We start from the raw sequence: 210502 nt of genomic DNA, 5'->3' as shown, positions 1-210502 counted from the left end.
AAAAAAACCTAGGAACACCTTGTTGCGCCATGCGCTCCACGTTTGATAACGAAACCCCTCCCAATGTGAACTGGACATCCTACTAAATTTGAATAGACTTTTGACGAGTGACGATGCACTTTAGAATGTCATGACAGGGCCCTTAAAGTCATAATTATGAGATCGTCCCGTCGCGATGCTAGTGTTGGAAAGGTTTCCCCAATTGTTGTGGGCCTAATTGAACAAAACACAGATGTAGGAAGGTGCCTCCTTCATAACCCCAGTGAAATGCTCACGAAGGCTACTCTTTTGGTGATGCATTTTGCCCAATTAGGTTGCTTTGTTGGTGATTTTGTTACTGATGTTAAATAAGATTGGTTGTTGTTCGGCCGGTGTGGGATATCCCCTAGCACAAGATAACACCTGTTTTTTCCAATCTCTTCAATATAACACTGTTGGTTTACATTTACATTTTCTTTTTTAAATTGTGCATATTTCATGCAATATTCAAACATATCCACCAAACGGCACGGCAGTTATTCTGGAGAGGGTTGAAGTAGCCGGAGCTACATTTTTTGCCTAATCGGTCATTCCAATGAGTGCCTCTGGTTAATTGTTTGTGTTAAATGTCACACTTTGAATATGAAATCCAGGTATATTGCTGTTAGTGTCAACACCTTCAACTTTAATGACATGTTGACATCATGCCATACTACATTTTGACTCCAACCAAGCTCTAGTCTTAAAGTATTGTTCAGTGTGTAAAGTATATTTCTGTGGTATATATATTTCAATATGCCTTTATTTATTCTTCTTTTCTCACAAATTTAAAAAATCTGGTAAATGAGTAAAAAACATTAACATTGGGAAAATAGCAAGGAAGTAATCTTATCTTTCAACATTTCGTTCCACTGGTGCTACAGATCTATAAATCAGTGGTAATGACGGGCACAACTCCATGAATAAGCAAAGTGGGCCCTAGATCCTGAGTCAACTGGTCAAGCTGGTGCAGGTAGGGGGTGTAGCGGCGCGTGTCTGCAGGGGGACGGGGTAGATACAGGAAACGCACGGCAGGGGGTGGATCTCCATTCTCACGAATCAACAGATTGACGGCACGCAGATACTCATCTGACAGCAGTGTGGTGTTGCTGGGAAAGCTGTGGACACACTCAGGGGCTCCATCAGTCTGGGCTCTGGGATGGACCTGGCTGACCTTTGCCCGCCTCTGTCCATGCAGCGCCACCACATGGTCCCAGGGCACGGTGTACACGTTGGCTGTCATGCGCAGGTCCTTCAGCATCTGCTGAAGCATTTCTTCGGCCTCTTGCATACAACAGCCTGTCTCCACACACAAGAAGAGACGGAGCCTGGCCTGGTGCCATGCGTGCGACATGTGCAACACGCAAGCAAGCTGGAGCAAGAAGAGAGAGCATGTGTCCACGTAGCTACAGTTATCAGGCCGCAGCAGGTTCAGTGGCCACACATCAATATAGAGACCAGACTGGCCTGGTTTGGCTCTGGCTAAAACCTCCGACTGGTTAAAAGAGCAGAAATATCGTGCTAGGGCCACACTCTTCTGCATCTTTACAGCATCTGCGATGACATATACATACTCCTCAATGGACAGGTGTTTGGCAGAGGCAGCCTCACCGCTCATTCGATCACTACATACGGGAGGGAAGTGAAAGATTCTCTTCTGTCCTTTAGCAGAGTGGGCACCAGTGGAAAAGACACAGTCCTGCAGGTTGTCCTTGGGAGAGCAGTCATCGTAGAAACCCAGTACAAGGATGTTGGGCCTCATTCCTCCTGTAGGGAAAGAAAACAGTCAAATTTTCCTGCAAATGTAAATTAATAACAAATCTATAACATTGAACTGAAAACACAAAAGCCATGTCAGCATGAAAACTGTGTGCACCAAGCACCCAGTGTATACATTGCAAAACAAAGGTCATGAATGAACATACCTAAACCTGAAATAAATAACAGGTGCTGGATTCCATGTCGAACTGAGTCAGCCAAAGTGAGACTGATAAAGGCCTTAATGTTAAGATAGTCGACCAGAGAGAACCAGGAGTCGTAGCATGACTGCAGTGGGTCAGCAGGCAGCATCTCTTTAAGAGGAAAAACAGTCATTAACACATTCATTAATCTAACTGTATGCATTTTTTCTTCGGTCTTCATCTTATTCCACCTTATCTTTACAAGGTGTTTGTAGAATTCAAGTGGTCTCAAATAGTCACCACGTTAAACACACTACCACAATAGCGATGGCACCCTACCATTAGACAGAATATTATTTGCCATACAATATTCTGTTAATGAAATTAAAAGCATAAATTATTCAAGCAATATGACACGAGTGGGATCATTGGGGTTGGTAAAGGATTACCCTGACAGCATTTGATCATAGGCCAGAGGCCGAGGATTGAAGATAGAGCAGAATCACTGGCATTATATAAAGTTGTCATAGGGAATAGGTTAGCTATGCTAATTGGCTGAACCTCATCTTCGAGTGCTTATCCAAAAGTTGAGTTTTCTTCATTTTCGTCATCACAAATACTACTGATAGATGACCCGAGTCAAATAAATCAACCCTGATCAATCAAACTATTATCTCCAAGACGTTATCTATTCTCTTTCTACACCACATCAGTCTTTCCACCTTCTCACCATTCATACTGTGTATCTAAAGGCATGCATGCATCATTTTAGAATCAGTAGTGAAAAACTTAGGCCATGTCCACATGCTGCCGGGTATTTTTTTATGCATTTTGGCCTTTCATCCACACGAAAACTCGTTCACTGAAAATGGATATTTAAGTGAAGTGAAGATTTTCAGGTCTCCGATTGGCCAATTTTGCCATCTGTTTGATTGATGTGTTCTTGGCAGCCTTCAACAGCTGCTTTTGCGTATTCGTATGGATGTGGATGGAATTATTTTGCAATACGAAAAACCTCAAGTTCAAAAGATACAAAATACCCAGCTATGTGTGTGTGGACACGGCCTAAATGTGGATCACAGTCTCTCACTTTTAAGTCATTTTTAATGGAAGTGGTGGATATGTAATATAATGTACTGGAAAGTATAAGTATAAGTATAATTATAAGTATATATACTCTTTTGATCCCGTGAGGGAAATTTGGTCTCTGCATTTATCCCAATCTGTGAATTAGTAAAACGCACTCAGCACACAGTGAACACACAGTGAGGTGAAGCACACACTAATCCGGACGCAGTGAGCTGCCTGCTACAACAGCGGCGCTCGGGGAGCAGTGAGGGGTTAGGTGCCTTGCTCAAGGGCACTTCAGCCGTTCCTACTGGTCGAGGTTCGAACCGGCAACCCTCCGGTTACAGGTCCGAAGCGCTAACCAGTAGGCCATGGCTGCCCCAACTCTCTATACATAAACGTCATACCCAGCTCTCCTAACTGAACATGGCCGAGTACGTAGAGCCCACTCTTCTTTACATCGTTGATGAAGGTTATGAGGCCGGTGCTGCTCCGTGGATTGGCAACCATCAGCAGCACCTGTGGTCGCCAGAACTTTACATGGTCCTTTCTCACGTCCAGCATCAGCAGGTATTTGCGCACCTGGTTGAGTGTGTGAGCAACATGTTTTCAGGTCAAGGTTGAATATTTCATGTCCATTTCCCGTATCCAATAACTAAATATGCCATCTAGTACAAACTTGTTGACCAAATCAGAGAGTTTGTTTGCCTTTCTGGGGAAAACCCATAGTATTTCAGAGTCTGGACTTTTGCCCGTCTGCGTCACTATTCCAATGAAGAGGGACACATTCACTTTTCAGAGAGGAGAGGTCTTTCATAACCTTATAGCTTTAATTAACTGAAAGATAAATGTAAATCAAGTTTCTTGGCCAAGTATACTTGCGTATACAAGGAATTTGGTCTCTGTATCTATTCCATCTGTGAATTAGTGAACACACAGAGCACACAGTGAGGTGAAGCACACACTAACCCGGAGCAGTGAGCTGCCTTGCTATAGCGGCGCTCGGGGAGCAGTGAGGGGTTAGGTGCCTTACTCAAGGGCACTTCAGCCGTTCCTACTGGTTGGGGATCGAACCGGCAACCCTCCGGTCACAAGCCCGAAGCCCTAACCAGTAGGCCACGACTGCCCCCAAAGATCTGCACAGACGTAAGGTTTATAGCTTTAAAGGGAAACTTGGCAGGATTTCCCCCTCTGCTGGAGAAATTGCACATTATGCTATTTCAAACTGTGTGAAAAGGTAACGATAAAGCACATGGATTTGTTTACAAGCTAGCGAACTGTTAGCATAAGTTTGGCAGAACTATGTGGATGTTACAAGGTAAGGAACACGATTTAAAACGAGTTTCTTGTTTCTCACTTCTCTTTCCGGGACGGTAGTCTCAATGTTGCAAGGTTGGTTTTCCGCCTGGGGACGCTAGGCGCAGCGGGGAAAGTCACCATTTTCACCGGAACAGGTCATTTAACCATCCAAATGATTTCTAAACGGGTTTATAAAGTTGAAATAGTTGCCAAGTTCCCCTTTAAGATTTTTTAGATAAATGGAAATGGATGAGACAGAAGAAACCTTCTTTTTCATTACACATGTTAAACAATATGAGTGCAGAGAGAACACTGATGACAACCTCTTTGCTTGATATGCAAGTCACAGTGGAACCAGAATAAGGCTACTCCAGAAAAAAGGGAAACTAGTACATATAACTAAAAAATATCATGTTTCTAGACTGTGCATTCAAGTCTGGATTGCTGTGGAATATGCATACCTGATGAAAGATGAGGGCCTGAGAAACATATCCCCAGCTACTTGTGGGACACAGGTAGTGGATGAGCAGCAGCAACACCAGCATGAAAACAATGCTGACCGAGGCATAAATGGCATTGATCAGGAACATCATCACCAGACAACCCACGATGCCAAGTGCACAGGTATGCCAGGTGAAGTACCGAAAGGTAGGCCTTATGAGACCAAGAGTGGATGTTAATAATAATAATAATAATAATAATAATAATAATAATAATAACTAGAAATGCAATTACAAGGAATTACCAGTGCATGAAAATGCTAAAGTTGTGATGTAAAATATCATGTATAGTTAAAACAGATAATACAGAGATGGTTACTACGGTGATGCTAGGACAGACATGGTGGTTGCACAGCTTAATAAAAGTTGATAGTTTAAAAGTAGACTGTTTAAAAGCTGAATGTAGATAGTTTAAAAGTTGTTGATAGACAGTAGATAGTTTAAACGTTGTTGATAGACAGCTAGTTTAAAAGTAGACCGTTTAAAAGTTGAAGGTAAATACTTTAAAAGTTGTTGACAGACTGGAAGTTTAATGAATGTTGATATTCAAATAGTTTAATGGCTGTGTATAGGTAGATATTTGACGATAACTGAAAGTTGGAATGGCTCTAATGTTTGCTAACAATTATGCTAAGATTTTTAACTATGCTAACCATGCTACTTAGCTAATGTTTTATAACAGTGCTAGCAATGCTAAAATGCTAACCATGCTACTTAGCTAACGTTTTCTAGCAGTTTAATGAATGTTGATATTCAAATAGTTTAATGGCTGTGTATAGGTAGATATTTGACGATAACTGAAAGTTGGAATAGCTCTGATATTTGCTAGCAGTTATGCTAAGATTTTTAACTATGCTAACCATGCTACTTAGCTAATTTTTTATAGCAGTGCTAGCCATGCTAACCATGCTACTTAGCTAACTTAACTGACGTTTTCTAGCAGTTTTGCTAAACGTGCTAACTATGCTAGCAATGCTAACTATGTTAACCATGTGACTTAGCTAACCTAGCTGATCATTTTTAGTAGTTATGCTAACTAGCATGCTAACAATGTTAACATGCTAACTATGCTAACCATGTGACTTAGCTAACCTAGCTAATCATTTTTAGCAGTTATGCTAACTAGCATGTTAACAATGCTAACTAGGTCAACCATGTTACTTAGCTAACTTAGCTAATCATTTTTTAGCAGTTTTGTTAAAAATGCTAATAATGTTAGCGATGCTAACCATGCTAACTAGCTACAGTGGGTAGGAGTCATAGTTGATGACAAGTAACAGTTACAATGGCTGAACAGTTAAAAAGTTCAGTAGTTTAAAGGGTTAAATTGTTTAATAGTGAAATATTGTAGTGAGGACTTTTATTTTGAAACAGTTTTTGGCAGAGGAAGCAGTTGAACAGGATGTGTAGTCTTAATAGAGCCAGTTTGTATGCTTAAAGCCTGAGACTGGCAGTTGATCCAGGTGGCCTGAACACCTGCCATAGGATTCTAATTGCTTAACGGCAGTATTATGATGTCACAATCGACAATGTTAAGTCTATGGGGATTTTTTAAAAGTTTTTCTTTAATAGTTTAAAAAGTATAAAAGTTTCAAAGTTGAAAACACATAGCAGCTTGGTCCGGTTGAATACCTACGTTACAACGTTTGAATGAAGTTTCTAAGTTAAACTGTTCAAGAGAAATTGCGTACGGAAAAAGTGGTAAGCGGAATAATAATAAGAAGAAGTTGCCTAGGAAGAACAGTACAGTGCATTTTCATGCACTGTAATAATAATACACTTTATTTGTATAGCACCTTTCATCCACATAATGCAGCTCAAAGTGCTTTACATTTGGAGCATTTAACACAATAATACAGGGGTCTCAAACTCAAATGAGCTGGGGGCCACTTCTGCCAACGTCATCTGATTGGAGGGCCGCCTATTTCTGAAAATGCAATGTTCTATTTTTTTAAACCAGGCAAACTAGGCGTCGGGGTTAAGAAAGCAACACCATTGGATTTTTATATCAACATTTCAAAAGGCCATGGCTTGAAAGTGGTCAGAGATAAAGTCCTACTGTAAATGTAAAAATCTTTGAGTATAAACAAAAGTTTATGAAGGGGGTAAATGTACTAATCACTGGATGGCAAGCACCTCAAATTATGCACATTTCAGTAAATACTGGATGAACATATTTGAGCAGGTTTACTTTCCTTTTTTCATATTACCCACATAACAAATTAACAGGAAAACACCTAAGATGTATACCAACACCTAAGATGTATATGGTTTAGTGATGTATTACTAAACCACAAGGCCTACAATAAAGTATTCTGGTCAAATCAGTTCCTATCGCGGGTAATCTGAGTACCCAGAAGTTCGCATCATATTGCGGGTGACTTTGTAGTTCTTTAGAGCCCTGTTTCTACTAGCCCTGCTGTCTTTACCACGTCCATTACGGACACTTTCATCACGATAACCACTGCAACCTCCAAGTTATGTTGGGCAGAGGATCGAAATAAGCATGGTATGCTTAGTGGACACCGTCGTATACACGCAAAGACGCACCTCCATTCACAGACGCACTGTGACTATCACTGTCAATAGACGATCGATCATAATCTCCAAAAGGATATTCTCCTTCAGAATCAGAATAGGTGAATAACATAGCCTACCTAAGACTTCATCACACGTGAACGTTTTTCAACATTAGGTGTAGGCCTATTTCTGCTTCAATTTGTGCAAAACTATGGCCTGCATCGCTTCCGCGTCATTACAAATGCACGTCTTTGTGTTTCTCGCGTGTAATACAAGTTCCTGAAAACTTTGCGCAGCGATTTTGGGTTTGAATCAAGCTCTGGATGTCTAGCACATAGTGGAGCAGAGTAGGCTACAAATGAGATTGGTCACCGTACTTGGATCTATCGTCTACTTTAATCAGCATCGTTGTTTGTCGCAATTAAAAATAGCCTCAAGGGCCGGATTACATTATTATTTTGGCATACGTTGCGGGCCGGAATTGGCCCGCGGGCCGGGTGTTTGAGACCCCTGCAATAATAGATAGATAGATACTTTATTGATCCCTAAGGGGAAATTCAAGGTCTCAGTAGCATACAGACATCACACACAAGACCTTGAATTTCCCCTTGGTATCATGGTGTTAAATGCTCCAAAGAGAGACAAACATTTTTTTTATATAAGTCTGAGCAGTGTGAATCAGCACAGATCACAAAAACTGCAAAGATTTATTATGAATATTATTTTCAAAACATTTCTCAAATTAGGTTAGTATTCAATCCATATTTGTGGAATAACTGGAAAAGTACCGAAAGTTTGGAGCAGAGGCCCATTCCAGGGCTAAACAAGCCAGATCGACAGCAGCATACACCAGCAAAAAAAATATGGTGACAATGCTGGCAATGGTGTTCAATTTCCCGAGCAGCAGTACCACCTGCAGAAACACACAGACAAACTTCTTCAACCAGTGTCTAAAAGCAGTGTTACCTGGTTTCATTGATTCTTTTATCCACCTCACCTGCACAAGTGACCAGGAGATGAGGACAGAAACCCATGGGTTTCCTCTTTCAGATGTCTGACTTGCTGGAGCCAGAACTCCACCTGTAAAACAGCATGGAAACATTTGGCCTTTATTCAAGTATATAGCTTCATTTTTAATTTGAACAGTGAGAATAAAATGTGCTGCTCACCAAATAGATTGTCTCGTGATAGAGCAAAGAGAATCCGTGAAGCCCCAATAAGATTACTCATGGCTGCTGACAGGGTGGATGCGTATATGCCCACCATCACAAGTGGACACCAGACATCAATATTACAGAGAAAACTGTAGTTTCTTAGGAGTAGTAGACTGAAGATTGGGAAACAATGAAAGAAGACGGGCAATCATTTAAAAAGATATTTTGAGAAACAAAAGATACATCTCTGCTCAGAGACGCAGCAAAGTAAGCCAGAAACAACAACGACAATAAAAAGTCAATCTGATAAAATAAATTGTCCATTTCTAAATATAGTGTGAGTATGTGTGTGTTGAATTACCGGTCACAAGAGCATGATGCCAACAAAGCTAGAAGGTTGTATGTGATGAATGTGAAGACGACTGCAGTCAGGGTTCCACGAGGAATGGAATAACTGGGGTTCTTCAAGTCACCTTGGACGCACAGCGGCAACCGTTTGAAAGAGAAATACAAGATGTGTCAGAGAGACAACCCTGGCATTACCCTTTCTCTAAAGCACTCAGACATGGCAATGCACTCAGACAGCCCCTGGAGATAGTGTTGAATGCTCACCTGACATATTGGAGCCAGCCATAATGCCAGTGCAGCCATTGAACATGACAGCAAATACTGTGGTGAAACTCATCATGGAACCTGTGGTGTAGTCCACTGTGTAACTCCCTTTGACAAAGTTAAAATGACTATCAGCATTCATGGTCAGAGAAAGAGCCATGTCACAGCATAATTTCCTGAGTAAACTGTCAATGGCCATGTCAATCAAATCTGTCAGTATCACGGGATATAGCATTGTTTCCCAACCGTGGGGGTCGCCTGAAATTCAAATGAGGTCGGCTGAGGTACAGGGTCTTACAAATGACCAGTACATTACATAAAAATATGTATTAAATAATAAATATTAAAATAATATAATAATATTAAAAACCTATCATAACCAAGTTAAGTAACTGATCCTTCATTACAATCTAGCAAGGTAAAAATAAAGTCAGACAGCCTGCATGGCATGTTCGGTTGATGGAATTATGCTGCTTGATCAATGTTCAAAAAGAAAGTAGCAAAACAACCAGGTGCGCAGGAGTACATTTGGGGTAAATCAAAGTACCACTTTCTTCTGGATGTCACAGTAGTAGAGCTTTAGATTCTCAGCCCGAGCCCGAGCATGGGTAAGGTGGGCCTGGATTTTTTGGGCCCAATCTAAGCTCTATACAGCAGAGATGAGTTGTGCTCTCTCTCACAACATGTGAATGATTGGGGTCTGTCAAAATAGGGTCGCCTGCCAAAAAAGGTTGGGAACCCCTTGGATATAGCAATCAATATAAATCTAGGAATATAGGAAGCTCGTGTTGCTAAGCTTGTTCAATAGGGCTAGGAACAGATGTTTTTAATGCAACAATAAGCATAATGCTACTATTTGAAGCATAGGGCTTTAGAAACACCATATTCATTTTGATTGAATCTTGAAAAGCATTGATTGTAATGATATGGTAAAGTTCAGAATACACTCACAATGACTGCTAAGCACAAAGTTTAAAAAAAATGTATGATACCATCAACTACATGCCAAGATAAAATAGTTAGAAATAGTTGTTGGGGCAAGGTTTTTACACTCTTAGATAATTAGCTTGATCATTTTAGATCAAAATGCTTTCCTGCTGCTTTGAAGAAACAACATATATTTCTAACTGGCTCAGAGATTGAGCATAAAGCCAAGAACACCAGTTGAACCCTGATTAACAGGTCAGACACATTTACATTTATTCATTCGGCAGATGCACTTATCCGAAGCGACTTACAGCAATAGGATGACATTTAAGCTATTCACATTTAAGCTACAGAGCTACAGTTACTAATAACATTTAAGATATTAACTTTTAACGATTTTAGTAGGCCAACTGAAGGTGCCGGAGTAAGACTGTTGCACAAAGCAAGCTCACAGCTGTCTTTTTCACACAGCTAGTTAGTTGTTCTTCAAACTTACCCCACAAATTACCCAACAACGTGTCCAATTTGAAGCCAGTGAAGTTGGCAGTGGCTGCCTGGGTAGAATTGCCTGACACGGCCGGCAAGACAACTACTCTTGGTCCAACAATGAAGAAGCTGGCAAATATTGAGCTCAACACGGTCATGACGATGAGGAAAATGAGAAAGGTGGTCTTGGCATAGATATGGGCACCAACAAGACACACCCCAAGGCAAAGGAGTAGAACGGCTGAGGCGTACAGGAGGGACCACCAGTATCCCAGTGGAAGCATGTGATAGGGATTTGCCAAACCAGCTTCACCTATTAAAATGACATTTTAGAATAATCTAATGAACAGCTTTATTTAAAGTGACATTAGGTTTTCAAACCATATTTTTCTTCATTGAACTCTTTCCAGATAATGAATCTGCAACTCTGACCATACACCACATACATTTAGAGCACTAACCAACTGTGTGCAATTCTGTGCATTCACTGAGGAGTGCGCTGCACTTTATCTAGAACTCTCCATTCTGTGATAAATACACATGCAAAATGTGCTTCCAGAAAACAGTCAACCCAAGATATGACAACAGTACCAGCACAATGCTCCAATTTCCTGATCAGATTCAAATGTATTAAAATGGCAACTGACTGGCATTCAATCAGATATGAAAGGCAGGAGGACATTTTTCAAACCTTCAGAAATGCCAAAAGACACAGTGATTGCTTCCACAAGGCCAAGAACATAGAGGGCACATCCACAAACATTGGCAAAAAAAAACATGATGCCTATGCTACCTCCAAACTCTGGTCCTAAGGCTCGACTGATCATATCTGAGGGAAAATGTTAGGGACAATGCCATGCAGTACCAGTGAACAGCAATTTAGGTTTTGATAGAAAAACGTGCACAGCACATTAAGATACACTTGTGTTGGTGACAAATAGACCGTCTTCAGACAGCTGTATAAAAAGGGAACATCCTTGCTTCAAAGACTGCAAAGTCTTCAATCGTTGTGACTTGTGGAGCAAAGAAAAAACATAATTGGGACTCTTCACCTGAAACGGAATGTAAAATAGTGATATGTAATTTCAGAAAAAATATTTAGATCCCAAGATTTGTCATGGGTGAAAGAAAATGTTTGGATTCATCGGGCAGTCAGTTAAGCACAATGTGACTGAGATATAAACAGGATTCTTGTGCAAAAAGGATACAGTAGGCCCCACCAGCATCCAATGCTCCATTGGTTGAAATAGCACAAACCGACAGCACAGTCATAGTAATGATTAGATAAGATACCAAGAACATCAGGATGGACTGATAAAGTCCTGCATGACCGACAACAAACCCTGTAGATAAACAGAGATATCTTATAAGGTCCGCAAGTCAAGGCACTTTGCTATTAAGTAAAAAAACTCAGTTTAACATTGCCTTCAAACACTCACCAATCCGAAGAAATAAAACAACGCTAAACATGGATAAAACAGTTGGTATGATTACTCCGAAGAAAGTCGTTAGTTTCTTTGGAGGCTTTCCGGCGGTCTTCCGAGACACACGCGGCGATTTATCAACTGTGACCCCGACTGAATTACCCGAGCCATGGGTGCTTGAGGATAGTCGGTAATGCAGCAGAGGCGTTTTCTCTGACATTTTGGTGGCGCTCATCTATTTTGGCGTTGGGCTAAATGCCGTTGTTATAGGCCCTACGGTAACTGGCTTCCATGTTAACTGGCTGGACTGTTTACTTTGCCTCTGGAGTTAACGTAACCGCCCCCTTCTTTTGCAGGTGTGTTCAGCTGATAATTTAGCCTCCAAAACTCGCAGATTCGTCTGTTTAACTCAAGTTCAAATAGAAATGTTTGTGATGCTCCACTTTGTTGTTTAATAAAGCTTTACAACACGATGTGTCGGCGTTGGAAGTGTCAGGTTGTCTGTAGTAGGCTAGGCGACATGCGCTGGGCCATGAATATCCCAGATAGCAATTACTCATTGAATCTATGTTAAATCAACATTATTTTGTCAATGTTAAAATCATTGAGTCAACGTCGCACTTAAACATTGATCCTATAACATTTTGCACCCTCTATTAATATTGAAGCAATGTTGAAATTCCAACTACAGATCAATGGAATTTCAATGGTATTTCAATTAAAATTAATATTGAAACAACGTTGAAATTACAACCAAACTAAAGATCAATGCGATTTCAATGGTATTTCAATTGATATTAAACCTCAGTAAACCACTTTTAATCTGGAAAAATATTGGGAAATTCACATCCTGCTTTATATACAGCCAGGATAAATTTGACTAGGCCTAGTATGGCTGGTTTAGGCTACACAATCGTGCATAAATAACCAGACAACTTATCAGTTTGAAAATCAAGTGCATTTATTAACTCTTCTTCATTTAGAAATTCACGTGTGTTGTGCTTCCCTGCCATCCATTCAGTATAGCATTCATAGACCACCCGTTCGCAGTTAGCCCTCCACCATCCAGTAGCAGAGTGAAGTGGCACCTAACAGAAACAGAAGAAAAGGAGATAGACAGTGTTAGATAAATATGTTCAACTGAAGGCTACTTATAATTGAAACTTTAGAATAATCATAGAATATATATTCTATATGTTTGTTGAGTTTGCTGTCAAAATGCCAGGCTGAAGATGGTGTTAGAATAATTCAGTTTCGCAAGCTGGGTGAGCTCATTGAACATGCCGTGTTTGCTAGCAGCACCAGCCATTCGGGCAGCTCTGTTCGTCCGAACACTTTTGCTGCCCAATGAACGGTTAATGATAGCAGTCTAGTCAGATATGACTTAAAGTTGACTTATATCAGTATTGCTAAAGTTAGCCTATTAAAAACTCACAAAAATATGATCACCAGGAGTTAAATAAATGTTAGCTAAATCTCCACGTAAACCAGCAGCACATCTTCAGCCTATAATTTTGACAGCCTAGAAGCTAACGTTACCGGTAGGCCTAGCACTACTTCATATTTTATTATCATGAGTATAATAAACTGTAACTTACTGACAACAAAGGTAGGACCTAATTATAAATCAGACTGCCGAGTAACGTTAACCTAACATTATGATGAACTGCCATAACGTAAGTTAGCCTAAACATTAATTTGACAACAGCAAGTAAATTTAGCTAGCCTAGCATTTGAATCAGTTTGTAAATCTGACAGTACGATGTACATAGACTGTAAACATGACCGAATTTAATGTAGTACACTTTTACAATAAAACATTATCGTTTGATAAATAAATGCTTGCTTACCATTAAGGAGGAGTGAACTTGACAGAGAGCTGAACACCACCGTTGGTCTGACTGAACTGTTGCTGAAAATGAACTGTACAGTTCAAACGTCGTCGCGCGGTCAACTGTAAATCCACTACTTTTCAATCACCACGTTAAGATTTCCCAGTCAACCACAAATCCATGACTTTTCAATATCTTTTAGTGAACTATGTATCGATGCTCTATCGATTATGGCAACATAAACTATAAACCAATGTTGTTTCGATATCTCTCTTATCGATAATCATGCACTGTCGGGTTTTTGTCAGGATTGTAATGCTGATTCAATGTCTATTTACCATTGAGATTTCAATCTCAACCAAAATGATGATTTGGATGGAAAATCAACATCATATCAATGTCACCTTGCTATCTGGGATACCACCAAATAAAACAAAATAAACTCCACGTGGGTCTCGAACCGCTAATAAATTAAACTGCTTGTATGATAACCTGGCATCAGACACGCAAATTGCAGATAATATGAATTTAAACCAAAGATGAACGAATAGGCCCAGGAAAAAAATGAACTAAAATTTCACAGTAAAACAGTGAAATTTACAGTACAACTAATTTTTTTATATTCTACCATTGCATTTAGGCTACAGTTCAACCACGAATATATCATAACTTGACTATGAACTCTCCCATTACTACCATTCATATATGAACTTCATGGTCGCACGTCTGATGCAGACGTTGAAGTTTACAGTTAATAAGTAAAGATGGTTGACTGCAATTTAGTTTATAGTCAGACTGCGGTCTTCATAATTATGAGGTTTACTATGAAGTTTACAGTTCAACTAAACATTTTCAACTTCAAAAGTAAATCACATTTCTGGGGTAATACCATAGACTGTATGAAATAAAACATGAATTCCCTCTTTGTATATCCTTCACATTCCTGTGCTACCTCTACTTTTAAGCTTTTGTGTGGTCATCAAATAGACTGCTATGTTTACTTACTCACATGTTACTTGTATCGACTAAAGTTTAACAACATGACAGAAAAATGAACTTTTGATTAAAGAACACAGTGTCATCCATTATTACTTATCATGAACACATCAAAATCGGTCATGGCACTGTTAATAAATACTTCATGGTTGAACTGTAAAAGATCCATAAGTTGACAGTGTTACTATGAACCATCATAGTGAATTTTACAGTAAAACCATCAAATTACCACAAACAAACCAATGAAAATACCAGCACTCTTTTTATGGAAGCCATAGCTATGTAGCTATGACACCATGTGTGCAGGAAGACCATCTTACTCAATTTAGCTCTAATATTCTCAGGGTTCTTGACTCTATAGCACCTGCCAAGGCTAAAAGTAAACCTAAAACACCATAGAGGAATATCACAACAGTAGCAAATCAGAAGAGAGAATGTAGGAAAGCTGAACGCAAATGGAGAAATACTAAGCTTGAGTTATGTAGGGCCAGGCAATCTTCATTAATTGTAACATTAATAACACCCGTGCTCTTTTTGCCATTGTTGATAAGTTAACAAATTCCCCAACATAACAGAGCTACCTCAAGATTTCAAGTCAACAAAAAAATGTAATGACGTTGGTTCTTTTTTTCCCATCACAAAATTGAAATTATTAGAGTTCACCACAGGCCTAAACAAAATGTAGCCTCCTTATCTGTATTTACTGCTATTGATGGCCAAACCCTTGAAAAAACTGTGCTGCAACTTAGTTTTATCTACCTGCTGTCTTGACGCTCTGCCTAAAGTCTTTAAAAGTGTTTTCAGCTGTTTGGCATTTGAGCTTTTGCAAATTGTGAACCGTTTTCACCTCATTTTCCTAGCAGCACTTAAGACAGTTATCAAACCTCTCCTGTTGTGTTTGCTGTCAAATGTGACCGATTGACAATTATTTTCAAAAATATTGTTTCCTTATTCTGACTACCATGAGTTGCCATGACTTAACACAGGGCATCTGAACACACAAAACAATTTTTGATAATTTTCATGACAATTTGAGTGTTTTATTTAACACCCATGTGTATTCCCGGTCTCAAATATGACCGGCCATTAGAAATGAATCTGTGAGAAAATGGTCAGTGTATAAAATTGAATCCAGACACATACTTGTTGATTAGATGGACTGTATGTGTGCTTCTGTACATTAAAACACACACACAAACACACCCTCACTCTCCCTCTTTGCTTCCCCAATAGAATATTCCCCTTTCTGACTTGCACGAGTTCAGGTCAATGAGACCTACAGGCCATAAACAGCAAATGGAAGTTCAATAGGTTATATCTATAGAACACACGTTCATACAAAGGTCTATCACACCATTAGATGATAATATATGTTCTACTATGGATTTATAACAAGTTATAATGCAGCGGTCATTTCTGACCAGGAACACAAAACTAGTAAACATGAAACGAACAGGAGGGTTAAAAAAAGAAACCTGGATTAGTTTATACTTAAAGGAGAATTCCGGTGTGATATTGACCTAAAGTGTATTGAAACATGATACCGAGTGTGAACGTATGTCTCATAGCCCATCTCGGCTTGTCCCCTGCACTCCAAAATCTGGCGCTAGTTAGCCGATGCTACCAACAGCTTTTTCAATAGTGGTGCTTCGGCATCGGGCTAGCCATGCAAATAAATCACTGTTTTACACCCATTTACGAGGCTCAATGTATCTCCACACTTCATTGGTAGACTTCCGAGGGCCCTGACATTTAAAACGAGACATTGAGAACTTTGAAAAAGCACTGGTAGTTTACTTACAAGACGATTTATACAGACAGTATCTTCACAAAGTTTAGCGTTTGCAGCCATCTTGAATTTAGTCACGATAAGTCGAGCAACGAGTAAGAATGAACAGGTATGATAAGGGATCAGATTCCAAAAATAATTCAGTGGAAATGCATGGATTCCAGTTTGGAAGAAACTGGAATCCATGCATTTCCACTGAATTCTCAATGTCTCGTTTTAAATGTCAGGGCCCTCGGAAGTCTACCAATGAAGTGTGGAGATACATTGAGCCTCGTAAATGGGTGTAAAACAGTGATTTATTTGCATGGCTAGCCCGATGCCGAAGCACCACTATTGAAAAAGCTGTTGGTAGCATCGGCTAACTAGCGCCAGATTTTGGAGTGCAGGGGACAAGCCGAGATGGGCTATGAGACATACGTTCACACTCGGTATCATGTTTCAATACACTTTAGGTCAATATCACACCGGAATTCTCCTTTAACAATTACAGGCCTATTTCAAGCCTCCTCTTTATAGATAATGTTATTGAAAAAGTAGTTTTCAATGACAACCTCCAGTCAGGCTTTCCTCAACATCATGCTGAAGCAGCCCTAGTCAAGGTCATAAAAGGCATTCACCTGAATGCAGACTCTGGTAAAATACGATACATACATTTAATAAATTCAAGTCCTACCTAGTAGACAAGGACTACTTTGTTTCTATCAGCACCTCTGTATCAGAGAAAATCACCATGCCATATGGGGTTCCACAGGGATCTATTCTTGGGCCCCTTAACCTGTACCTGTTTAACCTGTACATGCTCCCTCTTGGACAAAGTACAAGGTAGCTTATCTATGCAGATGACACCCAGGTCTACCTTGCTCTCTCACCAAATGATGTTGGTTGAGTCACTGGGCCAATCCCACAGACTTTGGTGCACATTCTCGCGAAATTTGTAAGGGCTGTCCCAATGCCGCATTTCAAAAAGCGTGAGGGTTTGAGTATACACACTTACTGAGCCCCTTTCCATGAGTCTGCATTGGACTTCACCACAGGTAATTACCCACAGTTCCAAGCGTTGTGACGTTTACCGCGGAGACCAGGGAAATCCAGAAATTACAAAGGTAAACAACAGCACGACACACGTGCATAGTGCACGTGTCAGCAACGTCTTTGTTATTAACCATTGTGAAGTGCTGTCCCAATTCCATACCTATTTGAGCCAATGTGGTCTCACACACTCACTCACTTAGCACCTGAGATCAATTAAGTCTGTCCTTAGTCCTCAGGGCTCACTTTGGGATTGGCCCATTGTGTCTATGTCTTGAAAAAGTGAATTGCTGGATGCAACATCATTTCTTACAATTAAATAAAGACAAGACAGAGTTCTGTTTTGGAATTGAGATTGAAACTCAGCACCTATTTGGAATCTAGAGCACTTCAAACCAGAACCTGTGTCAAAAACCTTGGTGTAACACTGGATGGAGATCTTAGTTTCAATGAGCACATCGAAACAATTACTAAATCAGCATTTTGGTACCTTACAAATATAGACAAGATTTGTGTCTAAGCAGGATTTGAAAACGAATCCATGCCTTCATATCATGCAGGGTTGATTATTGTAATACTCTCCTCACTGGCCTCCCCCAAAAGTCTATCAGACAGCTCCAACTAATACAAAATGCAGCAGCCAGAACAAAGAAAGGAGATCACATCACCCTAATCATCAGGTCCTTGCACTGGCTCTACTGACGCTGGTCTGCTGGTAGTGCCCAAGGTCAAAACTAGTAAAATGGCATTTAGCCATATGGTGCCCACTGCTGGAACTCAGATGCCTAGAGATCAGATTTGAAAAATAAACTAGAAAATGTAATTTCGAGGAAATTACCAGTGCATGAAAATATAAACATACTGTATATTATTATACTGTATATTAACATAAAATGCCAAACAAACTTTTATTTGGAAACAGTTGGCAGGAGTCATAGTTGATAACAACTGACAGTTGAAATGGCTGAACAGTTAAATAGTTGTGTAGTTTAAATAGTTAAATTATTTAATAGTGAATTATTGTAGTGAGGATATTTATTTTGAAACAGTTGTGGGCAGAGGAAATAGTAGTCTTCAGAGAGCCAGTGTATGCTTAAAGCCTGAGACAGAGTATATAGTTTAAAAGTTGAATGTAGATAGTGTGATGGATGTTGATAGACAGAAAGTTGAATGGATGTTGATAGGCAGATTGTTTAAAGGATGCTGATGTATAGTTTAATGGGTGGATGAGTGAATGGTTTGAGGATAAATGGATAGAAAGTTGGATGGAATGTGCCTTATATCCTTGTAGAATGGAGAGACACAGAGAGTTGGCCTAGTTAATCAGAAAGCAGTTGATACAGGTGCAATCAGTTTAACTGGCCCTTTGATGGGTCCTAGTAGTGAGCAGCTGGAAGTTGATACAGGTGCAAATCAAGTTAATTAGTCCATTGTGATGTCATAGTCTAATGCAAAGTCTATGGGGAAAAATAAGCTTGTTTTTTTTATTAATATCTCAAAAAGTATAAAGTTTACAAAAGTGAAAAATACATTCCCCACGTGTCCTTTTCAAGACCTACGTTACAAAGTTTGAACGAAGTTTCTACGTTAAACGGTTAAAGCTGAATTAGACGCAGAAATTTGGTGGGAAGAATAATAATAACTAGAAATGCAATTCCAAGGAATTACCAGTGCATGAAAATGCTAAAGTTGTGATGTAAAATATCATGTATAGTTAAAACAGATAATACAGAGATGGTTACTACGGTGATGCTAGGATAGACATGGTGGTTGCATAGCTTAATAAAAGTTGATAGTTTAAAAGTAGACTGTTTAAAAGCTGAATGTAGATAGTTTAAAAGTTGTTGATAGACAGTAGATAGTTTAAAAGTTGTTGATAGACAGCTAGTTTAATAGATAGTTTAATGATAGTTTAAAAGTAGACCATTTAAAAGTTGAAGGTAAATAGTTTAAAAGTTGTTGATAGACTGGAAGTTGAATGAATGTTGATATTCAAATAGTTTAATGGCTGTGTATAGGTAGATATTTGACGATAACTGAAAGTTGGAATGGCTCTAATGTTTGCTGGCAGTTATGCTAAGATTTTTAACTATGCTAACCATGCTACTTAGCTAATGTTTTATAGCAATGCTAACTTGCTAACCATGCTACTTAGCTAACGTTTTCTAGCAGTTTAGTGAATGTTGATATTCAAATAGTTTAATGGCTGTGTATAGGTAGATATGTGACGATAACTGAAAGTTGGAATGGCTCTAATGTTTGCTAGCAGTTATGCTAAGATTTGAAATTCTGCTAACCATGCTACTTAGCTAATGTTTTATAGTATTATGATGTCACAATCGGCAATGTTAAGTCTATGGGGATTTTAAAAAAGTTTTTCTTTAATAGTTTAAAAAGTATAAAAGTTTCAATGTTGAAAAGTCATACCAACCCGATCTGTTTGAAGGCCTACGTAACAAAGTTTGAATGAAGTTTCTAAGTTAAACTGTTCAAGAGAAATAGCGTACGGAAAAAGTGGTAAGCGGAATAATAATAATAATAAGAAGAAGTTGCCTAGGAAGAACAGTACAGTGCATTTTCATGCACTGTAACTAGAAAACGCAATTCCAGGGAATTACCAGTGCATGAAAATGCAAAACATATGGTGTGAAATATATTGTTAAAACAGATGATGTGCTAATTGGCAACCAACATGATGAGGTTTAATATAGTTCAAATGACTGAACTAGGTAGATGAGGTTTAATATAGTTGGAATGACTGAACTAGGTAGATGAGGTTTAATATAGTTGGAATGACTGAACAGTTAAATAGGTGGATAGTTTAAATGGTTAAATTATTTGCTAGGTAGATGAGGTTTAATATAGTTGGAATGACTGAACGGTTAAATAGGTGGATAGTGTAAAAGGTTAAATGATTTGCTAGGTAGATGAGGTTTAATATAGTTGGACTGACTGAACAGTCAAATAGGTGGATAGTTTAAAAGGTTAGCCTGAGAAACTGATAGGGTGCAGGTGGCCTGGCCACCTGGCCTAGGATTCTAATTGCTTAACGGCAGTCTTAATAGAGCCATATTGTATGGTTAAAGCCTGAGACAGAGTATATAGTTTAAAAGTTAAATGTAGATAGTGTAATGGATGTTGATAGACAGAAAGTTGAATGGATGTTGATAGGCAGATTGTTTAATGGATGTTGGTGGATAGTTTAATGGGTGGATGAGTGAATGGTTTGAAGAGGATGAATGGATAGAAAGTTGGATGGAATGTGCCTTATATCCTTGTAGAATGGAGAGACACAGAGAGTTGGCCTAGTTAAGCAGAAAGCAGTTGATACAGGTGCAATCAGTTTAGCTGGCCCTTTGATGGGTCCTAGTAGTGAGCAGCTGGAAGTTGATACAGGTGCAAATCAAGTTAATTAGTCCATTGTGATGTCATCAGCCCATGTTAAGTCTATGGGGAAATTTTGAGTAGTTTTTAATTAATAGTTTAAAAGTATAAAAGTTACAAAGCTGAAAAATACAAACATGTCCTAAGTAAGACCTACGCAACATAGTTTGAATGAAGTTTCTACGTTAAACGGTTGAAGCTGCATTAACTGTGTTAGAAGAAGACGAATAATAATAAGAAGAAGAAGCCTAGGAAGAACAGTACAGTGCATTTTCATGCACTGTAATAATAATAATAAGAAGAAGACTTCGGATAACAGAACGGTGCATTTTCATGCACTGTAATTAAAAACTAAATATTTTCTACTGCCTTTGATTAATCTGATGTCTTTTGGTTGAGTTATAAAGTGAATTTATTACAGTGCATGCACTGTACTGTTCTTCCAAGGCAACTTCTTCTTATTACAGTGCATGAAAATGCACTGTTCTGTTTTCCGAAGTCGTCTTCTTCTTCTTCTTCCCACCAAATTTCTGCATCTAATTCAGCTTTAACCGTTTAACGTAGAAACTTTGTTCAAACTTTGTAACGTAGGTCTTGAAAAGGACACGTGGGGAATTTATTTTTCACTTTTTTAAACTTTATACTTTTTGAGATATTAATAAAAAACAAGCTTATTTTTCCCCATAGACTTAATATGGGCTGATGACATCACAATGGGCTAATTAACTTGATTTGCACCTGTATCAACTTCCAGCTGCTCACTACTAGGACCCATCAAAGGGCCAGTTAAACTGATTGCACCTGTATCAACTGCTTTCTGCTTAACTAGGCCAACTCTCTGTGTCTCTCCATTCTACAAGGATATAAGGCACATTCCATCCAACTTTCTATCCATTCATCCTCTTCAAACCATTCACTCATCCACCCATTAAACTATCCACCAACATCCATTAAACAATCTGCCTATCAACATCCATTCAACTTTCTGTCTATCAACATCCATTACACTATCTAAATTCAACTTTTAAACTATATACTCTGTCTCAGGCTTTCAGCATACAATCTGGCTCTCTTAAGACTACAGATTCTGTTCCTATTTCCTCTGCCCACAACTGTTTCAAAATAAATGTCCTCACTACAATAATTCACTATTAAATAATTTAACTATTTAAACTACTCAACTATTTAACTGTTTAGACATTTCAACTGTCAGTTGTTATCAACTATGACTCCTGCCAACTGTTTCCAAATAAAAGTTTGTTTTGCATTTTATGTTAATATACAGTATGTTTATATTTTCATGCACTGGTAATTCCCTGGAATTGCGTTTTCTAGTTACAGTGCATGAAAATGCACTGTACTGTTCTTCCTAGGCAACTTCTTCTTATTATTATTCCACTTACCACTTTTTCCGTACGCAATTTCTCTTGAACAGTTTAACTTAGAAACTTCATTCAAACTTTGTAACGTAGGTCTTCAAACAGATCGGGTTGCAATTAGAATCCTATGGCAGGTGTTCAGGCCACCCGGATCAACTGCCAGTCTCAGGCTATAAGCATACAAACTGGCCCTATTAAGACTACACATCCTGTTCAACTGCTTCCTCTGCCAAAAAAATAAAAGTCCTCACTACAATATTTCACTATTAATCAATTTAACCCTTGAAACTACTGAACTTTTTAACTGTTCAGCCATTGTAACTGTTACTTGTCATCAACTATGACTCCTACCCACTGTAGCTAGTTAGCATAGTTAGCATGCTAGTTAGCATTTTTAGCAAAACTGCTAAAAATGATTAGCTAAGTTAACTAAATTAGCTAAGTAACATGGTTAGCATAGTTAGCGTTGTTAGCATGCTAGTTAGCATAGTTAGCATAACTACTAAAAATGATTAGTTAGGTTAGCTAAGTCACATAATTATCATAGTTAGGATGTTAACATTGTTAGCATGCTAGTTAGCATAGTTACCATAACTACTAAAAATGATAAGCTAGGTTAGCTAAGTCACATTGTTAACATAGTTAACATGTTAGCATTGCTAACATAGTTAGCATGTTTAGCAAAACTACTAGAAAACATTAGTTAAGTTAGCTAAGTAGCATTGCTAATAGTTAGCATGTTTAGCAAAACTGCTAGAAAACGTTAGCTAAGTAACATGGTTAGCATGTTAGCATTGCTAACACTTCTATAAAACATTAGCTAAGTAACATGGTTAGCATAGTTAAAAATCTTAGCATAACTGCTAGCAAACATTAGAGCCATTCCAACTTTCAGTTATCGTCAAATATCTACCGATACACAGCCATTAAACTATTTGAATATCAACATTCATTAAACTTCCAGTCTGTCAACAACTTTTAAACTATTTACCTTCAACTTTTAAACGGTCTACTTTTAAACTATCTATTAAACTATCATTAAACTATCTATTAAACTAGCTGTCTATCAACAACTTTTAAACTATCTACTGTCTATCAACAACTTTTAAACTATCTACATTCAGCTTTTAAACAGTCTACTTTTAAACTATCAACTTTTATTAAGCTATGCAACCACCATGTCTATCCTAGCATCACCGTAGTAACCATCTCTGTATTATCTGTTTTAACTATACATGATATTTTACATCACAACTTTAGCATTTTCATGCACTGGTAATTCCTTGGAATTGCATTTCTAGTTATTATTATTCCGCTTACCACTTTTTCCGTACACAATTTCTCTTGAACAGTTTAACTTAGAAACTTCGTTCAAACTTTGTAACGTAGGTCTTCAAACGGACAAGGTTGCTATGTATTTTCAACTTTGAAACTTTTATACTTTTTAAACTATTAAAGAAAAACTTTTTAAAAATCCCCATAGACTTAACATTACCGATTGTGACATCATAATACGGCCATTAAGCAATTAGAATCCTATGGCAGGTGTTCAGGCCACCTGCAGCCTCAGGCTTTAAGCATACAATCTGGGTCAATTAAGACTACACATCCTATTCAACTGTTTCCTCTGCCCAAAACTGTTTCAAAATAAAAGTCCCCACTACAATAATTCACTGTTAAACAATTTAACTCATTAAACTACTGAACTTTTTCCATTCAACTTTTAAACGGTCTACTTTTAAACAATCATTAAACTATCTATCTATTAAACTAGCTGTCTATCAACAACTTTTAAACTATCTACATTCAACTTTTAAACTTTTAAACTATATACATTCAACTTTTAAAAAGTCTACCGGTACTTTTAAAAACTATCTATCTATTAAACTAGCTGTCTATCAACAACTTTTAACTTGTCATCAACTATGTCAATACTTGTCATCAACTATGACTCCTACCCACTGTGGCTAGTTAGCATGTTAGCATTGCTAACATAGTTAGCATGTTTAACAAAGCAAAACTGCTAGAAAACGTTAGCTAAGTAGCATGGTTAGCATTGCTAACATAGTTAGCATGTTTAGCAAAACTGCTAGAAAATGTTAGCTAAGTAGCATGGTTAGCATGTTAGCATTGCTAGCATAGTTAGCATGTTTAGCAAAACGTTTTCAATGGCAAACGTTTAATCTAATCTAATCTAATGTGCTATAAATAAATTTACAAACTAGAACCTTAGAATGTAGGCATCTAAACAAAGGATGTATGTCATTAGGTTAATTTATGCCTATCAAATATTAGCCTAAATAATGTAGATACATTTGAATAACTAGCCTATTTTAGCTTCCTTAGTTCTAATGTCAGCTGCTTTTGGCGCCAAAAACTTGACGCTGTCCTCAGACAACCAAGGGAGACGTTGAATGAAAGATTCTTTGAAGATGACACTGGTTAGATCTCCTCCAAGGTTGAACTTATTTTCCAAAGCTGAGTTGACAGAGGAGGTGAATAGAGATTACATTGGATAACCAGTCACACGAGATTGAAGGGTAAGTGTAGTTTGTCTTTTTATGTTTGTAACATTAGCTAATAATAATAGAAAATATGAACCACCATCTTCATGGCTAACATTAGCTATCTGCTAACGTTTGCTAGCTAGCTAGTTCACCAGAGCTTTGATGAGGAGCTAGGGTGAACGTAGACCTAGTTTAGAAACCTTTTTGTCCCTTCATGCTACAAATAACTTACTATTAATATAGTAAGATCTAGCTCTATTTAGCTAGAGCTATGTGTAATGTCTATGTTTAACCGTGATGTTAGTGGCTAATGGCTACCTTTCACACATAACATTAGCAGTTAAGCATAAGGGAGGTCTGAAAGAAAACGGCCATAGAAGCTAGTCTCTCATTTGGCAACGTGACAAGTGGGTGTGATAATTCACCCTTCCCTAAGTCCCGCCCTCCTTAGTTACTGTTGCTATGCCTGACAAGCTTTAGCACCCTGCATGTCTATTACATAGGGGGAGAACCGGGACTTTTCAATGAAATGTCATTTACAAAGACATCCTACCGCACTGAAAGCTAATATTTCGTCACTAGCAACCTACATCTGTCCTCTGTCAAATACAGTTGGAATTTCAGCTCTGAACAAAACCGTTCATGAGTTATTATGACCGCCGCTAGCGAAGTGGTCACATAGGGATTGTCAAAGTTTTTTTTTTTTTTTTCCTCATCTATTTCCTGAATTTTTGGTCAACGATACCCGGGACACCGAACTACCGGGGCACATGAAATTTGGTGGGTATGTAGCCCCACTAGACTTTTACGGAAAAATGTTGTTTCGTCCCGGGGGCCACTCCCCCCCCAGCAGTTTTTCCTAATTAACTACCTGAACCGTGGCACTGAGGATGAAGAATCTTTTATGGTATGTTGGTCTCAAGGGCCCACATCAATCTGGCCCATAATCACTCATTTGTGATTTGCACCCCCCCCGGTAAAAAATGAAAATGCAATATTATTCTGCTTTAATCGCCCCTATCTTCAGTTAAGATGTTCAGAACTGCACCAAATTTTATGTGTATGATTGACCTGGCATTCTCTGGGGGTATGCCAAGTTTCGTAGAATTTCATCCATGGGGGGGTCTAAGTGACTACACTCATTGGCCTGTAGATGGCGGTGCACACATATACACATGCACACACACACAAGCACCCAAATACTATCGGTATTAGAACGGCCGATACATAATTACAAATTCAGTAGGATTAAAAGAAAGCCAAAATAAATATTCATCATCATCATCATGGCTGCATTTCCAGTATTGGCGATAAGTAGTCGTTTGTCCACTAGATGGCGCGTCGTTGCAGTGAGACGTAATTTTGTTGAAGGTTAAAAGTGGGTTGGAAAAACAATGGACGCTTCATACAAGGAGTGTAGTTTACCACAGAGAACGTCTAATAAGGATAGGATGGTGTTCACACGAAATGTAATTTCCATTTCTTCTTGAAGCCGAAATAAATCTGAGGATGTTTATCGGACATGCTTGGTTTTTAGAAGAAGAAGAAAGAAAGAAGAAAATTATAAATGCGGTAATACCAAGCAAATTGATAGCAGCACTATAATTGTATCTTTCGACTGTCATTTGTTGCACGTGCTACAAAAATCATTCTGTGCAATGGAAGATTTACCAACGTTACACCGGTCTGATACAGTTTTGCCTATACATGCGTGAGACTGAGACGCCTGTTTATTTTGTTTTAAGTGCGTGCAGGGTGTGAGAGGGAAATTGATGTGCTTTGATTCCAGCTTGGTAGTTGTAGTCTGTGAAATTAAAAAGCATGTGTGTGTGAAGTATCCAATGACACCAATGAGCTGTGTGAATTTTATTACAACTTTTCGCCACGATATGGCAGTTTAAGTCCGCTTGATACTGTAAGGCGTAAGCCATTGGTTTCCAAAGGAGATTTTATTTGTGTCGCCAGCATAGCCTATTGACAATTTATGTTGTAAATAGGCCTACCTTATAAGCCTATAGCTTAGGGAAGCTAACAGCTTTCTATTAGGATCTAGTTTGTTGTTTGTTTTGTTTGTTTTGTCATAACTCCCTGATGCATTTTTGCATTTGGAATAGCCAGAGCGTGGATATCTCAATCGGAAAATTAAACAATATCGGGTGCCTTTGGACTAAGCTGGGTGAACCCAGCCTGATCTGCCCGCTATTTATTTTTTGATTTCTTAAAAGATTGAGCTTGGTCTGGTGAAAGCCAGACTAGCCATGGACCTCAGTTACACAATGCAAGGGAACATGAATCAGACTATATTTGCACGAACAATAACGGACAACAGCTCTTCAATGGCCCGTTAAAATGTGTATGAACAGTCTAGCGACGCATTTCATCAAGGCCCATTTGGACATGTCAGTTATTTGCACCACTGGTTAGATGTAAAACAGCATTTCGTTTCAGACTACTGTTACTTAATTTGTGCATTGACAATAAAGTATTACATGAACTAAAGATGACTAAAATCTTATGTAGAAGAAAAAACATTCACAAAAAATCCATCCATCCAAAAATGACCTTTGTTTTTGATAGCTGTTGAAAACGGCATGGAACTGACAGAGATGTTTTTGTTTAGAAATAAATAAATAAATAAATAACATTATGCTGATACCTTTTGCTTTTCCCAAATACAATGTAGCCTACAGGTGTAAGTGACCTTTCATCAATCCAGTTGCAATGGATGAACTGTGATGAACTGCCCTACTTGTGATTGTTTAGAGATTTTAAAGGTTTTATAACAATGCTACATCTTCTTTGGCTATTCTACAATCTATTCACCTTTTCAGCACCAGTAGGCTACTTTCTGTGCAGCCGCACACACACACTCAGGCATGCCAAACAAGCATACACAAAAGTTTCAAGAGTGGGGGATGGAGTAAAATATGGAGACAAAGTGTGATTTATTTTCGCGGAACGGATGTACAGGACTGAGCGGCGGTCATATTTTGTACCGCTATGCGGTACATCTAGTTTAAGCAGAAGTCAAATGTGCGTTTTGTTTCATTCGACTCTCCTGGCCAGAATGAATGGAACAGGCATGGGGGACGAAAGAAACATACCATTTAAGCTATGTAATTCCCACAACTTCAATATTTGACAACATATTGTAGCGTCGGCGCAGAAAGACAGTGTTAGCGTTCTCCCGCGAAAAGCATGCTGGGATACGAGAGCGAACAGTTAGGGGGTTTATGTCGTTATTCTTGTAAGTTATAAGTGTAAAGTTAGTGTCTTTAGTGTAACATGTTTCCCTTTTAGTTTCCCCTCATGTGTGTTCCTTCTTGTGTGGGGGGCTGGACCTCCCCTGTTGGTGTAGTGTGTGTGTCTTCTTGACCTGCCCTGTGTGCATTGTGATCTGTGTCTGTGTCCCTGCCCTCATTCTCAGTAATAAAGCTTGCTCTGAACAACTCTTGGCGTCCTGAAACCTTCAAACGTTACAGTGGTGTCAGAAGTAAAGCGATGGATGCCTCCATTGCGGGAACGTGTGGCGGAGCTGCCCCTGCCCCGGGAGTTATCCTGAGGGCAGGCGACCTGACCCCGGGGTGGGGGCCATTCGAGCTCCCGCCAGCCCTTATAAGGCTCCCAAGGCTCGCACCAAGGCTCGCCGACGGAGGGAGAGGAGAAGAGGCGCGGTCATAAAGGGCTGGCTCCGAGCGAAGAAGCACCTTGGGACCTCTGCCCAGGCGAGGAAGAGGGCCGTCTGCTCGAGCTGCTGGGAGAGGAGGACGAGGGCCAGTTCCGGAGGAGATGCTCGGGCCTGCTAGCGATGGAGTTCGCGCCAGTGGCGAGCAAGGAGGAGCTGAGCGGCAGCGAGAGCGGGAGTGACGGCGGGAACAGCGGAGATGCCGGGCTACTAACAACGCCAGTCAAATAGGGCCCGGAGCGGCTGCCCCCGCCGGGGGAGCGACGGCGCGAGTTGGCGGCTCACCTCCGGCCCTCCTCGACGGCCCGGCTGTGGGCCTGCCAGAGACGGGGCCCATTCGTTGCGGGGGAGTTGGAGGCGGCGAGGAGAAGCGGGAGCCTGGGCGGCCGCGCCTGGTTCGCGCCATTTTGGAGCCACGAGGAGTGCGGGGACTTTTGGGTAGGGAAGAGGGTGGGGGCCCTCTAGTGTGTGACTGTTTTTGTGTGGGTTGTAACTTTTGGGTGCGTGTGAGAGGCACCGTGCTGTGCTAGGCGCCAGTTCTTGTTGGCCTGTTGGCTGTGTGTGTGTGGCTACCCTGGACCTCCCCTGTTGGTGTAGTGTGTGTGTCTTCTTGACCTGCCCTGTGTGCATTGTGATCTGTGTCTGTGTCCCTGCCCTCGTTCTCAGTAATAAAGCCTGCTCTGAACAACTCTTGGCGTCCTGAAACCTTCAAACGTTACAATATCATGAATGGTACTTCAAATAGTGTGTTATTTTAAATAGATTGCTGATGGGCTATGCATCTTGGTGAACGTCTGTTAACAACTTCTTGCCGTCATCGTGAAGCGTGTATCTCGCGGTTATGGAAATATCATGCAATATGCCATTTTTTATAGTTAGACCAGTGGCGGACTGTCAGGGCCTTCAAGGCCTTCTCTAAAGGCCTAACTATTTTCAAACGAATGAAAAACAATAGTGTCTTTAATAACATTTTACTTTACCATTTATTATTCGCTTCTTCTCCTCCCCGATCGTTCTTGACTAGGCTAAACATATCCTACCGCTGTCCGCTATATTTGATTGACAGATTGTGTGAACAAATAGTGAGGGCGTGCGATACATTTTTATCCAATCGCGTGTCTTCCCTTGTTAAGGGCCGCATCAGGCCTTCACAAGGAATCACTGCGTTTTCGGTACCTAAGCAACCATTAGAAATCATATGTTTGGATTCGGGTTGATTGATGGCTACATCTGACTGATTAGCCAATCAAATCGACCTATTATGGCGAGGAAGGCAGGTCTGACTGCAGCTGGGCCTGCAATGTTCTAAAAGAATACCCGGAACCGTTCATCACGAATTTTGACGCTATCTATTTGACTTGAGGAACTTCGTGAGCATCTTCTGTCAGTCAGACTGACATTCACTGGAAAAGTACATGTCACACTGGCATGGCTTTGGTTATAGCTATGGACAGTATATTGACCGTTTTTGTTTAAAAAATCTATATTGATAAGCCTTCATTAAGCAAAATTATATCATGTAAAGTTACAGTGTCAACTGGACTACATGTTAGCAAGATGCACATAATGTCAGCTAGCTCTGCACATAGCTGGTCAGTAGCCTATGCAGGAATTGGTAAGTTTTGTTTCATGTTTATTTGATAACATAGACTTGTAAGACAGTACATGCTTGTAATCTGGCCCTTTTCTTTATAAAAAGTGTTTTTGTGCTGCTTGCAAACCGCAGTGCTTGGTTACTATACTAGATTGTATGCTAGCTTAAAGTTGTGTGTGAGTTGATGTGGCTTTGGTGAAGCTGTCTGGATCGGCATCTATGTGAAAATTGTCATTTGCCTTGGTTTCCTGCCCAGCTATAGTCTGACTATATATCTGTGTTTTGTGGACATTATTGGTGAAATCAATGGCGTGGCCATCAGACATTATGAAATAGGCAACAAGCAGTAGTAGCAGCATAGGGCATTACATTACATTACAATACATTTTCTGACTTTTATGTTTAATATCATGGTGGTGTGCAGAGAAATTTTCTTAGCATTTTCTATTGAGACATATATCTTAGCATTTTCTATTGGCAAACACTGTAGGATAGCCTACTGTAGTTCCACATTAGCTTTTAAGTAATCAGAGCAGCAGCACAACCTAAAACAGTTGCACTGTAACGTTAACGTTAAAGCTACAGCTAAGTAGGAGAGCCCTACAAACAGTCTGAAGCAAGTTTGCTGATGTCAGATTAAATTATTAAATGAACACATCATTGTAGACCTGTGGCAGTGCCATATGTGCGTGCAAGTCATGAACATAAGTTAGACAACCGATAGCCTAAATATTTCAAAATAGTCTGCACAAACCCATACTTGAGCGCACTTGGTGTTCACTTTCAATATGACATGGACTAAATTGCACGTCTTCACCAGACAGTAGCAGGCAGCAGATTAATGAATATGGGTGATAAATAAGTAGCCTAGCCTAGCAGCCTATTCAAATTGCCGCTGATAAGGATGATGGTCGGGTGCTATTCGCCTAATAAAGATCTAAGCAATGCGGAATTCAGCTCGGAACATTAATTGTTTGTCTAACGAAGATTCTAGAGTGGTAGGCCTACACAGATTTGCGTGAGAAAGAGAAAACTTTTCCCCCCACCGTGAAATGCTGGGAAATTGCACATTTTAACGCTGAAATGCAAAAAAATCTTCGGGGGGCATCCAGGGAACGCCCCCCTATTATTATTTTTTGTCAAAAAATAGTCGTCATTGAAGGCCTAACCACTGAACGCACGGTCCGCCACTGAGTTAGAACAATATGTTTTACCAATTATATCATGTTTCTATAGTGTAACATGTTATTTCACTGTGTCTTTACGTGGGTTAGGGCACCACACATCCAAATAAGTGCCCTTCATGACCCACAGGCTTTCAGTCTCCACAGGTTAACATGGCAAAACTCGAAAGCTTGTCAGACCTCCCTGCCTAGTGACGGGTTGCTAAGCCACGATTGGCCTGTGGCGGTTTTCGGGTGTGGCTTAGCAAAGGGTGAATTACCTAACTTGTAGCTATTTTCTTGATTAATGCAATTTACTTCCTGCATTTCAGAGTCTTTACTTTTAAGATGAAGAAATAAAGAAAGCCTTCTCTGCCTCACAGAGGACTTGCTGGGGGTTCGTGGGCATGAAGATCCCTGTGGAACTAGATTCTGAAGGTGGGCTTAGCACATTTCTGTTTTCAACATATATATATAATATATTGCAACTTGGCATGTGTGATGTGTTACATTGCCCCTAATCTTTTGAATTAATTTCTGTAATCTCTTTATATATACATATTGCCAAAAGTATTGGGTCACCTGCCTTGACTCGCATATAAATTTAAGTGACATCCCATTCTTAATCCACAGGGTTTACTGTAATATGACGTCGGTCCACCCTTTGCAGCTATAGCAGCTTCAACTCTTCTGGGAAGGCTTTCCACAAGGTTTAGGAGTGTGTTTATGGGATTTTTTGACTATTCTTCCAGAAGCGCATTTGTGAGGTCACACTGATGTTGGACGAGAAGGCCTGGCTCTCAGTCTCTGCTCTAATTCATCTCAAAGGTGCTCTATAGCACCGGGCCGCGGGACATTCCTAACCGGGCCGTAGCCTACGACATGAGTTTTAAAAAAAATGCATGCAAACTAAAAATAAACTCAATTTAATTCGCAATAATGTCACATTCTCAATAATACCCGCTGACGGTGGTGAGCCAGATACCTCAAAGAAAAAGAAGGGGTCATTCAATACGAAATATGATGAGTCATATTTAAAATATGGTTTCGCAGAGACCGGTGACTCGCATGCACCAAGTCCTTTATGTGTGGTATTTGGCGATAGGTTGTCAAACGAAGCAATGAAACCATCAAAGCTAATTCGACATCTAGAGTCAAAGCATCCTACACTTAAAGGCAAACCCCTTGAGTTCTTTGAGCGTAAGAAACGCGAGCAAGGACAAAAAACTAGTGCGTAAAGCAACCACATCGGTGAACGTGGCTGCGGTAAAAGCCTCATAGTGGCTAGTCGGATTGCTAAATTGCTAAAAAAAATAGCTCAGGTACCGCTTTCTGCAAGCACTGTCCATAGACGAATTGATGATATGTCAGAGGATATTGAGGCACAGTTGTTAGAGGGTGAATGGGTCACCGTGGTACGCTATCCAAGTTGGTTGGTTGCAGGTCACTGGCCAGAGTGTTCGAGTTGCGAGAGCCGCTGCAGAGATTTCTTACAAAAAAAAAAGTCACCGTTAGCTGCATATTTTAGTGATGAGGACTGGGTGTCAAAACTCGCTTACCTGTGTGACATATTCGGGTTGCTTAATGACCTCAACCTGTCACTCCAGGGGAGAATGACGACTGTCTTTAAACTGGCAGATAAAGTCGCTGCATTTAAAGCCAAGCTTGATTTGTGGGGACGACGAGTGGATCGGGGTGTATTTGATATGTTCCAAACAGTAGTAGGGGTTTTGGGAGAGACTGAGGCAGGGCCCTTTCTCTCGCAGCTGGTGCGTGATCACCTTGTTGCGCTTTCAAATGAGTTTGAGCGTTACTTCCCATCCTTCAATGATCCACGGCAAACCAATGAGTGGGTCCGCAACCCATTTGTCAATATCCCGAATAGTCCTAACTTGTCAGCGCAGGAGGAAGATCGAAATTGCAAATGACGGTGGTCTTAAGAGTGTGTAGGCTATGAGGAAACCTTTCTGGCAGGTTTTTGGATGAAACCCAAAGCAGAATATCCCGAGATAGCCGTAAAAGCGCTGAAAACATTGCTACCATTTCCCACCACGTATCTATGCGAGGCCGGGTTTTCGGCAATGACATAACATATCAACACATATGGAACATGGAACCCCCAACCCCCCCACCACCGGTCCGTGAACAAATAAAATGGCAATCAAACCGGTCCATGGTACATAAAAGGTTGGGGACCCCTGCTCTATAGGGTTGAGGCATATGCGAATCAAGGCAGGTGACCCAATACTTTTGGCAATATAGTGTATAGGGTTGTTTTGTTACTGTAGGAGATTTCATGTGCTACCTAGATGGGTGCATGTACACTCTCTGTAGGAGGTTTACATGTTCAAGCATAGGCTATCACAGAGAAGCTGAGACTACAGTGTCAGCATAAGCCATTGTGATGTTTATTCTGTTAAACAATGAAAATATCGACCTGAATTGAAAATGTTATACAATGTCACTGTTATACAATGCCCCTTAAACATTTCTCTCTCTCTCCCCCCCCCCCCCCCCCCCACATCTCTCTCTCTCTCTCTAATACATACCTCCCTCAAACACATCTTGTTCTTTCACACGTGTCTCTCTCTCACACATACAAACACACTCCCCTCTCGCACACATACACATACCCTCTACAGTGTTTCCCCTAGAAATGTTTCCGGTAGCAGTGCTGTTACGTGCCGGAAGATGTAATCAAGCCATGGTAGGGGGCTTATTTTTTTTAATCTATGGATGAAAATATTTTGGCTGTAGCTTCTTCAGAATTCTAACCATCCACACAGGTGGAATAGTTATGATGATGCAGTAAGAGAGTATGAAGTGGTCACCTGTGTTGTTGAGCTAGTAAATGTAATTATAATGTAATGGCCATCTATGCTATTAACAGTCCCTCCAGGATTTTGCGATCGCAACAATTAATGCAAATTCGACAAATCCCCTCAAATTCTGTGTGACCTTGCAATTTTGTCCAAACACCGCAACTTGTCCGCAAATTTGACCAATCATTGTGAAATTTCACCTACCACAACAGTCCCTTGCGCAGAATATTGAGCCAGATGCCAAATTCATTTTTGCAGACACCGCCATAGACTTGAGAGAGACCGCCATAGACTTGTTCGTTCCTCTGCCGTTTTTGATGACAATAAATAAAAGGCTAACATTAATGGTCTGCTAACTTGCATCTCTCAACCTGGTGTTGCTGTGAAAGTAAGTTCATATAGGACTACTTGGTTTACTTACATTTGAGTAGGCTATCCAACCCATTGGCAAACTTTTACATCTGAAGATGTCCTTGTTACACAAACTAGACTCACAAGCTCATATCACGTTTGCTTGTGAGTCTAGTTTGTGTAATGCTTACCAAAATCATATAAATTAATACCATTGCAAGACACTTATCTCTTCTATGATCCAAGAAAGATTTCATGCATCCACATATCCTAATGCACTATGCAAAAAGTTATTTCCACTCTTACCCAAAAACAGTGAGATTCACTCAGATATTTAATTAGGCTACTCTCAAGTCCTTAAAGTGACAGGCACTCAATTAGACTGACGCACCACCAATACAATGTAATGACATTAAAGAGAAGTGTAGACTTATGGTTTAAAACCAATATGAAATTAATATTAAATACTTAGTTGACTCAGTGTTTCCCCTAGAATTTTTTCCAGCAGCGGTGCTGTTGATCGTAGGAAGCCCCCCCCCCCCCCCCCCCCCCAAAAAAAAAACCATTTGAAAAAATGACTCCTTAAATGGTGATTTTGTGAAAGAAATGGACAGATTGAGTTACAAATTGATTTGTATTGTAAATGGACAGATTGAGTTACAAATTGATGACAACCATCAACACAAGCATGATTATTGCAGTACTTGAACAGGATTATTCATGTTTTTCTTTCACCTTTTTCATTTACATTATTAGTATTAGCCACTGTACAACTGTACACTGTAGGCCACTGTACAAACTATTACTATTTAGAATATACAGTGCTGTGCATAAGTTAAGACATTTATATATAATGTATTTATTTACGATACATGATGCATTAAAAAATAATTGATGTCCTATTTTTTTTTTTTAATTAAGGCATTAAGACAAAAGGCAAAATATGTTTTTTATTTCTCCCTTTAGTCAATTTCAGCATGGGTGTCTTAACTTTTGCACAGCACTGTATAAACTATATAGACTTCTCTTTCATGCTATTACACTGTATTGGTGCTGTGCAAGTCGAATTGAGTGCCTGTCACTTTAATGCCGTGACGGCCCATGCCGTTGGCTTGATTCTCACGGTTTTAAGCTAACTTAGTAGCGCTGTTGTGCATGGTGCATAAGAATATGTGGATGAAATGAATTATGTTTCCCATGTCATTTGGTAAAATAAATGGTCAAAAGTTCGAAGAAAATCTATCTTGGATTATAGCAGATAAGTGTCTTGTATCATATCTATAATTTTGGTGAGCTCTACAGGAATTACAAACTATCTCAAATGTAATGCTTGCGTATCCTATTACTCAAATTCAATTAAACCCACCAATAGGCTAGCTAGACCTTAGTTTCACAGCCTAGGTATGTTAGCAACACAGGGGTTGAAAGCATTGCCTGTATCACAAACAAAAACTAAACAATGCGTGGATTTATCTGGGAATAGGGTACTGAAGGTAGGGGCGAGCTATCTCGCTGGCGTATTTAATTTGGTTCCTTGGTTAACATTTTGTAGGCTACGTTTTTTTGCACAAAATTGCGTCTGCTAATAAACTTAAACATAAACACAAACAAGCGTGATCTTCTGTGGAATCCCTGACTGCGCCTTCAACGTTAGCCTACTATTATTTGTTGACATGAAACCTGAACGAACGGCAGCTGTTCCTGAAGTTTACTTGCGTCTATTTTTTTTTTTAATTAGGCAACTTTTTTTGCAGTGGCGCTTGAATTCCAGGAGCGGCGCTGCGCCGCTGATGAATACATTGTAGGGGAAACACTGTGACTATTAATAATTATGTAGGTCACAGAATATGAATTATTAAAATGATATGAACTTAATGTGAATTACAAAATATATGAATGTATTGAAACATATGGCATGATGCAATCTTTTTAGGGGTTGGCTATCTTTTTGAACAGTGTTACAAAAGGTTATACTGCTTTGTGAATTACCCCAGCCAAATTTACCATTTACCTTTACTTATCCTTTTTTAAAGGGGAACTTGGCAACTATTTCAACTTAATAAACCCGTTTAGAAATCATTTGGATGGTTAAATGACCTGTTCTGGTGAAAATGGTGACTTTCTCTGCTCCCCCAGCACAGGGATAGGCAACCTGCGGCCCTTTAGTTCCTCTTTCAAAAGTGGCTCCCTGGCTTTCTCTAAAAATGGAAGTTATAAAATATTTCTAGCAATTTCATATAGTTGTTAAGCTTTAAGCTGTCCCAACACATTTACAGTTAGTGAAAGTACTATACAATACACCACATATGCAGAGTAAGTTTTATTTTTAAAGCGCATTTAACATGCACAGAGTGCAACCCAAAGCGCTCCACAAACAAGACACATAACAACAAGACAAAAGATGCCGGATGGAGTGGCATAGTCGCCAGCTTGCCCATGACATCAAGATATGACAAATACATTTAAAAAATAACAAATACAAAAAATGCCGGACGGAGCGGCGTAGTCGCCAGCGTACCCGTGACATCAAGACATACAAGACAGACAACAAAACAAATAAACAAATAAAAAGTAAAAAAAAGAAAAAGAAAATACATTTAAAAAGGGGGGAAAGTGATGTTAAAATTAGTCCAATTTCCAAACCAGCTGAGTAGGGGTGTAACGGTACACAGAAGTCACAGTTCGGTTCATACCTCGGTTTGGACATCACGGTTCGGTACGAGTTCGGTACAATGGAGGGAAAAGCAAAACAAAAATGTAGAAAGCATTTTTTTTTTTATTGTGCATGTCTCAGGCTGTACCACCTAGTGTCATACAGTCTCTTTCCTGAGCTATCTGCAACAGCCTGAAGTGTGTAAGATGTAAACAGTAAACAATAAGTACCCAGACTCCATCTGCAACTTGTAAACAAAATAAAAAATTAGCTATTAAACTGAAAATAGGCCTACAGCAGGGGTCTCAAACACCCGGCCCGTGGGCCAAATCCGGCCCGCGTCCGGCCCAATTCTGGCCCGCAACGTATGTCAAAATAATAATGTAATCCGGCCCTTGAGACTATTTTTAATTGCGACAAACAACGATACTGATTAAAATAGACTATAGTTCCAAGTACGGTGATAAATCTCATTTGTACTCTTCTCCACTATGTGCTAGACATCCAGAGCTTCATTCAAACCCAAAATCGCTGCGCAAAGTTTTCAGGAAATACTTGTATTACACGCGAGAAACACAAAGACGTGCATTTGTAATGACGTGGAAGCGATGCAGGCCATAGTGTTGCATAAATTGAAGCAGAAATAGGCCTACACCAAATGTTGAAAAACGTTTACGTGTGATGAAGTCTTAGGTAGGCTATGTTATTGTTATCTGAAGGAGAATATCCTTTTGGAGATTATGATCGATCGTCTATTATACCATACCATGCTTATTTCGACCCTCTGCCCAACATAGCTTGGAGGTTGCAGTGGTAATCGTGATGATAGTGTCCGTAATGGACGTGGTACAGACAGCAGGGCTAGTAGAAATAGGGCTCTAAACTACAAAGTCACCCGCAATATGATGCAAACTTCTGGGTACTCAGATTACCCGCGATAGGAACTGGTTTGACCATAATACTTTATTGTAGGCCTTGTGGTTTAGAAACCATATACATCTTAGGTGTTGGTATACATCTTAGGTGTTTTCTAGTGCTGTCAGTTAAACACGTTATTAACGGCGTTAATGCAAACCTATTTTAACGGCGTCAATTTTTTTATCGCGAGATTAACGTTCATTTTGGTGTAACAAACTTTGTAGTTTTTTCACATGCTGTTGCAACAACTAGTAACGTTAGAACAACTACAACACCACACCGATCTAGCCAGACCGGAAACTAAACAATACGCACTAACGAATGGAATGGAACAGAACAGAACGTTGTATGTGCTGCATACACGCCCCCTTTTAGGGGGAAGATGACTGATATAATGGAAATCTATGAGCGAAACGTGCTTATAGTAAACTTACTAAATCTTGAAACAAACATGAATAAAAGGCACAAAATAAGGTTGGTGTATGAGTTATCTGTGTGTTTATGGGATTAATGTGACCATGTTCCTATGTTTTGCTCTTTCCAGTTACTCTCTCACTCTCTCCAGAGTGTCACGAATGTATTGATAGGCACAGTCAAACTGCCCGTGGCTGACTAATTAAGTTCAGCAAGCTTAACTTTACATGTCATAACATCAACTAAACATAAGTCACACATTCATTCTATCACTTGTAATATGAACGTAGCCTATTTCCTACAACTAGGTGAGATAATTGGCTATGTTATACTGAAGTTCCACAGTTAGCTAGCTAGCAAGCTAACTGTTTTGCATGGGATATTATGGTAAGTGTACATGCTAAATTTGTATAATACATGGGGTATTGCAAACAAATAAGGTTGGTTATGTACATCGTTTCGACATGAGTAAGTTACATAAACACAATTCTTCATAACTGCCGTGTTAGTAAAATGATTGAATGTCCTGTGAATTAATAACTAGATGTAACGTCAACGTGTGATTACTAGCTGTCTTTCAATGGTATAATGTTAATGTGTTTTCCGCTAAAATGGGGCGTGATTCAGATCAAATGTATCTTTATGATGATGCGCCGTTAGTAGGCTACGTAAAGGCATGCTGCACACACTTGGTTGGGCTAACGAGCCGGCCAAAGAGTAGTAGCCTAGGCTGACGCATTAGTTGTGTGCCGCCAAAGATTTTTTCACCGTCACTTGTTCTGTTATCAACATTCCTCTTTGGCTGCTACTATTTGCGATGCACTCTGCTTTCGACATTCATTTACATTAGATTCCATTCTTTTCAATACAACTCTGCACACCAGCATCGCATTTTGCAGCCGTGTAAATCACGATTCAGTTATATTTGGTCGCTGCTCCATAAAATCCATTGTTCATCCAGTGTTTGCCTGTTTGCCGTGCACCATAGATTGTAGGCCTATAAAATGGCAATGCACTCATGTTGAAAAGTTCCTTATTTTCAACTGAACTCAAAGATTATGAATATAATATTTTCTGTTTGTTATGCCCTTTATAATGTGTGTAGACCTAGATTTTGTGCATGCACTTCTGCAGTAGCATTTATTTCAGGTTATATCAGCTATATTTCTGAAGAATATATTGTGTTGCCTCAGGTCTGCTGCACATCTTTTGAAATTTGATTTGAAATAATCAAATAGACCTATGTCTTAAAGTTCAGTTAATAAAGTAACTTGCTTTGCTTTCATTTGAATCCCAATCAAGATAAACAATAATTGCTTTATTGTTAATATGGACTCCTGGAAAGTTCAGAAATGCAAAATAATAGAATTTTAATCATATGATAAAATATGTGATTAATCGTGATTAACTATAGGAATTCAGCGATTAATCGTGATTAAAAATTTTAATCGTTTGACAGCACTAATATTTATACATTTTCATAGTAGAACTGTGAATGCTGAACCGTGAAACATTCACAAGTTGATGTTTTCACCATGAACTTTGACAGTTAATTTCAAAGTAATTTCGACCAAATTACCACAAACTGCAATGAACTTTCATAGTAGAATTGTAAATATTGATGATTGTTTTAAAGTGAACTTTAACAGTTCAACCATGAACTGTTTTACAGTTTTCATATGAAATTTCATATATCATATTTATACATTTTCATAGTAGAACTGTGAATGCTGAACCGTAAAACATTCACAAGTTGATGTTTTCACCATGAACTTTGACAGTTCATTTCAAAGTAATTTCGACCAAATTACCACAAACTGCAATGAACTTTCATAGTAGAATTGTAAATATTGATGATTGTTTTAAAGTGAACTTTAACAGTTCAACCATGAACTATTTTACAGTTTTCATATGAAATTTCATATTTATACATTTTCATAGTAGAACTGTGAATGCTGAACCGTAAAACATTCACAAGTTGATGTTTTCACCATGAACTTTGACAGTTAATTTCAATGTTTTCACCATAAACTTTGACAGTTAATTTCAAAGTAATTTCGACCAAATTACCACGAAATGCAATGAACTTTCATAGTAAAATTGTAAACATGGATGATTGTTTACAGTGAACTTTAACAGTTCAATCATGAAGTACTTTACAGTTTTAATATGAAGTTTTACAGTTCATTTTTACCTGGGGGCCTAGCCTATTCATTATACAATGCGTGAACAAAACAGGCATGAACATTTTTGCATGGTAGTACATGATAATTGGCACCCTACTTAGGCGAGAAAAGGTCTATATGCTGGAATTATCATGTACTACCATGGCAGTCAGTCTCCCCTTCTGCTGCCAGTGTGCAAGGGTCCATTTCATCACTAGAGTACCCACATTACGTATGCCTTTTATGAATAGCAATCTATAGCAATGTTTATTTAAAGAACTTTGGGAAAGCATGGGATGTTTTTCTGCCTTAATTTATAACTCTTTTTCCGAGGGTCTGGTGTCCCTTTGTTATGATGCATGTCATCTCTGAAAGACTTAACTCCCTTTCCTGATTTCCTCAGGCATATCGTTCCAGACCCTCATGGCCCTGATTCCATATCTGTCCACTTTTTTTGTGGCCGGTTTTTAGCTGGGTCTCTGGAACAGTTAAAAGACCTCTACCAGAGGATCTAAAAGTACATGCAGGTGCAAATAACATGAAGACATCAAATATAAATAAGTAAAACTGGGAGTCTCAAATGTGATCAGTAAAATCTTGAAAATTATTCTAAGGTTGCCTTCACACTGGGTCAGTTTAACTGGACCATATCCGAGTGCGATTACTCATCTTCCCTAGCCCAGACCCAGCTGGTCTCTGTTCACATTACATTTTTGTTTGCGGACCTGGGTCCATTTATGTTACACTTCACTTATTCCTCTTCGCTCCGGGCAGAGCACAGGGCTTTTACGGTCTGCCTCCAGACAACACGGTCTTGGCTTTTCCTCTTTGCTTCTTTCCAGGTGATGTTCATTTTCTGAAGTTTGTCTCTGGTGGTTCTTCGCCATGAGTCTTTGGGCCTTCCTCTGCGTCTCGCACCTTGGGGGTTCCAGTCAAGTGCATGTCTTTAATGTTTGACTCTTGCTTTCTTAGTGTGTGTCATGAGCTCTCTCTCTGCCTGGTAACACACGCTGATTGAAGTCTGATGACCTCCACCTGTTCCTGCTCTGCTCTGCTCTGCCTCACCCTCGTTAACCTGCACTGCATTCACCACTCATCATGCCCTGTATATAAAGCCTTGCTTTTCAGTCCACACTTGTCAGATCGTCTGCAACCAGCACCAGTTACCTGCCTGTTTTGGAAAACGCCTCTGACTCTTTGCCTGTGATCCCGGACCCGCTCGACTACTTCTGTGTTCTCCAGCCCCAGTAATCTTGACCTGCCTTCCGCCTCTCTTCTACGAATACCGCCTAATCCTTGACCGTACTGCCGCTTCGTTTCAATTGCTGTTGTGTGTGTGTGTTTCCCCCAGAACTTCCCAGATCATCCAGCTCCTGCCATCGCTGTTCTTCACACGCAGACTCTTGAAACCCCTGGAACTCCCGTACCCCCCCGGAACCCATGAAACCCCCTTAACCCCCAACCCTTAAATAAACTTTCGAACGTGATGCTTTTGTGGTCCTCGTCCTGTTTGGTGTCTGACAGTACGATCTGACCAAACATGGACCCAGCGCACAGCCGAACCAGCATGGAAACCGACGAACCAGAACCACCCACTGCCATGCAACGCCTGGAAGAGACAGAGAGGTAAACCGCAACACTGCTGACATTGCCTCCCTACTTCAAGCCGGCTACCAACAGCGTCAGCAGTTCCAGCAGCAACAGCAACAGCTTCAGCAACAGCAACAACAACTTGCAATGATCATTCAACTTCTCACCAACCTTTCTCCTCTGCCTGCTCCCACCGGCCCAGCCCCAGCCAGCCTGCTCACCGGCCCAGCTCCCGAGTCTCCTGCCCAGTCCACTGCCGCCGCGGCTGCCGGAGCCCCAGAACCCAGGATCGGCAATCCAGAGCGGTTCAGCGGCGACCCAACCCAGGTACGGGCATTCCTGACGAGCTGCCGTGTCCAGTTTACCCTGCAACCCAGGACCTTTGCCACTGAAGGGGCGAGGGTCGGTTACGTGATCACTCACCTGACGGGCCGAGCTCGACTCTGGGGAACGGCGGAGTTCGAGTGCCAGACCCCAGCATGTGCGACCTTCAACCTATTCGCAGAAGAGATGCTCAAAGTATTCGATTTGGAATCCACAACAGCCGAAGCATCTCGGACCCTGATGAGTATTCGCCAAGGCAGAAGGACTGTTGCGGATTACTCCATCGACTTTCGAACTGTGGCAAGTCGGAGCTCCTGGAACATGGAAGCATTGGTGGATACCTTCCTCCACAGCCTGGCGGACTACATAAAGGACGAGCTGGTTTCCCATGATCAACCCCCCACTGTTGATGAATCCATTGCTCTGGCTGTCCGCATCGACCGCAGGATCCAGGCCCGCCGTCGTGAGGGAGGGCGCCAGAGTCCATCCTCCAGCACACGGAGCGTCCCAACTGCCCTTCTGTCCTCACCTGCCACACCATCTAGCCAGCCGGACCAGTCTGAACCGATGGAGATCGGCCGCGCCTCCCTAACCCCTGCAGAGCGGCAGCGACGCATCACCTCCAACTTGTGCCTGTACTGTGGTGGTGATGGTCATCGAGTCGCCACCTGTCCAGCAAAAGCCAGAGCTCACCAGATGTAGGAGGAATCCGGATGAGCTCAATGAACATTCAGCCCTCCATCAGCCGTAAACCCCTCATCCAAGTCTGTCTTCACCTGTCTGATTCCACCCACACCCTGGCAGCCCTGGTGGACTCTGGCGCAGAAGCAAACATTATGGACACAAGACTTGCTCGTCAGCTGGGCTTGGAAAGCCATCGCTTGTCCACTCCTGTTCCAGCCCGGGCCCTGGACGGTCACGTAATTGGCACAGTTAACAGCATCACAGCCCCCATCTCAATGATGGTGTCAGGAAACCACCGAGAGACCATCCGCTTCCACCTGCTCAGCTCTCCAGGCCAACCCCTAATCCTGGGCTACCCTTGGCTTCGTCTCCACAATCCTCACCTCGATTGGGCCTCCGGAACTGTGAAAGAGTGGGGAAATGCCTGCTACCCTTGGCTCCGTCTCCACAATCCTCACCTCGATTGGGCCTCCGGAACTGTGAAAGAGTGGGGAAATGCCTGCCACCTGACCTGTTTGCGTGCTGCCTCGCTGCCCCCCGGCTCAGTACCCCCCAGCACTGCCCCCTACATTTCTAATGTCCCTGAATGTTACCATGGCCTCTGAGAGGTGTTCAACAAGACCAAAGCCACATCTCTGCCCCCACACCGTCCGTACGACTGTGTCATTGATCTCCTCCCTGGGACTGCTCCACCCAAAGGTCACCTCTACTCACTATCCCCTCCTGAAAGGAAAGCTATGGAGGATTACATCCGGGACTCCCTGGCTGCTGGACTCATCTGCCCGTCTTCCTCTCCTGCTGGTGCTGGGTTCTTTTTTGTGGGAAAGAAAGACTGTTCTCTTCGCCCCTGCATTGATTATCGAGGTCTGAATGATGTCACAATGAAGAACCGGTACCCTCTGCCTTTACTCACCTCTGCTTTTGAGTTGCTCCAGGGATCCACTATTTTCACCAAACTGGACCTTAGGAATGCTTACCACCTAGTGCGAGTAAGGGAGGGTGACGAGTGGAAGACTGCATTCAACACCCACACCAGCCATTACGAGTACCTGGTAATGCCCCAGCGGTATTCCAGGCTCTGGTGAATGATGTGCTGCGGGACTTGCTGAATAAATTCGTCTTCGTGTACCTGGACGACATCTTAATTTTCTCCAGAACTCTGTCCGAACACACCCGTCATGTCCAGCTGGTTCTTCGACGGCTCCTGGAGAACTCTCTCTGTCAAAGCGGAGAAATGCGAGTTCCATGCTCAGACTGTCATTCCTGGGATACATCGTCGCTGAAGGCAATATCCAGATGGACCCCACAAAGGTCTCGGCAGTTACCTCCTGGCCAGTTCCGGGGAATAGGAAGAAGTTGCAGCAATTCCTCGGTTTTGCCCATTTCTACCGGAAATTCATCCGGAACTACAGCTCCGTCGCCACTCCCCTCACAGCTCTGACCAGCATCAAACACCCCTTTTTCTGGACCCCAGAGGCCAACACAGCCTTTCATACCCTCAAGGCTTGGTTCACCACTGCCCCCATCCTCCAGATACCGGATTCAGACCGGCAGTTCGTTGTCGAGGTGGATGCCTCAGACGTACGAGTCGGGGCCATACTCTCTCAACGGGCAGAGGAGGACAACAAGTTGCACCCCTGTGCATTTTTCTCTCGCCGGCTTTCACCTGCAGAGCGCAATTATGATGTTGGAAACCGTGAGCTGTTGGCTGTCAAGCTTGCCCTGGAGGAGTGGCGTCACTGGCTGGAGGGGTCCACAGTTCTGTTCCTGGTCTGGACCGATCACAAAAACCTCGAATACATCCGCAATGCCAAACGTCTTAACCCCAGACAGTCCCGCTGGGCCTTGTTTTTCACCAGATTCAACTTCACCCTGTCATACCGCCCAGGTTCTCGGAACACCGAGCCGGACGCTCTCTCCCGTCAGTTTCAGAAGGATGACTCCCCTTCCCAGGAACCTGCATCAATTCTGCCCGATCCCTGCGTCATAGCTGCCCTGACCTGGGATATTGAGGAGGAAATTCAAGAGGCCCTCCGTGACCGTCCCAGTGCATGCCCAGACGGTCGTCTCTTCGTCCCAGAGAATTTGAGGTCCCGGGTCATACAGTGGGGACACAACTCCCGCCTTGCCTGCCACCTGGGCTCCGCCCGCACCTGCCATCTCCTTGCCCAGCGCTTCTGGTGGTCTTCTTTGAGAAGGGATGTCCGAGAATTTGTCCATGCCTGCCCCACCTGCAATCAGAACAAGTCCTCCACTCGGCCCCCTGCTGGTTTACTCCAGCCCTTGCCTGTGCCCACACGACCCTGGTCCCACGTCTCCTTGGACTTTGTAACTGGCCTCCCACCATCAGGAGGGATGACTGTCATTCTCACTGTGGTTGACCGGTTCAGCAAGATGGCACACTTCATTCCCCTCCCTAAACTGCCATCTGCCAGAGAGACTGCCCAGGCTGTTCTTGATCATGTCTTCCGTCTACACGGGCTGCCCAGGGATGTTGTCTCTGACCGAGGCCCGCAATTCACCTCTACATTCTGGAAGGAGTTCTGCCGTCTTCTAGGGGCCACAGTGAGTCTCACCTCTGGGTTCCACCCCCAGTCCGAGCGGGCAAACCAGGAGCTGGAGAAGGCGCTGCGGTGCATGGTTTCTCGCAAACCCCAGGCTTGGGCGCAACAACTGATGTGGATAGAGTATGCTCACAACTCCTTCACCTGCTCTGCCACTGGTATGTCACCTTTCCAGTGTGTGTATGGCTACCAGCCCCCCCTGTCAGGAAGGAGATGTGTCCTGCCCGTCTGCCCTCGCCTATGCCCGCCGTTGCCGTCGTACCTGGTCACAAGCTCGTGCCATGCTACTCAAGTCAGCTGTCAGCTATGCCACTGGGGCTAACTGCCGAAGATCGCCGGCACCCGCCTACCGTGTTGGCCAGAAGGTGTGGCTGTCAGCCAAGGATCTCCCACTGCGGGTGGAATCGCATAAGCTGGCACCTCGATTCCTCGGCCCGTTCCCAATCCAGAGGGTCATCAGCCCAACCGCAGTCCGGCTCCAGTTGCCAACATCCATGAGGGTGCACCCTACTTTCCATGTTTCGAAAGTCAAGCCGACACATGAAAGCCCGCTGGTCCCCGTGGCGCTTCCTCCTCCTCCTCCTCCTCCTCCTCGCCTCGTTGACGGTGGGCTGGTGTACACCGTTCGATGCCTGCTTCGGTCCAGACGGCGAGGTAGGGGCCTCCAGTATCTCGTCGACTGGGAGGGCTATGGACCTGAGAGAACCTGGGTGCCAGCCAGTCGGATTGTGGACTGGACACTCGTCGCCAACTTCCACCGCCTGCATCCTGATCAACCTGCAATCCGTAGGGGCCGCCCCAGAGGGGTCCCTAACCGTCCTGCCCGCCCGGCTTCCTGTCCTGTGCCTGACCCTGTCTCGGTAATTGTGCCGTCTTCTGTCCACGACCCTCCAGCTCCCTCCGAGGATGAGGATGTTCACTCGGACCGCTCGGAGGAATTCTAGCCCTCCGAGCTAGAAATTCTAGCCCCCTCCGCCCTCCCGACGTGGTGTCACTCTTGGGGACTTCTGGGGCCGTCCCTTAGGGGGGGGGGTTCTGTCATGAGCTCTCTCTCTGCCTGGTAACACGTGCTGATTGAAGTCTGATGACCTCCACCTGTTCCTGCTCTGCTCTGCCTCACCCTCGTTAACCTACCAGCTGCACTGCATTCACCACTCATCATGCCCTGTATATAAAGCCTTGCTTTTCAGTCCATACTTGTCAGATCGTCTGCAACCAGCACCAGTTACCTGCCTGTTTTGGAAAACGCCTCTGACTCTTTGCCTGTGATCCTGGACCCGCTCGACTACTTCTGTATTCTCCAGCCCCGGTAATCTTGACCTGCCTTCCGTCTCTCTTCTACGAATACCGCCTAATCCTTGACTGTACTGCCGCTTCGTTTCAATTGCTGTTGTGTGTGTGTGTGTGTGTGTGTTTCCCCCAGGACTTCCCGGATCATCCAGCTCCTGCCATCGCTGTTCGGCTACTGGGGGAACACACACACGCAGACTCTTGAAACCCCCGGAACTCCTGGAACTCCCGTACCCCCCTGAAACCCCCTTAACCCCCCAACCCTTAAATAAACTTTCGAACGTGACGCTTTTGTGGTCCTCGTCCTGTTTGGTGTCTGACAGTGTGTGTCCAATCCATTTATCTCACACTAGCTTCTATTTACCAATATCGCTTGGCAATGTCACAAAAACGGCAGTTTATTTCCTGGTTTTGAAACAGATAGCATTCAAACTGCATTGGAGTTCTAATGAACCATAGGCCTACCCCAGACCACTGTTTTCTAGTGGACCCTGGTCCACCCTGGTTTGGTAGACTGCGTTCACATTAGCAAAAATCACCGAACCATTGGTCCAAACAAACTTCCGGACCAAACGGTCTAGTGTGAATGTGCCCTAAGACATATATGGAGTCAGCGTAGAGGCCAAAACGGGTTCTGAGCAGTCTGAGCAGTAAACTGATTAAAAGATTTTTCAGTAAGCTGCCGCAGCCTCGTCCACTGGTGAATTTCTGCCTTGCTCACTGACTGCCTAGTCAGCTGGCGTAACCGGGTATTTCCCAGAATAGGGGCCTATTTCTGTCCACAGGGTGTTTTTCTAATAAAAACACATTAAATCTATTAATGTTTAGCATCACTAATTAGTATAAAGAAAAACAAGCCTAGACTTTTTTTAATGGTTGCTCCTACTCATGATTTAGACGTATTTTATGTTACAATAACAGTGTTTTGGTGTTGTCCGCAACCAGAGTTTTCACATATTGTGCCATATCTCAAACATTATTTATCAAAAATGAATTACAAAAATCATGCATATGAATTAAATGTTATCTGAACTAATGAACTGCATGCACACATTATGCATATATATGCATTTCCTGCTTTATTTTGCTTAATGTTTATCTGTCCCATGGTTTAGCCGTCATTACCAGCACACTCTACATAAAGGCACTTTGCTACTGTTTTTTCATAAAAAAAATATTTGGTAACCATGGTCACCTAATATTACAGTGGAATACATAGGTGTCAAGCAGAAAGATTGATGCCTTGATGTCCAGAAACATAAGAAAATCTACTCTTTATCCCTTGTTTTGGGCATGTACACTTATTATGTGTCATTACCATACGCATTGTATTTCTGTATTTTTGAATATTCCTGAAATTTTAAAATGACTTTAGGCCTAATAGTTTAAATGGTGTACATTACATGTAGAAAGCTAGCTACACTTGAATGGTAATTTTTGCTTCTCAGGGTAGTTTTTCGGCATAAATGTCATCACCAACACAGTCATTACCAGCACATTATAGCTTGAAATGTAGTGGTAATGACGACTGTGTTGGTGATGACATTTTTGCAGATACATTTAAAGTACTCTTTTTAAAAGAAATACGTTTTTTTTTTCACAAAGTCAGTTCAACTTGGGTTTCTAAATTATAAACATTTAATTGCAATAGATTACGATCAGTAATTTGTCATCACCGCAACAAATGTCATTACCAGAACTGCAATGTCATCCCCATCACCATGCATATTTTTGCCAATAGATTATGTATAAATTACAATAAATGACATTAATTAGATATTTTTGACATATGGCATGTTTGATATGATATATGGCATTTATTTCAAATAAATGAAATTCCAAGCCAGGGTCGAGTGAAAAAATAAAAAAATAAGATACTTAAACGACTATAATTCATGTTGTACGTAAAATTCAACAATTCTAATAAGTTCAAGATAAAATAGACTTCATGTGAAACCATAACTGATTATTGATTGATCATTAATTGATCATTTCATCTTTAAAATGTACATATTAGATGATGTGATGGTAATGACATTTACCTGAAAAATTACAAAAAATCATAAATTCACTTATATTGTGGTCTCAACCAAGCTCACAAGGTTACTCCTATTAAAATGACTGATAATTTGATGCATACCAATTAGTCAAATTTTGAATTTTATTTTTCAAAATTTTAGTAACCCAAATAGGCCCGAAATCTGAGAAATACCCAACCAGTGTTGTGTTGAAATGTGCAGCTCAGCCCTGCACACGCTTGGACTCGAACCCGCAAACAGCAGCACCTCAGATCGGGAGTTGAAATCAGGCAATAGAGCTAAAAGCCCAGGCTGCTAGCTCTATCTCCAGCGTCGGGAAGGAGGTTTACCAATGTACATACTGCACAGCTGCGGTCCAACTGGCTACAGTCACACTGGCACAGCCTCGTCCACTGGTGAACAACTGCCATAGACCTCTCCAGAATAAGTCCCGCCTCCGTAACTTCCGTATCCATCCAACCTTCGGTCGTCAAATGTCTATGGGAAATGACAGTAGATGGCAGAAGTGTGTAGGCCAATCTGCCCAGCAGCTTTTTCTACTTTGTCACCAACAGAGTTTGACAGGTACGATCTTTCAAAACGCCATGTTATTTCCCATAGACATTTGACGACCGAAGGTTGGATGGATACGGAAGTTAGGAGGCAGGACTTCTGGAGAGGTCTATTCTCACTGACTGCCTAGTCAGCTGCCACAGACCCATCCATTGGCTGCTGTAGCCTATCATCCTCTGTCTCACACTTGAACACCATAGATGGCCAAATGCTCGGCCAGTCCATCTCTGTGGGTGAAGTGGTAAAGTCTGAATGTTTTTCACATCCAGTTGCTAGACCTTGCCAAACACAGCAGCCTCAAAACAAACTCTCTGTTGTCATGCAGTTCCTCAGGTGCATCAAAACGGAACATCTTGCTGACCAGGTGATCATCTGTGGTGGCAGCACTAAAGCCACTTCTTGAAGTACGTCACAAAGACATAGTGGTACCCTTGCTTGGATATGGCAATTGGGCCCCATGTTGTCTGTCCAACATTGAGTGAACATGTAATTTCACACAAATGCATGAAAATGCCATTTCAAATCATACTGGCAGGGGGGCCAGTAGAACCAAACCTGAAGAAGCTGGTGTGTCTTTCTAATGATAAAATGACTGGCCCCTGCCAAGCCATAGACCAATTGTAGGAGTTGCAGGCAGAGAGGCACTGTCACGACACCACCAGGTTCTCCACCAGTCTCTCCTCCTCGTCACTCTGCTCCAACGATCTCCCAATCTAATTCCCGTCTACTGATTACCCAATCATCCAATCTCCCGTTTGCCACTCCCCAGCACCTGTAGCCAATCTCCTACTGCCCATATAAACCCCTGTCACTCTGCTCTCTCTGTCTGGCCTCTTCAACGGAGACACTTACTCCAGCGCACGGACTGCTCCTTGTTTCCAAGCCCAGCTTCTCGTTTCTGGAATTTCCTGCTACGTCCCAGGTTGTAGAACTTTTATGTTGGACTTTTTCTATTGGACTTTTTCTGTTGGACGATATCCTCTTGCAAGAAAGAGCCTTTATGTAGGACTGCCTTGTTTGTCAAGTCAAGTTCTTCTGAGCGTTAACTTCACTTCAAGACCTTGTTTAAATTTTCCTGCCTTGGTTGCTGTTTTCAAATTAAAACTACTTGATTGAGCCTAACCTTGTTTCCTGAGTCTGTGTGCCCTGACGGGCACCAGCAGCTGCTTGACCTTGTACTCGTCATGCGGTCCCTGCCAGAGTCTATGGCTTATGAAGACGGCAGTCTTTGCATGCATTTGGTGTCAGCTCTTCGAGCAAGCTGAACCAGCAGGACCCAGCCACGCCATTTAATGCATCAATGCCGAAGCGGTACAAAATATCTTTCTTCACTGAAATGCAGGGAAGGCCCAGAGACCGCTTGGGCCGTGGATGGGACATGCTGCTCCCATATACATATCCACCCGGTCGCCAACCCACCGCAGTCACGTCCACAGTAATCCCCCACCTAGTCCAGAGGAATATTCGTCAGGTGGGTACTTCCTAATGCTTATGTGGATGTGCAGTCACCAGACCTCTTCCTGCGCAGGTCTCAGGGTGTTATTTCTGGACAGGGGCCTTGATTTTGCAGTCTAGCAAGCTCGTTCGAATATGCTTTTAAGCTGTAGCTGCTGCTCCAAGTCTTTCAGCCATTCTCCTGTCTCTCCAGTCCCACTGACCAACAACACTGACGCAATCTCACAAGTCGCTCTCTGTCTTTGGCTTCCTTGCTGTTTATTGGGTACACACAAAGAAGTATTCAGACAGTGGCACAGGATGGTAAACTGACAAGGGCTTCTGTAAACTTGCACAAAGCTGAGGCCAAGGGTGGCAAATAGACAGGAAAAATCACACTGGAGATAATGATACAAAAACTCAGACTCACATTTACTAAAAGGCACATTCACCAACTTTTGAAATGAGATCACATTCAGAATTACTAGATGCTACACCCACACTGGCTAATAACTACATCATTCACAGAACATAGAGCCCAGAATGCTTGCTGCATGCTGTATATGGTCAGGTTTAGGATTTCCTTAAAGTTTGATGGCTCACATGCGTAGGCTTACATAATTTCCACAAAACTGACATTGAAGACTAAGACACACTGTACATTGGCTGAATATAACAAAAGCACTTTTTGATTTTGGACTATGTGATGATCCTTTGTGATGACTGTGATGAGCTACAAAAGAAATAACAGCAGCCCTCAGCATAAGTTTGAGCATAAATTCCTTAGCTCACTCAGTTGTACATAATTGTAGACTATAATTATGGATAGTTTTATGCACAGTTCTTTCCCGATCTTGGATATTGTCACTCCCTCCTTGATTTTCAACTGTATTGAAAATACCAGTTGAATACAATAAAAATAAGATATTAACATCATAAAAGTAAAAAAAAGAAAAGAAAAACAACCAGGAAATATGTAGGCACTACATCAGGCCTTGGTCCTGGAGGAGTGTAATATTGTAGGAGTGGTTATGATCCACATCCCTTAGCGTTTCTCATAACTTTACAAATGATAGAACAATTAATTCATCTATGTATCTAAATGCATCATGTTGTAGAAATCACAACTGTACTATGTTGCCATTGTGTACACCATGTCTCAACAGGTGCCATGCTCCATCAGTGTAGTTCAAAGTCTGACCGTTAGAGGGAGTAGTAATTCCATAACAATGTACTGTGAGTCCTTCCCATGGTAAAGCAGTTCCCCAAAACTAAAACAGCACTTGTTTTGTCACTTATTTCCTGTTCCACAGTTCACAGAGGAAATCAGTGACAGCTTACATCTAGTTCCATCATGAGCAATTCCAGTTTGCCTTTTAATAGGTTGTCAAAATGCCTCAGGATCTGTTTAATGTTAGAAGAGGACTTTTGGATTATGGGTGGTCTGGTCGTCTCCCCCTAAAAAAAAAAACATTCACAGACACACCCACACACATACAAAGACAGAGAGACAGGGTGAGACATGTAGAAATATCAGAGAGGACGGGCAAGATACATTTTTTCAATTAGTTTTTCCTGTTTAACAAACATGATGACCCTACACTGTACCAGGACAACGTAAACTGGTTAGTTGAGTGGTGTGATAAAAACGCTTTTATTAACACAGTGAAAACAGAGGAAATCATCTTTGGAAATCCCCCTAACTGTCAACTGCCCCCAGTAAAGATTCACAATTCAAGCCTATAAATATTTGGGTGTCATGATAGACAAAAATCTCTCATGGACCCCTCACATAGAATTTATTGGCAAAAAGATACAACAGCATGTTTATTTTCTCTGTAGATTGAGATCCTTTGGCGCTAGTAGCCAAATCATTTCTGTTTTTTACATCAGTGATTCAGAGTATCATGCTGTATTCTAGCACAGCTTGGCTGAGTAGCCTATCAGTTAAAAATAAAACAAAACTATATAAACTATATAAACTATATATATCAAATTCAAATTTGTTCAAAGATTATTAGACTACCTGTAGCATACCCCTTTCAGGAAGCTCACAACAAGAGCATGCTCTGGCTGGCTAGAAACATTTCCACTAACAGAGTCCTCACATGTTTTGCACAAAGTATATCAGCTTCTACCTTCTAACAGACGCTTTAGAGTTCCTTCTTTTAATCACAACAGACAAAAATCTTTTAAAAATCAATCTTTGTTTAGTGACTATGTTTAGTCATTAATGGTCATGTTTAATGTATGTCCTTGGTGTTATACTTCTTACATGAACTGCCCAGGGATGCAAAAATAATTTCAGCCCTGACTGACAATAAAGTTGTATTGTATTGTAAGTAAAATGTACATGTATTTGCTAGAAGGCACCATGAAATGACGAAATAAAACGAGAGAAGATAAGCATTTTTCATTCTTGACCAAGCATGTCATATTCTGTTCTGTCTCACTTGTCAAGTATGTTTATCTGTTTAACATGTTCCGGAGGAAGGAAGTTGCTTGCGGTCAAACTAGTGGTCATAACACTTTGGGGATGTGCCCATTTCTGTACTATTTTTGGGAAATGGTGGACTTTCCTGCAAATGAAGCATTACACCTACTAATATTATAGTAGACTTTCCTTATAAACACAGTTGTGGTTTAGGTGTTGTCTGTGTCAACAAATGTGTATGTGCTATACTCTATGCATGCCGGTGGACTTACAGGATGTAGTCGTTCTACCTCTACAGCGACGCTGGGATGAGTCAGTATTCCCTGGTAGTTCCTGGCGTTATGTTCCAATCCCTCTAGTAGAGAGGAACCACAGCCAGATTGCATGCTCTCCCTGGCAGCCTCCACATCCTGCACCAGATTACGCAGCGACTGCAGGACTTCAGCCATTCTGTCCTTAAACTATAGACCGCACAGAGACACAGTGGTCAGTGTCTTTGGTTATGGCCTACATCATGAATGACCGGGTTAGGCAATCATGGAATGCAAGGCGCTGGCAGACTGACTTACGTGAATCTTCTCCCACGTTTCTTTGTGTATGCTGGCATCAGGCAACCGAATTTCAGGAGAGAGAGGCTTGGTCAGGTCACTGCAGTTATTCTGTGTGGGAGAGACAGATATCAAAAGACTTGATGGGCATGTATTACAAATAAAACATAAAATGTTCATATACATTCCTTCCCCAGCTTTTCTCTTCTCATAAAGCCCACTTCTCTAGTTTTGTATTCTGCTTTGTCCATGTACCTGTGTTTTTTTCTCTGTTTATCTGACCTTGTCCATGTGCCTTGTCCGTTGTCATTTACCTATGTGAAAACTGTAAAGCATCTCTGAATGTGTTGAAAAGAACTATACAAAATATAGCAGTACACTAGCGTTGCCATGGCATGAGCAAGCACTCACAGCAACTTTAATGGCAATTCGCCTTATTCACCCGGCGGCCAGAACGAGGCTACAGGGTACATTTGCCATTACACCTCAGTCCAACAGATGGTTGTAATGCACTCCATTTGCAAACGGCCAAAAAAAAGCTCACCGAAAAAGAAGGGTTCGCTGGCCTGTTCTTCTTCAGTGAGTTTTTTTGGCAGTTTGCAAACGAAGTGCATTACCACCACCATCTGCTGGACTGAGGTGTAATGGCAAGTGTACCCTGTAGCCTCGTTCTGGCCTCTGGGTGAATAAGGCGAATTGGATAAAGAATGACAGATATCAGCTTATTTACAGCGACCCTAGAGGCCATTTCTTTTAGAGGCTAAGTTTATTTGCCAATGACAGCCGATCAAATACGGGCAAAAAAACTTGAATTTGAAAAATCTGACATCGTTTATGCAGCTCTGTCTGAAGATCATCTCCGCCAGGTTCCGTGAAAATCAGATGAAATTTGTGATCGCTGAAACTTTTCGTAGAGTTTGGATCAAATCCAATATGGCGGAGGTCCAATATAGCAGAAAGTGACACAATAGGAGTCAATGAATTCGGGACAGTGCAAGGTTTCATACGCTAACTCAATTGTGAAAATCAGACAAAAGAGTCAAGGATCACGCGCATGAATGCATGTCCAACATTGAACTGATGGTGCCGCTAGAGCGTCCAATGTATATACAGAAAAATTGCTGTGAGTGATTGGGACCGTGTCCTGACTATTGTTATCGAGTTTGGTTACGTTAACTCAAAGCGTCGCCGAGATGTTGGGCCACTTCGTTGACATATTTGATTGGCTGTCACAGGCAAATAAGAAACTTTCGTAGAGTTTGGACTAACTCCAATATGGCGGAGGTCCAATATGGCAGAAAGTGACATAATAGGGGTCATTGAACTCAGGACGGGATTCCAACAGTGCCTGATTTGTGAAAATCGGACACACCATTCAATGGTCACATGTGTGAATGTGAGTCCAGTTTCGACCCATTGATGGTGGTAGAGCGTTGGGCACAGAGTTCTGTAAATTGGTGAGAGTGATCATGGGACAGTCCTGAATCAGTGCGTACAATTTTCGGCCAAATTTTTCAGCTAGATAGCTGGGATATAGAGGTCCGTAAATAAGTGTGAGAGGTCAGTGGAGTGTCCCGAAACTTTCTGCCAAATTTCAGCACTTTTTACCAAGGCATTCTATGGGCTGCAATAGACTTCCATGGCAGAAGTATAATAATAATTGCAAAAGCTACTAACTCAATGGGGTCCTGCGGCTTCGCTGCTAGGCCCCCAATTAAATGTATTATTACCAATGGATTTGTTTCCTCACTAAGTCAGCCTGTAGCCTATGATTCAGGTGTCAGTCAATTATCACTTTCACTGACTGAATAAAGTTAATTAGCCTCTTCAAAGGGGAAGGTTGGAGTTTGAGCTGTAGCAGAGTTGTAATCAAAATGACAGTCGGGAATTCTATGCATTCCTGTACTTATGTTGTGATACAAATTAAAATCGCACATGGCAACTGGATATGCACAGCAACTATCTAGTGAACTGATTATCAGTGGTGTGGATCTATCCACTGTGTCAAGATATTACAAGGAGCATTAGGCCTAAATAGACTATTGGCAAGTCAGACAAGTGGAGGGGCTCCAAACTAAAATTAATAAAACTAGACTAGATTAGTATAAACCCCCTTCCACTGCCTTTCCTTAAAGCTGATGATACACAGCAATGATGCTGGACAATGTTGTTTGTAGTGCAACTATAATCATTATAATTGCCTCACTGATTATAATCAGTGTGTAGCCTAAATTATCATAATAACCCCTTCGAAACACATGCAATCTATCATATGGTTATTCCTCAAAAACACCTTTACATGATTTGGAAATGTTTTGGATTGTTTTGGAAATGTTTTGGATTTTACTTTTACAACTAGAGACAAAAAAGAGCTGGAATTCTCACCATTCGTTTGCACAAGTTCTCAGCTTGGTTCCTCAGTCTGCCTCTTTCCACCTCATTGCAGAGAAATTCGCTTGGCTTGATGTGACTGTCACACACTGTTGAGGCTACCCAGAACAGCAACAGGGGTAGGATTCCTAACGGTGAACACGTGTTGTTACTAACGTTTACTCTTCTATGTAGCCTATGAACAACTTCGACAGACAGGTATGCTGTTAAAGATTACTTTTTCTGAAAAGGCCCCCTACTATACCATAATTGGTCTAAGGGTTTGTTCTGTTCTGTCTGACAAAGCATCTACCTAAATTATCTCTAAATGATATCCTAATAATTAAATCCTGATAAATATGACCATTGATTAGGCTATAGTAGCCTATATACTTTTGATTACAACATTTTAATACTCACTGCTTACAGCCATACCCCCCTCGCTGCATGAAGCGAGCGATTGGGTTCCATTAAATCTGTTCAAGCATGCCTATATTGCACAATCCTTCCCGAGAAATACCTTGCTGCTTGACTATCATTTTGATCACAACGGCTACGGCTCGAATTCCGACTTTCCCATGTAAAAAGGCTCGAAGTCACGAAACCCCTCCCCTCAAAACTAAACAGCATTCTATTGGCAACCAGATGATACTGTTGTAACAATGCAGGTGGACCATGTAGGCTAAATTGTTGTGATGTGGTCTCAATGTCCTGGGAGAAAAAGAGGGTAGCGTCAATAGAGTAATTTATCCGTGCCCACAGACAAAGAATAGCCTAAGGTCTAAGAAGCTTTTTTTTTTTTTTTTAACTGTAAAGTGGATTAAAGGGCGCGTTTCACTTTTGTCGACGATGTGATCTGTAGCCTACGGACTTGAACTGAGTAAATATTTACAGGAAGCGACTAAACCATTGACATTTTATTTGACTTAGAATAGACCTTGCTCACCACTATCCAATTTAGGTCCGAGCCTGCAGTTTCTCTAAACCATGCACATGTTATCAGAAAAAAACGGCTTCTTTTTGGTTGGTCTAGTCTTTTTTAAGGCACTAACCGAAATTACCGATGGCTCGAGATTTTCTCCACTGGAACTATAATAGGCTATATTCCCCAGACACCTGTTGTAGGCTACTGATTAGCAGCCAAAGTGAGCACACCCGCTATGTAATGTAGTTAAGTTGAAAATTAGGCTACAGTAACTTGGTAACATTCCTTGGATCAATGTTGAGGTCACTCGGGACGCAATGTGTTTCTAAGTCATTAGGACATGGAAATCTTTCTCCTATCATGCTTAAATAAATAAGGGTGTAGGCCTAAGGAAACGTCACGTCCACAAACAAGCCATTTGCAGATCGTGTGAACAGCAAGCACCGGCAATTATTGTCACAGACATATGCTTGCACTAGCTCCTATAATAGGCAACTTGGTCAGGGGGTGTTGCGCCATTTAGGCTAGCGCTTTTTGAAATCAATCTTAACCAGCCTCTTAAGATAAAAAAAAACGACCCGAAACTGCATTTGTGCGTTAGAAAATAAAAGGTATCGCTGCGTTGTGTGATCATGTCAACATGCTTTTACTTAGGCTACATCTCTTGTTCCTCCGAAGGTCACGAGATTTAATGAAGACAAAATGCGCCACCGCATGTTGGTGAGATCAAGCGCGTCTGGAGTTTCTGCGGGGAGCTGGATTGAAGGAAGAACTAAGGCTGTGACGGAACCCGCATTGCATCACAGAATCGTTGCCCAGCCACCACTTGAGCTACAGGCAGCATCTATTCGGTTTATTTTTTCTGTGAAAAAACAGCATGCCTTATGAAGGGATGTTGCTGCTGTATGGACACCTTGTAGCATGTTGTTTTTTAAACAGTTAAGCATTCGTTACATTGTTGTAAACTTTTTGGTTTCAGTGAATATACTAGATTTTGCTACGCCGAGTCATCAGCAGCAACAGGGCGTAAAAAATCAACAATTAAGCTGAACGGAGTAACCTGTTTGCAGTACAGTTACAAACAGCGTTAAAGTTCTCAGCCCTTACTCGCAGATTGAAAGAATTTGTGGAAATAATTAATGCATCATTTCCGCTAAATGGATCAGCGTAGGTGACGGTCGGATTATTGCCTTTTTGAGGAGATCTGAACCATTTAGGAATCCAAAGCCGGAGTAGGAAAAATGTGAGTAACGATGAGAAATGTACAACCTGTTTCTCCACCCACACATCTTTCAGACACTTAACGAGCACGAGTTTCCCCTTGTTGGATGCATGTAAGACAAGTGTTATCATCCTATAGCCTACATTTTATGTCATAGGTGCGCACTTGGTCATTTTAGTTATCGTGTTTTCTCAAGGGCACCATGATGTTCACGCGGAGATTCGAGCCTTCGCCAATATTTCATCTGACTGTCTATTGTTAGGGGTAAACAGGGTGACGAATAATTGTATCGTTTCTGTCCATCTAAAACAAACTTGGCAGACGAATATAGGGTGCATAATGCTGTCCAAATGCCCCCTCCCCCTCAAGGACCTCTGTGAGTCTCGTGTACGGTGATATGTATTAATATCTGATGCTGCTTCCATGTCAGAGTTGAAGTAGGGTAGGTAAGACTACTACGCTTTAGAGTAAATTAGGGTTATCCTGTAAACTACAGACAGGGTGATCTTCATTCAGTCCACCTATATTTGTAGTGATTGACAAAGGTTTTTTTTTTTTTTTTAATTCATCTGACATATAGTATGACCTGGTCTATAAAAATATTATGGGACGCTTATTTCTTCTGAGCAAGGCATGTGACTGCCATCTGATATACCATCTTGTTTTGGCGGCTGGCACCTTCATGATGTTCAGGCCTACTTATGCTCTGATTGATTGATTTTGATTGATTAAGACACAACATTGCACCATACATTAAAACAAAAAAAAGTCAGGATACCACAATGAAGCCCTAAGGCGTATTTCCATTGTGGTTCCTGATAGAGAGGGTGAAGGGGCAAGTCACAGTGGCTGTGCTTAATCGTGGCATTATCTCAAAATTAAGGCAGCAAGGCAATGGCAGTCCACGCGGTCAAAGGAAAACTGGCTAATTTAGAAAACACTGGTGAAGTTTTAAGATGGAAGAGAAAGTCAATTGGGTCAGTATGCTAGTGCTTCTGGCTCCAGAGCACCCAGTTCCACTGCCACAGGGCTGTTGAGGCAGTTGCTTAAGAAAGGTGGTGCTTACCTACCTTTCAGCAATATGACACTCCGGCAGCGTGGATGAAGTATAATTGTCTGACCACTGTCTGTCACATTAATTCAGCATTACATGATTTCAGTTTGTGTATCAGGGCACTGATCACCTATGAATCCTTCTGTAGTGTAACTTAGAAGAACAAGTCCTAGCTTACTGAATGAAATAATGTGTAGACTGGTTTTCCTGGATGCACTGCAGGTAAAGTCTGCAGCTGGTGTAGGCTACAGAAACACAATGCACAATCCTATCACCACACAAATCTAATTAAGCTTTAATTAGAATTTTAACAACCTCTTATTGATGTGTTTTCGAGATGAACTGGTTCGATGCATTCATTGAATTATTGAAGATAATAGCAATATGTATTCACTAAAAGCTAGTTAAATCTGTTGAGATGCAATTGCATGGACTTCTGGAAGAATTTGGTCTGTTTGATAGGCACAGTCGTAGGCTATACTTGATAGATGCATTGTACAGATTGCTTATTACCTGGATGCACCATGTGAGAGTGTGGATCCAGAATGAAACTTTTATGTGAGCGTGTGAAGGTCTTTGTGGAAAAAACATCTCTCATCGAATTCAAGGCTTTCCCTGGTTCCTGCGCTGGCTCCAGACCTGTTACCATGCCAGATGATAGCCTATCGCAGGCTGTGGCTCTATTGGGAAATTAGTTTGACAGCATGTCGAAGGCTTCGATACCCAGGAGAATTCTGTCTTTTATCCAGCAGAAAGTGTGTATGCAGCAGATGCCTGGGGAATGAGAGTGAAACAGACACCGAGCAGCACACACAGCCTCCACTTGCCTATATTTAGTATTTACTGTAGCACTCCATGTAATATTTATAATATTAATGGCTGCTGTGCTGCCCACTCACTCAGTGTTTAAACGTACTGCAAACATAATTGAAACACATAAGAAGGTGGACTTGAAGTGTGTTAAATTGCCTTGAACAAATTGCAAGCCTTGGTGAAGCTTATGTTGACAACCTTTTTTTAGGATTCATCCCGAATTAGCTCCAATCTGCTCTTTGCTTAAACAGATAATTTACGTTCAGTTTGTTGTTACCTAAATCCTGTGAAATAGGCCTACAAATAGAGTTCAATAGCAGAGTGTCTCTTAAGTGAGTGGTAGTACATTCTTTGTAGTTCTTGACTGTTCATTTTGTGATAGACCAGTCAAGCATTACCATGAGCAAACTGTTGAGAAGAGATAGTTCACCTAAAAAACATTTTGATGCCATTACTCCATTTTACTCCTACAACGGAATGATGCTTTATCTCTGCCTCCTGCATGGGAAAAAGCTACAACATGTCACAAGGGACACTACAAATGTGTACCTTTTGTCCAGATGTTTAAATTAACATAATTCATTTCTGAAATCCTGTTTGTGCAGGGGCTTCAGAATCATCTGGTACCCCAATGGCTTCTCCTAAAGGGCCCATGAGACTTGTGGTCCCTCTGTATGACCTTATGCTTTTCCTTTTCTAAGTCTTAACCATCATTTAAGGAGGGAGGTAGATATTTCTGTTTATTACACGGCTCTTCAGAGTGCTGCAGAATGCTCCATTCACTTGAATGGGCGTTCCCAACGTTCCGTGGTATGCTAATTATAAATAACAGACCGTTGCTAAGTATAACAGACCGCTGTCAAAGAAAATGGGCTTTGTGCTTATAATTTACGTCTTTCATATTACTGCGCAAGGACTGGAACTTCTTTCAAAAGTGAAAGCAGACGGTTGATCAGCTGTGTTCTAAAGAATGTTTGATTCAAGTTCAGTGTGTGCTGTTCCAAACTATTTGTTTCTCACCAAAAGCCATGATGAAACGGTAACAGTAACGGCTATAGCCTAGGCTATGTAGGCTAAAGAGTCACATCGTGGGGAGTTTATTGTTTTGTTTTGGCAAGTAGCCGTGTAATAAGTGGGATAATGTAGAATGCCGGTCATTATCGGGAAAATAAGTCCCTTCAGGGCGGAACAAGACCCCTCCGCTGCGCATCAGGGTCTGGTTCACCCTGTCGGGACTTATTTTCCCAATAATGACTGGCGTTCTATACATTATTCCTTACGTGTATTTGTCAGGGCACTAACATTGAGTCAGTATTTGATAACAATTGACCCAATCCCCCATAGTGCATAGTTGTATTGAAAAGAATGGAATCTAATGTACAGTAAATGAATGTCGAAAGCAGAGTGCATCGCACTCATGTCGGCATTGGTGTCCACAGCAATTTAAAACACCATTCAGCTGACCGGGAGTTCAGAACTGAGTTTATTGTAGGCTACGAATCTACTCTTTGGCCGGCTCGTAAGCCCAAACAAGCGTGTGCAGCATGCCTTTACATAGCCTACTAAAGGCGCATCATCATAAAGATAGGTTACATTTAATCTGCATCACGCCCCATTTTAGCGGAAAATAAGTTAACATACATATATCATTGATTCTAATGGGAAAGGCAGATAGCCTAATCACACCTTGACGTGACATCTAGTTATTAATTTACAGGCCATTCAATAATTTTACTAACACGGCAGTTATAAAGAATTATGTGTATGTAACTTACTCATGTCGAAACGATGTAGGCTACACAACCCATTCAGCACGTACTAGCTACACTTACCATATCCCATGTAAAACGGTTAGCTTGCTAGCTAGCTAACTGTGGAACTTCAGCATAACAGGCATAGTCAATTATCTCACCTAGTTGTAGGAAAAAGGCTACGTTCATATTACAAGTGATAGAATGAACGTGTGACTTATGTTTAGTTGATGTTATGACATGTAAAGTTAAGCTTGCCGAACTTAGTTATAGTCAGCCACGGGCAGTTTGACTGTGCCTACATTTGTGATACTCCTGTTAGTAGGCTAAACTGGAAAGAGCAAAAAATAGGAACATAATGGTCACATTAATCCCATAAACACACAGATAACTCTTACACCAACCTTATTTTGTGCCTTTTATTCACGCTTGTTTCAAGATTTAGTAAGTATAACCCCTTTTCGCTCCCCACTTCTATGCAGCATAGGTTTCCATTATCCAAACAGCTCCCTTTCCCCTAAAAGGGGGCGTGTACATGCAGCACGGTCTAGCTAGATCCAGTGTGGTGTTGTAGTTCTAACGTTACTAGTTGTTGCAACAGCTTGTGAAAAAACTACAAAGTTTGTTACACCAAAAAGAATGTTAATCTCGCGATAAAAAGAATTGACGCCGTTAAAATAGGTTTACGTTAACGCCGTTAATAACGCGTTTAACTGACAGCACTAATAAAAATAAAAAATAAAATAAAATAAAAAAATTAATTGTCTTGCTGTCCCCCCTCCGTTCTGTGATTGGTTCCTTCGTTGAGGTGAAAACGAAGTCCATGGAATCCAGGCTGCCTAGCAGTGTGAATAAAATCGTGCGCGTAAGGCAGCATGGGAAAACCCAGGCTAATACTACTCTATGCTGTCCCTGGGGAATTCAGGGTCCACTCTGTATTTGATCCGGCCCTGTGAAAATGGAAAGTGTAAGTCATCACTGTGTGGGCCTTAAGGGTTTTTGCTATGTAGTGTAATCTACCTTAACCAACATGGCAATCAGGAATGGAATTGTCTATTGTTAAAGTGATGCCACAGACCCAGACTGAGAGTTAAGTCATTGGGTCTTTGGGGGAAGGTCAATCGGGTGTAATAATGGCTAGTGGGTTTTGGTCGGTTGCACCACAGTGACAGGTCCACATCCACCCTCTTTATGACCTCTTCTACCATCCATCCATGGAGGTGAGGTGCTGTTATTTACTGCAGCTGTGATGGGGGTAGGCTTACTGTTCTTGACTAAATTCAAGATGGCGTCGAACGGTAAAATTCCTTAAGGTACTGTCTGTATAAATCGTCTTGAACTTTTTCAAAGTTCTCCATGTCTTGTTTTAAATGTCAAGGCCCTCGGAAGTCTACCAATGAAGTATGGAGCTACTTTGGAGCTACTTTTTTTTGTAAATGGTGTAAAACAGTGATTTATTTGCATGGCTAGGCCGATGCCCGAGGCACCACAACGAAACACTGTTGGTAGCATTGGCTAACTAGCGCCAGATTTCTGAGTGCAGGGGACAAGCCGAGGTGAGCTATGAGACATACGTTCACACTCGGTATCATGTTTCAACACACTTTAGGTCAAAATCACACCGGAATTATCCTTTAAGGATCTTCATTAAACTTGCCATACTTATTCCCTAGGCCTGATAAGGTACTTAATGTATGTGGGGTCAAGTTTACATGTGGTCACACTTAAAATACAGTATTTAGACAATATTATGACTCTCAAAGAGGTTTAGGGATATTCATCAAACTAGAACCGTTCATCACTTTAAAGATTACATGCTAATTAGATGCCATATAACATGAATTGAGGCATGTGCCACCTTCCATATTTTGTCGCACTAAAGGAAAGGTAAGGTAATTCGACCACCTAAATGACATTTCTTTGAAGCCTACACCCTCTAGATATCACAGTATTGCAAGGATTCATTAAACTGTCACGTTTGCTATTATTCACGCTGGGGTTGGAGGAGCTGGTAGGGGGACGGTTGGTAAGTGTTTTTTAACAGTCTTCTGTAATAAACTCGGGGTTCACTAACTACGTTGTTGGTGCTTCGTTTTATGTGTAGGGACCCTGAGCAAGCTACTGACGAGGTTTGGTGCTGTTTGAACAATATTACTGGTTAAACAATTCTATCTGGGAAGCGTTTGGCTCACCGCCCTTAGCTAATCCACTGTTTGCGATTTTGGGCTATAGCGTACCGGGGCAAGCTCTGTAGTGGTAACCTGACTCTCGCCAGATGAATTTCGTTCCGCCTAGCTCACATCCATCTGGGATCGCTTCCGTTGAGAGTGATTTCGGCACCAGATTTTATGGTACAGCCAATCAGGACGCAGAGTTTCATAGATGTGACGTAGTGTAGAAGCGACTGTGAGACTGTTCTCAGCGTCACAGGTTGGCTTCGATGTGAGTGGTTGAAGTAGCACGTCAATAGATGATGGACAAGTGGCTTATCCAATCATATGCAAGGATTTTTGATTAGGCCCAGCCTTCTGAAACACCACTCCAATGGATCGATCCCAGATGGATGAGTGGAGCTAGGCGGAACGAAATTCACCTGGCAAGAGTCAGGTTACTGTAGTGGTTGATCAATGAAAAATTCTCCACGATTTATTTGGTGTGTTTTCATGCAGAAAAAGACCCCGGGGTCAATTTTCGTCAGAGTTACAATTTAATAGTTAAAATTAAAATTTGAAGAGTTAAAATTTCTGATATCATCATGATTTGCTAACACATGATTTGGATGTCATTGTGGTTAATTGAGATGTCTTTACATTGTATTTGATTTTCATTGTCCTCTTAGATTGGTTATCTTCTTAGACTATGTTTGTCTGCTTATTGTATTTCAATGGATAAGATAATGCCATCAGTTAACTGTTATGAACTCTCCAAAGTTATTTATTTAATTGCCTCTTCAAATTGAACAGGATAATAGAAAAGCCGATATGCATACCACATGTACAGCAACAACTTGTCTTGATAACAGCTTTTCTAATTACTGACCATTATTTGTAGTAGTGCAGGGAGTAAAAAAAGCAACAACACGTTGGCGTTGATGATCCTTAACAGTCTGCTTCAAACAAATAGCTTACTCAGACTAACACTGAGTCACGTAGTATAGTGAGTCACATTCCACTCTACAACTGAGGGGATATAACTGCTGGCCAGAAAAAATTGCAATAGCAAGCTCTACCACCCCCACAAACCACTGGGTATATCGAAAACCTCCAAAAGCATCCGCGGCATTTGATTTGGTAGGCTACCTGTTACACCAAGAATGAATTTTAGGCTGAACTCTAAACATATGTCATCGGATTGAATTTAAACACAAGTACCGCTTTAGTAGGCTATTGTGACACATGCAATATTAGCAGCACTGCGTTGACATAAGCTTACGCATTGAGGTTATGGCTAGGGAACCTGCTGAGCATCGTGTGCTTCAATTTCAGCAAACTTTGGTGAGTGTTCCCAACCGATGCGAGTATAGAGCTACAGTACGTGACTAACGAATTTATAAACTGATCTGAACAGTTTGTTGGCAGGTTTTTCATAAACATTGGCTCTGGACAACGGCAAGCTTCGCCAATACGTCGTTATTACGACGACTGCGTTGCCCACTCTTTCACGAGGCGCTGGTCAATCTCATTGAACAGCGGGATAAAGCTCAAGGTTGTTAGTGTCACAAATATCTGTGGCTTTGTGTGTATGTGGGTATATGCTGTGTGCTATTGTGTCAAAACCGCACTCAATCGTGACTATTAAGTGTATTCAGTGAGAAAGCAACACACAGCAAAAGCGATTTCTAATAGAATGGAAAGCCTTTACGATTTCTAATCGAATGGAAAGCCTGGCAACGTTAAATTGTGAGAGGCGTTTGCAGTGGTGGACGAAGTACACAAATCCTGTACTTGAGTGAAAGTAGAGATACACATGGTCAAATGTTACTCCAGTAAAAGTAAAAGTCCTCCTTTTACATTTCCACTTAAGTGGAAGTACAAAAGTACTTGCCTTCAAATGTACTTAAGTATCAAAAGTAAAAGTCCTGAAATGTATTATGCCTAATACAGTTGCATTGTTGAAATGATTCGGCACAGACATAGGCATTCATTGAGCCTTTCTCCTCCATTCAAGGACAAAATCAGCTAATACTTGTTGTATGTAGAAATAACTAAAAACAAACTAATGTGATATCTTATCTTAGATACTTCAAAGTAACCACATTTTTCTTTGTTGAATGCTTTACACTTTCGGACCAAATCAAGATGTTCCCTTTTGTGTTTGATAGTGTCAGATTGTCTATCATTTGCTTGATGGCGTCAAGAGGCTAGTTATGGTAACATCAATATTGTGAAAAGGGGTCAACAAGGTACAGTAAATAGTGCATATGACAATAACATAGGTTAGGCAACACCATTATAGCCTAGCTCGCTTCATAGAAAATATACATGTACACATGTACTGTATTTGTACAGTCTTTTTTCCAAAAGGAACTTCAGCTATACTTCAGCTGTCACAAAATGTAGTGGAGTAAAAAGTAAGATATTTGGTCTCGAAATGTACAGGAGTAAAAGTAAAAAGTTTAACAAAATTGAAATACTCAAGTAAAGTACAGATACATGAAAAAGCGACTTAAGTACAGTAATTGAGTAAATGTACTCAAGTAATGTCCACCACTGGGCGTTTGTGGCTGTCCAGCATGAATGCTGTGGAGAAGGATGTTGAAATGAGAGCTGCGTAAATGGTTACTTTCATGAGCAAGTGATAAGAGACACACACTCTTGCACTACCACCCCTCCCTTTTTCCTTTGGTTTTTTACAGATGGACTAAATGTGGATCCTTTCTGAATATTAATGGACTCATGCACCAGTTTTCCCCAATTCTGTCACTATGGGATTGACAGCTGTACCCTGGAGCACTTCCCAGCAATATCTTCATAGACAGACGGTGAGATGGAGACAGACAGAGGTCTGGGGTGTAAATCTGAGGGGTTTTGACAATGCAGTTCAATTAGGCTACAATTCCCAATTCAATATTCAGCAGTAACACAAAATCTGTTAGGATTTAAAGTATTAAATTGCAAAAAGAATAATAATAACTGATGTTTCTCATTGATGATATACTGATATTCTGTGGCTGACGGTGCAAAACTTTCCGGACATTGGAGACCAATATGCTTGACATTGTTGGAATGCTATCTTTAGACCGAACATGCCAGCAGGACAGAAGTACTCTTTACACTTTCTCAGTGCAGTGAAGCATTCACATAGTTTCTCATGGTTAGATGGTTAGATTATGTGAATTAGAAAGCCTTGTCTTTGTGTTTTATGTGGATTTGTCTTTTGTTATCCTACCAATCATTAAACTGGTCTCCCATGACCTTTCGTGTGATTGGTTCTAGTGTGTGAGGCAGATGTGTAAGGCCACTGTGTGTTGCATGTGCTGCAGTTCATATGAGCATTCTAACTGTGTCGAGGAGTGTCCAGCAATGGGCAAGAATCAGGTAGCACCTGCAAAGAACAGCACAACTGTTCACAATGCAATGTGGATTTTAGTATGGACACGAATGTGTGAAATTTTCTGGTGCCTGGTTTTCCTTATCGGTGCGAAGATCAATAGATGTTATATATAAAATGGTGGCTGGTGGTGTGTCTCCAGGCGTGCTGTCTCCCTGAATCCTTCACTCTGGCAGGGATTGAGCAGCTTGCAGATCGATTGCCTTATCATTCCCTCTGTTTGCTTCAACTTCATTACAGGGTGCCACTGAAAATCCTCTCTGTCATTTGTATGGAAGTCTGCCCATTTGGCTGAACTGCTGTGTGTTTTTTTTTAATATATTTTTGCACCTTGTTTTTTTCCATGGTTTGTGTACTGTATTTAAATATTGTAACACTGTCTAGTCCAACGCTAGTGTTTGGGCCTATGTCTCTTCAATGCGCATGGTCTTGAGACCTACCAAACCTACCAACAGTAGTAAAGCTGGTCATTTTGTGACCAGCACACCCACACACACATACACACAAGTGTAATTTTTACCTTGTTGAAGAATGCACGGCTTTAGCCCAACAGACACACTTTCTTAGATTTACCACCCAACACACAAACGTGTGACCATGCATGCAGTGTGCTATAGATGAAGGCTATAGGTGCTATTGCTTCAGGTTGGTGTATATAGGAAATCCTTTGAGGTCCGTCATAGGTCAGAGTAATTGAACTCAAAGTCAAAGTCAAAGTCTGCTTTATTGTCAATTTCTTCACATGCCAAGACATACAAAGAGATCGAAATTACGTTTCTTACTATCCCACGGTGGAGACAAGACATATTTTACCAATTAAGTCCACAGACAAACATAACATTCAAGTAAACAACAAAAAGTAAATAAGAAGGCACATACAATGAAGAAATAAGAGCAGCAAAATTGGGTTGAAATTGTGCATAGACAGTCAATATAATAGTGCAAAGAACTGTGATTGGTTTTCAGCGCATGGAACCAGTGGGAGGCTTTCGCCTTATACAGTCTACCCATGTCATTGACATTTGCAAATGCAGTGTGGAGTTGTCCGTGGTACTGAAATGCATCTGTGAAAATGCAGTGTCCTCCTCATTCAGAGGTAGTATGCATTTGTATTCGGTTTCTGGTGTGTTCTGACAATATGGTGAAAAAAGGTAAATTGTTATTTAACTGTTTAGCCTATCTTTGAAAAACTGAAATAAAAATGTAGGCTAAGTCCAAAGTCCAACAGGGTAAAGTTAGTTTTGGGTTGGATATGTATTTATATTTCCATAAGCCAGCAATGATAATGAGTAGGAATGAGGCATATCCCTGCAATAACCAATGTGAAACTAACTTGATCAGTGAGAAGATACGTCATCTTGGCTGTTTCAAACACGAAACTACGGGATTTCCCAACATGTTAAACAAGGCAAAAAAAGAAATATTATAAATAATTGTCCCTAACAGTAAAAATGATCAGCCCAAGAGTCAAAGGAATTAATCTTGCCGCTCAAATGCCAATTAAAAAGAAGATCTCTCCATTTTGGAGGTGAGTGTCCTTAAAGCTTCACTGAAACCGACACTATGCTCTGACAGAACAACATAAATCAGCCAGAAAAAAACCCGCACTTCTACCTTCACCTAGAGCCTGTTATTTGTTTTGCAAAAATCCACAGCTCCCGGTTCTTCTGGTCCAATCAGAGCAGGGCTGTGTGAGGTCTGACTGTCAATCACAGTCTGGTGCCTGGTATGCACTGACGAGCACAAACTCGATGAGAGGGTGCTCGGTGGTAGCGGAAGGGGAGGGGCATGAGAGTTGTAAACATTCAAAATTTTGTCCCCTCAATCTGTCAGACTTGCCAACTGCAGCTTTAAATAAGGTAAAGTCTGGAAAAGCAAAGTGCTTAGAACGAACAAAAAAAATTAGAAAGCAAACAAATCTTTAGGCCCTTTGAAGCCAACATTAGGAGACTTTTAATGTTAACCAAACGACAGATGTAGTTTAAGCATGGAGTAGCCTACTTTTCTAATAATTCTGTGGAGCTATTGCTAGTTTAGGCTACCTCCCATGAACAGAAGAAGATGAAAATAATCCAATCCATATGCTGTTATATCCAAATCAACCCCTAGCTATTTCCCAACCAAGAATAAGCATGGACATTTTAGGCTATGGGAATCCGTAATGTTTTGCAATTTAGCTACTAGAATGTGCTAGAATAAATCATTCTAAAATCTGATAAACATTCAGTGCGCACAGCACCAGCGCCAAATAGCCTTGGTGAAGGCTAGGCCTATGTGGCATTGGTGTTGCGCGTACTGAATGTTGATCAAAATGTAGAATTACTTTCTGACGAACATTCAATGTGCGCATTATTTTAATAATAATAATAATAATAATAATAATAATACATTTTATTTGTAGAGCGCTTTATCATGTACTCAAAGCACTGAACATTGTAGGGTAAAAAGGGAGACAAGTAGAATAAAATAAAAATTGGGAGGCACACAAAAAGTGTACAGGCAGTCGCACGTGTGGATAGAAGCAGACATATGCCAGTACAATTAAAAGTGAGTAGAGAGCAATTTAAAAGGACAATAAAAGAAGGTGTATGTAGATTATATGTTAAAAGCTATCCTAAACAGATGGGTTTTGAGGGGAGACTTGAAGCAGTCGACACTGGCAGCAGATCTGATCTGCTAAGGCAGAGCATTCCACAGGCGGGGGGCCACTGAGGAAAATTCTCAGTCGCCCATGGAGCGGAGTCGGGTTTGGGGGATAGTGAGGAGGCCATGATCAGAGGAATGCAGGGCACATGTAGGACAGTAGGGGTGCAGGAGCTCAGACAGGTATGTGGGGACAGAGCAATGTAGGGCCTTGAAGGTAAGGAGGAGGACTTTAAAGTCAATCCTCAGTGGGATAGGGAGCCAGTGGAGGTCTTGCAACACAGGGGTGATGTGATGTCTGGAAGGGGTAGATGTAAGCAACCGCGCAGGTGAATTTTGGACATGTTGAAGCCTGTTGAGTGAGAGGGGAGACCACTGAAGAGGGCATTGCAGTAGTCTAGGCGGGAGGAGATAAGGGCATGTATTACACGCTCAATGTCAGAGCGGGAGAGGAGTGGGCGAATCCTTGCTATGTTTTTGAGATGGAAGAATGATGATTGCCGGGTTTTGTTGATGTGAGATTCAAATGAGAGGGTGGAGTTAAGGAGGACACCTAGGCTTTTGACATGGGTGGAGGCTGTGACTGTGGGGTCATCGATGGTAAGGCTGATGTCTTTGCGCCTGGCAGCGGTGCTTTGCCGGTGCTATGCCCGAAAATAGTTTCAAATCTAAATTGGTCTAGTAAATCTCTTTGTGTTAATTTGCATTGATATTTGTATTTATTGTATTTGATGTGAATATACAGGTTACGAGAAATAATTATAAAAAATCTTGAGTTATTTTATTCACTTTTGCAACGACATGCTAGCTGGAATCGCCGGATTACAGCGACTACGCTAAGCTAACGCCAACCGGGCCGTTTCTAGATTAGGACAATGGCTGGGTCGGCTATAAAACGCTTTGGCTCACTCATCCAACTCTAGGGACTGCGGGGAGTGACCCAATTTCACCTAGGGGTGGCGCATTCCTTTAAAACACTAAGGCTTGACACAACATGAAACTTTGCTCGAAGTATCACCAGGGTCTCTACACATGAACTCGAGCATTGAGAACATTGTTTGTGTACAGAGTTTTACTACTTACTGTAGACGCCCCAGGCTCAACAGACTTTATGGCCCTGATCCACTCTTTTGACCTTTAACTGCCTACCTACTCACAAAGCTGGCAAAGACCTTGATTTGACCCTCACTCGGAACTACACCACAGACACCCTCATGGTGACGCCTCTCCATCTTTCCGACCACTGCTGCTAAGACGGCTTTCTACAATGACAGCGCCAACAGACACTCAGAACCTTTTCTCAACCTTCAAATCACTACTCAACCCTCAGCCACCTCCTGCTCCATCCAGTCTTACTGCAGATACCCTACCCTCATTTTTTACAAAGCTTGTACAAAGTACAAAGTTGCGGCAATCAGCAGTCAATTCTCTACATGCCCACAAGATGCGACAGACTCAAATATTGCACTTCTACAACCTCTGGCGGTTGCTGGAACATCTTTTTCAGCATCTTTCTCTGGCATGTTTCCAACAGCGTTCAAAACGCCCTGGGTAACATCGTTACGTAAACTTTATTTGTATAGAAGCTGGGCCCCCTTCTCTTTGCTATCCACACCACCTCTTTGGGACAGATTATCCGTTCGCATGGCTTCTCATACCACTGCTATGCAAACGACACATCGTTCTATTTGTCCTTTCCACCTGATGACCCCTTGGTCTCAGCACGGATCTCGGATTGCCTCTCAGACATATCTACATGGATGAAGGCACACCTCCAGCTAAACCTCTCAAAAACTGAACTGCTGGTCCTCCCAGCTAAACCTACCATACATCATGACATCAACATCAAAATTGACTCGCTGTCTGTTGCACCTCCCAGGGCTGCAAGAAATTTACGAGTCGTTCTCGACAACCAACTAACCTTCTCCGATCATGTTGCCTTGGTCACCCAGTCGTGCCGTTTCGCACTGTACAACATACGGCTACACTGGCTATCTATGGCCGCCCGCATCAACTTCAAGTACCTAACGCTTGCCTATAAAGTAGTCTCCGGTTTTGCTCCCGCCTACTTGAATGCCCTCATACAGGCATATGCTACCTCCCGACCGTTGCGCTCCTCAGATGAACGATGTCTAGCTCTGCCACCGGTCCTTTCAGGCCAATCTAAACTTTTTTCATCTGTTGTTCCTCGTTGGTGGAACGCACTACCAGTTCCTAGAGCAGGGACATCCCTCTCCATCTTCAAAAAATTCCTGAAGACCCAGCTCTTCAGAGAACATCTCCCCTCGTAGCACTACTTACAACTAGTCTTGCTGATCCTAGCACTTACCACCTGACTAGAACAGCACTCACTGCACTTATTCTTATTGTAGCTTTTTAAATTGTCCTAGAATTGTTGAGAGCTTAAACTGTTTACTATGTTGTCAGTCGCTTTGGCTAAAAATGCGTCAGCCAAATGTAATGTATTGTAATGATGTCATGTACTTAAAAGAAAGGTTTTGAACAACTCACTTTAGCAGTTGTTTTTTCCGCTTGCCGCCATCTTGCCAGTGAAGAGCCGGCTATGTGGTGGTTGCCCTGTTCAAAAAGTTGCCCCACCGATCACGCATTCTTGGCAATTCTTGACAATCTCAGAGACTTCCAAATGAAATGTCAGTGTACCAAGTACAGAGTTTGAAGTCATTATTTTAAGCCAATAGAACTACATTGGGTTGCTTTAATCTCACATTCTGTGGCTCTCAATTGGTTCAGTGGTTAGTTTGTAAGTTCAGTTATAGCTTTTTTTTGTGGGCAGCCGTGGCCCACTGGTTAGCACTCTGGACTTGTAACCGGAGGGTTGCCGGTTCGAGCCCCGACCAGTGGGCCGCGGCTGAAGTGCCCTTGAGCAAGGCACCTAAAACGTCCCACATACTCGATGCACCCGACCAGTAGCGCGACAATGTGACGTCACAGAAGCGCGGTAACCATTTATACTCGCGCGTGGTGGTCGCAACACTAGTTGCAATATTCTCCTGAACAGAGGTGTCGCTGTTGTGAAAAGACTAACATTAACTACTTACACAGCAGAAGAAGCTGCAGTAAGAAACACCAGTAGCTAGCCTCTGTGATGGTACTTCAGACTTTGGTTGCTACTATTCACAACTACCATCATCATTATCATGTAGTTTCCAAGGTGTGTGCACAGGTAGATAGATAGATAGATAGATGGATATATAGATAGGTACTTTAGTCATCCCGAGGGAAATTTTAATAATTTAAACAGTTTAGTTAGCTAGCTAGCTAGCTAGCAGCTGGATGAGTTTGTGTAATTTCCTGAAGTGGAAAGAGATTTTGTTCAGGCCTTAATAGATATCCTTTGTTTGAAAATAAATCGTTTCTATTCTTTCCTCTTAATTCCATGTGTTGCAACTCTCACTAGTAACTTTGTTAACTTATCCAGCAAACTATTAAAAATTCACGACTGTAACAAAACACTGCAACTCGCTTGCCCTCGAACTAGTCCATCTTCCTGTTTCCGCCTTGTCGCGCTCGTCTGAAAAAAAATGAGTGGTGCGCTACCTCGCGCTACACGGCCAAAACCCTGGCGCGCAAGAGAGATCTACGTCATTTTGACGTCACATTGTCGCGCTACCGGTCGGGTGCGTCAGGTATGTAGAAGCCTTAACCCCTCACTGCTTCCTGAGCGCCGCCGTTAAAGCAGCTCACTGGCAGGTCAGCAAAGTTGATCTGTTGACTGTTTGCAGATTTATGGCATGTCTCATAGGCAGAGAAAAGCTGTGGCTCTCAAACACTGTCCACTTAATCAATAGAGCAGAGTGTTCAGTGTCAGAGTCAGTGTATGAAGGAATAGATTAAATAGACAGATATGGAAGGTTTGCAAAGTGATTTCATTCTCCCTTTATAGAAAGTATTTTGAAAATACAGTATTTCATTTTGATACATGGGCATGGCTATACAATTTGATACACAAATGAGGGTATTTGATATTTCATTTTATGTATATATTATATTTGATGTGTTTTTGCCCATTCCTGCATACGATACAGGACTGTGCATTGTGCATGGTATGGAGGAAGGTGGCACATGTTTCAACTTATGTTAACTCTAGAGGGTGTAGACTTTAAGAAAAGCTTTTAGATAGATAGATATATAGATAGATACATTATTCATCCCAAGGGAAATTTTAGGCATCCAGTCGCGTAGACAATCATAACACAACAATAACAGACATGTAAACACATATATGTCACATGCATAAACATCACTCATAGAAATGTGAAGAGTTAACAAATTGTGAAGTGATTACAAAGGTCTGATATGGACTGACCAAGTGATGCAATGACCATGATAAGGTGCTATGGTAGAGTGTGTGCAATGGTGGTAAAGCAAAAATGAGCTTGTTTATTATACAAATTAATATATAAATATTAACAATGACTATGAAAAGACAAGAATGTACACATAATAAAATTGCTTGACAAACAAGAAAGAAAAAATATACTTTAAGAAGAATATATAACAGGGAATAAGTTATAAGATGTAGATGTTATGGCCACAGTCCAGATTGTGTAGGAGGGCTAATATAGCCTATAAGACAGTCAGGAGAGACAGGCTCATGCTGAAAAGTCCATTTCTCCCCTCCCCTTTTGTGTGGTATTGAAGAGTTGGATGGCCCTGGGTACAAAGGACCTCCTCAACCTGTCTGTTGAGCATGACAGTGATTGAAGTCTGCCAATGAACATGCTCCTCTGTTTAATGAACATGCTGAGCAGTGGGTGGCGGTCATTGTCCATGATCACCAGCATCCTACTCATGGCCCGTTACTCTGCAGTTGTTGTTGTGACTCCAGCTCAATGCCAACAATGCTAGAGGACTAATACTGTATTTTAAGAGTGGCCATATGTGACCTTGACCTTTGACCCACCATACATTGAATACTTTATCAGTTCATCAGACCCTTGTAGTGAAAATAAGGGAGATTTCCTGGGTTTCTCACCCAAAATACAGAAAAATGTCAACATCGCATCCCTTCCGTTTTCTCTGGGTTTATCACATATTTTTACCCTTTTCCCGCTGTCCCTTATTTTAATACATACTCTCATAACATTAGCCCTACCATTGGACTTGTCTGTCTCTGTAATGTTGTCCTGTTGCCACCCCCTTGCCCTTCCAGCGAAACTGGTGTTTTTTAAATCATCATTTTGCTTGCTTGAAGGTGACCTTATGTTAGCCTATCTAAGATAACAGCGTGGTTGTTGTGAGAGCACGATTTGACGCCAATCTGTAAGCAAAGTCACGTTAGACCTAGCTTCACACATCGTTTAGTTTAGTGCAGCAGTTTTGTAGTCTCAATTCTTGCGGTCAGCAGAGGGATAGCAACAGAAAGACGAATGTTGAAATGTTCCCGTATTTTGGGTGAGAAACCCAAACTGCCGTTCCTGTGGACTGGCTGCATGCATGCGACAGAGTTGATGCGGACTACTGTGAAGCAGATGTCGGGGTCAGCCCTCTCAGATTTAGGTGGCCAAGGCTGCGCCTGCTGAAGCAGATGGCCGCTAAGTCTGGCTACCTGTATGAGTCATGACTCATACGCGGATGGCTGCGTAATAAAGGGAAAATATTGAAATTCCAGGGTATGTGTGTAATGCCTGCTCTGCCTTTCTTTCTTTCTTTCTTTCTTCCCTTTCTTTCTTTCTGTCCCTCCTGTGCATGTGAATCTTCAGTCTCTGTCTCTTTCTGTGTGTGTGTGTGCGTGAGTGGCCTTGCCGGTGAGTTGCAAGGCCCATTTGCTACTGTTTCTTTTGCAGCACTTTGGTTGCTGCAGTGGTGGAGTGCAGTAAAGTGGCTAACGATATAGATATACATACAGTGCAAATCCGTCATTCGTGGCCAACTGGAGGGTGTGTGCAAAGCAGGCAATGGAAATCCAGAGCACTCTGGTGGGACTGTTGGCAGCAACAATATTGGCCGCGTTGTCAGGAACGCATGCAATAACTCGGTCTTCAACAAAGATTGTTAAGGCGGAGCAAGATGTTTCATCAGGAGCCACTTCCGGGAACCCGGATCGCACGAGGGGGGGGTCAAAATCCCCCTTTATGCAGAGCAGAGGCAGCGACTGCTCCATTGAAGTCTATGGACATAGCTCAGAATTTCACCACATATGCTAAGGTCTTGGTTCTATAGAGTTAGGAATGTGAATTTCGGGCACGTTTTCATGATCCTCAAACCCTTCTGAACATTTCAGGTGCATTTTTAGCATTTTTGAGCATTCCAGTCTGGAGAAAATCAACCTTATATCAGGTGTGCGCCGGTTATTTATGCAGCTGCTGTTGGCCGGTTGCAATGTACGCTCGTCAATACGTCATAGATACGCCTCTTTATGCAGACAGGATTCGATCCCCATTTCGCGCCCATAGACATGAACTACGACGAAGTATCTTGCTCCGCCTTAACAATCTTTGTCTTCAAGTCCCCACTGCTCTACAGCTCCATTCATTTTCTCAGCGAGGTGGTCAGCTGTATGCCGGCCTGACAGGCTTTCTGTGAGCAAGTCCGCTGAGTTCATTTGCCAGTCATCACTGATGTAGTGGCAAGTGATGGTGATGAAGCTCTCAGCTGTTAATGCGGTCCAGCAGTTAGAGCAACTCTCTCAGCTGTGCAACTCTCTCAGCTGTTCTTTTAACAGCTCCTGCTTCCGTTCTTCGTAGTGAGTTTCTACCAGTCTGGTGATGGTACGTCATGACGGACTGTGATATGCTGGTTCCAATAAATTTATCAGGTCTCGAAAACCTTTGCCCTCAACAATACTTAAGGTCAGCATATCCATCTCAATGAACTTGCAGATCCCTTGGGTAATTTTCTCTGCTCATGCATCGCAGCTCCTACATGCTAACGCAGAGGTGATGCTAGGTTGAGACTGAGAACAGGATGCCCCACCACCGACATTAACCAGGGTCGGATGCACTTTGTATAAGTGGTACATTATTTGAGTCGTGGCCGTGTTATATTAAGACGAAATTCTTAATGACCAATTATCGATTCTCGATTAATCATGCCCATCCCTAATGCCCTCATACATATGTTACCTCCTGACCGTTGCACTCCTCAAATGAACGACGTCTGGCTCTGCCACCCGTACGCTCAGGGCAATCCAACTTTTTATCATGTTGTTCCCAGTTGGTGGAACGCACTACCAGTTCCTAACAGAACAGGCGCGTTCCTCTCTACCTTCAAAAAACTCCTGAAGACCCAGCTCTTCGGAGGGTACTCTTGAGTAAGGATCAATGGTAGAGGATTGTTGGTGGAAAGCCTTTGACTACAGGTCTGATGGATTGCCTATCATCCCTAGTCCTTTCATGTTGTGAACTTGCTTCCCTTGTCTCATTTTGGATTTCTTAGTTTTGAACTTTATGGGCTGTGGAAGGCTTAGGAGCTCCGTGTGCTCTTCATCTTGATGGACAACAGCTTGGGCTGACCTGGTGGTAAGCTGGTGTCGCTTTGGTCATACATTGATAGCTTCTTACATACCAACTGACACATCTGTTACACACATTTAGATCATTGATTTCAGTCTGGACAACTCTTAACACCTACATTTTGCTGTGAGCTCATTGCCAGGCTTGAAGTTCTTTAAATAAACATTGCTAGAGATTGCTATTCATAAAAGGCATACGTCATCCTAATGAACCCAAAATTCTCTCACTCACCATATGTATAAGTGTAAGACCTAAGGGCAAAGTTGACATAGTCCTCATCCATTACGGATCGAAAGCCATTATATATCTGAGGGAAATAGTGAAGACAGTGCAAAAATAAACCACTCTCTTTGGCGTTCACACCCAGCTCGGTAAATTGAAGAGCAGTTATCAGAGTAATTGGATGTGTTTTAATTTCTTTACCACTGAGCTGGAGAAGCTTGGATGATGCTTTTTGTGGGGACAAGGAAGGATCCACTGGGATGCTGACAGTGCCGCTTTGCTTTGCCTTGCTGTCTACTGCTCTTATAAATGTTAATCCAATCTATCCTGCTACAGATGGAGCCATTATATTTATTGATTTGGCTCTGACACACACAACCCCCCCCCCCCCCCCCCTCTCTCTCTCTCACTCACTCACTCACTCACTCACTCACACACACACACACACACACACACACACACACACACACACACACACACACACACACTGATGAGTTAACTGATGTTTCCCAATTTCCTGTCACTTTCATTATTGAATGGATGAAATTCTCACCATAATTTAATATTCACAGGAAGACCTGTGTTGTTTCAATGACTAAGGTTTGTATGAACCGTTAGCAGCAGTCAACAACATTAAAGTGTAACTTGAGTAAAAACAACTTGGTGTTTCCCATACATTAACTTATTTGTGGCGGTCCACCACAATATCAACATTGACCACCACACAATAATTTTCCATGTTGTACTAAATTGTGCTTAAATCTGGTTAGCATCATAACCACGCTGTGCTAATTTGTTAAAAACTGTTGTATTCAAGTTGATTCTGCAAACCAACCACCACAAATGGAATTCAATTCTGTGGGAAACACTGACTTAGGGTCTACGGTAGTTAACAATTTAAAAATTTTGATTGAGAGTAAAATTACGTTAATTGGTGGCGTTTTGAGCAAGACCATTTATTTGCATTATCACTGAATGGGCTTACAGTGATACTAAAAGGGCAAGGTGCCACGTCACTATTTTATACCACTATCAGTGCTAAAAATTACACTTCAGTGGTAGTGTGATGAGGGTTTCTACAGACAAACCGAAGTATCACCAATCAAAATGCCACCAATTAGTCATTTTGCTATCAGTCAAAAGTTTGAAGGTGTTAACAACCACAAATATACCCTAGGTTGTTTTACTTCGGAGTTACCCTTCAAAGCAGTCAGCTTGTCTGAACTAGTCTTTCCCATTACTTTTTTTTTTTCTTACTTTGATTAACTTAACTGCCGGATGTTGTCAATCGGTGTTGCAATCAGCAGGCATTAATCCTCTGATCTGCCTTTCTCTTGTTGGGATTTGCTGTATTGTTCTCTATCTGTTCATATGTCTCTTTCTCTGGATGTCTGCCTCTCCCTGTCTGTCTTCCCTTTCACAGTGGTGCAGGTCGAGGGGAGCTCAGCTGTGTGGGTCTACGCTGAGTGATCATAGCACACTTATGGTCGGTAAACACCCCACAGCAGCCCCTGTCATCATTTTGATATCCCACAATTCCCCTTTGCTGTGCAGTCAACCTTCCTCTCACCTTCTGTGTCATCTGCCTGTCTGTCTTTCTATGTCTCTCTGTGTCTGCCTGTCTTCATGTGTCTTGGTCTCCTCCTCTTTCACTCTGTCAGTCTCTTTCTATCTGTGTACACCCCTTTTGTGTGTGGGGTGAGTGTGTGTGTGTGTGATCTGTGTTAAGTGAGCATCTGACTGAACAGGCAGCAGATGTCTGTTCGTATGCCCAGCGTGTACCCTCACTCAGACCCTGTTCCTGACTGGCTCCCACTGTTGCCGTGCTGTTGGCCGATGTGCTGCCGCTGAGGACAACAGCATTGTGTTGGCTACTTGTCCCGTTCATCCAGCTGAGGGAGAGAGTCTGAGAGACCACAGCCTGACCTGATCCTGCCGGCCTCCCTGATGCATCACAGTGTTCTTCGGCTCTCCACTGCTCATTCGGGTGGTTAGGTCTGCTCCAGCGCCAAGTGCCGCTGAAGGAGCCGTGCATTTAAAGACTCGTTTTTATCGATCCCCTAAGCCCGCCAGTGATGGATCTGTTAAAGGGAGCCACACTAACTTTCGATCCCTTCGAGCAAGCACAGCTTGGTGCAATTAGGGCTTTCATTATTATTCAAATTCTTAAACAGAATCTTTGAGGGTGATTTATGTTCAGTTGAGGAGCAGGGAGAGGCTTGTTAAGCTGGAGGTGAGCCTCGTCTGACGCAATTAAAGTTGTATTATGAGAGAGCCTGCTGTTGCCTACTCATGCTAATCCAGGCGGTCAGATTGCTAAATGTGATTGCATGATGATTGATATCGGCTGCGCGTGAAAACTGGAGCCTTGGAGGCTAAAAATAGACAGCGCAGAGATGTGGTGCGTTTTACACTGACCCTTTATGGTGCCTGTCAGGCTTTTTAAAATGATCGCTGTCAGCACAGTTAGACTGTGAACTGTTAGTTTGTGAATCCACCATCAGCGAGGGGATTACGTTGAGCATCTGTGAGAGGGGGAAGCTGGTGTCGGGGAAGCTGGTGTCGGGGATGCGGTGATGCTTGAGGGGGGCAGTGCATTTGAATGCAGGTGTGAAATGGAGGATGTGAGTGGCTGAGATGGTGGGGCAGATACATGAGATGGGGGTAGACGGTGAGGATAAGGGATGGGCGATCAGTCAGAGTATCGCCGACTGCTGCTTTGCTTTCGCAGCGAGCTGCACCTGCTCAGGCGAGCGGAGAGAGGGAGTCTGGTGAAATCGTGACGCTCATCTCAATGGGCTGCGGTAGTGTCAGGGCCACAGATTAGAGGCCCCAGTGTTTACCACACAGAGGAGAGAGGTGGCAGTGACAGAGAGAGAGGGAATGAGAGAGATGGAGTAGTGGAGAGGGAGAAGGTAGAGATTGAGAGCAAGACAGGTAGAGAGAGGTTAGGAGGGATAGGTAGAGAGTAAAGAAAAATATATAGAGAAGCATAGATATAGAAAGAGGTCTAAGAGCATATTTGAAAAAAAAAACCACTTTAGACAAGCTAGAATCAGATGACCACCAATCAATGGACACTATAATAACCTCACACAATGCATCATTATGACCGCCGCTAGCGAAGCGGTCATATAGGGATTGTCAAAGTTTTTTTTTTTTTTTTTTTTTTCGTCATCTACTTCCTGAATTTTTGGTCAACGATACCCGGGACACCGAACCACCGGGACACATGAAATTTGGTGGGTATGTAGCCCCACTAGGCTTTTACGGAAAAATTTCGTTTCGTCCCCGGGGTCCACTCCCCCCCCCGTGCTGGGCCCCCCGAACCGCAAAAAAAGCAGTTTTTCCTAAATAACTACCTGAACCGTGGCACCGAGGATGAAGAATATTTTATGGTATGTTGGTCTCAAGGGCCCACATCAATCTGGCCCATAATCACTCATTTGTGATTTGCACCCCCCCGGTAAAAAATGAAAATGCAATATTATTCTGCTTTAATCGCCCCTATCTTCAGTTAAGATGTTCAGAACTGCACCAAATTTTATTTGTATGATTGACCTGGCATTCTCTGGGGGTATGCCAAGTTTCGTAGAATTTCATCCATGGGGGGGGGTCTTAAAAAAATAGATTATGTGTACATTTAGTGACTGTACACTCATTGGCCTGTAGATGGCGGTGCACACATATACACATGCACACACACACAGGCACCCACATACTATCGGTATTAGAACGGCCGATACATAATTACAAATTCAGTAGGATTAAAAGAAAGCCAAAATATATATATTCATCATCATCATCATGGCTGCATTTCCAGTATTGGCGATAAGTAGTTGTTTGTCCACTAGATGGCGCATCGTTGCAGTGAGACGTAATTTTGTTGGAAGTTAAACGTGGGTTGGAATAACAATGGACGCTTCCTACAAGGACTATAGTTTACCGCAGAGAACTTCTAATAAGGATAGGATGATGTTCACATGAAATGTAATTCCCATTTCTTCTTGAACCCGAAATAAATCTGAGGATGTTTATCGGACATGCTTGGTTTTTACTGCAGGTACGTTAATCTTATAATATCAATAAGGACCTAGGTAATGTTACCGTTAGCGTTGGTTGAGTGATGGAGGCCAATTTGATTGATTGCATTTGTAGAAAACTATAAATGCGGTTATACCAAGCAAATTGATAGCAGCACTGTAATTGTATCTTTCGACTGTCATTTGTTGCATGTGCTACAAAAATCATTCTGTGCAATGGAAGATTTACCAACGTTACACCGGTCTGATACAGTTTTGCCTATACATGCGTGAGACTGAGACGCCTGTTTATTTTGTTTTAAGTGCGTGCAGGGTGTGAGAGGGGAATCGATGTGCTTTGATTCCAGCTTGGTAGTTGTAGTCTGTGAAATTAAAAAGCACGTGTGTGTGAAGTATCCAAACAATGACACCTTCATTTCATTATGGCTGCTTTAGCAACACACTTTAAGCTACTGTGTAGTGGGTTCCATTTAGAAGTGGCTACTTCATTCGCGCTTTCCTTGACTCATGGAGCTGCGTGAATTTTATTACAACTTTTCGTCACGATATGGCAGTTTAAGTCCGCTTGATACTGTAAGGCGTAAGCCATTGGTTTCCAAAGGAGATTTTATTTGTGTCGCCAGCATAGCCTATTGACAATTTATGTTATAAATAGGCCTACCTTATAAGCCTACCTGTAGCTTAGGGAAGCTAACAGCTTTCTATTAGGATCTAGTGTGTTAGTTACAGTTTTGTCATAACTCCCTGATGCATTTTTGCATTTAGAATAGCCAGAGCGTGAACAATATCGGGTGCCTATGGACTAGGCTTGGTGAACCCATATATTTATTTTTTGATTTCTTAAAAGATTGAGGTTGGTCTGGTGAAAGCCAGACTAGCCATGGACCTCAGTTACACAATGCAAGGGAACATGAATCAGCCTATATTTGCACGAACAATAACGGACAACAGCTCTTCAACTTTGGCCCGTTAAAATGTGTATGAACAGTCTAGCGACGCATTTCATCAAGGCCCATTTGGACATGTCAGTTATTTGCACCACTAGATGTAAAACAGCATTTCGTTTCAGACTACTGTTACTTAATTTGTGCATTAACAATAACGTTTCAGACTACTGTTACTTAATTTGTGCATTAACAATAAAGTATTACATGAACTAAAGATGACTAAAATCTTATGTAGAAGAAGAAACATTCACAAAAAATCCATCCATCCAAAAATGACCTTTGTTTTTGATAGCTGTTGAAAACTGCACCGGAACTGACAGAGATGTTTTTGTTCATACATAAATAAATAAATAAATAAATAAATAACATTATGCTGATACCTTTTGATTTTCCCAAATACAATGTAGCCTACAGGTGTAAGTGACCGTTCATCAATCCAGTTGCAATGGATGAACTGTGATGAACTGCCCTACTTGTAATTGTTTAGAGATGTTAAAGGTTTTATAACAATATTACATCTTCTTTGGCTATTCTACAATCTATTCACCTTTTCAGCGCCAGTAGGCTACTCTCTGTGCAGCCGCACACACACACACTCAGGCATGCCAAAGAAGCATACACAAAAGTTTCAAGAGTGGGGGATGGAGTAAAATATGGAGACAAATTGAAGTGTGATTTATTTTCGCGGAACGGATGTACTGGACTGAGCGGCGGTCATATTTTGTACCGCTATGCGGTACATCTAGTTTATTAAGCATTTGTAAACTATTAGTAAATGGCTTGTTCATCGTTTGTAAAGTATTGCTAATACATTATTTCTCATCAGTAAAGCATTTGTACACACAGTTATACATGGTGTGTTCATAGTAAATAAGACTATATCTAAAATATGTAAAAATATGTCATTTTTAATACTTAAAGGAACCATATGTAATAAATGTATTTCAATTAATCATAAAATGGTCCTGATATGTCACTATACATTAAGAAATCATGTTCATTTCAAATACTTATATCACTGACAACTGTAGTCCGGCCAGAATATTGTCATTTAAAAAGTGAAGTTGCAGCCCTCAACTGATGTTGATGTTGTGTTTTGTCATGTCATGTTGTGTTTTGGCCTGATGTGCCACCTTCCACCTATCTACTAATCACAAAGTCAGTAGTGTTTTGGCATCCGGGTTGGCAACCTCGAGTCTGGGGGGAGGGAGAGGGGATACACCTCTCTACAGTAATTTGAAAGTGATTGCAGTACCAGTTTTGGCCACAATCTTACATATGGTTCCTTTAATATATTATACAATGATCATTTTGTTGATGACGTAATATTTCCATTATTTAACAGTTGTTACATACATATGCACTAATGATTAGTTAGGATGTGGATATGTTTTATAAACCACTTCCTAATATTATAATTCATGAGTGGTTAGGTAATGATATTTTGTGAGCTCATTTAAAGTGAGGACTTCTATGCCTTGCAACACATTTTCAAATGAAATTACATTTACATTCATTGATTTTGCAGACAAGAGGGGAATGAAACCCCCACATTTTCAGGCTACTGCATGCTAGCCCAGCTCCTTATCCACTACACGCCCAACTAAAAGCACCCACAAACATGCAAGAGTTTCTGTTTTCTTCTACTAACTATACACTATTAAGCATTTATTAAACATTTTTACATTACATTGCATTTGGCTGACACACTTTTAGCCAAGGCGACTAACAACTTCAGTGTTTCCCAGAGAATTGAATTCCATTTGTGGTGGTTGGTTTGCAGAATGAACTTGAATGCAACAGTTTTTAACAAATTAGCACGGCGTGGTTATGATGCTAACCAAATTTAGGCACAATTTAGTACAACCTGGAAAATCATTGTGTGGTGGTCAATATTGATATTGTGGTGGGCCGCCACAAATAAGTCAATGTATTGGGGAAACACTGAACTTTACATTACATTACATTACATTTAGCTGACACATTTTTAACCAAGGCGACTGACAACATGGTAAACAGTTTAGGCTTTTTAAAGCAATTCTTTCAACAATTCTAGGGCAATTTAAAAAGGTAGAGTACAATAAGAATAAGTGCATCAGTAAGTGCTGTTTTTAAACAGTCGAGTGTCAGCTCTAGTCAGATGTTAAGTGCTAGGATCACCAAGACTTGTTGTAAGTAGTGATACAAGAGATGTTCTCTGAAGAGCTGGGTCTTCAGGAATTTTTTTAAGATGGAGAGGGATGTCCCTGCTCTAGAAGGAACTGGTAGTGCTTTCCACCAACGAGGAACAACAGATGAGAAAAGTTTGGATTGGCCTGCGAGTACCGGTGGCAGAGCTAGACGTCGTTCATCTGAGGAGCGCAACGGTCGGGAGGTAGCATATGCCTGTATGAGGGCATTCAAGTAGGCGGGAGCAAAACCGGAGACTACTTTGTAGGCAAGCGTTAGGTACTTGAATTTGATGCGGGCGGCCATAGGTAGCCAGTGTAGCTGGATGAGCAGCTGGGTAACGTGCCCTTTTGGTGAATTTGATGCGGGCGGCCATAGGTAGCCAGTGTAGCTGGATGAGCAGCGGGGTAACATGTGCCCTTTTGGGTTTGTTGTAGACCAGGCACGCCGCCGCATTCTGGATCATCTGAAGGGGTTTCACTGTGCAGGCTGGGAGACCTGTCAAGAGGGCGTTACAGTAGTCAAGTCATGGGATGACTATTGCCTGTACCAGGAGTTGAGTAGCATCTTGAGTCAAGTAAGTCCTGATTTTCTATACGTTATAGAGTGCGAAACGGCACGACTGGGCGACATGGCAACATGATCGGAGAAGGTTAGTTGGTTTAGTTGGTTGTCGAAAACAACTCTTAAATTTCTTGCAGCCCTGGTAGGTGCAACAGACAGGGAGTCAATTTTGATGTTGATGTCATGATGTATGGTAGGTTTAGCTGGGAGGACCAGCAGTTTAGTTTTTGAGAGGTTTAGCTGGAGGTGGTTTGCCTTCATCCATGTAGATATGTCTGAGAGGCAATCCGAGATCTGTGGCAAGACCAAGGGGTCATCAGGTGGAAAGGACAAATAGAGCTGTGTGTCGTCTGCATAGAAGTGGTATGAGAAGCCATGCGAACGGATAATCTGTCCCAAAGAGGTGGTGTAGATAGCAAAGAAAAAGGGGCCCAGCACTGAGCCCTGGGGGATCCCTGTGGTGAGCTGTCCAAGCCATGATACGTTAAACGAGCGTCCTGTGAGGTAGGATTCAAACCAGGAGAGAGCAGATCCAGAGAATCCCATGTTTGAGAGTCTAGAGAGAAGGATGCAGCGATTGACCGTGTCAAAGGCAGCTGATAAGTCAAGTAGAATGAGTACTGGGTTCGAGCCCAGTCTTTCACCATTGTGGCCTTGCCCTTTAATTTCATTTATATGTGTAATTCATTTTTGATAAAAGTACCTGCTAAATGATTAAAATGCAAATGTAACCTTTATAACTCATTTGAAAATGATGAGCTCACAAAATATCAGTGGTTATAAAAGTGGTTTATAAAATATCTATCCACACTCTAACTAATCATTAGTGCATGTGTATGTAACAACTGTTTAATAATGGAAATATTACATATTACATTATTAATCAACAAAAATATTATTGCATATGATTAAGTATTTAACAATAATTTATAAACATTTTAGATATAGGCTTATTTACTATGAACAAACCATTTATAACTGTGTGTACAAATGCTTCACTAATGATAAATAATGTATTAGCTATACTTGATGATGTATTAAATGATGAACAAACCATTTAATAATAGTTTACAAATGCTTAAAGGAACACGCCACCCAATGTCGGTAGTAATATATGTTCTTACTAGGGGTGTCAAAATAACTGATTGCTTGACTTAAACCCTTTTGCTCTTTGGGGAGCATAGGTCATTCATGAACTTCCTCCAGGTGGTTCGGTGTTGAGCGATCTTCTCTGCTTCCTTCCAAGATGATGTTGCTTTCTTGAGTTCTGCCTCGACAGTCCTTTTCCAGCTGTTTCTTGGTCTTCCTGGCTTTCTTTTCCCTTGTGGGTTCCAGGTTAAGGCCTGTCTGGTCGTGTTAGAGGATGGTTTTCTTAAGGTGTGCCCGATTCATAACTTCACTGAACAAAAATGCTGATGTGGTACATGAAAATTCAGCTAAAAATGTGGAGAATGCAATGCAATCAAGCATTTTGGACGATATATTGGCACAAGCTGGCAGAATAGGCACCATGCCGATGTGCGTTTTATTTGGAGACTGTTTTGCGAGACAGAGACTGAGTTTGCTGCTGATATTCTGGGGATAGGCTACAACATAGCCAATGTAGGACTTTAGCCTTTTAATATATTTGCTGCATATTGGATCAGTCTTTCTAGAACAGGCAAGAGCTTTCTAGCCTCACGTCAGCAGCTCTGCATCACCCATATTCATTAAAACAACCAGCGGATGGTGGGCGGGTGCGGTTTTAAAAATTGGTCAAAACACTTTGGTGCTGATGGATACGTTTTGCTATGCAGTTATGGTTGAAATAATAGCCCATCAGCGCATCTCTAGTGTGTGTGCTCTCGCTCAGAGGGGAGGGGGAGGCTGAGGGGTCGATCAAGCATGGATTCTAAACTCTGTGGTGGATAGGATCTACAATTAGGTGTTAATTAATATTACTACGCTAGGTCAAAGTACTCCCAAGTGCTATTGCGCCACACATTGTAGTTCTCCTGTTTATTCGCTTGGAAAATCGCCACGTTTCATGTTGTGTGACCGTAGACATTTTTATCGTGCAACTGTATTTAAGTCGGGAAAACGTGGATGTTTTTGATTACTTCTACGTCTGGCTACGTCTGAGCCCGCTAGCATAGCAACATGCTAACACATTCGTGCCGCGCACCAGAGTGTTTGAGTGCACGTACCGACACGGGAGAGGTATGACTCAACTCATGATGTTTTATAAACAAAGTTCGGGTGGAGCCTTCGGGATGATTGACAGCAATTAACTCACCCACTGCCGCCGCAGGGTAGGCCTATTTAAGCCGACCTCCTTTTCCATACGTCACTCGCTCCGACGTTCGCGAAATCATTCAGTCTGCGTATTGTTTGCATTGACAAGACAGCTCTCATGGAACTGGAAATCCACGCCTCTTCCAGCGATCTGGAGGACAACTTCGTCCCGCCAACACCCGACACCCAGGGCCCTCCGCCGGGCGAAAATAATCTTATTCGTTCCCCTCGCCGCCAGCGTAGGGAATCCAGGACACAGGGTCGCAGAAGGTGCTCCTCTCCTGCCCCCGTGCGGGGCAGCATTTCCCGCTCAGCAGCCTCAACTCACGGCAGCACCAGGACCCAGCGCCAGCAAGGCGTTGACCCTACCCACTGGACAGTGGCTCGCATCCGCAGCACTCTCCATTCCCGCAGCATCGCGTTCCGTAGGTCGGATAGGAAGTTCCATCTCCTCCGCCTTCTAACGCAGTCGGATAACCCGGTCTTTTCGCCCTCCCGTTCCCTCACTTCGTTTTCCTCCCCAGACCAGGAAGCAAGCTGCTCCTTCTGGCATCCCGACGCGGTTCCTTCCGCCGGCCATTCAGCCGGACGAAGCACACACCACCAGCCACCTCGCGAACCGGGCACGCCGACAGCACTTTCCGGCACCACACGCTTCAGAGCGTATCATTCCGCTGCTTCAGCCACAGCCACTGCCACGTCAGCGGCTCAGGCCCATTTCCGCCGTATTTCCGGGTCCAACCCCACTTCTCCAGACGGCCCCGGTAGCGACAGCGTCGCTACTCCCCCCACCCCTTCTTTCCCTCCCCCATCCACCTCCCCTAGCCAGGACTCGGTCCAGGCCTGCCCCACCTCCAGTCGTTCCGACGACTGCTCCCTCCCTCCCCCCTCTCCCCCCTCCCCTTTCCATTCCGGGAGCCACGTCTGTACAGCACGCCTCAACTCACGAAGCGTCAGCTCGAAGAGTCACCTCACTAGCTCCCCATCTCTCTTATGAGTTAGCGAGCACCTGGTCTCAGCCGGCGCCGATAGCGACAGCGTCGCTACTCCCCCCTAACCCTCTTTCCTTCCCCGTCCCACTTCCCGCGACCCTGTCCCAGGTTGCTCCCCTTCCGGTCGCGTCAGCGACCGCTCCCTCCCTCCCCCCTTTTCTCCCTTCCCATCTCTTCCCCGGCTCCGCGCTAGACCAGCCCGCAGCAGCGGGTCATCAGCACTCAGCGAGTGCTTCGGACCACGACGTCCCGTTCCGGCAGCGAAACTATTCTTTAGCCACAGCACAGGCCCTGCCACCGCCTCCTCACGCTGCAGCATTCGAACCACCACCCGTCACAGCGTCCACCAGGAACCTCATCTTGTCAGGTGCAGACGTAGACCTTTCTACCATTCTTCCCTCCCTTCCTATTCCCTCTCATAACCGGGATCTAGTTTGCGGCGAACTGTTTTTTTCTCTAAAAAATTCTGGCCCAGCATCAAAAACCCTGTCATTTCCCGAGTTCACCGTAGCTTTTACCAACTACACGGAAGTCATCTGTTTCGCGTTCCCCAGCCGACGCAAAGAGCTGAACGACTACCTGGCCATCATCGCCGGTCTAGCCGTATCCTACGGGGGAGCTCATTTCTACACATATCACCGGCTGTTTTCAGCTAAATGCGCTGCCAGAGTCGGCCTCTGGAACCAAAACCCCTACTGGGGCGCGCTCGATATGGAGCTCCATAACCGCGTTTTTCTAGGACTTAAGCCATCTTGTCCCCTCTGCAATAGCCCCAGTCACGGCGCGGCCGAGTGTCCACTAGTCAACCCCGACCATCAACTCCCCAGCTTTTCGGAGACCATCTTCCTATAAACCACCCCCTCAGCTATCTTCAGCCCTCCAAGCCCTCGCACCCAGGACCATGCAGTCCTACTGGAGTCTACCTAGCTGGCATTCATTTCGTCTACAAACTCCTCCACGGCTCCGAATGCCCTTCCTTCTCTGACACCAGGATAGTCTTGTTAATCAAAGGTATCCGTAGGCAACAGCCAGTCCCCCAAGACTCCCGCCTTCCCATTACCTCAAGCATTCTCGCCACCTGCCTCGCTACCCTTCGCAAAGGGTTCATGCCACCGCATTCCGATTCCACCATCTCCGTTATGTTTCTACTGGCCTTTTTGGGCTGCTGAGATGTAGCGAGTTTACATGCCCTTCGTCTCTCTTCATTCCCGATGTCCACCCGTGCATCGCAGATCTAGAGCAGCTAGACCAAGACACCATTCGATTTACCATCAAACAGAGTAAAACCGATCAGTCCCGAAAAGGACACTCCATATCCATTTAACTCCGCCTCAGATCTTCAGCCTTTCCAATACCTATCTCACTACATCTCATATCGGTCAGCTCAAGCTTCGTCTACTAGCCCGCTCTTCGTGTCAGACGAAGGGCTACCCATCACTCGCCACAGATTCCAGACACTCTTAAAAACCATTCTAGTCAAATCTGGTTTTCCCGCGGATCGCTACTCCGCACACTCCTTCAGGATAGGAGCTGCCACAACAGCTGCGCTCAACGGCTTATCAGAGCAACAAATTAAAATACTGGGCCGTTGGTCCTCGGATGCCTACCAGTCTTACATCCGCTCCAATCTAGCGGATTTACGACTCGCTCAGCAAGCACTTATGTAGTTGGTAGCGGCCTTTCTCTGTGATCTTTTGGGGTGCAAGCGGTCATCGCTCTATCGCGATATCCGCTCCAGGCACTCCAGGACCACGGACAGCTACCTTGCCAAACACGCACTTCTCCCATACATTCTAGTCTAGCTGAAGCAATCATATAGAAGGGCGAACTAGTGAAATGATGTTTTATAAACAAAGTTCGGGTGGAGCCTTCGGGATGATTGACAGCAATTAACTCACCCACTGCCGCCGCAGGGTAGGCCTATTTAAGCCGACCTCCTTTTCCATACGTCACACGCTCCGACGTTCGCAAAATCATCCCCCCTCCTCCCCCTACTCCTCTATTTCACCAATTGCCCTGTTACTCATCCTCCTTACACAGGGGGGTGCAAGCGGTCATCGCTCTATCGCGATATCCGCTCCAGGCACTCCAGGACCACGGACAGCTACCTTGCCAAACACGCACTTCTCCCATACATTCTAGTCTAGCTGAAGCAATCATATAGAAGGGCGAACTAGTGAAGTGAAAGTTAAGGTAAGAACATATATTAGGCTTACTACTGACATTGGGTGGCGTGTTCCTTTAACAAAACTAATTGTGTGTAGTTATTATTTAAAGTGTAAAATTATTTTATAGTGAGAAAGACCTAGTTGATTCTGATAATTGAAGGAGAAGGAGGCAGTGCAAGAGAGGAGAAAGTGGAAAGAGAGAGAGATGGAGTGTGAGAGAGAGATGGATAGAGGGAGAGCGAGAAGCTTAGAAAACAGAAGAGAGAGAGCAGGAAAGAGAGAATACACAGTGGACCTTCAAAGTGCTGCCTTCTACCCTCAGTCTCTCCACAGCACTGAATGCACCTGCCTGTGTGGGAGCCTTTGCCGCAGGCTCAGTTCTTGTACAGGGGTTGGCGAGAGAGAGAGAGAGAGAGAGAGAGAGAGAGAGGCATGGGATGGAATGACGGAAGAAGAGAAAATGAAAGTTATATATATAAGGAATTATTAGCCAATTTCAATCGGACAATTTGACTGGAAAGATTTAATTTTGACGGACATTTCATTTTTTTTCCGGCCAATGTCCGGCAATTACCAGACCGTCAAAATTAAATCTTTCCGGTCAAATTGTCCGATTGAAATTGGCTAATAATCCCGTCCCCCTAACGCAATCTGAATTTGAGAATAAGCCTAAAATGTAGGCCTACATTTTGTGTAGTTTTTAATGTAGTTGTTGAAACTTGAAGGCATAGCCTACAGTATGCTGCATTTCAAATAGGAAGCGCACGCTTAAAACGTCCATGTTAAACAACGAACAAATGAGTGAGACGGTTCAGACATGGCCAGGCCCAGGGAGACTAGCCTTAAAAGTTTTTTCAGAGGCCAGACGCGATGGATGATTATAAATTAGTAATGTCTGAAGCCTCAGATGTCCGGTCAGCTCCACCACCAGATAAAAAGCAGAAGTGTCGGGCGTACATGTATCTGTCGGAATCAGTGACGTTTGGAAGTGGAGTTGCGGGGGACACCAAGACACTGTCATTCTCCGTGTAGACAGTACACACCCATGGTACACTAGACATACAACTGTGTTCTGTACCCAAAGCATATGCTTTATCTGTCTATGATCTGCAGGGTTAGGGCCTCCTCGGAGATTGCTGGTCCGCGGATAATTTGCGGCACAATAAAATGGTAGGCTATCATTGAACAGCGGACCGAAAGAAAAATAAACTAAACATTTTCCAGAATAGGAAATATTTCTTAATTTATTGTTTTCAAATGAAGAGGCATAGCATTAGGGGGTAGTGGTGTGAGCGCTCATTCTTGTGTGTGCATATCTGCGCAAGTGAAACGGTTGAATCACTGAACCACCCTCTCCATGTTTGAGTACTGACTGCCCACTACTGCTTTACTACTGTTTTACTAATGTCCACAGCCAAATGTTTTTACTACTGTTTTACTGTTACACTGTTTTTCATGCTATATTAGCACACATGACCAATGGCTTCTTTTTTTTTTTTTTGACCAATGGCTTCTGCTACAATACTGAATGGCTGTAACCGTATACCTCTATAACCTGTTCTTGCACTGACATAGTTTTATATATATTATCTTATGTCTACATTATACTTTACTCTCCTATTTGTCCATATTATTTATGCTGGTCTCTAGACCTTATTCTTGCACTGTTGCACTGTTGGACTACTTTTTGCACCTTCACCATGACACTCACTCTCTTGAGCACCTTACCATGCACACAGAACTACAGGCCAGTCCTGGCCCTGTCACTGCAAGCGTCTCATGCTTGATCACCCTCAAGCACACTGGGTTTTTAAAAAAATAAATAATAATAATTTCTATAGTATATTTAGTATTTAGTTTTGTTAGTTTTTGTTATCTTCTACTGTCTCTATTGTACAGTGGAGTTTGGTTATATGTTTATACTTATATTTACCATTTCTGCTGTAAGTGCATGTTGTGTGTGATGTCTGTATGCTACTGAGACCTTTGAATTTCCCCTTGGGGATCAATAAAGTATCTCTATCTATCTATCTATCTATCTATCTATCTATCTATCTATCTATCTATCTATCTATATATAAATAACGTGGGCAGCAACAAACAACGTAGCCCATTTAAAACAACGAACGAAGCGGATTCTTGCTGTCAATGAAAACATAGATACTGGCTAGATCTTTTTAAGCATGTTTAAGTTAAGCTAATGAACATGTTGCATTCTATACTGCCTGATTATGTAATTCTTTAAGCTACAGAGCCTGTCTCCAGTTTTTCTCAACTTGACTAATTAAGAAGCGATAATAGGATATTTGACCGGCATATAGATAGATAGAAAGATACTGTAGATAGATAGATACTTTATTTATAGATATTTTACCCAAGGGGAAATTCAAGGTCTCAGTATACAGACATCACACACAACATTCACTAACAGCAGAAAAAGTAATAAAAGTATATAATATAAAAAAACTAGGGCTGTCAATCGATTAAAAAAATGTATCTAATTAATTACATACTCATCTAAATTAATCGCATATATAATTTTTGCTGTGAAAGTATTTTAAATTCAAACGAATCATTGAATAATGAGCATTAGTGACATTAAAGTTCAAAGACTCTTTTATTATTATTTTCACTGTTCAAATAATTGCCATAATAATCTATGATATGACTTAATATGCTGAGGAAATAAATTCAAAAGTGCTTCGGGAAGAAGTTTTTTTTTCACATACAAGGCATTTCAGGCCACAGATATAGCCTAGGGGACACAATGAAAATAAATTAACACTCCCCTCAATGTCAACACTTATTTCTTTGCATTGATGTGCGACTATAGAGTTGATGAACTCCGGTGATATGCAAATTCCTTGCTGCAGACATTGCAGAGGACTTTTCAACACTTTATTTTTTATCAACACCATCAGGCTGTTTTTTAAAAGTAAATGTTCCAATCAATGATCCAGGCAGCACGTTTTCTTCTCTCTCCTTCATTTTACAGTCTAATTTTTACTGACTAGAACGGCTCGGGGTCAAAGGTCATACGGAATCGATTAATCTGCTCTAATTTTTATTGCACTAATCAGTTATTTTTTCTCAAATTAATTAATCGAAATTAATCAGTTATTTTGACAGCCCTAAAAAAACACAACTAAGCAATAAGGACAGTAGAAGATAAAAAATATACTAAAATACAAATTATTCTAAATAACATTAGGGGTGATTAAGCAAAGTGTCATCAAAATGTCCGGAAAACGAAACCTCCGGCACCATTTTTTTTCTAGCGGAAACTGTGATATAATATATATATATATATATATATATATATATATATATATATAACATCTAGTTGAGTAAATACATACACACATGAAATGATCTATAGTAGTGGTTCTCACTGTGAAATATTTTTTCAGCCAAGTACCCCCTAACCAGCGCAAAGCATTGAAAAAAAGACTTAAAACAGAGCACTGTGCCATCAGTGTCTAATTTATTAAACGTTGGAACTGATAAATATCAATATATGTATGTATATTTTAAAAGTTCACATACCCCCTGGAGTGCCTTCACGTACCCCATTTGAGAACCACTGATCTATAGAATAGGATGGGACTCCTGGTTGGCAAAATGAATGTCTGCCTGATTATTATATTCTTTTTTTTTTAATCATTTTTTTGTTAACAATACAGGTAGAAGTTCAAGGATAGTACAGGTTTTAAAACATCACAAAACAAACTACATGTGCAGTGGTAAACAAAAGTGCTAGTTTTGGATACATTTATTTATTAACAATATACAGGTAGAAATTCAATGATAGTACAGGTTTCAAAACATCACAAAACCTTACATCACAGAAATAGAATAAACATCCCCACCTTACTCAAACCCATGGTGACCCTATTACCAACTTCCCAAGAAATAAAAAGGAAACGATACAAAAACACAAATATAATACAGACATGATAAGAATTAGTCAAATACATTAATGCTGCACTCTTTAACCGCTTCATCCCATGCACAGAGTTTTCTAACTAGCTCCATGTATCCGAGCCACATATCTCTCCATCATAACTATGTCTAGAAAAGAGTTGGCCCACTGCAACAGTCCTGATTATTATCTTGTTTACATCCTTCCTTTAATTCTCCCTGGCTGAGGGGTGTGGTGCATGTAGTTTCATGGTATGCATGACAAGAGCTAGTAAAGTAGTATGTGTAATCTTGTCTGTGATCCTAAAAATGCTTTCAGCTAATTCATTCATATCAGCTCAAAGATGTAAATCCACTTGCTATGCTAATTTTGTCACTTATCATTACCAATCAAAATGCCTTTAATACGCAGTAGTTTGGTTTGTTCATCACAACATCTGTTGAGCATACTCTTGCATGCTAATGCACAAATATCCATCAGTAGTAACATAACAACACCTGCTGAGTGATTAAATGGATTGTCCTTTCCTTTGGGTAGATGAACCTTCATATTTGGTATTGTTGCTCTGAGGGTGGTCAGCTGTGTCTGATCGCCTTTGTTGTGTCAGTTCCACTTCACCCAACACTGACACTGCAGAAATTGACCTCAGGATTTTGCCAGTGTGCAACAAGGTGCACATTCAAGGTTTACAACAAGACTTACACACATACACACACACACAAACACAAAACACACACACGCACACACAAATATACAAGTCCATTCCCTCATCGGGCAGTTTAATTATGTATCTCACTGATGGGAAATGGTCCAGGAAATATTTATATTTTCGCCATTGTATTTTTTATTGTTTTTCAAGGAACTCCACTGTGGGTATATTGCTGTGCTGACACTGACACCATCACTGCAGCAAGTATAACATGGTGGTCTTATCATTCCAGTCACTCTCCACTCACTCACAAAGAAAGGGAAGAAAAGAGCAGACCCACGTGTGATTTATTCATGCCCACCTCTTCTCTTTCCCTCTCAGATGTATGGGAGATATACCCAGGAGCTGGGCGCCTATGCTAAAGAGGAGGCGGCTCGCCTGCGGGAGGACTCGGGTCTGCGTCGCTCGGCCAGCGTGCGTGGACAGACCCCGGAGCCGCTCGAGGACGAGAAGGACGCATGCACCAAGTGCCATGGTGAGCAGTATAGAAGGCCGAGCCTCAAGAACGCAGGCAGGCGAAAGAAGGAGAAAGAGTAATGGATAGAGGGAATGGGAAAAGGGGCAGGGGTGTAGCATTGTGTAATATTGCTTGAAAAATAGTAACACCCTTTTTTTAAAGACAGTGTAAAAGGCATAGTTAACACAGAAGGATATGTGAGGGAGTTAGAGATAGGGAGACTGCTGAAAAGCATAGCTTATCTCATTGGTGGCAGGGAGCGTTGGGTTGTCCCCGTCGGAAGTGAAAACATCCTTGCCACGTAAATGGCTTGCTAATATTTCCCCTCAAGCATCTTACTTTGTGAAGAAGGTGCCTGATCTGAAACATCGGTTCATCTCAAATCTTTTTCTTACCTGTTGCATTTGTGATGAAGGATAAATTAAGTGTTTTTGTCCCCTTCTCAGTTAGGTCAGTTTACAACATCAATGGCAGGAAACAGTCGTAACCGCTTCTCTGAGGCGGGCTTTATAGCCTGACAGGGGAGGATGGTGGGTGTTGTGAAAGGGTAGTAAGACGTCACACATTCTGACTCCATATCAGTATCATTTATTGAGCAATAACGTGTCGTCCTGTGGCTTTCATCAGATCTTAAAAAACAGGATGACCAAACACAACACTCAGCCTGGCGGCGGTGGTAGTGTGGTGAAAAAGGAGCTGGGCTAGCATGTAGTAACCTGAAAAGTTCAATATCTGGCTTCAGATAGATACTTGGGGAAATTCAATCTTTGTTTCAACAATAAAGGCGCGTTCACACAAGTACTTTATAGCACCATGCACACAGGGGCGCTGTGTGCATGGTGCTATAAATGTCTCGTGAGCAAAAAGAGGGGGTCTCTGAAAGTTCTGACCAGTGGCTGTGTGAAAAGCGAAGCTCTCGCTTTCACGGGTCTCACCATTAGTGAGCCTTAATTCCCTACACGCAGCTCCCACATAGCATTTACACTGATAAACGCATACAGTTCCCGACGTGCATCACATACACCGACCCGCGGCGTTTCAAAGCCTACCGTGCTAGCGACCGCTACAAACATTACATTTAAAACAAGAACAATGCATGTCAGTTCAGTCTACTACATTTATTTATCAACATACATAGCGAACAGTGAGGTACCCACTGATTCAGCTCCATTGTTCATTCCGTAGTAGCAATAAACTCACTTTTGAAACATACACAACACTCACGCATCTTGTTTGCCAACGTTCTGCTGGGTGCGTCCGAATACTGGCCCCCTGGGGAAACACAAACCGCATTGGAGCCAGTTCCTTATTCACTGTCCCGGGACAGTGGAAAGTGGGTTGTTTGGCGCGGGGGTGGTGAGTTGGCGTGTGTTTAATTAGTTTATTATTTGTTCTGATTTTTTCATGTAAAGTCCCTGTCTGTATGTAAAGTATATGTGTGGCCATTTATGTACTTTGTATGGTAAAATTATGTGTTGTGTCATATGTTATGTATGTGTATGGAAAAGGTCCATAGTTATTCCTTATGTATTACACCCTGTTGGACAGTGAGCTCTACCAATTCACTTTTGATTGGTAGGCCTATTTAAGGGAGAAAGAGAGAGTGGAATGGAGAAGTAGTTTGGAATGGCAGAGTACCGCGTCAGCTTGCTGCGAGGCTGTATGTGTGAGTTTGTAATGCCTATGATGGCCGGTTTTCTTTTCTTTTCCAAAGTATTTTTGTTTGTTTGTTATTTCATATATTGCACCTTCGCACTGTAAATAAACCTGCACCTTTATCACTTAAAACTCGAGAGCTATTTGTTGTCTGCCAACCCTTCAACCACTGGAGTTTTCTGGACACGCCCATCCCTTAAATGTGAGTTGGGGGTTGCAAAGCCTCTCTCTCACAGGCTGTGTCACTAGATAAAATGTACCAATGTTTATTAACTATAGACTTAATGTCTCTGGAGAAGGGGGAATATGGCAATATCCTGGCCGGACTTTACATTAATACACAGGATTAGATGTTAAAATCCCTTGTGCCAAAATCCAAGGTAAAAACACATTCAGAAGCCCCTACTCAAATTAACTTTAAGAAGCACGCTACCCTAGCCTGACGAGCCAGACCCACATTAAAATGTAGGGTCTGGGGACTCACCGTTCGCAGTGCTCAGTCCGAGGGGCGGGATAATCGGTTGTCTTTCAAATTCCCTCATCACGCAATAAGACGGCACTATGAGTCCCATGCGTTTCCCACCAGCGGAGCTAGTTGGCTAGTTCAAACTTTTGCCAACTTAATAAAAGCTTAACTCGTGTCACACTGTTCGCCAACAGCAACATGCATCTTATTTGTTTTCAAGTAGCATGGAATTCAAGCCAAACCGTTGCAACTCTGCCATCAATCATTATGTTAAGCCTGCCTAACGACTCTATACACGATTTGATTGGCCTGATAGAAGTTACATTTTTCTAGCTCACAAGCCAACGGAGAGTTGCTAGACTAGCCCTGGCAGCAAATGTAAGGGTGCGTCTAGATTTCTAGGCTAACGCTACCCACAAATCTGCCAACAAATGGTCACAAACACAAGACAAATGGCCCATCCAACAGCAGTATATAGTATGCGGCATGTCATAAGGGTAATCAAGTGGCCACCCTCATTCACCGATGTCTCGTTAAGTTAGGCCCACGACACCTCATGAAGGCTTAACAGTGAAACCAGCATCCTGGAGACACTCCCCTCCATGCTGCCACCATATCAGGGCCATTTTATGATTAATTGAAATACATTTCTTACATATGGTTCCTTTAAGTGCTGGTTTCGTTTCATTGATGATGTCTTTTTCATATTTAGTGGAACAGCTCAATCAGTTTCATGACTTTTTGAACTGTGTGGCTGGATTCTATATCTTTCTCACTTGAATATGATATCTCTTCTATCTCTTTTCTTGATGTTTATGTATATAGGTCAACTGGGCAGGTACTCCAGACATCTGTATATCGTAAACCCACAGACAGGAATAATTTTTTTACATTCAAACAGCTACCATCCTCCTTCTATGAATTTTTTTTTACCATACAGCCAATTTCTACGCATTAGAAGGATTTGTAGCACTGATATTGAATTTGAGAATCAGGTGAACATTACATACGATCGCTTTGTGTCCAGGGGCTATGACTGGACTGGATTCTGAATGAATTTGGATTCTTGTCTGAATAGGGTACGGGACACTGATGGCTTTTCACCGTGGCTTTTCACCGTGTCTTCAATAGGTTAAGATACAATTGGGGCACTGATAGGAAGTCACTTTTAAAGAAAAAATAATCCAATTTGGAAGATCGCATTATTCTGTCCACTACTTATTCCCCCTTCTCCAGAGACATTAAGTCCATAGTTAATAAACATTGGTACATTTTATCTAGTGACACATCCATTGGTCAGAACTTTCAGAGACCCCCTCTTTTTGCTCACGAAACATTTAAAAATGTGAGACACACTGGTAACAGCAGATTCTTCTACTCCTTCTACCAATTGGCTCACTACACTTGATCCTGGAAACTTGTCATGCAGAAATTGTGTGAATTGTAATAATATGATCAGAGGTAACTCCTTTCTACACCCGCGCACGGGGAAAACTTTTTCTGTAAGAGGAAGAATATCTTGTCGCACGACTTTCGTTTATTTATTGAAGTGCCCATGCGGTTTCTGTTATGTAGCCAAAACCAAAAGAGAATTAAGAATAAGGATTAATGGACACAAAAGCAATTTCAGGAACCATGATGTGAAATCGTCTGTAGCTAGGCATTTTAACGAATTTGGGCATGAAGGCTGCATTCCAGGGCATTGAGGCAGAAAACAACTCAAAGAGAGGTGGGGACAGAGAGTGCTACCTCCTCCAGCGAGAGGCCTTCTAGATTCACTTACTAGACATGGTACACCCCAATTTTTTTCTTTTTTTCTTTTTATTATCATGATCTGTATTCTTTTCTTTTCCTTCACTTTGGCGAGTGACTCTGGTAATATGCAACTGTGGATCTTCTCATTGGGATCCCTAGCAAGAGTCTGCAGAGGTTTCAGTACATCCAGAACTCTGCAGCTAGGATCCTGATGTGAGTGCGGAAACATGAACACATTACCCCCATTCTCCACTCACTCCACTGGCTTCCCGTCTCCACCAGGATTGAGTACAAGGTTTCCCTCCTCACTCACCAATGCATCTATGGACATGCCCCCCCCCCCCCCCCCCCCCCCCACACCTTAAAGAAATGATTAACCCACAACACAACACGGTCCCTCCGCTGAACTCACTCAAACCTCCTCCACATACCCAGAACCAGACTCAGGACCATGGTAGATAGGGCCTTCTGTGCTGCTGCCACATGTCTGGAATGCCCTCACTGACACCTTGAGGGCACCACAATCTACTGACTGTTTTAAAAAAGGTCTTAAGACATTTCTTTTTAGCAAAGCTTTTGGTCCCCTTTAGTTGTTTTTTAAAACCTTATCTTTTTCCTTAGACTGCTCATCTTTTTTGTTTTTAACCTGTAGCACTTTGAGATCTATGATGAAAAGTGCATTATAAATAAAATGTATTATTATTATTATTAATTTAGCCTATATTTTTGCACCTGATCGTGCTTCTGTGTTCTGCGAAATTAGTGGTCTAGCCTACTAATTTTCCAGACATAAGACTTGCCACAATAAGGGAAAGTAATGACGTAGATCACCTACTTAGTGTTACATGAGATGACGTAGGGATCTCTTTTCCTCTGTGTGGGTGTTTAAGTAACACAGCGATAAGCAGGACTTTGAACCAATTTTTTTCCCAATTGGTTCGTTCCGAACTGTATTATAACGTTTCCGGTTTTTGGTTCAATCCTAAAACTGACTTTGCTGAACCGGTTAGAACAAAAAAATAAAGTTCCCGAACCGGTTAATAACGTTCCATGTCAGCTGCAGGACATACAAATAAGTAGGCTGATCATTAGGACTTATAAGACTACTTGCACTGTCCGTGACCTGGCAGTCTGCCTCAGCGCCGGTTACCTATTGGAACCGAGTTTCGGTGCCCAACCCTAGGGACTAAATGAAGTTCCTCCTCATCTATGAGAGGGTTGATGGATTCTATAATGTTTAGCCTACTGTGTCCTGTATCTTTTGTGAAAGAAGGTAGATTCTCAGGTAATGGTCTAATGAAGTGATCGACAAAAGGTGATAAACCAGAGCCCACTATGGGTTGGCCTGGAAGTTGTTTAAGGTTTTTGTGGATCTCTGGCAACGTATAAAAGGTTTCAATAATCGGGTCCTGGCACGGTCTCATCCAATGGTTGCGCTGGTGCTTGAGTTACTGTAACTGCATTATAGTAGGCTATACAATGTATTTGCCATACTTCTGAAAGGATTCAGTAAGAGTTTAATTAAAGGAGAAATCTGGCAAATTTTTACATAGATCTCCGTTTCTTGAGGTCACCGAGTAGCCTACCATCGGTGCGTAAAAAACCCCCTGAAAGCAATCGGTTTTACCTAGCTTGAGTTGCTACAGCCAGCAGCTAACGCAGCCAGGCAGCTACAACACTACACTCTGGGGGCATGTTCGTGAGCTCCCATTTACATGCCCCCAGAGTGTAGCGCTGTAGCTGCCTGGCTGTGGCTGTAGCAACTCAAGCTAGGTAAATCCGATTGTTTTCGGTGGTTTCAGTGCTCGGTGACCTCGAGAAATGGAAATCTATGTAAAAACTCGCCTGATTTTTCCTTTAATGTACTAACTTTAATGTAATTTCACCGCTTGTTTTGAAATTGAAAGTGAACTGAGACCTTGGCTGTTTCCCAAAGTCGAGCATGCTTCCTTGATCGAATGCTTCCTTGCGAGTTGGGTTCTACGAAGATGAGGTTAGAGGCCTCCCTTGCGTTCTTAGGCCTAGTCCACACGTACCAAACCGATCTTTTTTCCCTCCGTCTTCCCTGGAACCGTATCAAGAATATTTGCGTCCAAACGGATCCATCTCAACACGACTCAACACGTTACTTCATACCCCAGGCCTATAGGTGGCACTGTCTCTTTACAGAAATTGACCAAAACTTGCGCTTTACAAACAGACAGAATAGGCTACGACGAAATGGCTAGTGCAAGGAAACCAGAATTGTTTGTGTGGACTGATGGTGAACTGTCAACTGTAGTCAACTGTAAAACTAATAAACTTTATTTTACGGTTTGTGAAGGGTGCAGTCCCGTCCTTCATTTGGCTAATGCAGGTAGGCCTACTAATCACCTTTACTTTCTTTGGTTGTAGGATAGTCCGTGATTCACATTAGTTTTGGCTATCACCGCAATTAGGCTACTAAACGCAAGGCTTACCCAAGTTCTAGGCTATTCTGTCGCCACATTTATAATATTGCTATAAAAACTTTGTTAGTAACAGTCAATACGTTTGCCTGCATCAAATCGCGCATTTGCATTCAGTGTGCTACCATCGGCTTAACGTGAGTTCTAAGCGTTTTGTATGCTTATGTATGCTTATATCTGATTTCACTCGACTGTGAATGCATGTAGGCCTACTGTATATATGTTGTAAGACGTAAAATAAATGATTGACACTGGCACTACGCACAAATTAATGTAGCCTAAACGTACACCGCACTTTCCTAATAACTTAAGTTCTCTCGCGTCACTGACAGTAGCTAGAATGCATAAAAAAACACTGGGAAAAACAGTGTTCAGTCCACCAAGTCATAAGCTATCGGCGCTGCGCAGCACCAGTTGTGATATTTATCTTACGGAGTGTAATCGTAGGTAATGTCATGTATGAAAACTAGTATTGTTAGGCAATATAAGTGCAAGTCCAGGGCAGCTGAGGTGTGGCGATGACATCATCGATACTCAAGCAGGATGTGCGGTTTCGCTGTCTAAACAAATTCAAACGGGCTACGGTTTAAGATTTTTCCACTCTGGGACCAAGTTTCAGAAAAGTGCGGTTTCGGGCAGTGCATTTACAGAATTCGTTTGGACGCTTGGCCAAGACGAAGCAAAACCTCTGCGTTTAACCTAAAAAGCATCTCCGTGTGGACAGGCCCTTAGACTCTACTTTGGAACAGCTAGTGTGAACGTGCACGTCACCCTGGTCCGTCTGATCGCTTCCACTTTTAACTGCACACTTCTGTTTCAGTAGGGGCGCTGCTCTGATGTATGTCAACGCAGAGGATTATGGGTATGGGTATTATTTTTATTCACCTGAGGATTCACAGATGCCTTGAAAAGGCAGCCTTTGAGTATGCTTCCACAACTTTGGGAAACAGCCCTGGTGTCAGCCAGGTTAGCACAGCATTGCTATTATCCCTAAAACCATTCAGTATGATGGTCAGCCGAGTTGTAGCCTGGAAAAATCCAAACTCATTCACAAAGTGAATAGTCTGGTGACTCATGATTGGGATTCCTTTCCAACACTTGCATCGCGATGGGCACTAACTTTAAAATCATTGGTCCAGCCTTACCAATTACATTGATCAGAGGATCTTAACGTTACTTCCTACTTCGCCTTAACTTTACAAATTGACAAGAAACAGCATCAACAGTCAGGAAACAAGGCATGTGGGTCTACCTTTGCTGTAGGGTACAACCGGGACGATTGAAACGCGGGATGAATTAAACATTCCATTTTTCTCCGAGTGCAACGATGATAGTCATCATTTAGACAAAACATAGAGCATATTAACCTCCGTTGCTCAGCCAAATGCCTTCCTGTTGCGTCCTGTTATCACGGAGTTACAGGCGATAAACGATTTTTGATGGTCACAAGTATACTTCATTAGCGGTTTATTTTTTTTGATTATTAAAGAGTGTGTTTCATTTAAAGGTTTGACTTAATACTTATTCAGTAGAGCATTTAATGCTCTCCCCAATCCCAGACCTTCACATTGCATGTTTGTTTGTAATGGATGCAAAACAGCCTATAAAGCTAAATGACTATAGCGGGACGATTGAAACAGCTGTTTCATTTGTCCTGATCAGGCAGTAAAACCCCATTTATTCTAAGTCAATGCACACATATCTGTGTTTATACTATATTTTATGCAGGTGAGACATGGAAAAGCAGTTTTAGAAAGATGCAAATATATTTGGAGCTATCAGGTAGGGGGTTGAGTTTTGCCATGTTAACCTATGGAGACTGACGGCCTGTGGGTCACGAAGGGCACTTATTTGGATGTGTGGTGGCTTTAACCACGTAAAATAACATTTTGAACTATAGAAACATTATATAATTCAAAACATGCATTATTCTAGCTATATTAATGGCATAGTCCATGGTATTTCCATAACCGCGAGATATACGCAAGATACGCGCTTTACCATGACGGCAATGAGTTGTTAACAGACATGAACCAAGACGTCTACCTAGAACCAGGAAATCTATCTAAAATAACACATACTTGTAGTACCATTCATGATATGTTGTCAAATATTGAAGTTGTGGGAAGTTTATATAATTTAAGCTGTATGTTTCATTCGTCCCCCATGCTGTTTCATTTGTCCCAGCCAGGAGGGACAAATGAAACAAAACTCACGTTCGACTTTTCCTTAAATAACTCTTGAACGGTTTTGTTCAGAGCTGTAAATTCAACTGTATTTGACAAGAGGACAGGTGTAGGTTGCTAGTGACAAAATATTAACTTTCAGTGTTTTACGATGTCTTTTAAATTACGTTTAATTAAAAAGTGTTTCATTCGTCCCGGTTCTCCCCTAAATAAATTTCAGCATTTTTCCAACTGCATTTTTTATGTTTGCAGGTGTTGCTGTTTATCACAATAAGTTTCAGTTTTGTCTTCCCGTCTCATTGCTGATTTGTCTGACATTTTTCTTGTCTGAAGGAAATGTTAGTGAATTATGGTGTCCCAGATTAGAATCTCGCTGAAAGGAGATCTAGGAGCTGTATTGTGCAAATGTCCATTGATCCTGTGTTGATTAATGAGGAGCCCAGGTAGTGGCTAACTGTACCAGATAATGTAGCCTATGTGTGATCCAGGGCTCTGAGCGTCAGGTGCTTTAATGACATCGCTCATAAGTGTCGAGACACACTAAGGGGCTATAGTCTAGTATCAGTCTCACTTCCCTTCAGTCACAGCAGGTGGGCTGTGGAGAAGCGCACAGGGACTGTTCATCTTATATCTGGTGAAAAAATGGCTCTGCTTCTGAATGGTGTGTGTGTTAGTTAGAAAACACATTCTATCCCAAGATGAACATGTACATACATGTGCAGCCGGAAGGATGAAAGGGGCATCTGGAATCCCTCTCTGGGCTGTGCTTCTGACAACACTCTGGGCCTCTGCACAGCTTCATGTCCATTGACACACAGACACATGCTTGTTATCGCCCTCTGTTGTTGTAGTTGAGTTACTGCTGTTATTGTAAGCCAAGGGTGCCCAACCAGTCGCATAGTGAGTCCCAATCGATCGCGAGAACATATTAGACTTGTAAAATAGAATAACATTCCCTAAATAAAATATAGTCTAATTGATCACGAGACACGAATTAGCCTATATTTGCACAAGCTATAACAGACACCACTCTTCAGCTTGGCCAATTAAAATGTAGGCGTATACACATCATGCAAGCTTATTTGATTTGTGCCATAGGTTGCAGATAGATGCGATTGCAGATGCATTCTTTACCGTTAATAGCAGCCCCTTAAGGACTCCCTGTATTCCTCCTTATTTCAGATGTAAAACATGCAAGAGATCATAGGCTACAATTTAAATGGACATTTTGAAATACTATTTTCCTCTCGTTTCTGTTGTGCAAACTCCACAACAGTAAAGGCGCATAATTGTTTGTCTTTCTAGCTTCTTTCTCCCCTATTAATTTCAGTCCAGAGTTTGCCAATTGTCTAATAATAAATATAAAAAGTTACTTAATCTCTAATTTATGAACCAGACATCTTCCATGCTTGTTTTGGTCTCGGCAATGCTATTAAGATGCAATCACTCTTAGCCTCTTGTTCATATATTTATTAATTTCACTTTACAACAGCTTATCACATCAATAGGCTACAGTACATACTGTACAAGCATTAACTCGAGGGGAAAGTGCTGATTCTACTTTCCAAATAGATAGATAGATACATAGATAGATAGATACTTTATTGATCCCCAAGGGGAAATTCAAGGTCTCAGTAGCATACAGACATCACACACAACATGCACTTACAGCAGAAAAAGTATATAAATATATATATATATATATATATATATATATATATATATATATATATATATATATATATATATATATATATAAACACCACTGAATAATAAAGACAGTAGAAGATAAAAAAAAAAAAACTAAAATACTAAATATACTAAATAAAACTAAATCAAATATCCAACCTGAGGTTGTGTGTTTTGTTTCACATCACATTGAGCTGAGTCTTACCATTGAAGTAACCAACAGTATGATGTCAATAATAATAATAATGGCCTACTACTACTACTACCACTACTACTATTACTACTACTCCTTGTAACACTAGCCTACTAATAATATATTCAATAATAATAATAAAATAATAATAAATATTAAAAAACATAGTTACTAGCGACAATATACAGCGTCCAATCAGTTTTAAAGCATGGGGATAGGCATTTTGTGTGTTTGGGCATTGAGATTATAGAATTGTGAAAAAACTGAGGAAGAGTAGAAATCGCAAAATATATGAAGTCTACGTACTGGTACATGTAGGTACCGGAAATGACTATGGCTTTCTATTTGGCTTGGTAGATCTCGGGACACTGTCAACTTTTAAAAGTTGATTTTCAATTTCAATTTAATTGTACTTATAGAGCGCCAAAAAATTACACATGTCTCATGGCGCTTTACAGAGTGTTAGACAATCAGAGAAAAGAAAAGAAAAGAAGGCACATGGGTAACAGGGGAACAGAGGAAAAACTCCCTAGAATTGGAGATACATATAGGAAGAAACCTCGAGCAGATCCACGACTCAAGGGCCTGACCCATCTGCTTAGGGTCAGATACAGGACATAAGGTCTGTATACATGACAAATGCATAAGTTAGTCAGGTGTAGAGAATAGAACATGGTGTCACCTGAGGTGAATGTTACAAGAGGTGGGATGGTTACATATCTGGTATGATAATGCATTAATCCTAATTTAGTGTCAGAAAGTTCAAATAGTCCAGCGTAGGAAATGGAATTGTCCAGGGGATTAGGAGTTGTCATAGGGCAAGTGGTGGGTCGGCAGTACGGGCCAGGAATCCGGGCAGAGTTGTCATAGGGCAGGTGGTGGGTTGCTAGGCTGTACGGGCCAGGAATCCAGGTAGGGGGACAGTAATAGGCGATGATGGAGTGAGATGAGGGCCAAGCACATGGATGGCTGATGACTGGTGATGGTATACCTCACGAATAAGGTAAGGGGGAGTAAAGATAGATGTATGTGGGAAAATCAAAATGGTTAATGTCAATAAGTAAATCAATGGTATTGTTACAGTATACCATAGTGAGAGTGAGAATAGGCAAGAGAGGGAGAGTTGAGAGAGAGAGAAGGGGAGAGAGAAGGGGGGGGGGGGGGGTTGTATGGTGTGGCACAAAAAGTCCATGACAGCACTATGCTATAGCAGCATAACTAATTGCCTGATGAACTGATTGTGGTTCAAAAAAGTTGCCCACCATTCCTAGAAAATAATAGCCTGGAGGACCAGACCCAATCTGAAAGATTAATGGTCTGGCCACGAATAACGTAATGGCCCAACTTGAGGGGTGGCACCAAGCACGCATTTGAAAATCTCACTGCACACAATTGGATAACACTATACGATCAATGTTAACTGACTGATTCCGGACTTCGACGCAATTGGATAACACTACGTCTGTCATCTGTTTAGCTTGCCTCTGGCCCGCCTATATCAGATACACAGATATGATTGGTTCCCCGCGATGCAAGGGGCAAACGTTGCGTGCATCATTACTTGTTGTCAGAGTCTCCCTGAGCAAATGCTTCCGCGAGAACTCTGGATTTAGACAGGTAGAACTTTGTGGAATTTGGGCATAAGTGTGACACAAGGTACTAATGCAATTGTTTTGCATAAATTGATAGGTAAGGGGGTGTAGACTCAGAATCTGACGGGTGCCGCTCCGGCACCCTTGAGCATTTTCTTTAAAATGGCATCACCTGCCACACCCCTTTTTTAATCATAGAAAATCATCTAAATAGACATTAACATATAAACCCATTATGTATGGTATCAAATTAAAGCTCTTTTCATACAGAAATCAGCTTTGACCATAATAAAGTAGAAAAAATAAATAGTTTAGGTCCCTCCAGAGAACAAAATACCTTTTGCAAAGTGGTCAAATTAGGTTCCTTTTTGCTGCATAATAGCTTATACCTCTAAATTGTGCCATGTTTGGTATTAAATTAAATAAATTATGGAACTGCCATGTAGCTTAATACATACAGGAATACAATCATTAAATAGTAATTTATTTTAATATGAATTATAGCAAGTCTGATGTACCCTAGTTCACCAACTTGCGGGTTAGCTAGCACGTTAGTTTTAATTTCCCTTGAATCAGTCGCTGAATTTCAGACAGCAAGGTTGTGAGGTACTTCCCAGGTAGTTAGCACATTAATTATAACTGTCCTTGGATTTCCCCCCAGAATTACAGACAACAATATTGTTCATCCTAACATTTTTTTTAATGCTTTAAAAACAGACACCACAATCCAGAATTGTTACAAACTAGTCTGAGTTATGAGGTACTTGCCAGTTAGTCAGCACATTAACTATAATAGTCCTTGAATTTGCCCCCTTAATTACAGAGAAAACTGCAAAGTTGATTACAGGAGGAGAGGACAGAATCAAGAAAATTATTTCTTCCAGTATTGCAAGGAATGACACGAATCATTTGGAATTACAACAACAAATATAACAACAAATGTAAATCAGGTTTATAGCCCAAGTATACTTGCATATACAAGGAATTTGGTCTCTGCATTTATCCCATATGCAGGGATGGGCATTTATCCCATCCGTGAATTAGTGAACACACAGTGAGATGAAGCACACAACAAGCACACATGAGGTGAAGCACACATAACCCGGAGCAGTGAGTTGACTTGCTACAGTGGCGCTTGGCGAGCAGTGAGGGGTCAGGTGCCTTGCTCAAGGGCAGTAGGTCACGGCTGCCCAAGTATACTTACATATACCAGTACGGGAGCATGCCTATGTTCCCACAGCCCTATGTCCCCTAACCCTAACCCACACCTCAGGCCTAACCCTAACCCTAGAAATGTGGGAACATAGGGCTGATCCCACCGATGCAAGGGTTTTGTGCTCTGCATTTTACCCATTCAGGGGTAGTGTACAACACACCCACACAAACAATGAACACCCATTCAAACACACACACACCCTAGAGCAGTGAGCACACTAGGAGGATACATACACACCCGGAGCAGTGGGCAGCCCTTGATCCGGCGCCCAGGGAGCAGGGCTCAAGGGCACCTCATCCGTGGATATGGATGTGGGAGAGCGCTCCCCCCACCCACATTTTTCCTACCAGTCGGGGCTCGAACTGGCCACCCTTCAATCACAAGTCCGATTCCCTAACCAGTAGGCCATGGATGCCCAAAGTAATTGACATTAATGCTGTGGCTGCAAAATTATGAGACAAATGTTATGATTTGTTGGCTGTTCATGGATTGTTTGGTTGTGACAGTGTGTCATATCCATATAGATCATGGGTGGCAAACCTGCGGCTCGCGAGCTGCATGCGGCTCTTTGCCTCCTCGCGTGCAGCTCGAGCTGCTCATCTGATGTTCTCACTTCTCCTTGGATTTAGAGTTTTTTATTTTTTGAAATAGCCTATATTTCTGGTAAATGAAAATGCGTTTCATAAGTTGATAGTACTGCCAATAGTTATGCTGCAATGTTTAAATTAAAATAATTTTACCGTCATGTTATGGATAGGAATCTAGCCCAAAAAGAAGCAGACACGTTTGTTTCTTTAGCCAGGTGTAATGCTGCAATCAGGAAAACCCTGACGCTAAGCGTAAACAGAAAGAGGAACACGGAGGACATTCAAGAGGAGGATTCAACTTTTTTGTAGGCTAGCATAACCCTTCTGGTTGATATGTCAACGTAACCAAAATAACACCGTTAAAAAACGTGTTCTACACGTTAGTTTGGTACTTGGTATGCCATACTTACCTGAGCTTCAAACCTGAATATTTCCCAAAGGCATTGACCTTTGCAAGTACAAGGCAGTGGTGCAAAAAGTGGGTATGCGCTATATGCGGCGCATAGGGGCGCAGGACCAGGGGGGCGCCAAAGCAATGTATATATATATATATATATATATATATATATATATATATATTTGGTATTTTCTATATGTAGCTACTGCTGTGCGTTTCTAAATCATTTCAACATTTTCTCAATGTTATATAACATTTTAGGGGACTAACAGGCTAGAGTAGGCGTCCTCTCTCATAAGATTCCATCATAGAATTTTGACATAGAAGAGGGAGTGGGGGCGCCGTGAGCGCTGAGCGAGCAGGTAGGCCTAGGCAAGTAGTGAGTTGCCGTCTATGGAAAAAGATGGATACAGCAAAAAAAGCTGTCGGCAGCTAAAAATAAGTGAAAATAAGTAAAAATAAATAAAAGCAGTTAAATAAGTGGACGGTGAAAGGCAACAGGTAGGATTTAAAGTGATGATGTCTGTGCTTGGAGGCTTGCAAATATTCATGATATAACAGACTAACTAGAGTTTGTTAAGCAAATGCCGATTGAAACATAGCCTATTCCATTCAGATAGCTAGGTGGCTACTATGCTCATACTGCACTTTTAATGGCAAACAGAAATGTCACGCTAGCAACAACTCATTACATGTTTCCATATCCTAACAATGAAGGCTCCTTGTAATAACTTAACCCTCTACTGCACACATTATTATGCAATCATGGAAAAAAAATGTACATGTTTTAGCATCGGCCAATACCGATACCGGCCGATCCAAGCATGTATTAAAGATTAAAGATATTTACTTATTTTGTTGTTATACTCATGTTGAAAAGGGTTTTACTGTTAAGAACAACTAGCCAACTTAATTAGGTTAGTTTGAATAATCCACAATGGTTGGTAATGAGAAGCTGACCTGTTTATTCTTAACAGGGTTAAATAAACACAAAATAATAAATAGTCAATTAACCACACAAACTGAATAGGCATCAGTGCTCTGCTCTTGAACAACAACAGTTTAAACCAAGGCTTAAAACATTCTACATTCTTCTAAAACATAAAAGCCCATGCAATAATATAAACCCTTATGAAACCCATGATTACATCCCTTTAAATCATGAAAATCCACCATAGAAATTCAAGGGAATTTCAAGGGAATTCCATATGACAAAGGGAAAACCTCAGCAATCAATTTGATGTTCAAGAGGAATCTTGATTTGAAGAATTGTACATATGTACTGTAGAAGCTGATGAGCATGAAGGCAGGAATGGATTTCCTTTCTTGCCTCTACTATGGGAAAGACTGTTGAAAGCCTCAGGTAACTTGAGATACATGTTATTTACCAAGAAAAGAGACCCTCCTAAAATAAAAGAGTCTTCCTCCAAAAAGAGAATAATGCAGCGGAACACATCAAGCGTGCACGGCTGCAAGTCCTTCTGTGGAGAGCTGCTGACAAAAAAACACCTCCAGTGTGTACTGATGATGTATTTCTGTTTGGTTTGAAAAAATAGAGGATGGAATTCCTGTGCCTGTTCATGCACTGACATTGCACCCAAAACAGGTCTACAGCTTGTTGCTTGTGGATGCAAGGCAGTGCCAGTATGCTCCAGGGCCTCTTGTTAGTCAGATGGACTACCATGCACCACCTACTGCCATTGCAAAGGTGGTGAACAGTGTGCAAATAAAAATTCGAAGATGGTTACACTTTCAGTGAAGGATACTGATGACAGCGAGGAAGAAATGTCTGATTGAATGAATGTTTTTTGGAGGAGATATTTGATGTTTGTGATGTGTACAAGGCCAGCCTGGCATGTTCTGTATATAGTTGCTTTCAGAATCTGTGAGAAAGTTCTACTTTTTTCCTTATAACTTTGTCTATTTGATTAATTGTTGAGGGTTGATACAATTTGTTGCTCAGCCTTTTATTGACATCATTGATTTCTGTTTGAGAAGAGCTTTCATTTGATACCATACATGATGGGTTTATACAGTAATGTGCATTTAGTTATTTTTTTATGGTCAAAAAAAGGGGGCGTGGCACATTATGTAATTTAAAAAAAAATTCTCAAGGGTGCCGGAGTGGTTCTACCTGACTAATTCCCAGGGTAAGAAAATAGCAGACTGGGCACCATTCCTAACCACAAAGAATGATAAAAGTTCAGATTTGCCTATTAGCATGTGGATGTTTCATGTCAGAAAAAAACAGATATCTGTGTGTGTGTGTGTGTGTGTGTGTGTGTGCGTGTGTGTGCATGAGTAAGTGTGTGTGTCCATGTGTTTATCTTTGCGTGCGTGTGTGCATGTCTTATGTGTTTCGGTATTAACCCTTAGAACCCGATTGATGCAAAGTGCGTCAAAACACACACCCTTTCTTCTCTGTTAAATTGCTCCGGAACTGTTCATCGCAGCAAGATGAAACCTTTATTGCATGACAGAGCAGAAGTGGGGCTTTCCAAAGAGATTACACAAACGTGTCTGTACGATCAAGTATAAAAATAAAAAAAAATCATGAAATTAAATCAAATTGCATCATATTTACAGTCTATACTTCTCTGCGTTCACCTGCGCACCTATTACTCTCGTTTGAATTACTCGCGAACCCGTGATCGCATAGATATGGCAAGCATATCAGATGAAAGAAGAGACACAGGGCGATCCTTCTGGCTTATAAAAACAGACAAAGTGACAGCAAAATAATAACTTCATATTGCTGGACTTACCCCACGTTTTTGTCTGTTTCTGTGGCAAAGCATGTTTATAATCCAACGCTATCGTGTGTTTCTCTATGGCAAAGCATGTTCATAATCCGGTTTTGAGATCCTTTTGCAAATTCCTACATGGCATCCAATTCAAGGCTCACATTGCATCCCAATTTGTTCAACAAAGAAACACCTTTTTTGCCTTTACTTTGTTCATGGCAATGCAGTAAAAAGTTGAGAATCATTATGAGTGCATACACGCAGGCTAACACGCAACCTTGGGTCAAGTCAGGTCAGATCAGTTCGTGTCACAGATATGGAGCACAGAAAGGTAATTTTTCATCACTAAATAAAAAATGGCATTTATTTCCGTAAATCACACACCACATACAGTATATTGCTCAGCCCCAGAGTATCCCTCCAACATGGCAATTATATTGCCCGATTCAGGACAGTCTGCCCTACACACACATGACGGGACACCGTGTGGACGGGGCCTGTGTCACTCCATCATGTCAGTATGTTGCCAACAACTTGGCCTGCACTGACCTATGCCATGCGTTCATGGGGGGCCTTACAATAAAATAATTTATGTGTACATTTAGTGACCGTACACCAACAAGGATTCCCGGGACACTGAAAGACCGGGGTACACCAAACTTGGTGGGCATGTAACCCCACATTAATAGCATGGAACCATCGCTTTTCGTTTTGATCTGTAGCCCCCCCTGCTGGACTGGACCCCCCGAAAGGAGGGTAGGGCAGACACAGTTTTCTGTGAATATCTTGAGAACCGTAGGGCCTAGGATGATCAATGTTTTGCGTATGTTTGCCTCCAGGGGTCATGTAAACCCATTCCATATGCACACATGTGCATACACAGATACACACGCACACACATACATTCACAGTAATCCTACTTATGACACATACTCACACAGTAGACATATATACTGTACGCATGCATGCACATGCACACACACAGGCACATAAACAGTCAAACACACAAGCACATGCACACACACACACCCACACACACATAAACATAAACATGTACACGCACACATGCACACAATTCAAGAATTTCTCAGAATTATGAACAGGCAAGATGGGGGTGGGGTTGTATAAAATGTATATTACATGTGAAATCTATGAACTAATCATGTTTTGGTACTTGTTGTCTAGCAGATACCAGTGAGAATTGAGTGTGCATAATGCAATTCAGTGAGACAGTTAGAATCATGCCTTTCAGCGTGACTTATTTTTGTGGAAAACATGTGCTGGACTGGGCGGCTGTCATATTTTGTACCGCTCTGCGGTACATCTAGTTTCATTCTACTTTTTTTTCACAACTTTCTGTCAGTTCAGTCACATACATACGACAGACTATTAGGGCCACACATGAAGAAAACACATATTTTTGCCATGATGAGAAGCCAAACCCAACATGTCGTTTAAAGACGACATGTCAACATTAAACACAACATTTTGAGAATAAAGTTGAAATATCATGTCAAATTTAATCTCTAGGATCTTTGGTGTCAGCAAAAGACAGCATTCCAGAAGAGGAGATTTTGTCCTTCAGTCATGTGCCAATGCCTCCACTACTCCCAATCAGACAACAGAGGTGATTGGTGAATTAAGATGCCAAGTGATGGCTGTACTTTTTGGTGGGAAGTCCACAGACTCTCTTACAACATTACGGCACAACACCCTCAGTAGTAAGGTTGTCTTTGTGTCATTATTTGTGACTCTAGAACGTCTCTCTCCAACTGCATCTGCTAGTAAGCTTCACAGCTTTTGAAAGTTATCCGCTGTAACTGTGTGCATTTCTGCAAGACTTTCTTGAATTTCCCCTGGGGATCAATAAAGTATCTATCTATCTATCTATCTATCTAAGACACTCTTCTGTTAATGTAGATACGGATTACGCCTCACTGCTGCCTGTGGAACATGTCAAAATGAACAATGTGACAATCTGCACAACTTCCTTTCAGAGGACTGGTGGATGATGATGAATAATGATATAGTAATTATTTCTGATATACTAATAAATATAGTTTAATATTAAGTTTAATTAGCTCCCCCCTAATGATAGATGCCAACATGTATTTGATGCATGCAACTATGTAATGCATGCCTATGCATGGATTATGGTTCACTAAAATCACAGAACAGCCAGAACTATATATATTTTAAAAGCATATACCCTGTACATGAAATATAACATCAATCAAGTTATGTTCCCATCTTCCACCACACTTTGCATAATACATACTCTATTCTGTATAGGCGGATCTAGTGTACAACTGATACATTTTGGTATGTACAGTTCAGGGGAAACAAATTAAACATCCTAAACTATATATTTTCTGAAAGCATATAACCTGTACTGTAGATGAGACATAACACCAGTTAAGACATGTCCCATCTTCCTCCATGAATGCACAATGCATTGCCCTCTATTCTGTATAGGCGAATCTAGTGTAAAGTGGATACATTTGGGCATGTCCAGTCCAGGTAAAACAAATTAAACACCCTAAACAATGAACAATGAAAACATATAACCTGGAGATGAGATATAACACCAGATAAGACATGTCCCATCTTCCTCCATTCCATGAACAATACATTGCCCTCTATTCTGTATAGGCAAATCTAGTGTAAAGTGGATACATGTTGGCCTATATTGTCTAGGGAAATCAGATTAAACACCCTAAACTATATATTTTCTAAAAGCATATAACCTCTAGATGAGATATAACACCAGTTAAGACATGTCTTATCTTCCTCCATGCCATGGAGATGGTTCATAATCCTGTATTGCATTTGCTCTGTATTAAAATGCATTGATTTTAATATATGGCTGAAAAAGGTAGAGCATTGAAACATTTTCAATATTACCATTTAAAATCATATTCTTGTTTAATCTGACCACAATTTGACATCAATTTCACCCCTGTAGGCTGAATAGTAATTGAGATATAGCCATTTTAACCTCTTGACAGCCATTTTGGTGGCCATTTTGAAAATGACCCCTTTCCCAAGGTCAGATTTCACTAGATTTTTAGTATGTTATTTAGCCTGTCCAACAGTACCAGAATCCATGAAAAAAACTTTTGTAATTTCTTTAACGTTGAACCCTATATTGACCCGCCTAATGACTGAATCCGACACGCTAGGGGGTTAAACAGGCAACGCTTACAACGCTTCTTCGTACCTGGGTGGTTTTATACTGTCCGGCCAGTAATCAGTGCGAACGAACTCTGGTGTGTAACTAATCACCACGCCCCCCTAGTTAGCGGGAGCAGGGCAGTGTGGGACATGTAGGGAAAACAGGGAGACATAGGGAAAAGACAGGGAAACAAGGTGAACTGGCTACATGTGTACGTGTTTGTAGAAGAAAGGCAATGTCTGTTATGGTGTGCTATATTTTGTGTAGAGGAAAGGTGAGCATGTGAAGAAGTTGTTCTGGCAGGGGTGCTGTCCGTGCAGACAGAAAGGTTGTACGTCACTGTCAATGGGTGGATGGATTGGTATGACGATAGCTGTCACTTCAGGGTGTGTAAGTGAGATTTATTGTTTTTCTCTTCCTCTTCCTCTTTCTCTCTCTTGGTTTCTGTGTGTGTGTGTGTGTGTGTGTGTCTGTGTGTTTATCTTTGCGTGCGTGTGTGCATGTCTATGTGTTTCCTCACAATTAAAACACAAATCCGGTCAGTTGTGTTGCCCCTGGGTGGCCCCCTCTGCCTGACTAGGAGCAGAGAGGTGTGCACCTATGCTTTTCGGCTGCACTTCTTGGCAGGTTCGCTTGCGGGTGGATTTCAGAGGAGTCCCATTAAACCCTCCTAAGGGTCCTGCTGTCCTCTTCACCACTGTGACAGTGTCTGCAAATCCTGTCAGCTCTGCTTGCTCACTACCCACCTGCAGGGGAGAAATAGTCAAGTTCTGCATTGCCAACATTTCCCATCCTCCCATCTTCTTTTACTTTTTATGTTTATCTCTCTTGTCTGACTCTTCTTCCTTCTCCTTTTCTGTCCTCCCTTCCACCCACAAAATATTTCTTCCTCCTCTTCTTCCCCTTGACATTCCCTCTCACTGTCTCACTGTTCATTGCCTCTTGACAAACACCACTGTTTTATCCTCTACCTTCCGTTTACCTAGAGGCAATTATCTATGAAAATCCTCTAAGGACAGCAAACATACTCAAGCATCCCCCCCACCCCCAGGACAGAGAAGCTTGTGGCAGACTATACAAACAACGTGCTATTGATTTCCCTCGGCTTACTTAATAAGGCAACTCCTCGGTCCCCTCCTCTGCCTGCATTAATAACAATTAATAATTTAATTAATTAATAATAACAGGGTCCGGGGCCCGCTCGGTTCAGCTCAGCTGGTGTGCACCCTGCAGCCGCTCTCCGACTCTGGCTGTGACGAGTGCCAGAAGGCTTGGCATGAGGAGCCTGACAGTAACTGTCATGTCAAGACAAAGTGCCTCCTCGCACCTCACACAAATCCTCCTTCTCCTCACATGGACAGCCAGGCCTGCTTATAAATAGATTGCCATCCTGCCACAAATGTGTGTGTGTGTGTGTGTGTGTGTGTGCACGCACATGGCTTGTTAGTTGTAAGTTGCTACATTATGCATGCAGCCTCACATTGGGGTGTCAGGCTCTGAAGCTCACAGCACCTACCTCCTCCCCCTCTCCTCCTCTATGTCTAGCTTTACACAGAGGAGGGTAACACCTTCACACCTAAGATGACACCTGTAGAGTATATTTAATTCTCTGTGTGTAGAGGAATGGAGAATTTGTGTGTGTGTATGTGAGCTTGAAGTGGATGCATGCGGTTCTCCATCCTCTAACTTTGCGATTGAAGAGGTGTGACATCCGAGGAGACACCATGCAGTGTGCTTATCAGTGTCATTAAAAATCCCCCCTATGTGCTTATGGCTGAGACTGCGTGGCGAAGCGGCCACTGACAGGCGCCCTTAGGTTACAGCGCTGTGTTCTTCTCTACTCTGCTACTGAGTAGGGACGTCCGCGTCATAGAGTTTCCCCTCTCAGCACTACTGTTGTCTCTTCACCAAGCAGATAAGTGCTTCTGCTGCAGTGAGAGTCACATCAGACACACACACACACACACACACACACACATTTGAAGAGTAGAGGGAAGATCTGTTCTATTTTCCTCTCAGTAGGGCTAGTGAAGCGCAAAATATGTTCTTCAAATATCTCTCCCAGCAGAATAAGAATAAAAGCAGGGGGCCTTGATGAGGGTATCACTTTCTCTCTCTGTCTGTCTGTCTGTCTTTCTGAGGACCCTGACACAGATAACAGCGTGTCAGATCTCAGTCCTCCTCTGTCTGGAGAGCGAGGCCCGGGCTCCTTTAGCTGCCGCCTGTGAACAGGAGCAAGTACCTCTTGGTTGCCGTGGCGGCAGCTTCAGTTTATTTTGGTCTGGAGACATCTGTCGCCTCCTGCTGTGGTCAGGCTGGCGTGCCCAGCAGCCAGAGGGCTCGTCAGGCAGAGGGCCACGCTGACACCCCTCCCCCCCCCCTCTTCTACTGAGGTCCACCTCTGCTCCATATTTCATTAGTCGCTCATCTTGTGAAAGCTCACACTCTATTTGCTATTTTTTGTCATTCTTAAAGAACTCCTGAATCCCATCATTCAACAGCAGATGTTCTATCATTCCCTTCTTTCTGTGTTTAAAGTGTTTGGTCTGGGAGGCCATGGTGTATAATTTGCCAAGCTCTCTTTGTGTGTCTCTCTTTCTGTCTGTTTCTCTTTCTGTCTGTTTCTCTCTTTCAGTGACCCTTCTCTCCTTTCTCTCCATCTCACTCACAAACAGGCACACACATTCTGTGTCTTTCTCTCTCTCTCTCTCTCCATCCCTCCCTTTCCCTTGTCTTCATCTCCCTCGCTGCCGTTCCCCGTCACGCTGTCGGAGGAGCTGCAGGTGGCAGCGTGGGCCGCCTCATGCCATCCCGGCCACTGAAATCATCTGAACTGTGAAATGTGTGCGCTGGCTTCAGAGAGAGAAAGAGGGGGAGGGGGGCGTGATGCGGGGGAGGGGGCGGCAGGGATGGAAAGAGGGGAGGGGGCTGTCTTTGACCTTGGGGTGTCCGTGTGTCTCTTGCAGACTGCGCCACACGCTGCAGGAAGTTCCTGATCTCGCGGGTGGGGGAGGACTGGATCTTCCTCATCCTGCTCGGCCTGCTGATGGCGCTGGTGAGCTGGGCCATGGACTACACCATCGCCTTCTGCCAGCAAGGTGAGCTCAGGGGGAGGCTGGGGGTGGGGGTGGGGGGGGGGGGGGCTAAGCTAGGCTACCTGTCTGCCCCATCATCAGATGTAATTGGTTGAGGCACATTTGAAATGTTGCAGCGGAGCTTAAAAGAAACACAACCACACTCAATCATAATCTCACTAACATCTACACACATGCACACACACACACACACACACACACACACAACCTTTCGCTGTTCACCTCTCTTTGCCTGATGGAAAATCAATGAAAAGTTCATCTCACAAGTGCGTCAATGCTCCTGCAGACACCCCCACCCCCAACAGAACAGCAATGACAAATTGTTGTGCTCAGTGCTCAACTCCTCCACCCTGCTGTTCTCCCCTCATCGCCCTCTTCTCTGGTGATGGCGGGTGGGAAGCCCCAGGCTGCGGTGTAGCGATGCAGTGCGGTCCAGTATGGTGATCTGAGCCGTGCCGCTGGTGGTGGTGGTGGTGTCTCTGCTTTGTCTCCGCAGCTCAGAAGTGGATGTACGGGGGACTGGATAGAAACATGCTGCTCCAGTACCTGGCCTGGGTGACCTACCCCGTGGTCCTCATCACCTTCTCGGCAGGCTTCACGCAGATCCTGGCCCCGCAGGCAGTGGGTGAGACAGCTGTGCAGACACCGACTGACCGCCTCTGACCCGCTCTCCTGATGCTCTCCTTATCTCTCTCTTGGATTCTGCAGTGTTGTCAGTCTGTCTGTCTTCCCTCTCCCTTCCTGTCTCTGTCTCTCTCAGCCTGTTCCTCTACAGCTTCTGTGTGTGTCGTTACTTTTCTGTTTATAAGATATGCACACGCGCACACACAGACCCCACACACCCCACACACCCACACACACACACACACACACACACACACACACACACACACACACACACACACACACACAGACAGACAGACATATGATAGATAGGTAGATAGATTAATACTATTACTACTACTACTAGATACTATTACTACTAGTGTATACACACACACACACTGGACTGGTTACATACTCTCCTTGTTGCCCCCCCCCCCCCCCCCCCCCCCCCCCAGGTTCAGGGATCCCCGAGATGAAGACTATCCTGAGAGGCGTAGTACTGAAGGAATACTTGACCTTTAAAACCTTTGTGGCCAAAGTCATCGGCCTCACATGTGCCCTGGGCAGTGGCATGCCCCTGGGGAAGGAGGTGAGAGAGAGACCCCTCATTATGTAGCTACTCTGAGAAGGCCCTTGGTGGCTAACAACTGTATTTTTTGACATACAGAGGTGGTTTCAAATAACAAATGTTCACAAATGTTTGTAAACACTTGCAGACAGTTTGTTGAGATAGTTTTCCGCAAACACACAAGGGAGCAGGATGACGGGTTACCCTTGAAATGGAATGTTTACACAAAATCATTCCAATCAAACTGTTTAGAGAAAACGTGTTCACTGCAAATGTTTGAATTTCAACACACCTTAGTTGTAGAGGCTTTCAATTCAGTAATAAGGAAAAGGCACACAAGGTTATGGATAGAATGTCTGTGTCCTGTGAAGGTGTAATGTTTTGGCCTTAGTAAATAAATGTGTACACTTCTTGTGGGCCTCCATCACCTCTCTCTGCACCTGACCTTGTATGTACTGTAAGTGAGAGAAACTTACCTGCAGCACTTCCACATGGACGTTAAATGCAGTAGAAGCTCACTAACTAAAACAATAGTGAGGGGGGAAATGAGTGCCAATTATGAAGACCTTTGAAATGGCTCCTCTTGCATGTCATCTCTCTCCCTTTTCTCTCCTCTCTTCCCTTTTGCAGGGACCATTTGTTCATGTTGCCAGCCTGTGTGCTGCTCTCCTGAGCAAGTTCATGGCCTTGTTTGGAGGGATCTATATGGTAAGAGACACTTTCATATGAAGGAGGCATTAAAGAGCAAACCCCACCATTTCCTCAACACCTTCCAACCAACAGCCCCCATTCCCTTGGACCCCCGGGCCCACACCCCTGAAAACCCCTCAGTTTCTGGTGCTCTCTCTCTCTCTCTCTCTCTCTCTCTCTCTCCATACTGACCTCATGTCCTTGACACCCACACACCTCTCACATTTGTCTCACCTGAACCATCCCAGCCTGACACTCTCTCCACCCCAGCGGAGCACAGCACCAGGTGAAAAGATGATGAGGAGAGAAACACTGACCCCAAAGAGACTAAGGTGTCCGGCGAGCGAGCGAATTAAGAGTCACACACACACGGGTCCTTTATACTAATATTAGTCCTTTAGACTAATGTGTGAAGTCATTGGCGCAAAGAACACGTTTTTTTCTTGAAAAGCCTCCGCCTTACACGCCGTGTATACTTCTCTGAGCCCATTTTAGCCCCGAGCTGCCTCCCACATTCAGGGCAGATTGGAGCCTTGCGTGAATGCAGCCCAGAAATAGCGGCAACTGATGTCCATCAGACAACTGAGGCCAGTTCCAGAGATGTTTGAAGGTGTATTCTTGCCCGAGGCTGAAATAGCGTAAATGCATCTATTGCTAAAAGATGCGCTTACCATTCCATACAAAATTATACCACTGATTTGTGAAAAGCCTCGTCATAGCAGTAGTCAAACGGATGTGTTGTGGATACTGCAGTATTTACATTCCCCTCTAGTGTCAGACACCAAACAGGACGAGGACCACAAAAGCGTCACGTTCAAAAGTTTATTTAAGGGTTGGGGGTTTCAGGGGTTCCGGGGGGGGTACAGGAGTTCCAAGAGTCTGCGTGTGTGTGTTCCCCCAGTAGCCGAACAGCGAAGGCAGGAGCTGGATGATCCGGGAAGTCCTGGGGGAAACACACACACAACAGCAATTGAAACGAAGCAGCAGTACAGTCAAGGACTAGGCGGTATTCGTAGAAGAGGGACGGAAGGCAGGTCAAGATTACCGGGGCTGGAGAACACAGAAGTAGTCGAGCGGGTCCGGGATCACAGGCAAAAAGTCAGAGGCGTTTTCAATAAACAGGCAGGTAACTGGTGCTGGTTGCAGACGATCTGACAAGTGTGGACTGAAAAGCAAGGCTTTATATAGAGGGCATGATGAGTGGTGAATGCAGTGCAGCTGGTAGGTAACGAGGGTGAGGCAGAGCAGAGCAGGAACAGGTGGAGGTCATCAGACTTCAATCAGCACGTGTTACCAGGCAGAGAGAGAGCTCATGACATCTAGTTGTAAGCTTAGCTTCATTATTCATGTTTGTGAGCAGAATGACCTGTTTGCAATGAGTAAGCAGTTGTGTCTTGCTAGATAAGAACAGCTGGTCCCTGGCCTGCCATTGTCACAGCATGCTGAAGAAAGGGGCACCTCCGATTTGCAAGCACTGTATTGCTCGAACAGCTGTACGAGATAGAGTAGGATTCTGACAAGTCTAAATGAAGTTTCCGTCAATCTTTCAAATTCACAAAGGCTGTGAACATACAAATTCAAAATAGCTGCAAGTGAATTCTGTGGGGTTGTCAAAGCTTTACAGAGCTCTCTCTCTCCTGTGCAGGCATGTCAACGGCACTTGATAGATTGTAGCCTGCGTTGCCAGACACTAGTGTCATTGTTACATTGTGCTTCATTTTCACCGTTCATTTCAATCGGCAATATCACAACAGCATTCTACAGGATGTGGTTCAACCCCTCTTGCTGAAGGGCATATTTTGTACCAGAATGTAAAAGAATGCTCCAGCTTGTAATCCCTATCGCCCTCATGTAGTCCTACATGATAAAGTGCTTCTGAATCTTTCACATTCTGTTTGTCTGCAGACAGTTTTAATTATGTAGCTTAAATGGCAGGAAGTTATTTATGAAGTGTGAGCCAATTATAAAGTCATCACACATCACACAAGGAAATACAAAAACACCCACAGAGGATGGATTTAGGAAAACAATCTATACACTGCACTTCATTTGAATATTTTGTGTTCTGTTACCAGACTATGTTGAAACAAGAGTTTGATGCTGAGTGCATAAAGACAGATGACTAGCAGACAGCACTATGACATTTTGAGTGAACACAAAGCCAGGACCGTCTCCTCTCCAAATGGTGTGTGGAGGGAGTAGCCTAAGGCAGAGAGCCAGAACCAGCCTAGTGTGACAGACAGACCACCACTTGCAGGTGTTCACTATTATCCCTGTCTATTTCCACTTACTGCTGAAGGAAGAGCCCTTTGTGGGAACCAAGGTAAGAGTGCGTATGCGGGGAGTGACTGGTCCATGGGCTGAAAATTCAACATGTCCTTTAGAAGTACATGTATTCATTTTCAATGACTATGACTTCCCCCCTTTGTCATTTTTCTTTCTTTTTTCCGAATGTATTCTATTTTCTGTGTTGACCTAGTGACGTAATAAGTGATTGCAACCCCCCACAGCATTAGATGAATCACTATAGAACCCGGCTCACATTGGTCATTGGTCATTGGTCCATCCCATATCTCTGTCATGCCTCACTTGGACCTCGCTCATGCTGCTAGTTTGTCCTGTCCTTCCACCTTTTTTTGTGTGTCCTCCCCTTCCCCCTCTTGAGTGTGTAAGCTTTTTGGGTAACTGCCATGTTAAATGTGAGTATGGGCTTTTGTGAGTTAGTGTGTGTGTGTGTGTGTAGGTGTGTGTGTCTGTGTGTGTGTGTAGGTGTGTGTGTCTAGGTGTGTGTGTCTGTTTGTGTATGTATGTGTGTGTGTGTGTGTGTCTGAAGAGCCCAATTTCTTGACACGCTGTCTCTGTACGAATGGCCGCGCCGCCTTCCCAAGGTGCATTGCGGAAGCGTAAACCACGCCTTGCCGCTCTCCATAGGAAATCAATGGGCTATGTGCGACGCGGTGGGCTTCGATGCGATAATGGACACGAGCCATCAGACCTACACGCAATAGCCAGCGTTACGAGACTCTATAATGTATACAATACAGAGCACAATGTTAAGCATCGCCTCCGTAGCACTATTGAGAAGGCGTTGCTCTGCCGAGCACATGAAGAATCATGCCAGTAGCATTGCCGGTTCGAATCCAGCTTGAAGCTTCGTCCGCGGTGGCGGCCTGTGTCACGTCACGCAGTTTCCCTTTATTACGCCGTCTCCCGGTCAGCGCATTCCCTATTGCAGACAGCGACGCGAACTCTGAGCCCGCCGTGTTCGTGACTGTAACTGTTCACCTCCGTAGCATTATTGAGAAGGCGTTGCTCTGCCGAGCACATGAAGAATCATGTCAGTAGCCAGTATGACTGCTTATCATGTCGTGACAAAGTTTACATCAATCATCATCTTCTAATGTATCCTTATGTTGAGATGTCCATTCTCTTTGCCCTAAAGTCATTTGTGCGCGAAGCATGTTTCAATTACAGTTTTTGCCCATTGCTTGAATGTATAGACAAATACTTGAAGCTTTTGTTACTATACCTTAAACACAATGTAACCATACCTTAAACAAAAGTGCTGCTTTGCACTTTAGTTCCAATTCTGCAACACACTTGCACCTTTCTGCAACACACTTGCTCCTGCACACTACACACTATTTCATACATAAGACACTTTGTTAAGAAATGTCATGGGTACCAAATACAAAACACATTGGGTGATTAAAAACACTTAGACACACACTTGAAAATACTTACAAAACTGAACACCATTCAGCCAGCCACAAATAGGCCTCAGTTAAGTGATTTTGAGAACTTTGCGAGCATGGAGGCAGGGAGAGCAAGAGGTAGAGGAAGAGGACTACAAAGAGAGAGAGGAGTAGGATATAGTCGACAAGGCTATGCACGATATTTTAGAAACTTTGGTAGATCATGTGATAAATCATGGCCTGACAATAAGGGAAGCTGGGCAGAGTCCACCACATCTAAGCCTGTTTTTCTGTATTTATAGAAGTGAAATTTTGGTTTTATAGTATTTTTGTTTTACTGTATTTTTGCGTTACTGTATTGCATTTACTGTACTGTACTGTAAAGTATAGTACTGTGATGTACAGTATTGAGTTGATGTCATTTGTAACCTCAGTACTTCAATTTTTGGTTGTTGTGAAAACCTTTGGAAAAACAACATAACAAAAACTGTGTTGCATTGAGCTTCACAGAGTGCTAACTGATGAACTCAATGTTTGAGTGTGTTTTATATAAAGTACACTAGTGTGTTGCTGCTAATCTGAAAGTGTTTTCATATGATGCAAGTGTGTATCATTTTGTCATCAGAGTGACATTTGTCAGGTTTTGATAGCAGAGTTTCAATTCTAAATAGATGTGAATGGTTTATTTCCCAGTGTTGTGTCTTGTGTGCTTGTGTGTAAGCTTTTGACACAATGAGCCGAAATTTGCAAAAAGTGTTCAAGCAATGGGCAAAAACTGTAAGACAGTACACAAGCTATTTAATAAAGCGTTGATGTGTGTGTGTGGGTGTGTGTGTTTCTGTGTGTGCGTGCATGTGCGTGCGAACATTGGTGGTTTACATGCACAAGTGACAACATGAACTGACAACATGAACTGTGTTCCTATAGTTTACACAAGATTGATTTGTTTGGGCTCCCATAATTTACTATAATATCTCTTGTGGAAAGTATGATTCATGTGTAGAATGGGCACACAAGCACAGGAAAGTTGTAGGAGTGTGTGTATGGAGATGGATGAAATCTCCTGGATGAAAATTATACTCTTTCCCATTAATTTCCGGTTATTGTTGATCGTAAACAAAAAAAGTATGACCAAGTTGAATAAATCACTCAAAATTTTAAGAAAGTAGTTGCAATTAATTTTATGTGTTCAAATGCCTTTTGTGAAGGATATCATAAGGTCTTGAGGCAATCTAATAAAAAATGCCATATTTATGGTACAGGGAATGTGTAAATCAGTAATTTTTGACCGGAACAGTGTTATCGGAACATCACCTATTACCGCCCGCCCCCTATTTCCACCCTTTTACGTGTATGTGTCACTTAATATTCATTTCTATACAAACCCACACGGCAGATAAAGAAACGCAAGCATCCACACCATAAGTGTATCTAAATTAGCTATGTACCAACAATGACATTTTACTGTGACTCGAAGAGCTGTGTTGTAAGGCTGCATGTACAAATCTGCTTGGAGTTCCAGTGGAATTTTTTATTTGCGACAAGAATTCTCGGTCTAACCGTTGATGTGCCGTGTGAAAGGGCGGAAATTGGCACCCACCAGCCCAGCACTAAACTCCGAGCATGGTAAAAAAAAAGCCCCGGTAAGAACGGTTCAAATCTACGCACCTATGGCTACTGAAAAATGTAAGGTTCATTTATCAAATGTTATTTTATTTGAAGTATTAAAAAACATCGTTGTTTCAGAATTTTCGAACGAAAGGGGCGGTAGTTGGTGCTTTTATGATAGAAGTGTGTATGTATGTATGTGTGTATGTATGTATGTGTATGTAAATGAAATTGAATGTGTGTGTGTGTGTGATTTTGTACATTGTGTGTGAATGTGAGTGATGGAGAGAATGTGTGTGTGTGTGTACTGTATGTGTCTGTGAGTGTGTGTGTTTGTGAATGTGTGTGTGTCTGTGTGTTTGTGAGTGTGTGTCTGTGTCTGTGTGTGTCTGTGTGAGTGTGTCGGTGAGCATTAGCTTTTCCTGTTGTTTTCCAGAACGAACTGAGGAACACGGAGATGCTGTCTGCAGCCTGTGCTGTCGGTGTGGGCTGCTGTTTCGCTGCCCCGATAGGAGGTGAGCGTGCTCGTGGCACACTGCAGATGGAACCTCTCGAAGCCCAGTACATTACATCACCACATTTACACCACTCACAGCATTCAACAAGCTGGGATGTGTTGTTTGCTGAACAACATTGTGAACTTTTGAACTCTGATATTTTATTCAGGGCCATTTCGGTTTGGAAACATGGTGATGATGTAACAAAAAGTCTGTTTGCTTAGCTGCAGTCACAGACTGTTTCCACTGAGATTATTAACCATACTGGTAACCTTAAACTAAGTCTTAAAGGCATAGCTCACCTGCAACAGCCTACTAAAAATCTCCTGAACAATGTTTGCCTGTCGTAGACCTCTGAAGTTTGCCTACAAAAAAGCTGCAATCTTTGAGATCTGGTATCTTACGATTTTTCTCATGGGAAAATAACATGGGGTTTTTGAATTATCGCACCTGTTAAACTGCCGGGAAAGCTGTCGGGATGAAGAAGTCTAAAATGCAGATGTTTTGCTCAACACACTTTTGTCCTCTGCCTTCGAGATGCTCCTATGATCTTCGGTACGTTAAGATGACAAACTTAGATTTTTGCTACCCCAGAGCTATCTTGAAATGCAACCTAATAGGTATAATTAACACAGGGTTCTCATTATGTGGGCAAAGATGGCAGCTTTGGTTATTTTTTGTAGGCAAACTTCAGAGGTCTATTGACACACAAAAAGGATTCATTACAAAAAGTTTTTTTCATTTAACATGGCTCTTTTGCATTCAAGCTTGAGGATGCCCTCTCAGCCTTGAGAAATATGTGAAAGTGATCAATGGAGTTGTCATGTGAACCAGAGTGGAACAGAGAGAGTAGGCAACTTATACTATACATATATCATAAATCAGAAAATCCGAAGGAAATTATCCTCTGGCATTTTGTGGGTAGTTTCGCAATCAGGGTAAGCGCAAAAGTCAAATAATAGTTAAAAAAAAAGAAAAATATAAAACACACAAGGTAATAGTACAGTACTTTTTGTTTAAAAGTGTTTAAAGTAAAAAAAGTAATAATTGAAAGACAAAAATAACAAAAGAATGATTACTCAGTGATAGTGATACTAGTCAAGCATGCAGTGAACAGCAGCACTCTATGGAGATTCTTGAAGTAGTTCCAAAGTGCGCGCTCACACATATATTTCCTTTCAGAGCCAAAATACCCAACCGCATGAAACACAGAGGAGTATATACAGTTGAGCTCATAAGTTTTTGAACCCATGCTAAAGTTGACTAAAAAGAGGAATAAAAAATCATCTTTTGGAAATTGATCTTGAAGGCACACTATGCAGGTTTTTTAGCTTAATATGCAAGTTTTTTTAGCTTAATTTACCTTAATTTAACAGCTTCAGAGTCATTAAAAAATGGTTATATGACTTTTTTCGGGTTGAATGGTGGCCGTCTCGCTTCCCCCTAGCGCCTGTGAGCGGAAAAACCACCCTTGCAACTGTGGGGTGGCGGGCCGACTGCCTCAGTGTCAAGAAGTATAATGAGTGTAACGAATTGCTTTACTGCATTCAAATACACATACACGCCAGCAGAGGCGGACAGAGTACACAGCTTCATTACTTGAGTAAAAGTACAGATACCCTTTGCTAAATTTTACTCAAGTAAAAGTAAAAGTACAACAGTCAGATGTCTACTTAAGTAAAAGTACTGAAGTACTTGTTTTTAAAAGTACTTGAGTATCAAGAGTACAAGAGTAGCCTACATTTTTTTTTTTTTTTTTTTTTTCAAATATTGCATTACTACTGCCACAGTGCTTACATTTATGTACAGAAACGTCCTACATGGCGTTATGAAAAATGTTAATGTTAATACCTTGGAGAATGTAAAAGGAATTGAAAGTAAAATCAAGTAATTTTCATCTTTTTACCATGTTGCCAGGGATGGGCAGTATTTCTAATACATGTATTTAAAATATGTATTTCAAATACAAAATACTATTTTGTAATTGAAACACTTGAAGCGAAAACTATCATTAACTTGTTCAGAAAATTTAAATAGTCTGGTGAGGTGGGGCCACAGGTTGGCACATTCCGGGATGGACCTGCTGTGTCTTCATCCATTGTTTCGTCCATGGTTTTGTCTCTTATCTAAATCTGACCATGGAGTTGACTTTGGCGGAAAGCTGATGGTGATTGCTGATAGGCTGTCCCAATCAGTGGCGCCTGCACAATCCAATCATCTTTGAGAGGGAAACAACAAATTGAGGATTTCTGAGATTTTTCTTTTTTCCTTTTTTTTTAGAAGAAGTAACGGGTACTCACGGTTATGGATAGAAATTAAGTGGAGTAAAGAGTACAATATTTGCCTCTCAAATGTACTTGAGTAAAGTCATGAGTACTCCCCAAAAATGATACTTGAGTAAAGTACAGATCCCTCAAAATTGTACTCAAGTAAATGTACTCCGTTACTGTCCGGCTCTGAACGCCAGGCACCGGCTAGAAAAAGGTAGCGATTGAGTTTCTCAGACATTCATCATGACAGAGCCAGCGAAAAAGAAGCAAAAACCGAGAAAACAGTAAGGAAATTGCCAATACTGCATAGTTTACCTTTAATACCTTAAGTAAAAAAATGAGGAAATATCCAACCTTTCACACTTTGAATGCCGCGCTGTTTTCGGAAGCTTTGGCCCAGAGTGCCAGCAATCTAGATCATTGTTGGTGATTTTTGTAGAGCCACAGCGTATTCTATGTTATAGCTATGGCTCGTTTGAAATGTGAGACTTTAAGCTCTCAGTGGGTACAAACCGTTTATTTGTACATGCCTCTTTTCCTGAGAAATCCCTAGCTAAACAGTGGCTAATTTTCAGCAAAATCCCTGTTTTTTTTTTTTTTCTAGAAATGGAGATAGAGCGTCTTTCATGAAATATGAAGTGTTGCCTGTAGTTTCCGGGAAGTGACTTAGTGAAACCTGGCGAGACTGCCACCTAGTAATAAACCCATGAAAATAAATGGCTAATAAATGGTTTTGACCTGACGTGCATGCATCACTGATTCGACCCAAAGCGGCAAAAAAAAAAGCAGAGTTATGATAACGCACAATCTGGACATTTTTTCATGAGTTTTCTATTGTCATCTATTACAGTTCTATTCATCATAGTTACCAAAATCGAGAGTGTCTATTTTCGTCATAAAAAAAGCTAAAAACGCAATATTGCGTTTTTGGCACTCAAGGCATGGGAACAAAAAACACAATATTGCGTTTTTGACACTCAAAGTGGGGACACCAATTTTCTTTGTGAATGAATAATGTATCGTAAATGAATAAATGCTTTTATTTAAAATACAGGGGGCATAAGTATTCACAACCCTATGTTAAATTTCCATAGAGGCAAGCAGATTTTTATTTTTAAAGGCCAGTTATTTCATGGATCCATGGTACTATACATCCTGATAAAGTTTCTTTGGCCTTTGGAATTAAAATAGGCCCACATCATAACATACCCTTCACCATATCTCACGATTGGCATGGGGTACTTTCCATAAGATCATCTCTCAATGCAAATTAAACCAGCTATTATGCTAACTGAAATAAAACCATGCCAATCTCTAGGTATCATTGTGAGATGTATTTCGTAATATCTTTATTCTAATTATGTTTCCAATTAATCGTGTAATTTGTAATGTTTTGCATGGATGTTGCGTGTTCGTGGATGAGAGAAGCAGGGTGCCAATATGACTTGACAATGCGCTCTTAAAATAACATATAAACAACTCGCCATGGATTTCTGACCAGGTTTCTCTTGGTCAGTGGCGTAATGTGTTTCAGGTAGTGTACGATAGTGATTTTAATATAATGCGCCAGACCCCTCCTTAGGTTGTTAATTGCCACACCCCTTGGCGTGTTGCTAAAAAAAAAAGACGAGCATGGCGAAAAACTCGGGTCTATGATAGGATCAAGCTTTGCATTGTGATGATTATAGACTTTCCGCCAGGTGTTGCATCACGAAAATAGGGCCCCCATTGAACAGCAGGACTTCTTACAATTTAAATTGGCTGAATGACTGAAATCAAGATCAAATACAAAGGCTGAATATTATGAATATCTTAACACAGCACACATGTAAACAATTTCCACCCCCTACAGTAGCTGTGTGGTATGTGTGTAAACCTCCCTCCCGTTGCCTTAAGAGAGGTGCTACAAAAAGACACTAGAACCCATAGGTGTTAGCCTCCTTGCTAGTATAAGTATAGTATAAGTATATATACTTTTTTGATCCCGTGAGGGAAATTTGGTCTCTGCATTTAACCCAATCGGTGAATTAGTGAAACACAAACAGCACACAGTGAGGTGAAGCACACACTAATCCCGGCGCAGTGAGCTGCCTGCTACGATGGTGGTGCTCGGGGAGCAGTGAGGGGTTAGGTGCCTTGCTCAAGGGCACTTCAGCCGCTGCCCACTGGTCGGGGCTCGAACCGGCAACCCTCCGGTTACAAGTCCGGAGTGCTAACCAGTGGGCCACGGCTGCCCTAAGGACTCCCTCCTCCTAATCTGAGGTGATGCAAGGATTCAGGGGTTTGAGCCTGGATGGTATGCAGGCCTGAAGAGCAGTCAGCACAACACAGGTTACACACAGATGAGATTGGGTAGAGTATATGTGTATTAATATGTGTGGTGGTTAAACTTGTGGCGCTATTGAGTGTGGCCTTGGTGTGTGTGTGTGTGCCAGGTGTGCTCTTCAGCATTGAGGTGACGTCCACCTTCTTTGCGGTGAGGAATTACTGGAGAGGCTTCTTTGCCGCAACCTTCAGTGCCTTCATCTTCCGAGTGCTGGCCGTGTGGAACCAAGATGAGGGTGAGGCCAGCAGCAGTCATGTGGAACAGAATCAAAAGTGGGTCATCATTTGTGGATCATATCATAGCTCCCTCTCCCCCCTCTTTTTTTATCTCTCCTTTCTTTTTTCCCTCTCTCGCTCTTTCTCTCTCTATCTCTATCACTCTCTCTATTTCTCTCCTCTCCTCAGAGACAATCACTGCTCTCTTTAAAACGCGTTTCCGCCTCGACTTCCCCTTTGACCTCCAGGAGCTTCCAGCATTTGCTGTCCTTGGGTATGTCCTGTATAGTAACCTCCAACACATCCAACAAATTCTACTCACTAAAACCTTTAAGCGGTGCTCACTGTCGAGGTGTAGGAGGCATGTTGGCAATTCTCATGTCTCCCCTATTCACTTACTGTCTGTTACTATTTACATACAGGGATGAATATCTCCTCTGATTTCTTTGCTCTAAACATGCAAGTTAGAAGTGAATAACAGACAACTTTAGTTGTTTATTTATTCCAACTTATAGGAGAAATCCAGCGAGATTTCACATAGATCTCTGTTTCTCAGGGTCACCAGAAAAAAACGAAAACAATCGGTTTTACCTAGTTCGAGTTGCTACAACCAGCAGCTATCACAGCCAGGCAGCTACAGTGCTACTCTTTGTCGCATGTCCCATTTAACTTTGTGCATAAGCTAAAATTGTTTACGCTGACCATACTCTTAAAAACGCATAATGTTTTATCATGCTAATAAGCTGCTCCACTATGCATGCACACATCTTGAGCAATGACCGAACATTAAAACCAGAAAGCAGCCTTTATCCATAATCCATAGAAATAGGAATTTATCAACTTCACCACTTCAATATTTAGGCATCAACTGCTAATTTGTACTTAAAGCTGCAGTTGGCAAGATTTTTTTGATCATATTCACTGAAACCGACACTATGCTCCGACAGAACAACATAATTCAGCCGGTTTTAGAAAAAAAACCTTCTACCTCCACCTAGAGCCTTTTGCAAAAATCCACAGCTCCCGGTTCTTCTGGTCCAATCAGAGCAGGGCTGCGTGAGATCTGACTGTCAATCACAGTCTGGTGCACACTGACGAGCACAAACTCGATGAGAGGGTGCTCGGTGGTAGTAGGGGAGGGGCATGAGAATTCCCCTCAATCTACCAGACTTGCCAACTGCAGCTTTAAATTAAAAATACTTTCTGCATCAAACTTAATTTATTATGAAGTGACTGTTTTTTCATGTAAACAACATGTGTTACATAAACACAGAATTTCTCTTTCATTTTAACAATGTAGCATGTGTATGTTAACAATTATTGTAGAATAGAAATGGATAAAAGGTTTGAAATACTTAACAGTACCAGTCAAAGGTTTGGACACACCAGCTAATGTCAACATGTTTTTTTCCTTTATCTTTATCTTTATTTTTGCAGAGTAGGTGGTTAAGATTATGAAATAGCCCACATGGATTTATGTTGTAAGCAAATATTTTAAATTCTTCAATGTACAGACCCTTACAGAAATTTCAGGTTCACTAATGCCAAACTTCTCATTGTTGCCAGAAGTTTGCCTGTAGCGGCCAACATTGGCAAACTTCTGGCAATATTTTTTAGTGAACTCATTTGTTTCCCACAAATCACCCACAAGATTGCTGCAAATCTGCTACAAACATTTCATTTTTGTAAGGGAAGCTTTTGATCAGTCTCTCAACAAACTTTACATGTCAGCTGGAATTGATTTCCAACAGTCTTGATGGATTTCCTAAATATTTTGAGCACTTGTTGGTGCTTGTCTTTCACTGATTTTAATTGAAAAGAATGAAGTTGGCTTTAATAATGTTGTCATAGAGGTAATAATATTAAATGTGACGCATGGAAATAATATATCTCTAGAGACCTTTGTCTTCTGTCATACTTTGGATGTTGTAGGTATTGTTGTACAATGTAGGAAAAAAGGAATCAAAGAAAAAACTATGAATAAGTGTGTGTGTGTGTGTGTGTGTGTGTGTGTGTGTGTGTGTGTGTGTGTGTGTGTGTCCAAACATTTGATTTGTACTGTAGATTAGATAAAATTTAACTTCATGTCAGAGATAATAATTTACAGGACTGTGATTGTTATCATATGCTATAAGTGTCAACAGTGGGGCAGTTAAGCACAAAAATTGATCACTTTGTGATAAAAGCATGATATTTGATAGAAAAACTCACAAAGGGGGTCTGATAAGATTTAGAATTGTTGGCACCTTGGATTTTCCCTCCTGGGGGCCTAGGTGGCCATTTTTAAAAATGTCAGACAAACATAGGTTTTGTTAGGTGAAAAGGGATTGAAAGCAGAAACTAACAACTAATACAGTTACATACCATAAATTGATGTAATTCTTTACACATACTATACCGAGGATTGCTTCATATCCCCGTATCCGGTAAGGTCTGCTGTTTATTCTGGTTTGCCATGTGTTGAGTGAAGCGTTCGTGAGATATACCACAGAGAGTAATGATGGGAGATGGACGAAGTGGAAATATGATGAAATTTCAGGTATATCCAACGTAAATTTTCTCACAAACAGTTTATCACAGCACCTACAGTAGCCGCTAATATCATTGGAAAGCCCCGGTACTGCCCCATGTATCTGTGTGATAAGTACTCCATGAGCAATTCAATTCAATTCAGTAATGGATGTGAATTTTCACACATATTACTATATATTTTTAGGGCCTAACGACGTCCCTGTCTGGTATTTTCCCACCTCTGGTCTGGGGTCATGCCAGCAGTTTTAATGTCCATACTGTACCACATCCCTGTCATGTGCTGCCATTTGTGATGCCATGGGTAACAGTAACAGTGCTGTGAAGACACTCACCAGACAAATTACTACAGTAACACTATAAGATTTCTATAATAATATTATAGTCCCAAAACACTACCGTTCATTTTCGCACGGGATGTTTTAATATAGGAAGATGTTCATGTTAGCACTTTTCTCATTGACAAACCTGGACAATTACAATGCATTGTTATAGTGAGACCATTACAGTTCCATGCTGCACCACCTCTGGTCAGTAGTTTAGACTCGTGACTCAGACTATCAGAAGCAGTCGGAGAATGAATGCTTCTGAATTCTATTTTGCTGTTGACAGAGTTTTGCTCTTTCCTCAGGATTGCCAGTGGCTTTGGGGGTGCTCTGTTTGTTTACCTAAACCGAATAATTGTTGAATCCATGAGGAAGCAGAAAACAATCAACAAGTTTTTACTGAAGAAGTAAGTGCTTTAAAGGATAGATGATAGTCTTGACAGGTGACTCTAGAGTTGAGGGCTGAGTCAGCGGTACAAGCCCTGCATCTTTCACACAGACATTATTTTATTTGTCTCATGGCACCACACAAATAAATGATTTTTTACAAATTTATGATTTTTTATTTTTTATGTGAATGCAATGTACAGTATGTTGTACTTTTTGGGGATTCGGCAGTGATTCAGCAGTGCTATTTTCTCAGCATAGAGCATGCAACTACCCTTGGTGCGTAAATAGCTCTTTGATGTGTCCCTGTGTAATTTTCCTCCTGTCTGCTGAAGTCACCGATTTAAGCAATCTAAGGTCATAATGACAGAGAAATCATTAGAATGAGAGGGAGAGACGTTATTGCAGCTGCTCTTAAACCCACACTCATCCGCCGGGGAGATGCAAAGCCGTCCAGTGTGTTCACTAAAGCTCACATCATGTGTACACAGCACCCAGCACCCAGCACCAGTTAGACACCAGACTAAAGCTGCATGCCAATCAAGGGATTACTGTGACCTTCAGTCAGTCAGCGTGGACAGGAGTGGAAGGAAACAAATACATTGTTTGCAGCCCTTTACCTATTCTTCAGCACTGCACCCTTCTCATCAAACCAGGACTCATTCTCTGTCACTCACTCCCTTTCTCTCTCACTCCCTCTCTCTCTCTCTCCCTCTCACTTTCTCTCTCACTCCCTCCCACTCTCTCTCTTCTTCTCAATCTCTCCCTCCCTCTTACTTTCTCTCTCTCTCTCTCTCTCACTCCCTCCCTCGCTCTCTCTCACTCCCTCCCTCTCTCACACACAGGCGGCTGGTGTACCCTGCTCTCGTCACCCTGCTGGTGTCCACCCTCACTTTTCCTCCAGGGTTTGGGCAGTTCATGGCTGGACAGGTCTGCTTACTCTAATCTCGGTCTCCATTACCCACCTCCTCACAACTAGCTTTCTTTTCTCCCTGTAAACTATTCCACTAATGGTTGTAGCAGTGCTAGATATGATTGATCAGTAGTTATAAAAACTAAGTTTGCTGCATTCTCCCAAAGCACAAGTTCTGGTGAGATTCATGTCCACTGTGCTCTGAGACTAAATTAGATTGGGTTTTAAATGTGACTCACCCAGCCTGTTTTAGTTGCCATGCAGTGTTGTGACGTGCTGTGTTTTCGCTTTTCCACAGTTAACTCAGCATGAGTCTCTGGTGGCACTCTTTGACAACCGCACCTGGTACAAGCAGGGAGTAGCGGAGGAGTTTGACTTCCAGCCTGAGGCCTGGAAACACCCCCAGCTCAATGTCTTCGTCACTCTCCTCCTCTTCGTCGTCATGAAAGTGCGGCTACCATTTTTCTCTTTCTCTGTGTGTGTAGAGGATATGTATGAATGTCTGATAGATTGGCTGGTGTTTTAGTGTTTGCAGTTGGAAGTGTTTGTATCTCAAGTGTAGATGCTTGTGCTAATGTGTATACAAGTATATGTCCCTGAGTGTGGAGTGTGTACTGTATCATGGTGCCTGGCATACTTCCTGTTTAGGTAATAATGTAAGACGGACTACATTTTTTCTCATAGTTTTGGATGTCAGCAGTGGCAACCACCATGCCAGTTCCCTGTGGAGCTTTCATGCCAGTCTTCCTCATAGGTAAGCACTGGTGATCTATACACGGAATTGTGTGAATGTGGCACTCTGTGTCTGAGAGAGATCAGCATTCGACTGCATCCCCCATTGACCCCACAAGCAGAGAGCATGTCCATTTTACACAGATGCTATAGATGTTGTTTGGTTGTATTTTGTTGTTAAGTATGGACACTACCATGGCTGCGCATACACACAGGTCATTTTGGCAGGTAAACTGCACATCGTCTTTATTTCGATTTTTATCCCACTCCACTTCATGTCTTGGTTTGTGTCTAACTTGTGTTTTTTATCTTTGCCATTTCCTCCATATATCATCTCCATCAATGTTTGACTGACAAACCAAACCCTCTGGTGTATAACATTACAAAACTCCTCCAGCTATGTTGGTCATGGAACACAGGCGTGATCGAAAAATAATTCATGTGAGTATCATTTGCAGGTTTTTTGCCGAGTGAAATATCTGCAAATTGTAAGCAAACAGCGGACCTTGGGGTTTAACTTTAGTTTTTAACAGTGTGTGTGTTTGTTTGTGTGTGTGTGTGTGTGTGTGTGTGTGTGTGTGTGTGTGTGTGTGTGTGTGTTTGTGTGTGTGTAGGAGCTGCATTTGGACGTCTCGTTGGAGAGAGCATGGCGGCCGTTTTTCCTGATGGCATAACCGCCGACGGCACCGTGTATCCCATAGTACCTGGCGGCTATGCAGTTGTAGGTCAGTATCCCCCACGGCATTCTGGTTCATGTCCAACCCCCCATCACAACCCCCCGCTAATGTGTGTGAGTGTGTGTGTGTGTGTGAGTGTGTGTATGTGTGTGTGTGTGTGTGTGTGTGTGTGTGTGTGTGTGTGAGAGAGAAAGACAGAAAGGGAGAGAGAAAAAAAGCTATCAAATGTAACCACCGTGGTCATTGTGGCTCTATCCTGACTCAAATTCACAAATAATGGAGCCTGTGGGTAGCGGTGAGCAGGAGTCATGCATATTTCATCACCCAACACTGACGGCCAGACAAATGAAATCTCGTCGGTGGAAATGGATGCCGCTGCTCTCCACGCGCTGGGCACTGGAGCAGGAAGGAGTCGGGCCTGCACAATAACAAATCAAATGGCTTGCTGACACTGGCTCGGGGCTGTGGAAATGTGACCGTGTGTTTTTGTTTTGTGTGTGTGCGTGTGTTTGTGTGCGTGTGAGTGTGCCTGTGAGTGTGCGTGTGTGTATGTGCATGTGTGTGTGTGTGTGTGAGAGAGAGAGTGACTACTATATGTACAAGTGTGTTTTTGTTTGTGTGTGTTTGCATTCTTGTATCACGTCTTATAACTGCATCTGCATGTGAATGTGTGTGTCCATGTGTGTGTGTGTGTGTGTGTGTGTGTGTATGGGTGTGTCCACCTCAGGTGCGGCAGCTCTTTCAGGGGCTGTCACACACACCGTGTCGACAGCGGTGATCGTGTTCGAGCTGACCGGTCAGATTTCCCACATCCTACCCGTGATGATCGCTGTGATCCTGGCCAACGCTGTGGCCCAGAGCCTGCAGCCCTCGCTCTACGACTCCATCATCCGCATCCAGAAGCTGCCCTACCTCCCCGAGCTGGGCTGGGGGCAGGAGTGAGTCCCTCCGCCCGCCTATCTGCCTGTCTGTCTGTCTGCCTGCCTGTCTGTCTGCCTGCCTGTCTGTCTGTCTGTCTGTCTGTCTGTCTGTCTGTCCACCTGTATCTATGTCACGCTCTCCTACTCATCTGCCTGTCAGTCGGCCATTTTTGGATTTGAGGTCCTCTCTTCCCTCTCTTCTTTTGACTGTGTATCACTTTCTCTTCCTTTCTTTGGCCCTCCTTAGTCTCTTTCACTTTCCACCTCTCTCTCTCTGTAGACCCTTATTAGTCTCTTCCTCTCTCTCTCTCTCTCTCTCTTTCTTTTGGCCCCCTCTGTGTGCCCAGGTTATTTGGAAATGTACAACATACTGTAATGCTTTTTCACCTGAGCCTCGGGAAAGGAAAACCTCTTGAGAGAATTAGACCTGTACATGTCCATCTGTCTGCGTGTGTTTTTGTGTGTGTGTGTATGTATGTATGTGTGTGTGTTTGTGTGTGTGTGTGTGTGTGTGTGTGTGTGTGTGTGCACTTTGATTTTATCCTGGTGGAGCATCCTAAACAATCAACTGACCATCTGTTGGCAGTTAGGAATAGTGGATCATGTTTAGGTTAACATCACTGACCAGCATTTGTGGCGAAACGATTCATTTGGCAACCAAATAACAGTTTATGGATCACAGAGAATGGACAACTGAAATATATATACCAATCATACCTTTTATACAATTTTATACTGCAAATTTTGTACAATTTACCTTTCTGCCATATTTGTGCCATGTCTCAATTCAATTGGACCCTTAACATAATTTATAATCCATGAATCCATGTCTTGTTGGATATGTACCTGGTCTTGATTATTCTGCTGTTCAGCTGGCCTCTCTCCTCTATGTGCTGCTGTAGGAAGTATAATATCAGAGTAGAGGACATCATGTTGCAGGACGTGCGTCACATCACTCTCACCTCCACCTATCGCCACGTCCAGGATGCCGTGAGCACAGCCCAGCTCAAAACACTGGCCCTGGTGGAGTCCAATGGTGAGCACTACTCACATGTACTCACATCCATGTCTGGGAAAGTCCGGCTCCAGGAAATATAAGTCCTATCACATATTTGACCATTTACTAAACCACCTTATATAAAGTGACACAGGTCTTTAGCCAGGAGTTCTACTTTCTGGAGCCAGAGTTTCCACGTCTGATGCCTGCATATACATTCAAACTACCTACACCCCATAGACAAGAACAAGCGCATGCACACACACACACACACACACACACACACACACACACACACACACACACACACACACACACACATATATACACACATACATACATACATACATACATACATACATACATACATACAATATACATACATACACTGTAACCGATGTATTTATTGCAATCCCTCAAGCATGAATATAGTGGTGAGCCACTCCTATACACACACTTCTTCACAGTCGATCACCACTAAACAAATCAGAGCAGCACCTCTTGTGACCCATGTACAGTAATAAAACATCTCCTAAGACACAGTTCTGTACACCCGATACCCTACAGGTTCATTTTTCATTTTCATGTTTTTGTTGCTCTGATTTAAACCCTTTTCCCCTCTCCCATTTCCCTCATGCTCCTGCTTTTTTATGATCCGATTTATTTTTGTCACTGTCTCACTGTGTTTCTCTGTTGGACTCACATCCTTACTGCATCTCAAGTCAAATTCAACCATGTCTTTCTCTCTTTCTCTCTTCCTCTCTCCCTCTCTCCCTCCCTCCCTCTCTCCCTCCCTCCCTCCCTCCCTCCTTCCCCAGAGTCCATGATACTGCTCGGCTCCATTGAGCGCTCCCAGCTCCAGTCCCTGCTCTCCCTGCAGCTGGGTCGCACTCGGCGGCTGGAGTTCCTGCGAGAACGGGCCCAGGACAACGGTGCCCACCTCCCCATGCTGATAGGCCAGGACAGCCCGCCCAAGGGGAGCCGCGGGGTCCGGTTCCTGGTGAGCAGCGCCGGGGTGGGTCAGAGGGGTCAGAACCTGGGGCTGGGAAACATCACTCTCAAGCTGTGCAATGTCAATGTTTTGTTGTTTTGGTTAGATATAGAAACATTTTCACCTGAGGAAAACTAGCTGTATAAAAACATTTCTTAATACCTCTGTTAGGCGGGGATCACATTAGCCAGCGACAAGCGGCAGCGACAAACGTAACGCAACGCTCAGACCATAATAAGTTTTGTCTCGTTCCTAAGGAACACAAACGGTTTGTCAATTGAATACGCTCGCGTTGCGCTTTGACAGTTGAACCAAGTTCAACGCTCAGCTTGCTCAACCGTTCCGCTGCCAAACCATATAGAACAATAGGAAACCTGCCACTTGCCGCTGGCTAATCCCCGCCTTAAGCTCCTAACAGTCATCAGCCGCACCTGGCTTGCACCCTTTCCTCAAGAGCGTTGACAGGTGCAGAGCTGAGCTGCTGGAGACTTGAATGACGAGCAGAGGTGCTCTCAAAGCAGCGGCTCGGTTCATGGAGAGGATCGCTGGTCAATCTTTTCTCCTCTTTTCAGATCTCCACGGAAGAATCGTCCTATAGCCCAACTGTCTCCAACTCTCAGATTCCTCTGAAGTCTGCACTAAAGACAGTGTCTGCTGTCGGCAACACGGACACACCCAACAGTATGTGCTCAAACAAGTGATTAAAGAGTGATTAAAGGCTTTGGAATACTTGCATTGTGTTTCCCCTAAGATGATGTAAATCCATACTTGATGCCATATTATATGCGACCCATGTGTATTATAGTCCTTCTGTTTGCAGGCTCCCAAACACTGTCCTGTGAGGACCCTGAGCAGGAGCTGGTGGAGGTAAGGTTCATTTAAAGCAAAGCTCAGTACTCCTCTTAAAATACAAACTTAAATCACCCTTCCACCTAGCCATATAATGCCCTTCCACTGACCCCCGGCTGGAACTTCCGACTAATGTCTCACTGAAGCCTCTCTCTCCAACCTTGCACTTGAATATGACAGGGCAGCCAATGCACGCCTGAAAGCCATCAACGGGCGATTTTACAATAGTCAACAACTCTTGTTTTATTGTGTGTGTGCATAGTGAATGTTTGTAGGGAAGCTCTAGTTCTTTAAAGAAGCCAGTGAGCAGAGGTGGAAATCCCAAACTCTGATTGGGAATAAAAGACTGACAATATTTCATGTCAAATCAGCACCGCTTTCGGGGCAGGAGGAAGAACCAATCAGCTCTCTGGCCTAGAGCCTGTGTGCAGAGCAGATTCATGGCACAACAGACCACTTTCCACCTCTGCCAACAAGCATCACTCTTACCTTAATCGGTCCGAGCCCAGCCGGCCGCTGATCCATAGCGTGCGAGCAGGACCATTGTGTTAACCCTGTGTGCTCCTTCCTCTCTGTCTCTTTTCCTGGAAGAGCAAAGCTCGGGCCGTGGCTCGTAAGAGCAGGAGGCCCAGGCGAGTCAGGACCCCCTTGGCGGTAAGATCCCCACTCTGAGCCCTCTGGTCACCCTAAGCTCGCAATCACCAGCCTGCCCTTGAAGTGCCATAGCCTGGGTGCTAGCAAGGCTAACTCACACGCCAGTTTAGTGGATTCAGCCACAGTGGATTTTTGAAATTTTTTCTTTTCCCTTTTTTTCTCTACTCCTCATTATTATTGTTGCCGCTGCTGTACGGGAGAGGTGTGTGAATGAGTTCAGTAATTGTCATTGATCCGCACTGTACCCTTCATGGCTCGCTGTGGCTTGGGGGTTTTGATGGAGCATGTTGGGAGGGTTTAATTTAGGATTCCTGACCAAGCTGAACTGTACTGTTTGCTACGCTTCACAGCACAAGGTGAAACGGACGTCTCCAACTGGCAAACATACAATGCTGGTTGCTACTGCAGTACTGCTGTTCGCCCTATTCTCTTGAATTCTGAGACAAATTGCTTTAAAGCAGAGTGCTGTAAATGTTGAGTCAAAATACTGTGATATAGGATTTGTGATTTTATATTTCATATTCATGAGAAATCATTTGAATAATTGAATACATTCATAATGTCCCTTACAAAAATGAAATGTTTGCAGCAGATTTGCAGCAAACATGTGGGGGATTTGTGGGAAACAAATGAGTTCACTAGAAAATATTGCCAGAAGTTTGCCAATGTTGGCCACTAGAGGCAAACTTCCAGCAAAGTTCTGGCAGCAATGAGTTTGCCACTAGTGGCAAATGGTGTTCGCCAGTGATTTGCCACCACACTTAGCCAATAATGGCAAATTTCCTGTGAACTTCTGGTGACGAACCTAATTGGCATATGACCTTGCCGCAAATTTGCGGCAACTGTTCGCCAGAGAAATAAAATTTCTGTAAGGTTCTTCAATTAGCTAAACTATGGAAAAATGTCTTGCGTTGATTCAAGAGAATGTGGTAGATTATTTTACAAAAATGCATCCAAACCACCTCTGAAAGCAAAAAGTTTCTCTTAATTCTTTGAAAATTGAATAGCATGACTGCTTTCGGGATGTAACAGGATGGATTTTACATACTCAGACTGCCCTCAAAAAAACAGTTCTTTGTTCTCCGCTTTTTAAATGCCTGTGTGCTTCTTCTGTAGTGGCTTTGGTAGTGGGATGATAATTTTGATTGTTGACAGTTGACAGTTTCACGCTTAGAGAAAGTCTTTTCTGTTTGTTTTTCTGTCTAAGAGGTTCATATGAGTCAGTTGTAGTTCTTAGAATGGAAGGTGTGTGTGTGAGAGAGAGAGAGAGAAAGAGAGAATCAACCTGTGGAGATCTGTTTGTAACGCTGTTCTATGTCCTGCAGGCTCCAGACGTGGAGGATGACATGACTACAGCTGAGGTATGTCTCTCCCCAGACTCATATCTATCAACCAATCTGCCGACGTAATCCCTCACAGACAAGCCGTGACTGACTCATTGACTCACTGCTCTTGCCATTTGTCAGATTGCTGAGTGGGAGGAGAGACAGCTGGATGAACCTGTAGACTTCAAGAACTGCAAAATAGACCCTGCCCCTTTCCAGCTGGTGGAGCGCACCTCCTTACACAAGGTTGGGATGGGTCTAAGCCCTGGACATCTTCTTACATTAGTCGTCATTTAGCAGACACACTTATCCAGAGAAACGTAGCATCTCTGAGCTAGCTAAAGGGATAGTCCCCCTGCTGAATTGTAAGTGCTTTGCTCATGCCCATTTGAACCCATAACCCTGGTTTTCTGTTTGGAAGCCCAGTGCTCTGACCACTAGACCTCCACCACGCCATGCCACCGCAGCTATTCACCTCAGTCCACTCCACACACTTAAGTAGTTTCCAAATGGTCCAGTGATTCACCTACTTCACCAGAAAGACAATTTAGCTCATCTGTGGAAATGATGTATTCGGTCAGCACAAACAGTGTTTCAGCTGAGGCACCCATCATCAGGGAAACCATTTTAAATTCTCAGCTTTATGTTTATCGTCTATTGAATGATGACAGGGATACTGTAATACAAAGCACTTCTAATATCAAAGCACAAATTAACTGTGGGTTCCAAGTGTCCTAAAGCTGCTTGTGTACATGCTCTGTTTGCCCTGACAGACCCACACCATCTTCTCGCTGCTGGGACTGGACCATGCTTACGTCACCAGTACGGGCCGGCTGGTGGGAGTCGTGTCTTTGAGAGAGGTGAGTACCGCAGCAGGACCTAGCCAGGCAATGGCAGCAGAGTCAGCATAAGTGACAGCAGTCGTCATAATCCTTCTTTCCTCCAAACTGCTGTCAGTGTACACAAAAAGAGTTGATTTTGGCAGTTGATCTTGGAAGTCGACCTCTGTGTGGTAGTCTAGATGGAATTCATGTAGGCAGAGAGTTTTCATCACTATTTTGGCATGCATGCAGGATATCATTACCATAATCCCACATTAAATGGTTGTCAAATCAAGTCAAGTCATTTAGATCAAAAACACCTGTGATTGACTTGACAAAAAAACGTCTGATGCCTCAAGCCGAAGGCGATGATTTATAAACCATTAGAGCTCCTTCCTCTTAGCACATGCATAATTTCTCACACACGTTTCTAAAACTAAAGTGGGCTATCGCCCCCTCCCTTCCCCTTTACGTCTCCTTGTCTGTGTCTGTGTCTCTGTGTTTATGTCTGTGTCTGCGTGTCTGCGATCCTCTGCGTGTATCATAATAACCTCTATGCTGAAGAGTCTCCCCCTTGACCTGTAACAAAGCATACATTTAATTGAGAATACTGGAAAGACAACCTGAATTGTTGAAAAAGACATTTTATTATATTTTTAAAAATATATGCTCATTTTTTTTAACATTACATTTAGCTGACGCATTTTTAACCAAAGCGACTAACAACATGGTAAACAGTTTAAGCTTTTTAAAGCAATTCTCTCAACAATTCTAGGACAATTTAAAAAAGGTAGATTACAATAACAATAAGTGCATTAGTGAGTGCTGTTTTTAAACAGTCGAGTGTCAGTTCTAGTCAGGTGGTAAGTGCTAGGATCAGCAAGACTAGTTGTAAGTAGTGCTATGAGAGGAGATGTTCTCTGAAGAGCTGGGTCTTCAGGAGTTTTTTGAAGATGGAGAGGGATGTCCCTGCTCTAGTAGGAACTGGTAGTGTGTTCCACCTACGAGGAGCAACAGATGGGCAGCCGTGGCTTACTGGTTAGGGCTTCGGGCTTGTAACCGAAGGGTTGCCGGTTCGATACCAGACCCAGTAGAAAAAATGTGGGCGGGGGAAATGGTTGAGCACTGCTCTCCCATGCCCACATCCACGGCTGAAGTGCCCTTGAGCAAGGCACCTAACCCCTCACTGCTCCCCGAGCGCCGCTGTTGTTGCAGGCAGCTCACTGCGCCGGGGTTAGTGTGTGCTTTACCTCACTGTGTGTTCACTGTGTGCTGTGTGTGTTTCACTAATTCACGGATTGGGATTGGGATAAATGCAGAGACCAAATTTCCCTCACGGGATCAAAAGAGTAATATACTTATACTAATTATATAGATGAGAAAAGTTTGGATTGGCCTGAGCATACCGGTGGCAGAGCTAGACGTTGTTCGTCTGAGGAGAGCAACGGTCTGGAGATAGCATATGCCTGTATGAGGGCATTCAAGTAGGTGGGATGATGCCAGCAACTCGTATAAAAAAAAAGTTGGGATAGTGCATTCTCTCTATATTGTATCAGAGTTTGTAGCAAAAGACGCATATTTAGTGTGTTTATTATCGCACTTCTCAACTGGGGGGACCCCGAGTGCAAATCTCCTTAAGTGCTGCTTTAAGGCATTTAAAGATACAGTATGGTTGTATGGTGTTTAGAAGTGTAAAATATCAACCTGAGACCTGGATGCATTTATAATGATACATTTGCACACAAATAACTGACATCAGTGATGTCTTCGACACGAAGATCCCTGGAACTATGCTACTACTATGCTCCCACAGGTCCAGAGGTGTAGTTCGAACTGCACAACTTTAACGACAGTGTTCGCGAACGTTCGTTGGAACTATGGTTTTAAGAAACACTTGTGTCGCTTAACGATGCATTGGACTATGTAAGTTGCAGCACCATAGATCAAACTATCGTTTTGGGAAACTTGCATAGTTCTAACCATGTAAGGTGCTAACATAGTTGCAAACTATGCTTTTGGGAAACACCCCTGAACATCAACTTTTTTACTGATACTATTTCTAATGTTTTCACTCTGGTGCATTCAGAGTAGACTAAGAGAGAGAGACCACTTGATAATACAGTAGGTGGAAAGGAGCAAAGAGAACATAAGGACATACTGTATCTAGGTGCCATAGCTTAGTCTAGGGTGCAGTTGTTTTGCTTTCAATATTGAGTAGATCACATTGAACCATGGTAATCTGGCCACACATAGGCCAAAAGGGCAAAATTAGAAGAAAACAGAGCAAACATGCAAATGTTGCACGACCAAGTTTTAAAATAAAACAAATAGGCTACAACTTTGGCCACAATATCTGGACTTGTTTTCTGTAGCAATGCATAGGCTTTCATAATAGTTATGGTTGTAATTTATTCATCTGTAATCAATGGCATTAGAATAACATGAAAATGTGAATAACAGGACACTATTTTAAAAGGAAAACATATAAATATCACTCCATCTGTTCATGAATTTGTACATGGGACATATTTGCCCCCCCCCCCCCCTCAATGAATGTTGACTTTATGGCTACAGATTTGTACAGTTCACCTAACCTTCACACAGCGGGTCAATGTTTTTAGACAAAGGGTTGTATAACATTACCTGAAAGGCTGCTCTTCAGGGTGACATGTAAATATTGTGGCTGTGGCAAGAACTCTGCTTCCTGTTTTACACTTTGTACATCTGTCTCACATCCTGCTCACCTCTGGCGTTCTCTTGACAGCTGAGGAAGGCCATCGAGGGCTCGGTGACAGTCACAGGTGTGAAAGTGCGCCCTCCACTGGCCAGCTTCCGTGACAGTGGCACCAGCACCAGCGTGGCGGAGGTGACCGAACTGCACAAGCTGTGGAATCGGCACCGGAGCCTGTCGTTGCCACGGGAACCGAGCCCACCCGAATTGGAGGACCAGTCGGACTTGGCCTTGGACGGCAGCCCAGTGTTCAGCAGGGACTGCACCGAGCTGTCCACTCAGAACACCACGCTGCAGTCAGATGACCAATCAGAGGTGGTATGCGAGTCAGCCAGCCCCTCCCATTCCCCAGAAACACTTCCAGAGTTGCCATGTGACTATGATTCCACCCACCTGGATGTGGACCAATCAGGAGCTGAGGAGGAGCTTTGCCCTTCCCCGTCTGAAGAGCCGCCAGAGGAAGTGTGTGAAGCAGCTGAGGCCGACACAAAGGATCTTGTAGAATGACTCTAACATTCTCTTACTCTCTCCCTCTTTCTTTCCCTCTGTGTCGATCTCTTTCTCCTCTCGTCCATGCACACAACCATAGGAAGACAGGGTAGTCTGGACCTAGCGGGGACTCTTACAGGTGTGTGTCGGGGGTGGGGGCAGCACTGATAACACCTTTATCACCTCCAGAACCCAGAGACTTCCTCTCTCCATATCATGTGTGTGTGTGGGTCAAAGATAGTGAAAGCACACGTGTGTCAGGGATGGAGGGATCCACAAGATCGGTGCAATGCCAAGGGAAGCACATGCACCAGTATGGGGGCATGTGTGAGGGAGCATGTAAAGACTGTGATTGTGTATGTGTGTGTATGTGTGTTTGTCTGTGTGTCTGTCTGTGTGTGTGTGTGTGTGTGTGCGTATATGTGTGTGTTGTGTGTGTGTGTGTGTGTAAGTGACTCAGCTGCAGCCAGCCCACATACCCATCTGGTGCTGACACTTTTAATCTAAATAAGATTGTCTCTGAGAACGAAACTACAATTTCTCTCCAAATATAGCTCCTAATAACCCAAACTGAAGGGAAGGAGAGAGGGAGGGAGGAATGAAGGGAGGGATGGATGGAGGGAGAACAAGAGAGGGGACTGGAGGAGAAACAGAAAAATGGGATGACGCAAGAGAGACAGGCAGAGGAGAGGGAAGGAACGAGTGGGAATAAATGGGAATAAACGACACGTTGTCACAAACAAGATAAATGCCACACTGCGGCAAAACCGCAGCCCTCTCCACACCACAACCACACCACAGCTCCACCACACCGGCCAAGCCTAAGAGCCTGCAGCGGAAAAGGTCCTAAAGCACACTGTAATTTACTCTACTACTACAATGGCATTTGTATTTAGCATTTAAGAGTCTTCGTCTGAATCCAAAGCATACGTGTGTGTGTGTGTGTGTGTGTGTGTGTGTGTGTGTTGTTGATCACAGGAGGTTAAGTGTTGATGGGGGTTAGTCACATGCGCTTGTACATCAGTGTCGCCAGTCTGCCCTGAAGCCCAGGCGAGTGTCAAAGCGGTCTGGGAATGTACTGCTCTTGTGTGACTGATCGGTGTGGGTGGACACCCCTCTTGCACGTGTAAATACCAACTCTCGTTGCTCTCTAAGCGTGCAAGTTGCACACGTTTGAGAGAATGAGCTCGAAAATAAAATAAACTGTAAGATCTGTATGTAAAAAGACTGCGATATGCACATGCATGTGCAAATAGAAATCCCCCCCCCTCCCACCCCCATCTTATCCCCCACACACACATGAAGGCCAAGAAGCTTCAGCCATACAGGTTAAACCCTGAACCTTGTGGCCGGTGATGTCAATAGATCTAATGTAGATAACTTGTACAGTAGAGAGCGTAGTTTTTTAGACTGGGGTAGAACTGCATTGGCCAGTTTAGGAATACAAACAGTCCAAAAACTTACAAATAGTGAGAGAATGCTGTATTTTATTTTATTTTTTAAGGAAGCTGTACTTGATCCTGTGGGTCTAATAAATGTTGCCTTTAGTTTAAGTACAGCTTTTGAGTCCTTAGCAACCCACTGAGGTCTGGATGACCACAAATGCCTAACTAGGCATCATTACCCACTTCCTTATGTTTGGTCTCGTTTTAATTGCTAAAATGCAATAAATGTCTACGTTTTGGAATGTATTGCCCGCCATATAAGATTATTTTTGGTGACCTTATTATAGAATGTACTGTATAGTGTTTTTAGACAACAAAGTGCACATGCAGTAGAGAGAAGCAATAAGTGCATAAATGGCCCTGAATGCTCTTTATAATCCCATTGAAGAAATGTGAATGAAATTTAAACTTTAACTCCTAACATGTATATAGAAAATATGCATACAAATCAACAGTTGACATTATTTTTAAGAATACATTGAATTGTTTTGTACATCAGTGACATATTAAATTCAATCTTTGAAGTTTAATGGCTTCTCATGTGCATGTTGTTCTGATCAATTTACACCATCACTCACTATGCTGGAGACGAGAATCGAACTGTTGTCTCTACAATACCTTACCTACCTACTGTACATACAGCAGGTTGTAGATTATATGACAGCCCTGGTATTGTAACTGTCAACGGTCATTCATGTAGCAGTGGAAGACTGTTGAGTGAGATCCAAGTATGGATTGATTGTACCTCTGCCAGCAAGTCAAATCTCTAAATCTACTTGGCAGTTTAATGACAGGGTTTTGCTATTTACTATGGGAAAACCAAGACATAGCTGTTCTCAGAGATTTTTCTTTGTTATTTATTCATAGTTGATAAACCAACCAATTGCACAACAAGTCATTGCAACAGAGAGAGGACTTAAAAGAGCAGTCTGAGAAAAAAGAAAAAGACACCAGTAGTTTCACATTTTGCCTCTCTTGGAGTACATCACACAGTGATCATAATAGAGTAATGGACACATTCCACTAACAGGCACACCGTTCCCGCTGACCACACACCACTGTCCTCGGGTCAGGCTGGGAGAGTGTGTGGAGAAAAATAGATAGGCGAGAAACATTCCTCATTCCGACATTTTTTTTTCATTAGGAATACTGTTATCGTTGGCTTCGACGCGGAGGCTTCAGGGCTTTTCCTTTGTCCTTTGAAAGGCCCCCCTCTTCACAGAGCTCCGCGATAAACCCGAAAGGCCCCCCTCTTCACAGAGCTCCGCGATAAACCCGAAAGGCCCCCCTCTTCACAGAGCTCCGCGATAAACCCGAAAGGCCCCCCTCTTCACAGAGCGCCGCGATAAACCCGAAAGGCCCCCCTCTTCACAGAGCGCCGCGATAAACCCGAAAGGCCCCCCTCTTCACAGAGCTCAGCGATAAACCCGAAAGGCCCCCCTCTTCACAGAGCTCAGCGATAAACCCGAAAGGCCCCCCTCTTCACAGAGCTCCGCGATAAACCCGAAAGGTCTTTCGTATGAGATACTAAGCAGAGATACATCACTTTTATTTTTATTTTTTTGTACAAACAAGAACAATGGATTATGTACTTTTTATCTTTGTCTTCACAGAAAAATACAAAACCTGATTGGTTAAGGATGCTGCAGTGTTGACGTTAGTGGACATGTGCGTGGGACAGGTCAGCACCGGGTCTGGGTTTGGAGGTAGCCGGAGGTCTTTCAGTCAGTCTCAGCCTCCGCTCCACAGCGAGTCCCAGCACATCAACAGCAGAATGCAGTGCAAAAGTCACCCTGAACTGTCACCTCAATCACGTACACTGTCTAGATACCCTACCCTCCACTCACAAAAGGAGAGAAGGTGTGTGTGTGTGTGTGTGTGTGTTACAGAGGGAGAAAGAAAAAGAAGGAGTAAAAGAGAGTCTGTGTGTCTGTATGCATCTTTGTGTGTGTGTGTGTGTGTGTGTGTATGCATCTTTGTGTGTGTGTGTGTGTGTGTGTGTGTGAATATTTGTATGTGATGGAAAGGGAATGAAAGAATGAGTAAAGAAGAGACTTTGTGTGAGAGAGATAAAAAGTGTGTGTGTGTGTGTGTGTGTGTTGGAGAAGGACAGTGAGTAGAGAAGAAAGGGGCATAGAGAGGAATGACAGGAAAGGAGAACCTGAAAGAGCGAGGGAACAATAGCTAAACAGAAGGACTAACAGAAAGGGGATGTAGTCTGGACATCACAGCTTCATGCACTCCCTCTCCTCCACCGCCTCCTCCTCCTCGAAGGACACTACGCCCGAGGTTTCGGACATGCTCCGGCAGTGGCTGTAGCAGTGAGCCGCCTCCTGGAAGACACTGTCCTCCCCTTCGTCCTCCCGCTCCTGCCCTTCGTCCTCCTCCTCCTCCTCCTCCTCCTCCTCATCCTCTGGGGAGAGGCCCGACTCAGAGTAGGAGTTGAGGGAGTAGTAGCAGGAGTCTCCCCCGCTCCACAAAGACCTCCGGCTGGGCCTGTGGGGACCGGAGTCACAGGTGGAGCCGGAGTTGAGCCCCCGGAGCTGCTCTTCCTTTCCCTTTTCCTCCTCCTCCTCCTCACCCAGGTAGGCGGGCTGAGTGGAGCTCCTTAGTGCCTCCTGCCTCTCACTGTTTGGTGGAGGCCGGGATTTGAGGAGGTCGCCCTGCACTACAGGATTGGACGAGCTGTGAGAGAGGTGCTGGGCCTCTGAGCTGTCAGTCTCAGCCAGGCACAGAGTTTGAGACAGTGGATTGGACGTGGCGGCGTCTGAGGGAGGAGTAAAGAATCAGAACGCCTATAAGAACAGGAAGACAGAAAAAAAAACACACAAACACACACACACACACACACACACACACACACACACACACACACACACACACACACACACGAGAGACGATAAAAGAAGATCAGATGGCAAGAGGAAGAGATGGCAAGACCCAACAGAAAATGATGGAGTAAACATAACAAACACGCCATGAAGCAACAGGAAGGTGAACACACCTGTCACAGAGACAGGTGTGAGTCGGAGAGCACCTGCACATACCTGTGCTCTCGGTCATCAGAGAGACGTCGTTGTTTTTGGAGTTGTCTTCATCGCAGGAGTCAGCATCCTCCTCTTCCTCCTTGACTCCGTCTTCCTCATCCACCGATGTCCAGGCGCGGAGTTTGGCTTCAGCGATGGCAAACTGCTCAGCCACACCTGGCAGAAAAATCATATTGCTGGTGTCAACACATACGTTTCATAGAACTGTTAAAAATCATGGGTTAGATTCAAAGCGCAGTGGAGGCGCAGGGCAATTTGGTTCTTGAAGTGCATATTTTTAGAGTAGCCATTGCATTAATGAAACTCATTCTTTGGGCCAAGTGTCAATAGGAGGCTCAGGATCTTCAGCCTACAATGTCTTTTCAATGTCCATTTTCTAGCAAAGTGTCCTTTTTTGTCAGGACGGAGTTGCAGTTGTAATTCAGAAGGGTTGTTCAATAAATACAAGCCTTCAAACCATATTTTTGTCTTGAATGCAGGACATTCACCTCAACCCCCAGTCCATCCAGAAGGACCGAATGGGGCCATTTTGTCTGGTACTGGTAGTGTAAAAGTGACAGGGATGCAAATAGGGTGCCTGCTGTTTATAGGACAGTGGCGGTTAACTGATGAGCTGACCTGGGGGGTGGAGAGAGGTGGAGCAGCAGGTGTACTCCTGTGGCAGGGTAATCTAATTGAACACCATCTGTTTGACTCACCGTGGCAATTCCATCAGCCAGGAGACAGGGGGGTTGGCAGTTGAGACAGTGACAGCGACAGTGACGCATGACTAGGCCCCGCCGAGGCCCAGATGAGATGGTCACTCAGACTCAGAGGAGAGGCTGAAGAGTCATGGCCATACGAACAGCAAAAGTGGACTACAGCCAATCAGCACCTGAGCCAAAGTGACGCAAGGGGCCAGGTGATTGGCTGACAGACACAGGAAGTGTGGGAGCGTACCTGCGGCGAAGCGAGCCTCCTGTTCGCCCTCCGTCAGATGGCAGTAGGAGCTGAAGTGGGACTGCAGGGTTGCGGTGGGCGGATCTAGAGGCTTGGACCAGCCTTTCCACTCGATGAGGTGAGCCACTCGGCCCTGGGCCATCGCAGTGGGCTTGGTCACATGGTCTTTCACCACCTGGGAAATACCTGAGGAAAGGCACAAGGCAAGCCATTTAAATACAAAGCATAAAACAAAGTGTTAATAGTAAAAATGTACCGTTAACACAAACAAGCATGTTACAATAAATATTCAAAATTGTTTTACAAAATTCATATCAAGATCTGCACAACACAGACTGTACTGGGTGCAGTATCCATGCCAGCTCAGCAGAGGAGAGGGTGCATGCAGGGACAAGGTCATGGGAATTGAAAGATCTGTGCACATTCTAAAGATTCCACAAACAGTAACAAAGACAAACATCCATCTACATTGCCGCTGCTTCAAACAACAAAATGGCAACAAGCTCAAATGGCAACAGACTAATAAGACGAAATGACAAAATGTGAGTCGGTATAAAGAGTAAATTGTTACCGTTAAATGAAGATCTGGCCAGAGCAGCAATCTCCTGAATGCTGAGGGCTTTCCTTGACTTGGGAAGCATGTCAGCAGGATCCTCAACCTGCGAGATTAAACCAATAGAGGAGCTTAACCTACAAGTTAAGATTGACAAGGTGCCTCTCACCATCCACATGGTTTAACATGTACCAACATTTAGTAGTGTTTGGTTTAGACACTAATTTATCATGCCGTCTTTTGCTAAAAGAGCAATAAAACATCTACTCAGAAAAAGCGACTGTATCAATCCTTGAAAATATCTGCCATTAGTGTCAAGACAGAGAGCAATTTACAGGCGCTTGTGAAATCAGGGCTGTTTCTTCTGGCAATTTAGAAAATAACCATGTGCTCGTCCTTCTGGAAAGAGAGGCTGAAAAAAAAATGACCTTTACAGCTCTTAGGGGTCTGACATTAACTGTTCGCTCTGACCTCTTTCCTGTAGTTAAAGCTGACAGGTGCATCTGCCATCCAACAACACTTATAGACAACACTTCAGTTGAATACGAAGTTCAAGTCTATTGTCAACCATACTTCCGTCGATCAATCAATTCCAGTAAAAACACTGAATTGCTCTATTTCTGATGCTTTCGGTAATCTAAATGAATAAATGCCCACCTTCTGCCAAGCTGTAGTCCCCATCGCCTGTCTGGTTAGCGGACGCATGGTGAGAACTGGGACCTGTTGCTGGCCCTGTGCTGAACTGAATTGAGGTGAGGTGGCAGGGAGCTGCGCTGCTTTCCCTGCATCACTGGCCCCGGTCCACGGACCGCCTCCACTGAGCAGATGCCAAAGCCAAAAGCCCCCGTAAGCTTCTTGACAGACTATTTCTCAGCTCTCAGTGATAAAGTGCAGGGCGTCCCTGTCACCATTAGGCATATGCCTCTCTCTTCAGCGGGGAAAGCTGCTCTGGTTAAACTCTCGCAATGGTGCACTATTACACAGAGCTCTTGAATCAGAGTGGCCTAACGTATGCTCCATACAGCTCAGCCTCTCCATCTGGCCAGCGCTGCAAGTGTAAACATATGCAGGAGCGCTGGGGGGGGGGCCTGCACTGACAGGGGGCCTCCAGAGAAGCTGAAAGGCTTTAGATGTCATATGGCAGGTTAAAGTTACTAATTTGATCCCTAATAACAGGCTACTTCCTAGAATCAGATTGATTCTAGGTGGGAAATGGGGGCTTCTTCTGCAAGTCCTGACTATCTTGAAGCCCTTCATAGCAAGCTGCTAAACTCAAGATAATAGTCAAGCTACTGCTTTATGTAGGGTCAAAGTTGCCATTGGCAGACCAGTTTCTCGCTTCTGAGCAGTTAGTTAATTTTGCTCATTTTTTGGCTTGTAGGCCTATAATTTATAAGTATAATAATTATAAGAAGAAGAAGAAGAAGTAGTATGTAGCCCATAGCCTAGTGAAAAAAAAAAAAAAAAATTAAAGTAGCATAGTCTATAGCCTAAATCGGATTTTTAATTGAAATTAAAGCCATCAGGTTAAAATGAAAATCTGGATTTAATGTATAAGAAACCAAACAAACGCTTTATCACTGACTTTAGGCTACTGTTAGGCGAATAGCCTATTCCATTTAGGAACAAGCAAGGCAAGTTAAGGCTATTTTATCTCAAAAAGGTTTCACTCCACACCGCTGTCTCAAATCTTGCATGGCTTTGGTCCGCCTCCCACGAGTTTTCTAGACGCTTCTTTTAAAAGCAGACGGATGGGCCTATAGGCCTATCTTAAATGGGATGAGACCCATTTCCACACATTAAGTCTAAACTTAAATAGGTCACCTATTTCCTTTCATCAAATATAAGTCAAATGACTGTTCAATGTGAGCAGGCTACAACAATGCAGAACAAATGCGGGCCGTTCAGTGTGCCTTTAGTTACGCAGCGGTCTGAATGGCAATTCAAATCCTGTTGAAAGCAACAAGTCACTTAAGGGCATTTTTCCAGACAAGCCTGACAAATAGTCTGCACAACAAGAAATTGTGACCTAATATTCGACTGGCATAAGGTGACCTCGATTAATCTGCTGTCTAAGAATGAGGTGCTTGTTTTTCTGTGGACTAGACACGATCAGTGCTCGATGCTCTAGCAAAAACAAGTGTTTGACGCATTGAAAATGCTCCCTCTGGTTTGTTGTTATGGCAACGACAGCCCCTTCACTTGCAGTGCGATAGCCTAATATGGTTGGAACCGACAAAGCAAAGATTGGAGATGACAGCGGTGATTACTATTTGATTAGTTGCCAAATGCATATGATGTCACATCAATTACGCACAGTTTACGCCAACCTAGACTGATGAATCACATTAACTATTCATAGCCTCTCAATACAATGGACAGGAGACCAGGCCTGTTTGTTCTGGAAAGTTGTTTTAAGTGATATTTTAAGCTTCATTTTCGTAACCTATAGGAACCCACAACGTTTCAGAAGAAATATTGCAGACGAACATGTGCGTAGGTGCTTTCGACCTTGAATAATTTCCACATCTTGTTATGGCCTTTTTGAAATGCTGGATACTATTAGCCTTTTCTGTAGACGATGGGCCTACCTCTGGTAGCCTATGCCCAACTGAATTGCATCTGCTTTATTATTGCACAATCTACTGCTGGTTTGAACGCGTACGACCGAAAATGATGGTCATGCTATTAAACGCCTGTAGAGCGCATACGAGGGTTTGTCATATTTAGCAGAAACTGCTTTAGGGAAAATGTCTAATGTAGTCTAATGTTGAGGTTTGGAAAAACATCTGCATGATCCTCTGTCAAGTTAGGACTGATTCAAACCGTTTTCCAAGGCTACGTAAACAAATCGCCGAGCGCTAATAGCATAAGACAGCGAGACGGCGCTCTCTAAGCGCGCGTCCATGAGATTGCTGGCAAGATCATTTTCAGGAACACTATAAAGCCGCTGTGCAGGACCTCGCTCTGTCTCCTGGCAACAGAAAACCACTGCCGCATATCAATTGACTATTCATTGTAGGTTACGTGATGGCGTGTCCAAATAGCCTCCTTCTCTCAACACCAAGGGCCTATACTACATGTTGCTTGAGACAGTCACTTCAAAGAAGACAAGCAACAGTAATAACTTAGTATATGATACTGTGCATGCACAAGAGTAATGATGTAGACATTTCTTACCTTTATGTTCAATTGGGGAAGCGCTGTCAGAAGCATTGCACATGGATACAGCATCAACCACAAACCTTAACAGGATTCGGTCGCATCGAAAGTAAAATGGCTAATGCACTTTACTTAACCTAAGCTTTGGGAGAACAGGAAATTGTAAGCATCAGCAAAGAACCACCACACTCAACCTCCCAAATGCGTCCCCTCGTTCTGTCCTACTGGCGGCGTCATCGGCGCAGCAGCATCTGAGGACCCACCTTGACGAGCGCTGTTTCTTAAAGCCACAGCAGCTCAAACTTGTGGTCCCTCCGTTGCATTATACATAAATGGACTCCTAGACTTATATCTTTTATTAGGTTATCAGAATAATTGCACCCCCACTGAAGACTGACCTCGTTCTGCACCAAACTTCTGTTTCATAGTTTTAGTTCGCGCTATATTTAATAAAAGATACGTCTAGGAGTCCATTTACCACGGAGTTTAAGTAATTGGCTATCCTAGTGTCATGTTGGATACAAGTTAGCCTACATTGACAAATGCATGGGTTGCTTCATGTTTCCAGTGACTGCAGTAGACTACTAACACCTCAACAATTTGATCTCACATTAAAAGGTCACATATGTCAACTTTACTTTTTCAGTGCTATAATGCGCATGTTTGGATATCTGGAATGGCTAACGTAAAAACGCCAAAACCCAGTCGTTTGTTTTTGGGCTGCCTACGTCTGGGAACGTAGCCTAATTCAGGGCGACGAGAATGAGCCAAGAGGGAACGCTTCTCAATTTATCTGGACAAAGTCTCCGCTCACGACTGAAGAACGACATTGCTAGTTTGCCTGTATCCCACACGCCCGGGACTCGACCCGTTAACAAAATGTTGACGTAATATGCTTGTGTTTGTAAAACAATGGGTGCACACACACCGTGCTTTTCAGACAGGTTTGAAAAGAAAGACTGTGGTGGTTCTTCCCAATGACACAGAGGTTTTAAGACCAACTATTTAAAATAGTGGGTAGAATATGTGACCTCAAATTACTGAATCGGGACAGATCATTTTGCACTATGGTCTAAAAGGCTGGCTCTTGCATGAACGATTCTTCAGTCACAAAACACTGGACAATCTCAAAGGATACCACACTACGTGCTAAAGGACTTCGACCAAATTAGGTAATGTATGATAAACAAACCAAGGCAATACACGCTCATAATGTTGAACAACTAGAGAACATATACAAAGGCAATGTCTCAGGACCACTCCTCAGCAACTTGATAGTCTTTTATTTGCAATGTTCCGTTTCTCCTGCTTTTCCAGTTTCTGATGCGAAAAAAGCATTAATTCCTTAAATAATAAAGAAAGCAAAATATATTTACATTTTTTTTCTCAATAAAACTGTAATCAGTGGATCATTGTAAGCACCTCTCACCAGCTGGAGGGGAAAAAAGAAATCTTAAATACAGAGAAACTGCCACTTCTGCTGGAAAAAAATACATGGCAATACATCCGATTTTTTTAATTTCTGAAAAATAAAACAAAACAAAAAAAACCCTTTAATATATATGTACAGAACGCTCCTGAAATGTGTTTCCACTTAGAGTAGAAAAGGCTTTAGGATCATTACTGTGTCATTTCATCAAGTCGATTTCTTTCAAGTTTTAATTATGATTTCATCTTAAAAATACACTGCAGGCTTGCTCTGGTACAGGCCTTCTAACAGAGGCCCAGACAGTTCTTAAATGCAGAAGAGGTAAAATGCAGACGAAACGGTGGAGAACAAGGGGCAGGAGCAGTGGTGTGGGGTGGGTGGAGAGGGATGGCTTAAAAAGGAAGCATGTCAACCTTGCCTAGTAGTTAAGGTCAGAGGGTCAAAGTCCATCCCATGTCTTCCTGGTTCATCCTCACATCCCCACTGAAGTGAACACAAAGCAAAGGGGAGAGGGTGAGGAAAGGAATCGCAGACCTTGCTCAAAATCCATTCGTCATTTTGAGAGGTCAGCAAACACTACGCTTGTCTTCAACATTTTTTCTCTTTTTAAAAAAAGCACTCCAATCACTCTGCGCGCGCACACCCCCTTAAGTAAGAGTATAAACTTGGGCCAGAGGTCACACAAAACATCACGGCATGACAGCCCTCTCATGCCCAAGAAACACAGGATATGACACCATTTCATCTATACGCGTGTCACATACTAGGTTGCATTTATATTTCTATTAACATAAGAGCAGCGTTGGTTTGTATCATTTCAGGAATCTTATTTTTTGTTGGTTTTTTTTTTCCTTTTTAAAATGCTGTAAATGATGGTGTGATGACTTAACGCGTTGAAGCATTCCTGCAGAATCATTTTTTTTTTCTTTTTTCCCCACTTTTTTTTTATTTTCATTTGGTGGACATTTGCCACAAAGAGGAGACAGGAGATAATGAGAGAAGAGAAGAGAGATTGTAGTTTGTAGTCATGTCCAAGGGCATCCCTTAGACAACAGGGAAGGGCAGCTCAACGAGCATCATGTTCGTTTAGTGACAAAATCCTCCTCTCTCCCTCGAGCAGCCTCGCTTGCACTGCTCCTCCTGTACAGCAGGGGGGGTGACAGCGAGGCCTAGCTGTTATCCGACTCGTCCTCCGCCTCCCGCAGCCAGGTGAAGAAAGCAGTGACGGACTTGAGGGCCACGCCCTTGCCCTGCTGTTCAGCTGGGTCCTTGCTAGACTCCCACTTGTAGAAAGCCTCCTCTTTAATCACGTCTTCGTCATACAGTGTGTCGAAAAACATGCGCAGCAAGTCTGACAGGAGGGGACAGGAAAAAGGGAAGAAATTAGTTACTTTAACCCTTTGGTTTTATGGACAGTCAAGGAACAGCAACATCAACCACTGAGGGTTTTTAAAAAAAATAAATAAAAAATTATATATATATATATATATATATATATATATATATATATATATATATATATATATATATATATATATATATATATATATATATATATTTTTTTTTTTTTTTTTTAAACTCTCAACTGGAGTTCTTCTTCTTAAACTTGCATCATGGCATCAACAACTTTGTTGGCTTTCTTATGCATACACAGAGATGCAAAGATGATTACTTACTGGCTGGTTGTTCCATGTGCACCATGAGGGCCTGGAGGGCGTAGAGAGCCTGAAGCTCCTTCTGCTCATCAGACAGGTACTTCTGCAGCAGCTTGGCCCTCTGGGTAATCTGTTCCACATCCACCTTGTAGGGATTCTCACCTGGGAGGAAGTCAGGAAAATATAACAGCCTCAAAACCTTTTTCATGCCACTGAAATTAAATGTAATACCAACTTCAGCCATACAGAGAAAACGAAGGATACATTTTTACTGGTTTTGCCCTCAATTTCTCAGATTCTATGCAGAACCACACATTTTGCAGTGGAACAGTTGTGATGTAACAGAAACAAAATATTACATTTAGTATAAAATAGCCCCACATCACATACCCTTCACCATACCTAGAGATTGGCATGGCTTTAGTTCAGTTAGCCTAATAGCTGGTTTGATTTGCATTGAGAGATGGTCTATCTATCTATCTATCTATCTATCTATCTATCTATCTATCTATCTATCTATCTATCTATCTATCTATCTATATATTTTTTTTTTATTTTTTATTTTTATTTGTGTTTCACTAATTCACCGTTTGGGTTAAATGCAGAGACCAAATTTCCCTCACAGGATCAGCCTGTGAGGGAAATTTGGTCTCTGCATTTAACCCAATCGGTGAATTAGTGAAACACAAACAGCACACAGTGACCACACAGTGAGGTGAAGCGCACACACTAATCCCGGCGCAGTGAGCTGCCTGCTACAACGGCGGCGCTCGGGGTGCCTTGCTCAAGGGCACTTCAGCCACGGCCCACTGGTCGGGGCTCAAACCGGCAACCTTCCGGTTACAAGTCCAGAGTGCTAACCAGTGGGCCACGGCTGCCCACAAAGTAGGAAAGAAAAGTACCCCATGCCAATCGTGAGATATGGTGAAGGGTATGGGTATGTGATGTGGGGCTATTTTAATTCCAAAGGCCAAGGGAACTTTCAGGATACATAGTATCCTGGATCCATGAAATAACTGGTCTTTGAAAAAAAGAACAATCTGCCTGCCTCTATGAATTTAAGATAGGGGTATGTATACTTATGAGCCCATGTATTTTAAGGAAGAACATTTAATTATTTACAATACATTATTCATTCACAAAGAAAATTGGTGTCCTTAAAGGTTGGATTTTTCCTCATTTGTTTAATTAAGGCAATTTCCAAAAGATTATTTTTTTTAATCCTCTTTTTATTCAACTTTAGCATGTGTAAACAGGGTATGTAAACAGTGCAACTGTACCATTACCCAGATCTGAACTCACTGCTGTAAGTTATTAAAGGAGAATTCCGGTGTGATATTGACCTAAAGTGTATCGAAACATGATACCGAGTGTGAACGTATGTCTCATAGCCCATCTCGGCTTGGCCCCTGCACTCCAAAATCTGGCGCTAGTTAGCCGATGCTACCAACATCTTTTTCAATAGTGGTGCTTCGGCATCGGGCTAGCCATGCAAATAAATCACTGTTTTACACCCATTTACGAGGCTCAATGTATCTCCACACTTCATTGGTAGACTTCCGAGGGCCCTGACATTTAAAACGAGACATTGAGAACTTTGAAAAAGCACTGGTAGTTTACTTACAAGACGATTTATACAGACAGTATCTTCACGAAGTTTAGCGTTTGCAGCCATCTTGAATTTAGTCACGATAAGTCGAGCAACGAGTAAGAATGAACAGCTATGATAAGGGATCAGATTCCAAAAATAATTCAGTGGAAATGCATGGATTCCAGTTGCTGTTACTGGAAGAAACTGGAATCCATGCATTTCCACTGAATTATTTTTGGAATCTGATCCCTTATCATACCTGTTCATTCTTACTCGTTGCTCGACTTATCGTGACTAAATTCAAGATGGCTGCAAACGTTAAACTTCGTGAAGATACTGTCTGTATAAATCGTCTTGTAAGTAAACTACCAGTGCTTTTTCAAAGTTCTCAATGTCTCGTTTTAAATGTCAGGGCCCTAGGAAGTCTACCAATGAAGTGTGGAGATACATTGAGCCTCGTAAATGGGTGTAAAACAGTGATTTATTTGCATGGCTAGCCCGATGCCGAAGCACCACTACTGAAAAAGTTGTTGGTAGCATCGGCTAACTAGCGCCAGATTTTGGAGTGCAGGGGACAAGCAGAGATGGGCTATGAGATATACGTTTCAACACACTTTAGGTCAATATCACACCGGAATTCTCCTTTAAATGGCACTCTCCTCTCTGGTCAGGATATTAATATCAACCCCAATGCCTTCACAACGCTTTGAATTACCATGAATTTAATTCCACTTCCTGTCATTCCAATTCCAATTCAAATTCCTGTGGGACGGAGCCAATTCAATTCAAATTCCAATTCGTGAATTGAATGGAGATCCATTCTAAAATTCGGAATTTTGCACAAGCCTGCCAGAAAAATAATCACTAATGGGCTAGAATATGGAAAATAAGGAAGCCAAGTGAAGTTAAATAACTTGTATTAAATCTTATTCATAACAGCACATACTGCAGATGCATTACATTGTGATTAGGCCTACATTCTGTGGTATGTGGCATATTCAGGCATTTTGGATTAAATCCAATGACATGTTCGCTGATTATCTGATAAAAATATAAGCTTTTTTCTCCTCTCCTACATCTTTTCATTAGTTATCTTTTCTTGGCTCTCTGCTTCACCTGCCAAAGCAGCACTGGTTGAAACCACTGGTTGATAGCTGGATAGCTAATACAGTATATAGTCACGCTGGTCGGAGTGTTTAGTTCACCCAGGTTTTTTTGTTAAAGTTTGCAACTTTAAATGTAGGCTAGCCAAGAGGCTTCTCCGAGTCTTGGAAAATACGTTTGATAATGCATTGGGACTGAAGGAGCAAAGAATCAGTGTTAATGATCTAACGGTAGCGTTCACGTTTGCCTAATGTTATCCTCCGGTACTACTAGTAGAAGCTAATAGACAAGCTGTAACGTGCTGAAAAAAAAAAAAAAAAAACAGGCGTGTTCTAATGTTAGGTTTTCTGAGTAGTTTGGTCGCCTCGATTGACAGTGATAACAACAAACTTACCAGAGAATGCGCTAGTTACAATTTTGGCATATTTTATGATTCGACCGACTGCACGAGCGCACACACACGAGCCAAAACCGATTGAGTGGCCTGTGTACTGCGGGGAGGGGTGTGTCGAGCGCGGGGCTTAAAGAAGCAGCGTGAAGCAGTGGGCTGTATGAGTTGAAATAGTATCTATTTCCAAAAACCTTGTTTCTTAACGGAATGTTGCAAAATAATCTTTTTCTTGATTATACTATTTTTGTGATAGTTTGGAGGCAAAATCGAGATCGAAATTCAATTAATTGCACAGCCCTAATTTTCAGCATTGGTCATTTAATTTTTAGGGTACCCAACAAGCACTCTGTGCCGTTTATTCTGCCATATGCTACAAAAAGCACTCTAAAGACATTAACACAAGTCCATATAATAGTTCAGAGACTAATGATTCGCTCATTTTTAAACCAAGTTGTTTGAATCTCCAACATTATGGTCATTATACCATGTATTTGGCATATGACCTGAATTTTAACTACAGGTTATTTAAGAAATTCTGTCAAGCCCTAATTCGGCCAGAAACTCCTAGTGCATCTCATAAAAGCACCCCTTGGCAGCAGAGCAGTCTGGCCTAGATCGACACGAGAAGTAAAACCTGAGCTAATTCATCTACAGCTGACATAGCTGGGATTACAGCCACAAACTTCTCCTCAAATCTTCCCAGAGCGTCACCAAATTGCCCAGGGGCTTTGCAGCCTTCTCATTTGAGTAGCCGGCATTCAATTTAGTGTCAAGGTCAGTTTGCAGCGCAAAACAAAGCGAATTGATCCAAATTCCATGTAATCCAGTGCCTTAATGATAGCAAAACATGTGTTCCTGAAAATAATTTGGATAAAAAGGACCTTGCTGAAGTCAATCTTTCAGTAGGAAGCTATAGTAATAATAGCATCAGTGTCTCTCTTAAATTGACGTTGTGAAGGGGCTCTACTCACAGATGATGGCAGCCTGACAGACGGAGGTCATCAGAGCTCGCACAAACTGATTGGCGCTTATCTGCTGCTCGTCCAAGTTGGCCTGAAGAAAATGAGAAAACGTACAACACAGTTAGATTATGAACTGTTCCATGAATGAAGACAAGTGTTCAATTAAGGATGCTGCGTAGCAAGGTCAGCTATCAAGGTTTTCACAGAGTCACATTCAAATAAACATATCCTGATCACAAGATCAGTGTTCAAGCATGTACCACAACCAGGTCTCAAAACACGACCTGATATTACAATAGGTTAAACTTCAATGAGTCACGGCTAGTGGAGGATATACTGATAATTTCCCATATCAGGGATGAAAACCACAGAAATGAACAGAAGCTGCCAAAAAGCTACAGACAACAGCAATGCTCAAACCAGGCAAGATACCCGCTTGATAAGGTGACAACTGGTTGATAACTTAATTTGGAGGTTTTAAACACTCTTGTGAAAAATAATTTAAACAGAACGTGAAGACAGCAGCAACACCCCCCCCCCCCCCGCATAGTTGTTTCATTTCATGTGCATGGAGGAGTATGTGCTGTGGCCCACCCACCACTTCAGGTCTGTGTGTGTGGGGCCATGTGCACTCACCTCCACCCAGTCGTGGATCCTCTGGTTGTTGGCCTTGTCCTTGAGGAGTCTGTCCAGCTGCTTGCCCACCTCCTCCCCAGGCAGCTCCTTCTTGCTGGGCTTCTCCGATTCCTCTCCCAGGGTGAACTCCACTTTCTGCACAGGGCACAGCAAAATCATACTGACCGTCAACAAAAGCAGATTTAAGATCATTGTGTCAGATTACGCAGTGTCATTTGTACATCTATGGAAAAAACAAGGGAGGCTCACTTTGAAATGTACACGTGTCATTTACTGACAGCTAGTTCTCTAGCTTCTCAATCATGACATATTAGAGCAAATATTGCTTTTTTACACTTTCATGCTGATTTTGATTGTCTAGTGTCAAATTAGGGCCTGAGGCCCACACTGGGTCTGTCTGGGTTTCTGTGTGCGCGTCACAAAGCAGAACATTTCTACCACTGTGCGCAGCTGCAGCATCTCACCTGTTCCGTGACAAACTTGTTTACGTCCTCATCCTCAGGCAAGAAGTCCTTCCAGTTCAGCCCAGCCTCTTTCCAAAGGCCACCAGCCTTTTTATGGCTCTGAAGAAAGAAGGAGAAAGAAAGGAACACACATTCAATATGATATAATATGAACAAAGAAAACTAAATTCAATTCAAACTAAAAGCTAGAAGACCTACTAGTCCTTTGCAGAGCAAGTTGAGGATCTGGACCAGGAGGACTGCAGCTTTCCCCATCGGCATTAAAGGCTTTGCCACCTCCCTGCAGGCACAAAGAATAGCAGGTCAGACACATTTACATGTGCTCTTAGCTGACACTTAACCAGTCACCTACAGCACTGTGAATGTAGACCAGGGCCTAAAGCAAGGGAAATGTCTGTGCCCTTTAAGGCAATCTCATTTTTAAATTCTAAAACAGCCTGACTTAACTCCAGCTTCACTGCTCCCCTTGGACATCTGAGGCAAGGCTGTCCAAGACCAATTCTCAACTGAGAATAGGTCTGGTGTTAGTTGAGCTAAGGGGTGAGGCACAGGAGAATGCCACAGGGCACCTGACGTTATGGGGCCATTACTTTCAGCTGCATCTCTGAGCTCACCTGAAGAGCTGGCCCATGGGTATGCCTCCCTCGTGCAGCATAGGGGTGATGATCTCAGCCAGGTAGAGCCAGATGTGGGGAATGTCTATGGCCATGTCGTCAGCCATCTCCAGAGTCTCCTGCAGCCTGTGGGGCAGAGAGAACCAATCAGAACGGAACCATTTGTCCAAACACCCATAGAGTGCTCGTGATGGACGTGTACAAAAGCCAGCTAAAAAGAAAAATTCTTCACTACAAACATACAGAATTAATGTCAAGGCATACAGCTCAATTTTTACAGGGAAATCAGAATAGTTGTTCACAGAATACGCAAATCAGCTGAGGATGGAAACAGTGATTACCAGCAGCAGCCCTAAAAAGATGGCACCATGAACACAGAAGCGTGGACTGACCCTTTGTAGTATTGGTCAGGGGTGACCGTGCCGGCGCTGACCAGGTGGCGCAACAGCTGCCCCAACTTGTCCCTAGCGATGGTGCTGCGCTCCAGAGTGGACTCCACACCGTTCCGCACAAACACGAAGAGCAGCGACTCGCTGTTCAGCTCCTGCACACACTGCACTGCCTCCTACACACACACACACACACACGTAGGGGTTAGTAACTTGCATACGTGTTTGACAATCAATCATTCCATTCACCTGACACACATCATGATTTGGTTTCAATAATCAGTCATCAGGTGAATGATTAAAAGCTCCTTAGTTCCTCATCCCCATCAGTATAAACCAGTGGCCCAGGCACGTGGCACTACACTGAGGTCACTAGGAGATTGACTGAGTGAGTCATGGACGTTTAAAAGAACTTGAATTCATGCCAATCATGAGGTGAAAGAATGACACACTTTCTATTTACATTGCCACACTCTACCGGGAACTCAACCTGTGTTTACAAATCGATGCATCCAGCAGTGTTAGTAGTACTGGCAGAATGCCTTGCAAGGTCTTTGTTGCTTATTGATAGGCCATGTAGTGAGCTTACTGACATGTGTATGTGTGTGTTGAAAGTGAGAGCAGGGTTCTGACCTTCACGTCGTTGATGTGCAGGTACTCCTCGATGATGGCCTTGGCCTTCTTGTCCACATCATCCTCACTCATGGCCTGTTTGCTGGGAGGGGGAGTAGGAGCAGCCTCCCTCTTCACTGTTAAAGAGAGGCGGGAGGTACATTTAAATATATATTTTCCACTAGTCTACTGATAGAACAAGAAAAGCTGCAATATACATCTCCATTTTTTACTACACCCTTCTATCTGAGGTTACAATATTACAGTTCGCATTTTCATTATTATTTGCATCATCTTCTGTATTAATATATTGCTGTTCTACTGTTGCAACTACTTTACATAAACAACTAAGTGACAGAGCGGTCCTCACCACTGTCTTTGCTTCGGTCCCTGCCGTGTCCGCCTCTATCCCTGCTGCCTCGGTCTCTGCTGCCTCTGTCGCGGCTGCCCCGGTCCCTGCTGCCTCGGTCGCGGTCGTCAGTCATGCTGGCCACGCGACGCACGGCGTCACCGGGACCCCGGCTGTCGCCTCCTCGGCTCCGCTCCTCGTTCTCCCGGCTGAAGCTGCGCTTGGTGATGGGCTGCCGTTGGCGATCTTGGCTCCTGTCGTTCCGGCGGTCAAACCGGTCAAATCGCTCCCTGTCCCGGTCGCTGCGCTCGCTACGGTCCCTGCTGGAGCTGCTTCTGTGGACGCAAACACGAGAAGAACCAGAGAGTAAATCAGACAGCAATGTTAATCAAACATTGGTGCTGTTTCCACAAAAAAGCAGACGTAAAATGTTCATCAGCGCTGTTTCCTAAAGACATAACCGAACAAAACAGGACATGACTATATAATGCCTGAAAACGGCCATAAGGAGTAGAGTTGGACTTGCCTCTGTGGGACTCTCCTGTCGGCCTCCACAGAGGAGGAGGAGGAGGAGGGAGGTCCAGACTGCTGCAGTGCTGAGAAGCGGTTGAGGGTGCTGGTGGCCGGCCGACCAGATTCTGACAATAGAGAGAACAAACTAATAAGCCTTCATCGAATCACATTCATTTCAGTGTTTGCTTCTTGGTATTAAAACAATTCTTTTGTTTCATGCTTCCACTAATAACAGCTAAATTACCAGCAACTGTACTTTTGCTAGACAGCAACTACCATTTCAATATAGAAAAGTAAAGCAGTTACGCAGAGGCAGAGAAAACTTTTTTGACTTCTACAGCAAATGGTTATTTTGTATAAAAGGACTGTTGGGCTGAACCAGCTTGTGCTGCTGTGAAACACATCCGTAACAGCAAAAGGACTATATTTTGGAGACACTGATGCACACGACTGGATGTCCATGATTGGATGGCATGGCCGTATCAGTGTCCACAGAAGTACTACCCAGAGCTTTGGTCAGTTCCCACTCCATATCAAATGTAAAATTCCATGACTTTTCCCTGACTTTCATGTGACCTATAATGAATTGTACAATATACTGACCAAAGATTTCAGAGCAGCAATGTAGCGTTCAAGAACCTTTGACTTTTTTCAGAGCGGAAAATGAATAAATGGACATTGAATAAACAAAGTTGGGCTAACCACAACCACTCAAGCAAGCAGTGAAGCTAATAAACAGATAAACATCAATTCTGTGTGGAAATGTATTTGTATTAATGTATTTTGGTACTATTTAAACAAAATTCCCTGATATTCCATGACTTTATTCCAGATATAGAAAGTCATTTGGAGCAGACATCAAAAATTCCATGATTTTCCAGAAATTCCATGACCCGAGGGAACCCTGTTTGGTGCACTGCAGGTCTCCTTACCCTGTTCGCCGCTGGGCTTGGCCCCAGTGCCCCCGCTGCTGCCCTTTCCCCAGCTGCCCCAGGTCCCCTTCCCTCCAGGAGCCAGTAGCTGGTTGTTGAAGTCCAAAGCACCAGGCTGCAAAAGGAAGAGCCACAGGTCAGGGTGAAGCTAAATTGGTTCACATCTTTTGGCACTCCCTAAAGGCAACATTTCAAACTGCAGCAAAGGCAGCAGGTTACCTTGGTGATCTTGCTGAGGCGGCTTGTGTCGATGGGTCGGTTCTTGGAGATGGGCACTGTGTTCCAGCCCTCGTCCTGGGGTTGGCTGTTGCGGCCGCCCCCTGAGGAGTGGGGTCCGCCGCGGCCACCTCCACCACCACCACCGCCGCCACCACCACCACCTCCACTTCCCCGGCCCCCAATGTCCTTCTTGTTCATGAGCAGCTGCTGCACCTTGCTCTGCTCGCGGTGCTCCTCTAGCTCAGCCTCCTTGTGGATCTGGTCGATGGTCTTGGGGCCCTGGTCTCCTCTCCTGGGCACCCAGTTGTTCTGCAAACGAGGGGGAGCAAAAAGGTCATCAGAAGGGGCGAGAGAAGCCCTCTGTTGGTGGCCTCTTCCGTATCATCTCCATCTTTGTCTCTACAGTTCTCTTGATGTCATTGAATATATTTAATCAATCATGTTTCCATGAATGAATTACTTAAACATGTATAATATACATCACCTGTTAAATATAATTTCAACTGAACCACAATCGATGACCACCAGGGGCCGTATTCACAAAGAATTTTAAGGCTAAAAGTAGCTCCTAACTGGTGAATTTAGGAGCAACTCTTAAAAATAATAGGCGTGTCACTCCTAACTTTAGGACTCCTAATTTTTTCAACTAAAAGTAATTCACGAAGTATTTTAGACCTAAAAGTAGCACCTAAGTCTGGGACAGCTCGAGAGGACTCCTAACTCACTAAGACCTATTCACAAACCCTTTTTGTGACATTTCACGACGTCGCGATGTTTTGAAATGCGTATGCGTCGAGCTTCCAATTGCGAGGGAACAATTTTGCATTGTAGGCCTAGGCATAAAAGGGATGCAATAACGCCACCAACAACAACCAAAACTATTCATTGTTAACATGTGAATTAAATGTAACGTTTCATTGTGAATCAAATTAAAAATGTTCTCTTTGCAAACGTAGGCATATGGTGACAGATTAATTTAATAATGTTGCAAAGATACTGCATCAAACCGTATGTTTCATTAGGCTACTAGGCTATTTGTAGTGCCTTACTCTTTATTCATTTAGGCTAGGCCTTTTTATTCAGTTATTTATCATCTTCCGTCCTTCGCACTTGTGTAGCGCATGCATTCTCAGACCAGTCACCTGTCACTCATCATCTTAAGGGAGGTGTTTGGAATTCTCGCGTTACAATCAGCCAATCAAGGTGGCCACTTCAGTCAAGCTCGTGCATGAGTAATGATGTCATCCATAGCAACGAAGACTCACTCTTAGTTTAGGAGTTGTCATTTTTCCTTACTAAGAGTAGGTCTGAAAGGCTTTGTGAATAACTTTTAAGAGAAAACTCCTAGCTAAAATCTTTTAGTGCGATTTAGGAGTACTCCTAGTGGTAAGATAAAAGGCTTTGTGAAAACGGCCCCTGAGCTGTAACCACATTTTTGTATTCCTATTTTGTATTATTTCTAATAATGTGACATCATGCACGTTTCACCGCCAGGATTTCAAGTGCAAACTTCTACAGTCCATTAGGGATGGACATTTCGGAAGTTTTTGGTAAACATCCTTACCCTTCTGACATCCAGGACGTCCTGGAGCATGAAGCGAATTCGGGACGAGGTCTTCCTCTCCTTGATGATCTTCTCCATCTGGTTGAAGTACTGGTCCATTCGGGGCTGTGGACACACACAGAATGAGTCAGCCAGAGCTGAAGGGATCCAGACAGTAATGCTCATCACACTCAGCGCCCATCATGCACAACCTGACGCTCCTCAGTCCCTCATTCCCATCAGTGTGAATCAGTGGCGCAGACACGTGGCACTAAACTGAGGTCATCAGGGGAGCAGCATGGGGAGGGTTGTAATGTACAGGCATGCAATAGGCAGGCATATGAGGGATCCCATCACCCCATCAGGGGAATACGAATTAGTCCAAGAAGGAAGACAAGGGCAAGTGTTTATACTGAATCTGTGTTTGCATATTTAATACGTTTCATAGACGTGTTTCTATGCATTGCATTGCAACACTGCATTTCGGTCGTTGCTTTTACCTTATACAATTACCTTACGCATGCCAGTTATGTAGGCTATCCACCAGCTGCCTGCCTGCAGCCTACTTCCAAAACTCCAAAGCTGCTTGCTGTTAGATTTGGTTCCGAGGGCACAAGTTCAGTGTATCAACAACACTCAATAACAGTTTATGTGATGTGTTAATCAATTAAATTCCCAAAAAAAGGCCATTCAACTAGCCCGCTTGCTTACGACGAGACTCAGGCTGCGCAGTCGGCACCCGCTTCCTTATTTGGGTTGGAAGGTTTTAGCCTATGACAAAACGGTTGAAATTGAAACTAAGTGATAGTGTATGTGTAGGGTGTATTTCATACACAATCTGGCAACCTGAATGGATCAAGGATTTTAAAATGAAGTTTGATGGCCATGCAAATTACGGGAGTTTTCCGGGAGAAATAATAAAACGGGAGGGTGCTGGGAGATGAGCTTGAAATATGGGAGAAACCCGGGAAAAACGGGAGTGTTGACATGTATGATTGATTATATATATATTCAGGGTATGAGAAAAGGATAGATATATATATAGATATATATATATATATATATATATATATATATAGATATATAGATATAGATATATATATATATAGATATATATATATATATATATATATATATATATATATATATATATATATATATATATATATATATATATAACCTTTTCTCATACCCTGAATTCCCCAACTGTCATAAATCGTGTTGAGAAATGCAAAATATGACTAGTAAGGCTATACATTTATTCATAATAATTTAGTGAATGGACATGATCTGTAGCCCATGTATGTAGCCCTACATAATATTATTGCCATTTAATTTGAGCAACCGGTGTGATATTCAAATATTTTTTTTCTTCTACATATGACCTGTAGTGTTCAAAAGTGAACTAGTGGTTCGAAATTGAGCACAATATAGTGGCCAATCTTGCTGGTTTACGTTGGCATGTTCTGATTGAACAACGGCCATAGTGGCATGATCAGTCCAAAATGACGAAAGCGCGACAGCAGTGCCAACTAGCGATTGTTGTCAAAACTACAGCGTTTCGCCTCTTGTTACTTCTATACTCTTTGGTCATAGTTGACCGTATCTGCCCAGCACCGCAGATGGCGAGCTCTACCCACCTTGGCCTTCTCGAAGTCCAGGTCCTTGCCGATGGTTGAGAGCAGGCGGCACAGGCACTCCAGACTCTCCTCGTCGTGGTTCTTGAGCAGCTTGACTATGCAGTCATGCATGATGGGCTCGGTCAGCATCTTCAGCTTGAAGAGCTCGCCGATGAACTTGATGTTGCCCAGCGACCGCCGACGGGCCTGGTCCTTGGCCTCCTCCAACTCGTCATTGAGGCGCTGGCGGTCTCCCTGTTTACCAAAAGGGGAGTTTACAACAGCTTTTACAACAGCCACCACTCTGACTCTGGAGTGTGTGTGTGTGTGTGTGTGTGTATGTGTGAGTGTGAGTAAGAGAATGTTCATGCAGCTGTTCTGGCGAGAGGCTAGTAACAGCAAGTTCATGGGTCCAAGATCTCATACCAGTTAAATGAAAAAAGCTTGTGTCGTGGGAAAAGGATCACAAAAAGACTGTAAAGACATTGGCCCTCATTTAATAAACAAATGTATGACCTAAAACAGGCGTACACTCATGTCCACGCAAAGCATGGCATTTATCAATATTAACGTTAGCGGTGGCTACGCTAGAATCTCACGTCTTAGTTTTGCTAGAACTAGCAGACTACCACAAAGTTGCTGAATGTATGCTATCTCAGGTTAGTTGCTACCTAACTAGCGAACATCACTAGCCATTCCCATTTACTTTCAGTTTACTGTGCTAACGTTAGCTAACTAGCTCGGTAAACAGGCAAAATTAAATGATTTATTCCATGTCCGAAAGTGTGTTTCATTGGCATCACACACAAGCAATGACAAAAAGAGAAAAGTTTGTTTTGACACCCCTATTTAGGAGTTCGGAACTAGGGCCATCATCTAGGTAGATTCGCAACGAGATGAGCTGCGACTAGATATGATAATGTTAAATGCTTTGCGACGGCTTGCAACAGCTGGCAACGACTTGCACCATTTAATTCAAACTGCTGCAACGCCTTCTGCGACGGTTTCGTCTCAACGCAGATCTTAGGTGTGAAATGGGTGTTATGTTTTTGATGTACGACGGCTACTGTAGTTCTATTAGGTTGCAATACAATCCCTAAACACTAGATGGGAGAAGTTCTTACACATGGGACCTTTAATATTTGGGAAACTGTAAGTAAGGGGCTGCGAGCCTGCGACCGCACAGCCTAAGCTGCTGAAGTGCCGCGAGGGCGCAGCAAATTAACTTCAGAAACAATACATTTAAGCTCACAATATGCAGATTTCCAAATCCAAAATCTTCGCACACAACAGACTTTTGCGATGCTGGTGCATGCTCCAACTCCGGGCTGCCTTCGTTATTGCTCCCACTCCAACTATTTCAAATGGAAAGTAGCTAAAGCCAGCTCAGGGTTCATACACATTTTCACCAGAGAATTTCCATGATTTTTTTAAAAATTTCCATGACCTTATATTCCCCAAAACATTTTTCGAAAACTAAAACACTTTCGATTCTTTCGAAACAGTCCTTGGGAAATTTGAATTAAAATTAAGGTTTATCTATGTATTTCTAATACATACAAAATGTAGGCCAACACTGAAATATAGCCTTATGCCTTACGTGTGTCAGACCTACATTAAGCAAGTTATACGTTAAAAGTCATGCGATCGCCTACTGTAGACAAATATCCTCCACACATTTTAATCCTGATTAATGTAATAGCCTGATCAATTACTAATCAGCTCTTCTTCAACTCTGTCGGTTCATCATGACTACATAATTGCATGTTTAATTCACGCCGTTTGTAGCACCGCACATACTGGCTAGTAAGATGCAATGCTGATGTAACAGGGCTGTAGCTGCCGCGAACGCAAAATGCCATCCAGTTGCAAACCTGCGCCTTCATAATTTGTTTGCACACTCGTTACTGACATGCTGAAGACACATCCACGTTTCTGAATCTTGACAAAATTGACTCTGCAACAGTGAAAGAGATAATCTCAATGCAAACAACGTGGAATAGGCTACAACGTGTGCATGACATCGACTGAAATATTTTCGGTCCTTGCATAACTAAACAGATTAAAAGGCCAATGCACCAAACGTAAGCTGACAATTATAAAAAAAAACTTTTATTTATCCAAGGAAAGCTAGACGTGATTAAATTAATAGACCTATTTTCCTGGCATTGCACATATCATTTAAAAATTTTAAATGATAAAATGCAACCGAAGACAATTAGGCTTTCCGCCCTCTCCCTACTCTCTTCCACTGTTTGTGTTCTACGGCAATGGATAAAGCGAGTCGAATGCGTAAAGGGAGGGCAGAGTAATTCCTTTTAGAAAAGGCCGATGGTCTCCGCGCGACAGACACAAGGAAGTATGCGACATGATCTGCGGAAATGCGATACATTTCTCAGTTGAATTGCAATGAGTCACGCAAATTTCCATGACCATTCCAAAACTTTCGGGGTGTTTTTCGTTTTCCAAAACTTTTCCAGGCCTGGAAATTGCCATTTTCAAATCCCATAACTTTGCCAGGTTTTTTCAAAACATACGAACCCTGCCAGTTCCAAAAGTTGCTAAATGTCGCCACATACTAATTTACATAACAATTACATCAGCATGTCGTGTTGTGGCTAAATATGGCGACGAAGTCGCTTGGCAACAAAGTTGGCAGCACTGCTTGCCATTTCTACACGTGATCCGCAGCACTCCACACCTCCGCTTTCACGCGAAAGGGGAAAAAAAGTGACTGTGGGGTCACATATGGACATGAGGCTATATTATGCATGCAATGAACCATCAAAACAGTACAATGCACACATGCTCCGAAACAGACAAGCGAACCGAACGGTTTGGATTTTTTCCCCCATGAACCGTGCCTAATACTTTTCCTGCACATTTGTAGCCTACTTTCTGTAATGTTATGTTGACATATTTGATAGCCATATGTGGAGAGAATTTCAAGGTCTGAAAAAGATATGAAGACAAGATTTTAGGACCTATTGATATACACATGGTTTGAACATAATAATAATAATAATAATAATAATAATAATAATCTGAGACGGTGCAGCAACAACCTTACCTGATTTGACACGAAATGACCCATAAATTATTTGGTTACACTTTACTTGACAGTATTGACATAAGAGTGACATGACACTGTCGTGAAAGTGTCATAAACATAAACAACGCTTCTGTTATTAAAAGGCACACTATGCAGGTTTTTTAGCTTAATATGCAAGTTTTTTCGCTTAATTCACCTTCATTTAACAGCTTCAGAGACATTAGAATGGTTATATGACTTTTTTCGGGTTGAATGGTGGCCGTCTCGCTTCCCCCTAGCGCCTGTGAGCGGAAAAACCACCCTTGCAACTGTGGGCCGGCGGGCCGACGGCCTCAGTGTCAGGAAGTATAACGAGTGTAACAAATTGCTTTACTGCATTCAAATACACATACACGCCAGGCACCGGAAAGAAAAAGGTAGCGATGGAGTTTCTCAGACATTTGTCATGACATAGCCAGCGAAAAAGAAGCAAAGACCAAGAAAACAGTAAGGAAATTGCCAATACTGCATAGTTTACCTTTAAGTGACATACGGTTCTTGTCATAACAGGTTAGGGTTCATGTGTCATGACTGTCATGTGTTCATGACAGTGTCATGTCACTCTTATGTCAATACTGTCAAGCAAAAAGTGTTACCAATTATTTTTTCAAGGGGCAATATGGTTTTGTAATGAATTTATTTGTAGTATGATGCATTCTCACTGCAAAAATAAAGTCTGTTACACTTTAATCGCTTTAGTTTCCTTTACTTTCTTGATGACACTTTTCTAGTTGTCAAAATGAACAAGGTCAAGCTGGACTTGCAACCTCACTTGGGCCATCTCCAGGCTAGAAATGTTTCTCTTTTGGATGTATTCTGCACTTTCATGTCGTAAATTGTAGGGGCGAGGTCTCTAAAATGAGCATATATAAGGGGGTGGTATTTAAAATACGCTCGTTTTCAGCTGCCACATTCACCATAACACGTGGAGTGGAGCAAACGTTTCATGTATCACACGAGGCCCCGTCGTAAGAAGATTCCTGCGCACAGATCTGCGCTGGTTTAAGCTTGGTTGATAAATGAGGGCCATTACCTCTGAGGCAGCATCCAACTCCTTTTGTTTCTGCTCAAAGATCTCGTCGTCATCCTTGTCCTTCTCAAACTCTTTCTGACAACGGTTGAGCAGCAGCTTGCGGAAATTCACAGTGACTCCCGGCTTGTCTGATGTTGGGACTTTAAGCTGCAGGGAGGAAATAAAACAAAGTGTGATTCACCATGAACTCATGTCAGCAGGGACAGGGGGTGGGAACGTCATGACTGAATGTACACAGTCTGTTCTATAGGGCTGGTCCAGGCTAAAGCCTAGTCTGTGACCAAAGCTCTTTCAGTGGGAATATTCATTCCCATTTTGTTTTAGTCTCAGAGGACTGGCTTAATCTACGTCCAGGTCACCGGCTCAACAGTGACCACTTTAATGCAGGTCTAGTGGTTGTTGCACACACAGACTTACGCACCCAAACATGCGCTTGCACTCACCCCCATAAGGCAGCGACACATGTTGGCGTAAGCCACACTGAAGTTGGGCTCGGAGATGGCTTTCTCGAAGATGAGGTCGATGACGCCCTTGAGGCGCTCCTCGGTGTCGATGGTGAGCTCCGTCACCTGCTTCATCAGTTGCTGGAACATCTGGGGCGTCAGCTTGTTGAGCACACTGCGCACGCGCTTGAACAGCTCCTGCGTCTTGGCCACCTCAGGGTCATCAGCCACCTCCTCATCTTCCCCGCGGCGTGTAGCCTTCTTGACACCTGGCTTCCAGGCCTTCTCGGCTTTGTTGAGCTGCACGTCATCGTTCAGGGACACGCTGGCGATGATCTTGCGCGGCTCCTTGCGCTGGCCCTGCTGAGAGCGCCGTGGTCCGGGTGGCTGCGTTGACAGAACAGATGAAGGGAGGGAGAGAGAGAAGTGAGGGTAAGAGATTTAAAGAGGAAAGAAAAGGTGGTGCAGATTAAGGTGATGAATACAGGGTGCAGGGAAGAAAGGCGAAAGTGGATAGGGAAGAAAGGCGAAAGAGGATGTGAGTTCATTAAAATATTTACTTGGAAAGATGACTAATGGTTTCACGAAAGGAGAGAAGAGGCCTGCACTTACAGGGCCACGGCCACTAGCGGATGGTCTGCCGAGGTTGGCGAAGGAGGGGGTGAAGTCTGGGCCACAGTTCATCAGACGACTTGGGTCAATGGGACGCAGTGGCGTCTTATTAGCCTGGAATCAATCACACAACAATCAAAGAATGAAAACAATAGAAATAGTATTCACAGGCCAGCCAAACAGACAACTATGTGGAAAGGAGAAGAATGCATATTCAATTCAAAGCACTTTATTTGTCCCCAAGGGGCAATTTAAAAGGGCGCATTACAGTAGCTTATTCAATGGTTCAAGGGACAAAATCAACAACTCAACCAGCACACATTTCACAGGCACACTGGACAATCACACACCATACACATGCATAGGGGGCTATATCGTTTTTTTCCTGGTTGTTAAACATAAATTGAAACCTTCATTGTTATTCTGATGCTACCAACTATTATTGTGTGTTACTCTTTGGATAAAAGAGACTGCCCAATACTATAACCATATATAGAAGTTGCCTGCAGACAGATCCATCAGTGCAGAAGGCATGCTCACCTTGTCCAGCACCACATCGCTGATGTGTGGCAGGCCCTCAGGCTTGCTCATGCTGGCACTGATGAACTGGAAGCCCAGCAGGAACTCACGGTCGTAGCGCTTCTTCTCCTCTGGGTTAATGGGCTTCCACTGGTCTGGAGGACAACACAGGCAGACATGGGGACATTTAACACACACCAACGAACACCTAAGATAGACTCTGCAACATTGTGTAAGGTGAATGGAGAGAATATCAGAGAAATCAAACAAAACAATCACCAGTTTTTCCCCATACATTGACTAATCTGTGGCGGGGCACCACAAAATCAAAACCGGGCGGCACACATTCATTTTCTATGTTGTAATATTTAAATTAAAGATAAGATCAAATCCTTTCATTGAGCTGGGCTTTTTACGCACGCAGCCTTTCCTTGCCGCGCCCTCTCTCATAATGAGCCCGCTGCCCCTCCACTGCATGTGCATTTAACAAAAGATTCACGATTGTTGAAGGATTGTTGTTGCCACATAGAAGCATTGCATAGAAGACGTCTCGCTAAATTGCTATTAAATCCACTTAGCATCGTGACCATGCTGTGCAAATTTGTTCAAAACTGCTGCATTAAAGTTAACTCTGCTTAGATCTTATCACAACATTGTAGGCTACATTGAGAGAAAGTGGAATTAGAACAGTGGAATATGTCCAATATGGTTTAATGTTCTGCATTATGTCCAATATTCCAAAAGTATGATTCTACGTAATGACTTTATGATATCTGTACTGTCCCTGTGTATATCTCTGTGTGACTGTTTAGAGATACGCAGGAATATTATGACTTGTTTCACGGTTCTGCTAGGCTGCGTCAGTAGCTATCTGCTCCGGATTGCCAGGCTGCCACTAATCAGGGTCCGATTCAGTGTAGTCCACGTGAGATGGGATGACCAACGCCATCTCCCGTCAGCCTGGAAAGATACTTAAACCCTAACTATTTACTTGTCTAGTTAGAGCAGCTGATGGATCTTTAGGTGAAGTCATGCTGTCTCTCCCTTGATGCGCATCATTGTAAATAAACTCTGTTCCTGATTTTTCATACTATTGGTCTGACTGGGTCTCTATTAAATCTATGGTATCAAAATTACCATCAAGACTAAACCAGAGACTTTCTAATGAGGAGACACAGCACTCAAAAAATTCTCCATAGAAATGCATGGGGTTTGTTTGCAACGCCAATATGGCCGTTGTCTACGCATACCCCACCCCTTCCTCGGCAAAACGTGGACATGTGAATACATTGAGCCAATCATGTGGTGTGATGTGAATACATTGAGCCAATCATATGGTGTGTTGTGAAGACATTGTGCCAATCATGTGTTGTGAACTCGGCACTGGAGCAAGATTGGTGTTGTGAAGCCTTGCGCACACGCATTTCTGCCGAATAGGATGCCCGATGAGTGCCCAAAAAGCGTTGCGATATGGCCGCCGAGTGGAGGGACTTGCCTAAAAGGAATTTGACTAAACTAAGTTAACCCTCTAGGTGCCACGGTCGAGTTTACTCGTCAAGATGCGGCACTGAGTAAAACGGACGATTTTTTCAAATAGGGCGTCATATTTCGTTCGACCTCCACTCCACTAGATGCCAGACATGTCATACGTCATTCCCGAGTCCGAAAAACGTCATGCTTTAAACAAAACCTTTGAGCTACAGCGCATTGAATCGGCGCGTGCAATACTGGAGCTAGTGTGCGTGTGAGCCATTTTATCAGAGCGATATTGTCAATGTCAGCGAGTATTTGCATTAGATCATCTAATGGCATCAAAAAAGTTTACCCGAAATGAAGTGTTGGGTCTTCTATTCGCAGACCCTGATTCTGAAGGGGAATATCTGCCTTCAGAAAATGACGGTGATTCGTTTAGTGACCAGTAGGCCAAGTCCGAGCTGCGCAAATTCTCTCCACTCGGCGCGAGGCAGATCTGGCCATGCTGCTCGCAGCAGGAGCAGAGGTGGTGTGACACGGGGCAGGGGAGTCATTATCTCTACAGCAAAAGGCCTGCTACATAAATTCTTTTTTTGTCAGCCATTTATTAGTAATCATTTATTAGTAATCATTGTCTCGTCATCTCACTCCTGATCTGTGCCTTGCCGTGGCAAGTGAGCTTTTGAACTAAACAGGTCTTGTCTACTTGTGTTTGTGTGTCATATGAATAATATAGTGTATATGTGCCCCATACATGGAATCAGAGTGCCTACTGTATGTAGTAAATGGAAAATCTCTACAGAAAAAGGCCAGCCTACCGCTATGCATTCGGTTTGTTTCTGCCATTTATTAGTAATGATTTACACAGTTTGTTTACTACTTACTATTTACCTGAGCATTCAGTATTGTGCAATATAGCATACAGAAGGTGAGGGACATTTTGGGGGGAAAGTGGTGCATTTATCATTCAAACATGTGACTTTTCATGAAAATTCTATAACCCAAGATGGCCGCCACCATATGACATCATAATATACAAATTAGATATGAACATTTAATCCCTACATAAACTTTGGGTCATCCTTAATATTTCTCTAATTTACAGAAAGTCTCTCTCTCTTATCACTTAAGATAAAGCCTTTTGAAATGAAAATGTCAAAATAAAACGTTTCGAAAAAAACCCTCTGGCGCCTAAAGGGTTAAGTTATGCAATCAAGCAGTATCTCAGAGCTAACGTTAGAATACTGTATGTTTGCAAAATCACGATGTAAATGAAAAGTGCTTTCCAAGATTCAAAAGTGCTTGTCCCAAGGAGAAGTACGAACCTTAATTTTAACTAAGTAGAAAACGCTATGAATTGCATACACACATCAGCAGCCTTTTAACTGAAGTGACAGGCACTCAATTAGACCTATATACTTTAACATCCCCCCGCCCCCCCGTTGTCCAAGTCAGCTACCGCCACAAATTGAATCCAATTCTGTGGGAAACACTGCAATCACCTAATGTAAATTACTCTTTCAGAACACTTGACAGGTATTAGGAGTAAGTCTAAGTATAAGTATTTATACACTCTTTTTTTCCGTGAGGGAAATTTGTTCTCTGCATGTATCCCAATCCATTAATTAGTGAAACACACTCGGCACACAGTGAACACACAGTAAGGTGAAGCACACACTAATCCCGTAAATAAAGTGAGCTGCCTGCAACAACAGCGGCGCTTGGGGAGCAGTGAGGAGCACTGGTCGGGGTTCGAACCGGCAACCCTCCGGTTACAAGTCCGAAGCGCTAACCAATAGGCCACGGCTGCCCCGTAGGAGTAAAACCCACATAGCCCTAACGTTCCAATGGCTATTTAAAATTTTTGACCCCAGAGTGACCGCGAGATTGTAATAACTGTCAAATATTGACAGTTGTCATAATAATGACAAAACTCAAAAAAAGTCCTCAATGGTACAGCAGTCAACAAAATAGCAGTAGCCTAGCCCTATGTGTACCTTCAAGTGAACCTGATGTCAGTGAATCGCGAGCGAGTGGCCAGCAACAGTGTATGAATCGTTTTCATATCTATGGAGTAAACGCTCAACGCAGATAAACGGCTAAGCTGAGAAAAAGCTTTAGTGACCAAATCAGAGTTTGGGAGGGAAACTTATGTTTAGTTTTAACTGCGGGTAACTGAACAAAGCTGCAATTCCTCGGGCTGTATATTAGGTCTGTCTACTCTGTTGGGCACAACCTGCTGCAGCAGAAATAAAAGGGGTTAGCCCCGAAGGTTTTACTAACTTATAACGATAACCTGTCATGACTATGACTTATAACGATGACCTGATCATTCACGAGAGGATTTTGGGATGCACAGATTCAACACAGATCTTGTTAGAATGATGAAATACATCCACACCGCTGACATTATTTTGAGGAAGTATAGCCAACCAAACTCAAGTAGCCAGATGGGCTTTACGTACACCTAATTGGGAAATTAGGGCTTTAAAAAATATTGGCGAAAATTAACAGCCTGAATTCTGTTATTGGAACGATAATATTTACATTTTTTCACTTAAAGGCCAATAATACATCAGCTGCCGAGCATCCCTAGTAGAACCCACCTTCTTTGTACTGGTACTTCAGCTCAACAGCCTTGTTCACGTCTGGCTCGATGTTCTCTGTGTCCAGCTTGTCCTCCTTCTCCTCCCAAGTCTGGTCAGGGTCCTCAGCTGGAGGGGCGGGGGGGAGTGGCGGGTCGGGCCTCAACGGGCTCCGGCTGAGGGGCTACTGGCTTGGGAGCGGGCTCCTCCTCAGGCTGGTGAGACAAGAGCTCAAACAGTTAAGCCCGTGTGTGTGTGTGTGTGCGCGTGTGGGGCAAGGACAGAAACTGGTTCATACTGAATATTCATATTTATTTTCTTCATACACTGCATATATCTACATAATATTCTTACCACTGTTACATTGTAGTAGCAGTAACATTGCACATATATTATTGTTGTATTGGTGTACTTTGGAGTGGGTAAGACTGTTTTTAGAGTTGCAGGCTAACACATACCGATGACCTGCGCTAGCCTAGCACCTGCGAACTCTGCAATTAGAAGGACTGGATGAAACGTGTTGAAAACGGTCTCCACTGATAAATATCACACTTGCTAACTTGGAAATGAGGTCCTATGTCCAAAATCCTGAACCACCCCTTTAATTGGCTGACGACATCTTTAGAAATTGGGTCCCTCTTGCTCACTTCTGGCCACATTTTCACTTCACAAACAAGCCAATTAGGTACCACATTACAGATGGCCACAAATGATTTAGTCCATGTGGATTGGCTGATCCTCACACCATAAAAACTGCCAGCTCATGGGAACATCAGTCAATCCACAGACAATATACTTTTGTGGCTACCAATAACGTGGCACTTTATTGACTTGCTGGTGAAAATGTGGTCCGAAGTGAGCACATGCAAAAGACCATTTTTAAAAATGTGCCAAATAACGTAGATGCCAATAGGCTGAAGCTAAACCACCACAAACAATGGTATTTAGGACTGATTGATCGTTAAAAAAACACACGTGTACCAACCTCTTTAAAGGCATCCAGCATGTCTCCACCATCTTTTTTGTCCAGGTCCTTTAGCTTCTTCTTTTTCTTTGGCACAGACAGGGGAGCTGCAACAGAGACGTGTTACTTGGGCCAACTCAGTTTTTCTGTATACGGGTCTGAAACAGGTTAACAAATGAAATGCTCCCTATTGATCTTATTGAGTGACACGAATGCGCCATTACATTCAGCCTTAAATTAGCGTTTCAAACCCCTCTCTTCTGCTTCAGCCTTATATTAGCATTTCAAACCCCTCTCTTCTGCTTCAGCCTTATATCACAGACGCTCAGACAAGTGTGTGCTGCTTATAGAGAGTAGAGAGCCCCGACTTGCCCTCATCATTCCTGGCCAGCACAGCCACTGCACAGCATTACCTACCTTGCATAGTAGTGGTCTCCTCTACTGGGCAGCTAGTTGTGGCTGGGAGGGCTTCCTCTGCCTTCTCCTCAGTTTCTTGTGCCACCGGGGCGACCTCTGTGGCAGGGGCGACCTCCTGCTCTTGGGTGACCACCTTGGCCTCGATGACTGCCTCCACCTCGGCAGGCTTGGCCGTGGGCGGCTCCTCGGGGTCCTGGGGCAAGCCGTTGGGCAGCTGGGGCTCAGCGGGCTCAGGCTCTGCGTCGGGTTCAGAGGTAGGCGTGTCCGGCACTACCGGGGCGGCTGGGGCTTCCTGTTTCTTGGCAGGCTCCTCACTGCCGTTGGCGGCAGGGGCTGCGACTGCAGGAGCAGGAGCAGGAGCAGGAGCAGTAGCGGGCTCCTCGCTGGGAGCAGTTGGGACCGGGGCGGGGGGCTCAGGGGACGACACTGGGGCCACCTCCTCCTGCTTCTCCTCCTCCAACTCCTCCTCCTTGGCTGGCTCTGGCTTGTCCTCCTGTGGGAGGGCCAGAGGCTCAACCGTGGCAGTGGGGGCCGGGGCAGCGTCATGTGGGGCCGAAGCTGCTCCCGAAGACGGAGGCGCTGGTGCATCCACAACGCAGACTTTGGCCTCCTCGGGGGCGGGCGTTGGGGCAGGCACTTCCACTGGAGGGGGAGAGGGAGAGGCAGGGGCGGGAGGCGGTGGGGTGGTGGACTCTGACTCGCTGGGCGCGATGGGGACCTCTGCATCATCCACTTCGACCTCTGCGTCAGGTTTGACCTTGGGAGCGGGTGGGGCAACAGTCACGGCCGGCTCGGGGGTTTTGACAGGGGGAGGAGGGGTTGGGGCAGCCAGCTTAACTCGCTCATCTGGCCATCAAGAAAAAAAACAAAAAAAAAAAAACACAAGCGGTCAGTAATGTGTAATAGTGTTTGTTTGTTTCATTTAAGGCCATTTCCGCAACTAAGGCTATTTAATGGCCAGAGCATTGTGTGTTATAGAAACTTAAATATGTTTCTTAAAATCAATGCTAATAAGATATTCTAAAACCTTCAAAGGTGGGATCTTACTAAAAACATCAGCTATAGAATGATGATAAAACCGTTGTCTTTTGGTTTTCAATGCAGGGTAACAGATCAAAATATGTCTGTGTAATAATGTAATGTAGTAATGTAATCAACAGCACAGAAACTACACTGTCTGAGGACACTTCTACTAGTCATAAATGCTAACAAACCCAGGTTGGATTTAATTAGATCCACATTGGGTTCCTTAAGGTAAAGATTCTAATGTAGTGCCAGTGGTAATGTTGAGAAAACGTGTGTCCACCTCACAGCTGTACTGTGAAGAGGAGCAAAGGGCTCTGCTGAAAACCCACCCCACTCACCTGCTCTCGTTGCAGTGGCGCCGGTGGCAGCAGGAGCAGCAGTGGGCAGGCTTTCCCCATTGGTTTGTGCAGAGCCCGACACCTCAGGCCCAACAGACTGGAATCAAGAACAGATTTATAGCTCACTGGAATTTATATGACCACTATGTCATGAAGCCTTGTGTTTTTTTCCTATTAACTCATACAGGCTATGTACTTTGTAAATATGGGATGAACCCAGAAAAGTCAATCACCTGAGGAGGCGTAGGAGTAGAGGTAGTCCTTCCTCCAGACATTATCTCCTCTGTAATATCCTTGCCTCCCTGGTTAGGATCCCGTATCCGGATCTGTGTAAGGAAGTAGTAAGTGGAAAAAAAAAGGTTCAAAATTTTTCTCAACTACTTTAACAGCTTTATTTCTTCCACTACATTCAAGTTACCAGTTTGCCAATCTATCCGTTTGCCAATCTATCCATTTCCAACTCTATCTTGTATCAGATGAATACAGGACATTAAGTCAACAGTCACCATTAGCCAGACTGAGGGTGTTTTCATAAATATCTACTTTTTATATGATCCTCAAATTCCATTTGATAATACACTGCCGTTCAAACGTCCATTGCACTCCATTACAGACAGAACTTCTTCATTAGGTTTAAAACAGAGTTCCATAATGTTTAAGCTGTAAAACCAAACAGCATTTGCCAGACTTGAACCCTGAACTTGTCTGCGTCAGTGATACCTGTTTGCGCTCCCTTTTGGGTGGGCCCTGTGGTGGGGGAGGAGCTTGCTGAGGAGGAGGAGCCTGTGGCTGCTGTGTGGGATTAATCATGACGGGCGTGGTCTGCACAGGGGAGGGGTACTGGGCCTGGGCAGGGTAGTAGGCTCCAGCTGCAGCACAGACCACCACAGACAGAAAAAGACAATAGACAGAGGGAGGAAACATTAGTACCATTCGTGACCACAACTCCATAAGCCAGCCATCCACAACCAGTTTCATCAAGGTCCAAGAGGATGCAGTTTTTTGAGAGTGAAACAACGCTCAAATCCCTTGGTCATATGCCAACTTTCACAACAAATTACAAATAAATAAACAAAAATCGACCAGTGGTGAATAGTTGAGGAGTTAGTCTGCATGGACTTAGCCCTTGGTAGATACTGTAGATAATAATAATAATAATAATAATAATAATAATAATAATAATAATAATAATAATAATAATAAGAAACATCTACCAATTACAGAACCAAGGGAATTCTCTTTTCAAAGTGTATATACATGCATTTATGGTGTGAGAATCAATTTGGTCATTTGACCAGCAGAGGGAGGAGACCACCGTCTTACATGTGTCCTTTTACTTCTTCGGACAGCCCTCAAGTTAGGCTCCGTCCTTGTACATGTGCTCTTAATGCATCTCAAACTCAATCTCAGGAGTTCACAAATCCAAAAGGGTGCATGCTTCCCTCATCAACATACATGCACACACACACACACAGGCATGCCAGAGGCATACAAGTCTGGGCTCACTAACAGGCCATTCCACCGAGTCACAGTCAGAATGGGGAGCAAAGGCTCCATGTGAATTGGAGTGGTTGAGGCGCTGCGTGAACCCAGACTGGTGTGTGCCACGGGCTGGAGACGGAAATAGCCCGGCAGTTCCTACTCACCAGGATAGCGCTGGGAGGTGAGGGGAGCGCCGTGCAGCGCAAGGCGGCCGTTCTCCCGGCCAGCCCCCCTCCCCCCACCTCCCCGCCTTTCCCTCGCAGCAAGGGAGGGCTCTGAGCTCGCAGAGAAAGGGAGGGAAGCGCATAAAAGGTGTGTGTGTGGGGAGGAAGGGGGGGGACAGACAGGCAGAGAGAGAAAAAACGAAAGATACAGAGTGAATGAACACTGCTAACAGGAAGAGCAAGATACAGCAGACAGAGGTTAGGTTAGGACACTTAACAGAACTCAGAGAGAGAGAGAGAGAGAGAGAGAGAGAGAGAGAGAGAGAGAGAGAGAGAGAGAGAGAGAGAGAGAGAGAGAGAGAGAGAGAGAGAGAGAGAGAGAGAGAGAGAGAGAGAGAGAGAGAGAGAGAGAGAGAGAGAGAGAGAGAGAGAGAGAGAGAGAGGCTTAGGCACCTTGCATTACAGTTTTAAATACATTTTAGTTCTGATACCAGTACAATCAGTCTCAAGCGGTCATTGGATTCGTGCATTCCTGGCCTGCCAGAAGCTGGTAGTAGATCGAGCTACGATTGGAATCTCGAGATCAGCTGCTGACTTGACTGTCTCACCCTAAATCTGAAGGTGCCATGTCAATAGCATTTTGTTTTTGGCATGGAACAAAGAGGAGCCACCTAAAACATAACGTACATCTCTGGTGAACCTCTTCATTGTATTCCCAGGTGGGAATACAGTGTGAGCTTGCCTCATCAAGGCTCTTTGAATAAAAATCTTTTGCCATGCCTTTTTCACTTAATGAACTCAATGAACTCTTCCTGCTGTAGCTTTTCAATGAGATCTTTGATCTGTCAAAGTGTCAATCTCTTTCACACTTCTGATACCAATGTTTCAGAGCCAGAGCCAGTACCAATACCAACCAGGTTCAGCTTACCCCTTGCGAGATTGGTCATTATAACACTTCAAAAAAAAAAAAAACAGCCAAATAGATGCAAAAGACTAGAGCCTTACAGTGGGCAGTGCTTCGACTTGGCCAGCTTCTCTCGCGGTCCGCGCGTGGGATCAAGCGGTATCACGCAACTTTAATTTGTATTTTTCCAGTGACGCTGCAACAATCCAAACAACCGGCAGATGTCTCAATTGAGCAGGGCGTCTCGTAAAAAGAAATGGAGCCTGGAAACCCCTACACAGACTTAACTACAGACTTTTGCAGACTGGTTTAGAAATAATTTAATAGCCAGAAATATGCCTGCCCTGCCCTAATAAAGAAATATTTGGTTAACTGCGAGTGAATCCCGTTTGCAGCCGTAGAAGAAACGCAGGTCAAATTAAACATTCTGTTTTTCTCCGAGTGCAACGATGATAGACAGACATCATTTGGACAAAATATAGAGCATATTAACATCCGTTGCTCAGCCAAATGCCTTCATGTTACGTCCTGTTATCACGGAGTTACAGGCGATAAACGATTTTTGATGGTCACAAGTTTATTTCATTAGCGGCTTATTTTTTTGATTATTAAAGTGTGTTTTTCATTTAAAGGTTTGACTTCGTACTTATTCAGTAGAGCATTTAGTGCTCTCCCCAATCCCAGACGTTCACATTGCATGTTTGTTTGTAATGGATGCAACCGCGAGATACGCGTTTGACGGCAATGAGTTGTTAACAGACATGAACCAAGACGTATAGCCCAGCAGCAATCTAGGGACTCTTCGTTATTTATTGAAGGGGCCACTGGAGGAATTTCGAGTGCTTCAGTCAAAAGTTGCATGACCCTCCCTTGCCTGCTAGAAATTGTTCAATGACCCTCCGACCAGGGTTTCCGTTGTCCGGTAATTACCGGACATTGGCCGGAAAAAAAATGAAATGTCCGACAAAATTAAATCTCTGGTCAAATTGTCCGATTGAAATTGGCTAATAATCCCATCCCCTAAAGCAATTTGAATGCCTATGCTGCATTTCAAATAGGAAGCGCACGCTTAAAACGTCCATGTTAAACAACGAACAAATGAGTGAGGCGGTTCAAACATGGCCAGGCCCAGGCAGACTACCCTTAAAAGTTTTTTCAGAGGCCAGACGCGATGGATGATAAATTGGTAACGTCTGAAGCTTCAGATGTCCGCTCAACTCCACCACCAGATAAAAAGCAGAAGTGTCGGGCGTAGCCCATCTGTCGGAATCAGTGACATTGGAAGTGGAGTTGCGGGGGATGCGGCCGCTCCAAGACAGTCATTCTCCGTGTACACTGGACATGCAAAGTGTTCTTTACCCAAAGCATACAGTAGGCCTTTGCGTTCTCTGTCTATGATCTGCAGGGTTAGGGCCTCCTTGACGAGGAGATTACTGGTCCGAGGATAATTTCTGACACAATTAAACGGTATCATTGAACCGTGGCCGAAAGAAAAAGAAACTAAACATTTCCCAGAATAGGAAACATTTCTTAATTTATTGTTATCAAATAAAGAGGTATAGCATTAGGGGGTAGTGTGAGCGCTCATTCTTGTGTGTGCGCATCTGTGCAAGTTAAACAGTCACCACTGGAGATAACGTGGGCAGCAGCAACAAACAACGCAGCCTTTTTAAAACAACGAACGAAGCGGACTCTTGCTGTCCATGAAAAGATACTGGCTAGATCTTGTTAGGGCATGTTTAAGTTAGGCTAATGAACATGTTGCATTCTATACAGCTTGATTATGTCATCCTTTAAGCTACATAGCCTGTCTCCAGATTTCCTCAATTTGACTAATTAAGAAGCGATAATATATTTCACCGGCATATCAAAATGTCCGGAAAACGAAACATTTTTTTTTCTTCCATTTTTTAAATCAATCTTTCCCAGGAGCTTGCATGCTACCAGTCCTTCCTTTTCAAATGTGTTGCACCTGTTTGCACAATTTCACAAATAAATCATATGTGGTTAATAATATGACAAATAATCCCTGTGCACGGGGACCGAAACAATGCATGGCAACTTTTTCCGTGTTTTATCACGTATTTTAACTTTCCCCCGCTGTCTTGCCGTTTTAATGTTTTCCCGTAGAATATCCCATATTTTAATACCCTCATAACATTAGCCCTGCCATCAGGCCTGTCGCTGTGTTGCCCTGTTGCTACCCCCTTGCCCTTCCAACAAAACAGATGTCTTCAAATCATCGTTTTCCGTGCTTGAAGGCGAACTTAGAGTGATGTTAACCTATTTAAGTTTAACGGCGTGATTGTCGTGAGAGCACGATTCATTGGCGCTTGCATGTTCGGCCGTATGTCTACGAGTGCACCTGCCTACCATCAGGCTACTCAGCTACTAGAGAAAGAATTTCCCCTGTTTGTACGTTCACTCCAAGTCGGCCTACCATAACTTACCAACTCTGCACTGTAGACCCTAAACTGGCTATTTATATTTTTCTGTGAAATAAGCAAATGTATTCGTTCAACTTTATGAAGCAGAATTACGCACTAGGCTACTTGGAACGTAACACATTTGACAAAGGACAAATGTATGTTGCTCGTGACAAAATATTAACTTTCAGTGTTTTACAATGTCTTTGTCATGGGGAAGTGTTTACCCCCATGCATTTATTCTAGGCTACTGTCAGTGACTGCCGCGAGAGAAGCGGGTTCGGTTTCGTTCATTTCAGTGACTGACGCGAGAGAAGCGGGTTCTGTGTTGTGTTGCGTTCATTTATTTTCATTGGGCATGCTCTGATGTGCTGTCCACAGCTCTTCAGTTCCGACAAAGCCGAAATTACTCCTTTTGAAACAATGAGTGCCGCGCGTTTGTATGGTTATATTGCTTGACAGGGGGGGGATCCCAAGCAGCTTTCAGCCATAGGGCAACTTTGAGAACATTTCGTAATTCACCCGACACTAATATTCAAAATGTTCAAAACTATTTCGGCATAGCCTATAAGCAGTTTAATTAAATGTAATGTTAGTTGTAAACAAACTGGCTACTTGGTGAGGCTTGGCCTCAGATGCGCTCGTGCCTTAGATGGCAAGAAAAATCTTCACGATATAGGCCTATTAGGCCGATTCACGTTGGCTGGGGGGCAGGGGGGGCCATCAGACATTTGTGCCCAGTTAATCCGGCCCTGCCCCCAACAATCACACCTTCCCACCAGCTGTGACCGCTTAAAAGAAGTTGAGGACTCCTAACTCACAAACCGGTTTTGTGGCATTTCGCCTGTTTTGAAATCATATGCGGTTACAGGAGCTTCCAATCGTGAGGAAGCAATTTTGCATTGTAGGCATAGCTAACATGCAATAACGCCACCAACAACAACCAAAACTAGGCTACTCATTGTCAACATGTAAATTAAATGTAACATTATTGTGAATCAAATTAAAATGTTCTCTTTTGCAAACGTAGGCATAGGCATAGTAACAGATTAATATAATAATGTTACAAAGATACTCAGTCCGTATGTTTCATTAGGCTACTAGGCTATTTGTTTTGCCTTACTCTTGATTCATTTAGGCTAGGCCTTTTTATTCAGTTATTCATCATCTTCCGTCCTTGTATAGCGCACGCATTCTCAGACCCGTCACCTGCCACTCATCGTAAGGGAGGTGTTTGGAATCATTCCCGCATTACAATCAGCCAATCAAGGTGGTCACTTCAGTCAAGCTAGTGCATGAGTAATAACGTCATCCATAGCAACGAAGACTCACTCACTCTTAGTCAAAGATTCTAGAGCACTCAGCTCCAGAATCTGTTCAGGAGTTGTCATTTTTCCTTAAGAATTAAGAGTAGGTCGGAAAGGCTTTGTGAATAACTTAATAAGAAAAACTCTGAAAGCCCATTTACACAAAATAATGGTTGAATATTAGGCTACTGATGATCATTGTTATTTAAGAACATGCAGTCCACGTAGGGCATCAAAAACATCTTGCTCGTAAAAAAATCATACCGCACATTGTGGCAGGTCTGTTATTTAAAACTATTACTGTAGGCTGCGCAAACCACAGGCCTTTATTTTGGGCAAGCCTGCATTCGAGGCAGGCCTTCTGTTGAAGAATTTTATATAAAGCCTGCGCTAACAGTAATCCTCCTGCCCCCGATACCACAGCTGTGGATAGTGTGGAATGTTCAAGTAATAACACAATCCAATGTGTGTCTCAATGTGTGCCGTTGACCACCTCACACATTTCTCTAGATTTTGCAACGACCTTACCAATGCCATAAAATGCCAGTTTTTAGGACACAGAATAATGTTTGTAATGATACCAGTTAGGCCTACATTCAACAGTAACATAAGTGTAATGAGCTATTCATTGTCGAAGGTGCATGGTGAAGTGAAATTCTTACTTTGGAAAACAAACATTTGCCGATATCATTGGATAGGGGATAGGTCTACTTGTTTATTTTTTTACGAAGCCTACAATGGCCAGTTCAGACAAAGTCGAAATTACTCATTTTGAAACATTTGTATGGTTATATTGCTTTACTTAAATCCCAGAGAGTAGGCTACCGCGCCCCACAGTGATGGGCCTAGCGGTCTATGCGTTCAGTGTGAGGTATAAACAATCTGAGAATTTAGCGGCGTCACGTCTGCCTGTCAGACGTGGGGAGCTGAAGCTTGGGATACAGTTACAGTAACAGTATTTTATTTTACTTCTTATGGAACATCATTTTTTTTTTTTCACTTTTATAAAGGCTTTGTTTGAATGCTGTTGGAACAAATAGTGTGTTGATTATAAAGGCAACTTTCTGTTGCAATATTCTGTGTGTTCTGGACTGCAGGTAACTACCCTATTAAAAATATAAGTTTTCGATGTCCCAAACGGAGAGCCATACTTTGTTTTAACAATCTCTATGCTACTCACCAAAATGTAAGCATGGGAACATGAAGTATCCAACTGTCGTGTGGTAAATTATTGTGATTACGAGCCAGTGGTTTTCAAACATTATGCGTGACTCGGACATCTAACAAAATGCAACAGACTCATATTGTCCTCGCATTCGCAAAATGAAGACATACAGACTGCTCAGATAACAGGTGTACCTCCAGTTATGCACGGTTTTAGTCAAGTCATTTAAATGTGCTGGTGAAATAGTTGTGTACTCTATTGTTATTTATCCCCTATTCACCCACGCCATCAATTCTGTGGCGCAGTGCGTTAAGGCCGGCTGATGACAGCCGCCGTTACGCAGCAGTTATCAGTCCCCTGTCCAAGAGTTCGAATCTGGGTTAAGCCCATATTTTCAGAAATGCTGAATAGACCACAACCAATTTCAATTCTTCAACAGTCACCGTTAGACTAGAGGGGAGAAAGAATGGGAAAAGATCTTCCAGAGCTTCGTGCCAAGTAATAAGCGTTGTTGAGATGTTTGTGTGAATGAAACGAAGCGTATAGGCCATAGTGTGACATGCGTAAACCAATAGCGTAGAGATGACACCTACGTTTGTATGTATAGAGCCTACGTTTGTATGTAGGCAATGTATATTCACAATACTTAGACCTACTAAAATAAATAGTATTTTATTTGTATTGGTTGTTTAGAGTAAATAAATAAATAAATAAATAAATAAATAAATAAATAGTAACAATCGGTCGGTCTTAATGCAAGTTTACAACCGGCAAGTCGGTCGGACTAAAAGGGGAAAAAAAAAAATAATATTTGGGTCGGTTCTAAATTGACAGGGTCGGTCGGGTTACGGCAAACAAAAATATTTTTAAGGATGGCCTGGCAGTGTTTTTTTGCGCGTCTGCAGAAGTCAGACAAATATGAATGTAATTCTGTGGCATAAAGCAGATGTATTTGTTTATTGTACAGAAAAATAAAAATGACGTCAAGCAGTCAATTGACTACATTGCAGTCAAGAAGTAGGGCAAATTAATTTACGAAACCAAAACTTGGGTCATAGTTGTCTAAGCCTCTATTGCGTACGTAGCCTGTTAAAAACGTCGCCAGATAGTATTAAATCGGCAACAACATTGTTTTCTGCAGAAGCCTACCCAAGGCTACAGATTAATTCTGAACAGTTATTTCTCTACTGGCTCAATTATCACACAAGACACTGTTTTGATTTGCGTAGTTGCATTACCCCCAACTAGGGTTGCCAACTTTCTGATATGAAAATAAGGAACGGGGTTAGTGGGGGGGGGGGTTTCGATAATACACTTCAGTACACCGGCATCCACTTCAGTTAGTGGGGGGGGGGTTGAAATTATGTATGTATTATTGTACTAAATAGTGCATCATTTTACAAAATTGTGAGCTATTATTTACTAAAATGCGCACATAATGTACTACATTCTATAGCCACTAGCCTACTCATTTTCTATCTGGTGCAAAACAAGAATCATTTCGATGCAAAAACACTTGATAAAGAAATAACTGTTTGTAGCCTATTATACTCAAACCAAATAACTCTGAAAACTGCTGGTGGATATGCTGTCATAGAAAAAAATATATTGAACATAGCAAGCTGCTCCAAAAGCTCTGAATTTGGTGAAGCCTTATTTTATTTCTGGCTTTTTTCTGTCTCTGCAGCAAGTAGGCTAGCCTATTTGTTTATCTTGCACAGATGCACTGTAAAATTCATGACAAGACATGTCATCTCACGCTACGCTATCAGCGTAATATACGTGACTCGCAGTGGCTCAAATGAAAAGTGCATTCTCTGTTGGGATAGTGATGACAGACAAACTGAGAGGTTTGTTATTTCATACAAATCGTGTATTTTTCGTTCATAGTTTAAATTATAATACTGATCTGTCATGGATTTGCACGAGTTGATTCTCAATAATACGGAACAAAATGCGTTCCGTATCAGTTCAATACGGAACACATATTTTTCCTTGCAAATACGGGACGATTCCGTATTTTACGGAACGGTTGGCAACCCTACCCCCAACACTGACAATAACGTAGACAGTAGCAAATTTCGATTTTCGTTACCACCGTGTAGTCAAGCCTTAAGCCATTACATTACATTACATTACATTACATTTAGCAGACACTTCTTGACCGAAGTGACTTACATATGTCAGCTATATTACAAGGGATCACATTGTCCCCGGAGCAACTTGGGGTTAGGTGCCTTGCTCAAGGGCACAACGGTGGAAGCCGGGAATTGAACCGACAACTTTCAGGCTACTGCACGCTAGCCCAGCTCCTTAACCACTACACTACCACCGCCATACCCAAGTAGCCTAAATCGAGGTAATGTTTAATTATGCATGATTTATTTTGTTATTGAATTCGTAGGCTGGGATTACTCTCGGCAACAATTATGTTTAATGGTAGCATCCTGCTTTTTCAGAAGGGGCTGCAGGCAGAGCAATGTACAGTGGCAGAGCGACGCACAGTGGCTGAAAGTGGTACTAAAGCTTCACGCTGCTTCACGCCTCGTAATGCGCGACTGAAGTGGTCATTTGAAAGTGATGCCCACTGTAGGTGCCGTTTACACGACGCTGGTTTTTGTGAAACCGGTGAGGTTTTGTTAACGGTTATGCCTTCGTGTACACGACGCCGGCAGTTTAGGAGACTGAACTTTGACTTTGAAAATGAACTTTATTAGTTTAACAGTTGAATTGAAAACCGAATTGTCTGTAGTCTCCTTATTTCATGCGACTGCTTAACCAGAGCCCTTATTAGACATTCTCTGGCTTAAACTGTTTTCTTCTACGCGATTCACGCAAAATTATCGTGAAGCTTCTGAACAGCGGCGCCATCGACTGGTCTGGCATATGCACTACAGCACATTTAGCCGGTTACACCTCTGTGTGTACACGCGAGGTTTTTTTTTGCCGGTGTCGTTAAAGGTGTGAAAGCGGTAAGAGAAAATTCACCCGGCGGTTTCGTGTAAACGGCCCCTTAACCAGCCTGCACATTTTTTTGTGTTTTTAATATTCTGTCTATCTTCTGGTTGAATTGTAATGAAGACAGTGAAAAATAAACATATATGGTCATCATAGCATTGCTAAAACAACAAATCTAATGGGTGCCTAACACTTTTGCACATTGAGTGAGAGTGAGTGTGAGAGAGAGAGTGAGAGAGAGAGAGGAGACTGGAAGAAAAGGGAGATTAGAGTAGAGAAACTGCAGCAGCACCGACAGCAGGAAACAAAAACACCAACAGTACTGACATTTACGCTGTCGGTTAGTGAAGGCAGGCATAATTTTCTGAGAGAAAACTGACTTCTCAGGGCCAAAAAGTATCTGAGATGCCAGTCTGAAGAGGTGAGAAAGAATTCGGACCCTCGATATTACAAGTCAATATAACTAAGTGTTTGGGTCAGGGGTTTGTGGCCTTGGAAAGATTGCTCCATGTGGCTTTAACCAAGTTAGCAGACAACTCAGTGTTGGAGGCTCTTACCGTATGAACCGTATTCTGGACTGGTCCCAGAGTAAAACCCAGCTGTTCCACTGGGCACTGGGTACTGTTGAGCCTGAGGCATGTACGGTGCACGGTACTGCAGAGGGAGAGTAAGAAAAAAGAAAAAAAAAACACCACACTGACAAAGTGCAAACTACTGAAAATCAGAATCCAGTCCTCTTCATTCAACTACAGGCACCATGCTGGCACCATGCTGTACCTGTCCGGAGGGGATGAAGTAGGCTGGGCCCTGAGAGTTGGGGAACTGCAGGGGCTGCTGGGGGATCATCATGACCTGGGAGCTGGTCTGGTACACATGGGTGGGCGCCACAGGCCGCGGGGGGTTGCTGGGCTGGACCCGAGGGGCATTGCTGGGCAGACTGGCCCGGTTCGGGTAGTAGGGCTACAGAAACAGAGGACCATATTCTAAAACACCATCTCATAAACCTCTAATGTGTGCAATGACTACTTACTGCCACTTCATGCATTTCATGTCTGTTCAACTATGACTTGTCTGTTCAACTATGGCTATCAACAGTGCTCATACACTGGCCTGAGGACTACCCCAGTCTACGACATTTTAAAGGATGTGTTATTTTCCTGGAGATATCACTGTCTTTCAGTTCCACAGACAACAATTAAACAGTCCTGGTAAAAATACTCAGATGCTCAACCTAAGGTAGCAACCAAGACAATACGGCGGATGGGATCCAGAATACAGTTTTCCAGTCCTCTACCCAAATCGGAGCCTAGAAGTCTTAATTTGAAGGCATTCCCTCTTAAGCTACCAAAATCAACATAAGAAAATATATCCATGTATAAGTGCATGTTCGATGTCAATCAAAATGGCATATCACCGTTTCACTAAGCAAAAGGTGATCTGGAGATCCTGTTGGGCTGGGAGTTTGGTGGACTAGTGTGCCTGTGCATGCAACACATCTTAGTACATAGAGGCAGTGGAAGCGCGGCCATACTAAAGCGTCTCAGGTGTGGAGCTCTAGGAGGAGGAGGAGGAGGAGGAGGATGTGAAGAGAAGGAAAGAAGCAAGTTACCTGCAAAGACCTGAATCCACCCTGCAGCCGCAACAATACACCAGCAGTGTCAAGAGGAGCAACACACAAAGGGGAGGAGGAGAGTAAAAGAAAGAGAGGCAGGAAGAGAGAAGTGGAGAGAAGTAAAAGGTAGTAATAACTGGTTAGGCTGAGCAGCAAGCGAACACACACCACACACACATAGTTATTATGCATAATGCAAGCACCCTTGTGAAACAGTGACAATAATGAGAAAAGCCAGACACAAATGGAAGAGATATTGCCTCAAGGGAGACTAAGATATTGTCAGATTATAGGTCACTTTAATCTGGATTAGGTTAGTGGTGTGTGCAGTAAAATCCTAAAGGAACCCAGAGAGCACCTGACTCAAGGGCCCAGACTCGGTCTCAACCTGGCACGAAACCGTTCTAGGTCAGACTGAGCCCAGTCTAGAGCCAGCTACTGTCTGAGAGTCAATCTAAAAGCCCCAACCTTTGAGAGTCCCGGAGGCCAAGACAGGGGTGTTAGTACCTGTTGGTGTAAAGCGCGTGGCCCTGGCCCTGGAGCAAACTAGGAGAGCAAGAGAGAGCAAAGAGGGCGTAGGTCATACAGCACACACACACACACACACAAAGCCTGGCAGACATGCCGAGTAGTCATCACAGACACACAAGTTACAGGCACAGAGTTAAAAAGCAGAGGTAGCAGCTAAAGCCATAAAGCAGTACAGAGCATGTGTACCCGAGTTGGTGCATGGGTGTGTGTGCGTGTGTGTGAGGGAGAGAGTGTGAGACTTGTATTAGGCAGAGCGGTGGGTGGCGTACCTGTCGGGGTTGCGGTGCAGTGTTCATTTGTGGAGGTGGTGTAGCAAAGACAACAGATGGGGGCTGGCCAGGGGGAAAGGCAGCCTACAGGGAGAAAGGAGAAAGGTGGAGGCATACAGCCACCATCAGAGATGAGTGGAACACACACAGGTCTTTCTGAAAGCACAGAGTGGATCCTGTGATTGGTTCTTACCTGTGTCAGTCCAGGGGAAGGGGCAGGGTGGGGGACAGAGGGGGGTCCTGTTATAGGCTGTGGCGGTTTATTCATTTCACGTGGTTCTGCATGAGGGGGTCTCGAACCTGCCTGCCAAACTGACATTAAGATCAGAAGGACAGCCATGAGGTGATATAAAAATAAAAACACATCAAGTAACACCACACACACACACGGTAGGTAATGTACCTTGGAAATGTTAGCGTTCAACTGAACTTCAAAAGGAAGCCCAGGTTTTTATCTTCTCCAAGAAGGTCAGCCTGTGAGAAAAAAAGACAGAACAAAGTTTAGGCAGTTGGCTAAATAAATTAGCAATACCCTCACAGTTCTGTACATCTGTATGTATCTTGATAGCCAAGACCCTAGAGTACAGCCCTCAAAGTAAATCTACATACATTCTCCACCACGAGTTTAGCACATCCAATCCTGTGTATTAAGCTGTTCTACAGTAGGGGTGGATACTGTTAGGACACTGATAACAAGCACAGACCCACCCACGAGCCAGACATCACACCCATATATTTTACAAGCGCGCGTACACACACACACACATCTCACTCTGGGTTGTTTCTGATGCCTTCAGTACAGGGAGTTCCCTGGGAGACCAGCTGGAAGGTTGGGGCAGGGGACAGGGATGACAGGGCAGGCAAGCAATACACAAGAGTGCCTTGCCCTGAGGATCTGCAAGAGAGGAATGTGGGGGAGGAGAGGACGGGTAACTTCCCACAGAAAGCTGGGGGGGATCTGTGTCACAAAAAGAAGAGGGTCTCCCACTCCCCCAGGTCTTTTTTTTTGATGCTGACAGATGGCAGGTTGTAAACACACCCTAGGGAACGACAGCTCAGGCTCTTCCACAATGCAGGCAGGAGAGACTTGCACCAGAGCGCTGCAGTGCCAGTGAGTAGTGCTGCCACAAACAGAGCAGAGCGGAGGCCCTGAGAGATTCAGTCATCTCATGGGGTGGGTGATGGCACACTGAAGTCGCTTACAGACATAAGTGTTAAGTCCGTAAGTTCTGTGCATATAAAGACATTGGGCCGCATATCTGCATCCACATCCACATCATATCCCAACATTTGGAACTGAGTATTTTCTACATTACATTACGCAAATGAGCTCAGGTCTGAACGAAGCGATGAACATGCAGGTGATGTCGTTAGGTATGAGCATTTGGGTCATAGCCCCAACCATGTTTTATTAGCCCTGGATCTCACAGCACTTATTAAAAAAAAAAAAGCAAATAACACAGAATCTATTTATAAGCTTAGTTTATATTCCGATCGTGCTTTAAAAGCATGAGGAGATGGAGCTATTTATCAAACATACAAGGAGGACATGGGTGTCCTCTCAATCTCCTTAATGCAGCAGATCTAACTTGAACGTTACCTTACCATAAAACATAATTTGGAACCTATATGTGCTCCCTTAGTGTGACCGCCACATTATATTTCTATTGTATTGCTATTTCATGTAGATATGGTTTTCTTTCGTTAGTTACATGCAGCGGCAGAAAACTGACACAGCCAGGGTACTTGTCTCACACACACACACACACCGCCAAAACCTGCCCCTACCCTCCGTGCACATCACGAGTCAGAACAATCTTGCCACCAAGCTAAACCATCATCAACACCTCAGCTGAAATTAAGTTCAATAGGCCTACTCATGCATGCAAATTAACAACTTTTCTTATCACAACAAAATCAATCACGGAGATAAAAGTATTTAAACAGGCAACGTTATCAGTATGCATGTAAGAACCTTAGATGGTAAGCTAATGTTAGAATACAGCTGTGGTTAGCTGCCATTTGTCTACTAGGCTACTCGTGGATAACATTAGCATTCATTTAACATTAACATTCATTTTAATTGTGACATTAAATGTTTGCGCCGGCACGCAAACTTGTGTTCTTGTGTCTGTCAGTTCTGTCTTCTCAAAACCACAAGATTGTGATCGGATTCCAGTTGTGATTAGCCTTGTCACAGACATAGTCAACAGCCAAACTACGCCCCATAGTAACTGGCAAATTAATCAATGAAATCCATAAGAAACTTTGCTGCTGACATGAGTTTACATACCCTAATGTGCATGGCCACACATGTAGAACCCAGACCTCCTCCAAGGCCAATCACTGTATCTCTCAAAATTAGTTTACGTAAAACTAGGCTAATTGTGTTGAGCTACCCAGTGAAATGGATCCACTGCAAAATTGAACTGGTTCTTATTAGCCCTCATCACAATTTATTTATCATTTACTGCCGCCTTAGCTTGGGCCCACAACTTAATTGTCTCATTCCCATACCTTAATAACTTAACTACGCAAAAGGTCTAGGGGTCAACCTGCCACAGTATCTTCAATAAAAGGGAACTTGATAATGAACAGCTCTAGCACACTGTAGAGCTTGCTACATGAAGACAACCCCTGACAAAAGAGCTTCTTAAAATGCTTTACAGTGCAAGATGTGGCAACAATATCTGAAAATCTAAAATCAACTTTTTAACCATCAAATTGCAGGCCATCACACACAATTAATAATTAATGCTGGCTTAGAAAAATAATATGCGGCTAAGTCACTGAGCCAGTCACGTACCAGTACAGTAAAGGATCTCCGCAAGCACCTGATACAAGTCTCTTGTGGCAAATCCTCCCTCCAGAAGGGGCAGTTTAAGCAAAACCAAATAAATTGACCAAAAACAAAATTGTGTCATCTTTCTGACTACACAATACACAAATGGCATAATGAAACACACAGCACAAGCGAACACAAATCTAAGGCCGATTACAATACTGACCAAAACACTGAGTAAAGTAACTTTGTAAGTTATCTTTTCAAAATATGTAACATATATCAGTAGTTTTATTAATATGAATTTCTTTAAATAAAAAAAAAAAATATGTTGACACTAGTGATACTGGCATCGGGGATTGGGCCGATACTGGGCCCATATACTCATACTCGTAAAAATTCCCAGATACCACCCACCGATACTGACAGTTTCCCCTAAATCACTGTAGCCGCTACGCTTTCATGAAGCCTACTCGGGAACGTTTATTTCAGAACATACAACAAGCTACATTCATGTATCTGCATTGAATCTATGCAGCTAATACCCTCGTATGGTTTTCTGTTTTAACTATAGCTCACCTAAACTATGCGTGAGTGTAACCTAGTTGTTGTTGTACGTTGCTGGTGTAGTGTAGCTCTGTACTTCGCGCTAGATAAGTAGCCTAGCACACAAAACAAACTCCATGGGGTTTCTGTTTCAGTAGATAAATGTGATTTGTTTGCATAGTGTTTTGTTATCACACATTTTGGACATTTATACTGAGAAATGTTACTTTTCCTGCCTTTATTTCAGTCCAGATCGTCCTGTTAGTTATCATTATATGCTCCAAGACCAGTGTTTCCCATACATTGACTAATCTGTGGCAGGGCGCCATGAAATCAAAATCGGCCGCCACAGATTAATATTCTATGTTTAATTTAATTTAATTAAAATTAAATATAAGATGAAATCCTTGCATTGCCATTGAGCTGCGCATTTTAAGCACGCAGCCTTTCCTTACCCCGCCCCGCTCTCTCTCGTAGCCCGCTGCCCCTCCTCTGCATGTGCATTTAACAAAATATTCACGTTTGTTAAGGATTGTTGTTGCCACATAGAAGCATTGCATAGAAGACGTCTGGCTAAATTGCTATTAAATCCGCTTAGCATCATGACCATGCTGCGCAAATTTGTTCAAAACTGCTGCATTGAAGTTAACCCTGCTAAGGTCTTATCACAACATAGTAGGCTACATTGAAGAGACCAGTGGTGGAGGAAGTACTGAAACTCAGTACTTAAGTAAAAGTACAAATACACCGAGAAATATTTACTTTAGTAAAAGTAAAAGTACCACAATGACAACCCTACTTAAGTAAAAGTAAAAAGTACCTGCTTTTAAATGTACTTTAAGTATTAAAAGTAAAAGTATTTGCATAATGATTTATTCTCTTAATATCTATATTCTAAAAGGAAAAATCAGTATGGGCTGTGGCATTTTAATTAAGCTAGTTTTAGGTTATACTCGACTAGATAGTTTTAAGTTAATGCAATTGTGCTTACCATCTGTGGCCCAGTTTACATTCTGACCTACAATTCTAGAGACTGTAATTCTGGTTATCTACTAGGGTGATCTGCTGAGTAATATCATTCAGCAAAACACGAGAGCCTGAAGTTTAACGGGGTAGACAAGGGAAACGTCGGGTGGATCGTAATGCCAATTATGCTGATTGAACAGAAACGTTGCTGAGAAAGGTGTCTTTATGATTAAGTTCAGTTTCACTTGCGCAGACGCATAGACATTGAATGAGCGCTCACGTTACTACCCCCCAATTGTAGGCTATGCATCTTTATTTAATCACACACAATTAAGGAATATTTACTAATCTGGAAAATGTTACGTTTTTTCCGGCCACCGGTTCATTAATAGTCTACCATTCATTTGTGCCGCAAATGATCAGACGTGTGACAGAAGCATGGGCATAGCCTGTAACTTTGCTGATCCGCGGATAGCAATCTCATCGGAGAGGAGGCCCTAACGCTGCAGATAACAGACAGAGAAAGGCACAGAACACAGTTGCATGTACAGTGTAGCCATGGGTCTGGTGAATATAGCCTACCGAATGCAGATGGCTACAAGCTCACGCTTTGCCTGGTCTAGACTAGAAGCTTATGTTTCTAAGAATGCACGTAGCGCTCCAGAATCTTTGGTAGCAACCCCCCGGTAAAACAAACGTGTTTGTCAGAGAGAAAAAAAAACTGATCATAAAATGTATCGTAAAAAGGAACGATGATGTTGTAGAAATGTAGCGGAGTAAAAGTACAGATAATTGCTGTAAAATGTAACTAAGTAAAAGTCAAAAGTATGCACTATAAATTTTACTTAAGTAAAGTACAAATACGTGGAAAATTTACTTAAGTACAGTAACGAAGTATTTCAAATTTACTTAAGTACAGTAACGAAGTATTATGTTACATTCCACCACTGGAAGAGACTAAACTAAGTTAAGTTATGCAATCAAGCAGTATCTCAAAGCTAACGTTAGAATACTGTTTGGATGTCGAATTTAGCATGCTTAGCCTACAGCTGCTTGTCAATTTCGTTAAAGGGTTTATTTTATTGACTACGACACTGAATGTTTGCAAAATCCCGATGTAAATGGAAAAGTGTTTCCTAGAAAACGTTATGAATTGCATCCACACAACAGCAGCCTTTTAACTGTGTTATGCTACTCAGGAACGTCTTAAAGTGAAACGTTTTAAATAGCCTGCTATTATATATTTTATTTGATACTCATTATTATTTATATTTTAGGCTTATTGTAACAATCAGAGCAGAGAAGAAAATTCATTGCAATTTCATGCTAGTTATTTTGTGGTAGAAATATCGGTATCGGTATCAGCAAATACACACATGTAAATACTCATACTCGTATCGATTTGATAAAAAATGGTATCGGGACATCCTAAAGCAAACTATTAATCTAAAATAGGATTTCAGTTTAGCAATAAATGTAAATAACGGTTAAAAGCTAAGCCAAACTCAACATAGCTAACGTTACTAACTAGACTCCAAGTGCATTTTCGTCCTCCCATGATAGGCTTAAGCACACTGATGTTCTTAAGTTTTCTTATTATTATTCCTTTCAGCACTCTTTTTTGGCCAGCTCCGGTTCCTAGACCTTTTCAGATATCGCCAACGGTCCAACTCTAGAACGTCCGGCCAGAACTGGTGTAGTGTGGAAGATGACCCTTGTCATTCTTCCACCGTATTGGATTTAATAGAAAGCGAAACCAGGCCTAAACTTTCAGGTCACAAATTTCGTCCGATCTTCACAAAACTTGACGTATATGTTCCTCAAACCAAGCTTCCAGAAGGATTTTTGAAAGCATTTGCCCATCACAGCCAAACGAAATTGGCAGCATAGCAGCCAAACAGGAAAACTTTTACGCATGGACACCAAACTTGGTACATGAACTTGAGACTTCAATGTGAGGATGCAAAAGAAATTTGATGCCTTTTGACCCCTAGGGGACACTGCAATTAGCCAAGACTGAGATACTGCTGGAATCCTTGGATCAAGCCAAGTTCAACACACCCTATGATGCCAATTTTGAATGGACCTCAGCCATATTTTTGCGTAAGCGAAACTAAATTTCTTAAATTTTGTCTGATTTAGGGCAGCCGTAGCCTACTGGTTAGGGTTTCGGGCTTGTAACCGAAGGGTTGCTGGTTCGATCCCTGACCAATAGGAAAAATGTGGGCGGGGGAAGTGGTTGAGCATTGCTCCCCCATGCCCACATCCCCGGCTGAAGTGCCCTTGAGCAAGGCACCTCACTGCTCCCCGAGCGCCGCTGTAGCAGGCAGCTCACTGCTCCGGGTTAGTGTGTGCTTCACCTCACTGTATGTTTACTGTGTGCTGTGTGTGTTTCACTAATTCACAGATTGGGATAAATTCAGAGACCAAATTTCCCTCACAGGATCAAAAGAGTATATATACACTTATACTTATACGATCTTCACAAAACTTGACGTACATGATCTTCAGACCATGCGTCACAAAAATTACTGGAAGGATTTTTAATTTTCGAAAACGTTCACCCATCAGAGCCAATCGAAATAAGTAGTGAAGCCGGCAAATACAGCAACACTTTCATGTATCGAAACAAAACTTGGTACAAGGACTCCAGACTCCATGGTGAGGACACGTATACATTTTTGTCCCTTTGACCTCTAGGAGGCGCTGCTACTAGCATCATTTTGGCATTTGGGATGTGCATTAATGCAGGTAACCTTTGACCCTTAAGCCCAATGTTGAAAAAATGAGGTACCTTTGGAATCACTGGATCAAGTCAAGTTCAACGCACCATATTTCACTGTGTGCTCCTGTTGGTGACCCGCACATGAGCAAGCACTTTGCAGTTCCTCGAAAATGCATTCTAGTTATTCTTTTGAGACCAAAAACAGATAGACATGAGAGAAAAATATGGATGCCTTTGTATCTCTGCCCTTATAAAATCGTGTCACTAAGACATTTTCATACAGATCTGTTCAGTCAGTGACAGAAATGAGCTACTGTCGAGCAAGACTGGTGGGGCAAATGGTCCTGTCCAAACAAAATCTGCCCCAAACGTGCGCCAAAATAATTTCAATTTAGCATCAGTATATTAACTGTCGCAATAACATACAAAAAATGTGTAAGTAATACACGCATCTGCTGAGAAAAAATATGGAGTGCAATGTGGAAGCTCTGGGTGAACCCAAAACAGGCAACGCAAATGGAAATCTGAGGAAATAGGGACGTGTCACAGCAGCCATAACGGCCGGCTCATGAAAACTTGATCACTGCATTAGCTTTAGCTCTTATGGCATATGGTAGCCTACACAAAACGTGCCAAATGTCATCACAGTCGGCTAGCAAAAACGGAATTCTGAATTCCAAAACAAATACACGCTTTGCATTAATTCGCAAGTTGGGGTTAAACAGTCGACCTAGTACAAGTCGTAGTTGTCTGATATGTTAACTTAACGTTACAAGCTAGAGAAAATGAACCATGGCCCGCTAATATTGGCTAACTCCTCATTAGCTAACCGTGCTAGCATTAGGCCTGGGCTCAGTTCAGGTTCAACTTGACTCCCCCAAAAAAGAATCCTATGGCTTCTAAACTGGAGAAGTAAAATATTTATAAATGCGTCAATGATACACTTTATCCATGTATATTTGAGGCTCCATGAATTACACCGATTGAGTTAGTAGCTAGTTAGCTTACATTAGCCAGCAATAATGTCTCATTGATTCTTTCACATGGCTGAATCATCTCTGTTATAACGTTAATCAGTTAAAATAGAACTTCAACATTCAACGAGTGTATTGAAAAATTAGCCGGTCACAGTAGTTCCCTGTTTAACGCTAACGTTAGCATTTGAGCTCAGTGAAAGCTCATTAGGCATTAGGTTAACGTTAATACTCAGGCCCAAAATCTCACACGGTCAACGTTAGCTGGGAAAGCATGCCAGTTGACACATACCGATGTGGCTCAATGATTTGATGTCACAGTGCGTTTGCAAAGTTGTCGGTTCACCTGAGAATTCTTACTATAGGCTACACTAAATTTGATAATGTGACACTGTCCATAATCCAGCTAATACTAGAACAAAATTAATGTCATACAGTTGCTAGTTTTACTGCCTTATCGCTAGCTAACTATCCATGGGCTGTGCTAACACATTTTCCAAGTGACAAATAACGCGCTGAAGTGGCCCAGATTAAACCAACTTTTAACACCATTTAAGGCCGTATAAAAAAATCTACCTGATCAAACGAATGCATTGGTGATCGTAGAATGAAGTATTACAAAACGACTAACTGGCTCACATTAGGCATCATCATTACTAACCAACTTGTGGGCCATGGATATTCTAGCCAACGCCAACGTTACCAGCAACTGGGTTTGGCAAGCAAGTCTTTCAAGGCGGTGAATGTTTAGGGGATATCGCCCAATCGACAAACTCCTAATAATGTTACGTCCTAGTATTTCTGCCATTGAACAGCTAACTTAGTCGACAGACGAGCTAACGTTAACGAACGAAAATCATGAAACTTAGGGGAATTGCGGATAAAACAGTCAACACACTTTCTTAACGAAATACCCAGAGCCACATTGTTAGGACATGACATTACCTACAAGCTGCCTGCCGGACTGTACCTTCTCCTAATCAACGCGAGCTCACTAGCAGCTAAAGTTAACCAAATAAATACTTTACTCGATGTGGTACCTTACCCATATTGTTGGCTAACAACAGCTAACGTTAGCTACACAGACCCTCACCCGGCTAACCCATCAAATCTCACGAGACGTAACGTTAGCTACGAGGCCTGTTTGCCTTTCACGTAGTTCATCAACGTAAACTTAACAGGGACAACTTACCTGGGATTAGTAAGATGTGTTGATTCAAACAATCAAATATGGAGTTTGACCTCAGTTTTTATAGGAAATTAGTTTTGAAAGCAGTGTCAAAGCACGTCTTGGGTCCAAAGGGAAAGTGGTGCTCAAGGGATAAGGACTGTTAGCCTGCTAGCTCACTGACACTTAATGTTTAAATCCCTCGTAGCGTGCAAAGGCAAAAAACTGTCAAGGTAAAAAATGGACAAATACAGTATTCTCAAATTACTACTGACAACTTATTTGCATCCAGAATAAGCCTCTCGACTGGAGGTCCATGTTTAAGGCGCGGATGGTGACGGATTGCCGGTAAAATCTCCACGCTAGCCTGTTACTGCACGGTGTTCAACAGAGCCATGGTGCAATGCCTTCCTCTCCTTGAGTGTATGGAGATGGAAATATACTTCCGGGTTATTCACGTTTGTGACCTTTAACGTCAGTCATGTGATAGTGAACAAGTGACAAGAAAAAGATAGTAGGTCAAATGCAAACATTTGACTGTCTAGGCATGGTAACTATACGTTTTTGTAGATTCATATATTTATAGTTGTTGTTGTTGTTGTTGTTATTAAGGTTATGGTTATGGATACACTTTTGCCAAAGCAACATACAAATACAAAACAATATAATAGCCTATACCCTAGAGGCCAGGGGTTCCCAAACTTTTCCACGACAAGGCCCCCCAAATACCTCTAGGTTCTGGCCAAGGACCCCCTTGATGTGTTATTAAACCCATTGACAACACTACGGCAAAAACACATTAAGCTAAACCTAATAATTATTTTAGCCACAAGCACTTCGCAATGGAGCTTACAGTGTGAAAAAACTGCATTTGGGGCTTTCTGCTATATGAGAGCTATCATTACCATGGAAAATATAATGTTCAGATATGTGAGACATTATTATAATGACATTGTATAACAACCCTTATAGTAATAGGTATATTTAAACAATTTCAAATGTATTTATTTGTTCCTTTTATTTTTCCTTCCAACTTGCTGAGGCCCCCCTGGCACCCCCTCGCGGCCCCCCAGGGGGCCCCGGCCCCCACTTTGAAAACCACTGGCCTAGGCTACTTAAATTTAACAGGGAACAAAAAATGTTGGTCAGACTATAATAAGGAGAATAGCAATAAACAACAATGTCAATTCAATCAATAGCCTAATGAAATAAACAATGAAAATGAGGGGGAAAAGCAATAAAAGCAATTTTGTTATGTTTCAGACTCATCTTAAAATGGATTCAATTTCCCCCCCCTCATTAATCACATACAATACTCCAACACTCCACACAAAAAATAGGTCTTTGGAGTGTTTTTTAAATTTATAAAAAATTAAAAGTCCCAAAAGACCCAAAGTCACTTACAGAATGGGGAAACAAAGAAGGACAACAGTACCACATACATACACATACACACACATACACACACACACACATACACAAGAGCAGCAATGAATTGATGAATAAAAAGTAAATCATAATGGTACGAACATCGAAGACAAGAGCAATAATGGAATGAGGAATGAGTAATAATAGTACAGACATCCAAGACAAGACAGGAGCAATAACAGTCACAATGGGGGTCGAGTTGTGGGGGAGGGTGGTGGGGTAGGGGGAGGGGGTGACGGGGTATGAGGAGGGGAGAGGGCAAGGGTGGGGATGGTTATGGTTATGGGTAGGGGAGGTCGTAGGCTTGTGAGAAGAGCTATGTTTTTAAACAGGATTTGAATGTGGAAAGTGAGGGGGAGTCACGGACAGATTGGGGAAGTGAGTTCCAGAGTCGGGGTGCTGCTGAGGAGAAGGCTCTGTCGCCGAAGGTTTTGAGTCTTGATGGTTTAGTGATCAGAGTGAGTGTGGAGGAGGATCAGAGGGCTCGGGAGGGTCGATTGAGGGTGAAGAGATCGGACAAGTAAGACGGGGCCATGTGATGGAGGGCTTTAAAAGTCAGGAGGTTATGATGCTTGCAATTGAGCTCTGGTGCAACCAGACCTTATATAAAGGGGTGTTATCCTCTCCTAATAAATTCCAATGAATTCATTTAGGCACAGGTGGACTTGAATCAAGTTGTAGAAGCATCTCAAGGACCATTGATAGAAGTAGGAGGCGCCAGAGCTCAATTGCAAGCGTCATAACAAAGGGTCTGAATACTTATGTAAATGGAATATTTCAAGCTTTTATTTTTTATAAATTTACGAAACACTCCAAACACCTACTTTTTTGTGGAGTGTTGGAGTATTGTGTGTAGATTGATTAGGAAAAAAAATTGAATCCATTTTAAGATGAGTCTGAAAAATAACAAAATGTGGAAAACTTGAAAGGGTCTGAAAATGTTCTGGTTGCACTGTATATACTCTTTTGATCCTGTGAGGGAAATTTGGTCTCTGCATTTATCCCAATCCGTGAATTAGTGAAACACACTCAGCACACAGTGAGGTGAAGCACACTAATCCCAGCACAGTGAGCTGCCTGCAGCAACAGCGGCGCTCGGGGAGCAGTGACTTGGTGCGTTGCTCAAGGGCACTTCAGCCGTGCCTACTGGTCGGGGTTCGAACCAGCAACCCTCCGGTTACAAGTCCGAAGCGCTAACCAGTAGGCCACGGCTGCCCAAGTAAGTGCATGTTGAACAGATATGTTTTTAGACCCCTCTTTAAAGACCCAAAACTATCACAGGAACAGAGAGCACTGGGCAACTTATTCCACCAACATGGAACCACTGAGGAAAAGAATCTTGAATTTGACCTTGAATTATGACTGGTCGACACAACAGATGCTCATCAGAAGACCGTCGGGGATGTACATCTTGATCATTGAATTAAAATATCAAGGAGCAGATCCAGTCAGTGTCCTATAGGCCAAAGTGAGAGATTTACTAATTTATTATTAGTAGCCTATACCAAACAATGCACTGTGAATCATTCAGTGTATCATAAAAGAAACATTTTGAGAGATCAAAGCATTTGTTATCTCTTACAGGAGGGTTGTAATTGCAATTTAAAGTTTTGAGCCATGCATGCTGAACCGATCGTTTATCCTAATGGAGCTTGGCCATGCACTTCATGCACACTGGCATCCCTCGCGCAACCACCAGCCGTACTTCTCCCATGATCCCAGGGTGGGAGATAGATAGATAGATAGATAGATAGATAGATAGATGGATAGATAGATAGATAGATAGATGGATGGATGGATGGATGGATGGATGGATGGACAATTAGATGGAATGCACCTTGCACCTATCCTTGTAGAGTGGAGAGACACAGAGAGTGGCTAGTTGGGCAGAAACCATTTGATACAGGTCAAATCAGTTTAATTGGCTTTTTGAAGGGGCCTAGTTGAGCAGCTGGAGTTGATACAGGTGTAAATCAGTTTAATCAGCCCTTAATGATGTCATAATGCCAATGCAAAGTCTGTGGGGAAAAATAAGCTTGTTTTTTGTTAATATCTGAAACATGCCTAAGTGTCCTACAATTCTAATTATGATGGCCATATTTGAATTCAAGATGGCAGCCACTAGGGGGCTCAATGCGTTGCAGTCCATTTAAATTTCTGATCACTGGGAGTATAACTGTGCCAACTAAGTTTTGTGCATTCTGCAAAAACTGAACAATTCTGGTGCTTAATCATACTTAGCAGCTGTACTAAGAACATTATAGGCTAAAAGTTGCACTGCTTGCATGATAAAATCAATTAATCCCCAATAATGTAACTATAATCTGATTACAGATTTTCTATTGTAATCTGGGCTGAATATAGTTACTTGCTTTTTGTAGTTTGATTACGTAATCCAGATTACATGTAATCCATTACTACCCAACCATGCATGTCATGAACCATTTGAGTCACCAGTTGCACGCCACTTTTCAGAAGCCATCCACTCTGTCTCAGAGCTCAAATTTTTAGGAATAGATAGTCTCTTCTATTCGCAGGAGGAACAGTTCAAGACAAATGCTCCATAGTGCGAAGCGTGTTTGATTTATCTTAAAACACATCCACATGGGTTAAATGATAACTTTGACTTGACTTGCTTCCTATGAACTGTTTTTTTATCTGAGATTGTTCAATCTGCTGATTATATATCCGATTATCCATCTATATTTAATATTCACTTGATTATTGTTAATCTTTTTTACTTATGTTTTTCTTGTTTTTCTATTTTTCCTGTGATTTTGAATTTTATTTGATTATCTTGGGTCAGACTGTCTACTTTACTACTGTAATGAGCCTGAGGGCTCTCACATCTCAACTCTTTGAGCCTACACTTCAACCTACCTAGCGGTCCTAAATAAATCAGGCCTAAAAGTATGGTTACTTTTTTATGCATTTCCACTATCATTTTTTAACAGTATAACTTTGGCCATTCCAAGCAGAAAACAATTATGTTATCCCTCTATTTGCAAGGTATCAAAAACAAAGTATCACAGATCTACTTGGAGTCATTTTTAGTGCACTGAAAAATCACAATGGCATTTTACATACATTTCA

At 42.6% G+C, this 210502-nt stretch overlaps 5 protein-coding genes, 2 long non-coding RNA genes and 2 other non-coding genes across 16 annotated transcripts; 2 read left to right on the top strand and 7 right to left on the bottom strand.

Annotated features, from left to right (window-relative positions):
- Nucleotides 1–770: 770 nt before the first annotated feature.
- LOC121713935 (solute carrier family 12 member 9-like) lies at nucleotides 771–12218 on the bottom strand. 4 transcript variants are annotated; one of them, XM_042099046.1, is made up of 14 exons: nucleotides 11925–12218; nucleotides 11694–11828; nucleotides 11177–11314; nucleotides 10496–10798; nucleotides 9073–9180; nucleotides 8822–8933; nucleotides 8476–8633; nucleotides 8304–8386; nucleotides 8095–8219; nucleotides 4748–4940; nucleotides 3395–3569; nucleotides 1944–2090; nucleotides 1438–1785; nucleotides 771–1284 (listed from the first exon to the last, which is right to left on the bottom strand). In XM_042099046.1, exons 1-14 carry the CDS (start codon nucleotides 12142–12144, stop codon nucleotides 905–907), a joined length of 2625 nt encoding a protein of 874 aa, XP_041954980.1. In that variant the 5' UTR covers nucleotides 12145–12218; the 3' UTR covers nucleotides 771–904. The 4 variants fall into 4 exon arrangements, with proteins under 4 accessions (XP_041954980.1, XP_041954950.1, XP_041954961.1 ...); XM_042099016.1 differs by having other exon boundaries at nucleotides 771–1785; XM_042099027.1 differs by having other exon boundaries at nucleotides 771–1785; nucleotides 4748–4841.
- A 630-nt stretch (nucleotides 12219–12848) lies between these two features.
- LOC121714769 lies at nucleotides 12849–14805 on the bottom strand. The gene is made up of 2 exons (XR_006033423.1): nucleotides 13760–14805; nucleotides 12849–12997 (listed from the first exon to the last, which is right to left on the bottom strand). It is a non-coding gene; the product is annotated as an uncharacterized LOC121714769 (long non-coding RNA).
- A 9913-nt stretch (nucleotides 14806–24718) lies between these two features.
- Nucleotides 24719–149308, top strand: clcn2a (chloride channel, voltage-sensitive 2a). 4 transcript variants are annotated; one of them, XM_042098940.1, is made up of 27 exons: nucleotides 24719–24858; nucleotides 31600–31705; nucleotides 33910–33974; nucleotides 96184–96337; nucleotides 119389–119520; nucleotides 120014–120142; nucleotides 120579–120712; nucleotides 121322–121399; nucleotides 123675–123704; nucleotides 127121–127199; nucleotides 131887–132012; nucleotides 132182–132266; nucleotides 135153–135254; nucleotides 136080–136164; nucleotides 136446–136595; nucleotides 136832–136901; nucleotides 137494–137604; nucleotides 138284–138494; nucleotides 139379–139512; nucleotides 140292–140488; nucleotides 141037–141145; nucleotides 141285–141331; nucleotides 141905–141967; nucleotides 143293–143328; nucleotides 143434–143538; nucleotides 144066–144152; nucleotides 146878–149308. In XM_042098940.1, exons 2-27 carry the CDS (start codon nucleotides 31675–31677, stop codon nucleotides 147349–147351), a joined length of 3024 nt encoding a protein of 1007 aa, XP_041954874.1. In that variant the 5' UTR covers nucleotides 24719–24858; nucleotides 31600–31674; the 3' UTR covers nucleotides 147352–149308. The 4 variants fall into 4 exon arrangements, with proteins under 4 accessions (XP_041954874.1, XP_041954889.1, XP_041954880.1 ...); XM_042098955.1 differs by lacking the exons at nucleotides 24719–24858; nucleotides 31600–31705; nucleotides 33910–33974 and adding an exon at nucleotides 57799–58587; XM_042098946.1 differs by lacking the exons at nucleotides 24719–24858; nucleotides 31600–31705; nucleotides 33910–33974 and adding an exon at nucleotides 65295–65678.
- thpo (thrombopoietin) lies at nucleotides 51328–57228 on the bottom strand. The gene is made up of 5 exons (XM_042099661.1): nucleotides 56840–57228; nucleotides 56435–56568; nucleotides 54071–54160; nucleotides 53774–53962; nucleotides 51328–52525 (listed from the first exon to the last, which is right to left on the bottom strand). Exons 1-5 carry the CDS (start codon nucleotides 56850–56852, stop codon nucleotides 52394–52396), a joined length of 558 nt encoding a protein of 185 aa, XP_041955595.1. The 5' UTR covers nucleotides 56853–57228; the 3' UTR covers nucleotides 51328–52393.
- On the top strand, nucleotides 99183–100542 carry LOC121714826. Its single transcript, XR_006033455.1, has 2 exons — nucleotides 99183–100232; nucleotides 100356–100542. It is a non-coding gene; the product is annotated as an uncharacterized LOC121714826 (long non-coding RNA).
- A 943-nt stretch (nucleotides 149309–150251) lies between the features above and the next one.
- fam131a (family with sequence similarity 131 member A) lies at nucleotides 150252–156819 on the bottom strand. Of its 2 annotated transcripts, none has more exons than XM_042099500.1 (5): nucleotides 156498–156819; nucleotides 153336–153423; nucleotides 152765–152950; nucleotides 151826–151981; nucleotides 150252–151545 (listed from the first exon to the last, which is right to left on the bottom strand). In XM_042099500.1, the coding sequence occupies exons 1-5, from the start codon at nucleotides 156549–156551 to the stop codon at nucleotides 151004–151006; spliced, it is 1026 nt and encodes a 341-aa protein (XP_041955434.1). In that variant the 5' UTR covers nucleotides 156552–156819; the 3' UTR covers nucleotides 150252–151003. The 2 variants fall into 2 exon arrangements, with proteins under 2 accessions (XP_041955434.1, XP_041955444.1); XM_042099510.1 differs by lacking the exon at nucleotides 156498–156819 and adding an exon at nucleotides 153975–154756.
- Nucleotides 156820–157742: 923 nt separating this feature from the next.
- Nucleotides 157743–206417, bottom strand: eif4g1a (eukaryotic translation initiation factor 4 gamma, 1a). The gene is given in 35 exon segments (XM_042098801.1): nucleotides 157743–159259; nucleotides 159585–159725; nucleotides 163621–163702; nucleotides 164248–164382; nucleotides 164712–164810; nucleotides 164910–164991; nucleotides 165326–165451; nucleotides 165718–165890; nucleotides 166348–166463; nucleotides 166697–167010; nucleotides 167202–167313; nucleotides 168121–168235; nucleotides 168340–168648; nucleotides 169904–170008; nucleotides 171523–171756; nucleotides 175626–175772; nucleotides 176069–176455; nucleotides 176681–176794; nucleotides 177221–177354; nucleotides 181279–181397; nucleotides 181399–181472; nucleotides 182243–182328; nucleotides 182639–183484; nucleotides 184003–184099; nucleotides 184236–184328; nucleotides 184723–184871; nucleotides 185649–185759; nucleotides 194966–195062; nucleotides 195186–195368; nucleotides 196018–196038; nucleotides 196528–196566; nucleotides 196821–196904; nucleotides 197014–197132; nucleotides 197224–197294; nucleotides 206006–206417. Coding segments are annotated over 33 exon segments (5181 nt in total). The 5' UTR covers nucleotides 197089–197132; nucleotides 197224–197294; nucleotides 206006–206417; the 3' UTR covers nucleotides 157743–159077.
- On the bottom strand, nucleotides 166020–166093 carry LOC121682071. Its single transcript, XR_006022418.1, has one exon. It is a non-coding gene; the product is annotated as a small nucleolar RNA SNORD66 (small nucleolar RNA).
- Nucleotides 170101–170176, bottom strand: LOC121682065. The gene has a single exon (XR_006022413.1). It is a non-coding gene; the product is annotated as a small nucleolar RNA SNORD66 (small nucleolar RNA).
- Nucleotides 206418–210502: the final 4085 nt, after the last annotated feature.

The sequence above is a fragment of the Alosa sapidissima genome, chromosome 1 (assembly GCF_018492685.1).
Source record: "Alosa sapidissima isolate fAloSap1 chromosome 1, fAloSap1.pri, whole genome shotgun sequence".
NCBI classification, from domain to species: domain Eukaryota; kingdom Metazoa; phylum Chordata; class Actinopteri; order Clupeiformes; family Clupeidae; genus Alosa; species Alosa sapidissima.
This window is presented reverse-complemented; position numbering and strand designations above follow the sequence as displayed.

Excerpts from the sequence above, each read along its gene's own strand:
- LOC121713935 (XM_042099016.1), bottom strand. The coding sequence starts at position 12,144 with ATGAGCGCCACCAAAATGTCAGAGAAAACGCCTCTGCTGCATTACCGA. Across the intron at positions 8,634-8,821 it reads GCATCATGCTCTTGTGACCG|TCTACTACTCCTAAGAAACT; the intron begins GTAATTCAACAC and ends CCCAATCTTCAG. Across the intron at positions 4,941-8,094 it reads GCCTCTGCTCCAAACTTTCG|GCCTACCTTTCGGTACTTCA; the intron begins GTACTTTTCCAG and ends TGGTCTCATAAG.
- clcn2a (XM_042098940.1), top strand. The coding sequence starts at position 31,675 with ATGAAGATCCCTGTGGAACTAGATTCTGAAG. Across the intron at positions 132,013-132,181 it reads CGTGTGGAACCAAGATGAGG|AGACAATCACTGCTCTCTTT; the intron begins GTGAGGCCAGCA and ends TCCTCTCCTCAG. Across the intron at positions 136,902-137,493 it reads CATGCCAGTCTTCCTCATAG|GAGCTGCATTTGGACGTCTC; the intron begins GTAAGCACTGGT and ends GTGTGTGTGTAG.
- thpo (XM_042099661.1), bottom strand. Across the intron at positions 54,161-56,434 it reads AGAACTTGTGCAAACGAATG|AATAACTGCAGTGACCTGAC; the intron begins GTGAGAATTCCA and ends TCTCCCACACAG. Across the intron at positions 52,526-53,773 it reads AGGTAGAACGACTACATCCT|GGGGAGACGACCAGACCACC; the intron begins GTAAGTCCACCG and ends TTTTTTTTTTAG.
- fam131a (XM_042099500.1), bottom strand. The coding sequence starts at position 156,551 with ATGCTGTATCCATGTGCAATGCTTCTGACAGCGCTTCCCCAATTGAAC. Across the intron at positions 153,424-156,497 it reads TTCCCCAATTGAACATAAAG|GTTGAGGATCCTGCTGACAT; the intron begins GTAAGAAATGTC and ends TTAATCTCGCAG. Across the intron at positions 152,951-153,335 it reads GGCCAGATCTTCATTTAACG|GTATTTCCCAGGTGGTGAAA; the intron begins GTAACAATTTAC and ends GCCTTTCCTCAG.